General features: G+C 37.2%; 2 protein-coding genes, 2 long non-coding RNA genes and 1 pseudogene across 9 annotated transcripts; 2 read left to right on the forward strand and 3 right to left on the reverse strand.

Annotated features, from left to right (window-relative positions):
* The first annotated feature begins 5,582 nt into the window (after positions 1–5,582).
* Positions 5,583–21,655, forward strand: Prph2 (peripherin 2). 2 transcript variants are annotated; one of them, XM_078020006.1, is made up of 4 exons: positions 5,583–6,431; positions 15,407–15,653; positions 18,062–18,195; positions 19,629–19,718. In XM_078020006.1, the coding sequence occupies exons 1-3, from the start codon at positions 5,851–5,853 to the stop codon at positions 18,152–18,154; spliced, it is 921 nt and encodes a 306-aa protein (XP_077876132.1). In that variant the 5' UTR covers positions 5,583–5,850; the 3' UTR covers positions 18,155–18,195; positions 19,629–19,718. The 2 variants fall into 2 exon arrangements, with proteins under 2 accessions (XP_077876132.1, XP_077876131.1); XM_078020005.1 differs by lacking the exon at positions 18,062–18,195 and having other exon boundaries at positions 5,585–6,431; positions 19,629–21,655.
* On the reverse strand, positions 7,878–16,191 carry LOC144366208 (uncharacterized). Its single transcript, XR_013425170.1, has 3 exons — positions 14,706–16,191; positions 13,988–14,074; positions 7,878–8,970 (listed from the first exon to the last, which is right to left on the reverse strand). It is a non-coding gene; the product is annotated as an uncharacterized LOC144366208 (long non-coding RNA).
* A 3,184-nt stretch (positions 21,656–24,839) lies between the features above and the next one.
* On the reverse strand, positions 24,840–166,560 carry Ubr2 (ubiquitin protein ligase E3 component n-recognin 2). 5 transcript variants are annotated; one of them, XM_040282678.2, is made up of 47 exons: positions 166,125–166,553; positions 157,258–157,517; positions 129,738–129,816; positions 127,226–127,339; positions 121,266–121,396; positions 119,203–119,341; positions 118,687–118,749; positions 114,188–114,308; positions 112,393–112,500; positions 111,872–111,960; positions 110,735–110,833; positions 97,538–97,701; positions 97,351–97,450; positions 96,439–96,567; positions 94,952–95,135; positions 92,400–92,461; positions 91,627–91,737; positions 90,892–90,957; positions 89,216–89,338; positions 89,020–89,083; positions 87,936–88,060; positions 85,791–85,843; positions 69,674–69,776; positions 68,420–68,468; positions 67,741–67,895; positions 65,898–66,000; positions 63,450–63,559; positions 63,258–63,338; positions 62,469–62,647; positions 58,115–58,314; positions 54,682–54,775; positions 53,698–53,859; positions 50,463–50,563; positions 49,525–49,603; positions 46,057–46,205; positions 45,607–45,662; positions 42,570–42,666; positions 42,265–42,332; positions 40,875–41,010; positions 40,071–40,161; positions 38,420–38,550; positions 36,979–37,087; positions 33,620–33,676; positions 32,052–32,129; positions 30,666–30,836; positions 28,433–28,534; positions 24,840–27,214 (listed from the first exon to the last, which is right to left on the reverse strand). In XM_040282678.2, the coding sequence occupies exons 1-47, from the start codon at positions 166,200–166,202 to the stop codon at positions 27,073–27,075; spliced, it is 5,265 nt and encodes a 1,754-aa protein (XP_040138612.1). In that variant the 5' UTR covers positions 166,203–166,553; the 3' UTR covers positions 24,840–27,072. The 5 variants fall into 5 exon arrangements, with proteins under 5 accessions (XP_040138612.1, XP_005318738.1, XP_005318739.1 ...); XM_005318681.5 differs by lacking the exon at positions 110,735–110,833 and adding an exon at positions 110,904–111,002 and having other exon boundaries at positions 50,463–50,566; XM_005318682.5 differs by having other exon boundaries at positions 50,463–50,566; positions 166,125–166,552.
* LOC101962156 (putative monooxygenase p33MONOX pseudogene) lies at positions 59,644–60,736 on the reverse strand (annotated as a pseudogene).
* A 14,451-nt stretch (positions 166,561–181,011) lies between the features above and the next one.
* LOC144365891 (uncharacterized) lies at positions 181,012–182,852 on the forward strand. Its single transcript, XR_013424621.1, has 2 exons — positions 181,012–181,310; positions 181,591–182,852. It is a non-coding gene; the product is annotated as an uncharacterized LOC144365891 (long non-coding RNA).
* The last annotated feature ends 86,220 nt before the right edge of the window (positions 182,853–269,072 follow it).

Genomic DNA, 269,072 nt, shown 5'->3' on the forward strand with positions numbered 1-269,072 from the left:
ACCCCACTCCCCCAAAAAAATATAGAAAAAGAAAAAAGAAAGAGTAAAATTTGGACAAAGAGAAAGCAAAAAATAAATTGGTAGACATAAATCCAAATATATCAGTAACCATATGAAATACAAATGGACTAAAATTTTCACTTAAGACATAGATTGGCAATCTGGATTGTTAAAATCAGCTATATGCTATTTAAAACATATGGGTGCAGAAATGTTGAAAGTAATAGGATTGAAATATCAGGGAAATACTTTAAAATAAAGCTAATACAGATCTATTAATATCAGACAAAATAGACTTTAAGGAAAACATTACTAGGGCTAAAAGGAATCACAAAAGTAAAAAAAAATGTGCTAAATTTACAGGAAAATATATTTGTTCTAAACTTGTATGCACCTAATAATAGAGCTTCAAAATATGTAAAGCTGGGCTGGGGATGTGGCTCAAGTGGTAGCGTGCTCGCCTGGCATGCATGCGGCCCGGGTTCAATCCTCAGCACCACATACAAAGATGTTGTGATCGCCGAAAACTAAAAAATAAATATTAAAAAAATATATGTAAAGCTAGTGGTAGAGTGCTTGTCTAGCATGTGTGAGGCCCTGGATTCAATTTTTAGGACTGCAATATAAAGCAAACAATCAAACAAACCCCCCCCAAAAAATATAATTTAGTAGAACAGTAAGGAAAAAATAAATTAATCACATATTAGATGGATTTTTTTTTCTTTCTGGCATTGGGGATTGAATCCAGGGGCACTTTACCACTGAGCTACATCCTCAATCCTTTTTATTATTTATTTTGAGACAGGGTCTCACTAAGTTCTTGATACTGGCCTTAAATTTGTGATCCTCCTGCCTCAGCCTCCTGAGTCGCTGGGATTACAAGTGTGTGTCTCCACACCAAGCTCCAAATGGTAAATTCTATCAAACACCTAAAGAAGAAATAATACCATCAAATTTTTACAAATTCCCCTCAGCAGTTCACCTCTTAAGGTAACAACCTCAAGAAACTTTTGTGCATTGGAAGACACACACACAAATGTTGAATGAGCTTTGCTCATAAAGCAAAACACTAGAAATCATCCAGCTACAAATGAAAGAATGTATCATATGTAGTATAAACTATGAGAATGAACTATAACTTTATGAAACAATATCTATGTTTCTTAAAACACATTGAGTGGAAAAAAGTAGATTCCTGAAGATTACACACAGTATCAAACAATTTATGTAAATCACAAAAACAAGTGAAAAATATGTATGTGGGGAAACACTAATGATTTTTATATGATAAAGCAAAAGCAAAGATATTTAGAATGGTTACCTTTTGAGTGAAATGTAAGCTATATTATCTCCCCAAGCAAACCCACTTTTCCATTCACCGAGGCCATTCTTATTCTGGCCACCAGGGGGCATCCACAGAGTTGATTATTTTTGCTTGGTGTTGTCCTTCATGGTTTAGGACTTCCAGATAAAAGAAGAGAGTTGCTTGATATATTGGGTAAACTTTCTAAAAAGCTATTTGATTTTTTTTGGTTGTTGTTTTGTTTCTGGTCTCTACATCAAATCTTTCTTCTTATCCTTCCCTCTGATTTTCTCTCGCCCACATGCATGCTCCTAAGAGTTTCTCTAAGCTTAGCAAAGCAGTCTTTCACACACTGTTTCTCTCAGGAAAACTGTCTTCAATTTTTTTTTTTTTTTGCATAGGAGCTAGGAGTTTACTCATGCCTCTTATTGTTTGAACATCCACCACTGGAAGAATCATGGCACAACACAGTGACTCCAGAAACCTCAGCTCACTCTTTTTAGTGAATTAATCAGATGGTCAAGAATTAAAATGGGAGGATCAAGTTCAAGTCTAGTCTCAGCAACTTAGTAAGGTCCTAAGTAACTTAGTAAGACTCTGTTTAAAAATTTAAAAAAAAAAAAAAAAAAAAAAAAAAAAAACGAAGAGTGGAACATAGTGGAGCACACCTGTAATTACAGTGACTCCCGGGGATTAAGGCAAGAGGATTGCCAAGTTCAAGTCCAGTCTCAGCAATTCAGCAAAGCCCTAAGTAACTTAGTGAGAGCCTGTCTCAAAATAAATAAAATAAAAAGGGCTGGGGGTGTAGCGCAGCCATCTTCAAGAGAAGCCATTTTTTTCTTGGAGTCAATCTATTGCTGTTCCTTTACTGTCAGTCAAAAGTCAAAAGATGACCCTGAGTGGGACCCTGGACACTTCCCAGGAACCCCCAATAGAATTGGAGGACAGGAGGGGTGTGCTATTTCTCTCTGAGAGGACCCTTGTCTCCCTTGAGAATGTCCCATTTTCTCCAAAGCTATTTATTAGAAACAAGGCTTGGCTGTTAGAAGAGCAATTACCCTGGAAATTTTTGTTGTTGTTGGTAGAGGGGTTTAATCTCAGGAGTGCTCTGCCACTGAGCCACATCCCTAGCCCTTTTTATTTTGAGGCAGAGTCTTTAAGTTGCTCAGGTTGTCCTCAAACTTATAATCTTCTTGCCTTAGCTTCCTGAGTTGCTAGGTGCAGGACTATGAGTTTTTGTTTATTTGTTTTTTGTTTTAGTTGTAGATGGACACAATAACTTTATTTATTTATTTATTTTTAATGTGGTGCTAAGGATCAAACCTCATACATGAAAGGCAAGCGCTCTACCTCTGAGCTACAACTCCATCCCAGGCCTGTGGGTTTTTGACCCACAATGTGTTGTGACAATAATATTACCATGCTGTTTTTTTCTATATGGCTCAGAACCAGGCTTTGAAGATGCCAACTGAAGTCCAAACTTGTGTTGAATGATGAAATAAGTGCTTTGTTTTCCTGGGGACTATGTTGGAGGGAAAAAACTTATGCCTCATTGCTTTGTTCTCACACCTCCTCTATCTGTGGAGAAATATACTATTGGTTTTACCTAGTGATTTGGAGGTCTGAAAGAGTGTGCAGGTGGGAATCTGTGGAGTCTCCCTCAGAAGGAAAGAAAGGAGACTTCGGATGGGAATTTGATCCACCCATTGCTTTGAACTCATGGGCCTCTTATTTTAATCATGAAGGCTTCTTTGGTTTTAAGTGGAAAGGAATTTGAGAACAAAATTTGTTTGTAGGGTTGAGGATATAACTCAGTGGAAGAGAGCTTGCCTAGTAGTCATAGGGCCCTGGGTTTTACTCCCAACACCACAATACACATTAATTGGTTTGTTCTTAAAATTCCTTGTGCTTATGCACAGGCTGTTCTGGGAAGTCAAATTAGATTGACCCAGCAGAGCTTTACCACTGAGTACATCCCTGGCCCGTTTTTTAAACTTTATTTTGAGCCTGATGCAGTGGTGCATGCCTATAATCCCAGTGGCTTGGGAGGCTGAGGCAGAAGGATCACAAGTTCAAGACCAGCCTCTGCAATTTAGCAAGGCTCTTAGCGATTTAGTGAGACCCTGTCTCAAAATAAAAAATAAACAGGGCTGGGGATGTGGCTCAGTGATTAAACAGCTCAGTGGTTAAGCACCCCTGGATTCAATCCCTGGTATCAAAAACAAACAAAACCTCTAAAAGCCTTTATGTTGAGACAGGGATTCACTGAATTGCCCAGGCTGGTCTTGAATTTGCAGTTAAACCTCCTGCCTCAGCCTCCTGAGTGACTAGGATTACAGGTGTGTGTCAGCATGCCTAATAAAGAAGAAAAAAAATAGCCAAAGAAGATAAACAGATGGCAAATAAGCATATACAAAAACACTCAATATAAAACATCATTAAGGAAATGCAAAATAGAATAGTGTTGAGATACCAGTATATACACTCATTACTATGGTTAAAATCCCAAAGATAGACAATACCAAATCCTGACAAGGATGTATAGCCACAGGAACTCTCATTCATTGCTGGTGGGAATACAAAATTGCACAGTCTCTCTAGTTTTTTCATAAAATTAAACAAAGTTTTACTATATGATTCAGTCATTACTCTCCTATTTACCTAAAAGAGTTGAGAACTTACATCTATACAAAAACCTTCATCAATGCTTATAAGCAGTTTTAGTTATAATTGCCCCAAATTGGAAGTGACCAAGGTAGTCTTTAATAGTTGAATGGATAAACAATGGTATACCCATATGAATGGAATGTATTCTATGCTAAATAGAAATAAACTACACTAAGCTAGAAAAACATACTGCTAGGGGAAAGAAGTCAATCTGAAAAGGCTACATACTATGGGATTCCAACTATATAACATTCTAGAAATGGCAACTCTAGAGACAATGGTTGCCTGAGGTTGGGAAGGGTTGGAGGGAAGAATGGATAGGTGAAGCATAGGAGATTATTAGAGCAGCAAGACAATTCTGTTTGATATGATAGTAGGGGATATGTGACATTATACATTTGGCAAAACCCATAAAACTGTAAACAAAAACCTCACAGCTGCTTATAGGGGCAACTGGTTGGGGGAGAATGAGTATATAGGAACCCTGTTATTTTAAGTTCATTTTTTTGTAAATCTAAAAATCACTCTAATAAATACTTTATTTATAATTAAAATAACAAAATTACAGAATCACTGGGTATATATTTCTATTTACTGGTTTTTGGGGGGTTTTTTTGGTACCAGGGATTGAACCCAGGGGCACTTAATCACTGAGCCTCATCCCTAGTCCCTATTTTGTATTTTATTTAGAGACAGAGTCTCAGTGAGTTTCTTAGCACCTCGCTGTTGCTGAGGCTGGCTTTGAACTTGCGATCCTCCTGCCTTAGCCTTCCTAGCCGCTGGGATTACAGGCGTGTGCCACCGTGCTTGGCTTCCCCAGCCCTTTTTATATTTTGTTTAGAGACAGGGTCTCACTGAATTGCTTAGAGCCTCGCTAAGTTGCTGAGGCTGACTTTGAATTTTCAATCCTCCTGCCTCAGCCTCCTGAGCTGCAAGGATTACAGGCATGATCCACAGCACCTGGCTACACTATCTTTGTTTATACTCCAGTAACAGAAGTTTAATCTGTTAGATCAAGTATGGTCTTTTGTTGTTGTTTTACTTTGCATTTCCTTGCATATTACTTAGGTTGAGGATCTTTTCCAGATTATTGGACTTTCCAAGTTTTCTGGTTATGATTTGGTCTGTCTGATCTGTTCTTGCCTATTTTCCCAGATGATTGATTTTTCCCCCCTGCATTGGGACCTCCTGCATGATGGAGAAGCACTATACCACTGAGCCACACCCTAGCCCTACTGTTCACCTTTTGATTGTGAATTTGTAGAATTTAAACAATTTTAGCATATTAATAACTCCATTTTGTATGTTACAAATGTTTTGTACAATCTGTCATCTCTGTCTGAACTTGTCTTTGTCTTGCCCCACAGGAAGTTTTAAGTTGGAAGGGGACTGCCTGAAAATTTATTTCTGGGGAGACATAATCTCAGCCCTCTAGGTACATCCCATTTTTCTGGCTGGCTTTAGCCTTTTTTGTTCCTGAGTCTCCACACTGAACCCAGAGCTCTCTGGTCCAGCATGTACACGAAGGCTTCTTTTGGTCATGTTCTGAGTCCGGCATGGTTTTATCTAATGGGATGAACCTGGTTAAAGAGATTAGCAAGATGTCTTGTGACTCCCACTTTTAATCTGCAGTGTTCAGGCTACTGTTTGGCTGGGAAGGGTGCTACAGAAACGACGCCCCAGACTTGCCCCCGCTACCGTTACTGAGTTAACGGGGGTCCCAGGATAGGGAGCCCAACATGGGCAACCCCCAGAACAGCTCCCTTCAGCCTGGGCAGTCTGCACCCTTCTCAAGGCCCTGAGTGGTCAGTCCCTGGGCTCACTCAGGTTAAGAGTGGGAGCTGTGTTGCAGGAGGCTATCTGGACAGCATTTGGCAAGGATGGCACTGCTGAAAGTCAAATTTGACCAGAAGAAGCGGGTCAAGTTGGCCCAAGGGCTCTGGCTCATGAACTGGCTCTCCGTGTTGGCTGGCATCATCGTCTTCAGCTTAGGGCTATTTCTGAAGATTGAACTCCGGAAGAGAAGTGATGTGATGGATAATTCAGAGAGCCATTTTGTGCCCAACTCCTTGATAGCGGTGGGGATGTTGTCCTGTGTCTTCAACTCTCTGGCTGGCAAGATCTGCTATGATGCTCTGGACCCTGCCAAGTATGCCAAGTGGAAGCCCTGGCTGAAGCCATACCTGGCTATCTGTGTCCTCTTCAACATTGCCCTCTTCCTTGTGGCTCTCTGCTGTTTTCTGTTGCGGGGCTCACTGGAGAGCACCCTGGACCAAGGGCTCAAGAATGGCATGAAGTACTATCGGGACACAGACACCCCTGGCAGGTGTTTCATGAAGAAGACCATGGACTTGCTGCAGATCGAGTTCAAATGTTGTGGCAACAGTGGCTTTCGGGACTGGTTTGAGATTCAGTGGATCAGCAACCGCTACCTGGACCTTTCCTCTAAAGAAGTCAAGGAGTGAGTAGTCTCTAGTCCTGGGGCCAGATCTATGTGGGGACACTGAGGCCCAGGCCTCTGACTCCCCACCCCATCCAGTCCCTTTTCCTCTACAGTGGGTATACGACTTATTAGTATGTTATAAAGGGGCATTAGGTTGGATCACATGAAATTGCCATTATCCTAGCCCTTTTGGTCTGTGAAAATGGCAACTCCATACAGTTCAACCTAATGTTTGGCTGAGGTGGAAGGAAGGTGTCAAGTTATATAAGCTGCTTGAATAAGAATCCTCAGGAGGGAGATATAGTCAGGTATGTGTGTACGCTTTCTACTGCAGGAATGGGGTCATTCATGGTTCACATACATTGAGACATTTGGTACTTGTTTCTTTAATCAAAGGAGGTGGATTCAGTCCCAGAAGTTTAAAATTTCTGATACATTCCCTAGCTTTCCAATTTTGAACCCTGAGCATCCACTCCCAAGGCATTGTTCTTAGACATGGTGGAATCTAATCAATACCATTTTCTTTATGGGTACAGAGCAGAGGATGGGAGCAGTCAGAGCTAGGCTGTAGTTCTGGCTTGAGGCCTTGGGCAAGTCACTTGCTTCTGTGAGTCCTTGATTGCTCATCTTTCAAATAAATGCAGGTGCTCTTGGAGCTCACCTCTCAGCTCTATGCAGAGCCTGGCATCCAGCAAATGCTCATGAAATGCCTGCTGGTGTTTACTTCTGAAATCATGATAGCACAATACACTCAAGTATTTCTAAGGTATTCTTGGCATATATAAAAAGGAAATCCTGCAGGGGCCGAGGGGAGGTGATGGTGAGAAAGAATCTCCGCATGTGTGTTCACAATGACAACCTGTGTACTGACTCCAGTGGATGGCTCTTCCCAGAAGACCCACTGTGGTGGGTCTGAAGTGACTGTCCAGGGAAGGCAGCCTGCCCTGAGCCCCTGGCTCCCCTTCATATCTTTTGTCCAACTCTCTATTATGCTGTTTATATAAATGGTTATACAAGTGATTTTCCATCTGAGTAACTCTGGCAAGTCCCTGGGGGACTTGAACATGAGGCCTGGGGCACACCAGCAGTGGGACATGACTGAAGTCCAAGTAACATGACTGGCTTCAGAGGGCTGAGTTAGCTCCCCACAGGTGGAAGGAAAGTCAGAGTGAAGGTCACTGCTTGGGATTTTGTTTTCTCTGTGGGTGGAGATTACTGCTACAAATCCCTAGAGGAGAGGATTGTAACCGGCTCTGTCCTTCCTAGATAACAGGTCCACAGGGACAGCATAAGGTGGCATGATTTGCATAAGTCACCTAGGAGGTTGTGAAGCCAGAGGGAGAAGCAGAATTCCTGGGGAGTGTGAGGCCAATGGCAGAACCAGCTTTTGTGAGCAGATATTTGTTTTTCGAATAGGGTCAGTCTCCTGAGACATATAAAAATGGCTCTGTAGCCCCAAGTCCCTTTTTGTTCAAGTGGAGAAGTCACCCAGGTTGCTCTCAGTGACCAATGGATCCGAAATTTCAGGCAAATATTTAGCTTACTCAAAACTACCTCAACGCCCTATACCAACTTGTTAGAGTGAAATTATCCTGACTCCATTGACTTGGACAAAAAAATCTCTCTATTACCCACACACAAAAATATGATGATGATAATATTGAGAGGAACAAAAACAGGAAAGGAAATTCAAACAAGATTCTCACCAGCAACTAATGAATGGCTTTAATTTTTTCACATTTCAGTCTAGTCTTGTTAGCAGTGACATAATAACATAGTGTAATCATAGTATAAATGCAATTGAGTATTCCATTCTGTTATCTGATTACATAACATTTGCATAATGTTTACAATGATCCTGTAACATACAGTTGCATACTGTTTCACTGCATGAATGTGCACACTTAGGCATTTAGATTATTCTTATTTGTGTCTATTTTAAGTATCTTTGAGTCCTGTGCTTCTGTCTCTGTTCTCTTATTTCCCTTTGGCTAAATTTCCAGGAAGGAAGTATACCTGTTGGCTTTCTCTTTCTACAAAGCTGGTCTTAAGATACAACTGTATAACTTAAATCTCTTTCTCCTTTATAAAATTTCCAATGATGTTACACTATAGAGGAGCTAATTGTGCTTCTAAGAGTATAGCCTGATACTCACTCCAGTGCACAGACTCTTAATGGCGTAGGCAGTGCCCAGGAGGGGAGTAAGGCTTAATGGAGTTGTAACTGCCTGGGGCCAGCATCCTGGATCTAGTACTGAGCACAGCTCTTACCTGTGGTGGGAAAAACTAGGGAAGGAAGGAATGAGAAAGCAGAATGACACTTACTTTCACTGCAAGTGATGCTAAAATTTTTTTACTTTCATATTTTGATGCCTTCATTTAGGAAGATTAATAAGTTTATGGAACAAAGCTGGCTCCCAAAAATACTCCCTAGAAAAATAAAAAGTCTATTTACCTTTTGACATCTCAACATTGAAAAGTCGTAAGCATTTATCTGTCGCTGGAATTTCTCAGTAGTATGCTCATCCTAGGATTCTGATGAAAAAGAGATGGGGCCCTGTGGGAGGCAGGGAGAGGAAGCAGTTATCATCCACTAAGATTTTTTTTAGGAGGATTTCTCCTTTTTCCTTTCCTCACCAAATCTGGACATGCCAGCAAAAAGGCTGGAGTGAGCCTCATGTCCCTGAGGACTTCAGGGACGTCCAGGAGCATTCTGACCAGGAGTGGCAGGCTGGTCAGAGGGCTGCTAGTCTGGATAATATGCACATGCAGCCTCGCAGGAGCTGGTGCTGCCTGTGGGCTGTGTGATTTCTGGTCATTTCAAGCTCTGTCACTGGAGCAGCTCTGTGCAAGGCGCACCTAGCCGGACCAGGATAGGGAAGGCTGAGTTGGGCACGTGCAAGCATTCCTGGTCCAGCTCCTGATAGGGAAGCTGGGTTCCTGTACCTGGGCTCTCCAGGAACCAAGGATGGAGCATGAGGCCTCAGAAAGCACAGAGAGGTGGGTAGTTTTTGAAGATTTTCCCAAGGGATTGGAGGATGAATGTTTGTTCACTGACTGGCAGAAACCTCAAATTATTCAAGCTGCTTTGGTGGGGGGTTTTCATCTTTCTCTCTTCTTCCTGATTTTCTTTTTTATTTTTTTTAAATATATATTTTTAGTTGTTTTTTTTTTTTTTTTAGATGGACACAATATCTTTATTTTACATTTATGTGGTGCTGAGGATCAAACCCAGTGCCTCGTGTATGCTACGTGAGTGCTCTACCACTGAGCCATAACCCCAACCCTTCTTCCTGATTTTCTATGGTTTGTTCTCTATTTCCTTCCCCAGAGAAACAGTGAGTGGGTGGGCAGAGAAAATACAGGATTAAAAAACATCTATGTGGCACACACCTGTAATTCCAGCAGCTCGGGAGGCTGAGGCAGGAGGATTGCGAGTTCAAAGCCTGCCTCAGCAACTTAGTGAGGCTCAGGAAGCTGAGACATCAAGAGGATTGTGAATTCAAAGCCAGCCTCAGCAAGGCACTAAGCAACTCACTGAGACCCTGTCTCTAAATAAAATACAAAAAAGGGCTGGGGATGTTGCTCAGTGATTAAGTGTCCCTATGTTCAATCCCTAGTACCAAACCAAACCCAACCAAACAAAAAATAAATAAATAAATAAAATTTAAAACAAATTTATGGATTCTGACTGGATTCTAGTGCTCTGTGCCAGGTCTCAGATAGTCACAAGGTGGTCTCATGGCTTCTGGGGAATGGCAAATGGGGTAGTCATCATGCTTTAACATTGTGTGTTTCCCTCCATCCCCAGGCTGGTGGGCCTGACTGGGCCAGGAAAAGGAGGCATTGTCTCAGATGTAATTGGTAGAGGCCCTCAGAGGAGTCCAGAGAAATGCCTCTGCTGGGGCCTGAGTTCTCAGAGCCAGACGGATCTGTAGTTCTCAAAATGTGGGGTTTTTTTTGTATCAGGGATGGAACCCAGGGGCACTCAACCCTGAGCCACATCCCTACTCATTTTCTGTATTTTATTTAGAGATGGGGTCTCACTAAGGCTTAGGGCCTTGCTGAGCTGCTGAAACTGGCTTTGAACTTGAGATCCTCCTGCCTCAGCCTCCCAAGCTCCTGGGATTATAGGCGTGCATCACCACACCTAGCTTCAACTTTCGGTTTTTTGTTTTTCCAGTACTTGGGATTACCCAGGCCTCACACATATTAGGTAAGCACTCTCCCACTGCTCTACACATCTAGCATTTTTTATTTTGAGACAGTCTTGCTAAGTGTCTGAGACTGGCCTTGAAGTTCTGATCCTCTTACTTCAGCCTCCAGAGTAGCTGGGATCGCAGGTGTGTGCCACACACCTGATTTCAATCAGTACTTCTTTCATTTTATGGCTGTGTCTTCTCCATCAGACTGGGACTCCTTCAGAGAGAAGCCCAGTTGAGCACAGGGAAGGTGGGCCAAACTTGATGGAGGTAGGTTTTCCCTGGGCCTCCAGCTGCTCACATCTCTGGAATACCCCCACTGCTCAGAAGCATTGCCTTGTTTATGCAGGGCCTGCCCTCCTTCCAACCACAGATTAAGGCCTGCCCTCCTTCCAACCACAGATTAAGACAAAGCCAGGCAGAGAAGAGCTACTTAGGTGATGAGCTGGCTATTTATAAACAGCAAGTATTTCCCAGGCTACATTTTTTTTCTCTGCTTGGGGGTCACCAGAGTTTATAGAGTCTTGACTAAGATAAGGCCTGTGTATTAGCTTACTCCCCACAGACAAGCCACAAAGAGCCTGGACAAATTATCACATCAGAGTTTTTTCCAGAGAAATAAACAATTTAGTAGATGCACCAACAAATCAATAAAGGAAGACATATGGAAATGAATGGGAAGGAAAGAAGTCATAGGAGTATAACTGACAGTGAGTCAACCCCAACCTAGGCTAGCTGAGGAACCTTGGCAACTTGCTTGACCTTTCTGAGCCTCTTGTGCCATCTGAGAACTGAGAATATAAGTGTGGGATGTGGTGCAGATATAGGTGTACACATGGAGCACTTGGAATACAGTAAGGTCTTAGCATTTCCTTTAAGATTGCTTTTTTGAGTAGTCACTAGACTTAAAGAATTGCAAGTATCAAGGGAAGACACAGGAGGAGGCGGCATAGCCTCATCTTCAGAGAACCCCAGTCAGAGGAGACACTGCCCTGCCCTGTTGAGACCAGCAGGGCGACCTGTCCACTGGGGTTAGGGAGGTAAGGTGGGAGACCAGGCTGTCCAGAAGGCCAATACGCAGACTAAAAGCAGCTAAGAGCCTCTGCTGGCCTCACCCCAGGTCTGCAGGCCTGGCCCTCATTTCACATACATGTGTAAAATGTGTGAAATGTATAAGGCAGGTGTGCAGGGTTTACCCCAGTTTAGAGACACCAGGAGGGCACATAAGTATCAAAATAAGGATAGATGATGGTGGTTAGGAAATGGTTGCCGGGACAGGGAGCAGGCAGAGGGAACTTGTGCTTTCCTAGGATTTTTTTTTTTTTTTTGGTTTGAACTCAGGGGCACTTGGCACTCAGCTACATCCCCAGACCTATTTTGTATTTTATTTAGAGTCAGGGTCTCACTGAGTTGCTCAATGCCTTGCTAAATTGCTGCTAAATTGTTGAGGCTGGCTTTGAACTCTTGATCCTCCTGCCTCAGCCTCCTGAGCTACTGTATTACAGGTGTGCACCACTGCACCTGGGGCTTTCCTAAGAATTTAACCAGAAAAGCCAATAGGGAGGAAGGCCCTGAGAGGCATGAAAACTGAGGCACTGTGGAAACCAGCGGCCACCTGCTGTTGGCTGGTCTCTAGATGGCTCTGGGGAAGGTTCTCCCCTTCTCTGAATCCCACTTCCTCCTTTGTAGAACAAGCTGTCCAGATGGTTCTAAGTGGAGAGAAGCCTGAACTTCCTGAGGGCCTAGGGAATGCCAAGCCTGGTCAAATGTGTTCCTTGCATCACTGAGAGGTGATGATCATCTGGCCTCACATGGTCCACAGAAGTCAAGCCCCACAGCTTAGCTTTGGGACTCAAAGGTCTGCTCTCTGGCACACCTATGCCTGTCTATGGAGACAACTGAGGATATCTACAGGGTTTTCTGTGCTAGGGAGAGGGCTCCAGGGACATGCAGGTCAGGAAGAGAGGTGAACAGATTGGTGTTGGAACCTCCCAGCCCTGAGGAAGGTAAGCTGGACTTTGGGGTGGGGTGGAGGGAGCATTTCAGATGTTCAGTGTTCCCAGAACTTCTGGCTCCTAAAGACATGGGTGGGAGCCCCAAGCTGAAGGCCTTGCCAACACCCTTCCAGTCACATTCTCAAAAGTACCCCCTGCCTGGGCCAGGTGCGTAGCTCTTGGACTCCTGTGGGAAGTGAAGCAAGTCCTGGTGTCTGCTCTCTCTACAAACATGGAGCTGTCAGGGAGATAGGCACAAGTGAGAACTTAAGCAGAGGGTGGCCTCCATCAGCCAGCAAGTATCTCACAGCACCTGCATCCTACTGGGCTGGAGCTCTGCACTAGGCCAACTTCAGTGAGAATCCCACACGGCAGCTGTCCTTAAAGACCAGAAACCACAGCTGTAGAACTTATGCCACCAGCTCATAAATGACTGCACCCCTGGGATATGTGGTCTGTTCTGATCACGCCTGATGCAAGCTGCCCAGGCACATGTGCTGCCTGGGATGGCTTCTGCTCTGCCACCACCCGTGGAGCCAGCCTTTGCAAACGAGCTCATGTTTATTGTGCACCTCCTCCACACCAGGCACCCTTGAAGCACTTCAAACAACCTTATATCAACTCCATTTTAGATTAAGAAACTGAGGCAGGGAGAGGTTAATGAACTTATTCAGAAGAATAAAGCTGGACTGAGAGCCAGATGCTCTTATCCCTGCTTACATCACCCTGCCACCTAGAACCACCCATTCTCCAGACAGAGGGTCTTGCCCACACATGAAGAAGAGGTCAGGGCTGCAGTCCATGTGGAAATATGATCACCTCGGCCCAGGCCACCATGCAGCCTTTCTAAAGTCTTAATTGTCATAGATGGAAGTCAAAGGCAGTTCACAGAAAAGGGACAACAAGTGGGTCATAAACATATGAAAATATGTTCAACTTCTCTCATAATGAGAAGGTAATATTTTTCTTCTATTAGGTTGGCAAAGTTCAAAAGCCAGTGTGGGTATAGCCATGGAAGGCCAACTCTCACAAGCAAGGTTGTTAGCCCCCTAAAGGAAGAAATATGGGAGGGAGCTGGCAGAATCACTCTTTGATGCAGAAATGTCTCATCTAGAAATTTACTGTTAGATATATTCACAACAAGTACTGTGACCCATGTCCGTGTTTGCATTAACAGGAGAATGGGAGAAACCCAAACTGCTGTCAGTAGGGAATTGAACAGAAACCCTGTGGGTCATTTTCAGGACAAAAATTCAGGACAATTTCCAATGGCAGGTGTAAAAAGACTTCTAAGAAACTACTAAGGGAAAAAGGAAATGTTCAAGGCATTATGTATATGATGTTACCGTTCAGGTTAACAAACAAACAGGAAAAATACCATTTGCAGAGTCTCTGCTTGGTTGTCCATGCGCCAAGCCTCTCTGGGTGGACAGGCAAAGCTGGCCACAGTGGTGGGACCTGGAGGCTGAGAGACAGGGAGGGAGAAGTGTTTTGTATTAAAGATATTTTATTTAGAAGCTAAACAATGGGGGCTGAGGTTGTGGCTCAGTGGTGGAGCGCTTGCCTAGCAAATGTGAGGCACTGGGTTCAATTCTCAGCACCACATATAAACAAATAAATAAATGGAGGTCCATCAATAACTAATAAAAATTTTAAAAAAGAAGCTAAACATGGATATCTTTTTGAAGAGTGCAACCATCATTTTCAATGAACATTGTTAAAAATAATGTCTGTTTTTTAAAAAAGCATGCTTTCTATTCTTGTGTTTCAAAAGTCTATTGCTATTAAGTAATGAATAGCTCACAGGCAGCTTTTTCACTTGAGACAAAATGTACACAGATGAGTGTGCAAGTATTGTACATAGCTGGATGAATTTTGCACATTCAGTTCGGGCAGAACAAACCCAGCCTGCTTGAGTGCAGGTGAGTGCTTTCACCATAAAGATTCCTTTTGAATTGGGAATCTGTGTGAATATGTGTTATGCTTTAAACAGCTGAACATAGAATAGAGAAATGTAAAAGTGTATGGAGCCCTGCCTGTTGGCCTGGAGAGCCAAGGTTGCAGCCACATCTTTCAGATGAATAAGGAGCCCTCACCTGGCTAGAGATGGAATTCACAGACAGCGAAGGGTGCCTGCCTCAGGTCTCAACTGCTTGCCTCTGCACAGGCCCAGAGCAGACCTTCTGGAACCTTCTCGTTGGAAGGGTCTTTGGTTAGGAGTGACCTGTCAGAGAAAGATAAAGTTGGTGAGAGATTTAGGGATTAAACTCTGATGGTTGCCAGCAAGAACCTTGTCCATGGTCACTACCTATCTTTTCTAGCAACCTGGCAGGGGTCCCAAGAATTATCACAGGTGGGGGCCTGACAGCAGAGTGAATAGGTGAATTTCTACATTTCCTCAACACTTATGTCTTGGTTTACTATCTATTTCCACCTTCTAGAGCATAAGCTCCAGGAAGGCATGGGCATGGGCTATGCGCTTACTGTTCTTTCTAAAGTGTCCAGGACTGCAGTCAATACATATCGGCTACAGAGCAAATATTTATCAGGTGAGCAAGGGAAGGAAGGAAGGAAGGAATGAAGGGAGGAAGGAAGGAAGGAAGGAAGGAAGGAAGGAAGGAAGGAAGGAAGAAAGGGAGGAAGGAAGGAAGGAAGAAAGGGAGGAAGGAAGGAAGGAAGAAAGGGAGGAAGGAAGGAAGGAAGGAAGGAGCCAGGTTTTTAGAGGCAGGGATGAGAGGAACTGACACCTGGTGAAAAGTCTGGGAAGCCTGAGTCAAGTTCTCTGTTTCTCCTCCAGTCGCATCAAGAGCAATGTGGATGGGCGGTACCTGGTGGATGGTGTCCCTTTCAGCTGCTGCAACCCCAACTCACCACGGCCCTGCATCCAGTACCAGATTACCAACAACTCAGCCCACTACAGCTATGATCACCAGACTGAGGAGCTCAACCTTTGGCTACATGGCTGCAGGGCTGCCCTGCTGAGCTACTATGACGGCCTCATGAATTCCATGGGTGCTGCCACACTCCTTGTCTGGTTCTTTGAGGTAGGCCTCAGGCTAGCTGTGGGCGAGAAGGAGCTTCCAGCCTCATTTGGGTTTAATGGGGGGTGGAGTTGGGCCTGGAGAGTGCATTTCCCTCCACAACACCAGCTTTGGACTGGCTGTGGGTCAGAGCACTGAGCTTGCATCCCATGTCTCTGCTTCATTTAATTTCTTTACCATCACTTTTTTTTTAATATTTATTTTTTAATTGTAATTAGGCACAATACCTTTATTTTATTTATTTATTTTTATGTAGTGCTGAGGATCAAACCCAGGGCCTCACACGTGCTAGGCGAGTGCTCTACCGCTGAGCCACAACCCCAGCCCATCCCATCACTTTTTGAAAACTTTAAAAAAAAAAAAAAATCTTTATTTTTATTTATTTATTTATTTATTTTTATGTGGTGCTGAGGATCGAACACAGTGCCTCACACGTGTGAGGCAAGTGCTCTACCACTGAGCCACAACCCCAGCCCTTTCCCAGCACTTTTTAAAAAAATATAGAGGTGATATTCACAGAACATAAAATTACATTTTAAAGTTTACATTTAATTGGCATTTAGTATATCACAATATACTACCATCTAGTTCCCAAACCTTTCTATCAACCCAAAGAAAACCTCATGTCCATTCAGCAGTCACTCTTTATTCTCCCCCATCTCCTGCCCCTGCTAACTATCAGTCTGTTCTGTGCCTGTGGATTTACCTGTTTTGGACATTTCACATAAACAGACCCATATAATATGTAAGCTTTTGTGTTTGGTTTCTTTTACTTAGCATGTTTTGGAAGTTAATATTGTCCTTTCACTTTTTGAGATCTTGGACTGCTGTTCAACCTCCCTCTGATATAGGGATACAACACCTAGCTTTGTAGACTGTTGGGAGGCAACATGTACAGCAGTATGTATGTTAGGGGTGTTTGGTAAATAGGAGCTGTTTGGGATTGTGTTTCTTCAGATTCTGATCACCATTCACATGTTAATATAGTTCTTAGATCTTAAAAAATATCAGCAAGCCCCCAGTTAATTCATTGAAGAGAATGCTCAGACAATAAATATGTTGGGCACTGTTCTAGGTGCTGACCAAGGGCATGACTGGGAGACAAGGTGGTGGCAGTGGGGGTACAGTAGGGACTCAGGATGCCTACTTTGAGTTTCTCTGATAGCAGAAAACCCAGACTCCAAAAATCCAAACATACAAAGCCAGAAACATTAGGTAGGAAAGCTTTTTACATCAGAATTTTTTGAAGGGTTCTTTTTAAGTCATTCTTCCAGTACTATGGAAATTATAGGGTATATCTACTTTGTCTGTGGCTGCTACACACCTTTTTTAATTCACTATATGAAACTAGAGGGTGACTATACTGCCCAGGAAGGCTTTATTAATTATTTTTGGCACTAGAGATTGAACACAGGGATGCTTTACTTATTTACTTAAAATATTTTTATTAGTTGTTCATAGATCTTTATTTTATTTATTTATTTATATGTGGTGCTGAGAATCGAACCCAATGCCTCGCACATGCTAGGCAAGCGCTCTTCTACTGAGCCACAACCCCAGCCCCACAGGGATGCTTTAGTACTGAGCTACACCCCTTTTTATTTTTATTATTTTTTTTGTTTTGAGAGGTAGAAATATTTATTTTTTAGTTTTTTTGGCGGATAAAGCATCTTTGTATGTGGTGCTGAGGTTAGAACTGGGGCTGCATGCATGCCAGGCGAGAGCGCAATACCACTTGAGCCACATCCCCAGCCCCACCCTCTTTTATTTTTAGTTTTGAGACAGGGTATCTCACTAAATTGCTTAGGGCTGTCCTCAATTGCTGGGTCTGGCCTTGAACTTTCGATCCTTCTGCCTGAGTCACTAGGACTAGAGGCATGTACCACCACTGTGCTCAGCAGCAAGGCTTCTTTGTGTTTTTTTTTTTTTTTTTTGGTGGGGTACTGGGGATCGAACTCAGGGGCACTCAACCACTGAGCCATATCCCCAGCCCTGCTTTCTATTTTTATTTAGAGACAAACTGGGTCTCACTGAGTTGCTTAGCATCTCATGTTTGTTGAGGCCAGCTTTGAACTCATGAACCTCCTGCTTCAGCCTCCCCAGCCTCTGGGATTACAGGCTTGCACCACCACATCCAGCTTTTTCTTTTCTTTTCTTTTTAAATATTTTTTTTAGTTGTAGATAGACACATATTTTCATTTATTTATTTCTATGTGGTGCAGAGGATCATAACCAGGGCTTCAAGCGTGTGAGGCAAGCACTCTACCACTGAGCTATAGCCCCAGCTCCACAGCAAGGCTTTTTTTTTTTTTTTTTTTTTAAAGAGAGAGTGAGAGAGGGGGATAGAGAGAGAGAGAGAGAGAGAGAGAGAGAGAGAGAGAGAATTTTAACATTTATTTATTTTTTCTTAGTTCTTGGCGGACACAACATCTTTGTTGGTATGTGGTGCTGCTGAGGATCGAACCCGGGCCGCATGCATGCTAGGCGAGCGCGCTACCGCTTGAGCCACATCCCCAGCCCCAGCAAGGCTTCTTTTGATATCAAGGTCAACAGCATATTCATGACCATTTAGCTTTGGGGCCTTTTTTGTTGGTCTTGCCTCCTAAGACAGTGTCTTGGGAACGAGTAGATAGACCGAGGAGAGTAGCTTATTGCTAGAAGTTTAGATGGTTAGGATCTCGCAGAGCTCATGAAAAGACTGAAAGGACAAAGCAGTCAGCTGGGAAGTGGAGTCCCACTAGCTGCCTCTCAGCTTACCTCCCTTGTAAGATCCTACTGACAAGATGAGGGCCAGCACATCGTATGCAGGGAGTAAATGGCCCCAATTTCCTCCAGGCCTTTTGTGATTAGAGATAGGATGAACACCAAGGTGGCAAAGATAATGACCAAGGGCAAAATTCATAATGCAGTGGGTGTTCTATAGGAAAGCAGGAAGGGATCAGTGTGGATGCACTCAGCATGAGGATTTCCTGGAGGAGGTGACTTTCCATTGTGAAAATATTCTATTAAACCTTTAATCGACAATAATAACAAAAGTTAAAACTCCATCACTTACTTACTAGTCATTATAAATTATCCCCAGAGCATTCATCAGTAGGTATTTACTGAGACCCCACCATTACCCAGGGTATTCTAGGAGCTGAGGCACTGGGTGAACAGAGCCATCAGGGCCAGCACTGCCCTCTAGGGGCAGCCTAGTCTTCTCACAGTGTGCCCTGACACACAGGAAGCAGAAGAGTACAAATCAGGCATTTGTGTAGAAATATGTGACCAATGGAATATGTCACTGGAAAAGCAAAAACAGTACTTACCAAGCTAATCACAGATGACACTCCTATTTGTCCTGCCATGGGCCAGCATTGTGCGCTATACAGATACCAAGGCACCACAGTATCCATGTAAGGCAGGTGCCATTGCATCTGGAAACCTGCAAACCAGAGGAATAAGTCCTGGTTTTCTAGTCACATGACTTGTGAAGTGCCACGGCTGGGGTTCTAACCCAGGCGTTTGGCACCAATGTCTGCCACATCCAAATGATCCGTTATTAGCATCCATTCATTGCCACTCTAATCAAAATAAAGTAATAAAGAGAAACCACACATCCTATTGTTTGCTGAAAAGGTGTCTTTTGACATTCAATGATTACCAAACACTCAATACATGCCAAGGAATGTGCTAGGAATGGGGTGGAGGGCATCATGGTAAAGTAGCCCAGGACTGAGAGAGTAGCAAGGGAACTCTCCAAGGGTTGAAGCTGAATTAATGGTAAGGTGAATGTTTTGGGAAGAGAACAATGAATGGTACAGACCCAGAGGGGAGAAAGGATTTGGTGTGGATTAGAGGCAGACACATTGAGCCAGGGTGCCCCCCTCAGTTTGAGCACTACTCCGGGAGGCACAGATTGGTGGAAAACCCATGGTTTCCTCCTAGCCCAACTCCTAGCTCCTGCCCCTCATTCCTGTCTTCTCTCTTCACCAGGTAACTGTCACAGTTGGGCTGCGCTATCTGCATACAGCACTGGAAGGTGTATCCAATCCTGAGGACCCTGAGTGTGAGAGTGAGGGCTGGCTGCTGGAGAAGAGCATACCTGAGACCTGGAAGGCCTTTCTGGAGAGCTTGAAAAAGCTGGGCAAGGGCAACCAGGTGGAAGCTGAGGGTGCAGATGCAGGCCAGGCCCCTGAGGCTGGCTGATGGCCCCTGCCCTGCCCCTCCTGAACACTGAGTAGTGGACTCCAGGAAATGCGGATTCCTCCCTTGTCCAACTGAAAGTCTGATCTCCCAAGAAGGCTGGCCACCTCTCAGAGACTCTTCTTGTCTTTGGGAGACAAGAAGTTTAGGGTCCCCAAAGTGTGTGGCAAACACTTTTTGAATGACTCCAAATGTGAATAAATGAGGCCCAGCAGGCTCCCTGCCCTGGGATGTGCCCTTATGATAGATTCACGGCCTCTCTGGTGATGACTAGCCAGGATTTATGCTTCTCCTAGCACATTAATCCAGTCTCATAAGTATTGACCACACCTGAGTGCTGCTCCTCCTTTAGTTTGGCTGTTATGAGCTCCAAGTTGCTTTATTTTAAATCCAAAGCATCACTTGATGCATACAGGAATCTGAAGAATATAATGGCCATTTTGTGGGGGGTGGTGGGGGTGTTGATAATGGGGATCGAACCCAGGGCACTTATCCACTGAGCCACATTCCTAGCCCTTTTTGTATTTTATTTATAGAAAGGGTCTCACTGAGTTGCTTAGGGCCTCATTAAATTTCTGAGGCTGGCTTTGAACTCAATCCTCCTGCCGAAGCCTCCTGAGCCGCTGGGATTACATTATGCCACTACGACCAGCTTTTTTTTTTTTTTTTTTTTTAATGCCAAGATTGACAGGTCATTTTGTTTGTTTAATGCCAGAAGGTGGGGGAGAGTTACCCTTTTCTAAGGGTATTGGACTCTTCAAAGCATTGATTCCCCTATACAGGAATTCAATCGTGGGGCAAAAGAATTTTGAGGTAGGGGCTTATTTCCCACCAAAAACACACTGAAAGGCCTGCTTTTCTGTTACATTCCCATGCTCTGTCACTTAGTCCAAGTAAATCATGGGCTGTCAGCATGTTCCAGCAATACCCTAAAGTGCTAAATGAACACCTGCAGCTCATCTCTAGGAAGTCCTGGATTAGGTTACTGCCCTGCTGTGAAAGAGGAGCAATTATCAGACAAGAATTCACCCCTTTGGAGGTCAGGTCTCATCTTCTGGTGGCCTGGGGACACCTGTACAGGCGGCTGTGACATCCCCCATGGACCAATATAGTGGAGGGCAAGGAGTCCTCTGGGAGTTTCTCCCCCAATATCTATCCTGCAAAGCAATATTTTGGAATGTTTCTGTATCAAAGATTCTTTGAGAAGCCAATGTTCCTGAGCTAGCACTTGCATAAAAAGGGTTCACTTGCTTTAGGAAACAGGAAAGCTTCAGGGAAAGGAGAGCACAATTTTACTGGCATTCCAGGCCCCTGGGGAACCTGATCACAGAAGGGCCCAGCATAATTCTGCTAGTTGGATAAACATTCAAGAGAGTTTATTCCTACCTGGCTAGAGATCAAAGCCAGGAGGTAGAAGACAGAAGGGGAACAGCCTTTAACTTACCTCTGCTCTGACCAAGAAATGGTGTTGGTAATAGGTTACTTTGGACCCAGTCGGGGTTTATTCTAGGAACTTTAGTATAGAGACTAAGATACTGGTGCTGTCTGAGCTATGTCTGGAATTCAATTCTCTCAGAAGATGTTTGGACACCCTGTCAAATTTTGGTTCCAGGCTTACATAGATATAAGTTTGAGACCAAGGAAGGATCCACTCTGAAAACACTGAGTCAGCCATCTCGGGTGAGGGCCCTTGAGCTCTGGAGCTCCCAGCTGTCTCTCAGGAGTGCCGAGAACCATCATGAAACTGCTGTTCTAGGCCCATATATGTATCTATGCTGTCAACAGCTGTGTAACATATTAAAAACTATGGTACAAAATTTGCTTTGTTAAACGACTATCTTAACTCATCAATAGCAGGTATGCCAGAATATCCAACACTAGTTAGCATTCATTAAAGAATACAAGAGATTATCAATCACTGTTACCAACATGTCTTATGTACCATTTTGACTTAGTGATTTAAGCAAAAGTCCTATTTTTTAAAAAAATTTTAATATATTTTTTTTTAATTTTCGGCAGACACAACATCTTTGTTTGTATGTGGTGCTGAGGATCGAACCTGGGCCTCATGCATGCCAGGCGAGCGTACTACTGCTTGAGCCACGTCCCCGGTGCAAGCAAAAGTTCTAAACCTTGTGCTAGGGTGTAGCTCAGTGATACAGTGCCATCCTAGCTTGTGGTGGGCCTGGGCTTGATCCTTAGTACAGTTTAAAAAAAATAAAATAAAATCCAAATCTTTTTTTTACCCCCATCTCTTTGCCTATAATATAGTTCCCCAAACAGGGAAATCTTAGCCTCCAGGGGGACAAGTAATGGGGAGGATGTGAGCAACCCAAGAATCTGAAACAGTGTTGGGAGCATCAAGGGTCATGACCCCTTGATAAATCTCAACAGTTGATTCAGAGCATATTTAAAAATTGAACAGGTTTCAATTAGTCAGGTATTTGCTAGAGAAACCTGGTCCATTCCTTTTGGTCACCTATCAGTGTCTAGTAAGACTCAGGTACCAGGTTTTTTTTTGGGGGTGGGTGGGTACCAGAGATTGAACTCATGGTCACTCTGCCACTGAGTGACATCCTCAGCTCTATTTTGTATTTTATTTAGAGACAGGGTCTCACTGAGTTGCTTAGTGCCTCAACACTGCAGAGGTTGGCTTTGAACTTGCAATCCTCCTGCCTCAGCCTCCCCAGCTACTGGAATTACAGGTGTGTGCCACTGTGCCCAGCCCAGGTTCTTTCTTGTGTATAACTTCAGTCTTTCCTAGGGCTAGTGTAAATTCACTTGTCCCAAAGGACTCAGCCAATTTTTAAAGTTGTCAGCCTGGCTCTGGGGTGGAGTTGGAGGTGAAGACAGGACTTTGGGATTTTTACTTTTTTTTTTTCTTTTGCAATACTGGGTATGGAATTCAGGGATTCATGCATGCAAGGCAAATGCTCTAACATTGATCTATTATCCCCAGCCCAGGATTTTTACTTTTTTTTTTTAATCTTGCCCTAAAGGCAATTATTTATTTATTTATTTTAAAATATTTATTGTTTAGTTTTTGGCAAACACAACATTTCTGTATGTGGTGCTGAGGATCGAACCCAGGCCGCACACATGCCAGGTGAGCGCACTACCGTTTGAGCCACATCCCCAGCCCCGGATTTTTACTTAAAAAAATTTGTTTTTAGTTGAAGATGGACACAATACCTTTATTTTATTTATTTATTTTTATGTGGTGCTGAGGGCCAAACCCAGTGCTTCATGTGTGCTAGGCAAGCGCTCTGCCACTGAGCCACAACTCCAGTCTAGACTTTTACTTTTAAGTCACTGTTTAGGGAATTAGTAGGCAATGGGTTCCAATACTGAATATTTAGGAAGCCAGGTATCCTAGAATTTGTAGCCCGAGTTCAAGAACCCATAGCTTCTGCCAACAATGCTTCAAGCCCAGGGATGAGCCGCCAGCAAATAAAACCCTGTGTAACCTCAATATAGTTAATAAGATTAGATTCTTGTTTGACACGCTCCCCTCCCCTCTTTATCTGGGTATCCATCAAGCTAGGCCAGCAGGTTTGCATCTTAGCTGAGGCAGTGAGGGGCCAAGACAACGAGGGTCCCTCACCCACTACTGGGTAGAAAATCAGCCCTGGAGGGCAACATGCCTCATTTGTGGAATACTGTCTTAGTCCAAGAAGACAGGGGATGCCCATCTTGGTTCTCAGTGAACAGAGTTTTGGCTAAAAGGGAGGAAACTTCAATCCTTAATTCTTGGTAGCATTTTATCCTGTCCTCCAAAACAGAGGATGAGGTATGGATGGCCAAGTTAAAGAGATCAGAGAATAGCACGCTCAAGGACACTGTCAAGTGTCCTTGATAGAAGGGACAACTCCTAGATATTTTCTCAAGGGGAATGAGAATTCAGTCAACACAAAACCCCACATATAAATGTAGTAGTAATTAGTGAATAATCACCAGAAGCACCAAATATTCACTACCTGGCAATGGTACAAACATTTGTACAACCAAATAGTACTCAGCAATAAAAGGAACATGGGTGACTCTTTGTGAGAAAAACAGACTCAACAAGCTACATACAATGATTCCATTTGTATCTCATCTGACAAAAGGCACAGAGGGACAAATTATTAGTGGGAGCCAGAATTGGAACATAAAGAAAAGCTGGCTACAAAAGGGCACCAGGGAATTTTTTTGGGTGATGGAGCAGTTCTATTTCTTAATTGTTTGTAAAATACCTTCAATAAGCTTTATTTGGAAAAACAAGAGTAGGGACAGAGCAAGATGTGTACCCGAGGGGGCTTGAAGAGTCCTGGAACTAAAAACTACACTGGGTAGGGAGTAGCTGGGGCAGCTTTACCAACCAGGAGGCAGGGAAGGTTTTAGTTTCACACTTTTCTGTTAAGAGAATTCTGAAAATCACAGCAGAACCCCTCATATCTAAGGGCTCTCCTATGATTAAAAAATATCACTTCCTGGGGCTGGGGTTGTGGCTCAGTGGTAGAGTGCTAGCCTAGCATGCGTGAAGCCCGGGGTTTGCTTCTCACCACTGCATAAAGTATTGTGTCCATCTACAGCTAAAAAATATTTAGAAAGACACTTCCTTTCTATATATGTCTCAGAAGCATAAAGTGTCTGGCAAGTGTGTAAGGATAAGAAGCTGGAGACCCACCAGATGTGGATGAGCAAGAGTTGAAACCTGGGACAGGTCTCAAAGTGCCTTGTTGTCCTAGTAATTTGAGGACTGAAATGGGTCCAGAAAAGTCACAAACTATCATTGACAATGAAAATAAAATTTAATTGGCTGAAATAATGACTTAAGCTTTCTCTGGGAAGGTCAGAATGACTTGGCTAGAAGCCATAGTTGACACTAATAATATAAGCCTCTTAAATTTCAAGCTAATACAGAAGTCCCACTTCCGCAGCAAGGTGATATAGGAAGCACTGCTGTGACATTTAAATGTGTAAAATAAAACCAAAAAGAAGATGTAGGTCAATCCAAAGTAACGTCAACACCTAAAGCATTTATTTGGTTATCTTTAAACTTTTTACATATGATACATCTCAAATTTTACAAGTTGTTCACAGATATTAAAGTTATACCCAATTTATTAAACAGATATGATTCCCTGATATGGAAAGCATGTTATATTAACATTTCTACAATAAACATAAAACATGCGAAACAAATCATAAAACTAAGTTGCTTTGTTAAGTAGGGAAGACAGGGAAGACAACTAACTTAACATCAGAAAATAAAAGGTTGTGCATGTTGCAAATTCATGTAAATTCATCTTCTTCCAGACTCTTTGATTTTCTCAGAGAATAGAATCCAGGGACACAAATTCTGCTAACTCCAGGCTTCTATGAAGTCAGGCCTGAAAAGCTGGAGCACTGTTATGATTTGGTGAAAATGTTTATAATCCACTTAAAGGGAGAAACCTGGTCTTATAATTTAAAGTCCAAGTATGGTAAACACATGGGGGAAAAAAAAAAGAAGCTAAACTTAAAAGCGAAAGAAACCATATGTGTCAAAGACCAAAAGAAACCTAAATTATGCCATTTACAGCCCAAACAATCAGATTGTATAAATCAGAGAAAGGCCAGGAAATGGAGGAGAGAAATGGATTCTAATTTGGATTTTCTTCCCGCTGAATCTTTGCTTACTGTGTGGGCCAACTGCAAGCAAAAGAATTTTAAGGCCAACCTTTCAAAAGGAAGTGGTTCCTTCACAAACAACTTTGGAGACAGATGTAGCTTCTGCATTTTCTCTTACTTTAGTCTCAGGTCTGGATTTCTGACCTTCCTCCCGGGAATTCTGTGGAGCGTGCACAGATGAGTGGAATGGAACTTGCTGATGCAACGCTGAGTAACAGGGTTACTTGCATTGGTTATAAAATTGAAGAGCCTCTTGTCATTCATTTGCTCCTTAGCCCCACCCTAGAGAGGCAAGATCTATTCCTCCACTAAATCCATGTCACTTTTAGTATGTATCCAAGCTCTCAGCACACTTGTATCAAATGTGAGTAACTGTGTGGTATGTAAGAGTTCTAGCTGGATGCAGTGTTGCCTGCCTGTAAACCAACAATTCAGGAGACTGAGGCAGCAGGATAACAAGTTTAAGACCAGCTTCAGCAATTGAGTGAGGCCCTAAGAAACTTAGCAAGACTCTGTCATAAAATAAAAAGGCTGGGGATGTGGCTCAGTGGTAAAGTACCTCTGGGCTCAATCCCCAGTACCCCCCCCCCAAAAAAAGAAAAGAGTTCTAAGCCATTTTACTGAGCAGCTGTCATTCTAGGAAGGCACCTCTTAGTAAGAATGATACTTAAAAGGAATAAAAAGCCTGGGTGCATCCCAGGAATGTACTAAGTAAGCCACTAGGTAAGCAGCAAATCAGCTATTCCAGAGAATGCTGGACAGGGTGGGGAATTCAAAACACCGAGTATTTTTTTTTTCTTTTTTTTTGCTAGTGTATGATTCTAGATGCATATATTCTCTCCATTTAGCCTTAAAAAGAATAGATAAAATTACTGTCTGACAAATTAGATTCTTTCAGTTTTCAAAAAGCCCTTTTAGTGAGTTTTACTCTCAAAGTTAAAAATAGGAAAAACGAACAAAACCCCTCAACCTCCGATATCCATGAAAAATCAGCCAGCATACTAGGAAACCACTCCTCTCTGTGTGCTCCTTCAGCATGCATGTTCCTCAACCTTCTCTCAGTCCACAGTGAGGAGGGAATCCTGCCTTTGAAATCAACTATGTTGCTCTTAGAGGTAGGGTCCAGTCAGCAGAGGGCAAGACCAACCCAGTCCCAGTCCCAAGTCACTTAGAGGAGCCAGGAAGTATGACCTGGATGGGCACCGACTGCCTCTGCTGAATAAGCACCAGCCCCAGAGTTCACCAGATTCCATATGCGAAATGGTTCAGGCCACTGGCAATAGCTGATGCGGTCAGACTCCCACAAAGGCTGAGCTCCAGTCCGGGAAGGGAAGCTCTTCATTGGCTGTTAAAACCCAAGGCAGGGCATTTGAGGGGCAGACACAGTGCAAGAAAATCTGCTGATGGAAGATGATTTTCATCAGTCCCTGGAGTTGGAAAACTACAAAGATAAAACTGGGCAGGAAGGCTTAAATAAAGAATTTATTTCAAAATTCAGCTGAACTTTTTTCCTATTCTCTTTCTTGAAAAGCCAAATGGGTTACAAAACTCCAAGTTCATGTTTTTGGCAATGAAGTGATTATAAATGTTGCCAGTCAATGCCAACAAGTGTCTGATTTGCTTCCTGTGCATGTCCGATCTCCTCTGTGATACTGTGTTGGTGCCAGAGCTTCTGAATCTTCTGAAATCGCTCTTTGCACAAATGTAAAGGATTTCCGCGTCTAGAAGGAAGACACGTGTCACTCAGGATGCATTCTGTTTATTCACCCAATACAACCTAATCCTTCCTGGTTTGGGAAAGGTACAAGTTATTGGTTTTCGATTCTTGGTCAAATTTCTGTCTGGAAGGTAACTTTAGCTGTTAACAAACACATTTACTCTGAAGGTTTGCTAATAGTAGCTGATGAGGGGTGAGGCTGGGACACAGGTCTGGGTTGAGAGACTAAAATACTCACTGTCCATTTTGTGGGTAACATGTAAAAAGGGAAATAGGGCAGAGGAGTGTGGGAAAGGAGAATTATAGTGGTAAAAATGTTCCCCAGAGTGCTCTCTTTCATTCACAATCTCATTATAGTAGCCAAATGTGAATACCTGCCAGGTCTAATTTAATGCCTGTCATTAAATTACAGGCTTTGGTGGCTTCAACCTTGGCCCAGGGCCTCAAGGCAGGTCCTAGGTGCCCATCCTCTTCAGAGAAGTGGGAGGAACTGTCATTAGTAGCATATAGTCAAACCCTGCACCAAGCACCTGGGCAAGCTCTTCTAATTACCTTGCCTGTGTTTCCAGGCCTTTAACTTTGGCTACTCAAGCCTGAATGGTAATACCTGGGCTAAAATTTTTACCTTCTTTGGTCCAAAAAGATAATCTAAAAGAAGTTCTTTAATAGTGTTTGGTGAACTGCTAGCGTTTTGCTAAAATGCTATATGATATACTAGAAGCCACCAGAATAGAGTGATAAGCCTAACATGATGTTATATCTTTTTCTGTATGTTCTAATATTTGTTCCTCAGATTCTTATGTAATAAGACAAGCACATGTCTTAGCAATTAAACTCTGTTCTTATATCACCCAGAGATCCCTTGGTCTCCCCTACACACAGCTCAACAAATCAGAATGGGCCATCCCTGTAGTGCTCTGCTGCTGTGGATGCTATGTGGTAATTCAAATGGTGCTTTGGAATGATAGATGGAATCCAGTTACACTATGTTTTCTTCTGTTCCTTTATCTATCCTGATGTTTCTCATGGCATTTTCAAGGCTGGAAGAACAATAAACCAGGCAGCCAGGATGCCCTCTCCTTAGAAAAGAGTTTACAGATGACATAGACATCTCTTCCAGAATCCAACCCTGGGGTCTGCAAGCTGACTTCATGGTGCTTGCCATGTACTGAAGGCCCTGAGGCCCAGAGTTACTACCCAGCCCCCCAGGACAGACCCTTACCTGAGTCCCTGGTCTGTCTCCCCATAGTCATCCAGGTAAGGAGGAGAATAAAAACAGCCTTTGGTTTTGCCAGCTAAAAATAGCACCTGACATTCCCGTACTCTGTAGAGAAATCATTCATATGTTACACATTTATGTTACTAGCCAAGTTTTGGATTCAGTTCCAAATAAAACGAGGTCTTTTAAAAAAATAAATAAATCCAGTTTTAGAAGAAATAGCATCTATAGCAAAGATATAATTAAAAATATCACCCCCACCTACCTGAGATTTTTTAAAAATTTTTTTATTTATTTTTCTTTTTAGATATATAATAGTAGAGTATATTCTGACATATTATACAACATGGAGTATAACGTTACAATTAGGATCTACAAAGAGTGTATTATAATCAACAATGATTATATTGCAAATCCACATAAAGACACTGAGGGATAGGAAACGAGGGATCAAATAACACAATTTTAAAAATTGTTAAATGTGAGAAGATAGTAAACTTTTAAACATAAAATGGATATTGTTTTTTTGGTACTGGGGATTGAACTCAGGGGCACTCAACCACTGAGCCACATCCTCAGATCACTCTATTTTGTATTTTATTTAGAGACAGGGTCTCAGTAAATTGCTTAGCGCCTTGCTGAGGCTGGCTTTGAACTCACGATCCTCTTGATGTCTCAGCCTCCTGAGAGGCTGGGATTAAAGGTGTGTGCTACTGCACCTGGCCTTTAACCATTATTATGAGGAAATTATTCATTTAAAGAACTGGGTGCAAACATTGATGCAAGGCAACACACTTTGTACTACTTTCACAAGGGAAAATATTACTTGCACATTTCTCCCACTGGCTATTTAAAAATTGGTCTCCTTATCCCTTGGAAAGATTTGTCTTAGGGCTTCTTTTGCTTTCTTTTTCTTTGTTGTTGTTAATAATTCAGCTCAATTCAACAAACATTTATTGAAATCTGCGGCGTATAAGAAATTGTGAGGGCCCTAAGAAGATACTAAGATGATTTAGATATGGATAAAACCTAATCCCCAGAGGAGCTAAGACTCACAACTCTTCTCTGCTTCAAACCACGCAATGGCTTCTATCTCTTTCAGAGACGTCACTAAGACATATCAAGCTGTGATTATATTCCTGTGCACAAATCTCCAGTAATACCAGTTTCCCTGTCTTGAACATGGCAGGAGTGTTCCCACTCAGCACTGTCGACTAGCTATTTCCTGACTAGGTATTCCTCCCTTTTATGTCTTTACTCAAAAGTCAGTCTTAGAGAGCTGTCCTTGTTCTAGTAGCTAAACTTCAACTTCCCAGCAGGCATTTCATATGCTCCTTTTTGTTATATTTTTTCTTCATAACATATCAACTATCTATAAATTCTTCTCTCATTAGAAAATGAAATCCATAAGGGAAAAAAAAATCTTTTTGGTGAAGTGCTGAGGGTTAAACCTAGGATCATGTGTATGCTAAGCACATGCTCTACCACTGAACTACACGCCTGGCCCCAGGGTAGATACATCTGTTTGCTTTGCTGACTGATACAATTTTTGTTTTTTAGTTATAGGTGGACACAATATATTTATTTTATTTTTACGTGGTATTGAGGATCAAACCCATTGCCTTACGCATGCTAGGCGAGTGCTCTACGTCTGAGCCACTGCTCTAACCCCTGACTGCTGTACTTTCCATGTCTACTATATAGTAGTTACTAAGTATTTGTTGTATGCTTTTGAGTGAACAGAACTACATATACCAGTTTATGATGCATGAGCAGAGGTAAAATCAAAAAGTTATGAGGACACAACAGAAGAAATAGTTCTGACTGGATTTGGGCAGAAAAACAGAAACAGTTGGAAGTTCCACATCATAGAGAAGCATGAAGAAGGTAGAACAAAACTGTTATCTGGAGTGAGGGTGGAAGAGGGGAATAGTAAGAGAAATACTAACAGAGTTGGCAGGAACTAAATATGAGACATGAGAAATCCTTATGTTCCCTCAAACAATAAGACAACAGTGGTCTTGAAATTCTCTGCAATGTTTTAATTTGTTTTTGTTTGTTTTGTTTTGTTTTAGTGCTGGGGAATGAACCCACGGCTTCACATATGATAGGTTATCAATTACTCTACCAGAAGGTCACATCCCCAGTCCTGCAATGTCGTAATTTCTTGTGCCAATACCTCAAAAAGCACATAAGAGGCAGACCCAAAGCTATAACGCCCCCTGCAGGTCCTTACCTCAGGAAGATGCCTGCACCAGAACCGCAGGAGTAGGTATGAGCTGTGCAGGCTCCTACATCCTCCCCTTCTAGCTCAGTCTGGCAGCAGTAGCTCTGGGAGCACAGCAGAGTTCCACATACAAGGCACAGAGTTGGGGCTCTGCTTTTATCACCACCTGATTTGGGGCACCTCCACAGGGGAAAAAAAAAAAAGTCATTGTTCTGAAAAAAAGTGATAAAAGAGTTGATAGTGAAAAAAACCACCCTGGAAAAATGTTTTATAATATCAAGTGGAGCACCAAAGATGCATCCTGTAATACAGGTCAAATTATCCCTAGACTAGGGAATGGGGACATCATATGTATATATACACAAAACTCATATATGAGAAACACTCAAGGAATCAAAAATCGGAGAAAGGATAAATAAAATCATCAACAGGAGAAAACTGTAAGTTAATTGTGCTATTGTCAAGTAATGAAATACTACAGAGAAAAGCAATGACTTTAAGTTCTATGCCACATGGATAAATCTTAGAAACAATGCCTAGTGATAAATTATGTGGAGTATGTACAGTACAACGCCATTTTTATTTTTTAAAGAGAGAGTGAGAGAATTTTAATATTTATTTTTTAGTTATCGGCGGACACAACATCTTTGTTTTGTATGTGGTGCTGAGGATCGAACCCGGGCCGCACGCATGCCAGGCGAGCGCGCTACCGCTTGAGCTACATCCCCAGCCCCATTTAAAATTTTTTTTTTTTAAATATTTTTTTAGTTGTAGTTGGACACTATACCTTTATTTTATTTTTATGTGGTGCTGAGGATCAAACCCAGTGCCCTGCACGTACAAGGAAAGCACTCTACTGCTGAGCCACAACCTCAGCCACTTTAAAGTTTAAAAAAAAAATTTTAAGTAGTTGTTGATGGTTATTTATTTATTTAGTCATTCATTTATTTATGGTGCTGAGATTTGAACCAAGTGCCTTATAAATGCTAGGCAAGCATTCTACCACTAAGCCACAATCCCAGCCCCAGTACAATGCCATTTTAATAAAGCTTGAAACATGTTTAATTTTTTTATATTATTGTATTCTTCAAGTTGCTTATATGTCCAATATTTCATAATATATTAAGAATTATGAGGGCTCTTATTACTTTAGAGTGCAATTATTTGATAATCTTTTGTGAATCAAACTTGCCCCCTACCACCCCATATCCTGTATCTTATTCTGAAATATGGTAGAGAATGGTGCTTTTATAAATTAGGTAATTTAAAGTATTTCTGATGTTATGATTTTCTTACCCAAACAAAACAAAGAACAACCAATCCCTCAAATTCTTTCTAGAAAGGTAAATTTTTCCAGTGATAGGGAATGCTTTATGTTCTAGTACCAAAACTTACGAGAAATTGGATGCTTGATTAATGAGGCTGCTGTAATCCTCTGGAAGGTCTATTAATTTGTTAGATTCTCTTGGATAGCTAAAGTAAACACACAAATTTTAAAAATCAATTAATATAAAAGGTCACATTATAATGACAATATAACTCTTAACTTATAGTGCTCAGAACAGCAACAATGGTACTTAGTATCTGTACCACTTAAGCAAAAAGGTAGCTGTAGAAAGGAGGATAGGGGCAGATGAAGATATTCATTCTCAGCTTCTACCTAAACAACACAGTAATGGACAGCCCAATCACCAAACTTAGGATACTGAATGCAGGAAGGTTATCCTTATTAATGGTGACGTTAAGCTGAAATGAGTGGAACACAGGAAGCAACAGAAGAGTAAACACGTTTTCTTTAGAGATACCAAGCTATGTTGATTCTGTGTTTCAAGTTTATTCTAAAAAAATTCAGATCCAAATTCAACCGGTATTTGAGGGTCCACTCCCAGTATGAGAAGCTTCCATGTGCACACATACATGTCCGCCCAGCATGGTGTAACTGTTCACTACTTTATCTACTGCAAAGACAAGGAGTGAACTTCAACTGAAGAGAAATTACTTTATAGACAGTAGTTCTTAATCAGACCAGAATCATCTGGTGGAGTTCTAGGGAAATAAATATGTTAGAGCTCCGATTTGAGAGAAATTAAATTTGATAGATAGTTATTTCAGTATTTTTTAAAAAGTTCCAAGGTTATTCTGATATCTATACCTCAAGTCTATATATTCAGAATTTCTTGACTATCAGTTTGAACCATAAGAAATTGATAATATTAAACCATTTCTGACTTATAAAATCTTGAATTTCATATGGCTTGACTAGAAATTTTCATATGGTATTATCATTTTTGGATGTGTAGAAACAAATGAATAGAAGTAATAATCTACTCCTCTCTTTATTTTTATGGATGATGTATTAAGCAGAACAAAGGAAATATTAACAGATGAAGCACAGCTGGCATAAGTGCAGAAGCAAACTTTACTACAAAATCAAACAGAATTAATGCAAAAAGGAATGAATTAAAGACAAAAATAAAAATGGCCATGGTTTGAGTTATTGAAGGTAGATGCCAAGCATGTGGATGGAGCCTTATTATACTATTCTTTTTATTTCCTTTTTCATTTGATAGTTAAATATTTATTTAAAGTTAAAATGTCCCAAATCTTTTTTCCCTCATTATACTATTCTTTATACTTTGAGATAGTTTAACATTTTCCACAATAAAAGATACACAAAAAAACAGCTAAAAGAACCTAAAAGAGGACCTACATTTTAAAGTGAATATTCCAAAATAATAATTCTGCTATCTTCTTTTTCATCTAGAATAATAAGTATATTTATGTTCTTATTTCTGCATTTAATAAACTCTCATCATTAGATTTAGAAGAAAGTATGAATGCAGGATACTCTACTTCTTAGAATCACTAAAGTTATGGGAAATCAGTTTTGAAAAAATATAATACACCCTGCATGTCTTCCCTACCATCCACCCCAGTCAAGTCTTTGGTCATCTTTAACTTACCTTATTGCATCTCTTTCACTTGCTAGATATCTTTTAACTTCACTGTTATGACACCAACTGTAATGTAAATAGGGAAAAACAAAACAAAACAAAACAATTTAAAGGGTTAGAACTAGAATTTTCCCTCTTTTATAGCCAATAAAAGGAAAATTATCTTTACATAATATATTTAGTTCATCAAAATAAGCCTAGAATAAGAAATATTCCATGCTTACATAATTATATTATAATAGATTCTACTGTCATGTATAATAAAAAGAATCAACAGAAAAACTGCAATAAGGACTGGGGTTGTAGCTCAGTGGTAGAATGCCTGCCTCACACACATGAGGCACTGGGTTCAATCCTTAGCACCACATAAAAATAAATATAAATAAAGATTGTATCCATCTACAACTTAAAAAATTAAAAAAAAAAAAGAAAAAGAAAAACTGCAATAAAAGAAAGAAGCCTAGAGAAATATCACATTTTGCCTCCAACTTTTTAAAATCAGAATATTTTTTAAAAGCAAGAATGGTTAATATATTGAAATTTGCACTATATACCTTTTTTGTTGTTGTATGTTTGGTGGTACTGGTGATCAAACCTAGGGCTTGCACATGCTAGGCAAGTGCTTTGCAACTGAGCTACATCTGCAGCCCTTTTAATTACCCTACTAATATGGACATTCTAGAAAAACCAATTTAAATAATGACAAAATAATATTATCTGAATCTACAAGACCTATATTAAACATTTTTTTACTGTAGTAAAACATACATAAGAGTATAAATAAGATTTACACACACACACACACACACACACACACACACACACACACACACACACAGATATATTTTTAAGTATTCTATCAGGAGTGCCCTGAACTACAACCCCAGTCTTTTTAAAAATTTTTTGATAGGATCTTGCTTAGTTGCCAAGGCTGCTTGAACCTGCAATAACTACTTTAAAATGTACCAGTTCTGTGGCATTAAGCATATTTATACCATTGTGCAACGACCAACATTTAATTTGGAAAGATTAAACTCTGCCCATTAAACATTTCCCTAACTCTTGGAAATTCCCATTTTGCTATCTCTGTATCCTCTAGGTTCAACCATAACATTCCTCTGTGTATGTGTGTCCATCATATTTTGTTTATCTATTCATCTGTTGATGAACATTGGGTTGTTTCTACTTTTTGGTGATGATAAATAATGCTGTTATGAACACGGATGTGAATGAAGGTACCTATTTGAGTGCCTGAGTTCAACTCTTCTTCAATAAACACCTTTGAGTGGAATTGCTGGACCATAGGCAATTCTGTTTTAACTTTCTAAGAAATTGCTATATTACTTTCCATAGTGGCCCTATCACTTTCTGTTCCTACCAGTAATGCACAAGGATCCCAATTTTTCCACATCCTTGCCAACACTTATTTTCTCTTCATAAAAAAGAACAAAAACACTATTCTAATGGACATAAAATGGCATCTTACTGTGCTCCTGATTTGTATTTCTACAATGACTAAGTGTATCTTTTCATATGCTTATTGGCCACTTGTGTATCTGATTTGGAAAAATACCTATGTAAGTGTTTTGCCCATTTAAAAAAATAAAATATTCTTTTTAAAATATTTTTTTTCAGTTGTAGTTGGACACAATACCTTTATTTAATTATTTAAAAAATGATCTTTCTCTTTTTTAATATTTTTAAAGTTGTCAATGGACCTTTATTTTATTTATTGATACACAGTGCTGAGAATCGAACCCAGTGCCTCACACATGCTAGGCAAGTGCTCTGCCACTGAGCCACAATCCCAGTTCATACCTTTATTTTAGTTATTTATTTTTATGTGGTACTGAGGATTGAACCCAGTGCCTTGCATATGCTAGGTAAGTGTTCTATGCTGAGCTATAACCCCAGCCCAAATTATTATTTTTAAATAATGTTCAATTGTAGGAGTTCTGGCTATTAATTCTTTTTTTCTTTTTTTTGGGGGGGAGGGGAGGGGCTGGTACTGGGGATTAAACTCAGGGATACTCAACCACTGAGCTATATCCCCAGCCCTATTTAGCATTTTATTAAAGACAGGGTCTTGCTGATTGCTTAGTGCCTTACTTATTTGCTGAGGCTGGCTTTGAACTTGCTATCCTCCTGACTCAGCCTACCAGAGCCAGGAGCATGTCTAAGGTGAGTTGGACTGGTCTCTGGGAGGCTGAGGAATCCAAAGGAAGGAGGAGGGCGGGCGGGCTGTGGATTGTCCCTCAGAGTGAGTGGAAATCCAGGCTAAAGGTAAGAGGCGCCAGCCACCCGCACAGCTGTTCCCTAGGCAGGGAGGAGAGAGGAAAGGGTTTGGGACAGTACAGCTATCTTCCTGCCTCATCCTATCAGGCCGTTGGGATTATAGGCATGTGCCACCACACCCAGCATGGCTATTCATTCTTATCAGATTTATGATTTACACATTTTGTGGGTAGAATAGCCATATATCTTAAGTCAGTCACTAACTTCACGGGATAGATAGGTCAATTCCTCTAGACTTCAATGTTTTCAAACACAAAGTGAGAATCCTGGACTAGAAGATAATCCTTAATGTTTCTTTTAGCTTTAAAAATCTATGGAACAGAGTCCTTAACAAATAAATTCACATATTGAAATAAGCGTTTCAAGCTGGGCCTAATGGTGCATGTTTGTGATCCTCGGAGGCTACAGCATGAGGATCACATTTTTTTTTAATATTTATTTTTTAGTTGTAGTTGGACACAATACCTTTATTTTATTTATTTATTTTTATGTGGTGCTACTGATCTAACCCAGGGCCTTGCATGTGCTAGGTGAGTACTCCACTGCTGAGCCACAATCCTATCCCTGGAGGATCACATTTTTAAGGGCAGACTCAGCAGCTCAATGAGACCCTGTCTCAAAATAAAAAAAGCATTCCTACCATGATTCCCTTTCCATGCAAATCTGTTTATGTTTATTCATTATCCTGGCAAAAACCTTATCCTTTTTAAAAGTCAAATACTTAGCTAAAATGTACTAATTGAACTCAGAGGCATTTAACCACTGAGCCACATCTCCAGCCCTTCTTTATATTTTATTTAGAGACACGCTCTCAATTGAGTTGCTTAGTGCCTTGCTTTTGCTGAGGCTGGCTTTGAACTTAATTATCCTCCCACTCATCCTCCTGAGCTGCTGGGATTACAGGTGTGCACCACCATGCCCAGCATAAAAAAGTACTAAATCTTATAGTACAAATTTTATGTGTTGAATTTTATTGGTTCATTATTTGAGAATTTTGCCATATATGTGAAAAATTAGTTTGTTTCATATAACTATTTAATATAATGAAGAAAAGCATTATGTATGATCATTACCTTTCAATCAGTGAATTCATTATCTCATTATTTTCTTGAAAAAGGCAAATGAGGTTGGTTGGTAGGGAAAGGTAGTTACATAAATGTTCAAAATGGCTTAGTCCAGAAACTGCAAATGTAGAAGAAAAGAATAATCATAAAACAACATTCTGCATGGGAATAAGCAACAGCAGAGCTTTAAATAAAAATTTAAAAAAGTAAAATCTGAGAGTTCATATTTGTTAGGTATAGAACTGGTAGGTTAACAGAATGGCACATGGAAGGGATTTATGGAAAATGATGCAATGAACAGTAGAATCAGGTGACTCCTACAAAGACTGGTCACAATTTCCTGGCATAGCAGCTATATAAAACATTTGGAAAACAGTGCACTCGCACAATCTACTTCAGAGGGTTATTGTAAACCTTAAATGACAAAAATAATGTATGGTGTTCTGGAAAAGTTTATAGTAGTACAGAAATATAAAGTGATTTTATTAGGCAGATGCTAACACACAATAAGGGCAGGGAAGAATAGAAGTTCACTGGATTAGACAAAGAGGAATGAAGGGAAGGGTGTGGAAATAGTATAAATGGGACATAACTTTCCCATGCCTATATATGAATGAACAACCAGTGTAACTCCACATCATGTTCAACCACAAAAATGGGATCCTAACTAGAATAAGTTATACTCCATGTATGTATCATATGTCAAAGCACATTCTCCTGCTGTATATCTAAATAGAATTAAAAAATTAGAAAAAAACTTAAAATTAAAGTGATTGCATCATGAGAGATGACCTTAAATACTAACTCTAATCATAAATAAATATTTTGGATTATTCTAAATGGTGCCTGGGCAACTGAAAGAATAGAGACGCCTGTCAAAAAAACCTTTAGACCGTTACATGCAGGCATCATATGACCAGGGCCAGGTACTATCAGAGCACAGTTACATGAACACTTATACTACTTTTATTAAATAAATTAAAAGAGAACATAGAAAACAACTGAAAGAGCAAATGAATTCTCACCTTAAAATCAAATTTATGTGCAGTTATGGTATTCTGAATTTTAATGCCATACATTTCAAATTAAAAACCACATAAAATTGTTTCACTTTTTAAAATCTGAGGAACACAGTTTTGAACCACACAATCAAACAATTTAATACCTGAAAGAAGAACTACAGTCTTTATGGGAGTGCTTGCAAATGCAAAAATATTTACACAGAAGTTTAAAAGTACATTTAATGAGATTCAAATAAAAAGTAGACAAGAACATAGATAGGGTCTCATTGAGTTGCTAAGCACCTCACCATTGCTAAGGCTGGTTTTGAATTTGCAATCCTCCTATCTCAGCCTCCCAAGCCGCTGGGATTACAGGCACGGTCAGCTTTATTCTAAACTTTAAAAAGAATACAAACATTTCCTACATTTGAAAAGAAATGAGACATTACCTTGAATGTCAGGTGGGGATGGAACTCCATTTAGGTAATGAAAAAACAACGCAGAGCACTTCAGAAAAGGCATGATCCCAGCTCTGATGCTCTTCCAAAGATGCCAGCCAGAAGGTATTTCTTTCAAGGCACTGCAACAGAAAATGATTATTAGGAAATCTAGTAAGAAAAGATCATTCTAGTTAAAGCACAGCGTGAAAACAGAACATATATGCTTAGGAGTGGCTTAATAGGCTAGTAGTAGTAACTTTGACTATGACAGGATGCCAACTAGTTATATAGCCTCCAATGCTGCTACGAAAATTTACAAAAGTAACATAGCCACATTAAAAAAGTCTGGAAATTGAAAAACCATCAACTATTCCAGCATCTTCTACCAGTAGGCATCATGCCAGCAAACTATTTTCATACGAATTTGTCTCATACAATTATAAATGTAACATATGAAATTTAAGATTAACATGCTTTCCAGAACACTACATTCCATAATTTTAATACATTGGCAATATTTTTTTTTACATTGGTAATATTTTGAAACGCATTAACCATAACCTACACCAAACTATTCCTCCATATGCAAACATTTAGATTATTTTCAATAGTATTAGAATATATGTCTTTATTTACTTATAGACTTTTCTATATGTTGGATTATTTTGTTAGTGTAGATACTCAGAAATAAGACACTGTAGTCAAAGAACAAACATTTTATAGATTCTCACTGTTTGTTTTTGTGGTGCTGGGGATTGAACCCAGGGCCTTGGGCAGGCTAGGCAAGCACTCTACCAACTGAGCTATATCCCGCCCTAGGTTCTTGACATACAGAGTTAAAAGCCAAGTGAAACTGTTGCACCAAATCACAGTAACTCCAACATCATGTGATGTTTTAATAATTTCACATTATTCCTGCTACTGCTGAATATTACCTTAAAAAATATACCAAGCTAGTTAAATATGCATTCAAATTCCCAATGTGGTCATGTGTGTTTTAGAAAAGTACCTCTCCAAAATACATCTATCCAGTACTCTGTGCGCAAGATCCTCTGGGAAAATGAAGGGCTCCACAGACAAATAAATGTGGGAAGCAGTATATACTATTACCCTTTTCTAAGATATTTCTAATTATACAAGTATACCCATAGTGCTAGAGATTGTACTCCTGTCTTTTTCTTTTTTCTTCTTCTTCTTCTTTTTTTCGGTGTGTGTGTGTATGTGTGTGTGTATGGTACTGGGGACCAAACCCAGGAGTGCTCTACCACTGAGCTATATACCCCCAGCCCTTTTTACGTGTGGAAAGGATCTCACTACACTGTGAGGCTGGCCTTGAATTTGTAGTCCTTTTGCCTCAATCTCCTGAGCCACTGGATTTGCAGGTGTATGCCACTGCAGTAGTCTCTATTCTCTTTTTTTTTTTAAAGAGAATTTTAATATTTATTTTTTAGTATTTGGCAGACATAACATCTGTATGTGGTGCTGAGGATCGAACCCGGGCAGCACGCATGCCAGGTGAGCGCGCTATTGCTTGAGCCACATCCCCAGCCCTCTATTCTCTTTTAAAACATGTTAATAGATGCAATTTCTCCTAATTAACAAATACATTCCTTTTTCATGTTGACCCCTACTAATATTTAGTCAATCATATAAATCTCACCTTCCTGTATACTGGTGAATGGTTTTATACAAATCAAGAACTGCTAATTCTTCTTCACCAGTGGGATTTTCTTGATCCATGCCATTCTCTTCTGAAAGATAAGGAAATACTAGCACTCTGTATTTTCCTACTGTGTTGTCAAATGGAGTGATGATCACATATGTTAAGCATTTAAATATATTTGTACACTCACAAATAACAAAGTATTCTCACAAACTATACAGAATTTTAATCCTTCAAAGTGTGAGCACTCTATTGATCTCCACTAGATCAGCAAGCCAGCTGACATACTATGGTTGAAATCAGCTAAAGTATCATCCTAAAGATATGAAAAACCAGGAAGTTTGAACATAATACATGACTTAACAGTGATTAACAAACATACAAGTGAAAAAAAAGGGGGAGCATTTTAAACATAAAATTCTAAGGGGCTCCACTGTTTTGGTACTCATATGTTGATGAACTTATGAAATAAAACAAAAGTACAAACATTTACATTGCTAGGGGATTTTAAAAGGAGAAAGAAATTTGTTTCAAAACTTCTACATGAGAATAAACAGAAAAAGCACAAAACCCAATTTTAATTTATATATTCCCACCCAAAATACTTTTTCCTCTAGTATTAATTTTTTTTAAAGTTACAGATGCACACAATATCTTTATTTTATTTATTTATTTTTATGTGGTGCTGAGGATCAAACCCAGTGTCTGACATGTGCTAGGTGAGCACTCTACCACTGAGCCAGCCCTCCTCTAACATTTTTTAAACTGAGAAAACTCAAGAAGACAAAAAGGAAGAGTTACCTGTACATGAGGTAAGTAAGATCTGTATGATGTGTGCCATAGTAACCAGATGAAAAATGTGGAGGTCTCCAGTGCTGAGGCTGACACCTGAAAAATCCTGACACTGCAAGGCAGGGAAAGCGAGTACCAAGCCCACCTAGACACCAATGCAGAACATCAGTCAGTGCCTTTCCTCACAGCTAAACACACTCCCATTTTCTTACCATAATCCCTTCTGAGTTTAGGCCCTTCAAGAAAGCTTTTTTGGGGGGATGAGGGTGGAGGCAGGGGAGGTTACTGGGAATTGAACCTAGAAGCACTTTACCACTGAGTTACAACCCAGCCCTTTTTAAAAAATTTTAAAACAAGGTATCACTAAATTGCTGAGGCTGGCTTTGAACTCACAATCCTCCTGCCTCAGCCTCCTGAGCCACTGGACTTACAGGCTTGTACTACTGCCCGACATAAAAAGCTTATTATTAATGGAAATAAAACACTTGAAATTTTTTAAGGGAGGAAACTGGAAAAAGTATGAGCTTTGGGACAACTTAACACCTCTGAGCATCAGTTTTTCTATTGGTAAACTTGAGATAAGAAATTTGGAATAAAGCAATAGTAGGGATTGAGGACAAATCTGAGTGTATGTGAAAGCAGGTAGGTACACAATAAATGCTAGTCCCCTGCTGCTGGTATGGTGCTGCCAACAATGGTGTTTGCAGTAGCAGTGGAAATAATAACAACAGCTGACATTTTAGGTTTATATTCCTTAAAATGTGTCTATAATCCTTAAAATATAATCTGTATATGGATTAACCCATGAAGTTCTGAAATATTGATGAATCTAGAGATTATGGGGACAACACTTGGGCTACACTATGTGACAGTGCACTCTGGAACCTGTGCAAGGCAACCCACCTGAAGTGGGGGCTGAAATCTGGCCACCTACTGCTTGGCCAGCTATGCATCCTGGTAACACACTGCACTTGCTCGGTAGCTGTCCCTCTCCCTGAATCATAAAGGAACTGTCTGTCATTAAGCAGTGAAACCATAGGATTGTATCTGACAGATTTGCTAAAATGCACAAAAAAACTCTATGAACCAGCAGTAGCCCTTAGGCTGCTGCTATTATTTTTACCTCTTTATTATATGTAAAAAGCACAGACAGGCTAAATTAATGACCTTAGCCTCAGAGTAAAATAAGAGAAGGAGGATGTCTAGATACCCAGATCAAGTCTGTCAACTAGATTCCCAAATATTTTCTTTCCAAGGCTCCTCATAAAAAAGTTTTATAGAGAAGTGTAAGAATAACAGCATATGATAGATAACACCTTCTCTATGCTTCCATACTACTCACCAAACCAAAGGTAAAGTTAACAATAAAGAGAACTTTAACAAACTGCAAAATACCCACCAATAAATGAAACATGTCGATATCTAATATGCATGGAAGGTCTTCATAGCTATCATTAGGCACCAATGCTACAGATTTAAAGAAAAATAATTCATTAGCACATTTCATATGCCAACGTATGTTAAAAGGCATAAAACATAGTTTTAATTTATCTTTTTGCAAGTTATATATGAATTAATGAGCCAGAGCTCACATTTAACAAAAACAGTACTACCAAATATTTCATTTCTGAGAAGTTATACAGCTGAAAACAAAATTTCAGATGAGACATTTCCATATCATATATTATAAACATTAATACTCACATGCAAAAAGTTTACAAAGATGCCCTTGTACCACTGAAAGTGATGCCACTGTCCAATGTGCGGCTGCAAATCTTGTTAGTGACCTGAGACAGTCATCCTGAAATAAAGAAATTGACACAATTATCAAAAGTCAACAAAAGATGTAGCCTTCTTCTTTCAGAAATGCTAATTCAAAGCCCACCTGTATATACAATGACAGCACTATAGATGGTAGGAAAATGAATCTATGACATCTTAATTTATTATTTTATTCTTTGTAGTACTGGGGATCGAACCCAGGGCCTCACCATGCTAAGCAATTGCTCTACCACTAAGTTACATCTGTAGCCCTTTTCTAAAAAAAATATGAGACAAGGTTTTTCTAAGTTGCTCAAGCTGGCTTCCAACTTATGATCCTCCTGCTTCAGCTTCCTGTAAAGCTGGGATTATAGGAAAGTGACACCCAGACCTTTCTATTTCATTTTGAGACAGGGTCTGGCTAAGTTGTTAAGGCTGGCCTCAAACTTTTGATCCTCTTGCCTCAGTCTCTAAGTAGGTGGGATTACAGGCATATATCACCACAAGTAGTTCATGACATGTCTTTAGCAGAATGAACAGTATGGAAAATATCTAATTATATCCTGAATGAACAAATGTCATCTCCTTGCTGGGTGTGGTGGTACACGTCTGTAATTCCAGCAGCTGGGGAAGTTGAGGCCCTAAGTAAACTTGGCGAGACCCTGTCTCAAAATAAAATGTACAAAAAGGGCTGAAGATGTTGCTCAGGGGTTAAGCAACCCAGGGTTTTAATCCATGGTATCAAAAAGAGTCATCTCCTCATTGGGGAAATAGCTCAGTTGGTGGAGTGCTTGCCTAGCATGCACAAAGCCCTGGGTTCAATCCCCAACACCACCACCTCCTCCACCCCCCCCCACCCCCAAAGAGTCATTTCCTTGCCATCATGTTGCCAGTTCTCTCTGGAAAAGAATACCAGTACATGTATCAACAGCTAGCCAGCAACAAACTCTCCCAAGAAGCTGATGCCGTATTTCCTCATATTTATTCTAAAAAGATACTCCAAAGTATAGGAAATACTTCAAATATTGGGGAAACTGTACAAGAAGATGTATACACAAACCAAGGTATAGGCCGACACACACACACACTCACACACAAAAAAACTGTTTTTAAGACTAAGTAGTGTGGAGAGGGACAGTCTCCGGAGCCTGGGAACACCTGGCTCTGGACCCTGGGTCCCCCGGCCTGGGCGAGCTGCTCAGTTTCTCCTGCCTCCCCACTGTAGTAGGCCTGGAGTTGTTGTTCAGTGGTAGAGCACTTGCCTTGCATGTGCGAGGCACTAAGTTCAATCCTCAGCACAACATAAAAATAAATAAAATGAAGGTATTATGTCCATGTTCAACTAAAAAAAAAAAGACTAAGTAGCAAGAATGAGAAAACTCTTAATTGAAAGTGAAAAATACAACCGGTACAAAACTACAGGAAAATAATAATCAAGTATAAATATGTTCATAAAAAAATGTGGACATTGGGCTGGGGATGTGGCTCAAGCGTTAGTGCGCTCGCCTGGCATGCATGTGGCCCAGGTTGATACTCAGCACCACATACATACAAAGATGTTGTGTCCGCCGAAAACCAAAATAAATAAATAAATATTAAAAATTCTCTCTCTCTCTCTCACTGTCACTTTCTCTTTAAAAAAAAAATGTGGACAGGGGTGAAGTTGATGCTCTTTTTCTTCCTGCTTACTCTCTATTTTTCAAATTTTCTGTATTGTTTGGCTCAATAAACACTGAAAAGAAAACTCACTCTCTTTCTGCTCACAAGAAGCTTAAAGCTTTGCAGGTGGGAAAAGGAAGAAGAGGAGGAAGGAGACAACTGAAGGTGGTAGTTGTCACTGAAAAGAGATACTTAATTTATAGCATATGGCTCTGAGAGGTATGCCAGGGAAGATAAAGCTTGAAGAGTATCTTAAAGAGTTCTCAGAAGGGGCTGGGGTTGTGGCTCAGCGGTAGAGCATTCGCCTAGCATGTGCAAGGCCCTGGATTTAATCATCGGCACGACATAAAAATTAATAAAATAAAGGTATCGTGTTCAACTTCAACTAAAAAATAAATATTAAAAAAAAGAGTTCTCAGAAGTCTGCTTAAGACACTCTACATATTATAATAAAACAATATGAACAGAATAAAACTGGACAAACTCTGTTCTATACATTTATGATTGCCTTTTTAATAGTCAACATATTTATCAATTCTTCTTTAATTTTTTAAATATTTATTTTTTAGTCATAGTTAGATACAATAGCTTTAATTAATTTATTTATTTTTAGCGGTGCTGAGGATTGAACCCAGGGCCTCACCCATGCTAAGTGAGCGCTCTATCGCTGAGCCACAACCCCAGCTCTATCAATTCTTATACTACAGTAAAAAATACCTTATAGTCAACAATGATCTGATAGTCATATCAATCATATCACATTAATAAAGACTTATGTGGGGCTGGGGGTGTAGCTCAGTGGTAGAGCACTTGTCTAGCATGTGTGAGGCATTGGGTTCGATCCTCAGCACTGCATAAAAATAAGTAAATCAAATAAAGGTACTGCATACATCTATACCTATTAAAAAAAAAACTGATATGAACTCCCCATTCTGCTGATTTACATAAAGATACAACTCAGACTCTACTCTAAAAGGGTTGGGGACATAGCTCAGTTGGTAGTTCACTTGCCCAGCACGCAGAAGGCCTGAGTTCAATCCCCAACACCACAAAAACAAAAATTCCTAAATATTCTAATTAATAAGTCTGAAGAGGGCTAGCTTTCTATATTTTTAAAAATTTGATCCCCAGCAACACACATACACACAAGTTAGTCACAAACATTACTTCTTTGATAGCTTTACCCAAAAAAAAAAAAAAAAGGATTTTACTCTGAAAGGTGTCAAGGCACGGTTAAAAACTTTCAGGTTTGTAACTTTAAAAGAAGTAGAACCACCTACTTTCCATTTCATCCTTTGAATTGAATAAACTCAGAACTTACCAGTCTGCATGGCAAAGGACCAAACAATGGTTTATCTTCATCACTCAGAATTCTTTCTGCAGATTAAAAATGATTAAGATGATAATTTTGCTATGCATACGTTTTGTTATGATCATTGAAAAAGTGCAAAACCAACCCTTTCTTTAGAAAGCATAATATTGTCAGGTTTTGAAATCTTTAAGACTTTCATAAGAATTTCATATGAAAAGTAAAAATAAAGCCATATTCCCTTAGTTTATAAGACACTGTAATATAACTGCCACCAAAACCAATTCTGTTGCTGTGGTTAATTTTTAAAGTGTCAAATCAGCATTGTGTCAGTATACTATACTTATTATTTCTCCATATTTTTGTCTACTCTTAACACCTCATTGAAAACCAGGACTCTACACAGAATTCCTATCAATGTATGCTTGTGACTTAAAAGAGAAATGACCATCAGTATCTTACCTATGCTCTGAATGGTGTATGCACAACTACCCCAACACATTATGGGCACCCGGGGATCTTCTTCATTGGGATGAACCTTTAGTCCCACCTTATAAGTAGCAGTTCCAAATGTTGTTAGCATTTCCTTTATGCTCTCAGAATAAGGATTCCTGAAATGGATATATACAGTAGTAGTTCAAAATAAGTTGTACACATCAATAAAAATGATTCAGTGTTTTCTCTCTCTTTTTTTGTGCCAAGGATTGAACTTAGAGGTGCTTTACCATTGAGCTACGTCCCATCTCTTTTTTTTTTTAAGAGAGAGAGAGAGAGAGAGAGAGAGAAAATTTTTTAATATTTATTTTTTTTTTTAGTTTTCGGTGGACACAACATCTTTATTTTATTTTTTTTATGTGGTGCTGAGGATCGAATCCAGCGCCCCGCACATGCCAGGTGAGCGCATTACCACTTGAGCCACATCCCCAGCCCCTGTCCCATCTCTTTTTAAAAAATTTTTTTGTTTTCAGACAGGGTTTTGTGAATTGCCCAGGCTGACCTTCAACTTATAATCCTCCTGCCTCAATCTCCCAAACTGCTGAGATGGCAGATGTGTGCCACTGTGCCCAGTGAAAGAGTTCAGTTTCTTTATTTTTTAAAAGTTTGTTCTTTTTAGTTATACATGAAAGTAGAATGTACTTTAACATATTACACATACATGGAATAAAACTTCCCATTCTTGTGGTTGTACATGATGTGGAGTTACACTAGTCATGTATTCATATATGAACATAGGAAAGTTGGGCTGGGGCTGGGGCTCAGTGGTAGAGCACTCGCCTAGCACATGAGAGGCCCTGAGTTTGATCCTCAGCATCACATAAAAATAAATAAATAAAATAAAGATATTGTGTACAACTACAACTAAAAAACAAATATATTAAAAAAAAAATAGGAAAGTTTTGTCTGATTCATTCCACTATCTTTCCCATTCCCATCCCCAACAGTTCAGTTTCTTAAATGCTCTTTCCCATATAGGAAATGAACCATTTAACATGTATTTAGAGATAATTATATGTAAAAGAATAATCAGGGACAGCAAACTGTCCCACTGTCCCTGCCTGAGAGGAGTTTTGCTCTTTGGGTCAGCAGCTGGGAGGAATAAAGTTGCAAACAAGGCAACAGACAAAAGTCTACGGAATGAACTATGGGGCCCTTAGCCCTCTTTCAGTGATGCATACCCACTGCCACTGCTTTTTCCAGTGAAGAATTCTAAGGAGCAAATTGTTCTACACAAGTGAGACTAGCGATGGCTTGATCACCTGGCTGTGAGGCTCACAAGTCAACAAGCTCTAACTTATCCATCAAGTATCCAATGACCTCCTTACTGCCAAAGATTAACTAACATTTAAAAACATCAAAGAGATAAATCAAAACAAGCAGGGGGGAAAAAAAGAAGAAGAAGAAGATATCAGGGAAAACAGAGATAAGTTAAAAGAAAATCAGCCAGGCAGCTGTAATCCCAGCAGCCTGAAAGCTGAGGCAAGACTTCAAGTTCAAAGCCAGCCTTAGCAACTTAGTCCTTAAGCAACTCTGCAACTTCCTGTCTCTAAATAAAATATAAGAAAGAGCTGGGGATGTAGCTTAGTGTTGAAGTGCCCCTAGGTTCAATTCCTGGTAATTAATTAATTAATTAATACGAAAAGAATTTAGAGGATCAATGTAAGAAGGATAATGGTGATCTGTTAGTAATACTACTCAAAGAACAGAAAATGAAAGGAGAAAATTATCTAAGAAAGTACAAACAATAATTAAAAAAACCTCTCAGAAAGAAAGACACCTATCTTTGGATTCTGAAAACAGCTAAATAAATGAAAAAAGATTCACATAACAAGAAATGTCAGAGAAATTTCAGAACACTGGGGATAGAAGGTCCCAACTGTTTCTAGAAGTAATAAAGTTGTGCAACAGAAGTCATAATGGCATTACCTTCTCAATGGATCCTAGAAGTTAGAAAAACAATGCCTTCAAAATCTAAATGAAATATTACTTCTAACCTAGATTTCCACACACAAATTATCAATCAAGCTTATGGATATAATAAACATTACTGGGGCTGGGATTGTGGCTGAGTGGTAGACTGCTTGCCTAGCACGGGTGGGACCCGGGTTCAATCCTCAGCACCACATAAAAATAAAGGCATTGTGTTGTGTCCATCTACACATAAAAAAATAAATATAATAATAATAATAATAATAAACATAAACATTACTTCAGACATGAAAATTTAACATCTAGGTATCCTTTCTTGGGACTCTGAAGAATCTATCAGTTCAGAGAGAGTAAGGAAAGATGAAGATATATGATCTAGAAAACAAGAGGAGCAGGAGCAGGGAAAAGCTCCAAGGAGAATGGTACAGGAGGATAGAGCTGTGAAGCTGTGTGGGGGAGGGCTCCAGGACAGAGTTTATGATAGGTCTGAGCAGTTATAAACTCAATTGCCAGGCTTCTGACAGACCAATTACACCATTCAGAAACAAAACAAAACAAAACAAAAACAGCTAGAAATATATACATATACATATATATATATATATATATAAAATCAAGTATAAGAAAAGGTAATTATTAACTATAGGAAAGACAAAAGGAAATACAATATGCAACTTATATCAGAAGAGACAGTTCTAAATACTGACAATTGATTTAACCAAAATATGATATAATTTACCAGTCAACAGAAAGATAATGTTGAATTAGAAATATGGAGGTAAATACTAGAAAAGACAAGTAAAATGACAGAATTGGGGGTGGAGAGAGGAGCATGGGAGATAGAGGACTGATGTTTGTTTCCTATTAAAGCCATCCAATTCTCTACTCATTGAATTACTTAGTAAACACCAGGGACAGATTCCAGGTGGTTATACATGCATGTCACCTTACCCTCATAATAACTATGAGTCATCCTTACTTTACAGATGAGGGAATTGGGGTTTAAAGAGGTTAAGCAATTTGCTTAAAGTTGCAGTTAACAAGCATTGGTGCTGGGAACTGAACCAAGTAGTCTAGTTAAAAATCTATACATTTTGTAATTAATTGGCTATGGGGTAAAAACAGGATTGAAAATACTGATTTTGATCCTGGGTTACTAAGAGTTTGTGGGTCCATAGTAGAAACATGGAAGTCAGAGTTTAGTGGGGAAACTGAGTAGTTTGTGGAGTTATATGTCCTGATGAGATATCAAGGATCCTTAGATGGAAACTGCAGGAAGTTGGCAATGCAAAATAGAAGAGGTTGATAAGAGTCAAACATGCCACATGGTTTAGATTTTTTTTTCCAATATACTGAAACAAATATCATCCTGGAATTCAAGATCAGTATTCAAGATCCGTATTCTGTGACATTTGCTTTCTAGCTTGCCAAATCATATTCCTTCTACCTGCTGACTTAATTTCAAATGGACTAAATATAAAAGAAATAAAATAATATACTCACTTAGGATGAAAATTAGGCCTGAACCCTTCAGGGAGCTGTAATTCACCCATATTCTCTGAATTCTTTGAAGAGGCAGTATCTATAGAAACAGGCATTTTATACCATTATTTAATAGATCGCAACACTTTTCTATGTTTCAGTCATGTAGGCAAAAAACAAAAACAAAAACCAGGAAAAAAATGTTCCATTAATAAACACTGGCATAATATCCATATAAAGCATGGAAAATACCATTGCTTTGGTTGAATGAGGTACTTTCTTCAATTACTTAGGCTTTTCCTCGTGATAGAGTCAAAAGAATATGCTATTTTGTTTTTGTGAAAACCAATGATATAAATTCTGCTCATATTGTTTCTCCAAAGTCAAAAGTGCAGTGCACCTTCTATGAAACTTGGGGAGTCTTTGATGCAGCTAATAAAGCCCACCAATGAACTACAGTTAACTTTTTAATAATCTCCTTCATCCCAGAAGATTATTGACAAAATGGATTAAGTGGGAAGTATTTTCCATAAATTCCCATGAGCTTGTATATATATATATATATATATATATATATATATATATATATATTTTTTTTTAAAGAGAGAGAGGGGGACAGAGAGAGAGAGAATTTTAATATTTATTTATTTTTTCTTAGTTCTCGGCAGACACAACATCTTTGTTTGTATGTGGTGCTGAGGATCGAACCTGGGCCGCATGCATGCCAGGCGAGTGCGCTACCTCTTGAGCCACATCCCCAGCCCAAGCTTGTATATTTTTAAGGTATGAAAAATAATGCAGTAAGATAAAATTCAGTTTATTAAGACAAAGAAAATTAAAATGAATCAAATTTTTAAATGGAATCTTTCTCTTTTAAATGATTTCTTCTGAAAATATATTTTCCAATCATTTCAGACTTCATAGGAAAAAAATAAAGAAAACGGGTTACCAGAACTTACTGTGAATGCTTTCTTCTTTCCTAAGAATCTGTAATGCTTTTATTTGCTGAGATATTGTTCTAATCCATTGACTCAGATTTGGTTGGTCTGAAAAATTTGACCTGCTAGAAAAGATTATAGAGAACATTTAGTACTTTATTTGTAGTTACTAAATATACAAAAGACTTCTTAAATCATCACAGGTAAGTACTTTTGACACATTTCAATTTTTTTCTTTTTAAAGGCAAGAGGAAATTTGCTACCTTAAAAAAACCTGAATAGGGCTGGGGCTATAGCTCAGTGGTACAGCGCCTGTCTCGCACATGTGAGGCCTGGGTTTGATCCTCAGCACCACATAGAAATAAATAAATAAAGATATTGTGTCCATATACAACTAAAAAAAAAAAAAAAAAAATCCCTGACTGGTCAATGGAAATAAAAACATTAAGGTCATTAGGTGGTAATAACATTGTTTAAAACTTTACTTTAAAGCCAGATGCAGCGGTGCATGCCTGTAATCCCAGCAATTTGAGAGGTTGAGATAAGAGGATCATGAGTTCAAAGGCAGCCTCAGCAACTTATCAAGACCTTGTCTCAAAATAAAATATAATAAGGGCTTAGGAATGTGGCTAAATGCCCCTGAGTTCAATCCCTGGTACCAACAAAACAAAACTTTATTTTTTTCAGTGCTGCAATTTGCTGGAATTTCTTAAATATCAAAATCAATACCACTAATATTTATTAAGTGCTCACTATGTGACAAGCTATTAGCAAAAGCACTTTACTGTAAGCATCTCACAGTATTAGATTTAATCCTCAAATATTCACATTTATATATTACTGTCTCTATTTTACTGATGAGGAAACTGAGGTTTAGAGCTATGTAACTTGAATAAGGCCACAAGACACAAGGTGGCATTCAAATTCAGTTCTGTTAGACTCCAAAGACTGTATTCTTTTTGTATTATTACTGTCTTCAATTATAACTAAAACATACTTGACTCTCATGGGATAAGAAAATCAAAAACGGAACCACCAAAGCTACAGGTGAAAGTCAACAAGTGTGATTTCTCCCTATATGCAATAAATCCAGGGCTTTGCACATGCTATATAAGTGCTCTACCACTAGAGCTATGTTCCTAGCTCAGTGATTAATTTCTTTATTTCCTCATTCTTTTATTGGTGCACTACAATTGTACTACCGATGGGTTTTGTTTTATATATTTGTATATGCATACAATATAACAATATAATTTGGCCAATATCACTCCCCAGCATTTTTTTAAAATAATTTTTTTTTAAGAGAGAGAGAGAGAGAGAGAGAGAGAGAGAGAGAGAGAGAGAGAGAGAATTTTAAATATTTATTGTTTTAGTTATTGGCGGACACAACATCTTTGTTTGTATGTGGTGCTGAGGATCAAACCCAGGCCGCACACATGCCAGGCGAGCGCGCTACCGCTTGAGCCACATCCCCAGCCCTCCCCAGCATTTTTAATGATTAATTTTTTATCAGTTCAAATGAAGGTGTCAATATGCACCACTACATTCCTTTAGATTAAAACATATCAGCTTACACTGAAACCTACTGTGGTAGCATAGATTAAAACGTCAAAGTGTGAACTCATAAAATTCAAAGAAAAACATGACTCTGCTTTGAATTGAATGAAAATAATTACACAGAAATAAATGATTTATATTCATAAAACTTAAATTAGTACAGGTTGAATATCACTTATCCAAAATGCTGTGACCAGAAAGAAGTATTTCAGATTTTAGATATTTTCTGATTTTGGAATATTTATGTGTAGCACCCCTAATCTGAAAATTCAAAATCTAAATCCTCCAAAACCTGAAATTTCTGAAGTGTCATGTAGGTCCATTTCAGATTAGATATTTACAACCTGTATTTGTGCATATAAAGCAGATAGGAGAATTCTAAATTGAGAAATGAAGTTCAGATTTCAAAAGTACACAGTATCAAATTAACGTGAAATGAGTATGTCCAGTACTGCTATTGAAGTACCCTAAAAGTGTCTAGTTAAGTTGCCTAGACTGGTTTTGAACTTGTGATCTTCCTGCAAGGAAGCACCCTTGGGTGGCTCAGGAACTTTCCATTTTAAACACCTTGTTAAGGCTGGGTGTGGTGGTGCACACCTGTAATTCCAGCAGTTCACGAGGCTGAGAAAGAAGGATTGCAAGTTCAAGGTCAGCCTCGGAAACTTAGTGTTATCCTGTCTCAAAATAAAAAATAAAAAGGGCTGGGGATGTAGTTCAGTGGTTAAGTGACCCTGGGTTTAATCCCCAGTACCCCTCAAAACAACAAAAACAAATAAAAACAAAACACATTGTTACAGTTTGAATATGCAGTGTCCTCCCAAATCTCCTGGGTTAATGTACCAATGTTGAGAGGTGAAATGACTAGATTATGAGAGCTGTAACCTATTCAGTCCTTCCCAGTTTGAACAGACAAACTGGGTGGTAACGATAGGCAGGTGAGCCATGGCTGGAGGAGGTGGGTTACTGGGGCCATGCCCATGAAAAGTTCACCTTCCCTGAGGCGCCCCTTCCTCTTTCAGCTTCCTGACCACTAGGAACAGAAATCTTTCCTCTAATTCATCCATAATCCATGATGCCCTACCTCACCTTGGGCCCAGAGAGACAGAACCTGCAGACCATGGACTGAATCTCTGAAGTCATGAGCCCAAATAAATGTTTCCTCCTCTAAGTTGTCTTGTTAGGTATTTTGGACACAGTGAGAAAAGCTGACATACACATCAACAGATTTTCATGTTACCAGTTTTACTGAGCATTTTTTATAACACGTGAGGGAGATATTTAAAGTAGAGTGCCTAGATTAAAAAAAAAAAAGTCTTATGGGCACTTTGCTTAGCATGTGTGAAGCACTGGATTCAATCCTTAGCACCATGTAAAAAATAAAGTAAAGGCATTCTGTCTATCTACAACTACAAAAAATAAAAATAAAAAAGACTTATTTTTCATGAATACACAGAGATTTTATATCTTCTATAGTATTTATGGGTGAATAAGAAACCTGAATTTTGGCCTGTTCCTCCCTGAAAACCAAAATCATAACCCACAGGTTGTTAAAAGTAATAACTAGATGAAGTTATTTTATTTCCCAGGAAAGTACCTGGAAAACATTATGCAATTACCTATGGAGAGTTTCTTATTATTATTTCATTATCTTCAAAACAAACTATTGTTTTATTCTAAGGCATCATGAGCCAAAACTTACCTGTTAAAAATATTTCTTGGAGGGAGCAACAGAGGAATAACAGTATTACTCAAGCATTCACAAAGCGGGCAAAGGAATTCTCCATTTTCTACATCATAACTTGTATGTAAGCGTAACCTCTGTTGCCTTCGCTGCTCTTTAGCTTGAACGGAATCAAAATACCTTCACAATTAGAGAACAGGAGGCATCAAAAATAATGGTAATTTATTTCAAAAAAAGTCATATGCATCAACATTTTAAGGATTTGTTTCTTCAAATCCTTAAAAAATAAACTGAATTATTTTAACAATGGTACTATAATTTTTAAGTTGTTTTAACAATCAAAATGGATTAACAGTTTTAAAACAGGAAGAAAAAAAATGATTTGCAAACAAGCACTTTAGAAGCAACAACAGAAACTTCTGATACAATGGCTGTCTGGTCACTTCCACAGGGCTGACTTGTTTGGGGCAGTTCATGATAACTCAGTAAGCACAGTGCTAGGATAATAATACTGACTTGTTGATTTTCAGAAGCATAGAAATTATAAAGGTAGAACAAATTTAGTGTTATCTCATCCTAACATAGGAGTCCTTACAGACCTTGGGGAGTAACAAAGTAAGGACTAACATCATTAGAATCAAGAGCTATTCACCTTGGATCTGAGGAAAGACAAAATTATTTTTCTAGAGCGTATCCCACTGTAAAAAGCCTTTTCTTCCCCCTCTAGTTTATTACCTAACACAGATCTACGCCCTTCTTTGGAGGGATAACAAAGAGACAGATATAAAACTACACCAAAAAATATATTTGACATACTTTGAAATTTCTAATAACTCCTTTATACCTATGACAAAACAAATCACTTTCATTATTAGGCAACAATACGGAGTTTTTCTTTCAACACCTTTAGTTCTTTTTCATTTTCATCTACAGTGGAATTTCCTTTATTTAAAAATTCAATTTTGCACCTTCAAATAAGCTAGTATTAAGAATATAAATTACCTTTGCCAACAATGGGCATGCATAATGTGCCCACAGCTACCCGTGTGTGTTCCGCAAGACAGATCAGGGTGCATGAATAATGGATCATATTTTTCTGCATTATAAAACAAACAAAAACAAAACAACAACAAAATCCAAACATTTAGTTTTCCTATAATAAATGTACAACTTCCTATAATAAATGTACAACTTTTTGTGAAATCCTTGATAAGGACTTATAAACTTGAAATGAAATGCTAATTTTTTCCTTTCATTTAGGCTATCAATAATTTTTCTTAGGGTAGCAATAATTTATTCAAGACCCTGGATTATTTGGGAAGCTGAACTATCTAATTTTCATCACTTTGAGAAAAATAATTAAACATTCCCATCTGCAAACTGAAATTGGAACTCTGTATTTAAGTAGTTAGTCCTCCACATTCTTGAGTTCCACATCCATAGATTCAATCAAAGGGAGAACAAAAATATTAGGGGAAATAAAATTGTACCTGTGTTGATAAACAGACTATTCCTTATCATTATTCCCTAAACTTACAGTGTAACAACTATTAACACAGCATTAACATTTGTATAAGGTAACTAAGTAATCTAGAGACGATTTAAAGTATACAGAAGGATATACACTGGTTACATGCAAATACTATGCCATTTTGTTTGTATAAGGGACCTGAGTGCGTGAAAATTTTGGTGTCCATTGGGGTTCCTGAAACCAATTCCCAAGACTACATGTTCAATCTTTGGGCATTCAGAGATTCTAATTCCCTTCATCATGTCGTCATGCCCTGAGCTCAAGGTAAAAATTTTAGTCTTCATGGGACTGTGTGTCACAATGAACTCTAATAAAAAAGATGTTCTGACAATAAAGGGTGCTCCCTAGAAGACTCTGCCTATAAAGATACTCATGCATATAATAATCACAGTCACTGTACTAGAGCCAAACTAATAAAAGAATTATCTAAGCTTATACTACATCAGATGAGAAGGAAAATTAATTCAGAATTTTTTGTTCTGGGTATTAATTTTTATATTCAAAAGGAGAAGACAAGATAAATATCTTCTTGAGTTTTTTGAGTTTTCTATATATATTAATATAACCCTAAAATTCCATAATACTCTAGAAAGAATTACTAGAGTTTCACTATGCTTTATATATCAGGACAATGAAAATATAAAAGCATAAAAGAAAATCTTTTATGATATAAACTGTGAAAATATTTGGAAAATCCACTTATAGCCAGTCTTTTCTTTTGCAATATGTTAAACAAAATTAGGAACTCTATCTTTGACTCAGAATAAATTTATAAAGAACACAGTTCAAAGAACCATTTTTTAAAGATGAAACTTTTTTTTTTTTTTTTTTAATAACTGGGATGCTTCAAAAGTCACATTATGAAGATTTTGCTTGTAGAGAGATTGCAACCCTACCAGTGGGCCCTTTAACCTTCTATTCTTCAATGTGAGCTCTTGAACCTTCTTTACTGTGAAAGTGTTTTGGAAATTCCTAATTTGGAAATTCCTGGTTAAAAAAATGCTTTGGCAGTCAGAGAAATGCAAATCAAAACCATCCTAAGATACCATCTCACTCCAGTAAGATTGGCAGCCATTATGAAGTCAAACAACAACAAGTGCTGGAGAGGATGTGGGGAAAAGGGTACTCTTGTACATTGCTGGTGGGACTGCAAACTGGTGCAGCCAATTTGGAAAGCAGTATGGAGATTCCTGGGAAAGCTGGGAATGGAACCACCATTTGACCCAGCTATTGCCCTTCTCGGACTATTCCCTGAAGTCCTTAAAAGAGCGTACTACAGGGATACTGCCACATGGATGTTCACAGCAGCACAATTCACAATAGCTAGACTGTGGAACCAACCCAGATGCCCTTCAATGGATGAATGGATTAAAAAAATGTGGCATTTATACACCATGGAGTATTATGCAGCACTAAAAAATGACAAAATCATGGAATTCGCAGGGAAATGGATGGCACTAGAACAGATTATGCTTAGTGAAGCTAGCCAATCCCTAAAAAACAAATACCAAATGTCTTCTTTGGTATAATGAGAGCAACTAAGAATAGAGCAGGGAGGAAGAGCAGGAAGAAAATATTAACATTAAACAGAGACACCAGGTGGGAGGGAAATGGAAAGAGACACTCATTGTTATAAAAAACTACATATAAGAGGTTGTGAGGGGAATTGGAAAAAAAAAACAAGGAGAGAAACGAATTACAGTAGATTAGATAGAAAGAGAAGATGGGGGGGAGGGGGGATAGTAGAGGATAGGAAAGATAGCAGAATACAACAGTTACTAGTATGGTATTATGTAAAAATGTGTATGTGTAACCGATGTGATTCTGCAACCTGTATTTGGGGTAAAAATGGGAGTTCATAACTCACTTGAAACTAATGTTTGAAATATGATATGTCAAGAGCTTTGTAATGTTTTGAACAACCAATAAAAAAAAATAAATAAAATGGTCTTCATACTAATATAATAAAAAAAATAAAATAAAGAAATGCTTTGGAAATTCCTAAGACAGTTTCTTACTCTCAAAGTTGATTGGTTATCACAGGTAGGAATATACACGTAGTAAACAAGCTAAAGATGACAAACATAAAGGTGTGCTTTCAGATCTCCCTGTGGGAATGAATGATACTCCCTCAAGTTTTGGAAGAATATTTATTATCCATCTTTGAGAGAAAACTGGCTGGGCCTCTTTTCATGGTGATTTGCAACCAGTCATTTATCAGATTTAGGGTAAAAGATACAGTTTTCTCACCCCAATTCAGGGTAATTCTGATAGGTTATCAGGCTCCAGAGCTCCCATTAGGCTGGCTGAGGCCCTTTGGGGACTACATTATAGCTCAATGTCTCACTTTGCTCAAATCTGCTTCTTTTCTTTCTAAAGATGTTGATCTCAAGGCTCTCCCTAATAAAAGTCCTGCACAGTAGTCTCTATTTCAAAATGCTCCTTTCTGGGGAACCTATCTGTGGTAGTTATCACTATTCTAAGTCCAAATCTGGCTCTAGGCTTGCTACTCTCATAGGTAACTCACAGCACTATTCTCAATAATCCACTCTGGCTCTATCTATGAGACAAAGTAATTACTATTATTTCAATGTATCAACAAAGTATGGACTTTACAAGTTTGCTGAATGACAGGAAAGACGATTAAATACCACAGTATGTTACTATCACATCACAAGAAAAGCTTTTATTTGAATTTCTCGTATTTATCAGTTGTGGCTTCTGGCTCTATATTTAACTGGTAGAGTGGTTCCACATCTATCTAAGTTAATTCCTGACAACTCACCTGCTAAAGATAGCACCATACCTCTAGAGTTAATGTTAGATCAATAAAATCTCTAAATACTAACAACCACATTAATTGGTAGTCATTATTAAGAGGATAAGGACTTGGCTATGACTTACCTGGATCCTGAATAAATTTTCTTCTGTTTTTTGACAATACAGTTGATCTTTGAACGAATGCTGCTAAGACCATTGCCCTACTTTCCACTTTAACTTCTTGTTCTTCTTGACACAATATACAGGTAACAAACTGTCTTTGTTCAGGGACCTGAGTTTGTGCTGGGCCCAGTGCTATAAGTTTCACATCTGAAACCACAGGGCTGTAACAAAAAGGTTATGAACATAATGAATTAGTGTAAGGGGTTTCTATAGAATCATAAAACAGTAGACTCCAGGTATGTACCTTTTTTTTTTTTTGAGAAAGTACTAAGAATTTTTATCGTGTAAATAAAAGATCATAATAGAAGATAAATAAATTAGTTGTTCTGACAATTTTGGACTTTAGTACTTCTCTATGAGAGGGTCAGTTCCTTATGTAAACAAAAATCAGTTGGGATTGTGGCTCAGCGGTAGAGCGCTCGCCTAGCGTGGGCGGGACCCGGTCTGATCCTCAGCATCACATAAAAATAAAGGCATTGTGTTGTGTCCATCTACACCTAAAAAAAAAAAATTAAAAATAAATAAAGACACGGTTTCTAAGATATGTGTTGCAAGAAGATATGAAGCTCATTTTGGTGAAAAATGTTTTTGTTATTTTGAATTTTTCCATCTCTTCTCCAAAAAAATTTTAAGCTCTGACCTGAACAAACAAAAAAAATTGAAATAACTGAAATAACTGACCTAATTTTACATGAACTCCCAAGGCAGCAAGTATAGTTCAATGGTAGAGTACTTGCCTGGCATGTGCAAGGCCCTGGGTTCAATCCCCAGGACCACAAAAAACAAACAAAATCTTAACCTCCATTTGTTAATATCAATCAATAGCCTTAATTTTCTCCCTTTAGGAAGTTTCCAACCAAATTGGAGTTAAACTAATCTCACTTTAAAGTGCAAGAAAGGATATGTAAAACTAGTGTTTGTTCTGTGACATGGAAAAGAGAAGCAGCCCTCCAATAGCAGTGGCATGAGGTACCAAGAAGCATGAAGAACTGGCTACAGGACAAAGTAATCCATTAGGGTGACCAAAGAGCAAGGAGAGTCCAGTTTTAGCTTAGAAAAGAGGGGCCCTTGCCAAGTCTGGCTGTTAATTGTACCTAAATCTTAAACAGATCTTAGGTCCCCCTAAGCTGGAGCACAGCATCAGCCACGTTGAGAAGGCCAAATTCACCCAAACTTGTCAGCAGATACCTCTACACCATGATTTGTCAATGCTCAATGTTGATGGTGGTAAAAAGAAGCCTAGGTTATGGAATAGCATAAACATTATTTATCTAGTAAGCAATAATCAAAGTTATGGTCTGGGGTACTGATACAAAAAAGTTCCCCAAATATCACTGCTGAGATTTTTAAAATCTGACTTTAAAACACTACAAAACGGTTTCTTCCACTCAAGGACAAGCTTTGCACTGATGTTTCTCAGAATTAATTTGTGTCTACTTTTAGCCTCAGTTTGAGAGTGTTTTTTTTTTTTTTTTTTTGCGGGGGGTGGGGGGTGGGGGGTGAGGATGGGTGGGTGGGGTGGGCGGGTAACCAGGGATTAAACTCAGGGGCACTCAACCACTGAGCCACATCCCAGCCTATTTTATTTGGAGACAAGGTCTCAGTGAGTTGCTCAGTGCCTTGCTGTTGCTGAGGCTGCTTTGAACTTGCAATCCTCCTGTCTCAAGCCTCTGGAGCCACTGGGATTCCAGGCATGTGCCACTGTGCCCAGCTTTTTTTTTTAAAATATACCATTCCTATGTTATAGCCAAGGCAAAAGGAGGATAAAGAACAAGAAACCCTCTATCCTGAGTTCCTGGGATAGAAAGTACTCTAAAATCCAATGGGTGTGAGCACATTCAAGTCATGCAGTTTGAGATTATGGGTCCATGGCAGTTGTTTCTTCCTTTCTATCACTGGGACATCCATCTTGGGTAGCTTGATGGTTGCTGGATCTTCAGCCATTCAGGTGACCTGTGCACAAATCAACTCCACGGGAGAGGGCTTTTGGGCTCCTTTTCAGGCATGGATGGCAAAACCTCCAGAATCAGACTTCTGAAGAGGTCATGGTCCAAAAAGTCAACATTTATCTGACGAGTTTCTGTTCTTTCCTGGATCTATGGTGCTAGGATTTGGACGAGGTAAGGATACAGAGGAACCAGAAGACCAGCCTCTGGGCCTCTGCTTACGGAAAGAGTGAGGGGTGTTGCTTGGAATGGATTAGGCTGATGCAGGCTGCTTTTGTTATTTTTCCACTCTTTAGCTTTAGTTTGTGAAATGCTTGCAATACTCAGAGGTACTTGGCCTCCTTGGTAGTAAGGCCCTTATGGGGTGTATAGCTAGCGTCTCTCAGTCCTGCCTGGGTCTGTTTTGTAATCAGAGAATTCATGATAACATGGGTAACTCTGGGACCTTGTCCATACTATCAGTGACTGTTGATGGGGTCATGGCAGGAAGGTTACACTGACCTCTCCTTCCTCCTCCTTGGCAACGTGCTGATACTTGTGCTCTGGAATCATCGACTTCTAGGAGATACTGCCTATGTCTGATGGAGGAAGAGTTATGGGTGCAGGGTCCTTAAGGGCATCATCATAGCTAAATGGGTAGGGTAATCTTGCCTAAAGGCCCAAGAACAGGTACTTCTGGTTGTCTTGAAGCTCTGAAAAAACTGGAATCCAGGTGTTTTTTCCATATAATTTTGGAGCTGAGTCCTTGCCACTACAGTGAAATAATGTCATGACTATGCTCACTGACAGGTGTTAATGAGGAACATTGTCCAGATGTTGCAAATTGGCAAAGCTTCCCAGGAAGACTCCATTCAGAGGTTCTGTTCTCCAGAAAACTCCAAGGTGCCTGTGGTCCAGTCTCTGGCACTAAAGTGGGTCCAAAAGAGGTTGTGGCACAGTCCATACCCAAGCAATTGTGAGAGTGGCAGCAATACCACAGACTAGAGAGCACAAGCTCTAGGAATACAGATATTTAATGACTTGAACAGTCAGGAATCTTTTATAAAATATACTAAAACCATCTCCTTAGAATAGAGGGCACAGAGACTAACCCACATAATTACAGTTATATTAGACAAAGGTGCCAAAAACATACATTGGAGAAAAGATAGCCTCTTCAACAAATAGTGCTGGGAGAACTGGAAATCCATATGCAATAAAATGAAAATTAAACCCCTCTCTCTCACCATGCACAAAACTCAATTTAAAGTGGATCAAAGGCCTAGGAATTAAACAAGAGACCCTGTGTCTAATAGAAGAAAAAGTAGGACCCAATCTCCATCATATTGGATTAGGTCTCTACTTCCTTAATAGGATTCCTATAGCATAAGAATTAAAATCAAGAATTAATAAATGGGATGAATTCAAACTAAAAAGCTTCTTCTCAGCAAAAGAAACAATAACTGAGGTAAATAGAGTGCCTAAAGCTTGGGAGCAAATTTTTTCCATTTGCACATCAGATAGAATGCTAATCTCTAGGGTATATAAAGAACTCAAAAAGCTATGCACCAAAAAACCAAATAACCCAATCAATAAATGGGCCAATGAACTGAACAGACACTTCTCAGAAGATGATATATAATCAACCAACAAATATATGAAGAAATAAGGGCACACTCTTACACTGCTGGTGGGACTACAAAATGGTGTAGCCAATATGGAAAGCAGTTTGGAGATTCCTTGGAAAACTTGGAATAAAACCACCATTTGACCCAGCTATCCCACTCCTTGGTCTATACACAAAGGACTTAAAAACAGCATACTACAGGGACACAGTCACATCAATGTTAATTGTAGCACAATTCACAATAGCTAAACTGTGGAACCAACCTAGATGCCTGTCAGTAGATGAATGAATAAAGAAAATGTGGTATTTATACACAATGGAATATACCTTCGCAATAAAAGAGAATAAAATCATGACATTTGCAAGTAAATGGATGAAGTTGGAGAATACAATGCTAAGTGAAGTTAGCCAATCACAAGACACCAAATGCCAAATGTTTTCTCTGATACAAGGAGGCTATTCATAGTGGGGTTGGGAGGGGAAGCATGGGAGGAAGAGATGAACTCTAGATAGGGCAGAGGGAAGGAGTAAGTGTATTCTTTCATGAATGTTGAGGGTCTCATGTGGAAAATACTTTAGGTGTCTATAGTCAAAGATTTCTAAGATTAATTTCTTTAGGTGGATGGCACAAAACTTAACTAACAATTCTACTAAATTACTTAGGACTAAAAATATACTCCTAAAGAAAAAAAAAGAAACACTTGACCCTAATTGAAAACTACTCTAGTCAAGACATTTAAGAAATTGTGATTACTTTCTTTACCTATTATCAAGAACAGCAGAGGTAGAGGAATCCAGTTCTAATGTCTGCTGAAAGAGCTCTTTGTTCTCATCAATAAAGTGTCGCTGCATCTCAGACATCTGGGCCATGATTTTTTCTCTACGCAGTCTGGCAATCTCAGCCTTTCTTTTCCTCTCAGCTTTGTCTTTGTCTCTTGAACTCTGAAATTATAATTCATTCAATTAGACCATCAGATGCAAAATGAACATTTTATTTCCCAAAGCAGAGATGTATATTTAGTATCAATATTCAAAACTATTCTACAATCTTGCTTAGCCCAAAGAAGAGATCTTCAAACAGCCTAATATTTAAAAAAAAACAAAAACAAAAACAAAATAACCACCCCTCCAAAAAAAATTGCCACACAAATAAATGTATTTGTGGAACATTTCTTGGAATTTAATGTTTGTGAATAATATCAACTAACTGCAGATGAATTTAATTTGCTCATACTAAACTTGCTACAATTTGTCTGTATTATCACACTTTACTTTTTCTTTTTGTAGTGCTGGAGACTGAACACAGGGACTCATGCAAGGCATTTACTTTTCTTTTTTGGGCAGAGGGGTTCTGGGGATCAAATCCAGGGGTACTCAGCCACGGAGCCACATCCCCAGCCATATTTTCTATTTTATTTAGAGATAGGGTCTCGCTGAGTTACTTGGCACATTGCTTTTGCTGGGGCTGGCTCTGAACTCATGATTCTCCTGCCTCAGCCTCCTGGGATTACAAGCGTGTACCACCATGCCTGCAGGCATGTACTTTTTTTACCTCTTCCATTATAGTTCCTTCTGTCTCTGCCACAGGACTGGTAGATGAACTCTCTCTTATCTTCTTAATAGCATTAAAAGTCTAAGACAAAAAAATAGTATCAGTTACCCTGAAATTATGAAATATTATCACAGTACACAAATAACAAATATTTAATGTTTCTCACAAACAGAGCAGTTTAAAAGATATTACCTTTAAAATCCACCTAATCATATCTTTGTGGACTTCCAGGTAGGGGGCATTTTGTAGTGTCTCCAGCATAGCTAAGATGCTTGGAGAATTGTTTGGTGCTTCACCAGGTTCTAAGACAGAAAAAATAAAAGGCAAAATAACACTAGCTGACAATTTACAGAGCTTAGTCCTGTCTACAAGAAGATGAATGTAGGTGCTTAACATTATCTGTTACTTATCATTTAATTACAGCCTTACTTAATAGATTATTAATACTTATAGAGATTATTAATACTTCTTGAGAATGTGACATATATGTCTAAGATTAGAGTTCATCAAGCAATCATAATTCACTTCTTACACAAAATTATTAACATAGCTTCTAGCAATTTTAAATGAAAATTCACCAAAAAAATCTGGTTTGAGATTTTATAAGTCTAAGAAAATGAATTAGGGTTATAGGGGTGCACATATGTATAAATATATCTATTTACTTGAACCTTTTCTTTAATAAAAGGTATATTCAAAATAAAATAAAATTTTTCCTTAAAAATTAATTGCTTCTGTATTTGAAGAAAATAAAAGTCAAGACCATATTCAAGAGTACCTTTAATCCAATATTAGCTAATTTAGTTTGTAGTCAGAAATGTCAAATTATTGATTTTCTTGATTTAAGTGCTGACATTCTGGCAAAACATTCTTCTTTCCTAAGAGGAGAAGGGATTGAACCATGTGATCTTGAATATTCTTCCAGATCTAAAATTCTGTGGTTGTGCTTTAGGAATCTGACTCTAGATGAGAGGATTCGTTGTTTTTTTAAAACAAATAAATATATATTGTGTGTCTTATTTAAAAGAAATATTTAAAAAGAATAAGAGAAAATGATGATTGTTTTAAAAAAGAAAGAAGGGGAAAGGGTGAACTTGATATTTAATGATGAGTAAATGAAATCAGGGAGCTGCCTTTGCGGTTATTCTAAAGTAAAAGCATTAGAGACAAAGAAAACAGGAGGTTCAACATTAATCCATGGGAAGAATATCAAGAGAAAAAAAGGAGTAGGGAAAGGCTGGCACCCACAAAGACAGTCTTCAGTGGCAACAGGCAGTTTCTCCTCTTGCTTTCATTTACTTGATGAAGGCAAGAAGGCAAACTAGAGATCTAGCAGTAAAGAGGACCACTTCCTCCTCTGTCCTCAGTAGTAGAGGATAGTATTCTCACAGTCCTTATCATTTAGGAAGAAATGGCACTGAATAAAGTTATAGAAACAATCCTTTTCAATTCAGGAATTCATAAATCCCATCACAAGACCATAAATTCATTTATAAACATTTAGCACATGGCTGATTGCGGGTCTGGGCAAGGCAAGCACAAGCTGAGCCTGTCAACTCTGGCACCAGAAAGCAGGGTGATGTAAAAACACTAACAGAGTAGGTGAAAGGGACACAGAAACTGTGTGAACTCCTATTGACCAAAAGTGGCATGATCTGAGTATCAAAAGGAACAATAATAATAACTGTAACACACTGAATAAATAAAAATGTACAAGTCATATTTTTTAAAAAACCCACACAAACTGTAAAGATTAAGTTGTCACCCGTAACAGGTAATTATTAGACCAAATGCTTATTCTAAAAATTAATAAAAGCTTATTTTTAAGAGGTTAAATATGATGTCTACAACAAATGGTTCAAAGGTACACAAAAATAAACATGAATATCCCTGAATATTAATAACTGAGTCTAGGTGGTAGGTATGTGGGTGTTTATTGTACAACTCTCTTTCAACTTGTCTCACATTTCCGAAAGTTTTAAAATAAAAATGAAAAATATTTTCCTGGCCTTCTTAGAAAAAAATAAAAAGAAACAATTACTTTGCATAAAATTACAATCCAATCCTCTACAGCTAATTTTATTTTCAACATTACACAATCTTATGTTTTTGTAAAATAACTAAAAAAATTTAAAATGAAATCCTGCAATTCCTTCTACTATGGAGGCTGAGGCAGGAGGATTTAAGTTTGAAGAGAGTCAGGGCAACTTACACCCAGTTTCAAAATAAAAAAGAAGAAGAATCAGGAGTATGGCTCAGTGGTAGAGCGCCTCTAGGGTTTTGTCCCCAGTACTGGAGGAAAAAAAAAGAAAAATTCAACCAACCCCCGCCCCCCACCACACACATCTATTTCCTAAAGATAAATGTATGTGCTATACCAGTTTCAACCTGAGAACTCCTGAATATTTTTTACTGTTTATTAATTAAAATTTATGCATCTCAAGTATGTGTAGGCCCCAAGTATTTTTATATTAAGATCTAATATGATACCTTTAACACAAAGATGAATATATGTGGCCTCAAATATTTGAATTCAGCATTACCTAAATAGAACTTACATAATCAAATAAAAGAAGTTATAAGTGATTATTTGAAATCACTTACATTTTGAGATAGTTCAGTTAAAAAGTGTATACATACTTGAAATCTTCTGAGTGAAGGTAAATGTTACTACATGCTCTTCCATGACATTCTCTAAATGTTGTTTTTCTTCTTGTAGTGCCATTCCAATTAAATGTAACACCTCAAATAAAATGTTTTGTTAACTTTTTAGTAAAATAATCAAGTATATATTCTTATTTTATATAACAAAAATAATTAACTCATGATTGAAAAGTTAAATCAAGTTATTAAAGATTAAATGCAATAAGAAACAATTCTAAATATTATTTTTTATTGAATTCAAAGACTGAGATTCATTTTATAATAAAAAAATTCTCAGTAAGGAAATGAAATTTTCTATTTTAGAGTTAAAATATTAGGGCAAGCTAAAATTACTATCAACTATGGCCAAGCAATTCAAGTAATACATAATGTTCAGTTTTGTTCCATACCTACACTTCAGTCTTAAAAAAAAAATATCTTGTGATAATCATTGGCCAAATAATTACAGAGCTGAAGGTGTCTATATTAATCATCAAAGAGTCATATTTTTATCTCTACTGTTACACAGTTTACTAAAATGTTTGTGGTTCTTGCATAATCTGACAAAGATTCCTTAAGAGACTTAAAGAAAACATATAAGTACATTGAACTTGTATATAATTTACTGCTCCTGTTCTGCTCACTAGTTTTTTTTAAAGGAGATATATGTGTGAGGTCCGTTTTTCTCTCCACAGAGTGTACTTGTTATGAGAGACTTGGAAGAACTAGATTAGCCTGAATGACATAAGTGCATATATGAAGTGAATACTGTTCATTGCTCTTCACTCCTTCATTTCCCACAATCTTTTGCTCACACAGTACTAATCTCTACTACAACACAGCTCCCAGCTTTTACTGTTTTAAATACATGTTTATAAATGGGATTGCTTAAGTATTCATACACTTTAGCCAATGAGATACTTAAGCCTGTTCAGACAATTAAAGGAATGGTAGTTAAATTCTTGGCTTTTCTGCTTTCAAGTCTTCTTCTCTCTCAAGGAGACCCTGAATGGTCTCATCATGTTTAACCTAGGAACAAACTGCTTCTTTAGAGGCCTGAGTATTATAAATTCTGTATGTAAAGTGCCTAGCATAGCACTTTATTTCTGTAAACTGAATAACTGTTTTGTTGTCATCACTAGATGAGTAGTGAGAAATTAAATGAACCTCACTGAAACTTGGCTTCCTTATCCATACAATGTAAAAAGCAGTACCTGTTAACAGGGTATTGTGTGAATTCTAGGAGATAATGTAAGAATGACTTACATTACCACTATAAAGTTAATTTAAACAAGGTTCAAGAAATCCCAGGTTTTAGTTATAGAAATAAAAGTCTCCAAATTTCAATTTCTTCGATTATAAAATATGAATACTGAGCTGGGTAATGGCTCAGCAGTAGAGCACTCGCTTGGCACATGTGAGGCCCTTGGTTCGACCCTCAGCACCACATAAAAATAAATAAATAAAGATATTATGTCCAACTACAACTAAAAAAAAATATAAAAAATATGGATACTGAGGAAATCAAGTTTTTTTTTAATATACATAAAACCTAACACGTTATACCAATATCAGAGACTGTGTATGCAGAGGCCAGGACCAATTATGGAGAGATATATTGACCAAATATATCTACCAGGCACAAATTTTCACAGCCATACACAAAAGGAATAATAATATGATATTAAGAATTAAGTTAATACAGTACATTTTGTCCTAATTTTTCTGTGTATAGATAATGACAAGAATACTTTGGTTTCTCACTACAAAACACTATATACGTGTGTTTGTATATATATATATATATACATTTATATATAAGAAATGTCTTCAAACATACCCTTTGTAGCATCGACTCTGACCAGGCATATCCATTATGCTCCACAGCCCACTGTAGTATTGTTCCCATGATGCACAACATGACATCTGACTGCAAAATGTTAACTAGACTTGCAAATAAAGGGCAGAATGGAGGCAAAACTGGAGGTGGAAGTGCTGAAAATAAAGTTATTATGGTTTCTTTTGTAGAACATGTTTTTAGAAACAGATATTTTTGATAATCTTCATTTGAAGAGTATTCATTAACACATCTCTCTTTAGAAAAAAATTTTTTTTCTGGTACTGGTGATGGAGCTCAGAGCCTTGTGCATGCTAGGCAAACACCTTACTACTGAGCCACATCCCCAGCACAACACACATCTTAAAACTATATTTCACCTTCTCAAAGTTAGTCCAATGTACAAAAAAGGTTGCATAGATAGCAGTACAAAGAAAAACAATTCTTTTCCCTAGAAATGCCTCAAAATTTGAGAAAAAACCATTAACCCCTAAGTGACTTAATACAGACTATCTTTATGTTAATATTTATTTATTATTCCTTTGATTAATTAAGAGGAAGTTCACTTGGAAAGCTTACATTTAAATCTTTCATGTCTGCCAAGGACAATCATCATAGTTAGAAAATAAACTTCAGCAAGCAGAAGAGATCAACATGAGATTTTTGGAAAGATTAAAAATACCTGTATCCTCTCTATTTTGTCTTTTCAATTTCCGCTGAGCTTCTTCTGCCTAGTAAAAATGAAAGTTATTTAGATGGCATTTATAATACAAAATAATTTAATACCCTAAACAGTAATGTAATTCAGTCTCTATTATCTTCTGGTTTAGAAGATTTTTTTTTTTTCTTTTGTGGTGCTGGGGATCGAACCCAGGGCCTTGTGCATGCAAGGCAATATCCTCAGTCCCTCAGAAGATTTTTTTTATCATTAGTGTTGCAGTTCCTCCCAAACTGATGTCAGAGTTAACTTTTTCCCCTCTAAAAGCTGCCCCAAATGACTTCTTTGTTGCATTAAAATGCAAGGGAAATATGTACAAACCAAACTCAAATTTAGGCTATATGATAATATTAAACACTAGGTTTTTGACGGGTGCAGTGGTTCACCCGTGTAACCCCAGCATTTTGAGAGGCTGAAGCATGAGGATCGTGAGTTCAAATACAGCCTCAGCAATTCAGCAAGACCCTGTCTCTAAATAAAATATAAAAAAGGGTAGGGGATGTGGCTCAGTTGTTAAGCGCTTCTGGGTTCAATCCCCAGTACCAAAATCAAAACCAAAACACTTGTTTTGTATAATGCCACTTATTATAAAAGGAAAAGTATAAGGAGACTACTAAAAGGCAAAATTTACTTAAAAGTGATTAGGAAAACTGTATAAATCTCCATGGAAAAGCATTTTTAGTAGAACCAATTCTGAAATGTGTGTAAAATGGGTTAAGTAATTATAATGCAGGTTGAAAATTTGTCTTCAAAATCCAATATGTATGGGCATATATAAGATTATATATACATATAGATCTTATAATCTATGCATAAAATCCCGAGGGCAGGGATATCCAAAATGTTAAGCAGTGATAGTCTATGCAATTTGTATTTTTTTTCTGTATTTATACCTTTTTCATATTTTCTAAATTTCTACAATAAAAATGAAGAAAATTATTTTTTCAATCTGTGAAAGCAGTAAAAGATTTTTAAAGGATAAAAATCCAAGCCCTTCTCATTATACTTTTATTTTATTTATTTTTGGGTACTGAGGATTGAACTTAGAGATGCTTTACCAATCAGCTACATCCCTACCTATTTTTATGTTGAGACAGGGTCTTGCTAAGTTGCCAAGGTTGGCCTTAAACTTTTGATCCTTTTGCCTCAGCCTCCTGAATAGCTAGGAACAAACACAATTGTGCCTGGACCCCGCATACTTTAAAATTTCCCAGTTACCTTGGACTGCTCTGCCCTTGAAAAGTGATAGAAATACAAGTTGAACTCTTTGGTGCATTCTGGTTTCAGTTCGTACATGCCTCGTCCTGTTAATCCAGGTTTTCTAGGGGAAAAAAAAAAAAAAACCCTTATAATATTTATATTGAAGTCATATGCCAATTCATGAGTCTCAGATGTTAGGATAAGAACCAAATCTCTGATATCCTTCTGATGGGTGTTAAGTTGAAACTTAAATTGGAATTCTCAATCCAAATTCTAATGTGCATCTATTTTATTTACTACCTCCACTTTGAATTCATCCTGAATAGACAAGTGGATGTGATGGATATGTAGCACCAACAATGGAAAAGCCTGACAACAGGGGACAGGTTACATAAATGACAACATTTCTAAACAACTGAACACCATTAAAAGTGATGTTAATTTCTGTTTTTTTTTTTTTTTTGAGAGAGAGAGAGAGAGAGAGAGAATTTTTTAATATTTATTTTTTAGTTCTTAGTGGATACAACATCTTTGTTTGTATGTGGTGCTGAGGATCAAACCCAGGCTGCATGTGTGCCAGGCAAGTGCGCTAGCGCTTGAGCCACATCCCCAGCCCCTCTGTATTCTGATATGTAAAGATATTTGTGATAAATTCTATTAAAATAAAAAAAAAAAAGCAGGCACAATACTGGAATTTAAAGAGCCTTCCTAAGCAGGATATAAAACCCAGAAGCTGAATAAGACAGAAAGATATTTAAAACACTTGTGAGAAACACCACCAAAGTTAAAAAAAATAAAAAATGAAGTGATAGGGACAAAGTACTTGCAATGTATTTAATAGAGTAAGAATCATATCTCTAATATATAAAAATAATTATGGAACAATAAGATGGGGATGAACTACTGCGAAGAAAAATGTACACAAGTATGACTAATTATAAATGGTCAATAAACACATGAAAAGATGTTTAGCCTTATTGGTAGAACAATGCTATTAAAGTAACACCGGGGATTCCAACATGGCAGCGGGCGCCGAGAGATCAAGTCTCTGACCTCTTCAGCTGTGCGGGCATAGGGAGTCGTAAACAATCTAAATTCTGTTTGCTCAGGATCACTAGGCAATGCTGAGCTGACGTAGATCTGGGGCGAACAGATTGGGCCTCTCAGAACACACACTGAGCCCGGATTGGCTGAATTCAAGCTCCCGTTCGCCTGCTTCCCGCAGACAAACAACTGTGACTCAGCACTAATCCATCCGGCTGAAACAACTGGTCAGCCCTTCGGATCCTACGGAGGTAAATGCCAACCCAGCCTTCATAGGTAGTGGCCACAGGTTTGAAACAGGGCTTGGGAGAGACAGTAAGGACCCACCCGTTGCATTGGTCACCCGGCAAAGGGAAACGAACTTTCGCCATTTGCAAGAGATACCACCATGGCAGAGAACTGACGTCACCAGACTACGGCGGAGGAGATAACTTCATTGAAACCTGCGGCCACAGGTGTGTAATTCCCTAGCCTTCCCTCTGCATACATCGGGGAAACCTTAAGGGCCCCTCCCAGCACTCCCGTGAGCGCGACAGCCAGACGGAGGGAATCAGACGGGGCGCGGACTGCGGTGCAGAACTCCTGGCTACCACTCCCACCAGTGCTGACAACTGAGGTCTCTTGCACCAGCTACCGGGGGCATGGCTACTGGAGGGCAAGTAAAATTGGCTGAGGATTCTCAGCCCCAAGCTCTACAAACTTAGGGACTTAGGGTCTGAGGGAATGGCAAACAGGGAGAGTGTGCCCAGTCGGTCATGAAAACAGGGCTCCCGGTAGCAGCAGACCTGGTGTGTAGCAAGAATTGTGGTGAGCGGCACCCATGAGAGGGGCCTGGCTAGAGGAAAAGTGGGGAAGTGACTAGACACAAGAGGACGCCCTAGGCACTCAGGATTGGAGACTGGCCCAGTCTGGGAGGAGGAGCTGCTGCACAGAGATTGGTTCCCGCGTATTGACAGCAGAAACTTGGCCTGGTGGGCACAGCGCCACCTACTGGAAGAGAAGTGATTCAAACTCTAAGACTGCATTTATTAGGTTTGGTTTTTTTTTCTCTTTTTTTGATTTGGGTTTTTCCTTTCATTTTTCTTTCTTGTTGTTTTTTAATTTTTTTTCAATTTTTTTCTTCTAATTTTAATTTTAATTTTTTTTATTATTTAAAAAAATTTTTTTTCTTTTTTATTTCCTATTTTTTTTCTTCTTTTGTCTTTTCAATTTTCTTATTCCCCCTTCCTTGAATTCTACCTGCTTACTCTCATTCTCTTTAGTGACTTCTTCCCTTCCCTTCTAATACCTTTCCTCCCAAGCATCAAATAAATTTATAGGAGTAAACAGTAACTCAGCAGTCAACAGAACAAGAAGTAACATGAGCAGCTTGAAAAAGCAAGGAAGAAAAGGAGTACAAACAATGCAGGACGCCTAAATATTCAGGAGGACCTAGAGTCATCAGAAAAATGGTCATATAAAGAACTCAAGGAACACCTTACACAGACGGAATGGAACCTTAAAGAGGATACGAGACAGCAAATTCAAGAAGTGAAAGAACACATTGAGAATGAATTACATAAACAGATAAAAGAAGGAGATAAGCATCTTTATCAAGAGGTAGAGATTATAAAAAATAATCAAACAATAATTCTAGAAATGAAGAAAACGATAAACCAAATTAAAAACTCAATTGAGAGTATCACTAACAGAGTGGAGCAAGTAGAAGCCAGAACGTCAGATAATGAAGACAAATTAAATCATCTTGAAAAGAGTCTAGCCAACTCAGAAAGGCTGGTAAAAAATCACGAGAAAAACATCCAAGAGTTATGGGATAACATAAAAAAACCAAACTTACGAGTCATCGGGATAGAATAAGGTACAGAGATTCAAACTAAGGGAATGAGTAACCTGCTGAATGAAATAATTACAGAAAACTTTCCAGAAATAAAAAAAGAAACAGATATACAAACTGAAGATGCATACAGGACACCGAGCACACAAAATCACAGTAGACGAACACCAAGACACATTGTTATGAAGATATCCAATATACAGAACAAAGAGAAAATATTAAAAGCTACAAGAGAAAGGAGGCAGATTACATTCAGGGGTAAACCAATAAGGTTAACAACGGATTTTTCATCACAGACGCTGAAAGCAAGAAGGTCATGGAACAATGTATTTCAAACACTGAAAGACAATGGATGCCAACCAAGAATTCTGTATCCAGCAAAATTAAGCTTCAGGTATGACAACGAAATAAAAATCTTTCATGATAAACAAAAGTTAAAAGAATTTGCAGCCAGAAAACTAGCATTGCAAAGCATTTTGAGCAAAATACTACACGAGGAAGAAATGAAAAACAATAACCAAAACCATCAGTGGGAAGTGCCTCGGTAAAGACAGAGGGCGAGGGGAAAGATAATCATGGAGAAACAAACTAAATTTTTTTTAAAAAGGATAAATAATCAAACATGGCTGGAAGTACAAACCATATATCAATAGTAACTCTAAATGTTAATGGTTTAAACTCTCCAGTAAAGCGACATAGGCTGGTATCATGGATTAAAAAAACAAATCCAACAATATGCTGCCTCCAGGAGACACATCTGATTGGAAAAGACATACACAGGCTGAAGGTGAAAGGATGGGAAAAAAATATACCACGCACACGGTCCTCATAAGCAAGCAGGGGTGGCCATCCTCATATCGAATAAAATCGACATCAAGACTAAGTTAATCAAAAGGGATAAGGAAGGACATTATATACTGTTAAAAGGAACCATTCACCAACAAGACATAACAATTATCAATATTTATGCACCAAATAATGGTGCTGCGACATTCATAAAACAAATTCTCCTCAAGTTCAAGAATCAAATAGACCACAACACAATAATTATGGGTGACTTCAACACACCTCTCTCACCATTGGACAGATCCTCCAAACAAAAGTTGAATAAAGAAACTATAGAACTCAATACCACAATCAATAACCTAGACTTAACTGACATATATAAAATATATCAACCATCATCAAATGGATATACTTTTTTCTCAGCAGCACATTGATCCTTCTCAAAAATAGACCATATATTATGCCATAGGGCAACCCTCAGTAAATATAAAGGGGTGGAGATAATACCATGCATTTTATCTGATCATAATGGAATGAAACTGGAAATCAATGATAAAAGAAGGAAGGAAAAATCCTACATCACATGGAAAATGAACAATATGTTACTGAATGATCAATGGGTTACAGAAGACATAAAGGAGGAAATAAAAAAATTCTTAGAGATAAATGAAAATGCAGACAAACATATCGGAATCTATGGGACACAATGAAAGCAGTTTTAAGAGGGAAATTCATCACCTGGAGGTCATTCCTCAAAAAAAGAAAAAAAACAACAAATAAATGAGCTCACACTTCATCTCAAAGCCCTAGAAAAGGAAGAGCAAAACAACAGCAAATGTAGCAGAAGGCAAGAAATAATTAAAATCAGAGCAGAAATCAATGAAATTGAAACAAAAAAAACTATTGAAAAAATTAACGAAACTAAAAGTTGGTTCTTCGAAAAAATAAATAAGATCGACAGACCTTTAGCCATGCTAACGAAGAGAAGAAGAGAGAGAACTCAAATTACTAACATACAGGATGAAAAAGGCAATATCACAACAGATGCTACAGAAATACAGAAGACAATTGGAAATTATTTTGAAAACCTATATTCCAATAAAATAGAAGATAGTGAAGACATCGATAAATTTCTTAAGTGAAATGATTTGCCCAGTCTGAGTCAGGAGGATACACACAATTTGAACAGACCAATATCAATGAATGAAATTAAAGAAGCAATCAAAAGACTACCAACCAAGAAAAGCCCAGGACTGGATGGGTATACAGCGGAGTTTTACAAAACCTTTAAAGAAGAATTAACACCAATACTTTTCAAGTTACTTCAGGAAATAGAAAAAGAGGGAGCTCTTCCAAATTCATTCTACGAGGCCAACATCAGCCTGATTCCGAAACTAGACAAAGACACCTCAAAGAAAGAAAACTACAGACCAATATCTCTAATGAACCTAGATGCAAAAATCCTCAATAAAATTCTGATGAATCAGATTCAAAAACACATCAAAAAAATTGTGCACCATGATCAAGTAGGATTCATCCCTGGGATCCAAGGATGGTTCAATATACGGAAATCAATAAATGTTATTCACCACATCAGTAGACTTAAAGAACCATATGATCATCTCGATAGACGCAGAGAAAGCATTCGACAAAGTACAGCATCCCTTTATGTTCAAAACATTAGAAAAACTTGGGATAACAGGAACTCACCTTGACATTGTAAAAGCTATCTATGCTAAGCCTCAGGCTAGCACCATTCTGAATGGAGAAAAGTTGAAGGCATTCCCTCTAAAATCTGGAACAAGACAGGGATGCCCTCTCTCACCACTTCTATTTAATTTAGTCCTTGAAATACTAGCCAGAGCAATTAGACAGACAAAAGAAATTAAAGGCATAAAAATAGGAAAAGAAGAACTTAAATTATCAGTATTTGCGAACGACATGATTCTATACCTAGAAGACCCAAAAGGATCTACAAAGAAACTACTAGAACTAATAAATGAATTCAGCAAAGTGGCAGGATATAAAATCAACACGCATAAATCAAAGGCATTTCTGTATATCAGCGACAAAACTTCTGAAATGGAAATGAGGAAAAACACTCCATTCACAATATCCTCAAAAAAAAAAAAAAATACTTGGGAATCAACCTAACAAAAGAGGTGAAAGATTTATACAATGAAAACTACAGAACCCTAAAGAGAGAAGTAGAAGATCTTAGAAGATGGAAAAATATACCCTGTTCATGGATAGGCAGAACTAACATTATCAAAATGGCGATATTGAGGATCCAACATGGCGGCCGGCGAGGAAGCAGCGATTCCAACGTCTCCACTTTAACGGGATAAGAAAGACCCATCAGAACAGCGGCAGCCTACCTACGGAGGAACTTCTAGCATAATTCCCTTAAGAAGAGAGCTGCCGTGAACTGGTAGGTTTATTGGAAGTGACAGTTTGCCCAGAGAAGTGGATCTTGGACGGCCACGCGGGCACAGAGGTCTAGTCCCGCAGCCATCAGCTGCTCCCGCAAGCGGCTCCCCCGGGAGGATTAGCTCTCGCTCTGGGAGGAGCCGCCTCACCCGCCCGGTTCCTAACCACGCGGCCACAGCTACCCGGCTCGGCTCTACAGGTAGCCCCGCGGCGGGTGCAGAAATCAACTCCTGCAACCAGCAACCGCTTTTGCAAGCGGGGGACACCCGGAGCGACTTAGCCAGCCCCGCCCGAACCGGAATTCGGCCTCCGCCATCCAGGCTCCCCTGGGAGGCCTAGTGCTCGCTCTGGGAGCAGCCGCCTCACCCACCCGGTCCCTAACCACGCGGCCACAGCTACCCGGCTAGACAGGTGGCCCCGTGGCCGGTGCAGAAATCAAGTTCTGCAACCAGCAGCCGCTTTTGCAAGCGGTGGACACCCGGAGCGACTTGGCCCGCCCTGCCCGAACTGGAATTCGGCCTCTGCCATCCGGGCTCCCCTGGGAGGCCTAGTGCTCGCTCTGGGAACAGCCGCCTCACCTGCCCGGTTCCTAACCACGCGGTCTCAGCTACCCGGCTCTACAGGTGGCCCCCCCGGCGGGCGAAGAGGTCCAATCCCGCAACCACCAGCAGCTTCTGAAAGTGGCGGCGGCCCGGAACGGAGTGGCAGCCCAAACCGGCAGACGCCTCCGCCATATCGGCTCTCCCGGGAGGCCCTGCTCTCGCTTGGCGAACAGCCAAACCACCCGCCCGGATCTTAACCACGCAGACACAGCTACCCCGCTCTTCACGTGGCTCCCGGTGGCCCGACTCAGCTAGAAGGGTCCCCGCATGGCCCAGCACATGGCCATGCCCTCCGGGCTCTGCTAATAGCCCCGCCCACCTGGCGAACAACCGGGAAACTTCAAAATCTGTCTGTGGGCGTGACCGCAAGGACCAAAGGACTCTCGACACCCAACTCCCCTTACTGCCAGAGTCAGGCAGACCTGAGACCCACCAACAGAACAGGCCTAGAGGCCTGCCAGCATGGTAGATACGCCACTCCAATTGGAGTAGGGGCAGAGCAGAGCAGCCGCCCGCATCCGGATCAGGCCCAATAACCCGAGGGGGTGACAGTCATATCGCCACAATTGGAGGGGGGGCAGAGCAGAGCCGCCACCCGCACCTGCAGGGTGGGCAGACCTGCGAACAACCGGCAGAGCAGGCCTAGCGGCCCGCCAACGCAGTATTGAGATCACCCCAACTAGAGAAGGAGCACAGCCACTACCCGCCCTGCAAGGGAGATTTTACAACTATACAAGAGCATATAAATAATTAGGGGGAAAACTCATAAACACAACAGTTTCACCAAGCAGAAAGAAACGTGAGCAGCATGAAAAGACAAGGAAAGAAAGGACCACAAGCAATGCAGGTCAACTCAACTTTAGAAGAGGTAATAGCTGCAACAGATGGAATGTCAGATAAAGAGTTCAGGATATATATGCTTCAGATGATCTGGAGTCTCAAGGAAGACATGAGACAGCAAAATCAGACAATGAAAGATCACATTGACAAACAAATCCAGGAAGTAAAAGCTCAATTTCACAGGGAGATAGAGGTAATAAAAAACAAACAAATAGAAATCCTAGAAATGCAGGAAACAATAAACCAACTTAAAAACTCAATTGAGAATACTACCAGCAGAGTAGATCACTTAAAAGAGAGAACATCAGACAATGAAGACAAAGTATTTCAACTGGAAAAGAACATAGACAGCTCAACAAGTCTGCTAAGAAACCATGAGCAGAACATCCAAGAATTATGGGACAATATCAAAAGACCAAATTTAAGAGTCATTGGGATACAGGAAGGCACAGAGCTCCATACCAAAGGAATAAACAGTCTATTCAGTGAAATAATACGAGAAAACTTCCCAGACTTGAAGAATGAGACAGAATCCCAAATCCTAGAAGCCTACAGGACGCCGAATGTGCAAAATCATAAGAGATCCACACCTAGACACATTATAATGAGGATGTCCAACATACAGAATAAGGAGAGAATTTTAAAAGCTGCAAGAGAAAGAAAGCAGATTACATTTAGGGGCAAACCAATCAGGATAACAGCTGATCTCTCAACACAGACTCTGAAAGCTAGAAGATCCTGGAATAACATATTTCAAACACTGAAAGAAAATGGGTTCCAACCAAGAATCGTGTATCCGGCGAAATTAAGCTTCAGGATAGAAGATGAAATTAAAACCTTCCACGATAAACAAAAGTTAAAAGAATTCGCAGCTAGAAAACCATCTCTTCAAAAAATCCTTTGCAAAACATTACAGGAAGAGGAAATGGACAATAACATTGAAAACCAACAATGGGAGGTAGGACAGTAAAGGGGGGAAAGTAGTCAAAGAGAATAACAAATCAGGTTTAGTAACATCAATAAACAAATATGGCTAGAAGAACAAACCATATCTCAATAATAACCCTAAATGTTAATGGCTTAAACTCACCAATTAAGAGACACAGGCTAGTAGAATGGATCACAAAACAAGACCCAACAATATGCTGCCTACAGGAGACGCATCTGATAGGAAAAGATATTCATAGACTGAAGGTGAAAGGTTGGGAAAAACATACCACTCATATGGACTGCGGAAACAAGCAGGAGTGTCCATACTCATATCTAATAAAATAGATTTCAAGCCAAAGTTAATCAAAAGGGATAAAGAAGGACACTTCATACTGCTCAAGGGAACCATACACCAACAAGACATAACAATCATAAATATATATGCCCCAAATAATGGTGCAGCTGTGTTCATCAAGCAAACTCTTCTCAAGTTCAAAAGTCTAATAGATCACCATACAATAATCATGGGAGACTTCAACACACCTCTCTCACCACTGGACAGATCTTCCAAACAAAAGTTAAATAAGGAAACTATAGAACTCAATAACACAATTAACAACCTAGGTTTAATTGACATATATAGACTATACCACCCAACATCAAGTAGTTACACCTTTTTCTCAGCAGCACATGGAACCTTCTCAAAAATAGACCATATATTATGTCACAGGGCAACTCTTAGACAATATAAAGGGGTAGAGATAATACCATGCATCTTATCTGGTCATAATGGAATAAAACTGAAAATCAATGATAAAAGAAGGAAGAAAAAAATCAAGCATCACTTGGAGAATGAACAATAGGATGCTGAATGATCAATGGGTTTTAGAAGACATCAAGGAGGAAATTAAAAACTTCCTAGAGTTAAATGAAAACACAGACACAACATATCGGAATCTATGGGACACATTGAAAGCAGTTCTAAGAGGAAAATTCATTGCTTGGAGTTCATTCCTCAAAAAAAGAAAAAACCAACAAATAAATGATCTCTTACTTCATCTCAAAATCCTAGAAAAAGAAGAGCAAAACAACAGCAAAAGAAGTAGAAGGCAAGAAATAATTAAAATCAGAGCTGAAATTAATGAAATTGAAACAAAAGAAACAATTGAAAAAATTGACAAAACTAAAAGTTGGTTCTTTGAAAAAATAAATAAAATCGACAGACCCTTAGCCATGCTAACGAAGAGAAGAAGAGAGAGAACTCAAATTACTAACATACGGAATGAAAAAGGCAATATCACAACAGACACTTCAGAAATACAGAAGATAATCAGAAATTATTTTGAATCCTTATACTCCAATAAAATAGAAGATAGTGAAGGCATAGATAAATTCCTTAAGTCTTATGATCTGCCCAGATTGAGTCAGGAGGATATAGACAACCTAAACAGACCAATAACAATAGAGGAAATAGAAGAAACCATCAAAAGATTATCAACTAAGAAAAGCCCAGGACCGGATGGGTATACAGCAGAGTTTTACAAAACCTTTAAAGAGGAACTAACACCAATACTTTTCAAGCTATTTCAGAAAATAGAAAAAGAGGGAGAACTTCCAAATTCATTCTACGAGGCCAACATCACCCTGATTCCGAAACCAGACAAAGACACTTCAAAGAAAGAAAACTACAGACAAATATCTCTAATGAACCTTGACACAAAAATCCTCAATAAAATTCTGGCGAATCGGATTCAAATACATATCAAAAAAATTATACACCATGATCAAGTAGGATTCATCCCTGGGATGCAAGGCTGGTTCAATATACGGAAATCAATAAATGTTATTCACCACATCAATAGACTTAAAAATAAGAACCATATGATCATCTCGATAGATGTAGAAAAAGCATTCGACAAAGTTCAGCATCCCTTTATGTTCAAAACTCTAGAAAAATTAGGGATAACCGGAACATACCTCAACATTGTAAAAGCAATCTATGATAAGCCACAGGCCAGCATCATTCTGAATGGAGAAAAATTGAAGGCATTCCCTCTAAGATCTGGTACAAGACAGGGATGCCCTCTCTCACCACTTCTGTTCAACATAGTCCTTGAAACACTGGCCAGAGCAATTAGACAGACGAAAGAAATTAAAGGCATAAAAATAGGAAAAGAAGAACTTAAATTATCACTATTTGCAGATGATATGATCCTATACCTAGCAGACCCAAAAGGGTCTACAAAGAAGCTATTAGAGCTAAAAAATGAATTCAGCAAAGTGGCAAGGTATAACATCAACACGCATAAATCAAAGGCATTCCTGTATATCAGCGACAAATCCTCTGAAACGGAAATGAGGACAACTACTCCATTCACAGTATCACCCCCCAAAAATAAAATACTTGGGAATCAACCTAAAAAAAGAGGTGAAAGATTTATATAATGAAAATTACAGAACCCTAAAGAAAGACATAGAAGAAGACCTTAGAAGATGGAGAAATATACCCCGCTCATGGATAGGCAGAGAACTAACATCATCAAAATGGCGATATTACCAAAAGTTCTCTATAAGTTCAATGCAATACCAATCAAAATCCCAACAGCATTTCTTGTAGAAATAGATAAAAGAATCATGAAATTCATATGGAATAATAAAAGACCCAGAATAGAAAAAACAATGCTAAGCAGGAAGTGTGAATCAGGCGGTATAGCGATACCAGACTTCAAACTATACTACAGAGCAATAGTAACAAAAACAGCATGGTACTGGTACCAAAACAGGCGGGTGGACCAATGGTACAGAATAGAGGACACAGTAACCAATCCACAAAACTACAACTACCTTATATTTGATAAAGGGGCTAAAAGCATGCAATGGGGGAAGGATAGCATCTTCAACAAATGGTGCTTGGAAAACTGGAAATCCATTTGCATCAAAATGAATCTGAATCCCTATCTCTTGCCATGCACAAAAGTTAACTCAAAATGGATCAAGGAGCTTGATATTAAATCAGAGACACGGCATCTGATAGAAGAAAAAGTTGGCTACGATCTACATACTGTGGGATCGGGCCCCAAATTCCTCAATAGGACGCTCATAGCGCAAGAGTTAACAACTAGAATCAACAAATGGGACTTACTCAAACTAAAAAGTTTTTTCTCAGCAAAAGAAACAATAAGAGAGATAAATAGGGAGCCTACATCCTGGGAACAAATCTTTAATCCACACACTTCAGATAGAGCCCTAATAACCAGAATATACAAAGAACTCAAAAAATTAGACAATAAGATAACAAATAACCCAATGAATAAATGGGCCAAGGACCTGAATAGACACTTCTCAGAGGAGGACATACAATCAATCAATAAGTACATGAAGAAATGCTCACCATCGCTAGCAGTCAGAGAAATGCAAATCAAAACTACCCTAAGATACCATCTCACTCCAGTAAGATTGGCAGCCATTAGGAAGTCAAACAACAATAAGTGCTGAAGAGGATGCGGGGAAAAGGGCACTCTTGTTCATTGCTGGTGGGACTGCAAATTGGTGCAGCCAATTTGGAAAGCAGTATGGAGATTTCTTGGAAAGCTGGGAATGGAACCACCATTTGATCCAGCTATTCCCCTTCTCGGTCTATTCTCTAAAGACTTAAAAAGAGCATGCTACAGGGACACTGCTGCATCGATGTTCATAGCAGCACAATTCACGATAGCAAGATTGTGGAACCAACCTAGATGCCCTTCAATAGATGAATGGATAAAAAAAATGTGGCATTTATACACAATGGAGTATTACTCTGCATTAAGAAACGACAAAATCATAGAATTTGGAGGGAAATGGATGGCATTAGAGCAGATTATGCTAAGTGAAGCTAGTCAATCGTTAAAAAACAAATACCAAATGACCCCTTTGATATAAGGGGAATAAACAAGGACAGGGTAGGGACGAAGAGCTTGAGAAGAAGATTTACATTAAACAGGGATGAGAGGTGGGAGGGAAAGGGAGTAAGAAGGGAAATCGCATGGAAATGGAAGGCGATCCCCAGGGTTATACAAAATGATATATAAGAGGAAAGGAGGGGTAAGACAAGATAATACAAATGGAAGAAATGATTTACAGTAGAAGGGGTAGAGAGAGAAAAGGGGAGGGGAGGGGAGGGGAGGGGGGATAGTAGAGAATAGGACTGACAGCAGAATACATCAGACACTAGAAAAGCAATATGTCAATCAATGGAAGGGTAACTGATGTGATACAGCAATCTGTATACGGGGTAAAGTTGGGAGTTCATAACCCGCTTGAATCAAACTGTGAAATATGATGTATTAAGAACTATGTAATGTTTTGAACGACCAACAATAAAAAAAATAAAAAATAATAAAAAATAAAAAAATAAAAAATCTGTACTACCTTTTAAAATGAAAAAAAAAAAAAAAAAGTTCACGGCCAAGTTAGCAAGACCCTGTCTCAAAATAAAATAAAAAGGGTTGGGGATAGAGGTAGAATGCTCCTGGGTTCAATCCCCAGTACAAAAAAAAAGGTGCTGGGCTGGAATTACAGCTCAGTAAAAAAAAAAAAAAAAAAAAAAAAAAAAAAAAAAAAAAAGGGGATATTACCAAAAGTTCTCTAAAGGTTTAATGCAATACCAATCAAAATCCCAACGGCATTTCTTGTAGAAATAGATAAAGCAATCATGAAATTCATATGGAAAAATAAAAGACCCAGAATAGCAAAAACAATTCTAAGCAGGAAGTGTGAATCAGGCAGTATAGCGATACCAGATTTCAAACTATATTACAGAGCAATAGTGACAAAACCAGCATGGTACTGGTACCAAAACAGGCAGGTGGACCAATGGTATAGAATAGAGGACACAGAGACTAATCCACAAAGTTACAACTATCTTATATTTGATAAAGGGGCTAAAAGCATGCAATGGAGGAAGGATAGCATCTTCAACAAATGGTGCTGGGAAACTAGAAATCCATATGCAACAAAATGAAACTGAATCCCTTTCTCTCACCATGTACAAAAGTTAACTCAAAATGGATCAAGGAGCTTGATATCAAATCAGAGACTCTGCGTCTGATAGAAGAAAAAGTTGGCTCCGATCTACATATTGTGGGGTCGGGCTCCAAATTCTTTAATAGGACACCCATAGCACAAGAGTTAATAACAAGAATAAACAAATGGGACTTACTTAAACTAAAAAGTTTTTTCTCAGCAAGAGAAACAATAAGAGAGATAAATAGGGAGCCTACATCCTGGGAACAAATTTTTACTCCTCACACTTCAGATAGAGCCCTAATATCCAGAGTATACAAAGAACTCAAAAAATTAGACAATAAGATAACAAATAACTCAATCAACAAATGGGCCAAGGACCTGAACAGACACTTCTCAGAGGAGGATATACAATCAATCAACAAGAACATGAAAAAATGCTCACCATCGCTAGCAGTCAGAGAAATGCAAATCAAAACCACCCTAAGATACCATCTCACTCCAGTAAGATTGGCAGCCACTATAAAGTCAAACAACAACAAGTGCTGGTGAGGATGTGCAGAAAAGGGTACACTTGTACATTGCTGGTGGGACTGCAAATTGGTGCAGCCAATTTGGAAAGCAGTATGGAGATTCCTGGGAAAGCTGGGAATGGAACCACCATTTGACCCTGCTATTGCCCTTCTTGGACTATTCCCTGAAGACCTTAAAAGAGCATGCTACAGGGATACTGCCACATCGATGTTCATAGCAGCACAATTCACAATAGCTAGATTGTGGAACCAACCCAGATGCCCTTCAATAGATGAATGGATAAAAAAAGAATGTGGCATTTATACACCATGGAATATTACGCAGCACTAAGAAATGACAAAATCATGGAATTTGCAGGGAAATGGATGGCACTAGAGCAGATTATGCTTAGTGAAGCTAGCCAATCCCTAAAAAACAAATACCAAATGTCTTCTTTGATATAATGAGAGCAACTATGAACAGAGCAGGGAGGAAGAGCAGGAAGGGAAGATTAACATTAAACAGAGACATGAGATGGGAGGGAAAGGGAGAGAAAAGGGAAATTGCATGGAAATGAAGGGAGACCCTCATTGCTATACAAAATTACATATAAGAGGTTGTGAGGGGAATGGGAAAATAAACAAGGAGAGAAATGAATTACAGTAGATGGGGTAGAGAGAGAAGATGTGAGGGAAGGGGAGGGGAGATAGTAGGGGATAGGAAAGGTAACAGAATACAACAATTACTAATAGGGCATTATGTAAAATTGTGGATGTGTAACCGATGTGATTCTGCAATCTGCATTTGGGGTAAAATTGGGAGTTCATAACCCACTTCAATCTAATGTATGAAATATGATATGTCAAGAGCTTTGTAATGTTGTGAACAACCAATAAAAAAAAATAAAGTAACACCTACCTAATGTGTATAAATTAAAGTGAACAAGGCTAGGGGTATAGGTCAATGGTAGAGAGCATATATTGAAGTCATAGTTTCAACCCCCAGAATCACTTTTAAAAAAAAGGTAAAAAAGAATACATATATTAAAATATTAAAACCTTGACAAAGTTCTAGGAAACTCTCTTCCACTGTTAGAACTGGGAGTAGAAATTGATAACATTTTGAGGAAGGCAATTTGGAGGTTATGTATTAAAATACATATGCTTTCTTTTGATTCTGCAGTTCCTCAAAGAAATACTTTTATACACCAATGACATGTACTACTGTTCAGTACTTTGTTCATAATAAAGAACATCAAATATCCATCAACAAGGGAGAGGTTAAATACATTATAGTACGTAACTATAAAGAAGTGAATCCATTTTTTTAAAGTATGTATATTCCTAGCCATTGACACATACATACAGATACAAATGTTATGAATATGGAGAAAAATTTAGAGGAATATATAATGTAGTAGAAATCACATAAGTGGTTGGATTATGGTGATACTTTTTTCTTCCTACCTTTACCTTTCTGTATTTCTCTAAAAGCATGTCTTGCCTTTATAATCAATAAAAATAAAGACACTGTAGGGGCTGAGGTTGTAGCTCAGCCATAAAGTGCTTGCCTAGTATGTGTGAGGCACTGGGTTCGATCCTCAATACACACAAAAATAAAAAAATAATAAAGGTATTGTATCCATCTACAATTAAAAATATTAAAAACAAACAAAGACACAGCAGTCGGAGTGGGAAGTAGAAAAAAAAAAGCAAGACTAAGAATCTGCCTCAGTAACTTCAAGAGGATAAACTAGTTTATTCAATGGGGTACATACTAGACAATGGAGAAGGAAGCACTCAGGACTATCTGATAACTTACCGGGCACATTTAAATGCAAAGAAAGAAAGCAATTTTAAGAAATTACAATGTATTTACTTTGATCACAAGTCAAGACCACTGGTTAGGTTAATTATTATTTGAAACTATTAGCTATGGTTCCTTCTGAATGCTATGAAAAATCCTCATGTTACTTTATATTGCTGAGTGCAGTGCTAGATCATAAAAGTGAGATGTTCAGCTCAGAAGTATAACATGAAAATGTCACTCTGAAAGCAACAAATTCATCCTCAGTTTCATCAAAGGAAACACTCTAAGAAAAATTACTATTAAAAAAAACCATAAAATGTGAAATAACAGGAAAGATACTCACTTGAAATGGGCAACTGCTTCAATTACACTCTCCATGCCAGTCTCCTTGTTTTCCTAAAGGTACAGAAACAAGTAAATGTGCTTAATGTTAATAACAACTGATATCAATTTGAGCATGATGCTTTATCTCTATAACCCTTATGGCAACCCTATCAATGGATATATTATTATTCCTATTTTTAAAGATGAAGATATATACATTCAGACTTTTTGCAAGCTGATGTTCCAAGTTATAAAAAATCACTACCATATGGGACAAAGGTAGTAGCTTTCAAAAGGAATTAAATAAAAATTCAAAATGTGTAAAACATTTAAAAAGAGTTTGGGTAGAGTATAATATTTTGTGAAATAGTTATATTAATTTCTTATCTATTTTCAGTGAAATAGCACTTCCACTTCAACAGAAATTCTGTAAGTAAGGAAATCTCTCGTCAAAATGTCTGAGAAATATAGTTGCTGTCACTTGAACAAAGAATTTGTATCACTCTAAAAATGTGGTTTTAGGGATGAGAATTATAGCTCAGTGGTAGAGAGCTTGCCTAGCATGTACAAGGCCCTGGGTTAGATCCCTAGCACTGCAAGAAAAAAAAAAAAAAGCCGCTTTAAATTTATTCTTCTTTAATGTGTAGATTAAATTATGTAACAACCCAAGATTGATTTTCTACATTAAAAAGTACAAATAATTTTTATCCTGACTAGATATCCAGTAATAAGAAATTACTAAGTACTGTTGGTTTCTAAAACGTGATGATGATATACATAAATTTTTTTAAAAGAGTTCTAAACTCTCTTAGATCAAAGCTTCTCAATCTTGGCACATTGACATTTAAAACAGATGATTCTTTTCTATAGTACTGTGCACTGTAGGATGTGTAGTGGCATCCCTGGCCTCTACCCATTATACACTAATAGCACCCTATAACCTGTACTGAGTGGAGACACTGCTAAATATCTCCTCCATAGGAGGCAAAAACTTCCCTGGTTGAGAATCACTGTGTTAGGTATATAAAGTCCTACTTACAGATGATGGTAAACTTAGCATTCTATACAAAATAATCCAATGGGGCAGAGGTTAATAATTGGGGTATAGATGACAGAAGATTGGCCAACTGTCAAAAGCCAATGATGGGTTTATTATGTTTTCTATTTCTGTACAAGTTTGAAATTTTTCATAGTAAAAAGTTTGAAAAAAGTATTATTATGTAACAAAGATTGAAAGCTCAGAAGAATAAATGTTAAGGTTGAAAGTTTTGATTAATTCCAAATTTGGGAAAATATCGTGAAAAACTTCAATGAAAATCAAGTTCCTTCCCAACTATTAGAGTTGAGTTTCTGAAAAGCTCTATGGCTGAAAAATAGGTAGCTGAGGAACTTATGGCCCTGGGAGGAAAACAATTCAACCTATAAATATTTTTGTGATTATTACTTTACTTTCACTAAAATGAAAAAAAAAAAAGGCTCTTTATTAAGAAAGAGAAGCCAAGTATGATGGCAGATGCCTGTAATCCTTACTGAGGAGGCTGAGGCAAGAGGATTGCAAGTTTGAAGTCAGTCTTGGGCAACTTAGCAAGACCCTGTCTCAAAATAAAATATAAAAAGGGTTGGCTAATATAGCTCAGTGGTAGAGCTATATTACCTTGCCTAGCATGTATGAGATCCTGAGTTCAATCCCAGCACTGATAGGGGAAAAAAAAAGAAAAAAAAAAAAGAGAATTTCTGGATGCCTGAGAAGGAAAATGCTCTGAAAATGTAGTCTATCAACACACGTGGGTAGGTATTTCTCATTCCCAACTTCAATGTACTACATTACAAAGTATTATTTATAGTCATGGCAATTCTGTATTAAAGATATAACCTCTCTCTAATGGATACTAAAATTCATTTCAGGACCAGCTTTTTTTCAGCATCCTTACATCTTTCAAAGTCTTATTGTAAAAGATTCGATTCTTGTTTGGCTTTCTACCACTAGTCCCTAGTACTCTTGTCTTCTAATTACTTATAGTTAGAGTAACTGGAACTACACATATCCTAGAAGTGTAGTTTTTACAAATATGGGAAAGGTATACAGGAGTAAATCTATACATAATAAAACTGTAAGGAAGGAAAAGCTTATTATATTTTCCTTTTTAAAAATATAGGTACTTACATCTTCAGGTAAAGATTTTACCAATTCACTATGAGCCATAGGTTTGATGCTCAACTGATGGATAATCTCCCGCTTAATTTCATCTGTAGTATTAACCTGTCCAACCCCAGGACTAAATCTTTCTCCTGTCAAAAAGGAAAAGGTATATATATATATATATATATATATATACACACACACACACACACACACACACACACACACACACACACTTAACAATAATTATGTGATATATATACTTCTAATTTATGTAACAAAACACATTGCATAGTGGGAAAGAAATGATTAGTCATGAACCAACTAGGGAAAGAGCAGCTCCTAACTGTACTTCTGAGTCTCAGACACAGCAAATGAATGCAGACTTCAGGCAGTAGAGAGAGCTCTGGTTGCTATTTTGAAGGAAGGATCAGAAAAAGGGTAGAAAGGGATACAATATAGTCAAGGGAACTGCTTTCACTGCATCCTCCTTGTGACAGTAAGGAGGGAGTCTTCTTTCTGTCTAGTAGCAAGTGAGATATCACCTTTTGAGACCTTCTTCATGCATCACCTCCCATCAATAATCTGGATTCTTTATGGACTATAAAGCATCTGGCTGAATAGCAGAAGTGACAGAAGGTTAAGGGACAAAAGAATCAGAAAGATAGGGGTGGCTGAGGACTGAAAAGACAGGTAATAAGACAACTGTATCTATAGGCCATAGGTCTCCATTCATTTGGAAATATATTTGGAGTCAAAACATATGTAGATATCACAAAACCAGGGAAATATCTAAGATATAAATTAGCAATAAATGGCTTCTAAATGTTCTATCCCTTTCTTGCTAAATTCTCCTGTTTCCCCAAACATACAGTCTTCCAGTTTATTCTACTTCTGAAATTGTCTTTTCTCCTCTTTCTAAAGCACCACAGAACCACTTCTCCCTATATTACAGTAATCAGAGGGGAGGGAGGAACAAAGGGATGTTCTAATTCCCTTCCCCTAAAACTGAGTACATATCTTCTCATAACAAAACACAGTTCAGAAATTCTGAGCTATTTTCTACCACAAAGTCCAACGTAATTTATAACAAACAATATAAACTTACCAACAAGCATTATAATGAGATACAGCATTTCTTCTATTAGAGTATTGTTCTGCTGAACAACATCCTACAAGCCAGGGGAAGATAACATTCAAAGATAAGAATATGCATACTGTATTCTCTCAGAGGACTAACATATCCATGAAGAATGAAAGATGCTTCTTTAGTGATGGTTGTATCTCTTAAAACATACCCTTACCTTATGAGTAATTTCAGAACTAAATCTTTTTCCATAGTCTGGTGTACTGAAAATCTGATAAAGTTCAAAGCGGCTGAGCATTATCATCAGGAAATGATTTGGATCCATCATGGAGACACCTGTCTTTTTTGTTTGTTTGTTTAAAATAAAGGAAAAGAGGAAGGTCAAAAGGGACACTAAACATTTAATGAAAGATATATAGGTGTGCACAAGAAAAAACAGCTTATTTGTTTACCAATTACAATAAAAGATAAAAACTCACTTATCCTAAACCCTACATGTGGTAGCTGACAAATGGGAACAGGAATCTAAATTGGTAAAGCAATACCCACAGAATAAAAACCCTCCAACACTCAAACCCACACATTTGACTTTTTCAAACTTTTTTTTCTTTTAATGCTTTGAAATCATTGTGTTCCTATGAATTTGATTCAAAGGTTTATTATCAGGGTTCACTATCTGGACTCTGAGTTAAATGCCAATTAAGTTCCTAGAATTTAAAAATAGGCATTATATTAAATTATTATCAAGATGCCTTAAATTTTTTTGGTGTGTGTGATAAGCATTATACTGGCTGAAGAGACAGCTTTTACATATTAGTTTCAATTCTCTTTTAATTTCATTTGTAAAAATTCTAAATCAACCTAAATTTTAATTTACCTGGAACCAATAATCTTTTCTATATTTTGATTTATCTTTTTTTTTTTTCATAATTACTATATTCATTTAGCAGTAACATGGAGCAACCACTGTGTGAACAAGCACTGTGCAAGGCAAAAGGGGCAAAAAAAAAAAAAAAAAAAAAAAAAAAAGAAAAAGAAAAGAAAAAAAATGAACACAGTTGCCACAGTTTAGGGAAGATGGTGGGGATAAGTATCATGCTATGGGTTCTCACAAAAGGGATAATTGGTCAAGTTCTAGAATGTCAGATAAGGACTCTTGAAGAAAGTAATAAACTAAACACTAAGACACAGTGGAAAATAACTAAGCTAGGTGAAGGGAAAAAAAGCAGGGAGAAATATAGGGATCAAAATATATAAATGTGCAAAGTTTTAAGACTTAAAGAGATAGCATGGCAAATTCAGGGATCTTCAAGGTAGTTAAGTATCTGAAGCCTTGAAAATTAAGGGGCTTAAAATTAGTTAAGTAACTAGTAAGAGGTGGTGGCACAGGAGGCTGAGGCAGGAGAGGCCTCACAAGTTTGAAGCCAGCCTCAGAACTATAGTGAGGTCCTAAGCAACTTAACGAAACCCTGTCTCAAAATTTAAAAAGAGCTGGGGATGTAGCTCAATGGTTAAGCACCCTTGAGTTAAACACCAGTAAACCACCCCTCAACCAAAAAATTAGTTAAAGACAATCAATAACCAAAGGATGGTTTTCAGTTTTCTGACTTCAGCAACTGTGTGATCTATGGAATAACTCAACAAGGTAGGGCATCTAAGACAGGAAGAAAGTAAGAAGGAAGTAAGAACAGTTATTTTGACTATGATGAACCAGAGATGTGCCCAGGAAACCTAGGTGGATATGTTCTACAGACTGGTAGTCTGAGTGTGGAGCTTTGCTGGATAGGGCTAGGCTAATTGTAGATTCAGGAGTGACTGATTACAAGTGACTGGATTCAGTGGAAAAACAAGTAGTAACCAAAACCTTTAGATTCAATACTTTTAATTCATTACCTGAAGCATCACTATATCCTTGTCAAACATCTCACGTCTGCATTTCACATTATGGTAGTAATAAATCTAAAAAAAAAAAAAAAATTCATTATATTGGGTAAATAGGCTTTTACTAGTACAACTATCTCCTTGTCCCTCACCCAATTATAAGCACATGGGTGTGTGTAAGTATAAGCACTGGTATGTATATGATGTGATTTCCTGAATGGTTAACATTATCTTAGTACAGATTAATTAATTAGAAATTTCCATGTGGTATCCATTCTGATTCTCATTTTGCAGTCAACTTGAGATTCCCAACAAAATATAAAAAGTTGTTACTTCATGAACGTTTAGAGCTTCCAAAAATATGAAAAAAAAAAATCCATACTAAGCCTTAGTAAAGTTTAAAAAGTGAAATTTCAACTTTAGATCTCTACTAAGAGACCTTTTATTTTTTAACCCAATTTAATATAAATAGATGAAATTTATAACTTTATTGTTTTTTACTATTCAACTGTTCTAAAAAATATTTCAAGAGAAAAATTTGTAATTTTGTTTACTGACAACCTATAAATAAATTTTCAAGAAATTGAAAACTGGTTTAACATTACGGTTATCTTTTAAAAAAAATTTCATATAGATTTAAACTTTCAATAACTAAATCCACTGAAAACTACAACCTTCATAGAGGCCAATGAATGGAATGAAAACTACACAGAATAAAAAAAGAAAGAAAGAAAAGAAAAAGCTTACCTGGTTTACTAGTGAGAACCCATTTCTTCTCCACATCCCAGCATGTACTTGGGCACATAAAACAAGACATCTAAGAGGGTGTTCAATCAACATTGGTGGGCTAAGTTCACTCTGCAGATTAAAAAAAAAAAAAAAAAAATTCATAGAACGTCAATTCCAAAAAGAAACTTGTTTGACAAGAATCAAAATTTTATAAAACACAGGTTAAAATTATTTTACAGAATGTTTGGGTGACAGTTGATTCTGTGTCAACTTAACTGGGGTCTGGTACCTAGTTTATGGTCAATAGTCTAGATGTTGTCAAAAGTTGTTTTTTATATATGAGTAACATTTCAGTAGACTTTGAGTAAAGTAAATTACCCTCCATAATGTTGGGTAGGCCTGATCAATTCAGCTGAAAGCCTTAAAAGACCTTTAAGGTTCCTGAGGAGAAGGAATTCTCTCTCCATGATTGTCTTTGTTCTTGAGACTGCAACATTAACTCTTCTCTGGGTCCCTCCAGTCTGTCAGGTGCCTGTAGACTAGATTTGCTGGCCCTATGATCGCATGAGGCAGTTTCTTAAAATAAATCTTTCCTTAAAACACACATGCATACATGCACGCACACATTTTATGGGTTTTGTTTCTCTGGAGAACCCAGAGTTGCTGGTATTACAGGTGTGTCCCACCATGCTTGGTGAGAACCAAGATTAATAAAAGTTTGTTTCAATTTGATTTCAAATACAAGGAACATAATAAACAGGTACTTTTGTTTAAATGCCAGAACCACTTACTAGAGGTAGGAGCTCTGGAAATTTATATGCCACTTCACTTTTGCTTAATAATACATGCAAACCTGCATGAAAAAACAAACAAAAGTATTTCTATTAAGTTAAAATAATTTAGGAAAAAACCCTAAATATTCACTCAACTTTATTATGTAAATTTTTTGTTTATTTAGGAACCTGGATTACAACTTAAGATATAAAACAAACTATATCCAGAAATGAAGCTTTTCAATGGTTATTCTAATGAATCTCTATATTAAAAGTAGAATTAGAAGTAGCCTTAATTATATATCCCAACATACTTTGATGACATTAGAAGTAAATGTTAGATGTACAAACACAGCAAAAGCAGCTATATAACCATCAAAACAATTTTTACACATGTTATGCCAACTTTAAAAGTCATATTTCACTGGGTCATAGAGTTTATTCCATTTAAAGGATGGGTGAAAGATCCTCTGGCAAATAAAGAGAAAATGGCCTGGATTCAAGGTTTGCACTGATTTGCACATCAGAATTAGGTTCTCCAGAACTTCTAGAATCAAAGCCTTTTTTAGTTCCTAATTTCAAGGGGCTCTTTTTGTGGCTTGACCTTAGTTAATTCTGATTATGTCCTGTTTCTGTCACTGCCTAAATAGAGAATGCTCTTTACAATCCTGTCAATGTACACTGGCCACCTTTCTCATCCAGGAAGACCTGCATTACTGACCCATTCTAATAACTTGTTCTCAACAGTTATTGCTCAAGTTCTGTTAGCACACTCTCCAGGTTATTAAGGACCAGTTTTATATGTTTCCTTAGCTCACCAATTATATTATAAGCATTCAGGACAGGGATCATCAAATACTGTGAGATGACTACTCCAAAATATTCACTGCACAAATTTCGGGAGGTAAAGACCTAGGCAGAGATTAGTACCTTTTTAGAATACTGACTTTCTTCACTCTGCAGATTCAAAACAAAACAAAAAAAAATCCATAGAAAGTCAATTGCAAAAAGAAACTTGTTTGACAAGAATCAAAATTTTATAAAATACAGGTTAAAATTAAAAGTTAAAAGTTACAGTTTCAGCTTGTAACACATACAGATTTTTAAAGGAAAAAGAGATCAGTGGATGAGTTGGACATGGGACTCACTTTCCTTTCTTTTAGTCCAGTCCTTCTCCAGAACATGCTATCAGTTGTCTATGTTGAGAACCAACAGTTTTTAGTTGCTCAATACACTTATAAAAACATAACTGGGCCCAAACAATAGGAGAAACTTTTTTGTATGATTACAAATTCACTCTAAGTAACTATCTAATGTACTATTTCAATATTCATATGTTTAAGAACAATTTCATAAGCCTCAGAGTGAGTAATCTCAACTTTCTACAATTTCAATAACACATCCCCAAAACGTCTGGCATACAAAGGTCTATCAGCAGGACAATGTGATAATACTTAGAATAATGAAAAAAATGTTTTCAAAATGAAAGAGGGATCACTACTACTGACCCCATTTCATTAAAAAGATAATGAAGAAAAACTATGAATAACTCTAGGCTCCTAAATTCCTTGAAACACACAAAGTACCAAAACTCACACGGATAAATAGATAATCTGAATAGGCCTATAACTATTAAAGAAATTGAATCAATAATAAATAATCCTGAAAGCATAATATAGTTACACTAGTAAACTCTACCAAACATATAAGGAAGAAATAATACGATTCTTCACAATCTCTTCTAGGAAAAACAAAGAGCAAAAAAAACCAAAAATTAAGTATGATCCTCTATATCACATTAAAAATTACCCACAAACATAGGGTAAATAATATATTCTGCAATGGGTAACAATATCTACTTTTCTGATAACTTCTATTTTCTGAGTTAAAATGGAACTCAAGGGAACAATGGTGTGTGAACAGGATAAGAATATCCAGAATCAAGAAATATGGAAGCTGTACTGAAATGAATTTGCAGAGATGAATAAGTGCATATTCAAAGTGTTTGGCTGCTGCAAGATGGCAGTTTCAGATATTTTAACAATTACAAATTACTTATAAATCAACTACCGAGTTTAAAAAATCTATCACCTCAATATGATACTCATTCAAAACAAAACTCATTCATAAACTTCTGTTTAAAAGGTTACCAACAATGTGTAAGAAACAGCTTAGAGGGAGAGAAAGCCTAGGGTGGCTTTGGTTTAATAGCAAATATGTAAGTGTGGATAAGTTTGATTTTTAAGAACACAAACTTTGAAGCTGGATTGAATAAACAATAAAACATGTAGTATCTGTAGTTAAGTCTATGGTACAATGGTTATAAACATGGCCTGTGATGCCAAACAGCTTCAAAATGCCAATTATGATTCTTCTTTGCCATGTGACACTAAGTACACTCTATGCCTCTGTCTTCCAACCTGTGAAGCAACTAATATTAATACCTACCTCATGTGATCATCAAATAAACACATAAAACTCTTAGAATAATAGATATAATAGTAGGTACTCAAAAATATTAACCACCACAGAAAATTTTTAGGGTTCTTTTTTTACGGGAAATGTTTTACCTGCAAGTAAGCGAGAAACTGGGAGGTGAATGCTAACTTTTTCTTGGGAAACACAGTATCTGATAGTTTCCACTGAATGTCCACAAATGCTTAGTGTGATTGGCTGTTCACCATCAGTAAAACCACCATGACACTGCATCAATACAGCAAGGCATTTCTTGTAAGCTTCAATTAACACTTTTTCCTAAAAAAAAGAGGGTTTTTCTGTAAGTTATTAAAAAGATTTGGTTTCTACAACATTGAATGAGCACCTCAAATTTGATGATGATTAAGTACCTCAAATAACAGTATGGACAAAACCAAACTCAATCCTCCCTCCCAAACTTGGTCTCTTCCAGTGGGCCCTGTCCCAGTGAATGATATCTCCTATCAAGGAAGCTGCTTGCAACCTAAAAGCTATTCTAATACTCCACTTTATCTCATTCCACATTTGTCTCATATATTACCAAGCCGGCAACTTCATCTAAATATTCCTCAAAACTAGCCAAAAATTTTCTATCTTCAGTAACTCCAAGGCACAACCAACCATCTTTCTGGTCCATGCTTCAACTCTTGCCCCATCCACCCATTCTCTATAGAGTAAATTTTGAAAAACATGTAAATTGGATCCTGTCACTTTTCTGCTTGAGGGTCTCCAATGGCTTCCCACTTCAATAAAAATGTAGTTCTGAACTTCCTTCCATGGCTTCCAAGTCCTGGAAAGTTAGATATTCCTGCCTGCCTCTCTGCCCTCAATCTCTCTGCTTTAATTACAGTGCTTTCTCATAGCTCCAGGAACAACCACAGTTCTCCTCGCCACAGAATATTATAAAAAAGAACAAAGAATATTCCTAATTCGGAGGAATATTCCTAACTCAGAGGAATATTCTTTATTCTTTTTAATATTTTTTAGCTGTGATTGGATACAATATCTTTATTTTATTTATTTATTTATTTTTATGTGGTGCTAAGAATCGAACCTAGTGCCCTGCACGTGCCAGGCGAGCCCTCTACGCTGAGGCACAATCCCAGCCCCTCTTTATTCTTTCTTCAGCAAAATTTACAAAGTTCAGATCTCCTTACATATATTCATATGCTCCTGATTCCCCAATTTATAAAAGTTCTTATTTGTACTTTATTGCCAAAGAAGGCTAAAGAATTTTAAAACAGGACAAATAAACCAACAGTAAAATTTTTATTTTTGGATAAATTTATAAATTACTATTTTATATGCTCAAAGTATAGAAAGGATTATGAAAAAAAGGAAGATATAGTTATATTAGGGAAAAGAGAGAGTAGATTATTTCCTTCTCTATTTACCAAGGTTTTTCTTAAGGCTTTAAAAGTTTAACATTCTTTATTGGATTTATAGGTAGAAAGGGAATGCATGCTGTTTTGAGCTAAGCTATAAAACTACTTTCTTCAAATCTCTTCAAATTTTACTTAGGATTCTGTCTATTTCCACTCTTTCATTTTGCTGTTATCTTTCACCCCTAGAAGAAACTCACATCTAAAGCACACCAGTCCTGCATCATTGAAATGACATGTGTTAGTTTCATTTGTAGTGTAAAGGCTGCTTCCCATTCTGGTTCCATTTCAATATGTTGTCCTACTTGACGGGTGATTGGATCCATTCCCTTAAAGAAAGTAAAAGAATTTTATATGAATAAAAACCATACCTTTTCTCTTATAAGAAAACCTAAGGAATAATGCAGAAGAAACATATTGATTATAAAATCATACAAAGTCAAAGTCTTAACAGGAAGCTTCCAGTAGTATGAGAAGTGATAGCTTTTTAAATTATAGATTTTATGTAACATTCTCTAAAATACAAGGAAAAAATTCTAGTAAAATATAGAATGAACCATTTTAGGGGTAATCTCTAAATCTGCTTCAGATAACAAAATACTTCATTACTTCACTGTAATAATCTTTCAAATTCCTTTTTAACTCTATCATTTATGTTTAAAAAAAAAAAAAAGCTTTTTTAAATTTTATATTTTTGGTGATGCCAGTCATAGAATCCAGGGCCTCAAACATGCTAATAATAATAAGCACATGTTCTACCACTGAGCTACATCTGTAGTTCCCTGTAGTTTAAATGTTACTGAACTGATAAATATATACTAATGGTAATCAAAAGAATACCAAATACAAAAAAAAGCACTAGATGCCAGAGCTTTTGCTGGACACTCTATACCTTTCTAAGAGTCTCCAATTAGAGAGGACTTTCTTGATCCAAATTGTAGCCATTCAAATTGATCTTTGGGAAATATGCTCAAAATGAAAACAACATTAAAAAGCCACAAATAAACGAACAAGCAAAAACCACAGAGAGAAAGGTTTTCAGTTCAATGAACAATAACAAAAACAAAAAAATTAAGATTAAAAATAGAAAAAAAGTGGCAATTTATACATACCTGCATGCATTTCAGTAATTCCAAAAAGGCATCAAACCCTTCTAGAAACTTCTGCCTCAGCTCATCTGACCATTCAGTTGGTTTGCTAATTAACACATACCTGAACAAGATAACAGTAGCATTGAACATATAAACATTAACATTTTACAAGTTGTTAACTGGTTTGACAATTAAAAAAAAAACTTACTTGAGATCTAAAATAAGGCTCTGAACTCTCCTAAATTTGAAGGCTTGTAAAGCAGTGTATCGTTCAAACTGAAATCTGCCCTGGGCATCTCGATGTCTCAAATGATCCATGAAAGTTTTAATAATTATGGTCATCAGATTTTCTTCTGTGATGAGCATTCGAGCCTAAAACAAAGTATATCAGAGTGCAGATAATCAAAAGCTATTTACTAGGAAGCTAAAAATGTCAGTGACATTGTGCAATTTAAACTTTTTTTCAACACAACTATAAAACATCATAAATGCATTACTGGATATTTCTAAATAACAATTACTTACTCCAATTGCCACGTGTATGGAGCAACAATTATATCAGATGCCAGAATGTTAGAAGACAGATCCAAGGCTCATTATTCAAAGATAATTCAGGGTGGGGGATCTGAACCAGGCTGCAAACTTTCCTTAACTGAGACATTTAGACACCTATAATGGTATGGTATAATTATTCTAGGATCCAGAGGTTTATGGCACAGATTTTTTAGAACTCAGTATGAAACTATATTGCCTCAATCTCCCTAGTTGAAATATATTTTTGTTTTCATTTCTCTATAAAAAATGTATATACAAATACATATATATACACACACTCACACATAACATACTTTTGAATAAGGGATTATGTGTAAATGACATCAAATATAACAGGTTAAAAAGTAATTTTCCTAGGTCCTGAGATCTCCCATCCAAATGCAGATACTATTAGCAGTTTCTTGAATTCTTCTAGAGATGGTATGTTTATATAGTGTTTATATATATATATATATAATTTATAACATAAAGTATACATTAGGCATATAAATATGGATGTCTAATTATCTCTCCCCATCCAAGAATAGCATATCATAAATACTATTCTATTATCTTCTATTCATCATATCTTAATTAATTAACTAATTAATTTTTATGGTGGTAGGGATTGAACCCAGGTCCTTGCACATGCTAAGGAAGTACTCTACCAACTGAGCTATATCCCCAGCCCTATATAATGTATTTTAGAGACTGTCCCATATCATTTCATATAAATTTCCCTCATTCTTATCTTTCTTTTTTTTTCCCTGGGGAACTATGGAATGAACCCAGGGATATTTTACCACTGAGAACATTTCTAGTCCTTTTTTATTTTAAGGCAGGGCATCCTTAAGTTGCCCAGCCTGAACTTGAACTTGCAATCTTCCTGCTTCAGTTTCCCAAGTTGCTGGGATCATAGGCATGTACCATTGTGCCTGGCTCCCTCATTCTTTTTAATTATCATCAGGTATGTTTTATATCGTATTTTATTTAGCCAGACTCTTACTGTTTCCAGATCTATGCTATTACAAAAGATGTTGCACTAAATATCCACTGTGTATAGTTAAAAGAATATGTATAGAATAATTTCCTAAAGTAGAATTACAAAATTAGTATACATTTTGACATTATTACCAAACTGTCTCCAGAAAGAGGCTTAATAATCTATAAGCCCAACCTAATATATTACCCTTACTTTAACTCAACGTAACTTAAACACTGATGTTTACCATTCTGATCATGATCTTTTTTATTACAGTAAAAATGGTAATATTCAAAGTAAAATTAGACAGACTTAACTAAGGAAAATTAAAATAATCAGAATAACAGAGTATTTTCCAGTGAAGAATAAAAGTCAAGTATGAAGGGCAAAGAGTGTTAATAGGTTAAACAAAAGGATTTTCCTTTTTATTTGTTGTTTTAATTGATTTTTGAGGAAGTTAAATAAGTGTGATTCAATTCCACTGAGTTATGGAAAAATTCTGTAGAACTATTTTAGAAGACTTAGAGCAGGTCATAAAACAAGTTTGATGAAGGGGCAACTCAACATTGTTAGAATCTAAATCTCACAATCAGGGTCCTTACTAGCATTTTTTATTTCAAACAAATGTTAAAAGAGATGGTTCAACTACTACATAGTTTTAGATTAGATTCTAATTGTCTTTACCAGGTGACAAATAAAAACATTAACAGGGTGGCCCATCAGTAATGTCCCATTAAAATGGGAGTTATCCTGGCATTTCTACTTCTAAAAAGATAACTAATGAAATATATCTTCCAAAGTTAAAAACAGAAGGATTAAAAAAAAAAAAAACAATCTTATGTATGTACATGGCTTCATCACTTTATGCCCAGATTGTTGCTAGCCTTTCAAGGTTTCAAGGTAATTTTTAGCACTAAATATCTAACATTAAGTCCTAGTACTTCTTATCACATATCGTTTAAAAAAAAATCACTAGTTTTGTTTTTTATTTGGGTACCGAGGATCGAATTCAGGGGCACTCAACTACTGAGCCTCATCAGCAGCCCAATTTTGTATTTTATTTAGAGACAGAGTCTCATTGAGTTGTTTAGTGCCTCAACCTTTTGCTGAGGCTGGCTTGGAACTCCTGATCCTGCTGTCTTAGTCTCTGGAGCCACTGGGATTACAGGCATGTGCCTGGCAAAAATCACTAGTTTTTATGCACAATCCACTTTGCTTTAAAAGGTATTAGCACTACTTACTTTACAGTTTTTCTTCTTCTTCTTCTTCTTTTTTTTTTTTGTAATTCATATACAATTTTACATTATAAGGCACATCACACATTTAACTGCATATTCAAAATGGGCCAAATTCTCCCTTAATACTGAAAAGCTTCACTGAACAATAACAATGACCTATGCACACACTTTGGCAAATTAAATGCTATAGAATGTTACAGGGATAATGCTGACTGGGGGCACATTTAAGAAAATAAACTGGAACAACCATGATACTAATCACTTGAATTATAATTGGTCAGGCTATTTAAAATTGAAGACTGGGTTAACTGTATGGTAATTCTGATTCAAAAGGTAACACTGCTTTAAAATATTTCACTATTATATAGGACAAGTTATTTTTAACAAGGGTTATATATATTAGAATTACTAATGGAGCTATTCCAGAAAAGCAATGCAAATACTTTCTGCTCTTAGTCAGGATGGAGTATCCTGAGGTTGACCAATAATTCTTCCAGGAATAGCGGAGGGAGGGAGGGAGGGAGGGAGGGAGGGAGGGAGGGAGGAAGGAAGGAAGGAAGAAAGATCTAGAGGAAGAGAGAGGGAGGGAAAGGAAAAGAAATCCTTAGAGAGCTGCTGAAACAAGGACTCCAGGGAATAGAATCATGGAGAAAGGAAAGTCCATAGGGAAGTCAGCCAACATTTTGCTGCAGCTTCTCTGTTGGCATTGAACTATTTTGGGAGGGATATGAGGGAATTAAAGATCCCAAATTAAAAATTAGAAGATTAAAGATCCCAATGAAGAATGTACACAGCTGCTATTATTACAGAGAACACCTGCTGAGATTTTAGCTATCTCAGAGGCCAGAGTTCTAGTAAGAACAGAAGTATGGAGAGCTGAGCCCAACATTTTTTCAGTTTCCCTCTCAAGTATCTGAAAAACTCTGAAACCCTGTGGGATAAAAATCTGAGAAGAGCAGAAAGCCTCCAAGAATAAAGTAGTGATGTGGCAGACTTAGCAAGATAAGGAATAAAATTAGATCTCACAATCCCATAGAGGGCAGGAATTTCAGGCTCTCAACTGGGAACCCTTAGACAGTTATATCTAAGGGTAAGGATAAACCAGAAGGGAAGACTGAGTTCTGCCAAAACAAACTAGAATCCTATCAATCGCTGATTGGTCTAAGGTGATCAGCCTAGTTCTATTTGCTGAAGGAGGCCACAATATGCCACCCCTAAATATGTCACTTAGACAAAAGGATCATTTTGAGCTGAATGCAATTAAGGAGACACTATAAAAGCACTAAAGACAGAGCACATATTTCTCTTTTGTAAATACCTTTTCCTTTACCAGGAAGGAAAAGGCAACTCTTATCATCTAAGTTGACTTGAAAAAAAAAACTCACTAAACAACCCTTATTTACCACATATTTCTTAAGTTACCTTTTCATAACCTGTTTTCCCCAATTACCCCCAAACCCTTCTTCCCACACTTTATCCCCTTTATTTATTATTTGTTTGTTTTTGTGGTGCTGGTGACTGAACCCAGGGCCTTATGCATGCAAGGGAAGCACTCTACCAACTGATCTATATCCCCAGCCCCCTTTATCCCCTTTATTAAGATGGTATGTAAAATGCAAATTCTAACCACCACCTTGAGTCACATTTCTTTCAGAATTTCCATGTGTATGCATGAAATTAAATTTGCTTTTTCTTTGTTGATATGTCTTCTGTCAGCAATGAGCAGCACCCTGAGTTGCTGAAACTGGGAGGGTAGAGGAAAAGTTTTCCCTCCCCTACACTGCCTAACAATGTTACATAGAATTCTCTTAGGAGAAAGATTTAATTTAATTTTTAAAATATTGTCCTACCCGTAAGGCGCAGACAGAGAGAAAGAATGGTATAGAAACCATATTTGAAAAATTATGGCTCCAAAATTTCCCAAACTGACGAAATACACCTGTCTAGAGATTTATTAATACTACCAAATTCCCAGGATAATAAAGACAGTCATACCTAGTCAATTCATAGTGAAAGTGTTGAAACCTAAGATAAATATTAGTAAAAAGTTGGTAAGCATTCCAACTTGTTAAAAGTCATGGGTGTGTGTGTTGTGGCTCAGTGGTAGAGGTTCAATCCCTGGCCCCACATAAAAATAAAAACAAAATAAAATAAAGGTATTGTATCTATCTACAACTAAAGAAAATTTTTTTTAAAAACTCATAAGAGGTAAGAAAGACAAAACACAACAAAAATGAATAAATTGAAACAAAACTACATGCAATCCAGATAATGGCATTATTAGACAATGACTTTAAAACATTCAATTTACATGTTCAGAAAAATGATGAGATGACAAATTTCAGTAGAAAACTGGAATCTAGAGCCAGGTTTGGTAGCGCACACCTATAATCCCATGGTTTAGGAGGCTGAGGTGGGAGGATTTTTTTGCTGAGGCTTGTGTATTTCAAATCCAGCCTCAGCAATTTAGTGAAGCCCTAAGCAACTCCGCAAGACCCTGTCTCTAAATAAAATGTATTCAAAAATAAAATAAAAAGGGCTGGTATGTGGCTCAGTGGTTGAGTGCCTCTGGGTTCAATCTCTGGTACAAAACAAAACAAAACAACAAGAATCTATAAAGAATGTTAGGAGTTCAGCAAAGATGGAGCAGATATACTTTTCTTTATTCTTCTTGTTAAGTATAACTGCAAACCCCAAACATCATATGCAAAAGAAATATAAGACTCATAAAAGGTGAAGAGAAGAAGACAAAATGGCTAGGATATCCAGGACCCAAGGAATGACATGGTGGTGGGTTCCCTGAGTTGTTTGTTTCCTCATACATATTTGAATTTGAACTGAAGAAGCTGGCAAACTGAAACACCAGTTGGGCCCAGAATTAACTAGCTAGTCAGCCAGCCAACATTTAAAAGGCCTGCTGTTTGTAAATATAGGAAAGGAGTAACAGCAAGACAGAAGAAAACTTTCAGACAATAACTCCTCTTTCCAGAAAAGCACACAGAAAAAAAAAATCTGTGACTCCACTTCCACTTTTTTTTTTTTTAGAGAGAGAATTTTTAATATTTATTTTTTAGTTCTCGGCGGACACAACATCTTTGTTGGTATGTGGTGCTGAGGATCGAACCCGGGCCGCACGCATGCCAGGCGAGCGCGCATCCCCAGCCCCTCCACCCTTACAAGGCAGTAATGTGGTGCCCAACTATAGTTAAGATGCATGCTGTGACCGCTAGGGCAGTGCTATCCAAAGTATGGTCCATGAGTTAGCAGTTTGCAAACTGTCGATTGTTGTGACAAGAAGTCTCCAAAAGAAGGTAAATCAACTATTTACAACAGTTTACTCAGGTGACATTTTTTCCACAGCAGTGGAAAATAAGCTAGTGAAAATAAGTTAGAAATCTCTAACAATTTTTGCCTAAAAGAAGCAGTATGTTGATTTGCATTCTGGTACAGTTATTTTATCGTGAACTAATACTCTGAGCAAAGTTGTTCTAGAGTAACCCTTAGGAGAATACTAAATAATGTACAAGTTAGTAAATAGGGATATAAAACAACTAATCAAAATATTATAGAGGAGATAAAAACAAAAATAGATGTGTCAAACAGAAAAAAATGTAACGTAGTAAACAGAAAGTCAAATGTATCAGGGCTGAGGTTGTGACTCAGTGGTAGAATGCTTGCCTCATAAGTATGAAGCATTGGGTTCTATTCCCAGCACCACATATAAATAAATGAATAAAATAAAGGTCCGTCAACAAAACCAAAAAATATTAAAAAAAAAGAAAGTCAAATGTAGCAGGGATTATAATAAAACAAATAATATAGTTAAATTATTAAGGAAGTGTCAGACTTGATAAATAATGCAACCCAAATATATGTTTTTAATAAGAGACACACCTTGAATGTAAGAATACAAAAAGGTTTTTAAAATATAATAATGGAAAAAGATACATTAGGCAAGCACTGGCCAAAAGTAGTTGTTATGATTATATATCAAGGTCAGAAGCACCATTTGAGGTAAAATGATAAAAGAATTAATATAGGAAATCCAGAAATTGTAATTTGTATGTACCCAATCACACAGCTTCAAGATATATAAAGCAAAACCAGATAATTAAAAGGAGAAAGAAACAGATTAATAAACATTGTGAGAGACTATAACACAGCTCCACACTGATAGGTAAAAAAATCAGTAAGGCCACAGAAGACCTGCACACTGAATAAACTTGATCAAACTGATATTAACACTGCACCTAATAATGATAGAGTGCACATTATTTCCAAGTGCACCCTAAACATTTATCAAAACTGAAAATAGGCCATAAGCAACCCAGGGAGACCCTCAAAATAAAATATAAAAAAGGGCTGGGATGTGGCTCAGTGGTTAAGTGCTCCTGGGTTCAATCTCCAGTACAAAAAGAAAAAAGGAAAACAAAACAAAACTGAAAATACTTTGAGCCATAAAACAAAGTTCAACAAATTTCAAAGGATTCACATCATATAGAATATGTTTTCTGACATCAGTGAAAATAAGCTAGAAATCTCCAACAAAATAATAACTAGAAAATACCCAAATATTTCAAAAACTGGCAACATACTTCTAAATAATATATGGTCAAATAAAATATCATAAAGGAACAGAGTTTTCTGAATTGATAATAATGATGTGGAAAAGTGTGGGATGCAGTTAAAATTATGCCCGATGGAAACTTAAATTTTAAATGCTATTATTAAGAAAGAAAGACTCTTGATTTTTTTTTTCTTTTTCCTTTTGGCACCATGAATTGAACCTAGGGCCTTGCACATGCTAGGCAAACACTCGACCAGTGAGCTGCATCCCAAATTGATTAAATTATGTTATGTGCATGTACAAATACATAACAATGAAACCCATAATTATAATATACCAACAAATAGATGAAAGTCAATGATCTCAATACCTATTGTGAGAAACTACAGAAAGAATGGCAAAGTAAATCTAAACAAACTTCAAAAAAGAAAATAATAAGAGTAGACAAAAGAAAAAAAACACAAGTAAAATATCAGCTCTTTGAAAAGAAAAATGGGAGAGATCTCTAGAAAGACTAATCCGAAAAACAGAAAAATTTAAATTTAAATAGGTCTACAAAAATTACAGATCTTAAAAATATTAAACAGAAAATAAAATAATATCAGGAGCAATTTAAATGAACATAACTGGAAATTTAGGTGAAATGAGCAAAGTTGGAAAAACACCATTGTTTTTATTAAAAGAATACAATGTTCAAATAGTTCTATACCTATTAAATTAAAATGGTATGAAAATGTTTTCACAAAGAAATTTCCAGGCCCAAATAGTACACCAGAGAATTCTTCTCTATAGTTAAAAACACAATAACTTATCTTACATAAATTTTTCCAAAAACTAAAATATATGTCAATTTAATGAATGAGTTATCCATATTCTTTTTGCCCCCACATTTTTTTATTGGTACATTATAGTTGTACATAATGATTGCATTTGTTGTTACATATTCATATATACACACAATATAACAATATAATTTGGCCAATGTCACTCCCCAGCACTTCTCAACTCCTCCATAATCCTAGTAACAAACCCCAAAAAGGTCATTACAAGAAAAGAAAATTTACATCTAATCTCTCTCACAGTAGCATTTAAAAAGAATCAAGCAATATAGAAAAAAGAATAAGAAATCACAATCACATTTGTCTTATTTCCTAGCAATAACAATAAGACATTTGAAAAAAATCAATTAACATAAAATCACCTTAAAAGACAAAAGGAGAAAAATAATTTACATGGTCACATCATCGAATCATTTTCCTGAATTCACAAAAATTATATATCTATTCACATTTGTGTATTTGTGTGTGTGAACAGTGTATGTTACTTAGGATTGAACCCAGAGCCTTGCGCATGGGAGGCAAGCACTTTACCAACTGAGCTACATCCCAAGTCCTCTATATACCATTTAAAAACAAACAAACAAAAATATCTCACAGGACAATGAATAAAAGGGAATTTCTTTAATTAAGAGTATCTATAAGCAATCAACCAAATAAAACCCCAAAGCATTATATCTTATGATGAAATATTAAAAGTATTTTCCCCTAAGATGAGAAATGAGATCAAGATTCCTGCTTTTTATCACCATTTGTACTCAATATTGTACTGGAGGCTCCAGTCAGTATAATAAAGAAAACAAAAATGATGTAAAGATTGGGAAATAAGAATTAAAACTGCCTCCTTCATAGCTGATAAGACTATGTACACAAAAAATCTAACTCTCGAATGCTGATAACATGGGTGGGTCCACTAAGTGAAAACTTATTGGGCTGTAGAGTTACCAAGGGTTTACTTTTCTGTATATACTCTATCTCAATTAAGTCAAAATCCCAAACCAAACAACTGCAAATGCCTAGGCCCCATCTCTATAGTCTATGATTCTGGGAAGAATGGGAAGAAAAAAGGCAACATAAAACTACTTTCAATAGTTCCAGAGTAATTTGGAAGCATGCCCACTGTCCTAGAGTAGAGAAGGATACTAAGTATGTACGTGACACTAAGTTAGGGGTAAAGGAGAGGATCTGTTACTAAAGAAGTATATAATTATGAAAATTGGCTTACAAATAAAATTTGAAGAATATTTCTAAGATTTAACCTCCCAAACATTCTAAGTTTAGATTAAATATTCAACAACAACCACAACCTAGGTAATTATGTTAATTTTTCCTGGAATATAAAGATAAGACATATATCCCATTTATTTTACAAGGCTAAAATCTAATTAAAACATACACACAGGAGGGAAACTGACCTACTTAACTTGTGAATATATATGCAAAAACTCTAAATAAAATACTTTCAAACTGGGCTTAGCAGTGTATTCAAAGAATGCACTGTGGCCATGTAACATTTGTAATACAGTATCAGCATGCTTCAAAAGAAGAAAAACCAACAAATATAATTAGCTATATTGATAGATCAATGATATAAATTTTTTCTTCTTCTTTTACCAATGAATGTATTTGTTGCATTAACCATACATGCACCTGTGTGGGTACACATACACAGAGACTATAGTAAGTTGCTTAGGCTGGCTCTAAATTTCCTATTCTCCTGTCTTAGCCTCCTGAGCTGCTGGGATTTATAGGCATGCACCACAATCCCCAGAAAAAATACCATTTATTCACTGAGCATCTTTTATGGTTGAGTCAAGAGCTGGAATCCCTGAGGGCCATAAAACAGAGCAAATCATAAGCCTTATCCTGCATTTAGAGAGGCAAAGCAAATGAACACTTAAAAGTTTGACAGTATAAGGTAGTAAATAAATGGGAAGTAGCAATTCTCTGGATTCATTTACTTTATATTTATTAGGTATCTTTAGTATTTATTTACTGGGTAAAATAATGGTTACTAAATATCTTTTAGCGATGTTAGGTAATCCCTCAGAGAAAACTGAAGACAGAACAAAACCAATTCTTGACACTGGAGCATTATAACATGTTTCCTGGTCTGTATTTTCACTTGTGTACATCTGTTCTCTCTTTTCACCCCTGCTAGTCTCATTAATTTTATTTATCTTGTGAACAACCAATAAAAAAATAAAAAATTAAAAAAAAAAGAAATTTGATGATGCATATGAAAATAAATGCAAGGATATCAAATCTAAAAAAAAAAAAATTTATTTATCTTGTCAAAGATATTAACACAGTAGTAGAATCGCCCAGGAGGCATTAAAGCAACACAGATAAGAACTTTAGTGGATACTCAGTCCACACTTCTACCTTGACTTCATACAGGATTATTTCCCTAACATCCCACATATGAGTGTTGAGCTCTGTTTGAATATTTCCACTGAGAGGATGTTACTTTCGCTAACATTTTTGTGTGTGTGTGTGTTTGGAATCATTACGTTTTTTGCCATTGGCTTTGAATTTTCTTTAATTTTTTATTTTATCCTGGGGCAGAAAATAGGTGAGTTCAAAAGTAAAATTATTTATCCAACTAAAACAATTTTAAAATAGGCTGGCTATTTATCCTGAACTACCTAACTCTAATTATTATTATTTTTTAGTTGTAGATGGACACAGTGTTTTTATTTTATTTATTTATTTTTTAATATGGTGCTGAGGATCAAATCCAGTGCCTTATATGTGCTAGACAAGTGTTCTACCACTGAGCTACAACCCCAGCCCTGGCTAATTCTACTTACTGAAGCATTTAAGTATCAGGATTCTAAACTTCGGAACCTGAATTATGGTAACCCTAGAATTTAGATGTGTCTGTCAAGCCAATGGAAGGGAGATTCCAGAAACAGATCTGAATCAGGGACATCAAGATGGTGTCAGAGGGTGAGGCCATTCTGAATATACTACTATTATCAGTCTCCCATACTTTCCACTAGCCCCAGGGTCTCGATACTAAGTCCTTTAAAGCAGTAAGTGTAGTGAGGAGAAAAATAAATCAAATTTTATTTTATTTTATTTTATTTTTTTTTTTAGAGAGTGAGAGAGAGAGGGGGACAGAGAGAGAGAGAGAGAATTTTAACATTTATTTATTTTTTTCTTAGTTCTCGGCGGACACAACATCTTTGTTGGTATGTGGTGCTGCTGAGGATCGAACCCGGGCCGCACGCATGCTAGGCGAGCGCGCTACCGCTTGAGCCACATCCCCAGCCCCCTAAATCAAATTTTATGTAATACCTTATGTCTAGAAATTCCACTCAGCTTTACATCAAAAACCTCTGAGTCATCCTTATATTTCTCCTTCAATCTCAATATCTGATCAGTCACCAAATCCAACATTCTTTAAACCCACTTGACTAGTTCTGCATATTTTACTACCTAAAAGTATCTTATATCCACTGTTAGCACCCTGGTTCCAGTTAACATAAATTCTTGTCTGGATCATTGCATTAGCTTCTAATTAGGTTCCCCACACTCACTTTTTAAAAAAATTTTTTAAAAATTAAAACAATTTTTTTAAGTTGTTGGTAGACCTTTACTTATTTTATGTGGTGCTGAGAATTAAACCCAGTGCCTCACACATGCCAGGCAAGTGCACTACTGCTGAGCCCTAACTCCAGCTCCACCACACTCACTTTTGATCTCTCAAATTTGATCCCTAAATTACAAACAGCATGATCTTTTAAAATCATTAATGTGATGATGTATCACTCAAAACTCTTCATTGGGACTGGAGATATAGCTCAGTTGTAGAGTGCATTCCTAACATGTGCCTGGCCCTGGGTTCGATCCCCAGCACCACAAACAAAAGAATCACAACAATTCTTCATGGCCCTCCTGTGATCTTAAGATAAAAATCAAATCTCTTAATTTAGCTTATAATAATAGCAACACTACAATATATTCTTTACTAGAACATATTCTTTAACAAAAAGCAATATGGGGCGGAAAAGTCATTTTTAAATCTGGAAAACAAGCCTTGTTAGTAAAGGAACTGTAAAACACTCTTAAACCTATATAATTTCACTCCATGTTCAAGAATCTTTAAGTGCAGTGGCTTTCCTGTTTCCTCTCCCTGTCTCAGGTTCTCAAGTGCTAGTACCTCCACATGAACCTTCCCTCAAGTCCCCACAGAGATCTTCCTCTCTGAGTTGTGGAAGAAGTTCAGATCTTGCTGGTTTTTTTTTTTTTTTCCCCTCCCAATGGTGGGGATGGAACCCAGGGCTTTGCACATGCTAAGTAAACACTCTACCAGTGAGCAACCCCACTCTCTCAAAGATACCAAATTCTTCAGAATTTTCATTAGAAAATAATTACCTACTTGGGTGACTCTTTCCCATTAAGTAGGGGCAAGAATCACGTCTGTCTTTGTTCACCATTGCATTTTTAGTTTTATGTGCCCAATAAATAATAGGTGCTCAACAAATTTATTGAATAAAAAACATAATTTTAAATTACTATGTGTATTAAAACATAATGATGGCTTTAGGAGCACATAGTGAAGCTTAATAAAAGACCATCCAATCATGATTCAATTGCTTTAGTCACCCCTTTCTTTTTATTTATTTATTTATTCTTTTTAGATATACATGACAATAGAGTATATTTTGATTAATTTTACATACATGGAGTATAACTTATTCTAATTAGGATACCATTCTTGTGATTGTACATTATGTGGAATCACACTGGTCCTGTATTCATATATGAGCATAGTGAAGTTATGTCTGGTTCATTCTACTGTCTTTCCTATTCCCGCACCCCTCCCTTCATTCCCCTTTGTCTAATCCAATGAACTTCTATTCTTCCCTTCCCTACCCTTTCTTTATGGGGAGGAATAGGTGAGTAGGAAAATTCTGCAAAATGAGATGGTACACAACATGCTCTCTGATTCTAATGTCAAGTATAAGTTTGATAAACCAATTAGCTTAATGTTAACTTTTAGTTCAATATCTCCAGAAAGTACTTTGAGAAAGTATGGATTGAGTTTCAGTGACTTTCCCCCAGAATTACTTAATATTCAAGGATATGTTCTAGTGTAGTTGAAGGTGTCTGGAGTCTGACTGCCTATTAGTAAAATATTACTCTATTCAGGAACACACAGATCTTAGTTTTCTATTATTTTAAAGCTTTATATCTGTTAGTTAAAACAAGAAAGTTCTTCTAGTCTTTCAGTACTTACAAGTGAAGGAACTGTGAATATCTGAACCGAGAGGTCTGCGATTGAAAACTCTCTGTCGTGGTCATCTGTCACATAATCACTCTGCAAACGCTCATAGTTCTATTAAGAAGGCAAAAAAAGGCAAGGAGTGCCAGCTATCAGTTACAAAGAAAAGGCAAGCACTACTCACCAGAGTAGGTGCAGTGAAGAACTGGACAGACAGAGCAGTCACCGACACTGCTCGCTCGTGATCATCCTCCATAAAATCTCTCTGCAACTGCTGGTAATTCTAAACAACAAGGGGGAGATTCACCTCTAATCCACATTGACCAAAGGGTTAAGGATTATAATGAAGTCAGTGCTGGATAACTCAATAGGATAACACTGCTATGAGAACAACAACTGGAATAATTTCTACCAATTAAATCCTGTATAAATATTGATTCACTAAAACCTGTGGAATCTTATATAAACAGTGATTTTTCTGGAGCCCAAAGTTGTGTATTCAAATCCTAGGATGATATTTTAACTGGTGGGGCCAAATACAGTAACATAACAATGTCTTTCATAAAAACAGATTTTCATTACTTCTGGATGTGTATTAGAATCATTTGATGACTCCTGCAAAGTACACATGCTTGGGCCCCATTCTTGGTGAAGTTGCTTCAATAGATTTGAGAATGGAACATAAACACATGTATTTTGAAAGAGCTCTCCAAATAATTCTTACATGCTCCCTTAATTAAGAACTCCTAATTCAGGGGAATAGAAAAATATGTGGTTAGTTTAATCAAATGTTGCTGAAAGGAAGAACTCAACCTTTATCAACCACGGAGTTCATAATTCCTAAATCTTATATGCATATTGTTTCAACCAAGATTATTGTTTCCTTAATAGGACCAATGCATAATTCACAATGGCACAGATTTAATTCTTCCTTTATCACTTTGTATTTAACAAATACTACATAGATGGATATTTATGTTATCAAGGGAGATGTTAAATGTTTTACTACTGTAACTTTATTTTATTGATAAAAGATAAATCAATGTTGATGTATTATTATGCGAATTTTTTTTAAGTTTTGAAAAAATTTTAGGTTATAGTATCCTTTATATAACCTATTTCATAAATCTTCAAAACTCAGAAAACACTTACTTTTGCAAATCGAATGGCAAATAGTTTCTTGTATTTCAAATCCATAAGTAGGCTGCTCATGAATAATTGATGATATACACTCCTAGCACCTTTAGAAAAAGAGTAGGTGTAAGATATTGCTATACTCAAGAAGCCAAAAATTACTTTAAAGTTTTTATGTGATTGTCTTCTAAAACTCCCAAGAACAAAAGTCTACATGTTTTTCTTAGTACAGATTTTGTGCTAAGAAAATTAGGTTTTCTAAATATAATTTTCTAACACAATATAAGGTTATTTAATTTGCATCATAGACCAAAAATGTTGCTGTTTTTCCCAAAGGTTAAGACTGTACTCCTGCCCCTACTTATTTTTAAATTATTTTTTTAGTATTGGGGAATGAACCCAGGGCCTCACACATGCTACATACATACTTATTCCACCACTAAACCATACTACACACAGGTCCTGCAATGCTAATTTGAAAATGAAAAGACCTTTAACATCCCAACCCTTTATACCTTAAAAGCAGTTAAGAGATTCACCTTTCCATAATTTGGAATCACTAAGCATCAGTCTATCCACCAGACAAGAGTTTTCACCATATGGTCCTTCCTGTAATCCAACTTGACATAAAATCCGGCGAAGGCCATCTTTAAATAGGAGGAACAGTAGACATGAGATGGCTACTTCAAATATTATAAAGTGACATTTTAGTACATGTTCAAATGGATATATATAGTTATGTATCTTATTAAAGGTCAAATTTACTTAGAAAAAGTGAACAATAACTATTGTTTTTACAAAAAGGAAAAAAAGTGAAATCTCACATTATATACAACTCTTTTAATGAATTAGAGAAAAACACCATAAAACAACTGATAGTGCACACTTATATTATTACATACATATAATACATACTTATATTAAATATTGTTTTTTAAGCACTTATGTTAATTAAAGTAGATGATAATTAAATGGTTATATACTCCAAAATAACTGAAGATAGGTATAATATAAAATTGCGCTAACATTTAAAAAGAAGGGATATGACTTCTGGACTATATATATTTCAGAGTTGCTACACAAAATGTTCTTCATTTGTTAAACAAAAATTCACTGTGGATCTGCCATAATGAAAGGCCCTAGATGACAAATTCCAATATCTTCTAAATGCTAAACTTTAGAAAAGTTCTTCAAATATGAATATAAGCCTTAAAATAACGAAAACTTATCATATTTTGTTCCATACTGTACAATTCAAATATCTACTTTTAGTCTTCAAGCATGCAAAATTTTTAAAAATGGAATTTTTATTATAAAAGCTGTCAGAAATCATTTAAAAGCCTAAAGACAAAAATCTCATATAAGTTTTAAATATTTAATCATTCAAGGTATTGATGATAAATGTCTCAAAGAAAAATTTCAGCACAAAATTACTTTCATGATATTATTCATTAATACCACAGCACAGTACTTGGCATATAGGTAACCAATAAAGAAAACCAAAACTAAAGAATATGGGGCCAAGAAAAATTTGGAAGACACTTTCTAGGCAAAGCAAGTAAAAATGTTCTCCTAAACTTCTGCACCTCCATATTTGCAACTGTCAGTTTGCAGTGTGGCAATGCTCTAAAAGCCTTTGGTATTAATATTTTAGTTATTTTCTCTATTGTAACACTGGGATGTCATTTATCAATAGCCTTGGCTAAATAGGAATATGACAGGTAACTTAGATCTATCCCTATTTACTCTTCAGTGTTATACACCAAACTTATTTTTGGCTTTGAACATGAGGGTTCATTATTGTTACCATTAAATTATCTAATTTGTGAACTGCAGAAAAGCAAACAAGACAAAGCAAAAATACAAATCAGTAACTCTCAATTTGCAAATTTTCAGAGTAGCAAATTATTGCTAACCAAAAATTGTTGGAGACAAAACAAAGATACTAATACTAGTGTTTTACCATTTAAACTGCCTATCATTGGGTTTTATTTACAGCAGCATCTTCCAGCTTACTAGCTTATGAAGAGTTCTACAGGATGCTCCATTTCTCAAAAGGTTCATATAGGAAGTTACTGAGATTTATATTGCATTAGCATCTTAAAATTGTTCATAATTGTTTAGCCCATTGTTCCCTGTATTATTTGAAGTGAAAAATCCCTTGTGGGACAAAATTAGGTAAACTCAGGTTTTCTGTGTAAAAAGATCCTAAAATGGTATTTTAAAATGTGAAATTAAAGCAATGATTCCACTTGATCTTTTTTCCAAAAAGTTTTGCAAGGACATATGAGTTCATTTTTTAATAATTAATTAGTGCAAGTTTTATGAACTTACCTGAATATCCAATAATACTTCCCAGCCAAGACAAAAGTTTCAAACCAAAATTCTGATGTGCAACAATAGATGAATGCATAACTTGAACTTTGAGTGGCTTTGTCTGTCTACTGGTATTTCTCTTAAAAAGAAATAGCAAGATGAAAAAACTAACTTAAAAAGTCTATTTTATCAGAAGAAAAAAGTTAACATTTCACTTAATATAACCAAACCATCATCATCATCAAAGGAGTTTTTCATGTAGAAAAGCACTGCTTTGATTGCTTTACTTCATTCAGATCCTAATTTTCTAGAAGGAATCCTAGGATTCACACAAAAAGGTAAGAAGACCCAGCCTGTGAGTAACCTGAATCTTTAGTAATAATATATCTTAAGATCTGTGGTACCAGTTATAAATTATTTAAATGCTTAAACTTGCTTTATGTCTCTAATTTCTTAATATAATTTACATTACTTAATTTAAATAATTTACTCCATTACATAGATGTGATTATGCTATTAATACTTTAAAATCATGGAAAAATACATATAACAAAATTTATCACAACTAATTTAAGTGTATAATTCAGTATTGTTCAGTATATAAAATAAATCTTCAGAACTCTTCATCTTGCAAAACTCAAACATTTTATCTATTAAACAAGTCCCAATGGTTCCCTTCTCTAGCAATTATCATTCTACTTTTCTGTCTCTATGAATCTGACTAACTAGGTACCTCATATAGGTAGAATCATACAGTATTTATCTGTTACTTATTTCACTTTGCCTAATGTCCCCAGGGGTTGCCCATGTTGTAGCATATTTCGAATTGCCTTCATTTTTAAGGCCAAACAATATTCTACTGTATGTTATGCTACATTTTGTTTCTTTATTCATCTGGTAACAGACACTCCGGCTGTACAAATTTCTGAGACCCTGCTTTCAATTCTTTTGTGTATATGCCCAGAAGCAAAACTGCCTAATCATGTGGTAATTCTATTTTTATCTTTGTAAAGACTTGCTACATTGTTTTCCATAGTGGCTACCACCATTTCACATTCCCATGAGCAATCCACAATGGTTTCAATTTTTCTATATCCTTGTCAATATTTTTCTTTCTGGAGAGAAGTCATCCTAACGGGCATAATGTGGCAACTCAGTATCTCACTGAGATTTTGATTTGCATTTCCCTAATGATTAGTGATGTTAAACATGTTTTCATGTGCTTATATTTTCTTGGTAGAAATGTTTATTCAAGTCTAACAAATATTTTTTTAAAAAACACCTTTTTACCCCTTTTCATTTTTTGAATCCTCATTTCAAATCCTGCTTCATCCTATCTTCATTAACTATATTAACATGATATGTCTTTGCATATTTTTTCCATGTACATATATTCTATATGTACACTATATTTATGAACATACTTACAGGTATGTATGTATAAGGGATAAATTCCTAGGAGAAGTAAAGCTTTAGTCAAAAGTTACTAGATTGTTTTTACATGTGTATTCCTATTCTCTGCAAAGATATTTTATTACTCTAATTTCATTTTGATGTGTATAAGTTCCTATTTTAGGGCTGGAGTTGTGACTCGGTGGTAGAGTACTCGCCTAGCACATGGGAGGCACTGGGTTAGATCCTCTGTACCACATCAAAATAAAGTGAAGGTATTGTGTCCACCTACAATTAAAAAAATATTTTTAAAAAGTTCCTATTTTATTGATTACTAATGAATTAAAGATTCTCTTCATGTATACTGGCTGCCTAGATTTTCTGTTGTGATCTGTTTTGTTATCTTTTGTCCATGTTTTTAATTCGATTATTCTGTACTTTCCTCAAATCTGCCATTTGTCTGTTGACTTTGTTTATGCAATATTTTGCCATGATTTTTTTTTTATGTAGCCCCAAACTGTGCAATTTCTTTTCTAATGCTGGGGTTCTAATTTTGGTTAAGAAGCACTCTCCCTTGTAGTTGTCTAGGTTTTCCTCAGATGAGTATCTATTTCTGGACTCTGTATTCTATATCACTAATGTATCTGTCTAATCCCATGCAAACACAACCAAGGATTACAAATACTGATTTTTTTAAAAAAGGAAAAATTAAAAAATATTATCGAATGTATAAGGAGGTATGAAGTGACAAATGTGAAAGAAAAAAATAACAAAATTAAGGAAAGAACTTTGTCTCTAAATCTTAACATTCTCATTCCTGAAAACAGTCCAAAATCATTACCAGTCCTTTTTAAGAGTATCTTTGAACATTAGAACTACAGTATTATAACATTCAATACAGCATGAACACTTTCTAAAATTCTTATTTGGTAATAATTTCAATTTACAATAAGAATAAAATGGCAAAGTACATCCATATAACCTTTTGTTTTCCAGATTCAATCTGCTGTAAATTTTTTTTTAAATATTTATTTTTTAGTTGTAGGTGGACACAATACCTTTATTTTATTTATTTATTTTTATGTGATGCTGAGGATCAAACCCAGGGCCTCACACGTGCTAGGCGAGTGCTCTACTGCTGAACCACAACCCCAGCCCTCATCTGCAATAAATTTTACCCCAACTGTTTTATCATTTGCACATATTTCTCTATGTACTTTTTTTTTAAAATCACTGAGGGTGTCATTCACAGAATGACCTTTTATCCATAAATACTTCAGTATGCATTTCCTGTGAAAGGGAATATTCTTCTAATGACCACAGGACAGTTTCCGATGCACTATTAAATTGATTATGTTTAGTAAGACACTTAGAAATTAAAGAAATGGGGCTGGGATTATGGCTCAGCGGTAGAAGGCTCGTCTAATACATGCAAGGCCCTGGGTTTGATCCTCAGCACCACATAAAAATAAATAAAATAAAGGTATTGTATTTAACTACTTCTAAAAAATAAATATAAAAAAGAAATTTAAATTTAATTCATGAGATACCATTTTATACACATCAGATTGGCAAAATCTTTAAAATCTGACAAAAGAATACTCCACAGCAGGAGTATTTGTCACAGCAAAACAAACCTGGAAACATCCTCATGGAAAATTGTGGTATAATCATCAGTGGAATACAAAGGTTAAAGAAAGAATGAATTAGAGTAATGTATCAGAACAGAAAAATCTAAAAATAACACTAATATGATAAGGCAAGTTGCAATAGAATATATTTAGCATGAATCTTGTAGGTATGTGCGTGCATGTAGGTATGTGGTATTGGGGATTGAACCCAGGGGCATTCTACCCTGATTCCTAGGCTGGCCTTGAATTTGTAATCTTCTTGCCTTGGACTCCTGAGCTGGGATTACAGGTATGAGCCACCATGCCCAGTTTCAGTATGAATCTTTTTAAATGACGTTTAAAGACCTCTACAACAATACACTTCATACTGACAGGAGTTTAATGTATGAAGCACAAGAAATGAGCAAAGTGAATTAATGCAAGTAGTTCTTTTTATGTAAAGAGGAAGGAAAATGGAATTAAGAAGAAATGATTTGGGAGCTTCTATACATTTTTATTTATTTCAAATAAGTAAGAAGAAAATAAGTTTCAATAAATACAGGTGTTCACTGTGTTATTTCTATTTTTCTATGTATTTAAAATACTTTATAATATCTAAAATTATTTTTTAAGTTGGGAGTGATGGTGCATGACTGTCATCCTACCTATTCAGGAGGCTAGGCAGGAGAACTGCATATCTGAGGCCAGCCTGGGCAATTTGATGAAAATCCGTCTCAGGGGCTCTTTAACACTGAGATGTAGCTTAGTGGTAAAGAGCCCCTGAGTTTAATTCCCAGTTCCACCAAATGAAACAAAATCAAACAAAAACAAAAAATCTATAGATGCAGTTACATGGAATAGTTAAGTAACAAACTTTAAAAAATAATACAGTAAAGACTATTAAGCTACTATCTTGCTATCATGTATCAAGAAGCACCATTCTCTGAATTCTAATTTTGGTGCTAAAGACCAATTTAATTAATAAAAGGGAATGTGAAATCCTATTACTTAAAAACAAAACAAAAAGCAAAAAAACTTCTAAAATTTCTTATCTATCTATTAATTCTCTATTATCAATCTTACATAGTTTTAAAAAGCTAGATAAAGCCAGGTGTGGTTGGTACACATCTGTAATCCCAGCATCCTGGGAGCCTGAGGCAGGAGGATCATAAGTTCAAGCCAGCCTCAGCAATTTAGCAAGGCCCTAGGTAACTTAATGAGACCCTGTCTCAAAATAAAAAAGAAAAAGTGCTGGGGATATGGTTAGTGGTTGAGTTGCCCCTGGGTTCAACTCCTGGTACCAAACAAAACAATATAAAACAAAACAAATAAACAAACTACATAAAATAATGTAATACTCAAAAGAAACATTACCTGTAAATATGATTTAGTTGACTTTGGCTTTACATTCATGAAAGAATAAATATTGCCTCTTTAATTTAGTGTTTATTCATAAACACTAAATTAAAGAGGCAATAAAAAATAATAGTACAGGCATGTTTTTAAGTTACTTACCACAATTACTGATTTTGCTTGCTCACAATACTGGAAGTCTCCATATCGAACAGACCTACGTCCCTATAAATAAAAATAAATTAATTTGTAAAAACATTCAATTCAATAGTAGTACCTTATAAACTGGTAAATAAACAAATGTACTTGAACAAATCACTAGTCAATTTTTAATATTTACAATATTCATTCTACTCATCAATGATAAGTAAATTCAAGTTTTCTTTCAAAAATATCCTTTTTCAAACCATTAGTGCATGTTTCTTTCAACAACACAACATTCATTCTACTAGGTTTTTATAATTTCCCTTTTCATAGATGAATATTTTAAATGACTAGGTAGAATGAAGATAACTATACATTTCCTTTTAAACTTTCTGACAACTGCTAACAGTTACACCAATATACATTTGGGCCAAAATTCAAATGAAATTTTTTAAATAGCCAATTTTCTGCAGTAAGTTATCTGTAGTAGCAGTTCAATTTATTATACGATGTCAATATGATGAAATCACTTACATCTCGATCCACTGTTGTTGCAAAACCAATGGCTTCTTTTTGAGTACAGTTAACAGCTTTCTGGAGAGTATAAATTACTTGTTCATAGGTGTGAACCTCATCATTAAACAACATACAATAGTAGGTGTCGCTCTTTTCTCTGTGGGATAAAACATTAATGATGGATTATCTATTTGAATATTATGTTGTTCCAGGCTGATTAATATTAATAGTATACTCTGCCTTATAGAATGTGAGAGGTACTGGGCATGTATCATTAAAGAAGTCGTCTTGTAGTCTCTGCTCTGTGTCATTACAGTTACACTTTGGTGGAGAAAATACTGAATGTATAACTGTATGTGACCTGAACAGAAGGATACTAGTGCAGGATATAATAGGTCTGGAAGTTCAGAGAAGAATTGCTAAAGAAGCAATCTAAAACCCAAAGTCAGACATGACTCCATCTCCAAATCTGCTGGCAATTCACTTTCTTTTTCCCAGGTTAATATCTCTACTGCATAATGAAACATAATAGCAAAAATGTTGTAAGTTCTTGCTATCAATTCCCCTCCACCTCCCATAGATTAACATTCAATAATGTTTGTGGACATTTTTGGTTGTCATGACTGGGCTTGGGGATGCTATAGACATTTATGGACAGATGGCAGAGATGCTGCTAAATATCCTACAATTTATCAGACAGTTCTCTTGACAAATAATTTATCTGGTTCCAAGTGCCAATAGTGTCAAAGTTGAGAAACCCTAGGCTACAGGAATGTTGAAAGCAAAGGAATAGAGTTGGCAAAGGTAAATTTGGGGAGCTGAGAACCAGAAAAAAGGAAGAGATCGATGTGAAATTAGTGTGGTCTGGAGAGAAGTAAAACCTTGAATAATGGATTTTTATTTTTGCCATCTTACGGACAATCAAAGACTTGTAACAGGAGATATACCTAAAGAGATATGGATGATTTAAGTTAATGGGTAGATAAAGAAAACTAAGAGGGAAAATATTACAAGAAAATCAAGTTGGGGGGTGCTGGGGTTGTGGCTCAGTAGTGGAGCGCTCGCCTGGCACATGCAGGGCCCTGGGTTCGATCCTTAGCACCATATATAAATAAATAATAAAGGTATTGTGTCCAACTACAGCTAAAAATTAAATATTTAAAAAAAAAAGAAAAGAAAATCAAGTCAGATATTCATTTCCCTTCTATGCTGATAGGTCTGAACAATAAAACAAAAACTATTCTATTCTCTAGGCTCTAAACTCAGATCATTTAATCCCAACCTGAATTTCATGAAGGTAACAGTTAAAAGGCACTAAGTAATTTTCAATATTTCAAAAAAACTTCACTATAGCAACAACTCATTTTGTTAAAAAACACTTTACCCACTAGCTCAATTCTCTGAAACTCACTAAGAAATCAAAAAAGAAATACTACCAATGTCCAGCTTGAATTCATCCTTTGCTACAGACACAATTCCAACAAGTTTGGTTTCACTTTTTAATTAAAGAGAAGGTTTAGGCAAACATATTAACAAGGAAAAGTAAGCCCTTCTCCTTAATACAGTGGTGGCTGAATCCAGCTCTCTGGTCACAAGTCCATTACCTCAATAATCTAAGTAAAAATGGTAGCTGCATGCTAAAAAGAAATCATTTTAAGTGTGGAATACATTTTATAATTAGAATCAAAATGATTAAAATTGAGCAAGTATTTATTCAAACCACTTACACTGAAAATCTCATTCCCTAAGATGTATGATACAGGAAATAAAAAGTAGCATTGTACAGTCCCTTATCAGTTTTACATATCATCAAAAAGAAAGAAAGAAAGAAAATTGCCATGTCTGAAACTAGTTAGTCTCAACATAGCTTTAAATGACTATAAACCAACTAACCAACCAGCCATCAACCAAGAGGAAAACTTCACCAATTAAATGAATTATACATATTTAAAAACTATGATATCAAAGCTCTTATTCTCTTAAAATTAAATCATTAAAAAAAATTATGTTCTATCCTACCTGTATAAAGTAAAAATTTAACAATTTTGATTACACACAAAGAATAAAGAGGCTATACTTACTCCATCTCCAAATCTGCTGGCAATTCACTTTCTTTTTCCCAGGTTAATATCTCTACTGCATAACGAAACATAATAGCAAAAATGTTGTAAGTTCTTGCTATCACATCTACTGATAAATGCACAAGAGGATCCTGGAAGAACAGAAAAAAAAAATAATGCAACCATGTTAAATGAACATTAATTTTCTTCTTTCCCATCTGCTTCTACCTCTCAAAAAATAGTATAGAGAAAGCCGAAAAGTATTCCAGCTTCAACTTCTCAATGAATTTAGTCCTACACATTACAACCCAATTCATCAAACTTCCTAAAATGTTTTTGATCAGAACAACCCCAATTTTGAACTAATTGAATCACCCAATGGCAACTCCAAAGAATTTTGGAATTTTGGATTGATATTTCAGGATCACTAAAATCTAACATTAAACCATCTAGCTTCATATCCCGATTATCTAATTTGCAGAAAAAAAAATCAAAGGAATATTTTGTATGGATTCGCAAGTAAGAATAGTTCTATAGGTCTAAAGGAGAGCTTGATTTTAATAATTTTAAAAGGGAGGACTCATCAAAGTCAGAAAACTGTTCCCTGAATATTAGGAACCACTCATTTGTCTCCTTTTCCCTCAGCAGCATGAGATATGTGTACATGCTATCAGAGAACTGTGCACAAGAGATTTAACAGTGGATAAGTCAATACATTTCTAGGTTAATGTAAAAAAAGTACTATTTTAAACATGCATAATGTTTAATTTCTTTTTCTTTCTTTCTTTTTTTTTTTTTAATGGTGCTGGGGATTGAACCAGGGCTTTGTGCATGCTAGGCAAGCACTCTACCAACTGAGCCAGGCCCATTAAACATGCATAATGTTTATCATGCTATCTTTCAGTCAAGGCTGGCAAAATGTTTTATGTAATCTTTAATCTTAATGCTTTATCTTAAATATAAACATTTTATTTAGATCACTGGCTAAACAACATTCTACTTATTTCTCAAATTAGAAAGTATCATGTTATAACATGTCATGTGATAACATGACAATAGTAATAAGCATATTCTTACGTATGAATGCGTGTACACACACACATCCACACAATTTTCACCTAGACAAACCAAATGGAACTGATAAACAAATAAAGACTGGGGAATAAAAAAAGGACAAAAATTTCTAAAGAAGATAGGTCTAAGGCTCAAAGGTCGATTTAACTTTCCTCAGTAAGAAACAGATTTTTCAATTTCTTACAGATTTTCAATTTCTTACAATACTTTTTATCCATAACTCTTCCCATGTAAGCTGTTACACATCCTATCAAGTTTTCTGTTGTCATAGTTTTGTTTATTCCTCTCTACTTAGCAAGGTTCATTATTATTTGTTACAGAGGCTTTAAAAGTCATTAACATGGTGAGACCTGTACACGGAGAGAAGCAGAAATGGTACCATCTGGCGACTTAAAAAAAGTACTAATAATATAATATGAACCCCACACTACACCAAAATAGAAAACAGAACCAAAACTCAGCTTTCTTAGTAATATCACCTCACCACACAGTCATTCCATTTCTTATGATTACTCCTAAAATGCAAAACAGTCAGGAACTGAAGAATTATAAAAAACAGTGTTTATAAAAATTCAATGATTCTGGATGCAAACAACCACCAATTCTTGAGAAATTAACTGTAAATTGTACTATCAATTACTACTATTGATTTTAGTTCTTGAATTACATTTATATTATAAGACAAAGTTGATAGTAAACTTTGACTTTTCTTTCAAGCTAGAGGAATGCAAGGTACACTACTATATACTCCTGTAATGCCTAAATTTTTAAAAATGTAAACCTGAATTACAATAAAGATTTTAATGGCTGTATCACACAAATAAGGTATAAATGAAGATTTTCTCAATACTGCCAACTGAAAATATAAACAAGAAGCTGAATTAATTCCTGGTACCAAAATAATCTTTGGTTTTTTTTTTTTTTTTTTGGTACCAGGAATTAAACCCAGGGGTGCTTAACCACTGAGCCACATCCCCAACCCTTTTTTTATCTTTTATTGGAGACAGGGTCTTGTTGAGTTGCTTAGGGCCTTGCTAAATTGCTGGGGCTTGCTTCAGATCCCCCAGCCTCAACCTCCTGAGTCACTGGGATTACAGGCATGTGCCACCACACCCAGCCCCAAATAATCTATCTTATCTCACAAACTGACTTTCTGATGAGTAAATAATATGTTTCTTCTTATTAAAAATATTCATGGGCTGAGGCTGTGGCTCAGCGGTAGCAAACTTGCCTGGAATGTATGAGGCACTGGGTTCAATCCTCAGCACCATATATAATTTTTTAAAACTTCATTAATACCACTTTAACTTGTTTATTACTAGGATTTTTATATTTGAATTTAATTTAAAAGTTTTCTGTTAAAATTTCTTTTACTACCATAATGGGACCTGGGACTGTAGTTCAGTGGTAAAGCACTTGTCCCACATGTGTGAGGCACTGGATTCAATCCTCAGCACCACATAAAAACAAATAAGGATACTGTGTGTTCATCTATAACTAAAAACATATTTAAAAAAAAAAACTAGCATAATGGACTGTTAGGAATTTCATTACTCAAGTTTATACTACCTAGGATTAAATCTAGCTCTAGCACTTACTATATGGAATACTTTGGGCAAGTTTCTTAATATAAAACTCAAGCTTCTGCATCTATAAAATATTAGCAAGAGCAGTATCTATCTTATGAGGCTTTTTTTCTTTTTTGTACTGGGGGTTGAAGCCAGGGGCTTTATCCTCAGCCCTTTTTTTTTTTTTTTAAAGAATTTTTAATATTTATTTTTTAGTTTTCGGCAGATACAACATCTTTGTTTGTATGTGGTGCTGAGGATCGAACCCGGGCCGCACGCATACCAGGCGAGCACGCTACCGCTTGAGCCACATCCCCAGCCCCCAGCCCTTTTTATTTTTGAGACAGAATCTTGATAAGTTGCTAGGGCTGGCTCCAACTTGTGATCCTCCTGCTCAGCCCCACATGTCATTGGGATTATGGGCAAGTGTCGCTGTATCTAATTTATGAGGCCATTTTAGACTTAAATGAGATAGATCAAGTAAAGTACTTAGTAAAGAATCTAGCTTTTAATAATCACTGATCTGTATTCAAATGAAATGGGAACAGTTGGCACTGGGCTATAGCTCAGTGGCAGGACGCTTGACTACCATGTGTGAGGCACTGGGTTTGATCCTCAGCACCACATAAAAATAAATTAAATAAAGGCATTCTGTCCATCTACAACTACAAAAAATAAAAATAAAAAAGAGAAATAAATGGAAACAGTATTTGCAATTAAAATTTTCAGATCACAGAATCTTCACTAAGGATGTTCATTCAGATAATATTCATTATTTAATTAAATTTTATTCCAAAAAGAATTTAAATAAACTGCAATCAAGATAACACTCATTTATAAAGGAAGATCATGTAAATTTCTGTATAGCTACTACAAGCTATTAGACAGGCTGTTTCCAAATAGATGGCCCTTTTTCCAGAAGCCTCAACCAAAGGAAATACTGTTATTAGATTTACATACAGAAAAAAAAATCTAAATGAATAAACCTAAAAGAAATTTCTTAAGGACTCCTATAAATATTAACAAAGGAGACACCCTACAATATGTGGTGGTTCTCAACTAAGAGAAGTACTACCCCACTACCCTCCCCATTAATCCCCTTGAACATAGGGCCATTTGTAAACCTGGTTGAGCTTTCCTTCATTATTACTAGGAAATATTACAGTCATTTGGTCATTTAGTTTAGGCATACTAAACAAAAGGGTTCCAACAACATACACTCCTGGTCAACAAATGTTTTCCATCAAAGAGTAAGATAGTATTTTGGGGGCTGGGGTTCGGGTTCAGTGGTAGAGTGCTTGCCTAGCACATGTGAGGCACTGGGTTCAATTCTCAGAACCACATAAAAAAATAAATAAAGCCATCTTGTCTACCTAAAACTAAAACTAAAAAATACATTTAAAAAATTTTTAGTCTTTGCAGGCTACAGGGGCTCTGCAGTAATAACTCAATTCTGCTGTTGTAATGGAAAAGCAGCTACAGACAGCACATTAAATCAAGCATACCAGTGTTCCTGTAAATATTTTATAGACACTGAAATCTGGATTTCTTATCATTTCATATATTGCAAAATATTATTTGATTTTTTTCCTTCCAACTATTTTAAAACAACAACAACAACAACCACTCAGCTTATGATAGTTCCAGGCAAAAAGAGGTTGCAGATAATATTGGATTTGTGGGGTCATAGTCTGCTGATCCTTAGCTTATACAATGAAGAAATATCCCACTCTAATGATAAGATCTGAGAAAACATGGGGCAACCCCTACACAGTCTTTCTAAAGAAGTATAACAAAAATTTCCCAGTTTTTTCTTAAGATGTAGATTGAATATATCAACAAAAATTCATGTTAATAAAAATTTTTTTGACAGACGAAACCACATTCTAACATTTATAGTTCTCTTCCTTTTCAAGCATGTAATGTGGAGAGCCAAGACACATGTATGAGTTTAGTTAGTAGGGACCAGGTATACCAAACACATTGCTGTCTTTTAATATCTTAGTCCATCTTAGTCGGAGATTTCATTTCCCTTAACTGAACTCTTAAACAGATATTAAATGGCAGAGTTTGGGAATTTTATAACCCATCAAGTACCTACAGTATATATTTTCTTAATGGCTGTGAAGTGGTGTCTCACTGTGGTTTCAATTTGCATTTTCCGGGAATAGGGATATAGCTCAGCTCACATGCACAAGGCCCTGGGTTCAATACCCAGCACTCCCCCCCACCCCCCCCCCCCCCCCCCCCGCCAAAAAAACACCCCGATTTGCATTTTGCTAATGACTAATGATGTTGATCATCTTTTCATGTGTTTACTGGTCATTTGTAGATTTCTTTTTTCGGAGCAATCTCTATTCAAGTCCTTTATCCATTTTTTAAATTGAGATTTTTTTTTTATTAATTGTAAGATACATCTTCTGGATACTAGATCCTTAACCAGATATACGATTTGCAAATATTTTTTCCAATAGTCCTAAAGTTTTGTAGTAGTGTTTGTTAATCTTTTTTCTAAAGTACAAAACTTTTCTTCCAAATATCTTAATTTGTCTTGTATGTTTATATTTACTTGCAGAACTTTGATCAAATATATTTTAAAATATGGAGCTGCAGCTGGGCATGGTGGCACATACCTGTAATTGCAGCAGCTCGGAAGGCTGAATCAGAAGGATCACAAGTTTGAGGCCAGTGTTGGAAACTTAGTGAGACTTTCTCAAAATGAAAAATAAAAAGGGCTAGGGATATAGCTCAGGGATAAAGCATTCCTGTGTTTAATACCTAGTAATACACACACACACACACAACCCTGACATCAAAAATCTTGATCATTCTGTTAAAATATTTGAGACCTGTGTGGTACATGCATCAGGAAGGACTTATTGTCCATTTATCCCAAACCTATATTGGACCTTATAAGTAGTTTGTACATACCTCTCTGACATTCAAAAATAATAAAATCTGAAATAAAGATCCTGAAATAAACATTAAATTGTCACAAAAAGCAGACATTCAAGCATTTATTTAACAAGAATCCACTTTATTACAAATATCATCTTAAAAAAAATAATTTTAAGAAACATATATGTACAGCTGGAGTTGGGATCATCTGTACCGAGCTGTTATTTCTACACCTGGTCCCATCACAAATCCAGTGATATGATTTACTGAGATGATGATTGGGGTTGGCTAACATGTATGGTAATAGAAAAGAAAGTTATATACAAAAACCAACCTAGTTAACTGGCCCACACATAACAGGAAAAATAATCCCTGTAATGATAAAAATTTTAAAACTCAAACAATTTTTCCTTAAAATAAACTTTGTGAAAATGTTTTTACCTCTTCTTCCTCGATTTCAGAGGTGTTAAGTTCATGTTTTTGACAGTAAGGACCCTCTTTCCAAGCTTCTGTATCACCACAGTCACAGAAACCTCCACCTCCTGATGTTGTCATCTTCAAAGAAAATTGTAAAATATCTTGTCAATAAGTATTTACTGAGGGCTATCAGATAATAAGTAAAAATATCAAGTGCTAAGAAAATAACACTGCTTATATGTTTAATTCTTTGGAGGAATAAAACTAAATAAAATGCCAAGCCTTCTGATATTTTATTTTAAATAAGTATGTAGGTTAATCTTTGGGATTTCAAAATAAAATAAAATACATTGTAGTGTTCAATAAACTACAAATATTTTAAAGAGGATATGTCTGCCTGCATAGCCTCCTTAATTAGGAAAATAATGAGGATTCATGAAGGTTTTCCTGTAGGATTTTGGTTAAATTAGTATAATGCTGAGATCTCTGCAATCAGGTTGTGATAACATAATATAACAGAATAATATGATATGTAATACACATTCAAGGGTTATAAAGATTTCTATAGCTAGCCAGGCATGGTAGTGCATGTCTATAATCCCAGTAGCCCAAGAGGCTAAGGCAAGAGAATCAAAAGTTTGAAGCCAGCTTCAACAACTTAGTGAGACCCTATCTAGAAATAAAAAAGGACTGGGTAAAATACCCAGGGGTTCAATCTCCAGTACAAAAAAAAAAATCTGTAGTTGCTGTCCCCCACAAGAGTTTTTCTTTGGGGGGGGGTAACCAAGGATTGAACTCAGGGGCACTCAACCACTGAGTCATACCCACAACCCTATTTTTGCTTAGCACCCTGCCGTTGTTAAAGCTGGCTTTGAATTTGCAATCCTCCTGCCTCAGCCTCCCAAGCCACTGGAATTATAGGTGTATGCCACTGTGCCTGGCCCCCACAAGAGTTTAATAATAGTGTAAAAAATGACCAACAAGGACTATAGAAATATTTTATTTTTCTTCTCTCACACTTCCTAAAAGCCACTTTTAGAAAGGACAGGTAATAAGAGCTCAGGAAATACAAAAGTGCTACATGATCATAAAAACTTTCACACTTGTGTGATTCAAGAATTATTCACGGGGCTGGGGATGTGGCTCAAGCGGTAGCGCGCTCGCCTAGCATGCGTGCGGCCCGGGTTCGATCCCCAGCAGCACCACATACCAACAATGATGTTGTGTCCGCCGAGAATTAAGAAAAAATAAATAAATGTTAAAATTTTCTCTCTCTCTCTCTCTGTGCCCCCCTCTCTCTCACTCTCTCTTTAAAAAAAAAAAAAAAAAAAAAGAATTATTCACAATTCCTTAAGTTAAGGCAATGATTCAAGAAATTTGGTGGGATAGAATATGCTAGTTAATAATCGGGACTAGAAGTTCTGCCTTTCTTGAAATACTTTAGGAAAGTTTAGGAACAGGTATTAGTTACAGCAAATTTTAGAATAAATCCTATTATATCTTGTCCATATATAAGTATTTATGTGTTATATATCACAATATAATTCATATAAACCAATTGTTTCAGCTATTCCAAGGGGACGCAAAGATGTGTGCCCAGAAACATGGATAGGCAGCCATTTGGAAAATGATAACTCTACCTTATGGCTTATGTGTGTGTTTTATTATCAAACCACAGATAGAAAGCCTTAAAAGAAACTAGGATTCTCTTAAAGGAAAGTGGGATCCTTTTATGGATTTATGAGAATAAAGAGAACATGTAAGAATGTAGGGAGCCCAATTTTGTAGCTGCTTTAATATATTATCAATACTTGGGTAAAGCAAATTAAAAACAGAAGAAAAAGTCCTGACCCATTAGAGCTTCTGGAATTAAGAACAAGATTGATATATTCCTTCTCTACCATTTTATTTTATGATCAGGGTAAAAGTTCCATCTACCATCTGGTTCCTAACCTTTGAATGTTCGTGGTCTATCTTCAATTTCCAACAGAGGAACCAGAACAGGCTTAGGAATAAACTGCCTAAAATAATAAAACTGGTGAGTCTTATTATGCACTGGAGTTGGGCCTTCTTCTATAGTGTAGTAAATGTCACTTTAATAAACTTTAAAAATAGCAAAACAAGCTGGGTGCAGTGAAGCATACCAGTAATCCCAGCAACTCAGAAGACTGAGGCAGAAGGATTAGAAATTTGAAACCAGCCTTAGCTACTTAGCAAGGCCCTATCTCAAAAAGAGCTAGGGATGTAATCATGATAAAGCATCCCTGAGTTCAATGCCCCATGCCAAAATAAATAAATTAATTAAATTTAATTAAAAATTTAAAAAATACTTTTTTTTTTGGTAGTGCTGGGGATGGAACCCAAGGACTTGTATATGCTAGGCAAACACTCTACCATTGAGCTACATCCCTAGCCCTAAAGAATACATTTTAAAACCACTTTCCCCATTTACATGTTAAATCTTTGGGCTTTAAAAAGAAAAATATTCAATATAAAATTCAATACTGTATATAATTATTATTTGGATATTACTAACCCTATATCGATGGTCTCTGTGAATACTTCCCAAAAAGCACTCCATGCATAAAACACAAGTTGGATCAACTGCACAGTCTCTGTAAAGTTAAAGAAAAAAAAAATCAGAGTGTCATAAAATAACTATGTTATTTCGCAACAGAATATTTCACATTAGGACCCATCTTAGAAAAGCCAGAAAAAAGGTATTATTAAGACAGGAAATATCATTCCCAAAGATCTGTCAGATCTTTGACAATGAAATCATTTTAAGGTAATGTTCATACTACTGAATGTGTACTAGAGAATCTTTCAAGGCATTTGTTACTAGAATGTTAAATTTCCCCCAAGATTTGGGAAAATCACAGTATATATTAAAAAATACAGATGTGTATGGAACACATTAAAAATGTGTATAAATTCTTAAGATTCATATCTTGGAATTAAAAATAACTTCCTCCAAACAGGTATTTGAGACCAAGGGTCTTCAAAGAGATATATATATGTATCTCAAAAAGGGGAGGTATCAACTGAAATGCAAGAAGACAATATTAGAACTTATATCTCTACTTAACTAAAAGGGGAAAATTAAACATTGTATATGCTCAGTATACAGACTGAAACGGGTCTCCTCACTTGGTCCATATGTCTGGTATTCATGTAACCATATGGTCCAAGACATATTAATGGGAGAGTAACAGTTCCATAGGGTGGATAAGTTGCTAGTTGTGCTCCAAGTTGTTTCATTTGCCTTAATCATACTGCCAATTATATAACATTTATGGATCACATCTTAAGAGAATCTCTAATTTCATGAAATGAGATGGAGTGTGTATAAAACAAGAAACAGTGGTTTCTTACATAGAGCTTTAAAATTCTTATAGACAGAGGTGCAAGGAGAATCCTTATGCTAATATTTGGTCTCAGACCCCAATTCCAGACACAGAGATCTAATCTCTTGGAATTTCCTGGGTGATTTTTTGTTGTAAAAGATGACAGTTGGCAGATGGCTGGGGGATCCTTTGACAGCCTTAGGATGGGGGTTGTTTGACAGGGGAACCAACTATGAGAATAAAGATTTAAACTTTCAGCCCCAATCTTCCACATCTAGGGAGGAGAGATGGGCTGAAGTTTGATTTATAGCAGTAGCCAAATGATATAATCAATCAGGAACCTCCTTAAAACTCCAAAAGGACTGGATTCAGAGAGATTCTAGATTGGTAAATACATAGAGGTCCCTGGTGGATTCTAGAGAAGGCAAGGAGGCTCTTTCTACCTGCCTTGTCCTGTGCATCTCTTCCATCTGGCTATTCATCTGTATCCTTTGAAACAGCTTTTACAATAAATGGGTAAACTTGAATAAAATGTTTTCCTAAGTTCTACGAGCTGCTCTAGTAAGTTGATCAAACTCAAGGAGGGGGTCATTGAAACCCCCAATTACATAGTAGGTTGGACTGAAGAGGGGGACCTTGCAATATGCATCTGAAGTGACTGGTAGGCTTGTGGAACTTGTGGTATATGATGTCAGAACTGAATCAAATTATAGGACACTCATTTGATGTCTGCTGGAGACCAACACATCTGGTGTCAGAATTGTTCTGTTGCTGAAAGTTGAAGCTGGAATAATTTACCCTCTACTATGCTAGTACTGAACATTTACATATCCACCAATGTCTTCTTACCACAAATAATGTTGCAATGAACATCCCTCATATGTTATTACCTGGATCCATTTGAGATGCCATTTGCATATAAAATCAAGAGTGGAACACTTGGGTCATATATATGCTATTGTTCAGAGAGGCTACATGACCATCGGCAATGTCTAGGGTCTTCATAGCTTTGCACCTTCAGCAACTCTTATTATTGCTCAATTTTTTAATGTGCACCAGCCTGATATATATGAAACGATATCTTATTGTTTTAATTTGCATTTTCTAATTGTTAATCATGTTGAAGAACTCTTCATATGCTTGCTGATTTGGGGGTTTCCTTTTCTATAAATTCCTTTTTATATCCTTTACAAATTTTCCTGCTGGGATTGCTATCATTTTCTTATTTGCAGGAATTCCTTGTTTACTCTGGAGGGTATTAATTGCTTGTTAATATTAAACATTGCCAATACTGTCTGCCATTTCCTACTTCTGTGTGTTAATTATGCTCTGATAATCAAAACTCCCCATTTGGTACAATTAAATTAATATATAGATCTAGTTTGTACTTTTGAGGTTTTAAGAGTACAAACTCACATCTCAAAAAATATTTTTCATTTCCTTTAACCTTTTTTTTTTCCAGATTTGGTATTTATTGGGAGTCTACTTTTGTATATGATGCAAAGGAGTCTTATTTTCCCATATATAACAAGCTACTTGCTTCCTCAACATTATTTGTGAAATAATTTAGTTTCTGTCTATTGATTGCACTGTTAACTTTATATCAAGTTCCCACACATCCATAGGTCTATGTCTAAACTCTCTAATATTCTGAGAGATCTACAGGTTCGTATACTAACCACATAGTTATTATGTCTTTGTAATATGTCTTAATATCATAAGTCCCCCTTTTTTCCTCCTTTTCTTAAGTCAACTAAGCTATTCACAACCTTAATTCTTTTTTTTTAATTGTTTTAGTTGTAGATGGACACAATACCTTTATTTATTTATTTATTGCTCTACCACTGAGCCACAGCCCCAGGCCACAACCTTAATTCTTCCACACACCATTTAGGATATTTACAGAGTTTTTCAAAAATATCCAACTAAAAACTTGACAGATTTATGATTTTTAACTGCTAGGTACTAAAGTCCACCGACTGATCAACCTTAAAATAAAAGCAGTCAAGCATTATGTCCCCTTTGATTTGAAGAGTTAAAAAGTTATTATGAAGTAATAATCCCCTCTCCCATACAAAAAAAAAAAAAAAACAAAACAGGACTCAATCCAAACTACTACAGGAATTTAAGAAGCCTGCTAAGCAACACTATGAGGACACAACCAGGCAAATTCATAACATGGAAAATTCCACAGAAAGAATGAACTTGTTTCTTAGTCACATAAATGGAAAAACGAAGAAGAATGGAGAGTAGAGGAAGGAGGGAGGAGCCGGCTACTCAGGAGGCTAAAGTAGGAAACAAATGAGGCCACCCTGGCAACTGAGTGAGACTGTTCTGAAAAAAATTAAAAACACCAAAAGGCACAGCAGTCAAAGACAACAATATGTGAAATTTGAAACCACACTTATGAATCAATCAGGACAATTTTAACCATGGCTAGATATTAGACAATCAGTGTTAATTTTTCAAGATGTTAATAGTTACAGAGAAAAAACTACATTCTGATCATCTACTAATAAGGCACATCTGGAATTAGCTTAATAATAAAGTGGTGGGGCAGAAAAAGCTGTGTGTGGATGAGGCATACATTAAACAGAGTTGACATTTTACAGCAAATTTTGAAGCTGAACAATGAGTAGACGTCAAGTCTCTTACATTCATAATAATTACATTTAAGTGTTCAAAATAAACGCTTTAAAAACCCAATAAAGTTCTTTTATTTATGTTGTTTGCTAAGATTTTCTACAATATACAATTATTGGAAGGTAGAAAATACTTTTCTGAATTAAACCAGAGAAACATTTTTCTTCTCTCAACTATTAAAGATGGTGAGTTGCATTAATAACCCTTATAGATGAACTACCTTTAACTCCTGAACTAAATAAACCCACCTGATTCTATGTATCATTCTCAATGTATTTTTGGATTGAAATAGTTAATATTTTACTTAGGATCCTTCCATATATATTAATGAAGGAAATGGTTCTATAACATATCCTTTTGTATTGTTTTTATCAGGGTTTAAGAATCAAAATTGTACTAGTTTATAAAGAATAAGGCAGCCTCTAACTGCTTTCCCAGTTTCTATAATTAAGGTACGTAAGAAAGAAATTGTTCCTTCAAAATTTGATGGAACTGGGGCTGGGGTTGTAGCTCACTCTATCATTTTAGTTCACTGGTACAGCACTTGCCTAGCACATTAGGCACTGGGTTTGATTCTCAGCAGCACATTTAAAAATTAATTAATTAATTAATTAATTAAAGGTACTGTGTCCATCTACAACTAAAAAAAAAATTAAAATAATTTGATGGAACTCATCTGTATAGTCATTTAAGTGAGGGATTTTGTGAGAGAAGATCTTTGATTATCGTTCTTATATTTTTATACTGTATTCAACTTATATTCATTTTTTCTAGGAATTTATGTTTCATCTGTTTATAAATTTAGCATTTAGTTGTTCATATCCTTATATTTCAGAGGTTCTCAAACTTTCAATGGCACACTAGACCAAAAGACATGCCAATTCTGTTCATCAAATCAGTTCACAACTCAGCACCTGGTAGGCACTGCTCAACTTCTTAACTTTAGAAAATACTGCCAACTTTATTTCCTATTCCATGTTAAGTTTTTACAATGTATTTGCTTTTCTGTCACAGCAACAAAAAAGCCCCAGCTTTGCAATATGACACACCATTAAAAGGAATGCAACAAGTTTATCAGTTTTCCATTTTGATATATGTGTATCTTCTCTTTTTCTTAAATCAGTTTTTTTTCCAGAAATTTAACATATTAATAATTCTAAAGAGTCAATGCCTCAACTTCTTGTGTTTCATTTTCTGACCTTATCTTAATTTCCTTTCTTATTTGAGTCTGCCCTATTCATTTCCCAACTTCCTAATGGAATGTTTACCTTATTTTTAATTTTGAAACTTAGAAAAGTTACAAAAAACAGTAGAGAGTTCCTTTATACTGTTACCCAGCTTCAGCTAATGTTAAGCTTAGTATTATCATCAAAACCAAGAAATGAACACTGGCACAATATTTTTTTTTAAATGTTTTACTGATTTTTTTTGAGAGAGAGAGAGAGAGAGAGAGAATTTCAACATTTATTTTTCATTTTTCCAGTGTACACAACACCTTTGTATGTGGTGCTGAGGATCGAACCCACACGCATGCCAGGTGAGTGTGCTACCGCTTGAGCCACATCCCCAGCCCCTGAAACAATATTAACTACAGACCTACACAAATTTCATCAGTTCTTCCACTGAGATCCGTTAACTGTCCAAGATCCAATACACAATCCCACATTGCATTAGTTGTCATAACTATAGTTGTCCTAACTACTTAGTATCTTCTAGTTTGTGACAGTTCTTCACTCTTCTCTCAACTTTCGTGACCATGACACTTTGAAAGAGTACTGGTCAATAATTCTGTCGATTTCCTACAATCTGGATTTGATGTTTTCATGCTTAAATTGAATTACACATTTTGGCAAGAATATCATAGAAATGATGCTGTATCTTTCTCAATGTGCCACAACAGGGAGCATAGGATGTTGACTTAATATTTCTTATTACTGGCTTTTTGTACCATCTAGTGAAGATGGTGCCCACCAAATTTCTTATCTTTAGTTATTGTTGTTCCTTTGATGCAAATGCATAAAGAAAAGTTTTTTTAAATTGAGCTTTTTAAAAAAAATTGATTTAATTTACATACTATAAAATTCACCCTTTTAAAGTGTGCAACTTGTTCTTAGAGAATACGCATAATGTTATAAAACGTTGTCATTAACTCCAGAACATTTTCTATCATCCCTAAAAGAAACCCTGTACTCATTATCAGTAAATCCCCTTTCTTCCCTCCCAAACTCCCCTTTTCCAACCCCGACAAACACTAATCTACTTTATAGATCCATGGATTTACTGAACATTTCATGTACATGAAATCAAACATAATATGATTTTGGTTTTCTAACTGGGTTCCTTCACTTAGCACAATTTTCTCAAGGTTCACCTATGTTTTATTAGAATTTAATTCCTTTTTATGGGTAATGTTTATTGATTCATCTGTTCCTGGACATCTTGGTTGTTTTTACATCTCCTGGCAACTGTGAATTGTGCCGCATATACACGCTTTTGTTTGAATGCCTGTTTTCAAATCTTCTGGGTATATACCTTGGAGTAGAATTCCCGGGACATAAGGTAATTCTATGGCTAACACTTTGAGGAACTGCCGGCTGTTTACCAAAGCAGCCGCACCATTTTTATATTCCCATTAACAATGTATGAAGGGTTACAATTTTTTGAAATCCTTGCCAATATTTATTATTGTCTTCATTTTAAAATTATAGTCATCGTAATTGGTGTGAAGTAGTAAGGTGGTTTTAACTTGCAATCCTAATTATTAATAATGTTTACTGGTCATTAGTAGAAATGACTATTCAAATCCTTGCCCATTTTTAAATTGGGTTGTCTTTTTGTTGTTTTAAGAATTCCTTACATATTTAGAATTCCAGTTCCTTATTAGATATGTTTTGCAAATATTTGTATTTGAGGGTTGTCTTTTTATTTAATTTAGTTACATGTGGTGCTGAGAATCAAACACAGTGCCTCATACTTGCTAGGCAAGTGCTCTACCACTGAGACACAACTCTAGCCCCTCTTTTTACTTCCTCTTAATATTTATTTTTTAGTTGTAGTTGGATATGACACTTTTATTTATTTATTTAAAATATTTTATTTTATTTAGTTGTAGCTGGACACAATACCTTTATTTTTATGTGGTGCTGAGGATCGAATCCAGGGCCTCACTCACACTAGGCAAGTGCTCTACCGCTGAACCACAACTCCAGCCCTCTTTTTACTTTCTTTTTTTTTTTTTTTTAAAGAGAGAGTGAGAGAGGAGGGGGAGAGAGAGAGAGAGAGAGAGAGAGAGAGAGAGAGAGAGAGAGAGAGAGAGAGAGAGAGAATTTTTAATATTTATTTTTTAGTTCTCGGCGGACACAACATCTTCGTTGGTATGTGGTGCTGAGGATCGAACCCGGGCCGCACGCATGCCAGGCGAGCGCGCTAACGCTTGAGCCACATCCCCAGCCCCTCTTTTTACTTTCTTAATAGTGTTATTTGATGCACAAAATTTAAGAAACCCAATTTATCTGTTTTTTTCCCCTTGTGACTGCTTGCAGTGTGTGTGAGAGTGTGTGTGTGTGTGTGTGTGTGTGTGTGTGTTGCAAGAGATCAAATACAGGGTCTCCCATATGATAGGCAGGAACTTTACTACTGAGCTCTAACTCTAGCCCTGCTTGTGCTTTTGATGTCAGATCTAAAAGGCCACTATTTAATCTAGGATCATAAAGTTTTACACTTGTTTTTTTTTCTACAAATATTAGTGTGGGAAGCCATTTCTGACACGTGACTGGGTGGCTCCCCTTAAGGGTCTGAGGCGCTTTGGCTGTGTCGAAGCTTTCCCGGCCCTTTCCTGATGAGAGAGCCCATCCGTGTGGGGGTGTGCCTGACCACTGACCCCAGGGGCCCAATCACTGACCCTGACCTTGGAGTGCAGCCCCCCCCCAACCTTCATTGGATGGAATTCTCCCCTGAATCTCTTGTTCCCCAATAAAAGGCTACTCCCAGGCGTGTTCAAACTCTCTCTCTCTCTCTCTCTCCTGCTACCCTGAGTAATCCTTGCTGCCCTGCTGGGCGGTTAGAGGTGGGAACCAGAGAGGTGAGCCGTCTGGGACCTAGCAATAGAAATAAGGTAACTGAGTCTGTGTGTTTTATTTCGATCTCTTCTAACTAACTTTATGCCTAGAACCTCATTAATGAAACCATTGCGCAGGCCACATGGTGGATATTAGCTCTTACATCCAAGCCTTTGATCCATTTGAGTTCATAAAGCATGGGTCCAACTTCCTTCTTTTCAGTTAGTATCCAGTCTTAGCACCATTTCTTGAAAAGACTACTCTTCCTGCTTCTGAACTGTTTTGGGATTCTTGTGAGAATTACTGGTTACAAATACAAATATTTAACTCTCTCAATTCTACTGTCTTTTCTTATACCAATACCATACAAATTGCTTTTGTAACTGTTCTGTGTATACTTGAAAGTATACACTGTGTTTGATTCTCAGCACCACATGTAACTAAATTATCTTGGAATAGTTCCATAGATTCTCTAATTGTTGATTTTTCTATTTCTCCTTGCAGTTTGGTTGATTATCACTTGATGTATACTGAGACTATTATTAAGTATAGAAATGTTCATTATGGCTGGGTGCAATGGCACATATTTGTAATCTCAGTGTGTCAGAAAGATGATGCAGGAGGATCACGAGTTCAAAGCCAGCCTTAGCAAAAGTAAGGCACTAAGCAACTCAGTGAGACCTTGTCTCTAAATAAGATTCAAAATAGGGCTGGGGATGTGGCTCAGTGGTCGAATTCAATCCCTGGTAATCCACCCCCTCAAAAAAAGAATATTCATTATGGATATTCATTATTTCTTCTTTACTTTTTGCTTCATTTACCAGTATAAAATTTCTTTCTATACTATTTTATGGACTATTTGCATTCCTTATACTTTCTACCCAAATTAGATGTTAGATACGAAAACTGGTATTCTAGCTTTCTTTTGTATCATATTACTTCCCTGGTATATTTTTATCCACTGCTTTTCCTCCTGCTTTCAATAGTTTCTGTTTCAGTTTGCCTTTTATATAAAACATTTGCAGATCTTTAAATATCAATCTGAAAGACATTTTCTATTTTCACATAATTATAAAGATGAGGAAAGCCAGAGAACCTTGCCCTCTAGAGGAGTCCATCATTTAACAAAAAAATATATATAAACAGTGATGACACCAGTTGTTAACTGCCATATTAAAGGTATAAATGGTGAAAGTCAGGGTCTCTAGAGCAGTCAAGGATCTCTGAAATGAGACCTTTGTATAAAACAGTCATCTTGGGGCTGGGGTTACAGTTCAGTGATAGAGCACTTGCCTAGTATATGTGAGGCAATAGGTTCTATTCCCAGCATCACATAAAAATAAATAAATAAAATAAAGGTATTGTGTCCGTTTACAAAAATTTTTTAAAAGTCATCTTCTTATTTTCTTTTGATCATATATTCCATTTATTAAAATGTTCTGAGCATGTACTAGACTTAAATATATTCATATTACACATGTATAATTTTAAAATGTAAGTTATATACATGTGATACTGTACCAATTAAAGTCTCAATTCTACTACTGTGTAACTGGAGTCCCAGGAATGAAAAAAAGGGAGGGGCCAGAAAAAGTATCTAAGAAATAATAACCTACACTTCCCACATGTAGTGAAAGGTATACACTTATAGATTCAAGAAGCTCACTAAATCCCAAGATGATAAATAAAAAACATATGTTTACGCATATAGAAATCAAATTGCTAATATCCAAAAATACATTCCATACAAGGAAACATAAATATGCTAATGACAGTTAACATTAACAAAAACAACAGAGATCAGAACACTAGAATCAAGATTTTTTAAATATTGACAGGGAAAACAAAAAAGCAACAAACTAATAACTGTCAATGGAGAATTCAATATTCAGGGAAAACATCCTTCAAAAAGAGTGCAAAAGACAATCTGAATAGGTTTATATCTATTAAAGAAGGAGTCAATAATTAAAAACATTCCAAAAGAGAAAGCATCAAACTTAAATGGGTTCACTGGTGAATTCCATCAAATGGTTAAGAAAGAAATTATACTGGATCTCCACAATCTCTTCCAGAACATAGAAGCAGAAGCACCACTTCCTAACTCATTCTATTTGGCTAGCATCATCCTAACGCCAACATCAGACAAAGACCTTACAAGAAAACTATTACAGATCAATTTCAATCATGAACATAACAAAATATTAAATCGAACCCAACAATGTTATAAAAATTATTACACACAATGACCAGGTAGGATTTATCCCAGCTATGCCAATCTGGTTCACATATTAAAATCATAGAATTCATCACATCAACAGGCTAAAGAAGAAAAATCACATGATCATATCAATAGATGCAGAAAAAGTATCTGATAAAAGCAGTGTTTACTCATGATAAAAACTCTCAACAAAAGAGGAATTTGGTGGATTTACTCAACTTGATAAAAATGTCTCCGAAAAACCTACAATTATCAGCATACTTAAGAGTAAGAAATGTGAATTTATGCTAATGAGGTTTCTGAGGATGGGGCCCCTAGATAGCCTCTGGATGAGACAGTTACAGAAAAACCAAGTGATTAGAGGGTTGGAAATTTTAGCCCCTTCCACTGAAATTTGAGAAGGGGGTAGGATTAAGAGATTAAGATCTATAAAAACTCTTGAACATAAAGACCTGATGAGTTTCTAGACTGCTGAATTACGTGGAAGTGCCAAGAGAGTAGCATGCAGATTCCATACCCCTTCTCCCATTTCTTGCCCTATATATCTTTTCTATGTGGCTGTTCTTTTTTTTTTTTTTTTTGGTACCAGGTATTGAACCCAAGAGCACTCCACCACTGAGTCCTATTTTGTAGTTTATTTAGAGACAGAGTTTCACTGGAATTGCTTAGCACCTCGCTTTTGCTGAGGCTGGCTTTGAACTTGTGATCCTCTTGTCTCAGCCTCCCAAGCCACTGGGATTACAGGCATGCTTCTATATCCTTTATAAACTGGTAAACATATTTCTTTTAGTATTGTAAACTATTCTTGCAAATTAATTGAACCCAAAGAGAGATTTGTGGGAACCCCAAAAGCACAGGTGACACTTTATTACTTTTGATTGATATATGCAGCAGAGGGTAGTCCTGTAGGGCTGAGCTCTTAGGTGGAATCTGACAATAACTCCAGGTACATAGAGTCAGAACTCAATTAAATTGTAGAATATGAAGCCACTGTTTGAGGAATTGGAGAATTAATTCCATACATCTAGTGACAGAAGCATTGTGTGAGAATGTATTATTCCCAGAAAATAGTTAAAAAAGAGAAAACAAAGTGTTAAAAAATTTTTTTCAGATAAATACAAATGGAGATAATTCATAACCAGATTGGAAGGAATTAGAACCAGATGGTCACTGGTATCTACAAAAGGATCTAGCCAATTCTGACCCACAGACTATCTTTCTACAACCTGCAAATTAAGAATAGTTTTTACATTTTTTAAAAGTGGTGGTGGGGGGAGAAGACATAAAGAAGGCACAACAAAGATTGTTTGGGGCCTGCACAGCCTAATATATTCAATTTCTTAGATCTTTACAGAAAAAAAATGTGCTAACCTTGGTCTACCAGAAGTAATGAAGATCATCAGGAGGGAGATATATGTGGTTTAATATCAAGGCAATATGGATTTTTTCTTCAATTTCTTTAAAAAACTCAGCTGTTAAAGCAAAAATTATGATAGTGTTTTGTAAAGTTTATCATGTTTTTTGATGCAGTACATATGACAAGAAAATACAAAGTTCTATATTTTTTTGATGACATAATAAAAAAATGGACCTTGGGGAGATAAAGATGCATATTGTAATTTCTAGAGTAAACACTAAAAGAAAAAAGAAAAAGCAAAGTGGAATTAATTCCAGTAACAAAAACATTTGAAATATCAATCAATGCAATACTATACTAATGGACATAAAAAAGAAAAACTATAATCATCTGAATAGATGCAATAAAAGCACTTGACAACATTTAATAATTATTTATATTTAAAAAGAAAACCTAGCAATCTAAGAATAGAAAGGAACTTCCTCACAGTGACATAAAGGGTATTTAAAAGAAAAGTACACCTAACATCATACTTAAAGGTGAGAGACTACATGCTTTTCCTCTAAGATTGAGAATAAGCTGAGGACATCCACTTTCACCAGAACAATAATGCACAAAACACTGTCTCCACTCAAGGAGGACATGATTGGTTATGAGAAAAATCTCATGGAACAAACAAGCAAAAAAAAAAACAACAACAAACTGACAGTTTTGTAATGCTGGTAGAAAATAAATGTAAAGTAAAATTTTAAGTAATCTCAATTTATAATAGTATCATAAAACAGGCATAAAATAACAAAAGATATGTACAATTTCTACACTACACAGTCCTGCAATCCTATGAGACATTACTATAAGATGACATTAATAAATGGAGACAAAAGATATTCAAGGACCAGAAAACTCAATTTGTTAAAATGTCAATTGTCTCCAAAATGATGTTCATATTAAATGCAATCCTAATCTTTTTTTTTAATATTTTTTAGTTGTAGTTGTCAACACCATTTATTTATTTATTTGTTTGTTTGTTTATTATTTATTTAATGTGTTGCTGAGGGTTGAATTGAGGGCCTCACATGCACTGAGTGAGCACTCTACCGCTGTCCTGCAGTTTACAACCCCAGTCGTGCAATCCTAATCTTAGCAGTCTTTCTTAAAAATAAAACTTGAGGGCTGGGGTTGTAGTTTGGTAGAGCATTTGCCTAGCATGTGTGAGGCACTGGGTTTGAGTCTCAGCACTACATATAAATAAATAAAATAAAGGTCCATTTACAACTAAAAACTATTTTTATTAAAAAATTGACAAACTGGCCGGGTGCAGTGGAGCACTTCTGTAATCCCCGCAGCTTGGGAGGCTGAGGCAGGAGGATATTGAGTTCAAAACCAGTCTCAGCAAAAGGGAGGCATTAAGCAACTCCGTGAGACCTTGTCTGTAAATAAAATACAAAATAGGGCTGGGGATGTGACTCAGTGGTCAGGTGCCCCCCAGTTCAATCCTCAGTACAAAAAAAAAAAAAAAAGAAATCTTGGGATTTTCTGCTGCCTTTTATTAACTATTAATTTCTAACAAAAACTAAAGTCTTTAAAAATTAAGGTTTACAGGGGGCTGGGGTTGTGGCTCAGTGGTAGAGCACTTGCCTCACATGTATGAAACACTGGGTTCAATCCTCAGCACCACATAAAAATAAATAAACAAAACAAAGTTAAAAATTTTTTTTTAAAAATTAGTTTTACAAAGACCTAATGTTCTCTCTGATATATGGATGCTAAAACACAATAAGAGGAGGAACAGAGAGAATACAGTCGAATGGGGAATGAAGGGGGTGGGAGGGTGGGAGAGTGGGGGGGGAGGAGTAGGAATAGGAAAGACAATAGAATGAATCGGACAGAACTTTCCCATGTTCATATGTGAATACACGACCAGTGTAACTCCACATCACGTACAACCACAAGAATGGGAAGTTATACTTCACATATGTATAAATTTCAAAATACATTCTACTATCATGTGTAACTAAAAAGAATTTTAAAATTCAAAAAAAATTAAATTTTTTAAAATATCTGTTTTGAAATCCTTTAAATTAAAACTTTATAATTCTAATAAAATCTGGTTTACAACTCTACTTACATGACTGCTATTTACAATAATAAATGTTATATTACTGACATAAATATTCTAGACTTTGTAAAATGATGGTTCTGGCACAATAACTGTCAGGTTTTCAGTTATGATTATTACCGATTGGGTTCACTGCATGGCTTTTGGCACTTTATAAAACTCAAAAAAGTCTGATAGTACTGGCATAATGATTGTCAGTTACGATTATTATCTTAAAATGCTGTATACAATAAAACTAAATTGTCTTATCAATTGCTAAACTCTCATCAAAATTCTAACCATACTGGGCTGGAGATGTGGCTCAAGCGGTAGCACGCTCGCCTGGCATGCGTGCTGCCCGGGTTCGATCCTCAGCACCACATACCAACAAAGATGTTGTGTCTGCAGAGAATTAAAAAATAAATATTAAAAAAAAAATTCTAACCATACAATGCACACCTGTAATCCAAGCAGCCTGGGAGGCTAAGGCAGGAGGATCAAAGCTAGCCTCAGCAAAAGTGAGGAACTAATAAGCAACTCAGTGAGACCCTGTCTCTAAATAAAATATAAAACAGAGGGCTGGGGATGTGGCTCAAGTGGTAGCGCACTCATCTGGCATGTGTGAGGTACTGGGTTCGATCCTCAGCACCACATAAAAATAAAGATATCGTGTCCACCTAAAGCTAAAAAATAAATATTAAAAAAAAAACAGGGCTGGGGATTACAGTTGTACATAATGGTGAGATTTGTTTACATATTTGTACATACACAAAATATAAAATATAATTTGGCCAGTATCATTTCCCAGCATTTCCTCTTTCCCTCCCCTCCCCATCCCTGATACCTTTCTGCCACTGATTTTCCTTTGATTTTCATGAGATTCCTGGCCCCGCCTTTTCTTTTCCTTTTGCCTCTCTAGCTTGCATATATGAGACATACTAATCCTGTCAAAAAAGTAGCGTGCAAAGATTTTTTTCCCCCAATTCTGTAAATTCTCTCTTCACATTCCTAATTGTTTCCTTTGCTGTGCAGAAGCTTTTTAAGTTGATATTATCCCATTTATTAACTCTTGGTATTGTTTCCTGAGCTTCAGGGGTCCTACTGAAAAAGTTGTCACCTCTGCCTATATGCTAAGTATTGACCCTGCATTTTCTTCTAGGAGATGGACAGTATTTGGTCTAATTCCTGGGTCTTTGATCCATTTTACATTGATTTTGTGCAGGGGTGAGAGATAAGGGTCTAGTTTCATGCTTCTACATATAAATAATCAGTTTTCCCAGCACTATTCGTTAAAAAGGGTGTCTTTTCTTCAATGTATGTTTTTGGCTTCTTTGTCAAGGATGATATGACTGTAAATGTGTGGGTTTGTCTCTATGTCTTCTATTCTGTACCACCTGTAAAGGTATGTGCCTCTACCAAGTTCTCTTTAAATACAGCTGCCTGATAAGGTCTAAGCTGGCAAGACTCAATTATCACTCAGAGATCAACCATTTGTCTACCACTCCTGACTTGCTGTGGACCTCTGGAACATCTATGTCCCACTGACAGACAGCAAGAATGTGGGGCTCCTGTTCCCTAGGCCCATGACCCTCACCAGCAGAAAGCAGCCAAAGATTTCAATGACATCTGCTTCCCTAAAACATTTCAGGGTCTCCAATTCTTGCGGGGGAAATGCTAGGCAGCAATTAGACATAAGCAGTGGGTCAAGAGCTTAAGAAAACAGGTCTGACAAGATATTTCAGGTCCCTTGCCTGATCTCAGCCCTGCAAACTATTCCTCTCACAACCAGAGAAAAACATAAGTTTGGGGAAGGACAAAAATGTTTTTCCTAAGAAGGGCCTAAATGCTAAGACATTAAGTAAGACACTACACAAATAACCCAGAGATTATCCATATGTAGGATAATCACTGAGAAAAGCATAATGATTAAGACTGGAGCCCACTGACCATAATGTCAGCCAGACCAAGAAGGCCAAGAGTTGCCTTTAAACTGTCAGCAGGCAATCCAGAGCCAAGAGGTAAAACTTGGATGAGACCTTCTAACAACTTCCGTACTGCCCCAATAAAAGCTGAGACACAAAGAAGTGAGTTGTCAGTGTCCTTTTGAGAGAACCCACACTCTTCCTTGAGTGTAGTTTGCCCACCCATTCTTTTCCTCCTAATAAACTCTGCTATAAAAAAAAAAAAAAAAAAACCAACTAAATTGAAAAGACTGACACAACGTTAGATATTGTGCATACAATACAACAGGAACTGTCTTACATTAGCCATAAGAACACAAACTCATTTTGGTGAAGAGTTGGCAGTTCATGAAGTTCAATATTTAACTGCCTTTGACCCAGAAATTCCACTCTTTAGGGATTTATCCAAGAGAAATTAAAGTAAACATACATAAAAAGATTGGTATAAAAATAGTAACAGCCTGCAATGAAATTGTCAACTGAAAATTTCACTCTATTAGATTAGTCTAAAGGGCCTATCTTATTATCATCTTAATATTCCTAAATAGTTAAGGTCAGAGTAATGTAGGCAATTGTAGCACATTTATTCAATGAAATACTACTCAGCAATAAAAATGGAGCCAACATCTAATAATTGCAACACATGGATAAATCTGATAGACATTATGCTGAGTAAAAGATGCCAATGATATATAATTTCATTTTTACAAAATTCCAGGATCAGCCAAAGTAACTAAAGGTTAAAATATCAAAACAGTGGTTTCCTAGAGGGCTAGAACTGATAAAAGGAAAATTTCTAGTCAAAAGAAAATGTTCTCTATTTTGACACTGTATGTTACATAAATAGCTATTATCAAAAATGTACAATTAAGATATGTGCTTTTGACATACGTAAATTTTCCCTTAAAAACAAAAAAGATGGGCATGGTAGTACATACCCATAATTCCAAATACTCAGGAGACTGAGGTAGAAGAATCTCAAATATGAGAACAGCTTGGGCAACTTAGGAAGACTTTAGTTCAAAAAAAAAAAAAAAAAACTAGTAAAATAAAAGGCCAGGCATGGTGGCACATGCCTATAACCCAGGAACTCAGGAGACTAAGACAGGAGGATTGCAAGTTTGAGGCCAGCCTGAGCAATTTAGCAAGATCCCGTCTCAAAAAGGGGAATGAGAGCAGTACTGGTGGTAGCTCAGTGGCAGAGTGCCCCTGGGTTCAATCTCCAGTACTACAGAAAAATAAATTAATACATAAATTAATTTTTAAAATGGGTTACCAAAAGTTTGGGTAATAAAAGTCTGAGTTTCCTTTCCTGAACTGATTACTCCAAAGCCTTTATGATTCTACTATTTTTTAAAAAATTTTTTGTAGTTGCAGATGGTCAGAAGGTCTTTTATTTCTTTTTAACACAATGCCTTTATTTTTTTTTTTTATGTGGTGCTGAGGATCGAACCCAGGTCCCACTCGCGCTAAGCAAGCACTCTGCCGCTGAGCCACAATCCCAGGTCTTTATTTTATTTGTTAATTTTTATGTGGTGCTAAGGATTAAACCCAGTGCCTCACACATGCTAAGCAAGTACTTTGCCACTGAGCTACAGCCCTAGCTCTCTACTATTTAACATCTAGAAAAAGACAGCTACATATAAAGTTGACATATTCGATGTACTCCTATGTTTAATATTTCACCACAGTGGTACAGAATAAAAATGACCACAAATCTCTAAATCAAGAACATTTTTCTTGATTTAGAGATTTGTGGTCATTTTAGAAATTACAGAAATTTAAACTCTCTAGGGTATCAACTCCCTACTCACTATCATTTTCCTAGATCAGAAAAAATACTGTAAATGAGGGAAATGTGATAATACACAGGACTGAATTCTATTTCTAAGTATTTACCTTGAAAAATAATGAAACATGTAAAGAAAGATGTATACAAATGTGCAGAGTGTTGTTTGTGGCATTATTTGCTATAGGAAAAAAAAACTAGAAATTCCCTCTAATTTCATTAATATGTCCATGGAAAAATTATGGCTTGTTCTTACAACAACAGTTGGGGCTGGGGTTGTGGCTCAAGTGGTAGCGTGCTCGCCTAGCATGTGTGAGGCACTGGGTTCGATTCTCAGCACCACATAAAAATAAAATAATCCACCTAAAACTAAAAAAATATATATAAAAAAAATAAAAGAAAAAGAAAAAACAACAGTTATAAAGAATGAGGCAGGAGGATCAAGTTCAAAGCCAGCCTCAGCAACAGCAAGATGCTAAACAATCAGGTGAGATTGTCTCTAAAATAATACAAAATACGGCCAGGGATGTGGCTCAGTGGTTGAATGCACAAGTTCAATCCCTGGTGTCAAAAAAAAAAAAAAAAAAAAAGAATGAGGCAGATTTATGTATACTTACAAGCAAAGATCTACAAGATAAACTGTAAAAAGTAAGCAACAATTATAATATATGCCGATAATTTCATTCATGTACCATGTCCAGAATTATAAATAACTGTAAAAATAATACAACTTTTAAAAAAATCCAAAATCTTACTTGTATGATATACTTTATAGTTGCTTTGTGTGTGTGTGTGTGTGTGTGTGTGTGTGTGTGTGTGTGTATATATATATATGGCTTGTTCTTGTGTGTGTATATATATATACACACATTTTTTTTCTGGTGAGTACTTTTGTTAATTTTATTTTGTACATAAATGGAGCACAACTTTTCATATCTCTGGTTGTACATGATATAGTCACACCATTCATGCAGTCATACCCATGCACAGGGGTAATAATGTCTATCTCATTCTATTATCTCCCCCCCCACTCCCTCTCCCATCCCCTCTCCTCCTCCTCCTTCCCTTCTGCTCCATCCAAAGTTCCTTCATTCCACGCCCCCCCCATTAAGGGTCAGCATCCACTTACAGAGAAAAAAATCTGACCTTTGATTTTTTTGGGATTGGCTTACATCGATTTGCATGATATTATCCAATTCAGTGCATTTACCTGTAAATGCCATAATTTCATTCTACTTTAATGCTGAGTAGTATTCCATTAAGTATACATACAGAATTTCTTTATCCATTTGTCTACTGAAGGGCATCTAGGCTGTTTCCACAGTTTAGCTATTGTGAACTGAGCTGCTATAAACACTGAAGTGGCTGCATTGCTGTAGTGTGCTGCTTTTAAGTCCTTTGGGTACAGACCTAGGAGTGGGATGGCTAGGTCAAATGGTGGTTCCATTCCAAGTTTTCTAAGGAATCTCCATACTGCTTTCTAAAGTGGTTGCACCATTTGCAATTCCACCAGCAATATATGAGTGTATCTTTTCCCCCACACACTTGCCAGCACTTATTGTTGTTGCTTGAATTCTTAACAATTGCCATTCTGACTGGAGATGAAATCTTAGAGTAGTTCTGATTTGCATTTCTCTAATTGCTAGAAATGTTGAACATTTTTTCATGTATTTGTTGACCGATTATATCTTCTTCTGTGAAGTGTCTGTTCATTTCCTTGGCCCATTTATTGATTTAATTATTTATTTTTTTGTTGTTGTATTTATTTTTTGTTCTTTAATATCCTGAAGATTAGTGCTCTATTTGATGTGTGTGTGGTAAAAATTTTCTCCCATTCCGTAGGCTCTCTCTTCACTTCATTAATTGTTTCTTTCGCTGAGAAGCTTTTTTGTTTGAATCTATCCCATTTATTGTTTCTTGATTTTACTTCTGGTGCTTTATGAGTCTTGTTAAGGAAGTCAGGTCCTAAGCTGACATGATGAAGATTTGGGCCTGCTTTTTTTTCTATGAGGTGCAGAGTCTCTGACCTAATTCCTATGTCCTTGATCCACTTTGAGTTTTGTGCAGGTGAGAGATAAAGGTTTAATTTCATTTTGGTGCAAATGGGTTTCCAGTTTTCCCATTTGTTGAAGAAGCTATCTTTTCTCCAATGAATGTTTTTAGCACCTTTGTCTAGTATAAGATAACTGTATTTATGTGAGATTGTCTCTGTGTTCTCTATTCTGTACCACTGGTCTACCCGTCTATTTTGGTGCCAATATCATGATGTTTTTGTTACTATAGCTCTGTAGTATAGTTTAAGGTCTGGTATTGTGATACCTCCTGCTTCACTTACTTTTGTAATATTTTAAAATATTTTTGTATTACCTCATCTTACTGACTCAGAGGAAAAATAACACTAAAAAATACAAAAAATCATTGCTAAAGACACTTCTAATGCTTATCCACATTTAGGTTTCTCTCTTTCAGACACATAAGAGAATTATACTTTCCCACCCTGTTTTAAAGCTGGACAGAGGCCTTATGACTAGTTTTGTCTAACAGGACGTGGGCAATTCATGATTTCTGACCCAAAGTATGTATAAACAGGGTAAGATCCTCTGGTTTTTTTCCTACCCTTGCTGTGGTGAGTCCTAAAAGTGTTGAAAAGCATTATGGGTTCATTTTGTAGAGCTAAAATTTTAAATAACTATCTAGAGCAGAACACTTCATTCATCATCTCACTGATCTGAAATGGTCACATACTATGAGTAATAAATATATTTGGGGTATTAATAGTCTCTAATATTATAGGGTTTTAGTATAACCTCATCTATAAAAACTATCAAAATTAGAATTAAAATTTTAAAAATTAAACCTAAGCAAAACTGTTTACTATTGATAAAGTATCATAAAGTATTATCTGAAATCAAAGGATAAAAATATTTCTAGCTAATAGCAGCATAAGTCTTCTCAACCCTACTTCTGGTTATTTACAACATTCATGTAATAAGTTTTCAAGTGTTAAAAAAGAATATTCTCAAGTTTACTATACAAGGCAAATAATGGAACTAAACTTCACTTGTCTGTATCTAACAGAAGTTTTAACATTCAAAATTTAAGACACACTCTAATTTCATATTCTGTTTTATTTTTCTTAATGATTACAAAATGCCAAAATACATAGTTGTGATCAAAATCAATTTTTGCACTGTAAAGTCATCTCTACTTAGTAATGAAGAACCATAGCTAAGTTTGAAGTACTCTTTCCCTAAAGGAAAATGAAGTATGAACAAATACCACACAAAGTAGCTAATTGCCAGCAAAAACACAAATAGCTTTTTCTGACATCAGAGTCTTCAGTAAAATTATTTGTTATCTACACAATATTAGGAGCTATGAACAAATAATTCTCTGCAGAAAAACTAACAATCTCTTCACAAATCCTTTTTATAAATACTATATAAAAAAAAGGTTTGTATCTTTTTTTTTTTTCTGAAGAAAATCTCCATACTATGGACATTGGTTATCCTTCGGGGTCTAGTTTAGAAACTTCCCCACAATTTCAGATACCTTATTTCATCTTTCTGAATGAAAGAGTCTATGTTCTTTTATCAGGGCACTAGGTTTCATGGGAATACCTACTTTTAATATATTAATTCCCACACCCAGCATGACCATCTGCTCTGAGTTTACTATATACCAAGTATTGTGTAGAGCCCTGCCAAAGGATCTCATTTACTTCTTAATAACTGTATAATAAAGAATTTGGCTACTCTTTGTATTTGGCTCCTGGAGGTAATCTCTATGTCCTTGGAAATTCCATGTAATAGGTCTGTGTTATTCATGGCAGGCTCCCATCCATACCCCCCAGACCTGACAGTTTATGTTAACCAGAGGACAGAGTAAAGTTGGACCAGCCATGTGATGAGAATCTCTGGGTTCAGGAAAGGGGAACAAGACAGAATCATTATGAGTAATAATTTCATCAATCATACCTAGGTAATTAAAATAGTAATAAAAATTCTGGACACCAAAGCTTAGGTGTGCTTCCCTGGTTGACAATATTTTGTGTACGCTGTCACACATCAGTGTGCCAGAATAAAGTGTCCCTGAGGGTAATGGAAACTTTCCATTTGGAACTCCTATCTTACATGTCTTTCCCTTTGGTTGGTTCTGATTGGTGTTCTTTTATAATAAAACTTTACTCATAAACAAAGCCCTTTCCTGAGTTCAGTGAGTAGTTCTAGTGATTACCCAAACTAATATAGTCTGTAGAGACACCTGAATTTGTAGCCAGGGGATCAGAAATAAGGGTGGCCCTGGAGATTACCAAACATGAAGCTGTATCTAAATAAAGAGAGGACTATCTTGTGTATGACTGTGCCTTTAAGCTCAAAATTGGTCAACTTTAAGTAACATTGACATTATCTCCCATTTATTGTTGAAGAAATAAAAGTTAAGAAATATCTTTTTTAAAAAGCATCTAATTCTAATCTAGGCCCTATGGGCACCTTATATATGAAATGTCTTCCCTCACCACTGCTTGTCTGTTCAAGTCCACATCATCAGACACTACTTCCTTCATAGTTCGGCAAGTTGTCTGATTGCCACAGCCTACCCTCTTCATGGTTTCTTCTCCCCTATGAGATTAGCAAAACAACAGGTTTTCCAATCTTTCCCCTCACACCCATAGAATTTTCCATTTTCCCACAACCATCACCACCCCTTCCTCAACTTGTACATGTCTTTTCCATTTTAAAAGAGTTTGGGATTTTAAAAAATTTTTCTTTCTTCTTCTTTTTTTTTTTTTTCTTTTGACTAAAAAGAAATAAATGCATGCATCCTTAAGCAAATAAATTACATTTCTAGGAACTTATTTGACAGATATACTTCTGTTTGTGTTTAAATACATACATACATATATATATTTAAAATATATATATATATATGAGATTTTTCTAGCCAGGTATGGGAGCACACACCTGTAACCCTAGCTGCTACTGAGACCAGAGCAGGAGGATCACAAGTTCAAGGCTGATCTGGGAAATTTAGCAAAACCCTCTTTTCAAGATAAGGGAACAGGGGCCAGGGTTGTGGCTCAGTGGTAAAGCAATTGCCTAGCAAGCACAAGGCACTGGGTTCAATCCCCAGCACCAATAAAAATAAACAAATAAAATAAAGGTATTATGTCCATCTACAACTAAAAAATAAAAATAAAAACAAAGATAAGGGAACAGGGAAATTAAGAAATGAGGAAGAGGACAATACTTCTCATGTTAAATACTTTTGTACCTTTTGACTTATAAACAATGCATTTTTGCCTAGTGGCTAAGGTTATTCTTTGCTTTCTCTATCCTTAGTAAAGTCTTGAATGTGAAAATTTTTTCTTCACTTCATGAGGCATTTTCCTGCCCTTAGTGCCTTCCTTTTCATTTTTATATATCATATGTAAATATAAATATACATGCGTGCGCGTATTTACACACACACACACACACACACACACACACATTATATGTTTACTCTAAATAGTCTAGCCAGGCAAGGTGGCACAGGCCTATAATCCCAGCAGCTCGTGAGGCTAAGGCAGGAGGATTCAGAGTTCAAAGCCAGCCTCACCAACTTAGTGAGGCCCTAAGCAATTCAGTGAACTCCTGTCTCAAAATAAAATACAAAAAAGGGCTGGGACTTTGGCTCAGTGGATAAGCACCCTGGCTTCAATTCCAGTACAAAAAAAAAAGACCTAGAATGGTATAGATTACCCAATTTCCAGATTCCAGTGAAATTAGTTTGGTGTATCTCAGAGAAACCCCAGAATGACATATCTAGGTTCAAATCCCCAAACATCTAATACAAGAAAAATCTATTGAGACCATCTCTGACTCAGTTTCACCCACCAATTCTTGAGGCACAGTTAAGCTTTAATTATAAGCAAAAAGTTCACTGTGATATATCCTTTTCACTGAGGGAATAAACATATTCCTCTTTCTGCCATTCACTCCCCTTCTCCAAACTCCCAAAAACCTATTTTGACTACTGCTGTTGAAAATGAGTTTCTTCTTACTTCTGGAAGATCCCAAGACTCGGCTAATTTAATCAAGGTTACTCTGTGAAGCAATCAAATACTAAGTTCTCCCTGCACCCAATCTCTTCTCTAGGATGAACCCACAGAAACATATGGGACTAGCAAAATTCCTGAATATTGAACCTAAGGTTAAGAAAGTCCCCCTCAAAAAAATGAAGTGACAATATGTTCCTAAGAGAGATTAATATTCTGATCACTATAGCAATAGCTGTCTTATTAACTGGCTGGGATCAAGAGCTAAAGTATTAAGTTGTAAAAGCCACAATAGTGAAGATTTCCCTGTATGTAATCATAAATAACAACCTAAAAAATAGCTGGTTTACATGTAAATATAACATTGCCACTGGACAAGCATGGAAATATACAACTAACAGAAATACTAAATCAATTTAAACTACGAACTGCAAAATAACATCTTTTAAAACTGTGCCCTGTATTTCTAATAACAAAACAGACATTGGTCAACAAATACTTGCTGAGTACCTAACATGTTTGAAGCACTTTACCTGTACTACACTTCTGCAACTGGGAAATAGCAGATTATAGACTAGTCTAATTGGGGATAATTTAAGAGAAGAATTCAGGCCAAGTCCATGATTATGAGTCACCAACATCTCTTTCTACAGCCCAAATATGATTTTTATTTAATATTCTTTGCATATACTTTTGGTACAGAAGTTAGTATTGCAATACAACTTGATTTTAAGAATCAGAATGGTACTATACAGCAGTGCCCAACCAATAGAAAAGTCAAAGAAAAGGCTAATTTTTTTTTCTAGTTGTCATCACATTTTTAACAGAGGACATTTCTAAAAATTAAGTTTAGTTGCAAGAAAAATTCAATCCATTCTTCTCATCTTACTGTGTATGAGTAAAAAATTCACAATGACCAATATCTGAGAATAAAAGAGGTAAAGTGAAAAGAACATGGATTTTAGAGTCAGAGAAGCCTGTTGTGATATTATGACATACAAGTTTTGGTTTTTATCCATGGTTCCTAGTTCATCACTACCACAGATCTTGTTATTTCCTGAGTGACTTAAATAATGTCAGGGTACTTAAGGTCTCCTGCCCTCCTTTCATCTGCTCTTTTTTTCTTCCCCAAACTGGGTCACAGAAACTAAAAATACACTCTAATCTTCTTCTGTCTTTCTGTCTTGGAGCTGGCTATAAAGAAATTCTCTGATAATAGATCCTAAGTCCCCCATTCCAGAGGTGTCCTGCCTTATATCTGGGAGGAAGGAATGCTACACAGGGGCCAAGAAGAATCTGAAGAGACAAGCTTTGCTGGTGCCGCCCCCCACCCCAGTCTATTATTAGCATTAAATAAAACCCCTTTTTTGTCCAATCACATTTCTGCAAGGTTGTCCAGCTTTAATCATGCTTATTCAATGAAATTTCTAAAAAACCCAAAAGGACAGTGTAGAGGCTTTCCAGATAGCTGAACACTTGGAAGTACATATCCACAGAGGACAGCTTCTGCACATCTTGCCCTAAACACCTCTTCATTTGTAACCTTTGTAATATCTTTTATAATAAATTAGTAAATGTGTTGGAGTTCTGTGAGATACTCTAGAAAATTTATTGAACCCAAGCAAAGAGTCATGTGAACACCCACTGGTAGCCAGTTGGTCAAAAGTTTTGGAGGATCCAAAATCATGCCTGGCATCTGAAATAGGGAGCAGTCTGGTAGGTCTCTCCTCAAGGGCAGACTCACCAACAGACATATATGGGATTCCTGGGACTAACAGAATTCCTGAATATTGAGCATAAAGTTAAAAGAATCCCAAGGAAAAACATGAAGTGGCAAGAGGTTCATAAGAGAGGATCTGACTTTATTTCTGGGAAGTGTCAGAAGTGAATTACATTAGAGGATGCATAGCTGGTGTTCACTGCTGCAGAAATTATAGCATGCCTGCTTGCTTGTGGGGAGAAATCTCCATATTTTGAGAGTATATACCAGCAGAAATAACAACTGAGTTTGAGTTCGCAATTTCCTTCATATCAAGAGACCTCGTTTCAGGTTTTATGACTACAGGTAAGTCACTTAACCACTCTGAGCCTCAGTTTCCTCAAAAACATTAATTATTATGGAGGCTATGGAAAGATTAAGCATGACTGCATACCAAATTATTAGTGTTAAATCTGATGTTTAGAAGATGCTCAGGAAGCATAAGCAATTTCCATTTGTTGAAATGAAGTCAGAACTTCCTCTTCTGGATATGACAGAACAATTGGTAATAAACTACTCCCCACGCCATCACCCACTACAAACAATCATAACACAAGACAAAATACATGAGGCAGCACAAGACTATAATAACTAAGAAGAGGGAAATTCATAAAGTGATACCCAGGATGGCCCTGACTTTTACTGAGAAGGTAATTTTCCACCTGTGCCTATGATATAGAGAGCTAATTAATGTCTGCACACAGCAAGAAGACCTCATGGGCTGAGACTAAATCAGACTTTGACACAGATAAAATAGCTCAACTCTGAGTCAGGGGACCAGAGAGGTGGAATGGGATCAGCATGGGGAAACGTAGGTAAGGACAGAAGTCTATGTGGAATCAATGGTAAGTAAGTATTTGGTTGAGGGTTGGGCTAAATGATTCAGGTTTCCCAGAGAATGGCTATTGTGGAATTGATAGTACCAAAAAGATACCTGAAGTCTAACAAGCAGGACTAGAGGGCTTTGGAGTTCTAGTCAAGAACATATCTAGCTAAGACAACAGAAAGGTCATGTCTTGGAGTAAGAACTATGCATACTGGAGCAAAGTCTTATTATGGATCTACCCTAATAAGAGGTAGGAGAAGTTACAAATATACAAGGGGAGAAAACATAGTATGAAGAATCTGCAATGTTGGATAAAAACTAAAGAGATCACTATAAATACATGGTTTTAAATATCTATTTTAATATGTATATATAGGTACATAAAAAATAAATGTAGGTCCATTGAGAAGGCCTATGAGTAGTGACATCCCCAAAGCAACAAGCACAACTATCATCTTACTTCTAAAAATCACTGTCCACTAAAAGGAACCAGGCTTTTTGCAAAATGGTTGATTTCAGGACTTGGATAGCAAAAAAATCCAAGATGTGTCTAGGCTGCGATATTGTGCCAGAAAGAAAGAAAAGCTCAAAGCATAATGGGGTTATGAAAAACAACAAAGACAGCATAAAAGGGCTCCTACTGGCCAAATCAAGGACAATTTAAGATTAAGAATAATGGGACTACATGAATAGATACTGATATAAATAAGTAAATTGCAGATTTGATCCCAAGCATTGCCAAAAAAAAAAAAAAAAAAACCTGAAAGTTTGGAATGGAAGAAGGTATTTACTAGTCACAAAGTACATTCCTGGGGCTGGGGGTCGGCAGTGGAGTGCTTGTCTGGCACATGTGAGGCATTGGTTTCGATCCTCAGCACCACATAAAAATAAATAAATAAAGGTGTTGTGTCCAACTACAATAAAAAGAAATATTAAAAAAAAGTCCATTTCCACAAAATACTTATTGATTACATAGGGAAAAATTAAATTTATAGTGAAGTCTTATAGACATCTCCTTAACCCAAGAATCAGCATCAGCCATCAAAGAACAAAATCACATGCCACATGATAGGGCTGAAACACATAATTTCTGTGGTCAATCATCCACATAATGGGATATTATCGAGCTGAATATTATAAGCCAAATGGAAAGATGTCAGGCTTTTGTCAAACAGAGAAAGAAAAATTTAGCCTAACACATGTATCACTCTCTTTTGTGTGTATGTGTTAAGATAGCCACGTACATGGGTTGATATGTACACAGAAAATTTCTAGGATACATAAGACAGTTAACAATGATTAGTTCTGGAAAACAGGAATAGATACTTAAAAAGGGGTCATGGCATTTTGATTTTTTCCTACCCTTGTATATTCAATTTTTAGCATTTTTTTTAAGTGAAGTCTTCTTTGTAGCAGTACGCACATATAACACCAAAGTCTTAGTTTATTCCAAACCAAAAGGAAATTCCTTGGAGAGATGATTGACATTACATATGGGTCAGAATTAAGTACAAAGTGAGCTATGAACATATTATTGTGCCAGAAAGGAAAAAAGCACACAAAAAATGAATGGAGACATGAAAAGGACAAAGAAGCGAGTACGGTGGGGCTCCCACTAGCCAAATTTAGAACAATTTGAACATAAAAAAGAAACCATTATAACTAAAAATATTAAGAAAATTAAGGAAGTAATTACTGCAAGAGTGAAGATAGCAGTTAATTCTGGAGGAGGAAGAAAGCACACAGTGGACTTTTGGAATGCTGGTTAACAATCTGGTTCTTGATCTGAAAAATAATTATGTGAATATTTTCTAATTATTTATTAAACAATAGGTACCCGGTATGGACTTGTAAATGTACATTTAAATTTTAAATTTTAAAATACAAATTTTAAGGTTTCAGGAAAAAAGAAGTAGCAAAGCAAAAACAAGTCTTCTGGGAGAAAATTATCATATTTTACCTGCAAGAGTACGTAGGCTCTCCTACTTTAAAAACTCGACCACAAAGATGAGAAGGTTTGTTTGCTTGTTCAAGTTTTGGAAATCCAAATGCAGGATCTTCACCACAGAGATACCATTCCATTGGTCCCAACAAAACATGCTGTGCCAGCATGTCTTCTTTCTGTGGAAAAGGGTTGGGTCCCCTGCAGTATATTTTGGGTACATAGTGGGCTAAATGCTGATATACTTCACTAGTGAGGTCAGTTGCTTGAAGCCATTTCTTTAAAAAAAGAGAACAAAATAAACAATGTCAATAAACTGCTAATTCGAACAATTACACCCAACCCTCTTTGGGGTACAAAAATAATACATCTTATTTATAACACTCATCAATGTATATTAGAAACAATCTATTAAAATGCCAAGTGTTTTCGAATTCTACTTCAAAGTCTAAGTAAAATTAAAATAAAGCAAACCCTTTGTTTAAAAATGACTTTTTAAATTCAATACCTTTTTTTTTTTTAGAGAGAGAGAATTTCAATATTTATTTTTCAGTTTTTGGCGGACACAACATCTTTGTTTGTATGTGGTGCTGAGGATAGAACCCGGGCCGCACGCATGCCAGGAGAGCGCGCTACGACTTGAGCCACATCCCCAGCCCCTTTAAATTCAATACCTTTATTTATTTATATGTGGTGCTGAGAATCAAACCTAGTGCCTCACATGTGCAAGGAAAGCACTCCACCACTGAGATGCAACCCCTGCCCTTAAAATGACTCTTGAAACAAAATTCTATAGGAAGAATACAAAAATAAACACAAGAAATTCTTACATGACACTAGTCATAAAGTATATCTGACTTCTTTTCTTCTCTAATACTTTGCTCAAATGTTATTCTGTGGTGTGGATTCTCATGTCAGTTTGCTTACAGGAAGAGCATGTAGTGAACATGAATAGCCAATACACAAGTTATATTTCTCACTGATTAATAAACAAGTTTATAAGCTGGGTGTGGCAGCACATGCCTGTAATTCCAATGACTCAGGAGGCTGAAGCAGGAGGATCTTACATTTGAGGCCAGCTCCAGCAACTTAGCAAGTACCTGTCTCAAAATTTTTTTAAAAAAGGGGGTGGGGGCTGAGGACATGGCTCAGTGGTTAAGGGCCCTTGGGTTCAATCCCCAGTACCAAAAAAATACAAAAAAAAAAAAAAAAAAAAAAAAAGTACATATAAAAATCTCTTATGAATGTCAGTCCACAAACGTCTTTGTTCTATCAATTATGCCTTCTTTTCCTTATCAACCTCTCTCTATAAAAACATGATCAACCTGCTCTCACTTCTAAAACCAAAAAAACAAACCCCCCCCACACACACACAAATCACCCTATTACAATTAAACTTAGATATTATACAGGCACCAACTCAATATATCCAAAATTATACTCATAATACCCCCTCCCTCACCAAAATCTGTTATTCTTCCCCATTTCCCTAATTTAGCATCTACCAAGATATCCCAACCAGAAAAACCTGAAAATCTTCGTAAATCCTCACCTCTATATCCAAACAATCATCCTGTCTTGTTAACTACTAGGCTTCCTAAATATCTCTTGATTCTGTTTCTTCACAGCTCCCACCTCTAGTCCAAACCCCTTGTCCTCAACAACAGGAATAGTACAACAATATCCCACTAGCCTTGTCCTCCCTGCAGTTAATTTTCTAACCTTACTACCACCGTAATTTTTCCAAAATACCAATTTCATTCTGTCATTCGGCTTCCCAGTTTCATTTAAGATTGAGTCAAAAATCCCGACATGCCTAACAAAGTCCTTTGTTTTCGCTCTATCTCAGTCTTCTCCTGCCCTGTCTTACTCCGCTCCCTCTCTGCTTTACAGAGCTATTTTCTACTCATTCTTCAGATCTCAATTTATTTCACCTCCTATAACTCATCTTCTCAGCCCATTTCCCATCCCTACCTCCTTTCCCCATGACCCCAGGTCTAAAATAGAGCCTGGCCTCCATGAGCATTTAGCAAAACTGTTAAGTGAATGACTGTAAATATGTTTATACAATTTATTGTCACATAACACTAACATTCCAGAAAGATGCTCCATGTGGCTTTAATATAAACAGAGAAAGTAAAAATCCATGCCTGCAGTATTGATCAGATATGTCTCTAAAAACTAAACCAAATAAGCCCTAGATAAGGCATCCTTCAAACCACTTCCTTTCCTTTCCCTTTATTCTGTCATTTATCCCCATCTCCTCTGCCAACTGTGTTGATACTTATTTGCTCTCCATTCTGCTTTGTGTAATTTATAAGTCATTTTGGCTCTAAGCCAAGTAAAAATTTTAAATCAGAAAACATGAAATAAAATTACTCACTTCTACTAAAATGTAGTTACCTGAACTGCTAACACAATTCATAGATCCAATGTTTGCCTATGGATTACCTAAATTCCAATTACATTTGGTTAAAAAAATTATGTACAAGTGATAACTAACACCAGATGAAATCAACATGACATTTTTGCTTTAACTATTATTTGCATTATCTTCAGCCTCCTTCCTTCTAAAAACATACAAAGAAAGATTCAAAATATTCATGAGGACTGGGATCTTATTAAAATAAGATATATTCCATGCTTGTATTAATATATCAAAATAGATTCTACTGTCATATATAACTAAAAAGAACAATTTTTTTTAAAAAAAGAAGTGATTCGGTGAAGAGGGCTCTGCACTCATAGATGGATTAATTTTGTCATCACAGTATGGGTTAGTTATCTTGAGTGGATTCCTGAAAAAAGAATGGAGTCTGGCCATGCACTAAGGCCTTGCCAGATATGGGCCTCTTTGTCTTAACACTTCCCAGTCTCCAGAAATGAAAGAAACACATCTCTGTTCTTCATAAATGATCCAGTTTCAGGTATTCTGTAGGCAGCACAAAAGGTCTAAGACAAAGTCCTACAGGACTAAGACAAGAACCTAGAAGTGGTGGCACTGTCATTTCAACTGCTAAATAATTTGCTAAGAAACTGTTTGTGTACTTGGAAGAGTGTGTGTGTTTTCACTATATTAAACTCATGTAGTTTGATGCTACATAAATAAAAAAATAAATAAAATATTCATGAGGTAATATATATTAATTTTCTAATTAAGTTCAGAGAACTTTTACTGAAAATTTTGTTCATTAAGGAACTGTATGGAAGCATTCATCTGAAAATAATTTTCACTCCTAAAGTGAAATTGTACTTTCCAAACACTGTCCCAAACTCTACTAGCTTTTGTGTTTACGCAAGTAGGAAAAGAAATTAAATCACTTTTAAAACAACAGCATTTCTTGGGAGATAGAATCCCAAAATTCTAAGGATCTGCTGCCTTTATAAAGTGGCTCCAAATCCATATTTCTCACTCTCTCTCCCACACGCAATCATATACATTTAAAACCCAAGAATTATTTTTAAAAAACAAGTTTTTTCTAAAAAAAGTATAAGGCAAAGAGTTATCAACAAGCAAACTTAGAATCTTACTGAGCTAAGAGATACTTCTGTTGGTCACATCCAAGAATAAACCCAATTTTACCCATTGTCACCAAACCAAAATATGAATAAAAGTGATCAAATTATCCTACACAATTTATTCTTTATGAATGAAATATTAAGCAATGTCTGAAAGAAGTCAATTTTTTTTTTTTTACTTTTATTTCACTTATTTATTTTTAGGTGCTGAGGATCGAACCCAGGGTCTCCCACGTGCAAGGTGAGTGCTCTACCGTGGAGCCACAACCCCAGTCCTGAAAGAATTCAATTTTGATTTATAATACAATGACAGGTTTTCTTAAAAATACAATTTTTATTTTCCTTATAATTTTATGTATCTATTTCCCCCAAAACGTCATAGAATTTTAGTCCAAGGAGATTAAAATGCTCCCAAAAGTAAATTATGGTATCTTGTGGCTATAAGAGCAGTCAAATTTGTTCAAAGATTTCTTCAATAAAAAATTTAGAAGCAAATATTAGCTCCTGGTTTAAAAAAAAAAAAAGAATAGCTACCTTAAAAATTCACTTTAAATATCATATTATATATATTATTTTTAATACCTTTATTTTATTTATTTTTTTTATATGGTTCTGAGGATTGAACCCAGAGCCTCGCATGTGCTAGGCATGCACTCTACCGCTGAGCCACAGTTCTATCCCTTATTATTATAAATTATTAAAAACCTGGCTCAAGAAACAAAGGCATATGCTCCCTGTCTTAGAAAGTTTACTACTATTATGTGAAAAATTAAAAAACATATAACATATCTGAGCCATATTACAAGCACCCTCACCTGATTAAACTTACATATTTCATATATAAGGAATAATTTACAACTGACTTTCAGAATAATGGCTCACACATTGCTCCAAAGAATAAAATCTATAGCTTTTCATATTAGTTCTCACTAACATACGCTAACTGTTTCTTTGGCAGGAAAAATTAAGATTTCTAATTTGGCTACATTTTAATTTGTCTTTCAGATAACCCACAGCTGTCACATCCAAGTGCACAAGACTAATAAACATTTGCTTTCTTCTAAATCCCCTATAGGGAAGTAAAGAAACTGTCAACTCATTCCATTAAAGTAAACATGTTATGACTGTTTCCAGAAGCCTTCCTTTTACTGAACGCTAAAGTTAAGCCTTAGAGAGAGCAAGTACAACAGACACAAAAATGAAAGAATCCCTAGGGGTTAGCCTTTTTATTATGGTATCTAATTATTATTCTATCATCTATTAAAATTGTATCCTTTAACCATATTTGATTTTGTTTTCAAACAAGGATAAGCAACATGGAAGTTAATGACAACAATCATAGTGCTCCTATAAAATTTGGGGGACAATATTAAGAAAAAATTTGAGGGCTGGGATTGTGGCTCAGCGGTACAGTGCTCGCCTAGCACAGGTGGGACTCAGCAGGACTCGGGTTCGATCCTCAGCACCACATAAAAATAAAGGCATTGTGCTTGTCCATTTACACCTAAAAAATAAATATCAAAAAAAGGAAAAATTTTGAATAAGTTATATTAAGAGATCTAAAAATGAAGAAGAGTATTTACAGCTAAAAATAATTAATATAGAAACTCAATAATGAAAGACAAAAAGCCTAACTTAAAAATGAGTAAAGAAAATCAGGAAAATGGCTAATAACCTCACAAAAATATGCTCAACATCATGAGTTTTGAGGAAAATGCACAACAAGAAAGCACTTCACATTCAATAGAATGGTTATAATAAAAAACAGACAAATGTTGGCAAGGATGTGGAGAAATTGGAACCTGCACACACTGCTGGTAGAAATGTAAATTGATGCAGCCACTTTGGAAAATAGTGGCAGTTCCTCAAAAGAGTAATTATCATATGACCCAGCAATTCCACTGGTAGGTATACAGCCAAAAGAAACTAAAATAATTACACAAAAAAAATTTTTAAATTTTAACATAAATTTTCATAACATCATGTTTCAAATATCACCAATGGAAATAACCCAAATATCTATAATTTAATGAATGGATAAATTTGGTACATTTCATAAAACAGAATATTATTTAGCAATATAAAGGAATGAAGTATTAACACATGCTACAACATGGACAGATTTAAAAACATTTTGCTAAAAGAAAAGTCAGCCACATAAAAATAAAGGTATTGTGTCCAACTACAACTAAAAAATAAATATTAAAGAGTGGTGGGGCACTGGGGTTGTGGCTCAGCAATAGAGCACTCGCCTACCATGTCGAAGGCCCTGGGTTCGATTCTCGACACCATATAAAAATAAATAAAGTAAAGGTATTGTGTCCAACTACAACTAAAAATTAAATATTTGAAAAAAAAAGAAAATCCACTCTCATGCTCTCACACCCACACTATACACACACACACATATATATATATATACACTGCATTATTTCATTATTATGAAATGTCAAGAATAGACAAATCTACTATAAATCTATTAGTAGTTGCTTAGAGTTTGGGAATGTAGAGTACATGATTTATTTTTTGGGGGGGGGGGGATGATAAAAATATTCTAAAGTTGATTGTGGTGATGGTTATACTACTCTATGAATACACTAAAAACCCCTGAATAGATTTGAACAGTATGTGAATTATACCATAAAACTGTTTAAATTTTTAAAGCCAAAAATAACTGATAGTTTTTTGTGGTGCAGGAGATTAAATGCAGGGGGTACTCTACCAGTGAGGTACATCTCCAGCCTTTTCTACTTTTTATTTTGAGACAGTCTCATTAAGTTGCCCAGGCTGGCCTCAAACTTGTGATCTTCCTGCCTCAATTTCCCAAGTCACTAGGATTAGTAGCATTTGCCACCCTGCCTGGCAAGACATAATAGTCTACATAAAACTTCTAAAATGAATTTGTATTTCTTTTTTTTAATATTTTTTCCTTAGTTGTAGATGGACACAATAGTTTTGTTTTACTTATTTATTTTTATGTTGTGCTGAGTATTGAACCCAGTGCCTCACATTTGCTAGGCAAGTGCTCTACCACTGTATTTCTTTTATACTTGGGGAGAAATAAAATGTGTACTTCTTAAATCATAATCATTCAATGAAATACACTACAATCAATATGTGGCATGAAATGTAGACAGAGTCAAGAAGTGCTGGGAAAGTCAGACTGGAATAGAATTCACCAAGAAAAAGAAACTAGGTCTCTTCTGAGGGCCACTGTAATTTTAGGATATTATTATTGTCCATCTGCACTTTGGTGTCCTCACCAATTCACTCAAAATAACTAGAGTAAATGCTTTTGTGAAGCACAATAGGTGGAATAGATGGGATCACAAAGTCTTTTTTCCTCTTAAGAGAAGAAAACAGTGATTACAACACTGTAGTAAAGATCAACAAGCACTAGGTAATTTTAAATGGAAGCGATCCTAATAAATTATCAATAATAGAGGTCGAAAGCCTATAGGAAGCACTTTCACTATTTTTTTTTATATTCTCTAAAATTTACTTTCAATAACAAAGAATGTTATCAGTATATTTCCACTTGTGACACAGGGCTGTGCTAGAACCTAAGCTAAAGAATGGCTTTAAGTATTGGGTGTTTTAACTAAATACAGACAGTAAGTCCTCACAGAATAATGCCAGGCTAAGGTTATATAGCTGGAGGAATATTATATCTTTAATATTTGTTTCCATCTTCTTTATTTAAAGGAATTTTGTTGGCCCTCAGACTACACTTTTTAAATAGGTAAAACCATTTTGAAAGTCACATGAGAGTAAAGAGAGTAAAAAGTAAAATATAGCTCATATTGTGATCTTCACAGACTCAAATTAAGTATAAATTAATGTTTTGTTGCATTTCCCTTAGTTTTCCCCACTATAACTGCTTGAGAATTTCACTGCATAAAAACTGAGAGCACTGGCTTCCAGTACTGGCTTTATAGCTGGCTCCCTAAACAATCTGGAGACCTCTAATCACCTGGTAGCCTACACTTTTAGAATAGGGATAATGGAAGATGCAGTCTGCACCAACAGACATAAAATTGGTGCTAGTGGAGGGGGAACAATATGAGAAAAAAAATAGATTTGATATTAATTAGAAGAGACATAGATAGTGAAGAGCTTTTTATTATTTTATTTTTATTATTTTCCTGCTTACTTTTAACACCACTTTCATTTTCTTTTTCAAATCTCTTTGATTAATGAAAGATAGATGGAGGCCGAAATTCCTTGAGTAAATGAGACTAAAAAGTTTAAAACATGCAGATTCATAATTCAACAAAGTATTTCTTTAAACTTTTTACCTCTACTCCTGTCATTTACTTCCACCTAGACTTTGGTGCTCTCACTAATTCATCAAAATAACTATTCACGGACCAAAGGACTCCACAGAGCACCCTCCCCACCAAATTTTGTTCCTAACATTCCTAACAGCTTTTTAAATTGGAGGCCTCAAAAGTGGAGCCCAAGTTGTTTTGGCCCATTTGATAATCACTGTGGAAAATCTGTTCTAACTGGGTGTTCCCTATCCTTATAGAGGAAGATGCCATTGAGTTTATTAATCATTTCACAACTCTGCTACCTATACTAGCATATTCATGTTACACTTCTCATACTGAGTTTAAATGGTTTAAGATTGGGGCCTAACTGCTCCAACTATAAGAACCAACACACTATTATCTTGTATTGGTTGGCCAAATCTGCTCTTTCAAAGTTATATAACGTTTGTTCTCCATCCTACTTTTCCCAACTCCTACTTGTTGGTTTTTTGTTTTTTTAATTCTCCCAGCCTCCACTACTACTTTCTCACGTTCAGTACATGGGTGGAGACAACACTTTCAACATGTGCACCAACGTTGCAATAACTGAATCCGTGCAAAAAAAAAAAAAAAAAAAAAAGCACTGAAGGGGGCAATGAGGAGCAGCATTTGCATCCTTGGTGCCTGGGGTTGTCATAAGAACAAAGTTGGGGCTTGGTTAGGGAAGCATGCGTCGGTGGAGGAGGTACTGCTCCCCTTATCCCAGGACCAGGAAATCAAGGCCACAAGATAGAGCGATTATACCCAGCACTAGGAAGAGCTAGTATAAAGGGCAAAGGCCCGTGCGTTGGAGACTTAATGGAGTGCGCGGGGAAGGAAGAATAATGGAAGCCCTGTGGGTTCGCAGGACAGAAGGGGAATGTAAAGATGGTTGGGGCACAGGAGAGCTCGGGGGACTGCCGAGGACAGAAGCAGGATTCGTAGCCTCTCTAGAACCAGGCCGCTGCTTATCCCAAGTCAGTGCCGAGCGGCCCCGGGACTTCTAGCAGTCGGTTCCTCCTCCCGGGCGCGGCCTGGGAGGGCAGAACGTACCCACCCGGCTCCAGCACTCACCCCCGCGGTTTCCTCAGCGGAACATTCCAGCAAACTGCGGTCGATGGCCTGCACCTCGGGCTCCAGCTCCGACGCCATCTTCTCTCCTCCTCCCTAGCACTACCGCCGCTACAGCCGTCCGAGGGCCGCAGCCTCGCCTTAGCCCCGGCAGCAGCGACAGTCACCCCTACTCCAGGCAGTCAGTCCCGGGCCGTCCAGGCAGCCACAGATGGAGCAGGACAAGGAGCAAAGGAGGACGCGAACCGACGGGACGGAAGGCGGTCGCCTGTGCTCGCTCTCGGGCTCAGCGCCCAGAAGTCAAGTCACTGCCTCGTCCGTGACCCGGGGAAGGACACAGGCAACCCCAGGCCTGGCACTGCCGCTAGCCACTACCGCGTCCCACACCAGGAAAGGGGCAAAAACACCCGGGAGGGGAAGCAAAGCATTCTGGGTACTGTAGTCGTCCCCGGCACGGGAGAGAGGTGGCGCCCTTATAAGAGTGCACCACGAGAGCATTATGGGAGCTGTAGTCCCAGGAGGACACGGGGGAAAGGGCGGGAAACGGGGTGGGGCTTTCCCGTTTAGCTAGAATCGTGACAAGACACGCGAAGAAAGTAGCGCCGTCCCACGGAAAGAGTCGGAAGAGCAAGATAATATGGGAACTGCACATTTATTCCTGCAATTCCATTTGTTTAGTTTTGAATCTCTAGCACCGAGAGCAATGCCTGGCAGTAGACACTTGTCAGAGTCTGGCATATGGCAGGCCCTCAATACTTGTCAAATTAATGAATGGGTTACGTTCTATTCCCATAGTTCTGCTGCCCAGTCATTCATCATACCCTCATCCCTTATACTAGTAGCCAAAGTGAGTATTTCCCGGGATTTTGGAAGTTTTAAGACAGGTTTTTAAAATTTGCGAGAAATTTAGTTACCAGTACTTATTAAGATTCATTACAAGGGGATCGGATTGTGGCTCAGTGGCAGAGTGCTTGCCTCGCATGTGTGAGGCACTGGGGTTTGATTCTTGGCACCGCATATAAATAAATAAAGGCCCATCAACAACTAAAAAAAAAATTCAAAAAAAAAAAAAGATTCATTACAAATACTCCTGCAAAGGAAAAACTCTATCCTGCTAATTTAAAGATTTGCTTTTGATAGGGACTTTCTCTAGAAATACAACCTCATTGTTAGACTAAACGCAAAAGGAAATTATGTTTGGTTAAAGGTAATGAGACTCTTGACTGACAATTAGGTGACTGAGTTTCATAGAACAAGGCTTTAATCTCTTTAGAGTTTTTCAGAAAATTGCTTGCATATTTTATCAGGTGTGCTTATTCCCAGAGGTTGTGAATTACATATTTAAAAAAAAAAAATCTGTCCTAGGTCGGGTTTGGGACATGTTCATGTTGTTGTATTTTACAAGTACTATAAAGAATACTACTCAAATTTCATATATGTATATAATGTACTTAGACCATATCAACCTTTCCTATGTCCTCTCTTGTCCTCACACCCCCCCTCCCCCTCCCCCTTAAGAGTCCACTTTCTATCTTATGTCACTTTTTTTCTAGATTTCACCAATAGAATAAAATACAATACTTGTCTTTTTGAGTCTCGCTTATTTTCCTCAACATCATAATCTCCAGTTCCATCCATTTTCCTGCAAATAACATGGTTTTGTTCCTATGGCTGAATAATACACCATGGTTATATATACCACATTTTCTTTATCCATTCATCCACTGATGGGCATGAATCTACTGATTTTTCTTTATCCATTCATCCACTGATTCCATGAATTGGTTATTGTAATAGTGCTGTGATAAACAGGTATACAGGTATCTCTGTAATATGCTGACTTTTTTTTTTTTATTATGCTGACTTTGATTCCTTTAGATGTATACCCAGGAGTATGGCTGAATTGTATAATAGTTCTATTTTTAGTTTTTTGAGGCAATTCAATATTGTTTTTCATATTGATTGTACTAATTGACATTCCCATCAACAGTATATAAGTTCTCCTTTTCCCTTGACTCTTTATTCCCTGACTGGTATGAGATGGAATCTCAATGTGCTTTTCTGTTTTTTAATTTAATTTGATTTATTTTGTTTTTGCAGTACCAGGAATTGAACACTCTATCTCTGAGCTATATCCCCAGCCCTTTTTATTTTTTATTTTGGGACAGGATCTCACTAAGTTTCAGAGGCTGACCTCCAACTTGTGATCCTCCTGCCTCCACCTCCAGAGTAGCTGAGATTACAGGTGTGCACCACCTGGCCTCATAATAGTTTTAATTTGCATTTCCCTGATAACCAAAGATGTTGATCATTTTCTTGTATATTTATTGGCCACTTCTCTTTGAAGAAGTATCTGTTCAGCTCACTTGTCCATTTATTGATTAGATTATTTGTTCTTTTGGTGTGGGATATTTTTAGTTCTTTATATATTCTGAATACTAACCCTGTGTCAGATGAATAGTTGATGAAGATTTTCTTCCATTCTATAGACTGTCTCTTCACTCTATTGTGCAGAAGCTTTTTCATTCGATGGAATTCCACTTGTTAATTCTTGCTATTATTTCCTGAGCAATTGGAATCCTATTCAGAAAATCATTGCCTGCATATCATGTCTTCTAGTGTTTCCCCTATATTTTTCTCTGATGTTTTAAAAGTTTCAGGTCTTACATTAAGGCCTTAAATCCATTTTGTGTTGATTTTTGGGGGAGAGTACACTGGGGATTGAACTCAGAGGCACTCAACCACTGAGCCACATTCTCAGCCCTTTTAAGTATTTTATTTAGAGACAAGGTCTCACTAAATTGCATAGCCCCTTGCTGTTGCTGAAGGCTGGCTTTGAACTAGTGATCCTCCTGCCCCAGCCTCCCAGCCTCTGGGATTACGGGGCATGCACCCAGCTTTGTGTTGATTTTTTGTACAGAGCCAGATAGAAATCTAGTTTCAATCTCCTACGGGTAGAAGTCCAATTTTCCCAGCGCTACTTGCTGAAGAGGATGTCTTTTCTCCAATGTGTGTTTTTGGCTCCTTTTTCCAGAATCAGATGGTCATAAATTTGTGGGTTTATTCCGATTACCCAAGTTAAAAAAAAAAAAAAAGAAAAAAGAAAAATGATTTCTAACCCCACAGTACAATTAAGTTAATTAGCACTTTTAAAAATCAAAGTAGGGGGCTGGGGATGTGGCTCAAGCGGTAGCGTGCTCACCTGGGATGTGTGCGGCCCAGGTTCGATCCTCAGCACCACATACCAACAAAGATGTGTCCGCCGAGAACTGAAAAATAAATATTAAAAAAAATAAAAATAAAAATAAAAATAAAAGTAGGGCTGGGGGGGAGGTGTGGCTCAGCGGTAGAGCGTTTGCCTAGCATGTGTGAGGCACTGAATTCAATTCTTAGCACCACATATAAATAAATAAATAAATGGTCCATCGACAACTAAAAATATTAAGAAAATTTTGAAACAAAAAGACTTGGGATATGGCTTAGTGGTAAAGCACCCCTGGGTTCAACCCCCCAGTACCAAAAAAAAAAAAAAAAAGAAAAGAAAAGAAAGAAAAAATATGATCAGCTGGGCATGGTGGTGCATGCCTGTAATTCCAGTGGCTCAGGAGGCCGAGGTAGGAGGATCATAAGTTCAAAGCCAGCCTCATCAATGGCAAGGCACTAAGCAACTTAGTAAGCAACTCAGTGAGACCCTGTCTCTAAATAAAACACAAAATAGGGCTGGGGATATGGTTCAGTGATCAGATGGCCCTGAGTTCAATCCCCAGTAGCCCTTCCCCCCAAAAATTAAAGTAATATGTGTTTAAAAGCAGAAATTCAAAGTCAATAAGAATTTTTTTTTAATATTTATTTTTTAGTTTTTGGCGGACACAACATCTTTGTTTGTATGTGGTGCTGAGGAACGAACCTGGGCCGCACACATGCCATGCAAGCACGATACCGCTTCAGCCACATCCCCAGCCCCAATAAGAATGTTTTTAAAACTGAAAATGTAATACATCTTATCCTCTTACCCTCAAGTACCTCTCTCCACTCCCAATCATTTAACACTTTCTATGATTCTGTCTAGAAAAATAATGTATATCCATATCTGTCCAGATATCTGTAATGAGACATCTTGAACATTTTTCTATGTATTAGTTTCTTTTTTCCCAACTTCTTTGTACTGATCCACTTACTGGTTAGTGTCAACCTGGAGGAAAACTGGGATTGTCAGAGTCTAGAAGCAAAGACAAGTGTCTCTTGAAGGTCCTAACATCAAATTTAAACCACTAAGAGTAGATTGTAAAGAAAACTTCTATAGTTAATATTATTTTTTTGTTCCATATTACTTTTAGATTGATTTTAATGTGTTCTTTTTAAAAATTCTTGAGTTGGATGTTTAAGTTATTAATCTTTCTCTTTTTTCAATGAGTGCATTTCAGGGAGTGTTTCCCAAACTTGAGTGTGTATCATATCTTGATAAAAATACAGATTTCTAAGGGCTGGGGTTGTGGCTCAGCAGTAGAGCACTCGCCTAGCACACGTGAGACCCTGGGTTCGATCCTTAGCACCGCATAAAAATAAATTAATTAATTAAAGTTATTGTATTCAACTACAACTAAAATATATATGTGTGTGAGTGTGTGTGTGTGTGTGTGTGTGTGTGTATATATATATATATATATATATATTTTTTTTTTTTTAATACAGATTTCTAGACCCTAGAAATCAGAAATTTCTGACTCAGTGAGTCTTGGATAGGGCCTGAAATTTACATTTCTCGTGAAGTTCCTGGTCATACTGCTGGTCTGAGAACCAACATTGAGATCCACAGATTTATTAAGATAACACATATCCCATCACATACTGTTTTAATAGCACTCACAAATTTTGGTGTAAGGTATTTCATTATCATTTATAAATATTTTCTAATTTTATTGTGATTTGTTCTTTGACATATGTAGTATGATTTTAGGTTTCCAAATTTATATACTTTATTGATATCTATATGATATAGATTCTTGAGTGTTTGATGACATTTGCTTTGTGGACTGGGACATACGGACAAGTAACTCTTCATATCATTATTTCATTCACTGAAGACTAAGCACTCTAAGAATATCAAATACCCAGGACTAATTTTTATGTTGGTTTCTTGACTTAGGAATTCCTTAATAGTATTTATTAAATTGTGTGGCGTCATCTCTCTCTATAAATTCTTAAGGGAATTCTTTGTTCCAACTCAGAAATCAAGGTAAAAGGTTTCCTGCTAATTTTCCTCTGCTAGTCAGTGGATTTTTTTCCCTTGCCCCCCCCCCTTTACTAGTGTTACATTCTTTCAAAAGCCCTGGCTTTATGTGGGAGATCTCAGTTTCAATTCCAATGTTTGCTTTGACCCAGGGTCTTGTCTTCTGTTCCAAGTGAACATTAAAGCCTAAGCCTCAACTTCTAATTAAACATTGTGGATTGTATACTCTCACCAACGACCCGCACAGACTGGATGAACTGGGTTTAAAAGAGCTGATTGCAACATTTTTTTTTTTTAAAGAGAGAGGTGAGAGAGAGAGAGAGAGAGAGAGAATTTTTTTAATAAAAACAACATCTTTGTCTGTATGTGGTGCTGAGCATCGAACCCTGGCCGCACACATGTCAGGCGAGCGCGCTACCGCTTGAGCCACATCCCCAGCCCTGATTGCAACATTAATCTAAGAAAGCAGCGCAGAAATCACACGACATAGACATTAAGTTTTTCAGATCGAGGGAGCCACGGCTGTACGAGCTCTGGAAAAGAGACCGTGAGCCCTCGGGTTCCTTTATTTTATAGCAGAGACATCAGAGGGGGAATAAGGTTTCAAGGGTGGAGCCTTGCTTCGTAATGTCTTGGAGTAGTCAACACATGGATTGGCATCTTGGCGAGTCACCCTTCTCAGGTGCTGTGAGGGATCCTAGGCAGAGCTAAAGGCGGAGTCGCACGTGCTTCATGCGTTCTGTCCCTGACAGGGAGTCTGTCCCCTCAAGAGGCTACTATGTGCAACACAATCCACACACATTCCACCGTGACAGTATACCTTCTGACAGTAAAAGGGAGTGCGGGGGAGAAAGATGAAAGGAAAGCGGGAGAGAAATGAGAACACTGAAATTTTGGAAGGTGGAACATGAATCGATGAGAAAATAACCCCAATTGCTACCCATTGAAGAATGCCAAAACCTAAGCAGAGAAACCCGAAGTCAAGCTACTTCATACATGGCATCCTGACAGATCTAGAAATTTGAGGCACCATGTAACTCTGAAAGAGGGTAAAGGTGAAGCTAAAAGCAAAAACTATTGTTTGAAAGTCTATATTGCAAGAAATAAGATCTCATTTCCAGCCTAGAAAATGGCAGGAGGTGTATCCTTTAGGGAGGCTGCACTTGGGGGGTCTTTTGACAGGAAAACACTAGGCAGCTAAGGACACACAAGGAAGCTGGTTCAAAGTCTATCTACTGAATAGAAATAGTCCTCCACTTTTCTCCTTACCTCCCAGGCAGAAGTTTGGGAAAGTCTTTTCTGGAGAGATTGATCACCCCAAAAGAATAAAAATATGCCAGAATGGTGAGACCTAAATAAAATGGAAGAGCCAGATGACCATGGATGGTCATCCCATCCATGCATAAAACTTCCAGTCATATTCCTAGAAACCCATTCTTTTTTTTTAATATTTATTTTTTAATGGTAGTTGAACACAATCTTTATTTTATTTATTTATTTATTTTTATGTGGTGCTGAGGATCTAAACCAGGGACTCACACATGCAAGGTGAGCGCTCTACCACTGGCTGAGCCACAACCCCAGCCCCTAGAGACCCATTCTTAGAGATGAATAGAGATATGTGAGCAAAGTCTATAAAAGAGAAACTAAAACAAATGAAAAAGGAAGGAACAGAAACAAGAAAAGTTGGCAAGAACTTTCTCTTTGAGGAGAATATTGAAGATCCATGAAAGAAGAAGAGGGGGACTAGGGAAGAAATATTTAAGAACAACAACAAAAAATACTTCTAGAAATTTATTTTTTTTTTAAAGAGAGAGTGAGAGAGGAGAGAGAGAGAGAGAATTTTTTAATATTTATTTTTTTTTTTTTTAGTTCTCGGCGGACACAATATCTTTGTTGGTATGTGGTGCTGAGGATCGAACCTGGGCCGCACGCATGCCAGGCGAGCGCGCTACCGCTTAAGCCACATTCCCAGCCCAACTTCTAGAAATTTAAACTATAAAAACTCCAAATAATAGGAGGCTCAGGAAGAGAAAACAAAATATGGGTAGAAATTACCAAGCAAAAATTTCAAGAAAGCTGAGTACAGGGGCTCACTACATAATCCCAGCAGTTTAGGAAGCAAAGCCAGAGGATCTCAAATTTGAGGCCATCCTCAGTGACTTAGTGAGACCCTCAACAACTTAGTGAGATCCTGTCTCATAGCTCTGTTGGTACAGTGCTTGCCTCGTGTGCACAAGGCCCTGGGTTCAATCCTCAGCACCACAAAACAATACAAAACCAAAACATAAAGAAGGAATGGGAATGTAGCTCAGTGGTGGAGTGGCCCTGTGTTCCATCCCCAGTACCAAAAGAAAAAAACAAATTTAAGAACTGAATGGGCTGGGGATGTGGCTCAAGCGGTAGCGCGCTCGCCTGGCATGCGTGCGGCCCGGGTTCAATCCTCAGCACCACATACCAACAAAGATGTTGTGTCCGTAAACTAAAAAAAAAATAAATATTAAAAATTCTAAAAAAAAAAAAGAACTGAAGGACATGAGTTTCTAGACTAAGAGAGCTCATCCATATTCAACACAATGGTTTTAAGTAGAACGACATCATGGCATGTCATATGGAAATTTTAGAACACCAGGAATAAGAAAAGAATCTTATACACTTCCAGAATGAGAACACACAATGACAGAATGGTACTGAAATCTTCAACCTTAAATATGCATTTAATATTATGTTTATTATATTTTCATTCAGCATATCTAGATGGTTGTGTTGCGAGTGGTGATGGTTCAGATAATAAAGTTTACCATATTTCATGAATAGTTAAGATGTGAGTTCTATGAAAGTAAGGACCCTGTTTTATACATGTATCCATGTTACTATGACAGTGTCCAGAACATATTAGTTGCTCAATAATATTTGTTAGATATATTGCCATGGTTTGAATGTGTCCCCAAACGTTTATGTGTTGGAAACTTAATTCCCAAATTCATATGCTAATGGTATTCAGAAGGGGGGCATTTGGGAGGTAATTAGGTTTAGAGGAGGTCATGTGAAAGGGTCTCCAGGATGGCATTAATGACTTTATGTCTCGGGCCATCCTTGGGCTGTGTGTGTGAGCTATGCATATTGGAGCTACATGAAGGGATGGGTCTGGCATTATGCTGATTGGGCTGTGCGATTTAAGTGCGCCTTTCCTCTCCCTTTGCCTGTGATCCCACACACCACCTGAGACAGGTGTGACTTGCCAAGATGTTAATGAATCTGCTGACCACAAGACATCACAAAGCAAGACTCCACTTTTGAAATCTTACCCCCTGCCTTATTTGGTGAAGAATATTACACCAAACCTCCTTTGTGGGTCCCCCCTATAAAAATAAAGAGATTCTGGGTGCACAGTCTCTTTCCCAACTGACCCTTAAGGTTGCAGAGCTGTCCTACCCTCCATCTGAGAAACTCATGTCCATGTGTTGCATGATTTCTTTGCTGTTTTCTTAGTTTAATGTTGCAGCCAGCTCTTTTGAACCCAGCTCATCTTGTCAGCAGGGGCAGCTGGTGAGAACTTTATAAGAAAAGGAAGAGCAGTCCAACTTAGCATTACTTGTTCTGTCCACATGTTCCTATCGCCATGTTATGATGTAGAAAGAAGACCCTTGCCAAATGCTGGCACCATCATCTTGTACTTCCCAGGTTCCAGAATTGTAAGAAATAATTTTTTTTATAAATTTCCTAATCTCAGGTATTATATAGCAACAGAGAACAAACGAAGATGTGAATGAATAAACCAGAAACTCATTGATTCCTGAACTCAATAATTCTTCACTGTTTTCATGACTGTCTTGTATTCTATAATATTAATGTATCATAATGTATTTAACCTTATTGTTGAATTTATTATTTCTTTCCGGTATTTTAGGTGATTAAAATACTATTGGATAAAATTCCTTACTCATACATATTGGCAAAATCATTTTATATATAGCCAAAGGAGAAATTAAATTTCTACAAGGGAGTTTGCTCCGCCAAAGGAATAATGTAAGTGGGGAAAGGGGGCAAAGAGAGGCTGAGAATGGACAGGACTTTGAAAAGGACATATTTGGGTACCACCTGACACTTCCAGACACCCAGGGCCTTCTCCCTGCTTAAGGTTCTCCACTATGGCCTCTCCCTGGACTTGGCATGACTCCACATCCAGCCTTTGCCCAATCTTCTATTTGTTCCCCTACAAAAGTAATTAATGTATATACTGCAGATGGAAAGATTTGTGATAAAATAAGTATAGCAAGATGTTAAGTATAGAACTCAGGTAATAGGTATATGGTATCCACTATAAAGTTCTTTAAGCTTTTCTATAGGTTTGAAATTTTTCATAATAAACTGTGGGGGGAAACATTTGCGTCTGAAAAATACAAAGGGGGAAAATGTGTTAATAGACATGAATCAAGCCATGAATTCATAAAAATATTCTACTTTTCTGGATTTTGTGATGTTCATAGTATCTGTCAGCTTTTATTTTTTTAAAATTTGTTTTGATTTCTTTTCTTATGCTTAAATAACATTGATTTTCATACCTAATTTGTATTTGTGATTTTTTAAAAAAAATTTTAAAGAGTGCCCCAAATTGTATAAGCTTCAGGCTCCACATAGTCTTGCCTGTTAACAGCTCACGTTCTAAATCCCTTTTCACTTTCATGTTAGAATCTCTTGCCTCCATATCCCATAGATTCTCTCCAAGCCCCTGAATTGTAGCTCATGGTTCCTGGATACCCTGTCTTCTTAACTTCTTCATTCTTGGATGCAATCTCATTTCGGTGGTGCATATATTCCAATAACTTCTCAGGGAAAGTTGCATGAGAAATGCATATTTGAGAACTTGCAATTATCAAGGAATAGACATCTTCATTCTACTCTCCCGTTTGTTTGATAATGTGTCTGTGTATAGAATTCTAGTTGGAAATAATTGTTCTCTAGAAATTTGAAGGCATTTCTCAACAGTGTTGTTCTAGCTCACAGTGTTTCTATTAAGAAATCTAAAGCCATTCTCTTTTCTGATTTTTTATTTATGACTTGTTTTTCTATCTCTGGAAACCTAAACAATCTTCTTTTTGTCTCTAAGATTCTGAAATTTCACAATGTTGTGATTTGATTTGAGTTAATTCCCACCCATTCGTGTTGGGTAATAAGAGGACTTTTTTTTTTTTTTAAAGAGAGAGAGAGAGAATTTTTTAATATATTTTTTTAGTTTTTCGGCGGACACAACATCTTTGTTGGTATGTGGTGCTGAGGATCAAACCCGGGTCGCACGCATGCCAGGCGAGCACGCTACCGCTTGAGCCACATCCCCAGCCCCAAGAGGACACTTTCAATCTGAAAACTTGTGTATATAAGGTTTGAAAAATTTTAAGGAATTCTTTTTAAAAAAATAATATTTTCCCCATATTTTTCTCTTTTCCCTCTTCCTGGAACACCTGGATTAGCTTTCTATATTTCTTACCTTGTTCCTCCTATTTCCATATGTTGGCCCCTTTTGTTCTATTTGGGAGATTTCCTGCTCTTTATCTTTAATCCTTTTTAAGAGCTTTTCATTTCTTCTTTTCATCTTTATTTCCAAGAGCTCAAGGTTTTCCCCATAATTATTATCTGTTAGCGAACATCTTGTTCTTATTTTATGGTTTCATTATGTTATATCTATGAGGATTTCAAACATAGGTGGAGTTTTGTTTTGCTATTGCTGAAGTTTTATTCCCTCCTGTATAGTTTCTGTTTTATCCTGTTTTTCCCTCCCTGTTGGTTTTTGTCTCTGCTTTTCACATCAGAGGCTATAATCTGTGATTGTTGGCTCATTTTTCAGGATGGAAGACTAAAAGCCTGATGAGATGCTCTGAAATCATGGGTAGGTCTTATCAATTGTGAAATCTGCTGTCTGATGCTTTGTCTGGCATGCTTCATTGGGAAAACTATGCTTTAGGTTTTCCCTCTTAGTCTAGTCGTCAGATTTCTCAGGGAAGATACTTAATTTTTTGCCTGGATAGTAGAATTGTGCAATCTTTCCTGATTGTCAAAGAAGTATTCCCATATGGCACCCATTGTCAGAACATGCAGGAACAGAATTCCCAGGCTCCCAAGCTGAGTCAGTTAAACAAACTTATTATAGACTAGATGTGATGGATGTTCTTCTTCCTTTTTTTTAACTGCTGAAAGACACTAGTGGATTTTTTTTTATCATGCCCAATTGTTTAGGGTCTTTACAATTATTATAAGTAATTATTTATAAATAATAATCAATTATTATTTGCATTTGTTTTAGCCCATTAATTACTTTTGCCAATAGCAAACTCAGTTGGACCCTTATAGAGTTGAGCTCATGACCATATGATCTGCAAATACTATATAATTGAGTGGTTTTAATTAGAATTAATTGCATGTGGCTCTTCTCCATATACAGTCCTCTCTAGTCCTTATGTGTTCAATGTGTCCACAGCTGATGCATGAGGTGCTATCTCCTGCTTGTACATTATGCTGCTTCCCATTGGAGGAAATGACAGCCCACTGTTGAAGGCTGGAATTTGACCACCAGCAGCTATCACACACACAAACAAAGAAAACAAGATCAGAGAAGCTAAACTGAAAAAATAAAATTCAACCAAAGACCTCTTTAAAAAAAAAAATTTAGTTGTAGATGGACGCAATGCCTTTATTTTATTCATTCATTTAAAAAAAATTTAGTTATAGATGGACACAATACCTTTATTATTTTTATGTGGTGCTGAGGATAGAACCCAGTGCTCACATGTGCTAGGCAAGCACTCTACCACTGAACTACAACCCCAGCCTCCAAAACTTCTTATTGATAGTTGGGGGTTTGATTTTATGTTTATAGTCATATTCAGCATTCTGTTGGCCTCCTTCATGATTTGACTCCTGGATATTAGCTCATTGTTTTTTTCCACTATTTTGTTAAAAGGAGATTTCATTTTTTTTAATATTTATTTTTTAGTTGGACACAATATCTTTATTTTTATGTAGTGCTGAGGATCAAACCCAGGGCCTTGCATGTGCTAGGCGAGCGCTCTACCACTGAGCCACAACCCCAGCTCTGAGATTTCATTTTTACTTTACTCTTTCTACTGAAGTATAAAATCATAAATTCCTGTTCTAGTTTACCCAGTGAGTTATCATCAGATTGGTCGCTAACATTGTACAAAACCCCAAATATACAGGAAAATTTCATATTAGATTTATATGTTCACTTGTTTTTACCAATTCAAAATTACTTTTCCATTCTTTGCCCCAATCCTTAACTTATGCTTTATCAAAGTAAAATTCAAATCCTTATTTGGATTCATTAGAACCCTTTGTAGGTAGTGTTAGGTGCAGGGCAGGCTGAACTAAGCTGTCTGCAGGGCAGGCTGAATGAATGTTAGCTGCAGGATGACCCACACACTCAAACCCCCCCTCTGTCTTGTCCTTTATCACCTGTTTGTGTCAAGTGTGAACACTCAGCTCCACTCAAGGCTGAGAACTCAACCCCTCACTCAAGGCTGAACACTTAACCCCCCTTGTGCCAACAAGGCAGCTTTCAGACCCAGAGACCCCATTAAATTTGGGCTAAAAAATTCCCTCAAAAAAAAAAAAATTCCCTCCTGTCGGGCCCTTCTCTCTTGCTCTTGCTCTCTATGTCTCCCTCTCTTGCTTTCGCTCTCCCTTGCGCTCTCTCTCTCTCTCTCTCTCTCTCTCTCTCTTTTGCACTGCTGCAAAAAAGATCTCTTGGTCACTCCCAGTGTTATGGTAACTTTCCTTTCAGATGGTATCACCAGATATATATGGGAGAATTGCCCATTTATTTGTGAGATTTTTACCTGTATCCTATTAGTTTTGCTTATCTTTTAGTCCTGCTACTATGGAGTTATGTGATGGGGAAAATTATCATAAGAGTAAAGGATCTGTGATAAAACTTTAGGTCTTCTTATTTCTGAGCTAGTGAAAAAATGAAGGGTCAGCTAAAAAATGAGGGGTCAGTTATTCCATCCTTTATTTGCTTCTTGGGAGAAAAGAACAAATTGGAAAGGCCATTTATATTTAGATGATAAACCCATTCTTTTTTTAATATTTATTTTTTAGGTGTAGTTGGACATAATGCCTTTATTTTATTTACTTACTTTTATGTGGTGCTGAGGATCGAACCCAGGACCTCGCACGTGCTAGGTGAGTGCTCTGCCATTGAGCCACAACCCCAGCCCCTATAAACCCATTCTTGAATCCACTAACTGTGAAGTTGTTTCCAAAGCAGATGCTAAGGAATCAAAAATACTGTATATTACACAATTTCCTAGGAATTGATTCCATAATGATTGTTTTTACCAAATTAAGCATTAATTGTTCTGAGAACATACTTTTGGCCCTGATAGGCTGGACAGCAGTGAAATATAATCTACCTCTCAGCAACAGACAGGGCCATTACTTCCAGGTATAGTAGAGGGTAGGCAAAGGCCAACCTCACAGGGCTGCTGCAGTAGCACAATGGCTGCTAACTAAATACCTTGGACCAAACCCCCAGCCAAGGCAGTGTCCTTTCCTCCATGATCATTCTGTTCATGTGCCTACTTGTCTGCCTCCCTTTGTCTTGAATGAACACCTACAGCTATATTTCATGGGATTGCTAACCAGGGACTTGATGCCATCCATATTGTCACCAGAGAAGAGATCACTGGAAGAGGGTCTTGAGGAATTCCTGGAGAAGGGGGGGAACTCAACTCGGGACAAGTCAGGGATCCTTGACATATTGACAAAAGAATTTCAGCACATGTCAGTAGAGGCAGAGATTTATTTAGGAAAGTAAGGAACACAAGAGAGAATGAGGGCCATTTCAACAGATATTCATTTTTCAAGGGTTCCTGGCTCTTCTTTTAAAGAAAACTTGGTGAATGGTGGGTTCAGGAAGGTATGCAAGAATGATGTTAGTTTTTGGTTATTCTCAACAATCCTTGAGTTGACATGGTCTCCATTATCTGAACAATCGATAGCACTGAAAAGTCCCCTAAATCATAGTTTTCTTAAAATACGTCTCTCTTTTCTCTATTCATTGCTAGGGTAATCACCAGTGCACAAGGCAAGGTTACTATCATAAGGGGTAAATTTGTGGTAACTTTACATTTATAGATTTTTCCAGAAATTTGAGAATGACAGGCCTGGTTCAAGGGGTGACCGTCATGGAAAAATACATGGTGCCTTGAATTAAAATTATATTTTCTTATCTTTCCTTTATGTTTACCTTTCCTTAAAAAAAAAAAAAAGGTTTCTATCCTGCCTCAATATGAAGCAGAAGTTTGATTCTGTCAGAACTGCTGGCAAATTTAATCTACAGCATTTTGTCCCATGCAGCAGCCTGAGCTAGTGGTGTCAACAGTAACCACAGCCCAGGACCTTAAGTACATGAGAGAATGTCCTGTTTTATTTCTAGAGCTCAGGTTCAAGTCTTGGGCACTGCCTTTCCTTCTGTTGGCTGGGATGAAGCCCCTCCTGCTGCTCTCCAAGTAGCCTTGCAGGCAGGGTGAAGGACAGTTTTAGACCCATGGGTGGTGGAGCCATCCACAAACCTGGCAGCGCCGGGCGTCTGCAGAGGGCGCGCTTGCTCAGCGCTGGCCTCCGCGGTGCCGGAAGGCCGACGACCTGCGCGGGGCTGGGCTTTCCCATCCCTGGAGCTCCTCTTCTTTAACAATGAACTTGCATTTGTTTAGCCGTGACCCCGTTGCACAGCTTGGGGCTCACACGTCCTGGATGTCCTATTTGTGGTTTTCGGTTCCATAAGCAACTGGAAACTGAAATGAAGCGGGAGCAGCCTCGGGACAAGAAAGCCAGATTCTGTACGGAATCGGAAAAAGGCTCGGGCCACCTCGGGTAAAGGAGTCACCCGCGGATTCTGATTGTAATGTGCACCCGGAGGAAGGGCGGCAGCTCAGCTGCTTGTAAGTCTTCCCAGGCAGTAGATGATTCAGACCCTACTCAAGTTCTGATGCACAAGTTCTAATAATCTAATACACAGATAGGGGCCCAACATACTAATTATTATCTATACCATTTTTTCCCCCCATCTTCTTCTTTTTTTCTTTTTTGTAGTAGGGGGCTTGAGGAACAAACGTGTCTAGTCCAGTCCAGGGTGAATTCCTCTATTCACCAGAGATAGAGCCAAACTTAGCTTGGAGTTCTCCTGAATTTTCTCCTAATTGATGGTTCTTTTCTTTTCAGTATAAAAGGGAAAAAAAATTAACGGAAGACAGAACTTCAGGCACAGTTGATTCTGAATTTATATGTCACCATTATATGGAGTAACTTCAATACGTGAATTTGACCACCTATGGAAATCCTTCTGTATCAGATTATGGCACATTCCTTGAGAATTGATACTTCACTGTGACAGAACCAAGAGAACTTCTGGCTTTGCCAAATGAAGATTCATTAATTAAAACTAGGATTGTCAGATTTAGCAAATATCAATGTGTGACACCTAGTTAGTTACATTTGAATTTTAGACATAACAAAAAAATTTTTTGTAAGTATGTATCAAATATTGCATGGGACATACTAAAAACTTATTTTATGCCTGAAATTCAAATTAAAGTGGATGTCCTGTATTTTATCTGACAACCCTAATGGTAAAAAGAAAACTCAAAACAATATGAAAGACTTGAGACTCTCACTACCATGGTACAGACATAAACACCATGATAATTTTGGGTATGTCTTTCGATAAACTATTTGTAAATATACACAAATATTTGTGTTTGTTTTCAAACTCTGGCTCCTACATTTGTTAGTTGGGTGACTTCGGAAGAGTTACCTCACTTCACTGGGTTTTGGTTTTCCTATCTGTAAAATGAGAATATAATGTTATCTGCTTCATAGAGTATTAATGGGGGTTAAGTGAGTCTGGCACAAAGAAAGCACTGATATCAACAAATTATTATCAATAATTATCTACTATAAATAAGAATAAGCAGGGTTTGGTGGTTCACGCCTATAATCCCAGCAAATCAGGAAGCTGAGGCAGGAGGATCAAAAGTTTGAGGCCAGGAGTGTAACTGTAGCTCAATGGCAGAGTGCTTTGCCTAGCGTGTGTGAGGCACTGGGTTCAATCCTTAGCACCACATTGTTGGGAGCCATTTATGGGCTGTGTGTGGGCCACAGCACATTGAGTCTAGTGGATAAGAACATCTGGTGTCTAGAAATGACCAGTGGACATTTCCTCTGGTTAACTGCCCTGACACATTGTGATTTCCTATCCTGCTCTGCCATGTCCCACACAGCACCTGAGAGGAGTGTAACCTGCCAAAATGCCAATCAACCTGCTGACTAGTCAGCAAGACATCACCAAGCAAGACTCTGCCCTTGAAACCTTATCCCTGCCTTTGATGTACCCCTTTAAATAAACCACTGGAGCCATCTTTCCTTCATCTAATTCCAGCTCTTGTGTGGACTGTATCTATCAGGGCTCCACTTTTACAAATACATTTCTGACTCATTGTATTTTGTTCTTCACTAATTATTTAAGTTCTCAGGTGGCTTACACCATCCTTGGCAGGAAGAAAAATCTCCTCAATGAGATAGTGGCTGTAGCTCCCTATACCACATTTAAAAGAAAAAAAGAAAGAAAGAAAGAAAGAAAAGAAAAGAAACAAATAAAATAAAGGCATGCTGTCTATAACTTAAAAAAAAATTTGAGGTCAGCCTCAGCAACTTAGTAAGACCTATCTCAAAATAAAAAATATAAAGGGCTGGGGCTATAGCTCAGTGGTAAAGTGCCTCTGGGTTCAATCCCCAGTAACCCCTCCACACACAGATAATTAATTATTGTTAATATTATCTAGCATGGTTAAAAGACTCAAAGGAAGACATCCCATATGAATTGTTGTATATCTTGCTGTTTTCACCTTTCATATCTTGTTTATTCACGGATGCATAGAATTCTTTTTAAAAAAGAATGTTGCCAACTTATGGCCACATAAGTTATTCTCAATATTTGTCTACATGAATACTACTTTAGTGAACATCTTTATGGTAACATGATTGTCTGAAAATGCTTCCTCTGGGAAACCTGGACAATGAGACAGCCAGGACTCATAGCTTGCCCCTCCCCTACTTGTTCCAGTGGGCAGGACCACAACTGAACTGACCAGCAGCACAACTAGTGGCTCCCTCAACTAGACACTGGCAGCTGGCATAGCAGACAACATGGTCACCAATGCAAAAGGCTGAGACTAGCATGGTTGGATGCAAAATTCAGAGTGCACCATATTCTCAGTAATAAAGTTAAATAGTATTTTATCTTAAGGCAGTATTTTAAAAATCAATATTAATGCAACATATCCATGTTGAACAGGCATCAAACTTTTGAATAATGGCAGGATTAGTAGCAGTGCTGTACAAGTGACATTGGGTCTTGTGTGAATTTTTATTTTAAACAATTCATTAAAATATTAGTTATCTTGATTACTGAGGTTTTTGGTAGCCACTTTCTAAATTTTGCTCCAGGTGGGAGGGCCTCATTTGTCTCACCGTAAGTCTAGGCTCTGGCTGGCACTGTATCCAGATAGCACAATATCCAAGCTCTAGCTTAATTGATAAAGCAGTTCTCATTCTTTCCCTAAGAGAAAGGAGCCCCTCAGGGGACAGGATCCCTCCGATGGAGCACAGAGTTATATTGCACATTTGTAAGTAATGTATGCAGTGTATACATTGCCCTGTCCCAGCATACCTGTCCTGGCCAATGGGGGTCGCAGGCCTTCTCCTGTTGACTCTAACATTTCTCCATTAAAGTCTGTTCTTTAATTCACACCTGTGCCTTGTGGAATTTATCCTGAATCTTGCTATACAACAGGGATCTTGAAGGAATCTAACACAGTGAATCGTGTATAAGAAGCATATTTATAGTACAAATTTCTAGAAGTGAAATTGCTGGTCCAAACGGTATGTGCACTATATGTCAATATCTTCTCCTAAGATAATATATCAATTTATATTCTCACTAAAAGTGTATGAGAATACCCAATTTCTTATATTCTTGACAGCATTGAAAATTATAATGTTTTTTAATTTTGCTAATCTTACAGGTGAAATAGTATTTCATTTTGTTTTAATTTATATTTCTTAATAATAAGCAAGGTTAAACAACTTTCATCATTCTATGTATTTATAAAGCATTAGCATTGTTTATTTTATATGCAAATTCCTTAGTCTTTTTTCTAAAGTAGATTGTTGCTCTTTTTCCTACTGGTTTGCTAATGCTCTTTCTATATTAAGGAAAAGAACGCCAGCTTTATTTGTGTTGTAAATATTATCCCTGGATTGTCTTTTGACCTTTTAACAAGTTTCCCCTAAAGAAATGCCTTACATTTTTTTTAAAAAAAAATTGTAGTTGCAGATGGATAGAATGCTTTTATTTTATTTGTTTATTTTTATGTGATGCTGAGGATCGAACCCAGTGCCTCATGCATGCTAGGCAAGAGCTCTGCCACTGAGTTATAGTTCCAGCCCAAAGCTTACATTTTTATGTAAAAGTCAAAGTTATCAGTGTTTTCCTTTATGATAGTGATGTTAGATTTTATATTGAAAGATCTTTTTCATATCAGTTCATATGCTATTTACCTATGTTTTATTTTAGTATCTTTATGGGTTTATTTATTTACTCTATTTAAATCCATCTAGGATTTATTTTGTTACTAGAAGTAAGGAAGACCTACTTAAATGACTAACCCCTGAAATGACTAACCAACATGATTATTGAAGGTCTACCTTTTCCCCAACTGGTTTGAATTGCCACCATAACACATTTTACTCTTACCTGTATATGGAACTTTTCTTAAATTATTATTTTTTTTTTGAGAATTTTTAATATTTATTTATTTTTTTAGTTCTCGGCGGACACAACATCTTTGTTGGTATGTGGTGCTGAGGATCGAACCCGGGCTGCATGCATGCCAGGCGAACGCGCTACCGCTTGAGCCACATCCCCAGCCCCCTAAATTATTTTATCTGTTAAAATTATCTGTATTTTCTTGAACCTACACCAAATTGTCTCAGATAAGGTAGATTTTTAATCCATTTGAGTGTTTATTATTTGTTTTTCCTGTATTTTCTCCATTTGCTTAGTTGTTTTTCTTAATGTAATTACTATTAATTTAGCCTCAAACTCTTCACTAGTTTACAAATATCTTCTCAAGACTTATTACTTTATTCATTTTGTCTTCTTTGAAAAAACAAAAAGTTGTATTTGTTGCTTTCCGTGACTGGGGCATGGATCTGGGATTTGATCTGGGATTCTCTTCACCCATCTCCTGTGATAAAGCTCCAGTTTCCTGAACATTATATCTTCCTTTTTATTTATTTATTTTTTTGTTTACTATTATGCTTTAGTAATACCTTTTAATAGTTTCATAAGGAAAGAGAGATGGGAAGAAAACTTTGTCACATTTAAAAATGTATTTATTTTACTATCATACTTAAAGAATGGTTGGAAGTTCTACTCTAGATAGAACTATTTTTACCACTATCACCCCCCATTTTTTTTTTTTTTTGTACCAGGGATTGAATCCAGAGGCACTTATCCACCGAGCCTCATCCCCAGCCCTTTTTGTTTTTTATTTTGAGATATGGTCTTGCTTAGTTGCTTAGGGCCTCACTAACTTGCTGAGGCTGGCCTTAAACTTGCCGATCCTTCTGCCTCCCCTTCCTGAGTGTTCCGGATGACAGGCACGTGCCCTTGCACCTACTCCAGAATTTTGACAGAGTGCTCTATGGCTTTCCAGTTTTCTGTTGAGAAGTCAAAAGCTGTTTTTGCTCAATCCCTGATCTTTTATATGGGTCTTTGTTTTGCTCCCTAGAAATTTGCAGGATTTTTTTCTTCATCCTCATTATTCTAAAATTTCATAGTGATATACCTTATACACATTTGTTTTAACTCTTCATGGTGGACCCCTGTTAAATTAATAAAAATTTAATTAATCATAATTTTATTTTTTTATTTAATATAAATTTAATGTTAAACTCATACTTTCCAGTTCTGGGCAATTTTCTTGAATTATTTCTTTAATGATTTCCTCATTTTATTGTTCACTGTTTATTCCTTCTAGAATTTCTGTCATTTGGAATTTGGACACCTTGGATGAGTCTTCTGATTATCTTTTTTCTTTTATTTTCTACCTCTGTCCTTGTGGGAGATTTCCTCAATTTCATCTTCTAATCCTGTAGGTTAAAAAAAAAAAATCTGCTATCTTGTCTCTACTTTCCAAGCACTTGATCTCATTTTTTTTGTGATATAATAGTGCTTGTGTTCAAGTAACTCTTATTTTACTTAATGACAGCCCCAAAGAGCAAGAGTAGTGATGCTAGTAATTCAGATACATCAAAAAGAAGCCTTAAAATGCTTCCTTTAAGTGAAAAGATCAAAGTACAATATTTTGAGGCAATCATATTCACATAAATTTTGTTATATTATTATAATTATAATATTTCATTAGAAGTTAATCTCTTACTGTGCTTAAATTATAAATTAAACTTTATCATGGATATGTAGGTATAGGAAAAAATAGTATATATATGAGGTCTGATACTATCTGGGATTTCAGGCATTCACTGCATGTCTTAAAATATATCCCCCACAGATAAGGGGGGACTAATAAAAAGCAAATTACTCTCACCAATGTGGTCCGGATTCATTCAATCCATTGAAGGCCTGAATGGAGCAAAAAAGCTGCTCAAGAGAAAATTTGCATCCTCCCCTTGATGGTCCTTAAGCAGGAACTTGAGTCTTCTCCTGCCTTTGAACTTGGACTGGAGTATGCACAACCAGTCCTGTTCTCAAGACTTCAGACCACAGATCTGGGGATTTCTTGGCTTCTGTAATAGCTTGGATCAATTCCTTGTAATAATCTCCCCCTCACTGGGTGTGGTGACACATGCTTCTAATCCCAGCTGCTCAGGAGGCTGAGGTGGGAGGATTTCCAGTTCAAAGCCAGCCTCAACAATTTAGCAAGGCCTTAAGCAATTTAGTGAGTCCCTGTCTATTTAAAAAAAAAAAAAAATCCCCTCTCTGTGTTACAGAGAGATCTTATTGGCAGTGTAGGGGAGGATTCACATGTCCTGGCTGGATTGTTTCATATGGGAACACTCAATGTCTATATCTTTATGTCTTTCCTTGTGAACTGTTCAGGTTCCCCAGTAAGTCTTTTCCAATCTCCTTCTGGAAGTGTGACAGCCAGGCCACTGTGGTGTTATAGAAGCACACTGAAAGAGGGCAAGAGTTTCAGTCCCTAGTATTTACACTTAATCTTGTTTTCCATCTAGCATCCCTGCCCTCCAGTGTGACCAGTGTCCCCCAGACTAGACAACATCCATCTCCCACCCCGACCCCTTTCTAGGAATAAACCTCCAGTGTTTTGCTGTGGTGAGGCCAAGGGGGAGATTGGGGGGTGGAATGGGAGGGCATCTAAGCTTCTAACAATTTCAACAACATCTTCTCCTCCTCCTCCTCTTCTCTCCTCTCCCCCACTCCTATTTATTTATATATTTAGGTGCTGGGGATGAAACTCAGGACTTTATGCTTGCTAGGCAAGTTTTCTTATCACTGAGCTACATCCCTAGCCCTCTAACTACTTCTGTGTCTTAGATAGTATTTCCATTAGTTCTTTTTATTTCACCCTCCTTCACATCCAAAGGTAAGTGGTTCTACCAATCTCTGGGCCTTTGGGGGATTCTGGGGTATAAATTGGCTTGATTCTTATCTTTCCCCGGTGCTACTTTGGGATTCTATTTTTTTTCAGGTCTGAGTCATCTACTTATAGGATATCTATTTATTTTATGTGTTTATTTTGTAATTGGACAATGGAGTGCATTTTTTTTACTCTTAATGTTTCCAAAGTACACAATCCTGACATTTACAAATATTGAAAATTTCCCTTCCAATTTTTATACTTCCTATTTCTTCTCCTTCTCTAACTGCACTGGCTTATACATTCAGTACAACATGAAATAGTAGTGGTGATGTGGGTATCTTTGTCCTTTCCCTGATTTCCTGAGTTTCTTGTAGCATTTCACTGTTAGACATGATGCTGGATTTGGTTTACATGCATACATTTATTATGTTAAGGAAATATCCCTCTCTTGTTTTAAGAGATTTGTGTCACAAATGAATGTAGAATTTTTTCCAAAAACCTTTTTGGTTCCCAGTGGGTTTTTTTTAAAATCTATATTTATGAGTGAAATTTGTAGTTTTTTTAAAATTTGTTTTAATTAGTTGTAGTTTTCTTTTTGATGTTGCATTTTCAGGTTTTGATATCATTTTGTAAAAAATAAAGCATCTGAGAGCTTGCTTTCTCTCTTATGCTTTTGAAAAGTTTAACGGTATTAGAGCTATCTGATAAGAAAATTTTAAAAGTATAGTGTTCCCTACTTGGACAGATTGGCTCTCCGCCCTTCTTCAAATCAAACCACAGTTTGTATGGTGATTGATGTCTACTTCTGAGCAAACCCATTTGTCACCCACTTTGTAAGCTGAAGTATCAGCAGGCACAGAAGTAATATTGAAATGGAAGATGTAAAATTTACTTTCTAGAAGCTTCAGTGAGCCGGAAAAGGAGGAGAAGGAAAAGGAAAAGGAGGAGGAGGAAGTTAATTGTGTTGTTTGGACAAGAATTTAGTTCAACAGACCATGTTTTTCCTCAGCCAACCACAAGACAAGCATGATAAAATAGGACAAAGTAAAAGGAATTTCTACTACTTCTTTCTCTGAAACCCTCAGACTTGGTTCCCCAGTTCTGTGGTCTCTCTGTAGCTTTGGTAGAAGCTTTCCCACAGGAACTGTGTGAGGCCCTCTGTGTACCACTGGAATAAGGTCTGGGGTTGCCATGTGCTGACAAACTGAGTTGGTTGCCTTTTACTATGATGAAGACGTATTTAATTTATTGGACTAGCTTGAATTGATTGTCTAATTCTGTTTATCTACTGACTATACTGAGGTAGAAGGTTCTAGAAAGAGTCAGTATATTATAAATGAGAAACTTCTGGTTACATCAGCACCAGAAATTGCTGCCTCCAGAAACTTAACTTCACCATCAGGCAGTGGCTGAGCTGGGTGGTTAGGTGACCCTTACAATGCTCCAAGTCCACAGCTTTATGAAATGGAAAGGTTTGGAAGATTTCTTTGTATTTTAAATGGGGCTTTGGACTTAGATCATCTCTTTTAACTATCCTAATTGATAAGAAAATCAGCAGAGCTCAAGGGATCAAGAACATGTAGCCTACCTTCAGGCAGATGTAATGTGAGTCCCATTTCGTAAGCTGTAAGCTTTGTCAAATTAACAAACTTCCCTGAGCCTCAGCTTCTCTGCAAAATGCAGTCAGTTGTGGCACCTACCTCACGATATTGGTGTCAAAATGAACTAATAGGATAGTGGGTAAGACTTTGGACAGAGGGTCTAGTCCCTACATGAGATTTATTGCTTATAAGCTATCATTATCATTATCATCATTCCATGAACATACTCAGATTGTTACTGATGCCACTAAATAGGAGCTTTTAGAGAGATGCTGGAAAAAGCCAGGCCTATCTGGGATAGTTAGAGGGCAGCTGGGGACTTGGATAAATTAATTCCCCCAAGGGCCCAAAGGGAGATGCTGACCCCTGACTCTCATGTTCTTGATTCCATATTCTTTTGTTTTAGGGAAAATGGTGGAAACTTTTTGAATGCTGATTAATGTGGACCAGGATTTTTATTATGGTTCCAAATGGAGAAACTAGATTCCAGGAAGGCAGATCTTGTTGCACTTCTGACTGGTTTTCAACAGAGCCAAGACTCTCTTGGGGGAATGACCTGCTTCCTGCACCATCGGAATCTTCTCTGGTCATCACACCACCCCCTTGGCTCTGTCTTCTGGCCCACACTGTAGAGCTCAGCTTCTCTGCCCTGTGATTCCAGGCACCTAGGTCTTCTTTCTGATTGGTCCATTCAGATTCCAAGGAATGTTCTGGTCTGGGTGCTGATGAAGAATTTGTTTCTTTCTCTGTCCCACCTCGGCCCTCTGCAATGTCATCCCCCCTCTATTACTTCCCCAGGATCCACAGTCTCCACTTCCTTCAGTTATCCTGTTTTCACACTCAGTTCCACTCTCCTTCTCATTGAAATCAAATTTCAAATCTTTCATTCATAAAATGTAATCAATGAGTCAAATTACTTAGTATGTTGGACTCTTTTGCTCATAATAAATAGCCTACCTCTGTTCATCTCAAAAAATTCCCTCTCCTGATGGGAGGGTGGGTCACACGATCCTTATGAAGAAACCACCTGGTAATTATGGGAATCAGGACGCTGCTGGCACCCAGAGGGCTTCCCAGCTGGAACAGAGCTCAGCAAAAAGAGGGGGTCTGGGCCCAGAGTTCCCTGGAGAGTTGGTTTGTCCCCCCATCAGAGTATTGTCCTATGCTCAGCAGACAGTCACACAGCCTCTTTCTGCCTTTGCTTCTCACACTTGTTGTTACCAACCCCGTCTAACTCCTCTCTGCCTCCTGATCTCTCTTCTACCCAAGCTTCTGCTCACCTAGAGCTTCGGGTCTCAAAAGCTTCTGCTGTCCTATGGCACCACCTCCTCTGGGCAGAGAAGTTTTTATAGCAAAGTCCTTCCCAGGTTGCCGACTGGGCCACTCCTGGGTGGACCTTGCATTGTTTTTTACCCCTTGATCCATATACCTGTGGCCATGGACAATGTGGCCATGTCCAGGGCTTTCCCCTCAGTAACCAGATATGTCAGGGGCTATGGGTGTGCCCAGCATTTTGAGCTTGGCTTTGTCTAAGAAATGTTGTATCCTTCCTGTAAGCATAAAAGGCTTAAATTGGAATTTCAGTGATTCCCAAATCAGGTGATTAGCAGATTCTCATGGGAAAATTTAAAAATACAGATTTATTGAAGCCAGTTTCTGTGAAATGGGAACAGAACAATATCTACCTCATGAGATTGGTATCATGAGGTAGATGGATTCTTTTTGATTTTTTTTCTTTTTGCTATGTTTGCAATGATAAACATTTGAAATTCTAAGGTCCCCTAGATGGGAACTTGTTAAACCAGTGGTTAGAGAAAGGAACTTCAGAATTCCTTGGAGAGCCCTTCCCCTAATCTAGGTGGGGCTTGAGCTTCCCAGACTATGTGATATTCCAGCAGCAACCCCATCTGCAAAATCACTGTGTGCTCCTAAGATGAAACCTCAATTAGCCAATCCAAATTGTTTTTCAGAGTGTATTTTTTAACATGCCAAAGAGGTCATGATGGATTGTTGAATTTTTAAAAAGCAGACTGTAAAACTCAGGACTATATTAGAATCTAATCTGTAGAGGAAAAAGTACATGTAGACATCTATTCATAGCTAAGTATCCTAAGTATGATTGGCAGACTTGCCACATTAGTGTCACTCCAGAGTTAGGGAGAAATGTAAAGTCTGAGACTCTACTGCAGATCCAGTGAATCAGAATCTGCACTGTGACAAGACTTCCACGTGATGGGGTGTGCACAGTAAAGTGTGAGACTCTGCTCTAGGACTGGGTCTTGTCTTGGATGCTTATTAGAATTTACCTGGGGAGCATTAAAAAACAAACAAAAAACCTAACCCAATGCCCAGGTAGCACACAGACCCACTAAACTTCCATCTCTAGAATAATGTATCTTAAAATTCCCAGGTAATCCTGAGTAGTGGCCAGGGTTGGAAACAACTTCTGTGAGAATACACCCCAGGATTTAGAGTGATTGCCCTGTGGATGGTGGGGATCTGGTGGTTCCTATGTTCTTTTTGTTTTACTATATTTTCTTTTCTTTTTTTTTAATATTTATTTCTTAGTTTTTGGTGGACACAACATCTTTGTTTGTATGTGGTGCTGAGGATTGAACCCGGGCCGCACACATGCCAGGCGAGCGCGCTACCGCTTGAGCCACATCCCCAGCCCATATATTTTCTGATTTCTGTTTAAGAATAATGTATAGTTTTGTAATAATAATTTAAAAGCTCTAAACTCATAATGGGGCTGTAGCTCAGTGGCAGAGCACTTGCCCTGCCAGTGTGAGGCACTGGGTTCAATTCTCAGCACCACATGAAAGAAAGAAAGAAAGAAAGAAAGAAAGGAAGGAAGGAAGGAAGGAAGGAAGGAAGGAAGGAAGGAAGGAAGGAAGGAAGGAAGGAAGGGAGGGAGAAAGGAAGGAAGGAAGGAAGGAAGGAAGGAAGGGAGAAAGAAAGAAAGAAATTGTGTCCATTTACAACTAAAAAAAATATTAAAAAAAAAAAAAGCTCTAAGCTCACTCCAGGCTCATCTGAATTTTGGACAACAGCCTTGAAATGTGAGAGATGTTTTTAAGCAGGCATCACGATAGAAAGGGAAAGGGACAGACTGTATGATATTCCAGCAGCAACTCACTTTGGAAGAGGGAGAGGGATGACAAAGCCATACTTTATGTTGTTTCTTTTTTTGTTTTGTTTTGTTTTGTTTTTTAGTCATTTGTTGTATTTTGAAATGTTAAATTCCACAGAAATACATCTTACAAAAGCAGCCTATGTCTGGCAAAACACAACATGGGTTAAAAGTTCTGAAAATATTGTTTTAGAGAAAAAAAAGAAGTCATTCCACCTGTCACTTGATTTAGTGCATCTCTTTCTCTCTCTCTCTCTCTCTCTCTCTCTCTCTCTCTCTTGTTGTAGATGGACACAACACCCATTTTATTTGTTTTCTACTTTTTATGTGGTGCTAGGGATCGAACCCAGTGCCTCACACATGCTAGGCAAGCGCTCTACCACTGAGCCACAATCCCTGCCCTTGGTGCATCTCTTAAGATAGAAGAAACTAAGCATCACTGAGCGTATACTGGACCCAGCATTGTGACGGCTTTATATATATAGTTGTAGATGGACACAATACTTTTACTTTATTTATTTGTTTTTATGTGGTGCTGAGGATTGAACCCAGCGTCTTGCACATGCTAGGCGAGCGCTCTGCCACTGAGCCACAACCCCAGCCCTGTGACTGCTGCTTCATATTTACTGTGAGTGTAAAATACACACCAGAGATCAAAGACTAAGTATGAAAAAATAAAATAAAATGGCTCATTGATGGAAAAGCAAGGAACGAGACAGGTAGACAAGAAATGAAAGACGGAGACCAGGTAGAGATTCACACGAGAGTTTATTTGTCAGAGTTGACAAATAAAGGCCATCTCTCTATAGGAGAGAGAGGCAAAACAGGCTTAAGTTCTGGGACTTTTATGGAGGAGACTCAGGAATCAGAGCTTAATGCTGCGGGTGGTTAAGGGTTGGGTTGGTATGAAGGAGTGGTGAGCTTTTCTCAGAAATGCCCTTGGGCAGTAAAGTGAAACTTTTTCCTTAAAATGGCAGCTGTCACTTAAGATGACTAGGGCTGGGGCTCAGCGGCAGAGCACTTGCCTGGCATGTGTGAGGCACTGAGTTCAATCCTCAGCACCGCATATAAATAAATAAATAAATATAAAGGTATATCAACAACTAAAAAATATTAAAAAAAAAAAAGATGGCCATCCAGATGCTAGGCAAGGACCTTATAACTCATAATGTTTACATTAATTACACATAAAAATGATAACTGCTTTATACACAGATAGGTAAATAAAGTATATTATTAATATTTATCTCACCTGTGTCCTTTTACCCTTTCTAAATGTGGCTAGTAGAAAATTTAAACTTACTTAGATGGCTCATATTTGTGGTTCTCACTTTATTTTTAGATGGTCGGAGGCAGAAGTTAGCAGACCAACGCAGATTATTCAGGTTGGTTGTTCAGTTTCTTTGGAAACTTCCTAAGGGCAAAGGAATAGGTGAGGAGGAAATTACTTTTCCTGAGCCTGTCTGATTGAGGATTAAATGAAAAAGAAGTTAAAATGAGTTGAGCTTTTAAAAATCCTGATGCTCAGCCACACTCATGCCCAATTAAATCAGGATCTCTGAAGCAGCTCTAGTTTTTAGGATACCAAACTTCAGCCAAGACTGAGGAGGAATGCTTTAGCCAGATTTGTAATTCTTTTTCCCTGGTAACAAACTAGCTATCTAGGAAAGTAAGTTAGCAACTTTTAGAAAGCAGAGACCTACCACGGTCTTGAGGGGTATTATTATTCAGGTCATTATAGATTTTCATTTAAAAGAAACTGAGGTCAATTATTTCCCTTTTGTGAATTAACCCCAAAGACAAGTTTAGTTCTCTAATAAGGTTAGAATTTTGCCAAGAGCGCAAAGCGATTAGGTCTCTAACAGTGTTAAAGGCTGCAAACTCAGCCTCTTGGCCACCAGGGGGACTGAATAAAATGCTTGCAGAAGAATAGGACAGAGTCCCCTGAGAAATCACTCACAGCAGAGGTAAGTTACTGCTGTCATCCTACTGTACGAAGGACCAGCAAGCATTGCTACTTTTTAACTTTTATGTAAGAGTTAAATCCTGTAAGCACTCCCCCAGAGACCTTGACTTGGCCCCCAGGAATGGAAATTGATACAATCTTTCTGGAGAATGCAAAGTAATTATAGAAAATATTTCCTGAGTGCTCAATGTATGTCAGAAGCTGTGCTAAGTGCTTCATGTAATGTATCTCATTTAAGTCCCCACAGCCACCCTATGTGGTGGATACAGTCATCATCCTCATTTTCAGATGAAAACCAAGGACTGAAGAGATTAAAGAAGACGGCCATAGTCAGAGGTAGCAAAGAAAGGATTTGAACTCAGGCAATGCCCCCAGGTCCTGCCTCTTCACTTCTAAATAGTATGACATAAAAATAGACTTTGACCCTGTGTGTTATGGGATTTTACTCAAGGAAATGATAAGAAATGCATAAATCAGAACAAAACTAGACCCAGAAAAAATCTTAGTGGCCCTATTCTGTTAGGAGACTGGCCAAATCAGTTATTATATAGATAGAAAATAAAATCATATGCAACAGTGAAGAGTACTGATGTGGAATTACTTGTTGACTTGGAAAAGTCTTCATCAAGTATTAAGTTTAAAAAGCAAGTTAAAAACACATCCAGTTCAATATCCAGGAAACACAAGTTAGCAGGTCTGTGTATATAGTAAGGAACACTGAACTATTAAGTTGGCTAAATTTGAGGGAACTTTCAGGAATATTAACATTTATCTTCATATTTTTTTTGTATTCTAACTTTTCCATAATGTGTGTTTGGGGTAGTATTTTTTTAAAGAGATGCAAACTAAGATATTTCAGGATATGAAAGAACAATGCCTGATTAAAGGAAGTGGAAGGAATAAATGGGAACTACTGGTTCTTGAGATTGTCCTGGGCACTAAATTTAGTTCTAAAACTCTGGCAGCCAAAGGAAAAAGAGAACCATGTTAGCTGTATAATTTTCACATTATTTCAGTTAGTGTTTTACTAGACAGCCTCTTATTAGGTGGGTTTCCCCATTCTTAATTGTTCAGTCTTGTGTCCTTTGGAGTGTGGGACCCTAAACACATATCCCACACGTCCCGATTCTGTGTCACCAAGCACATTTCACTGGATTGAACTTGTACTCATTGAATACCTCTGGAATGTGAGTCAAGTGCTAAACCAGATCTTCCTTGCAAAAGCACTCTGATTCCCACCTCTTGCTCATCCCCCATCTGGAATCCCATTCCATACAAACTCTCCCAGATCTTAAGTGTATTCAAGCACCTTTAGTAGGCTCCATTTCAGATCAACCCTGGACTTTCCCTTGTCACTTCATAAGTGCCCCCTGTGGTGGCTACAATATCATACTGGAAATGTTCTATAAACATGGACGTGTTCTCTCCTACATAGAACCCTGGAATTAGCATTTTAGAGTTTGAAGGGGGGCCTACAGCTATGATGACCAACATTATCATACTTTCCCTGGATTTTCTCAGTTTTAGCACTGAAGTTTCCACATCCAGAAAAACCACTGAGATCTGGCAAGAAAGTAGGGGCAGCAAGGTTCACCTGTAGTACCAGCTACTTGGGAGGCTGAGGCAGGAGGATCATTTGAGCCTGGGAGTCTGGGACCAGTCCAACACAGTGATACATGGTTTAAAAAAAAAAAAAAAAAAGATAGTGGAACTGTATTGAATTTTTCATTGCTTGATAAGAACAACTTAGATGAGTGATGTTTATTTTGACTCATGGTTTCAGAGGTTCTGTCCGAGGTTGGCCAAGTCCATTGCTGTGGATCCAAGGTGAGCGAGAAAATCATGGGGTAAGGGCATAGCAGAGAAGGGCTACTCTGCCCATGGTGGCCAGGAAGTAGGGGAGGATAGGGTCACAAAGAAAATGAACCATTCAGGGAACACCCCCAATTACCTACTTCCCCAGCCATGCTGCCATCAAACCAGGGTTACCACCCTCCACATTAATTCTTTCAATTTAGGGTGGGCTGATTAAGTTACAGCTCTCATAATACCATCATTTCACCTCTAAACATTCCTGTATTGACACAGGAATTTGGGGGGATATCTCATATCCAAATCATAACAGGTATACTTTATGGGTAATCACCAATTATTCCTGATTGGTTGGATTTTGTTGATTTGATTTTAAAATCCCTACTGGGCACATGTTTATTATTAGCCATACTATACAGACAAAATGATAACTTCTTGCATTAATGTGATTCTGTCTATTGTAGGACTTTTATGATCCTCAGACAAACTCTGAAATCAGGAAAAGGCAAGGAGAAGGTAACTGAGGCTGAGGAGTTTTGTAATTTTTTTCCAGGTATTAAGTGACTAGCCAAAACTATGAGCTAGGTCTTTTGACTTCTAACTGGAGCTTTCCCAAATTTGAAAATATCCATCATGGAGTTCCAACTCCACCTACCTTCCAACTCCACCTACCTTCCATCATTTCATATAATCATACAAGACTATGAGGAAAATCACAGATTATACTTTGAGATGCAAAAGACTTACATAAATTGAACCTAGAATGTCATTTTTCTTTTTTTAATTGATTTTATTATTATTTTTTAAAATACACAACAACAGTGGAATGCATTACAATTCTTATTACACATACAGAGCACAATTTTTCGTATCTCTGTATATAAAGTATGTTCATGCCAATTTATGCCTTTATACATATACTTTGCGTTTTTTTTGCATTATAATTCTTTTTTTTTTTTTTTTTTTTTTTTTTTTTTTTTTTTTTTTTTTAAAGAGAGAGTGAGAGAGGGGGACAGAGAGAGAGAGAGAGAATTTTAACATTTATTTATTTTTTTTTCTTAGTTCTTGGCGGACACAACATCTTTGTTGGTATGTGGTGCTGCTGAGGATCGAACCCGGGCCGCACGCATGCTAGGCGAGCGCGCTACCGCTTGAGCCACATCCCCAGCCCCCATTATAATTCTTAATACACATATATACCACAATTTTTCATATCTCTGTATATAAGGTATGTTGACACCCAATTTAAGTCTTCATACATGTACTTTGTATAATGATGTCCATCACATTCCACCATCCTTGCTAATAGCCTGCTAGAATGTCATTTTTCTAACTGGAAAAATCTAATATGTTAATGTCTCCAAAATTAGTTAATAAAATTGAATGCAATTTTAACCAAAATTCCAACAGGAGTTTTCTTGGAATGTGACAAAATGATCCTAAAGTTCATCTGCTAGACTATTCACTCAAGAAAATTTTGAAAGGGGAAGTTGAATTACTAGTTTTAAAAGTTATTAAACTCCGGGTACAGTGGATCACACCTGCAATCTCAGCGGCTTGGAAAACTAACGCAGGAGGATTGTGAGTTCAAAGCCAGCCTCAGCAAAAGTGAGGTGCTAAGGAACTCAGTGAGACCCTGTCTCTAAAACAAAATACAAAACAGGCCTAGGAATATGGCTCAGTGGTTGAGGTGCCCTGAGTTTAATCCCTGGTATCCCCCCCAAAAGTTATTAAACCATAGTTAGGAAACAGTAAGGTAACACAATTGATTGATTAATACATCAAAAACATTCAGAAAGAGAACCCAAAGTATTTAAGAAATTTGGTATATGATAAAAGTAGTTCAGGTTAATTATTGGAAATGATGGTTTATTCAGTAAATGATGCTGGGAAAATTAACAGATACAAGTAAAAATCAGGTCCCTACCTCTCTCAAAATACCAAAATAAATTTCATATAGCTTACATCTTTTAAAATTTTTTTTCATAGTTATAGGTGGACAGAGTGCCATTATTTTTATTTGTTTATTTGTATGTAGTGCTGAGGATCAAACCCTCAGCACCACATAACACTTACTAGGCCAGAGCTGGGCCACTGAGCTACAGCCCCAGCCCTCATCTTTTAATGTAAAAAATAAAGCGACAGAAGAACCAGTAAATATCTACCTAATCTTCCCATAAAGAAAACATTTCTAAATATAATACAAGAGGCAAACACCATAGAATAAAAACAGATTAAATTTGACTATGCAAAAAGTCCATTTGTAAGAAGTACAATAGAAATGACAATGTGGGAAAAACCTTTGCTGCCCATATGACAGACAATTTAAAAGACTTCTTGCAAATTATAAAGAAAAAGACATGCTAATAGAAAAACTACTTGAGGAAAGCACATAAACAATTTTCCACAGAAGAACAAATGACAGCAAAATCCGGCAAAGTTTCATCTCCTAAGTAAGTAAGTGAAAGTGAAAAAAAAAAAAAAAAAAAGGAAGCTGGGCGTAGTGACACACATCTATAATCCTGGCTCTTGGGGAGGCTGAGGAAGGAGGATTGAAAGTTTGAGGCCAGCCTGGGCAATTTAGGAAAAACCTGTGTTTTAAAGTCAAAACTAAAAAGGTCTGGAGTGTAGCTAAGTGGTAGAACACTGTCTGGCATGTGTGAGGCCCTGGGTTCAATTCCCAGAACTTAAAAAAAAAAAAAAAAAGATCTCCCTCCTCTTTCTCCCTCCCGCCTCCTTTCTTTTCTTTTAATCACATTAGCAAAAAAAAATGTAAGCAACAATATCCTTTGCTGGTGGAATATCAATGGCAACCTTCTGTATATTTTAGTCAGAATCAAAGGCCTTTTCAACATGCATAGTTTTTGATCTAGTAATTATATAGAAATATGTTTTAGGGAAATAATCAGAGATATGTGCAAATGTCTCTTAATAATTACATCCTGGGGAATATTATTTATTGTAGTTAAAAAGAAGAAATAATCCAAATGTGTAGTTCTAGGGAACTAGCTGAATAAACAATGGTTGTTGCTTCAATAGAATAGTAAGCAGTTATAGGAGATTATTATGCAGCTGATGTTATAGAAAATATTTAATGACATAAAAAATGTCCTGACAATTTATATTGCTAAGTGAAAAAGCATATTACTAAACTATATGCATGATGGGCCCCTATGTTTATTTGATGATTTACCCACACGCACACCCGGTATGAATTATACATTAAAAATGATTTTTCGGGGTTGGGGTTGTGGCTCAGTGGCAGAGGGCTTGCCTGGCATGTGTGAGGCACTGGATTCAACTCTTAGCACCACATATAAATAAATGAATAAAATAAAGGTCCTTCAACGTCTAAAAAAAATTTAAAAAATAAAGATTTTTTGAAAAACGATTTTTTCTTTTTACTATTATGCATTATTACTATGCACATTTATTGATTTTCTTTTTTTTCTTTTTTTTATTGTTGGTTGTTCAAAACATTACATAGTTCTTGATATCATATTTCACACTTCAAGTAGGTTATGAACTCTCATTTTTACCTCGTATACAGATTGCAGAATCACATCAGTTACACTTCCATAGATTTACATATTGCCATTGTCTGTTGTATTCTGCTGCCTTTCCTATCCTCTACTATCCTCCCCTCCCCTCCCCTCCCTACCCCCTCTACTGTAATTCATTTCTCCCCCTTGTATTATTTTTCCCTTTCCCCTCACTTCCTCTTGTATGTAATTTTGTATAACCATGAGGGTCTCCTTCCATTTCTTTCTTTTTTTTTTTAAAGAGAGAGAGAGAATTTTTTAATATTTATTTTTTAGTTTTCGGCAGATACAACATCTTTGTTTGTATGTGGTGCTGAGGATCGAACCCGGGCCGCACGCATGCCAGGCAAGAGCGCTACCGCTTGAGCCATATCCCCAGCCCGTCTCCTTCCATTTCCATGCAAGTTCCCTTCTCTCTCCCTTTATTTTTTCTAAAATTACTATAAATTATAATTAAAAAGAACTTTCCAGATACTGGCCTAGTAATTTGAGAGTGTGGAATTACAAGAATATTTATGTCTTTTTTTTTGAATATATATTTTTTAGTTGTAGATGGACACAATACCTTTATTTTATTTAGTTGGTTTTTTTAGATGGTGCCGAGGATGGAACCCAGTGTCTCACACATGCTAGGCAAGTGCTATACCACTGAACCATAACCCCAGCTCCAAATATTCATCGCTTAACATTTACTTCTGTAGTACATGGATTTTGTTTACTGAATCTCATCACTTTATCACTTTCATAGTCAAAAAGAAGCAATTTTAAAAAGATTGAGGAACAAAAAAGTTCAGACTCTTCCTTTTAAAAAAATTTTTTTAGTTGTAGATTGACACAATAACTTAATTTTACTTATTTATTATTATTTTTTTAATGTGATGCTGAGGATTGAACCCAGGGCTTTGTACATGCTGGGTAGGTGCTCTACTACTAATCTACACCCGCAGCCAAAGAAGGGCATTCCCTTACCACAACTATTTCATTTTTAGAAATTTTCCCTGAATATGAGCAAGTATTTATAGAAATTTCTCATGATAGCAGTATGTGTAATAGAAAAAAAAAAAAAAGGAAAAATGGGGCTGGGATTGTGGCTCAGCAGTAGAGCGCTCGCCTAACATGGGCGGGGCCCGGGATTTGATCCTCAGCACCACATAAAAATAAAGATATTTTGTTGTGTCCATCTACACCTAAAAAAAAAAAAAATTAAGAAAAGAAAAAAGAAAACAGAAAATGTGATAACAAATATGTAGACACCATCTAAATCTCTAACAATAAGGAGATGAGTAAATACATTGTGCCAGGCCCTGTGATGGCAGATAGACCTACAGTAGCATACTGATGAGCATCAATCTCCTCTGCCTTGGTCCACATCTCAGCTCTGCCATTTTCGAGCTGTGTGACATTATACAAGTTACTTACTTGTTCTGAATATCACTTTCCTCGTTGGTAAAAAAGTGCCTATCTTATGAGATGGTTATGAGGATTTTTATCACTTAACGTCCAGGCAGGAAACAGATGAGACACTCAAACCAGTACCTGAGGAGAGTTTACAAAAAGGCTTCTTTACAGGGGGGTGGGGGGGCATAGGGAAGTAACAAGCATGGTGCAGTAGTCTGAGCTGGTAACAGGAAGTCATAGGGAGCGATTGAGCAGTTAGTTTTTGGAGACTTGGAGAGAGAGGTGGGGGAGGTGTAGAAGAAAGGATACAACTGTCCAGCAACCCTTCATAGATACCTTGACCTCCAGTCTCCTGATGCATCTGTCTTTAAGACTGCTGTGGCTGCAAAACTGGTGCAGGCAAACAACCCTAAAATCTCAAAGGCTGCCAACTACAAACATTTGTTTTTCTCACTTTCAGATTGACTAGGGCAGCTTGGCTTCAGGCCTTAGGTTGGGTTTTAGTATGTTTCATAGGCCTCTCATTTGGGAATAGCGACCAAGAGGCCAAGTCAAACCAGCAAGTCCATTCCAGGCCTCTGCGCCTGTCAAGACTACAGACATTCCATTGGTCAAAGCACACCACATGACTGAGCTTTTATTTATTTATTTATTTTTTAAATAAAAGCTCTTTTATTTTTTAATTTTTTTTCTTCTTTTTGATATACATGACAGTAGAGTGTATTTTGACATAGTATACATACATGGACTATAACTTAATCTAATTAGGATCCTTTTCTTGTGATTCTTCTTCTCCTTCTCCTTCTTCTCCTTCTCCTCCTTCTTCCTCTTCTTCTTCTTCCTAATGCAGTGATGGAGATAAAACCCATGGCCTCATGCAGGCTAGGAAAGTGCTCTATCACTGGCCTACGCATATATGTATCTTTCTATTTATCTATCTATATAGCAAATCCTTACACAGGGATAGAGGGAGTCTAGTTGGGAATGACAACCCAATCCACACCTCTTCCCATTGGCAAACCCCAAGGATGTTAGAGGACACAGAAACTATTGATACAGTTTACAAAAGGTTGGCCTCCTGGATACATGGCAGGGCCACAGGGAGGGCATGGGGTCTTGAGGAACAAAGATAACTGTGCAACAACACTATGAGTTACTGTCCTTAATGATCATAAGACAGTGACGGATACATACAAAATGCCACGTTTGTTAAATAAAACAGTAAAATATGGTGCCACTGAGAATAATATTTAATTAATTAAATATTCTTAATGAATACTCATAATGAATTGTTAAGTGGTTACAAAGTAGGTATATGGGTATACATTATCAATTACCATTTAAAAATACAATGTAGCTGAGTGTGGTGGCTTACTCCTGTATTCACAGCAGCGGGGGAGGCAGAAGCAGGAGGATTGCAAGTCCAAAGCCAACCTTAGCAAAAGTGAGGCACTAAGTAACCCAGTGAGGCCCTGTCTCTAAATAAAATACAAAACAGGGCTAGGGATGTGGCTCAGTGGTTGAGTGCCCCTGAGTTCAATCCCTGGTACTCCCCCACCACCAAAAAGAAAGTACAATGTATCTAGAAGAAAGAATGAAAGGAAGTTAAGCAAAATGTTCATGTTGTTGCTGGGAGATAGCATCACTGTGAATTGTCCTATGTTTATCCCTGTGCTCTGTGTTCAGAATCACGTTGCCATACACTGTCTCACAGGTTGTGTGTTACACAACCCGGGGAGGCCCCATTTCTCTGTCTTTACACCTCCAAATTTGTACAACTTCCTCCATGGCCCACATTTTTTAAAACACGTGTGTTGCTTTTGTGCAAACAAATAAAAACAGTTTTAAAAAAACTGTAGCCTTGACTTATCTTCCTAAAACATTTCAAAGACAAATAAAGTTGACCTAGTTTGTCTTTTTTATCAGAGCAAGAAAGAAATGACCCCTGGGCTGGGGATGTGGCTCAAGTAGCCCGCTGGCCTAGCATACTAGAGGCACTGGGTTCGATTCTCAGAAACACATAGAAACAAAGTAAAGATCTTGTGTTCACCTAAAACTAAAATAAATAAATAAATAAATAAATAAATAAATAAATATTTTTTTAAAAAAGAAAAGAAACAGGACAAAGAAAGAAAGGAATGACCCCTGTACTCCAGAACAATTGTTATAAGGTATAGACAATCAGGGGTGTACAGACATGTCTGTGGAACTGAAAAGTATTGACTTAATGTGTGTCGCATAAGTAAAGAAAGCATATTTGGCCTGACTTATTAAATTTTTAAAAAACCCTGAAATATATTTTATCTACTGGAGAATTCCAGAACTGCTGGATCAGAAATGATGGATATAAGAATAAAATGCTCATATTAAATTCACAATGGAGAAGATTTAGAGTAAAATGATTTTAAAGTAAAATGGCTTCTTGTTCTATGCCCAGGACAAATGATCCTGGTTCTTTTTTCTGACTGTTTTTTGTTTGTTTGTTGTTTATGTGTGTGATGGGGAATGCACTGGGGATTGAACCCAGGGGTGCTTTATCACTGAGTTATACCCCAGACCTTTTTGTTTTTTCTTTTGAGATAGAGTCTTGCTAAATTGCCCCAGCTGACCTTGAACTTACAATCTTCCTGCTTTGGCCTCCCTAGTAACTAGGATCACAGGCATGTGCACTGTGCCCAACTAGGAAGCATGGTTCTTACTGTTATCCAACTTCTTGCCTTCATGCTTCTTATATATGAGATAATAAATATCATTACTAATTAAGCATCTGAACTTGGGTGTCCTATTTCTTGCAGCCAAAGCTCTTTGAGGCCTTTCCTTCCCTAGATAGTTAAAAACCCCTCCTCTATGAGCCCATAATCCATCATCTGTACTTCTATTCTAGAATTTAACATGCAGTGTAGCAGTCATCTACATGACTTGTTTGTGAGATCATCCAGAGAAGCCATGGGTTTTCTTTCTTTTTGAAACTACAGTGTCCTTCTTGATACCTGACACAGAAACACTGGTTCAGTTGCTGTCAGGAATGTATATGCTTACTGTTCTGGGAGTTACGGAGGGAGCTCCTCCTCAAGGTGGAGAAGTGGTGGCCCCGCCCCAGCCTGTGCACACACTCCTGGGAAGTCCTGGCGCTGTGGTCAAGACTGAGCAGGAATGCTCAAGGGAATGCAGCCCAACTCTGAGCCCCTGGCAGTGCACTCCTGAAATCCAGTCCACAGAACTGAAAATCACTCCAGATTGGGGGAGGGGGCAACCCATAAAAGTGCATCTCTTCCCCCCATTTAGGCATTAGGATTCTGTTTAGAAGATTTTATTTTCTTATTCTTTACGTTTTTGAAGATAAAATGTTGGCTGTGTCACAAAGCCAAACTGGAGGATGTGGGATGGTTGTGAAGTGGGCTTGGGAATACTTTCTTTCTTTTATTTGCCCTCCAAAATGCCACCCTCCACCCCCGCTGGGACAAAGCCTGTGCAGCTTAGTTTGATACATGACTAGGGGAACAGAGGTGCAGAAACATCTGCAGTCTGCCTATCAGGCTGTCAACTGCTGGCTGAAGTAGGAGTGGATTCAGAAAGCCAGTCCTGTTCGGAAGACAGGGTTTGGGGGTGGAAGGATGTAGAAGGCGGGTTGGAGTGGGGAGGTGAGTACACGAACAAAGACATGGACTTCTGCACCAGATGCTCTGATCCTCCGAACTCTTTAATATTCTTCTCATTTTCCTCTCTTGGTTTGGATCACGAAGGGGGTCACAATGTTTAAACAAGTCCTCCCCATCTCGATTTGGCTTTTGCTTTCAAATACTATGGAAAGAACGCAGCCTCTGAATAGTGGAGGAATGCGGCTGTAAAGCTTGAACTGGTTCATGTTTGATATCATTGTATTTTGATACTTTCAATGTGAAGTTCCAATATGATGGCTGGAGTTATCCATGGCAGAGAGGGGCAGGATTCTTGCTGGACTTGTTGGCACGTGCCTGAAATCCCAGCGACTTGAGAGGTAGGCAAAAGGATTACAGGTTCAAAGCCAGCCTCAGCAATTTAGTGAGACCCTCAGCAACTTAGTCTTAAAATTAAAAAAAAAAAAAAAGAAAAAAGGAGGACTGGGGGAACATAGCAGAGTGAGGATGAAGCTAGGTTCAACCCGCAGCGCATGCATTTGTGTGCGCACATGCGCATACACAAGGGGACACACACAATTCTGAGGTTGAAATTTGGAGCCTCATGTTGAAGGAACAGTAAGCAGGGGCACAGTGTTACTGTGTGTGTGTGTGTGTGTGTGTGTGTGTGTGTGTTCCAAATGTGCCACTGAATAAGTCTGATTAACTAATTTGATCAAATGTCAAAGGCTGGCAATATTGCAGATCACAGAGACCTCATTTGCTGCTTAGCAGCTACTTTCAGTGTCTTGCTCCAAAGGAGGGTGTCCTGTAGGGATGTTAAGCCATATGGCAGGTCTCCTCCAGCAGGGGGCTTTCTTCTGCGCCCCTCAATCATGACACCCAGGGAGCTCCTATTTTATTGTTCTGCACACAAGGCAGGATTGTTAGGAATGTGGTGAAAGAGTTTGGAGCTTTCTAGGTCTAATTTTAACTAAATCCAAGTGGCGCCATACCAAGGACCCTTCAAGTCCTACCCGGCTGCAAGACACACTTCTCTGCTCAGGCAGAAACAGGAAGTACGTGAGTGAGAACACAGACCTCGCCAAATGTGACCATGGCATCTTTTGGTGGTTTGGGCGATATAGAATAAGTTGAGCAAATCAGGCTCCATTCAACCAGTCTGAGGCAGCCTTTCCCTTCAGCCTCTTGAACCTGATGCTGCCCTGGCCCAAATCATACCCAGTGTACCTGCGCCAACCCCACTCCACAGCTACAGTCTCTGCATTGTTAATCCTGGCCAATCCTCAGGCAAATGAATCTCCTGGGTTCTCAGAGGACTGGGTGAGAGCCCAGATGACTCAGTGTGGCCTATCCCCACTATTAGCAAAACAGCTCAAAGAAATAGTCTATGACTGTGAGTTAGTAATGTCAGCCTCATGATTGAATACTTCACAGCCGGCACAGCAAGTGAATAGTACATGCAAACCTTTAAGACTAATATTTGTACCACGAAAGAAAGGGAAAGTTAGAGTAAGTACTTTGAGACTCCAGTTATTTCTGAGTTTGTGCTTCATTCATGCTTGCAACAATTCTTCTCATGCATCTGCCTTCAGGGATCTGCATTGAAAGAAGAGTGAATCATCATTTGGCTACATCTTCTCTTCAGCGTTCAATCCCTTAATGTAAAAGAGAATTAGGCAAGAGGATTAAGAGATCAAACAAGATTCATTACTGAATTATTAAAAATTAAGCTCTGGCTTAAAATAACCTAGAGGAAATGTGTATAACCATCCAAGAGACACAAAAACTCCTTATTCAGGCACAATAGATGTTATCCACTAGTTTCTTGATAAAATCAATAACCAACAACAATATGCTTAAAAGGTATCGTTAACATTTCTTTGTTCATGAAGACAGCGCACTGAACCACAGGAGAGTACAGATTTAGCAGAGTTACTCTAGTCCTGGGATGGGCTAGCCTGGTATTTCTCATCTGTAACAGGACCAGATCTTCCTTCCCAGTGGTGACTCAGTGTTTCCAGTCACTAACCATCAAACTCTTGCAGGGCTGGTAAGCCCCTGGGGTGTACTCTGGGGTGGGGCTTAAGTAAGATAATGAAAACTAGAAGTAAACTTTCTTTCTTCCTTTTTAATAACAGCCTTGGCCTCCAAGGTCACCTTCTCAATTTCTTCTTGCCCTCTAGTCTTTATGTTGGAGAACAGAAAGAAAAGATCCAGGGAAAATTCTGGAAAAAATAAAATTACATGTTTTGTTTCTTGAGTTTCTCAAAAAAAGTAAAAAAAAGCTGAAAAATCAGCTGGAGCCTTCTGGATTCAGTTGAAGAACATATATCTTAAATATAGGTAATACTATTATCCTCATCCGTAAGATGGGCATGGTTATGCACATTTATTTCCCACAGTTCTGAAGGCTGGATAGTATGAGACCAGGTGCGAGCAGGGTGGAGTTCTGGTGAGGTCCTCTTTCAGATTACAGACAGACTCCTGTCTTCTCATTATATCCTCACATGGCAGAAAGAAGACTTGTGAACTTTCTGAGGTCTCACATAAGGGCTTTAATCCCACTCAGGAGGACTCTACCCTAATGATTACATTACTTCCTAGAGCCACTTTCTCCTAATACTATCCACATTGGGGAGTTAAGATTTCAACATATAAATTTAGGGGGAACAAAATATTCAGCCACAATATTGGTGAAGCCAGGTTATAAACCCAGATCTGTCTGACTTTAGAACCTGAGCATCCAATTAGTAGGCTATGCTGTCTACATTGAGCAAGTTTTTAAAAACAAGACCTAGGATTTGTTAGGGCTTTCCCAACTTCTCCAAATCCAAAAGTAGCAGCCCTGACAGGTGACTCAGCTGTGTCTGAAGCCTCCAGGGTATGAAGCTTCCTACCTCACCAGGGGTCGTCTCTTTTGTTGGATTTAATAAGTGCTTTTTAAATGCTAAACTTCAATTTGCCTCAGGATTGGTTTACTGCAAGGTGCTTTCAAATGCTATAAAACGTAGAACATCTTCATGCATGCTCTCTTGGAATGGAGTCAGATTCTGCAGGGTAGATATCTCCGTTTCTCTCCCTTTCACTTACTTCTATTTTGGGTACACCTGGGGAAAACTGGCTTGTGTTGGAAAACACAAGCATGCACATCAACAAATAATCTAACACATAGAATGGTGGCTAAGACAATCTTCCAAAAGTATCAGAGGAACACACTGAAAATGGGAATGACTGATTATTTCCATGTATGGCAAAATTTCTATTAGTTGACACTTTCCCCCCTTAAGTCCTTTTGTAAGAAAGATCTTTTCTGTATTTCCTGATACCTTAGAGAACATGAAATCTGGAATATACTTAGAGTTTTGAGATTTAGGGCTTATGGGAGCAGGTTCTTTCCTGATTTTAAAAAAAATCCTCAATAATAGATGCCCTACAGAATTGACAACATTTCTTTTTATAATTTTTTTTTAATTTTTAAATTTTTATTGATTCTTTTTAGTTATACATGACAGCATAATTCATTCTGATATAATTATACAAGCATGAAATGTATCTTATTCTAATTAGGACTCCAGTTTTGTGGCTATACATGATGGTGAAATTCACTATGGTGTAGTCATAGATTGTATGTCTTTCTTTTTTCCTATCTCCCCTCTATCCCCTTTATTCCCCTTTGTCTAATCCACTGAACTTCTATTCTTCCCTGACCTCCCTTCCCTGATTTTTATTGTGTATTAGCATCCAGGTATCAGAGAGAACATTCACCCTTTGGTTTTTTGGGACTGGCTTATTTCGCTTAGCATGATAGTCTCCAGATCCATCCATTTACTGGCAAATGTCATAAAGTCATTCTCCTTTATGGCTGAGTAATACTCCATTATGTGTGTGTGTGTGTATCACAATTTCTTTTTTCTATTCATCTGTTGAAGGGCACCTAGGTTGGCTCCCTAGCTTAGCTCTTACGAATTGAGCTGCTATAGACATTGATATGGCTGCCAAGAATTGACATTGACAGCATTACTGGTAAGGATGTGGGAGAAAAGATACACTAATACACTGTTGGTAGGATTGCAAATTAGTACAACCACTCTTAAAAGCCTTACAGAGATTCCTCAAAAAACTATGAATGGAACCACACATGACCCAGCTATCCACTTCTTGGCATTTATCCAAAAGAACTAAAATCAGCACACTATAGTGATATAATTACATAAATGTTTTTAGCAGCACAACGCATAATAGCCAAATTATGGAACCAGCCCAGGTACAGGTCAGTAGATGAGTGGATTAAGAGAATGTGGTCTATACACATAATGGAGTTTTATTCAGTCACGAAGAAAAATGAAATCATGGCATTTGTCACTAATGGATGAAACTTGAGAACATCATGCAAAGTGAAATAAGCCAAATTCAGAAACTCAAGAGTCAAAAGTTTTTTTCTCATGTGTGGAAGCCAGAGTAAAGTAAGGGGGAGAAAAGAGGGCTAGGATCGGATAACATAAGGATAGAGAGAAGATTAGTGGTGTAGAAGAAGGAGACTGACAGGGAGGGAGTGGGATAAAAAAGGAGAGGAAATGCAGAATGAATTGGACAAATTTATGTTATGTGCATGTATGAATATACCACAGTGAATTTTACCATTATGTATATCTATAAAGCACCAATTAAAAATAACTAGATAAATAAATATAAGGAAGACCAGTAGAGTAAAGGAAGAGGGCGGGGAGAGGAACCGGAAGCACTGGAGACTGCAAGGGAGCAAATTAAATTCCATGCATGAATGATTATGTCAAAATGATTCTAATTATTATCTATAACTATAATGCACTAATAAAAGCATTAAAAAGTGAAAGAGTGAAAATATTTACCGTAACACTAGTAAACTACAGACTTTATTACTATTGGCTGAGTAAATTATTTTTTCTTTTTCTTTTTTTTTAAACTTAATTTTATAAAGTACATGTTATCAATATTTTCTTCTGTCAATTTTTTTTTAAAATATTTATTTTTTAGTTCTCGGCGGACACAACATCTTTGTTGGTATGTGGTGCTGAGGATCGAACCTGGGTCGCACGCATACCAGGCGAGCTTGCTACGCTTGAGCCATATCCCCAGCCCATAAATTATTTTTTCTGTGGTAATTCATCTCCAAAGAGGGCTGCAAGGAGCCATGCCTTCCAGGATTTTTATCCTTGTATACCCGCCTCCCACATGAACCTAGATTTCCTTTAACTGATTCAACATGGCAGAAGTGATGTGTAGGCCTTAGGAAGGCCTCAAAGCTTCCCCTTCTGCATTTAAAAAAATTTTTTTTCAGTTGTATACGGACACAATATCTTTATTTATTTGTTTGTTTATTTTTATGTGGTGTTGGGGATTGAACCCAGTGCCTCACGCATGCTAGGCAAGTGCTCTACCACTGAATCTCAACCCCAGCACTCCCTTCTGCATTTTTGAGAGCTCTGTGCTGCTGATATGAAGTCCAGCTATTCTGTTGGTAAGACTCTATGGGGAGAGAGAGTTCCTGAGACTGCAGGAAGAGTCCTGGCACCCCACGTGTCCCATCTGAGTCCAGGTTTCCAGACAAGTAGATGAATGGATTAAGAGAATGTGGTCTATATACATAATGGAGGTCTATATATATAATGGCTGTACATGATGGTGAGATTCACTATGGTATAGTCATAGGATTGTATGTCAGATTCATTTTTCTGTCTTTCTTTTTTCCTATCTCCCCTCTATCCCCTTTATAGTATTTAGAGAAGGTAGTATACAGATTCTGTTTGTATGAAATATTCCATACCTATCAAGGTATCAGTCAATAAAAGAGAGCTGTCTTGGATTTCTTGTGCAGTAGGACTCTCAGGTGCCTGCAGCTCTAGCCAACATCACAGAGAGCAAAAGGACCACCAAGCAGAGCCCAGTCAACCTATAGAATCATGGGAGATAGTAAAATGGTAATTGTTTTAAGCCCCTAAATTGTGGGGTGGTTGTTATATAGTAATAGTTAACCAAACACATTTCATATACCAACTTAATTATTTTATGGGTAAACAATTAATAAGATGCATATTATAGTAAAGTAATTAAAACATGCATTTATCTCACAGAACATCCAATCAGAAATAAGCCTTACTAAAGCAATATTCAGACCATAATAACATAGTAGTTTATAACAACTAGGAAAGCTATAACCAAAAAAACAGACAGTAACAAGTATAGACAAGGATGTGGAGAAATTAGAACACTCACATACTCCTAGCAGGAATGTGAAATGATGTATTTAGCTGCTTTGCAAAACAGTCTGGTAGTTCCTCTCAGTGTTAAACAGATTTCTCCTGTGACCCAGCAATTCCACTACTAAGTTTATATATCCAAGAGAAATGAAAACCTGTTTCCACAAAAACTTGTACAGGAATGTTCATAAGCAACATTATTAGTACTGACCACAAAGTAGAAATAGTTCAAATGGCCATCAACTGATGAATGGATAAATAATATGATATTATCTATACAAGGAAATATTGGTTGACAATAAAAAAGAAGTACTGATAACTTGTTACAATATTGATGAATCTTGAAATGTTAAGAGAAAGTAACCAGTTATAAAGACAAGGTAGTATATAGATTCTATTTATATGAAATATCTAGAACAGGCAAATCTGTTAGGACAGAAAGTAGATTGCCTAGGCTTGGAGCAATGAAAAGTGCTGGTTGTGGGCACAAAATTAATTTGGGGGTTAATGAAAATATTCTAAAATTTACTGCACTGATGATTTCAAACTGTGAATATACTAAAATCATGACTTGTACTTTTTAAATGGGTGAATTTTATGGTATTTAAATTATATCTCCATAAAACTGTTATTAAAAAAAAGAAGTAATAGTCTGACTAGTCTGAATTTTTATTGTCATTGATTGAAAGGTTTTGTTAAATCACTTCTTAGGGCCTGCTGTGTTGCATTTCTTCTTGATATTTTGTCACATCCTTTTATCAAGACTTTGCTCTATCCTCAACTGAAGAATGGAAAGAGGGAATTATTGCCCCCTCCTCAATTTCCCAGAAAAAAAATTATACTCACAAGAACCATCCAAAGAGGACTGGGGTTGTGGCTCAGTGGTAGAGAGCTTGCCTTGTACGTGTAAGGCACTGGGTTTGATCCTCAGCACCACATAAAAATAAATAAATAAAATAAAGGTATTGTGTCCATCTACAACTAAAAAAATATTTTTAAAAAAGAGAACCATCCAAAGTATCTGAATTCACTACTTATGTAGCAAGAAAACAATAAGTGATAGTTGGACCACCCTGCAACAGCATGATAGTAAATTTTGTTATTATCTAATAGTTATCATATGGTTGACTCATATATTTTTTTCTTTTTAGTGGTGCTGGGGATTGAACCCAGTGCCTTATACATGAGAGGCAAGCACTCTACCAACTGAGCTATATTCCCAGACCTTATATATTTTTGAAATAACTATGTTGGGTTCAATTCCCAGTACTGGGGGACTTTCATGTCAATGAAATAAATACTTATGCTTTATTTGCTGTTGAATACAGTTTTATACATATCCATTAATTCAAGCTCATTAATTGTGCATTTAAGTCTTCTATAAACTTACTAATTTTTTTAGCTACTTAACTTAGAATTAAAATATAAATACTCACTTATTGATAATGTGAAATGTGTCAGGCCACATGCTGAGGATTCAAGCTTGACTTAGTTCCTGCCCTCAATTAGCTCACAGTAGATGACAAATATCTCCCTACATGGGGCTATAAGAACTTTCATTATGTTTCCTGCTTACTTTGACTTTTTATTTTTTAAATATTTATTTTTTAGTTGTAGTTGGACACAATACCTTTATTTTATTTATTTTTATATGGTGCTGAGGATGGAACCCAGGGCCTCCCTTGCACGTGCTAGGCAAGTTCTCTACCACTGAGCCATAACCCCAGCCTTGACTTTTAATTTTTGATCGATTTAAAGCACTTGCCTAGCATGAGTGAGTACTTATGTTTGATCCCCAAGAATATAAAATTTTTAAAAAATAAAGCTTTGCTTTTTTTGGCTATCAAATTTTGATAAAGCAATGTTAAAATTTCCCACTTGGGTTGTAGAATAATCAAATTCTCCTGTAGAGCTGTCATTTCTACTTAATATTGGTTTAGAATTATTACAACTTTCTGATTTCTTTCATCTCCTACTATGTCTAATCAACTGGACGTATTATCCAGAGAAATTTTATCTCAGAAGTTATAGTTTCCATCTCTAAAGTACAATTTAGGTCTTTTAAAAAATGTTTTCCTTATATCTACTGAATATGTTTCATCTTTCCTCTACCTTCATGAACATATGGAATATAGTTACAACCTTTTAATGTTCTTATCTATTAATTGTATCATCTGTGCTGTTTCTGGATACGTTCTTAGTAGTTAATTTTTCTCCTTATTACGGATCATAATTTCCTGCTTCCTTTACATGCTTGGTAAGTTTTGATTGGATGCCAGACATTGTGTATTCTACCCTGTTAGATACTGCATGTTTTGTATTCTTATAAATATTCTTGAGCTTTGTTCTGGGACTCAGGTTACTTGGTAACAGTTTGATCCTTTAAAGCCTTTTTTATTTTTCAGCTTCTTGAGGTGGGACCTGAATAGGTTTTATTGTAGGACTGATTTTTTCCCTCTACTAGGGCAGTGCCCTTCTATTTTACCCAATGGCCTGTGAATCCCGAGGTTTCCACTACCAAATGGGAGCCCAACTACACTAGCCTTGCATCATCTCCAGGGATTGTTCCATTCTTTCCCTTACCTTGGGTACTTTCCTCGCACTCAGGTACTGACCAGTAGTATTCAGCTGAGGATTCAAGGGGAGTCCTCTGAAGATTGCTACCTTTCTCCATGTTCAACTCTCTCTTCTCTAATCTGTGGCTGCAAAATCTAAAAGCTTTGTCTTTCAGTGCCTGCCAAATCTGACTCTTCAACACAGGGAGACTAGGGACCTGCCTAACCCTGCCTAACCCTGTCCCACCCCTCTGCTACAGAGTGGAACAACTCTCCAGGCATTAAGCTGGAACAAATGCAGGGCTCACTCCTTTGTTTTTCTCTCTTAGAGATCACTGTCTTGTGCTACCTGATGTTCAAGGTGTGGAAAACCATTGTTTCAAATATTTTGTCCAGATTTTTAATTGTTTCAAATGAAGGGATTAAATTCACTCCCTGTTAATCCATCTTGGCTGGAAGCCTTAATATCTACTTTAGTCTGATATCTACTTTACCTGATATCTACTTTAGTCTGATATTAATATTATAATACTAATTTTCTTTGAATTAATTTTTGCCTGGTGTGTAGATTTCTATCCCTTTCCTTTGCTCCTTCCTGTCTCATAGTTTCAGGCTTGTCTCTTTAAGAAGAGCACAACAATTGGATTTTGTTTTATCTTTCAGCTGAAGAATCTTTGTCTATTATCAGGTGAGTTTAATATTTTTAATTGTGAGGATTAGTAATTAATTTGTATTGATTTCTGTTTGTGCTTTATCTTTACCATACTTTTTTTCTTTTATTGCTTTCTATTAATGAGGTTTTACTTATACTTCCCTTTTTATTTCTACTGGTTGTGTTTTAAATTTTGGGGGGGGGAGCTGGGGATGTGGCTCAAGCGGTAACTCGCTCGCCTGGCATGCGCGGGTCACTGGGTTCAATCCTCAGCACCACAAAAAAATAAAATAAAGATTTTGTGTCCACCGAAAACTAAAAAATAAATATTAAAAAAATTCTGTCTCTCTTTAAAAAAAAAAAAAGAAGTCTTTTTTTTTTTTTTTTTTTTTTGTCTCATGGTACTGAAGATTGAACCCAGGGCCTAACACATGTTAAGTAAGTGCTCTACCACTGAGCTATATCCCAGCCCTTTTTATTTTATTTTGAGACAGGGTCTCTCTAAGTTGCCCAGGCTGACCTTGAACTTGTGATCCTCTTGGCTCAACCTCCAGAGTGGCTGACATCACAGGCGTTCACCACCAACCTTGGCTTAATATGCATTGTTGACATAATAAAGTAGGAAATCATTTGGTATTACTGTCCCCAAAAAACTTTAAAAGGATTTAATTCCTTTCTCCCCTTTCCCACTCCTCTTTCCTAATATGTATTTATTCCCATCTTGTTTTTAGGCATTCCCATGTAGATTAGTAATTTTAATGATCAATATTTATTAGGATTTAGATTGCCAGACTCTTTTTTTTTTAAAGAGAGAGAGAGAATTTTTTTAATATTTATTTTTAGTTTTTTGGCGGACACAACATCTTTGTTGGTATGTGGTGCTGAGGATCGAACCCAGCCCGCACGATGCCAGGCGAGTGGGCTACTGCTTGAGCCACATCCCCAGCCCAATTACCAGACTCTTATTGCTCACCATTGATTGTTTTTAATTTTTAAATCTTATTGTTTTTTACTTTTTTAAAAGTTGTAAATGGATATAATACCTTTATTTTGTTTAATTATTTATTTTTTTAATGTGGTGCTGAGGATTGAACCCAGTGCCTCACACGTGGAAGGCAAGCCCTCTACCACTGAGCCACAACCCCAGACCCTCACCATTGCTTCTTGCATCCAACTCCTTCAACTGCTCTTACTGACAAATATCCTTAGTTCTTTCACTGATCATCATCAAGAGGGGCACTCTTCTGGTCTTTTTTCTGAAAATGTTTTTATTTTATTTTATGCTCAGTCCAGAAACATGATGTAGCTGAATATAGAATTCCAGGCTGACAATTACTCACCTCCCATACATTGAGGATATTGTTTTATATTTTTCTGGCATTTATTATGGTTGAAGAAAAGTCTGTCCTCTGTAATTATTGTTCTTTGGTAAACAATCTGTCTTTCCAATGTGGTTGGATTTATCTTTTGTTTGTATTATTCTACGAGTGTGATGACGTGTGTGGGTATGGATTTGTATTTATATATTCTCTTCATGACTTGATTTGCTACTTCAATTGAAAGAGTCATTAATGGTAGATGCTGTTCTGCTCTACTGAAGGACCTATTCCCCGGGTGCTGGGAACTGGAGCTGCTTGCAGGAGACAATGCTCAGATATAGCCCTTTCTAGGAGTTACCCTGAGCCAAACAATGCTGGTTGGTTCACAAGGTCACACTCCTTCCAGAGGACAGCCCGCATCCAGTGGTTGGTAGGTGCAGGGCTACCAGGTGAGTCCTCTAGTTCCATGTGGGACCATTCTAAAGTTCCATCTGAGCTTCCCTGGTAGGATGATCAACTCATCCTGTGTGCCAGGGACTATGCTGGGAAACTACTATGCAGGGAAAACTGCGATGATTGGCTATACTTCCTGTGAGATTGGCTGAAGCCTTTGTGGATGTGACATCATAACTACTTCCATCCCTTCTGCTGTGTGGATTCCAAGAGCACACCCTATTAAGCTCCCTGCTCTCTAAACTCTGCCTCATTCTCATTCCCAGGTAAACCTACCTGCAATCGTTCTAAATTTGAATACAGAAAATTCTCACATACTTTCTCTTAAATATTGTCTTAATCATTCTTTTTAAAATTTTCTTGGGGCTGGGGTTGTGGCCCAGTGGTAGAGTGCTTGCCTAGCACATGGGAGGCTCTGGGTTCGATCCTCAGCACTACATAAAATAAATAATAAAGATATCGTGTCCAATTAAAAAATAAATATTAAAAAAATTTCCATATCTTTATGCCTTTGAACTTGGTAAACTTGTCTTGATCTGGATCTAGTTTTATATTTAACCCATCTATAGATCTTTTTTATAAGACAAAAAACTTTTTTTCTTTTTTTTTTTGGTACTGGAGACTGAACTAGGGCCTTGCACATTGTAGGTAAGCACTTTACTACTGAGCTACATCCCCAGCCCCACCCCCCTTTTTATAGACACAAGACATTTTTTTTTTTTTTTGTTACTGGGAAATGAACTCAGGGGCACTCAGCCACTGAGCCACATCCCCAGACTTATTTTATATTTTATTTAGAGACAGGGTCTCACTGAGTTGCTTTGCACCTCACTTTTGCTGAGTCTGGTTTTGAACTTGTGATCCTCCTGCCTCAGCCTTGAGGCGCTGGGATTACAGGTGTGCACCACCATGCCCAGCCACAATACCTTTAAAAAAAAATTTTTTTTTTTTTAGTTGTAGATGGACACAATACATTTATTTGTTTGTTGATTTATTTATGTGGTGCTGAGGATTGAACCCAGTTCCTCACATGTTCTAGACAAGCGCTCTATCACTGAGTTACAACACACCCCCAGCCTTTTTTTAAAAAAAGTTTATTTTGAGCAGAGTCTTGCTGAGATGCTAAGGCTGGCCTCAAACCATGTAGGTGGGGTTACAGACATGCACCACCACTCCTGCCTCCCATCTATTGATATTAATAACTTCCTTCATTGGGCTTTGAAGACACCATTCCCATCTGGTTTTCTTCCTGTATTTCTGGCTGCTGTCTTTCAGTTTCATTCACTGGTTCCTCTTCATCCTTGCTTCTCAGTGGTGAAGTCCCCAGGGCTCAATCCTGTGACCTCTTCTCTTTTTCACAATTTAAATCACTCTCAAGATGAACTAATCAGTCTTGTGCATTCAGATGCCATGAATATGCAGATAACTTCCATATTTATGTCTCAATCCCAGACCTCTCTCCTAAACTCCTGACCCAGGTGGTCATGGACATCTCTACTCAGAAGTGTAAAAAGTAAGCTTCTGATCTTCATTTCCAAATGGTGCAGTTTATCCTAACTTATTTAATGGTAACTACCATTGTAGATGTTTAGTCTAAAAACCTTGGAGGTGCTGGGGATGGTGGTACACACTTGTAATCCAATTTGGGAGATGGAGGTGGGAGGATTGCAAGTTTGAGGCCAGCTTCATCAACTTAACAAGACTCTGTCTTAAAATAATAATAATAATAAGGACTGGGGATGTAGCTCAGTGTTAACATCCCCCTGGGTTTAATCCCCAGTACCAACCAACCAACCAACCAACCAGTAAAAACCCCCTTGAAGTCATCCTTAATTCCTCTTAGTCTCAGACTATAAATATTCAGACTATAAATATATAGGTTCTACCTAAAAATGGATCCAGAATTGGACTATTTCTTAAAATCCTTACTTCTGCTGTTCTGGTCCAGGTTACCACCATTTCTTGCCTGGATTACTGCAATGGTCTCCTGACTAGTCTGCTTTTATACTTTCTCAACAATAGCAGTCAGAGTGATTCTGTTAAAATTTTAGATCCTTATCTTCCTTTGGGCAGAACCCGCAGGTGGCTCCCTTGTCCCTTGAAGCAAAATCAAAGTCTTTACCACAATCTGCAAGCCTTCTATATGACCCAGTCCCCATCACCTCCTGGACTTACCTCTCACTTGTCTTTCTCCCTCTTTCTCTCTCCACTGCCATCTATATAGCAAGAAAGGATCCTTGTTAAAAGCACCAAGCATGTTTCCCTCTCAGGGCTTTGCTTTCCCCCAGAAAGTTTTTCCTATAAACCCGTATGGCTTACTCTCTCACTTCTTCAGGACTTGAATAAAATTCAGTTTCTCAGTGAGATTTTATCAGATACCCTAACTAAAATTTCAGGGCCTGGAATGTAGCTCAATGGTAGAGTGCATGCCTAGCATGCATAAGACCTTGGGTTTGATCCCTAGGCACTGCAAAAATAAAACAAAATGAAACAAAATGTAATGAAATAAAGCAAAAATAACTCAACTATTCTATCTTGTTGTTTTATAACCCCCTTCCATACTTTATTTTTTCCCCTTACCTCTTATCCCATCCTGATATGCTATGCATTTATTGTCTATCTTCATAAAAATGTGAATTCTACTAGGACAAGGATTTTTATCTAGTTTGTTCATGATGGGTTTCAGGCATATAAAATGGGTTCAATCAATATGTAATGAAAGAATGAAGAGTGATTATTTTTCATTTCTAGTAGTTTGATTTTGTTCTTTAAAATTTTTTTTTAGTTGTTGATGGACCTTTATTTTATTTATTTATATGCAGTGCTGAGAATTGAACCCAGTGTTCATACACATTAGGCAAGTGCTCTGCCACTGAGCCACAAACCCAGCCCCTTCTTGTTCTTATTTAATAGTGTCCTGCTGCTTTTAATTACTAGTGATTTGTAGCATGTGCTCTGGCACTAGACTACTTGGGTTCAAATCCCAGCTCTGCCGCTTTAATAGCTACATGACTATTGAACAAATTTCCTAATGCTCATCTTTAAAAGGAAGAAAGTAATAGGTCCTACTTCACAGGGATTTTGTGAAGATTAAGTTAATGTTTTGTGAAGTCTTTAGTACAGTGTCATGCGTTAGCTCTGTTTGTAATTATGAACATCATTTCTTTCTTCATTTAAAATCTAATTCTAATATTTTCCAGATTCTCTATTATTTTGACATCTGAGGAAGTGCCAGTTTTTCTGTCTCTTGCATATGATAACTGTCTAGTGAGAAAGCCTGATCAGCACAGAGCACTAGAAGCAAGTATCCAACCAAACCAGAGCCATCCACTCACTGCAGCAAAGGAGGGCTGCCAAAGCCAATGTCTCGGCTTGGCACCAGAATCACGAGGCACTCACAGCTTTGTAGGTTCAAACAGCAATTCTTTATTCCAGCTCTCACACCACCTCCACACAGGTCCAGGGGCAAACGCGTTCTTCTGTCTGCCTGCACAATTCACCTATTCCACGAGGCTCTCTCCAAATCCCATTTTAATCTCACGAGAACTCAACGGGAACAAGCAGCAGGAACACCCTAATCCCAGCAATAATCTTCAACTTCCAACTTCCCTAAAACCCATTATCTTAAACTGGCAACGCCTTAAACTCAAGGAGCCGGTTACTTCCTCAAACCTGATCAGCTCTAAACCTGGATCCGCCTTGGTCCTTGAGCAAGGTCACCTTATTAAAGCATGCATGCAATGTTCCATCAAATGTCCTCTAAGCAGCATGGGGTACGCTTGGCAAGGAAATTTCGATGCGTCATTCCTACTTGGTAATGGCCCTCAGCAGAGGGCACCCAGGGAAACTGGGTAATGTCACTCCAAAGAGGGAAGACAGGGTTCTCTTTTGTAAGATTCAGGTTCTGCTGAGAGTTTCTGAGGATAGTAAAGGGAAGTGGGCATCAATCCTTGCTGTTGCTGGGATAAGAGAATCATGGATTAACTAGGTACAGGAGCTGTCAAGAGGCAATGCTGACTGTCAGCAATCAGGTACTCCAGCAATAGATGGGAATGGCAATTTGGCTGGAGGGTTTGGTAGGAAAGAAGTAGCTCCTCAAATGTAGGGTGAGGGGTGTCTTTTATGCACCTTTTTAGGGGCTGTCTGGCTTTGAGAGAAGCAGCATTCCTGTGAACTTAGCAGCTGGCTTTATCAGTGTCTGCCCTTCTAGCTTGAGTCAACAGGGATGAACTTTATTGTTTATTTCATTTTGGGTTTCCCCCCTCAGTCCAAACTGATTTCCATACTTAAATCTCAGACAGGATTTGACTACTGTTGATATGGTAGGATATTGGTGATTTTGTTACTGTGACTCTGTTTTCAAGCAGGGGTTGTTTCTTCTGTGCTCAGGGTAGTACATTTTCTCCCTGGAGAATGCACAGATTTGCTCCTGACAGAATGCTGTGCCTCAGTGGCTTCCAGTCTGTGCACAGGGCACAGACACTGGGTTTAGATTTTTCGTGGGGAACATTTTTCCTTCAGGCAAATAGTGAGTTACTTGGCTAAGACCCAGGGTCTGTGTACAATTTTTCTGTCTCCATTAAAAGAGAAGAGTTCTCCAAGGCCTTGGATTTTATGTAGGATGTGCAATCATAGCTCACCCTCTTCCTTCTATTCCCTCATTAGCATTAGCCCCCAGCCCTACCGCCAGATCCAGATTCTTCTGGGCCACTATGACATCAGCTCAGCTCGCTGTTCTGCCTTTAACGGTTCTTTTCATTCCTAGGTGCTATGGTTTGGATATGTTTTGCATGTGTTCTCGTGCTGAAAGCTTGGTCCCCAGTATTGTGATGGAACCTTTAAGAGGTGGGGCTTACAGCATGGTAATTAGGTGGGGGGTGCATCTTTCTTGGAAGAGATTAATGTAGTTCTTTCAGGACTCTGATCAGTTATCTAAGAGCAAGGGGACTGGGGTTGTGGCTCAGCAGTAGAGCACTCGCCTAGCACATGTGAGGCCCTGGGTTCCATCCTCAGCACCGCATAAAAATAAATAAATAAATAAATAAAGAAAGAAAGAAAGAAAGAAAGAAAGAAAGAAAGAAAGAAAGTTATTGTGTACAACAACAAAAAATAGATAAATATTTAAGAGCAAGTTATTATAAACGAAGTGAACCTGGCTCCTGAAATTCTCTCGCTACATGTCCCAAGTGATCTTTCCTAAATGCATGTGTTTCTACCATGATGCCATCTGCCGTGTTGTGACACAACTAAGGGGGCTTTCACCAGAAGACAGATGGGGATACCCAACCTGGAACTTTCAGACTTCAAAATTGTGGGCTACATAAGCATCTTTTTAAAATACACTATCCAGGGGCCAGGGTCATAGCTCAGTGGTACAGCGCTTGCCTAGCACGTATGAAGCACTGGGTTCGATCCTCAGCACCACATAAAAGTAAATAAAATAAATAAAGTAAAAAAAGTATTGTACCCATCTAAAAACAGCAACAAAAAAATACACTATCCAGCAACAGAATATGGATTTATCTGAAATATATGGGCATATTTGATATATAATATATTTATATACACATGATGTATATTGTGTACATATTTATTTGTTATATTTGTACTGGGGATTGAACACAGAGGTGCTTTACCACTGATCTATATCCATGGTCCTTTTTATTTCATTTTTAATTTTTGAGACAGGGTCTTGCTAAATTGCTTAGGGCCTCCATAAGTTGCTGAGACTGGACTTTAACTTGTGATCCTTCTACCTAAGCCTCTTGAATTGCTGTGATTACAGGCCTGTGCCACTATGCCCGGCACTAGATTATATTTTATTTGGCACTTTTTCTATGTTTGTGATAGAACTGGGCCCCCCTTCACATTAGCTTGGTTCACCTAGTCCTGATACTAGCATGTCCACAGCGTTTGAGGCTCAAGCTCCTTTTGTATTTATTTTTAAATATTTATTTATTTATTTGGTACTGGGGATTGAACCCAGGAGTACTTAACCACAGAGCCACATCCTCAGCCCTTTTTATTTTTTATTTTGAGACAGGGTCTCACTAAGTTGCTTAGGGTCTTGCTAAGTTGCTGAGGCTGGCTTTGAACTTGCGATCTTCCTGCCTCAGCCTCCAAGTCACTGGGATTATAGGCATGTACTACCATGCCCAGCTCAAATTCTATGTTTTTTTTTTTTTTTTTTTTAAGAACACCAGCTGAATATTTCTTACTTCCTAAAAGAAGGACACTTTTTTTTTTAAGAGAGAGAGAGAGAGAGGAGAGAGAGAGAGAGAGAGAGAGAGAGAGAATTTTTAATGTTTTATTGTTTAGTTCTCGGCGGACACAACATCTTTGTTGGTATGTGGTGCTGAGGATCGAACCCGGGCCGCACGCATGTCAGGCGAGCGCGCTACCGCTTGAGCCACATCCCCAGCCCAAGAAGGGCACTTTTGTGTGTGTGTATGTGTGTGTGTTGTGTGTGTGTGGTCCTGGGTATTGAACCCAGGCCTTGTCCATGTGAGGGAAGCACTCTGCCAACTGAGCTATATCCCCAGCCCTCAAGTTCTATTTTTAAATCCTGGAGTCCATCTTTATTATTTCTATGACTTTGGTAAATGCTCTAAGCTTCCTTCTCCTACTTTAAAATGGAAATAATAGGACATAGGAATAATGATGATCTTACATAATATGCATGTATAAGAACTCAGTAGGTAACATTATTGCTACTATCAATATAGAATATAAAATAAATAAAAAAGAATAACAAAAAAATAATAAGTGCCATCTGGCAGTGAGACCTACCTCCTGAAACCAGGAATCTTTCCTCCATCTATCTTAGAAATATTCTGCTTATAAACACAGGATCCTCACCCATTTTACTGCCAGAAAGTCTTTGACTTCCTCAAAAGGGGTCTGAAAAATGCCTTCCTCTAATGACTGTACTCAGGATATGTCTTACATCTTTGATTTCTAGAGTGATCAGATCTGCCTTTTTTAAAAAAAAAATTTGTAGTTGTAGATGGACAGATGCCTTTATTTTATTTATTTTTATGTGGTGCTAAAGATTGAACCCAGTGCCTCACTCGTGCTAGGCAAGCACTTTACCACTGAGCTACAGCCCCAATCCCAGGTCTGTCTTTTAATATGAGTTTTGACTAGTTACTCTGTATTCTGTTTTATGACTTGTGCTCATGGGTTGGCACCTTTCTGCTCCCTCTTCAGTGGAAATAGAAATTTCTCTTTGTTGTCTTCTGAAGCAGAACCTCCCCTACCCCACCACACAAGGGCGCGCACACACACACACACACACACGCACACATACACACACACTCACATGTACAAATGTGCACACACACCAACTAGGTAGAAAGTCAAGGTCATATCCCTTCTTTGTGCAATACCATTATATTAAAGATTAATTATATCAGTCCAGTGTCATGTGGGCTAGACATATATTTAAATTTCCCCACATGTTTCTGATTTTGGAAATCTGACATCTTCCCTAAATAATTGCACCCTTCTTTCAACTCTTTTTTTCTGGTAAAGATAAATGAGTCTTCTCCACATATACTCAGTATCCACCTCCAAATCCCTACCCTCCAGAAGCCAAGTGACTGTTTTATATATCCTAAGATACCTATCTACATGTTTATCTATCGTCTATTATTGGAATTCTGAATTTATGTTATGAAGATTAAATGAGAAAGTATGTATGGAAATATTCCTTAGTACCATACACTTGGCACTCAGTCAGCCCTCCGTAAATGTTGTGAATTGAGCATATCATACCGATCTTGAGTTGCTCTACATACTGAGGCCATCTCAAGCAGTTTTTTTTTTTAAAAAAAAACGCAATTTATAATTATCCTTGATGCATTTGTTTTCAGAGGGTGTATGGTATAAATCTACAGCTATATTTATGCACACACAATATTGGCCTGCCAGTCTATGTTTCTATTTCTTAAATGAGACAGTGTGAGCTCTGTGAAGCCAAGAGTTATTTCTACTCTGTATTCTGAATCCTCCCTCCCACTCCAAGGGCCTTATGCTCTGCATTCTTTTTTTTTTTTTTTCTTTCCCAGTACGGAGGATTGAATCTGGGGCCTCCAGCATGCTAGGCAAGTGCTCTACCACTGAGCCCAAAACCCAGCCCTGATTTCTTCTGGTACATGTGATGATGGTCAAGGGTGGCCCTTGGTGTATGAGAGTGAACCTCCAAGACTCTTGAGGGAAATGAGGTTGTGTTCCCTCCCCTCCTGCTGTCAGATGTCACAACTGTTCTCACCCAGGTCCCTTGTGGTATCCCTTATTATTCACTTCAGATCAAAAGAGAGACTAAGGACTTCCCAGACTCCTTTAGAACTGGCATTCCAAGTCCCTTGGGGAAACACACTTGGGGATCTGGAAGGCAGGGGTAAGGTGGAGGCCTCCCTCTACTGTTTTCTGTCATTTCTGCTGGCGTACACTCATAAGGAGATGGGTTGAGCTCTTCTACAACAGCGGGAGCAAGAGCTGGGTTGTTTTTTTATTTTTAGCTTTGTGTGTCAGAAGCAAGGTGGTCCTAGAGCTTCCTAATTTCCCAACTTAATAGTGGTGACAAAGTAGCATTTCCCTTCATGGGCACTTCTGCCATCTTGTTCTGGGGAAACCATTCTTGAATGTTTATCACCAGGGCTCTTCCTACAGCCCTTCAAACAATTTCATAAACACTTATTTCCCTTATTAAGGGAACATGTGTTTAAAGTAGCCAAAGTGGTTTCTACTATCTGTAGCAGAACCCAACTGTAGACCCTGAACATCCCTTTCTCTCAAATCCCCATCCCCCTCAGCCAAGCCAGGAGACTATATTCTAGCTGGAAATTATACTCTGCTTGGTGAATCCTTTGAATCTTATAAAAGTTTCCTAGCTCTGGGAATATAGAACCTAGGGTTCGTAGGATATTCTCAGCCACTTCTAGGCCATGACAAAACATTTAGAAGATTTGTTATGGTGAAAGACTTTGTATAGAGAAGGGTAAGAACATTCTTAAGAGATGCTGGGGTAGAGTTACCACTGAGAGGGAAATCAGAGGTTGAACCAGAAGACAACTTTTGCTGTCCTTACCCTTTTACCCCCAGCATCTCCTGATGATGGGATATTTGCTTTCAGGGCAGAGTGTAGCCATGAAGAAAACCAAATAACTGGGAAAGTGACTGCAAAAGTCACCCATCTCAACCACCCTCCTTGCCTAGGTCTGCAGCCACAATGCACATTTTCTAATGTTCTATTTAGCAAATAAAGAGTTGGCTGTTGGATCTAAGGGGGAAAAAAAAACCCAACAGTATGTACTTTTTTAGGAGGAGAGTTTTTTTTTTTAATTTAAAAGTAAAATATAGTTATTTTTATTTAAGACAGTTCCCCATCTTGAACACATTTACATTTTTTTCTTCCCCCATTTAAAGCCTATTTCCTGAAAAATGTTCAGAAGATTTAAGTGTCAAATATTTTCCAAGGCCATGCCATGATTCATCAGTTTATTGTTTGTTAAAATATCAGCCTCAAGAAACTGGCTTCAGTGGGAATGTTCATCTGGATTTTATCTTTTGATTTACTTCATGGGTGACACAAGAATGAATTGAAAAATTAGAAAGTCAACATTTTGCTGAGTCCCATGAATAGCAAAGAGGTCCTATAAGAACAAAGTGAGGTTACATAGGCAACCCTCATCCTATGACACACCCCATATAGTGTCAGAATTTAGAACCAGAAAGAGCCTTAAAGCCATTATGTCATTTTACAGAGGAAGAGCCTGAGCCCCAGAGAGGGGAAGTGACTAACCCAGTATCACCAGCAGCCAGTGGCAGAACTTGGAAAAGGATTCGGGTCTCCTGAGGCTTACCCTCCACTGCTCTCTCTCCTGCCTTATTTTTGGGACATCTTCTTTGACTACATTTCCCTTTCCCACTTTCCAGCCTTTTCTGCTTTAGCAGGAACAGATACCTTTCCCAGTATCTCTACTAAAGAGAAATACAGAGGCCATTTAAGGAGCTGAGAATTTTCTTCTTATTCAGAGCTCCACAGAAGTTAGGACTCTCATCCCCATTGTGTGAATGAAGAAGGAAAAAAATTCAGAAAAGGAGTTTGACTTGCCCAAGCACAAGCAGTTAAGATTGGAACTTTGGCCTCCTAAACACCAGGCCGATGTCCTTTCCACCACATTACAATAGGTGACCTGGTACATTGCATAAATGCACTGTGCTTTTGGTTTATTTTTATATTTAGTTGTAGATTGGCACAATATCTTTATTTTTTATTTTTAGGTGGTGCTGGGGATAAAATCCAGTGTCTTGTGCATGCTAGGCAAGTGCTCTACCACTGAGTCACAACCCCAGCCCTGTGTTTTTGTTTTTAAGAAGCATATAGTAAGCAGAGTTTGGTCTAATTAAAGGCTATTTAGGGAGAATTAATGAAGTACACAAAGGACCTCATTAAAGAGAGCTGTCCTCTAAAAGCCAAGTCAATGACAGTTACCTTTCCAACGTGAACATTAGAAAGAAATTCCTGTGTAATTTTCCAATCATTTAACTTTAAGATTTCTATCTATAGCATATTCGTGGGACTGTGTGTCCTTTTATGATGGCCTGAATCAAGATTGACTTGAGGAGAAACCTGCTAAATGTCAGTGATCATTGTTTAAATTATTAAGGTAATATAAGCACATTGCAGATCTTTGGGAAGTTTAGAAAAGACAAAAAAAAAAAACACCATGGTTCTACCATCTAGAACATAATAATATATTATTATTATTTTACACATTCCATATCTGACTTTTGAAAAATATTTTATTAGTTTTTAGTTGTATTTGGACACAATACCTCTATTTTGTTTATTTATTCTTATGTGGTGCTGAGGATTGAACCCAGGGCCCCACAAATGCGAGGCGAGTGCTCTACCGCTGAGCCCCAGCCCCAGCCCCAATGACTCCTCCTGACTTTTTATTAGATGTGTTTTTACTTAGTTTTAAATGATCTTCCCCTAATTTCTGTAGCTTCCTTATGAGTTTGTATCCTGCTTTCCCTTGGGGTCTTAGATCCTAAGCCTTTTTCATGCAGGACCATGTCCTCATGAGCATCATACTTAATGGTCACGAATACTTCTACTTCCAAGGGCGTCCCATAGAGTGTCACAAGTAATTCTTTGGAGGAGCCACAAACATAATTCTAGAGGGATCACATTGTCAGACATTGCAATGACATTTGTTTTAATTTCAAAAAGTTAAAAAGTAAGCCGAATCTGGTGGCACATGTTTGTAATCCCAGCAGCTCCGGAGGATGGAGAGTCCAAAGCCAGCCTTGGCAATGGTGAGGCACTAAGCAACTCAGTGAGACTCTATCTCTAAGTAAAATATAAAATAGGACTGGGAATGTGGCTCAGTGGCCGAGTGCCCCTGAGTTCAATCCCTGGTACCCCCGACTCCCCCCTAAAAAAGTCAAAAGCAGCTCAATTATTTATTTAAAACATTTTCTCTTTACAGTCAAAGAGTGGGAGAACTCCTAAGTGTGTGTGAAGTGAGCACATGGGGTTAGTGGGGATGACGAGGCAGTCTGTCCGTCTATACCCACTCAACAAGACACCATGGGATCTAGCAGTTAAGCTATTGTATTGTTCAGCCTATTCTTATAATAAGTTACAGGCTAAAAACAGAAAGAATAAGCAATATCATTAGTAAAGTATATTAAACAAATAAAAACATTCAAATTATAATTCTGTACTGACACATTGTACAATGTGGATGATGCTGGAAAACATTACCCTAAGTGAAAGAAGTCAGATACAAGAAGACACATATTGTATTATGTCCCGTTATGTGAAATCTCCAGAATAGACAAATCCATAGAGACAGGAAGCAGATTAGTGGTTGCCAGGGACTGGGAGAAGGAATATGGGGAATGACTACTTAATGGGTTTGGGGGTTTCCTTTCAGGGTGATGAAAATGTTGAGAACAGTGATGGCTGTTCAACATTGTGAACGTACTGAATGTCACTAATGATAAATTTTATGTTATGTTTATTTTAAATAATAAAAATTTTAATTCTGAAAAACTTCCTTGAGATAGTTCTTTCCACATATGTAAGTTGTGTTTATTTTATGATTCTAATAGGGGATGTCAAAACATGTCTGGTACTTTCAAATCTGTCTTAAGAAGGAGGAGGAACAGTTCATTTACTGGGAATAATGATTATCCAAACCCAAAATCCAATTCTAAGTGGAATTTTTGGAGAAGCAAATGACAGCCTGAAATCACTCTCATCTTTTTGTGTTGAAACAAAATATGAAAATTATTACAATAAAATTCTTAATATTTTAAATTAAAACTGAGGAATTCTAAATATTAGGCTATGAAAACAAATTTTGTCCATTTTAATGCCATAGTATGTAGCGATTTTCAATCTGTTTTGAATATAGATTTGGCCCTGAGCTAAATACAATAAACCATTACATTTAAAAATGTATATCACAAGTTATATTTTTTACATGATTTAAAATATATGTCACATGTTAAACAGGAAGTTAAAATTTGTCTTAGGGGCTGGGGTTGTGGTTCAGCAGTACAGAGCTTACCTAGCACATGCAAGGCATGTTTGAGGTACTAGGTTCAAGCCTCAGCACCAAAATACAGGTATTGTGTCCAACTACAACTAAAAATAAATTTTTTTAAAAAAAAATTTGCTTTAGGGACTGGGGTTATAGCTCAGCAGTAGAGTGCTTGCCTCACACTTGTGAGGTTCTGGGTTTGATCCTCAGCACCACATAAAAAATAAAATAAATAAAATAAAGATATCATGTCCACCTCTAAAAAAAATCTTTAAAAAATTTGTCTTAATAATAGATATTACTGAAAATTGTATTAATATTTTTATGCAATTTAAATATTTTGTTAAAAGTAAAATGTCTTACAAAAATATTAAAACATGTATCAATGAACTAATATTTATAAAAGTAATAATTTTAGTATTTTTAAATGCTAGAACAATTTCTGGCACATAGTAAGCATGACATGTGTTTGTTTAACAAAAAGAACACACATTTACAAAACGATATTTTAAAACATTATCTGGAAACACAAATAGTAAAATTTATATATACATTGGGAAAGACATTTGCATAATCATTCCCCCATCATTGGCTATTGAGGTTATTTCCAGTGTCTTGATTTTATAAGGATTATTGTGATAAACAACAAACATAAACAAGTTTCTGTAGTTTGTAATGTTTTCTTGAGATTTAGTCAAAGAATTAAGGTTATTGGTCCAAAAGTTGGGAAGATGTATTACTTTGATATGTGTCATAGTTGGCTGATTTTATCTGTATGACACTTTGTGTAATGCCCCAAATCTGAGGCTACCGAGGCCTTAACACAATTATCTTTTATGATATTCATAATAATGTTGCAGGATAGGGAGCATGAGTGTCCCTGTTTTCTAGATGAGTAGACTGAGTCTTGAAGGGTTGTTTCATCAGGACTTGATATCTAGGAAGAAATATCAAGTTTCTACTGTAGGGCCACCGCACAGGAAAGATAGGCTTGTGGTAAATTTCTTTGTCTTGGCTGAAGGAGGAGAAAGAGAGAGACAACTTTTTGTTATCTACAAGGAGTTAAAGAGGGTTTACATATGGACCTGGCAATGTTATAGCTAAAGATTGGAAAGACAGAAAATGAGTTGAAGTGTAGATCAAGGGTGATTGCAGAGTTACTTGGTGTGTTCATTTCCTACAAATGCCATAACAAATTGCCATAAACTAGGTGGCTTAAACAACAGAAATTTACTGTCTAACAGTTTGGGACTTTCTAGAAGTCCAGAAAGAAGGCATGTCAGGACCACATTCTCTCTGAAGATTTTAAGGAAGTTATCTTTCTTGGCCTCTTCTAGTTTCTAGTAGTTACTGGTGATTTCTAACATTTTTTTGGCTTGTAGGCACATCACTCTAATCTCTGTTTATTCTCTTTCCATCTTCACATGGCCTTATTCTCCATAGGTTTGTGTTTGTCCAAATGTCTCTTTTCCCCTCTTCTTGTAAGGATATTACATCTTTGAGTTAGGGCCTATTCAAGTTCGGTATGAATCCATTATAATTGGAAGTAAAGACAATACTTCCAAACAAGGCTGTGATGAACATGAATTTTAGGGGGACACTATTCAACTCAGTACCCTTGGGTAGGGGAAGGCTGGTAGTTCTGCCCTCCTTGGTGCCATGTAGTGGTTAGCAGAAATAACTGCTCCCAGAGCGGAAGGAAGAAATCTTTGTGTCCAAAAGCCAAGGCAGCATCTTAGGAGGCTGCTGACACCTAAAAGGAGCAGAGAGCCCCTCACACACTCGGAGGGTCAGATACAACCCTATCCCCATCTTCTTCCCCCATAGTTGCTGGAAACAGATTACGATAAACAGCTCCCATACACAGGGTAATCAGAAACCTTGCAGGAAGAGGACGATCATGGAGGTAAGCACTACTAACACATCATAGAAGAGATGAGACACAAATGTCTAATACCTAAGAAACAGTCAGTAGAACTCATAGAAGGTGATTTTAAGGGAAGTGTAGTGAAAATTTCCACAGGGACAAGAGAGACAATTTGAATCCATAAGACAAGAAGAAAATTACAAAAAAGAAGCAAATAGGAGATCTTGGAAATGAAAAATGAGGGGGAATAGCACAATGAACAAAGACATCTTTTTTGGGGTGGAGTGGGGACTGAGCCACATCCCCAGCCCAATTTTGTATTTTATTTAGAGACAGGGTCTCACTGAGGTGCTTAGCGCCTCCTGGTTACTGAGGCTGGCTTTGAACTCGAGATACTCCTGTCTCAGCCTCCCTAGCTGCTGGGCTTATAGGCATGCACCACCTTGCATGGCTGAAGATATCTTTTTCTTTTTTTAATATTTTTTTTCAGTATTCCTATGCTCTATTTAATTATTTATTTATTTGTGGTGCTGGAGATTGAACCCTAGGCCTTGTGCATGTGAGGCAAGTTCTCTACCAACTGAGTTATATCACCAGCCCTGAAGACATTTTTAAAAAAATGCCTTTTATTTATTTATTTATTTTTATGTGGTGCTGAGGATCAAACCCAGCACCTCACACATGCTAGGTGAGCACTTTACTGCTGAGCCACAACCCCAGACCCTGAAGACATCTTTAATGAGCTGAAAATAATAGCTGAGAATTTCTCCCAAAACATAGTACAAGAAAACGGAGAGAAAATATGAAAGTAATGTTTAGAAACATGAAGAATAGAACAAGAAGCTCCCAAATCTATACAACCTCATCTAGAGCAAAATAAAAAACAAGATGAAAGATAAAAAATTCAAAATATAATAAATTTTTTTTCCAGAATTAAATAAGGACCCACAACTTCAAGCTGACAACTGAGTAGAATGAGTAAGAAATAAGTATACCTAGATACAGAGTGAAAATTTAAAGCAAGAAGAAATTTTTTTAATATTATTTTTTAGTTTTAGGTGGACACAATATCTTTATTTTACATTTATGTGGTGCTGAGAATTGAACCCAGTGCCTCACGCATGCTAGGCAAGCACTCTACCACTGAGTCACAACCCCAACCCTGCAAGGAGAAATTTTAAAGGATTCAAGGATTTTTTAAAAAATTCTACAATGGTCAACAAATATATGAAAATGTTTCACACCTCTAGCGATTAAAGAAATGCAAATTAAAACTACACTGAGGACTCCGTGGCAGAGCACTTGCCTAGCATGTGTGAGATACTGGGTTTGATCCTTAGCACCACATAAAAATAAACAAAATAAAGGCATATGTCTATGACTACAAATTTTTTAAAAAATATTTTTTAGTGGTTTTGGACACAATATCTTTATTTTTATAGGGTGCTGAGGATCGAACCCAGGGCCTCACACATACAAGACAAGCGCTCTATCACTGAGCCACAACCCCAGCCCCTCAAATTTTTTTATTTGTTCTAATTAGTTATACATGACAGCAGAATGTATTTCAATCATTGTACACTAATGGAGCACAACTTTTCATTTCTCTGGTTGTAGATGATGTAGAGTCTACCATATGTGCAGTCATACATGTACCTGGGGTAATGATGTGCGTCTCATTCCACCATCTTTCTTATCCACATGTCCCCACCCCTCTCCTTCCTCCCCTTTGCCTAATCAAAGTTCCTCCATTCTTCCCATGCCCCTACCCCTTATGAAAAGCATCCATTCATCAGGGAGAACATTTGGCCTTTAGTTTTTTTGGGATTGGCTTACTTCGCTTAGCATGATAATCTCTTATCTCCATCCATTTACCTGCAAATGCCATAATTCTATTCTCTTTTAATGCTGAGTAATATTTCATTGTGTATACATACCACATTTTCTTTATCCATTCATCTATTGAAGAGCATCTAGGTTGGCTCCACAGTTTAACTATTGTGAATTGAGCTGCTATGAACATTGATGTGGCTACATCATTATAGTATTCTGATTTTTAAGTCCTTTGGGTATAGACCAAGGAGTGGGATAGCTGGGTCAAATGGTGGTTCAATTTCAAGTTTTCTAAGGAATCTCCTTACTGCTTTCCATATTGGTTGGACCAATTTGCAGTACCATCAGCAATGTATGAGTGTGCTTTTTCCCCCACATCCACGCCAACACTCATTATTGTATTCTTGATAATTGCCATTCTAAAAATAAAGGCATGCTGTCCATCTATAACTACAATTTAAAAAAAAAAAAACAGACAAAGCAAAAAAAAAAAAACAATGAGATTTCATCTCACTCCAGTCAGAATGGCAATTATCAAGACTACAAGTATCATAAATATTGGTGATGATGTGGGGAAAAGTCACACTCATACATTGCTGATGGGACTGCAAATTGGTACAACCTCTATGGAAAGCAGTATGGAGATCCCTCAGAAAACATGGAACCACCATTTGACCCAATTACTTCCACTCTTTGGCATATACCCAAAGAACTTAAAATAGCATACTATAGCTATGTGGCCACATCAATGTTCATACTGTCCTTGTTACCCTTTACTGCTCATATTCTTTCCCTCCCAAGTGCGTATCACCACTCTCTCAAACCAACCCCATCTTTAATTGCCTGCATTAGGACCCACCCAGCTCTGCCCCATAAAACTTGGGAAACCCAAGCTTGTATTTCCTTTCTCCATCTATGGAGAGATGGCCTTTATTTGTCAGCTCAGACAAATAAACTCTTGTGTATGTCTCTGCCTGGTCTCTGTCTTTCATTTCTCACTTGCCTGTCTCCTGGTTCTTTGCTTTCCTTTCACATAGCAGCTCAATTCACAATAGCTGAGCTAAGGAACTAACCTAGGTGGCCTTCAGTAGATTAATGAATAAAGACAATGTGTTACATATACAAAATGGAATATTACTCAGCCATAAAGAAGAATTAAGGCCAAGTGTTCTCTCTGATATGCAGATGCTGACTCACAATGGTGGCGGGCAGTGGAGGTTCATGGGATTGTACAGAGGGGAATGGGGGGAAAGGAAAGGGAGGGGTGGGAATGGGAAAGACAGTAGAATGAGTCAGACATAACTTTCCTATGTTCATATATGAATGCATGACTGATGTTAACTCCACATCATGTACAACCACAAGAATGGCAAGTTATACTCTACGTATGTGTGTTTCAAAATACATTCTACTGTCATGTAGAAAGTAAAAAAGAACAAAATTTTAAAAAGAGATCATTAAAAAAGAATTAAAACACAGCAAAGTTTATTGATACCAGATTCTGTTAGAGAAGATAAAATCTGGTAGAGGAGCTTAATATAAATAAGAAATGTGGATTTCCCAAAAGAAACAGTTGGAAGTCTCTGAGACTGATAAATGTACTAAATTGATTCTACTTTAAAAAAATTCTACAAAGACCCATATCAGAATTCCCAATAAAACACATTGCTTGCAAGAAGACAATAGAAAAATATCTTCAATATTTTGAGGGAATATGGTTACAGATATAAATTCTAAATTCGGCTAAACTGTTATTCAAGAGTGAATGCAAAATAAATTACATTTGATCTTTGAACAATGTAGGGATCAGGGGTGCTGACCATCTACATAGTCAAAAATCCACATGTAATTTTTGACTCTCCCAAACTTTACTACTAATGGCCTGCTTATGCTCACAAGTCTGACCAATAGCATAAACAACCTATCAATACGTATTTTTTGAATGTATTATACCTGGTAAAAAATACACTGGAACCTCAAAAGATCACCTTTTCCTGCCATCCACAATTTATTGGCGAGATGAGCTGCTCACGGAGAGAAGATTAGTGGCACACAGTGCTTTACACCAATGCTTTCAACACCCGAGTGCATGGCAGAACCAACAGGAGGTACTCACGAGACTGTTGCAGTAGAACTCTATTGTGCTATTGGGAATCTTGTGGGTAATTCTGCATCTTTACATTGTTGACATTTCTTTTCTCTGTGAATGGTGCCATGGGATGTCTTTAAGTGTTTACATGCATGAGTCTTGATAAATTTTAGCTTTTTATAATAATCTTGTATTATAATATTTCATGTTACTAGTGATAACATAAACTATTACCTACATGTATCCTACATGTATTTTATCCATTCATGACAAACCTAACTTTTTCTCAATTTTTTCAGTAGTTCTAGATTCTGAGATTTGTCTGAGAGCTTTTCCAAATTTTCTGAAATCCCACCCCCAAAAAATTCCTGGTTATAAGTGGACCCCCACAGTTCAAATCCATGTTGTCAAAGTGTCAATTGTTCATTTGTAGATATTCAAGGACTCTGAAACTTTACCACCCGTCGAGAATTAATAGAGGATGTAGCTATTCAGAAACCTGAAAAAATATAACAGAGAAGTACATTAAGCAGTATCTACTTAAAGAAATCAGTAAATCTTATTGTAAAACCCATATAAGTTAGGATAACCACTGAAAGAAATAGCAAGCATAATTCCCAAATTTTTAAAAAAATGTTTAGTTATAGATGGACACAATACATCTATTTTATTTATTTTTATGTGGTGCTGAGGATCAAACTCCTACTGCCTCAGCCTCCCAGGTGGCTGGGATTATAGGTGTGCGTCACCATGCCCATCTTAATTGAATTTTGATACAAATTCACTGTTAAAAAATGTATGAAGACACGAATGGTGTGACTGTACTCTGTGTACAACCAGAGACATGAAAAATTGTGCTCTGTATGTGTACCATGAATTGAAATGCATTCTGCTGTCGTGTATAACAAATTAGAATAAATAAATAAATTTTTAAAAATGTATAGACATATAGGGAAATTTGAATGCTGACTTGATATTTAATAATATTGTTGTAGTAATACTTTTTAAAATATTTTATATTTTAGTGACATGCTGAAATATTTGCAGATGAAATAATGTGAGGCCAGGAATTCCCTTCAAAATTATTATGTAAGGGTGTAGATAAAATTATTATTATGGGCTGGGGCTGTAGCTCAGTGGCAGAGCGCTTGCCTAGCATTTGTGAGGCAGTGGGTTCGATCTTCAGCATTACACAAAATAAACAAATAAAATAAAGTCATTCTGCCCATCTACAACTACAAAAAAACTTTTAAAAAATTATTATTGCTATGAGTTGATCATTTTTGTCTACCAATTAGTAAAAGGGGTTTATCATGCTTTATTTTTGCATTTTTGTAATGTTTTAAAAGTTAAAAATTAAAAAAAGGATACCACACAGTTATGGTAATTTTATGGGAAAGTAGCACTAAACTTTCCCAAAAGAGATAATTTCTATGTCACATACATTATTCCAGAGTTGGAAAATTATCCAGCTCATTTTGTTAGACTAGCAAAATATTGGTGCCAAAATTGAATAAGATCTGCTTCCAACATAGATGCAAAAACACCATTTAAATATAAGCAAATAAGTACAACAGTATATCAAGATAGAATAAGTACACCATGAGTCAATTACCATGACAAGGAGAGTCTCATTATCAATTTATAATTTTAATTTTTTACAATTTCAATTTTAACTCAGAAAGTTTATTTAATTCACTACATGCACAGATTAAAGCATTTGATTATAACAACAAATGCTAAAGACATAATTGATAAAGTTAGCATTCATTAATGATTTAAAAAAGACTAAATAGCTTGCTATAGAAGGAACATTTTCCTCTTTTTTCCTTCCTTCTCTCCATCTCTCCATTCCTCCTTTCTCTCTCTCTTTCCTTCTTTCTTCCCCTTTTCCTCCCTTTCTTTCCTTCTCTCTCTTCTCCCTTCCTTTTTCTCTCCTTCCTTCCCTCTTTCTTTCTTTCTTCTCCAGTACTGGACTGGTGATCAAACCCAGGTCCTTATGTATGCTAGGCAAGTGCCCTGTCACTGAACTACATCCCCAGCCCTGAGGGGAAATTTCTTATCTTAATAAAGGAAACTACCAACACATATAGCTATCACAATATTTGGTGGTGAATTTAGACGTAGCCTTATTAAATCAAGAACAAGACAAGGATGTTTCCTTTCTTGCTACTATACACCATTGAATTTGAAGATATAGTCAATGCAAAAAACCCCAAAAGAATTAATTTAAAAAAAAATGAGTGTGGTTTCATCTAATAGTGAAAATCTAGTTTGAAATAGCTTATAAAATAAATAAATTTTACTATCTTGAATAATTAGAAATTCTGAGGTAAAAAGTCTCCAGAGTTGGTTAACTTAGTGGTTTACTGACCACATGAAGGATCCAGGTTTTTTTCTAAGTTTACTTCTATCCCTAATATGTCAGGTTTGCCAGTTCGCTCCTCCCAAGGAAACAAGATGGCTCCCCTAGTGTCAGTATATAGACATGTCAGGCAGAAGCATGTCACTTCCTGTGGATTGCTTTTCAAGAAGGAGGAGATGTTTCCCAGAGGCACATCAGTATGTTTCTTCTCATTTCATTGGTCAGAACTAGGTCTCCTACCCATCCCTGAATACTGACATAGAGTTTCCAGTCAGCTCATGATGGACATTTAGTGGAGGAAAGAAAAAATAATCCTCATGGTTAGACCACCTAGCTTTAGTGTGCTTGTTACTGTAACATAACCAGGACTATCCTGACTTAATTAACAAAATCCAACATTTATCAACATCTTTCTCCTTTCCCTGAACAATAAATCCAGTCATTACTCTTCTTATTTATGTGCTCTCTTCTTCCCTCTGTAAAGACTTTTATTAATTTCTTTTGAATACTTTCAGTATTTCCTTATGCAAATAAAAGCATATAAGAAGAGACACTATTTTACCTCATTGCTTACATAAATGGTAGAATATTATGTTACTATCCTACATCTTCCATCTGTTCCTTCAGAAAAACGTTGAAGATCTTTCCATATTAGTACACAAAAAAAAGCTTCCTGATTTTTTAGTTGTCAATGGACCTTTATTTGTTTGTATGTTATGCTGAGAATCGAACCCAGTACCTCACACATGCTAGGCAAGCCTTCTGCCACTGAGCCATAACACCTAATTTTTTTTTATTTGTAAATATAGCATAGTTTATTTAATCACTTCCTAATTGATGGGTGCTTTGGTTATTTTCAATCTTTTTCTACTGTAGTCAAAGATGCAATGATGAATTACCCTGTACATATGTCATTTTGCCAGTATACAGGGGAATATATAAAATCTCCAGGCATGGAAATGCCAGATCAAAAGGTAAATGCATAATAAATTTGGGAAATATTGCCAATTGCCTTCCATTATGATTGTATCACTTTTGCTTCCACTAGCTATATACTAGATATAACCCGATTCCCCAAAGCCTGGCTAACAGGGTATGCTGTTCAGTTCTTGGAATTTTCCTACTCTAATAAGCATCTCATTTTAGTTTCAAACTACAATTTCCTTACTATGTGTGAAGTTTACTTTCTTTTTACAGGCAAACAGGCCTTTTGTATAGCTTTTCCTGTAATCTTTCTGTTCATGTACTCTACTTATTTTTCTTAAGAATTATTACTCTTTATTGGTTTTTTCATATTCATTTTTCATAATTCTTTATACATTTGGATAATTTGCCCTTAGTCTATGATGTAAGTTGCAAATATATTTTCCTAGTTTGTCATTTGTCTTTCCACATTGCTGTGGCATATCTTTCCATGTGCTTAAAAAATTTTATGTAGTTAAAATTACTAATCATATTTTACAGACATCTTCTGTATTTTGAATCATAGTTAGCTCATAAAGAAATTCATTTATGGTAGTTTTATGATTTTTTAAATTATGTCAAAAATATATTTGCATTTATTTCTGTACATGATGAGAAGTATAATTTCAACTTTTGTTTCCCCAGGTGGCTATTCAGTATTCTCACATCATTTATTTAAACCCCATTCTTTCCATTGTGATTTCAATTGCTACTTTTTCATACCCTGAATTTCTGTATGTATTTGAATCTATGTTTGTACTTTATATCTTTCTCATTGAGCCTATCTAGTCATGCACTATTATACTGTTTTAATTGATGGAACTTCATGGAATATTTTAATATCTTATTGGGATAATTTATCACATTGTCCTTTACTTTTGTGGTTACTCTTGTTTATTTTTATATTTATTTTTGTATTGGGGATAGAACCCAGGGCCTCTTTACTACTGAGCCACACCCTCAGTCTTTTTTATGTTGAGATAGTGTTTTGTTAAGTTGTTGAGGGTTTTGCTAAATTGCTGACTCAGCCTTGAACTTTCAATCCTCCTGAGATTAGAGCACGTGCTACCACCCCCAGCTTTCTTACTTATTATTATTATTATTTAATGAATTTTGAAACAATTTATCTATTTTCAGGGGAGAAAAAACTGGTAACTTTATTAAGATGAGCTTAAATTTATAAATTGACTTAAAAGAGAACAGATTTTTGTGATGTTGATTTTTTAAAAAAATATTTGTAGTTGTAGATGGACAAAATACCTTTATTTATTTATTTATTTTTAGTGTGGCTTTGAGGCTCGATCCCAATGCCTCTCATGTGCCAGGCAAGCGCTCTACTGCTGAGCTACAGCCCCAGCCCTGATTTTTTTTTAAAACCAAAGAATAGGATCTATCTTTCAATTCTATTTCTTTCAAATAGGGTCTGTTTGTTCAGTTCCATAGCAGTGTTTTGAAATTTTCCATATAAAGATATTGTATATTTCTTGTTAAATTGATTCTGAAGTTCTCTCTTTGTAGTAGTTACTGTTGCAGATGTGGTTTTCTTTTCCATTTAATTGTTTTAGCTAGTGTTATTCACACTAGCTAAAACAAATAAGAAAGTTATTCACTGCCATATATTAATTTTATACTCTGGATTCTCTTATTATTTGTAGTAACTTTTCAGTTAATCCCATGAGACACAAAATATTATTATTTGAAAATAGTTATAGTTTTAAAACTTCCTTTACGATTCTCATACTTTCTCATCTAATTACATTTGCTGGTATCCTCAGGACAATGTTAAATATTGGTGGTGACGTAGGCTTGCTTCTGTCTTGCTTCTTTCTTTGGCATGAGTGCCTCTAGTGTTCTCCTGGAAGATGGACTTTTGGCCCAATAAATAGATATTAGGGAAGTTATCTATCATATTTTTAAAAAATATTTATATGTAGATGAACATACAATATCTTTATTTATTTTTATGTGGTGCTGAAGATCGAACCCAATGCTTCACACATGCTAGACAAACACTTTACCATTGAGCTACAGCCCCAGCCCCAATCTATCATATTTTTATGGCATGTTTTTAAAACAAGAGAGGGCTTTTGCTTTTTTCCAAATCATTATTAGTATCCAGTTGAGATCTTACCATTTTTGTCCCTCAGACAAATTAATACAGATAGATGTCTAATCTTGAACCATCTTTTCACCCATAGAACCATGGTTGTTATTTTAAATGTGACCTGTTGATTCTGCTTGTTAATATTTTATTTGATGTTTTTGCATTGATATTTACAAGTGGGTTTTCTTTCTTTACGCAATCTTTTCTGGGTTTGGGTATCAATGTTATATTCACACAGGAACCATTTAAAAATAAATTGTCAGATTGAGGTTTCTCAGAAACCTTAGCAGTGTGAATTAGGTCACACACCAGGGTGAAGGTCAGCTTGTGGTTCCATATTTCCAGGTGATATCTTTTTAAAAAAAATATTCATTTTTTAGTTGTATTTGGACACAATACCTTTATTTGTTGTTGTTGTTGTTGTTGTTGTTTTTAATGTGGTGCTGAGCACTGAACCCAGGGCCTCTTGCTTGCTAAGCGAGCGTACTACCACTGAGCCACAAAGTCACCCTCTAGGTAATATCTTTATTTTGCCTCCCAACCACCATCAAGAGTGAAGCAGCAAGTTTTCTTACTGTACTTTTTGAGGACTGAACTTTTGTGCTCATCATTTGGTGAGTTGGCCACGTGGGAATCTCCTACTCATCCCCCCACCTTGGGAGTTCTCTGCTCTAGACCTTGTAAGAGCGTGAAAATGGAAGCTTAGCCTCATGAAAGATGCCATTTCAATTGCCTTTCTCTTTCACTCATTTGCTTATGCAATGCTTTATGAATTTCTTGCCAACTCCTTTAAAAATTTTCATTTTCTTCAACGAAAGCAAATCTATTTTGTCTAGCATTTTTACTGGTTTAGCAGCAAGAAGGCCAGCAGAGTAACAGGTCTATTCTACTGCCAGAAACACATATTACAACTTGCCGAACCAAATATCCAAAATATTTATAATGCTAAAGCAATGAAAGCCACGGGTTTTGGCTGGGAGACAGATAATAGATGAATGGAGTAGAATAGAGACCATAGAAACATATATATGAGAATTAATATTAGCATGTAACACTGGCATACTCTCACATTTGTTGGTGTTGGAATAAATACTATTCATTAACATAGTTAGAATTAATGTTCTAAATATTTAATATTATAAATTTATTAGTCAGTACTATACTATTGGGGAAAATAAAGCTATATTTCTACTGTACACCATTCTCAGGACGAATTCAGATGGATTAAAAAGATTAAACTTTAAAAACTTGAAAGCTATAAAATTATTCAATGAAAATACAGATAAATATTTATAAGCACTGAGAAGGGCAGAGCTTCTAAAGCAATACACACACACACACACACACACACACACACACAATCATCCTGGAAAATACACGAAAATTTTATAACCCATGGACAAGGGAAGATTTTCTGAAGTAAAACAAGCTCACACATCGACATAAAAAATGTTTCACGGGAAAGATTGAAAAATTTGAACACGTAAAAATTAAAATCTTACTCTTGTAAAATACACTAAAACCAAAATGAAAGAAACCATAAGAGACTAGAGGAAAAGACTTGCTTCACATATATAGTAGCAAACAATTAATCTTATAAATATGTATGCTATGGTTTGGATGAGATGTGTCCCCCAAAGATCACATGTGAGACAATGCAAGAAGGTTTGGAGGAGAAATGACTGGGTTATAACCTTAACCCAATCAGTGAATTAATCCCTGATGGGATTAACTGAGTGGTGGCTGGAGGCAGGTGGGTGTGGCTGGAGGAAGTGGTTCACTGGGGGCGTGGCTATGTCATATATATTTTGTATCTGGCCCGTGGAGTCTTTCTCTGCTTCCTGATGATGTGACCTCCTTCCCTTTGCCACACTCTTCTGCCATGATGTTCTGCCTCACCTGGAGACCCAAGGAATAGAGCCTGTTGTCTGTAGATTGAGACTTCTGAAACTATGAGCCTTCAAATAAACTCATCCTCCTCTACAATTGTTCTGGTCAGGGCATTTAGTCAACCCCAGCTAAAAAGCTGACAAAAAGACAATCAATGAAAGAAAACAATTCAATAGAAAAACTGTTAAAGGCTACAGAGAGGTGAAACAAAAGGTCCATGAAGATATTAATCTTTTTTTTTAATATGCATATATTTAGTTGTCAATGGGCCTTTATTTTATTTATTTTATGTGGTGCTGAGAAGTGAACCCAGTGCCTCACCCATGTGAGGAAAGTGCTCTACCACTGAGCCACAGCCCCAGCCCCAGATAGTCATCTTTTACAGTTCATCAGAGACATGCAAATCTTAACCACAATTATATACTATCTCTCAACTATGGTATAGGCAAGAATTTCATATTGATTATATTGAGTACAGGCAAATATGGAAAAATTAATACCTATATTCAATTTTTGGGAAGTTAAATTGATATCTTTTTGGAAGATAATTGAATGTCATCAAAATCTTAAAAATGTTCAGCCTCTTGGGCTAGGGAAAAAAAAAGTTTCATAGGAAAGATTGAGAAATTTGACCACATGAAAATTAAAATCTTACTCTTGTAAAATACACCAAAACCACTCAGTGATAGAGTGCTTGCCTTGCACATGTGAGGCCCTGGGTTTCATCCTCAGCATCACATAAAAAAAATAAATTAATTAAAATAAAGATATTGTGTCCATCTACAACTAAAACAATTTTTTAAAAAATGCTTAGCCTTTTATGTAAGAATGCATTTACACAGCGTATACTAGATGAATATATATGCACATGTAATAGTAAAAATTTAAAAACAAACTTACTATTGTGGAACCAACTAGATGTCCTTTAGTAGATGAATGGATAAGGGAAATGTGGTATATATACACAATAAAATACTACTCAGCATTAAAAGAAAATAAAATCATGGCATTTGCAAGTTAATGGATGAAGTTGGAGAATATTATGATACGTGAAGTAAGCCAATCCCAAAAAAACAAATGCCAAGTGTTTTCTCTGATATGAGGATGCTGATCCATAATAAAGATGGGGGGAAGCATGGGAGAAAGGGAGGAACTTTAGACAGAGCAAAGGGGAGGGTGGGGAAGGGAGTGGGCATGGGGCTAAGAAAGACGGTGGAATGAGATGGACATCATTACCCTAAGTACATGTATGAAGACACGAATGGTGTGACTCTACTTTGTGTACAACCAGAGGTATGAAAAATTGTGTTCTATATGTACACTATGAATTGAAATGCATAACGATATAAACAATGTCATATATAACAAATTAGATTTTAAAAAAACCCTAACTGCCCATCAATGGTGAAGTGGTTAAATGGTCTAAGGGTTGTACAGGAACCCAAAGGAAACACTGCTTGTAATGGCAAATAATCAAAACAACTTAAATGACTACCATGGGGGAATAGATAGGTAAAAGATCTACTCACTTGATATTACTATTGGGCATCTTCATTAACATGAGTGGATCCTAAACAGTCTACATGACAAAATCAAGTAGCAGATACATGCATCATGACACCATTTTCTGCAAAAATTTTAAGCTCACAAAATAATGCTGTATGTTATGTAAGAAAAATACAGAGGACAAGTTGCAAAGGTACATATGAACCATGTGAGAGTAAATGCCTTTGGTAAAGGAAGAAGAGTAAGGGTAAAGAAATAAAAACCATCAGGAGTATTAATCCATGGGGTCTAACACAACTAGAAAAACAAAAAGCAAACAGGTGAACAAAACCATGAAACTGCATACCAATTACTTAGGTAAGCGTTAAAAGAAAATAATTAAGCTCAGCTACATTTTTTAAAAATATGGAAAGGTTTCCAAGATAAATTGTTATAGAGTGAAAAAAGCAAATGAAAAGGGCTGGGGTTGTGGTTCAGTGGTACAGCACTTGCCTCGCTTATGTAAGGTACTAGGTTTGATCCTTAGCACGACATTAAAAATAAATAAAGAGATTGTGTTCATCTACAACTAAAACAATTTTTTAATTAAAAAAAGTGAAAGAAAAGTATGTCCAACATTCTAACAAAACAGTAAAATAAAGCTCTGTCTATATAGACACATATATGCAAATGTATAGTTTTTTAAAAGATGACCTTGAAAAATATAAACAATGATATAGGAAAATTTCCTCTAAGTTTGTAAATAATACAGAATAAACATACAGGCAGATAGAAACTCCAGGAAAAACAAAAATAGCAAGAAAGGAACTGTAATCATAATCATCACTGCTTCTGTAATGGACAATATTTACATAGTGTTATGAACTAAATGTTTGTGTTTCTTTAAAATTTATATGTTGATATCCTAAGCCCCAGTGTGATGTTATTAGGGGTTAGATCCTGCAGAAGGTAACTCAGCTTTAGATGAGGTCATAAACACAGAGCCCCAGTGATGGAGTTAGTGTCTTTTAAGAACAGAAGGTGACACCAGAACTTTCTCCCTCCCTCTGCCATGTGAGTATACAGAAAGAAGGCAGCCTTCTACAATCCAGAAAGAGGGTCTCCACAGAGAACCAAATCTGCTGGCACCTTGATCTTGTATTTCTCAGCCTATGGAACTGTGAGAGAGAAAAAAAAATTCCTATTATGTAATCCAACCTGTTTATAATTTGTTAAAGAGCCTGATATGACTAAGACACATAGCCACAACAATATCTTTACATTGGGTTTAGCTGTTCATAACCAACCTATAGATAAAGTTTAGAAGACTTAGCTGCACTGTTATCAGCTTTGATAATGCAAAATCCAAGTGCAAATGACAGAAGGTACAAAATGAGGTGTAGAATAGCTGAGGGGACTGGTTGGGGAGCTAGTATCTTCATTTTACAAAAACCATCCAAGGCTAGTTGATACAATGAAAATAAAGGGGTAAGGATATTATTTAAAGTTCTAAAAGCAACCAATACAGAAAGTAAAAGAGGCAGTGGAGGAAGTGTTAAAAATGACCTAAATTTTCATTTATAATATAACAGATTAAGAAGATAATATCTAATACTGACATAGCAAGAAATGGTAGTAACAGTATATTTAGAAACATGGATATTTATTAGTTAGGATGCCTTTATCCCCCTAATAACCAAAATAAAATTAATTCCATTTGGATTGAATTATAAAGACATGTACTAGCTGTTATCATGAAATTTCCAAAATTAGGGCAGGTTCAAGACTGATCCAATCTGATGTTTCTGGCTCTTTTTCACTAAACGTCTCTTGGCCCTGAATGTATTTATGGGTTAACTTTAGTCTCAGGTTGACATCAAGATGCTAAAACCTAGTTTTTTTTCCACATTTCCGAATCCTGGGAAAACCTGGTCTCCTGTCCCATGACGGAAAATAAAATTTCTCCCTCCCTTTTTGCACTTAAAGAATCTTCTGGCAGGCTAGGGTTGTAGCTCAGAGAAAGAGTGCTTGCCTTGCATATGTGAGGCACTGGGTTTTATCCTCAGCACAACATAAAAATAAAATAAAGGTATTGTGTATATCTACAACTGAAAAAAAATTAAAAATAAAAATAAGAAGAATCTTCTTGCATTTTAGATCCTGACCAAAACTTAACCTATTTTCAGCTTCATTGATGGTGGGAACAACTATTCATTATAGAAATAAAAATTTGGACCATTTCTATCCTGTAGGGTGAGCTTCCTGGAGGCAGGTCAAGAAGGTGGATTCAGGAAACAGAACATGGAGATGATAAGTTGAGAGAAAAAATATAAACTTGAATTTAAACTTGTTTGCTTTAAAATGACAAAACTTATGATTTGCCATGCACTCTACACAATTCGGAAGAGAATTGTTTCTCTATTTAATCCTATAGAATTATTAATATCAGGAGAAACACAAGGAAAAAATATTTCTTTTTAAATCAAATTTTATATAAGGTAGCCATCCATATTCTAGGAAATAATAGTAGGAAAATACTCATTTATTCTGTTTGCAAAGTGCTTTTCCATGGAAGGATCTAGAAGAACATTTAGAAATGGTGACCTCATTAATCCCAGCCACATTTGTGATGGAGAGCTCGCACTTATGTGAGACGATGTTACAGATAGCCACAAGGCCAGGAAGGAAAATTAAAGTGATTGGCCAAAGATCAACTTACAGGTCTCTGGGAACAGTTTGATGAACATTTTCTTATAGGTTATTGATTTGTTTTTTTTAATTTTTTTTGTAGTTGTTGAGAGATTATTTATTCATATGCGATGCTGAGAATCGAACCCAGTGCCTCACACATGCCAGGCAAGTGAGCTACCACTGAGTCCCAGCCCCAGCCCTTCTTATAGGTCAATTATAGACAATGGCTTAATATGTTTTTCTTCCTGAAGAATGGGAACAATATCTTAAGTCACCAAAATAAACTTTTTCTTTAAAATACAACTTATTTATTTATTTATTTATTTTTAAAGAGAGAGAGAGAGAGAGAGAGAGAGAGAGAGAGAGAGAGAGAGAGAATTTTAATATTTATTTTTTACTTTTCGGTGGACACAAATCTTTGTTGGTATGTGGTGCTGAGGATCGAACCCGGGCCACATGCATGCCAGGCGAGCGCGCTACCGCTTGAGCCACATCCCCAGTCCCAACTTATTTATTTATATTATGTTCATTGTGGACATTTTGGAAACTATAAGACAGAAGGAAGAAGATAAAAAGTCTCTATAACTCCACATTCTCAAAAATATCAGTATAGGGTTTGTTTGTTTTTTTTTTTTTTTTTTTTTTAGGAACATAATAGTGTAAAGACTACCATCTTTATTTTGAAATCACCAACAACCTAGTGAAGAAGACAGACTAGATAGAGATTATTTCAATATGTGTTTAAGTGCTGTGAAAAGGAAAACAAATTTCATGAAGACCAACAAGAAAGTCAAGAGGTATTGAAGGAAACGCAACAGGAACACCCAAAGCCCCACTGTGGATAACTTAAGGACTGGGTGGTCAGAAATGGTCAGAAGATTGCCCCATGCAGCGGGGCAATCTGATTGAAAACTACAAAATGTGCCCCTGGATTTGACAGCCAACGTACTCTGTGGTTTGATTTCAATGGTGAGGTGGAGGGCGGATGCCAAATTGCAGAGACTAGGGGAGGCGATGGACAGGACATGCACACCTTTTCTAGGAGCCAACCAGACAGCTAGAGTGGGGATCGAGGTTTCCTACTGAGGTGCCTGCATGGTGGGGAGAGAGGCAGCAGGCAGAGCCAAGTTCAGCTTACATGACATCAGGCAAGTCCAAGGAATGGACCTCACCTGGGAGTGTCCACCATGCTTCATTCTGACTCCCTGTTAACTAATTCAGTTGCACGCACCACCCTGGGAGACCCATGTTTGCACATGTCTATCTGAAACTATTTTAAAAAATGGATTTTTTTTTTTAAGTTTTGACAGAGTCCACGGAATCTTGGAAATCTCTAATTCCAACTTTTCATTTTACCTATGTCAAAGCCCTGTTTCGAAGAAGTACGTAGTTTTGACCCAAGCTATGCGAACAGTGAATAGCAGGGATCTTGGATGTGGGCAGCTGGGGAGTGGAACATGTGACACAGCAAAGAGGACACGTGGAGAAACAGCACATTGAAGGGTGGTCCCGGGTAAGAGGACTTTATTCCAACAGCCCCCAGAAGAAGGGACCAGCATTCCAGCCACTTTGCTCTCAGTCATCTATGAAATCAACTCACGTCGTTGTTCTCCTTCCCGCGACTTAGGATAAGTAAAAAAGTAATGCGACCTGTTTTCCAGTGAGCTGTCACCAAGTATAGGGGTTTTTAATTTGAACTCCATGGTCTAACAGTAGCCAATTTATGAACTTCAAGAGGTGTCTAAACTCCTGAAAAACAGGGCAAATTTGTGTAGATGTATGGCTTTTTCTGAGGAAAGAATTTACAGCCATACCAATTAAGGCATTTGATTCTAAAATGGAGACCAAGGCTGTCTAACCTAGAAAAAAAATTGTCCTTTGAAAGCCATTGCAAGTAGCAGCAGGCTGGAAAACCAAGTTTTAAAAAGCAGCAGATGTTTGGAGGCCTGGCAGCTGCAGACCAAAGTAGAGCGAGGAACTCATGGTCAGGGCACTTCATCATAGCATGTGTTTACCTCATAGCATGCACTTACACAAACATGTGACACAGGAGGTTGCTGCTGGAGGACACAGGGTCCTATTTGACATCAAACTTTATTTTTAATATGTAGAAGGAACACATTCTAAAAAATAACAGAAAAAAGCATAATATTGTAAATACATAAACCATAACCACAGCAGTGTATTTTCAAGTATTAAGTACTGTATATAAATGTACTGCTAAGTTTGATATAGTTAACAGTGTATATTTTTGTTTACATCAGCATTACCATAACCTGTGATTTAAGCCTTGTACTAAGACACACAGTGACTCCAATGTGACTAGGTAATAGGAATTTGTCATCTCTATTAAAACCCTCTATTACATAATACCTTCTTTGGTAGGACTATATATCTTATAGCCAAACATGATTATTCTGTGGAGAAACATGCATGTATTCATCCTAAATGGAATAATGCTATAGTCTTACAGCAATCAGTGTGGGTCAGTATGTAATGCCAATTGTGTTTGTACCAAACTTAGGGGAAAAAAACTAAAGTTTCATAACTTTTTGGACTTTTGGACCTATGGATGAATGATTGTGGAGATGTAGTAGAATATTCCACTTGATAAGGGATAGTTAGAGATACAGATGTGCTATGTGGTAAGCAACCATCCTAGGACCTGGAAATCATCTTTCCCAGGAATTGAAAATGTGGAAAGACCTGAATGCTAACTATCTTGATGCCATCTAGGATGAAGCCAGCCCACAATTAAGTATAGAGCTAGAGACACTGGGTCGGTCAGTCTTAGACCAGCTCTGCCCCTGGAATTTTAGTGACGAGAGCCAACACACATTTCCTTATAATTTAAACAAAATTGAATCGGGGTTGTTTTGTTACTTGTCAAGAAAGCATCTACATTGATCTATTAGCTAGGAACTACATTCCTCCAAATTTCTTACCAGCCAAATCTTACCCAAGAAAGATTCTGCCAATGAAAGGCAAAAACAGAAGTTCTGGAAGGCAGAGGAGAGTCAGAAACCATCATCTTTTTCCTTGGGTAGTGGGGAGCAGATATATAGCATTTGGTAGCAGACAGATTTCCTCAGTGGTCTCTGAAAGTGATCCCCCTAGTTTTCCCTAGTTCCCAGTTTGAGCATCAGGGGAAACTTTGGAATTCTTTGACCATCAATAATGACAAAAGAGCTTGTGGCACTTTTTCTGGACTTCCAAAAGTTAAAATAACATCAACTTTTGAAATTGGAGTATAAGATCGATGGGCATGATTTTAAAGAGAACAATTCTATTATTAATCAAGATGAGAACTGCTTTGGGTCAGAAGGAAAATATTTCAAGCTTTAACAAATTAGCTGTTTAGAATTTATTATGTAGCGTGTCAGGCGCTGCTGGAAATACAATGATTAAAAAGCTGATCTGCCCTAAGAAGCTGGGCCAGAGAGAACAAGTGGATTCAACTGTAGGAAACAACAAGAACTTAAATATAAAATGTTTACTTTTTTTTTTTTAATAGGAGAGATGTCTAGAGGAGATAGTGCAGAGATGGACTCTACATGGTCATTGAATCCTGTCCTATTATCTTTCTACTCCATTATCCTTCATTGGTGGCTTCAGTCTTGAAGGTCAGCACATGGCTCAGGATGGCTTTCTGAGCTCCAGCCATCCCTTCTTCATCTCAGGAAGCCAGAAGATAGCAGGAGGAGAGGACAAAGGTCCAGATTTCCAGCTGAATCCGCTTCTCTTAAGCCATCTCCTAAGTTCCAGAGAACATTTGTCCTCATATCTCACTGATCAGAGTTTAGTCACATTGCCATATTCGGCAAGAGAGGCTGGAAAATATAATTTCTATGTGGCTGATTGCCACTCTGAATAACTTGGGCTCTGTTACTGCAGAGTAGGAAAAAATGCATTTGGGGAGGGCAACTACTAATATCTGCGTAGGAAGTTAGAATTTACCTGTGGAAATTACATTCTGTGGGCTTGAGAAGACAATGGTATTTTGGGAAACGTCAAGCAGGAGAGTTTGAAGGAGAAAGAGAAAGTGCCAGTCAAACCAGGATTTGAACTCCCTTTTGAGGATGACTAGAATTCATCAGCACAAGATACTGGGATGGACATCCCAACAAGAGGGATACACCTTGAGCGGAGTCCAGTAGCTGGATAATCTAGATCATCTGTGGGCAGGAGAACAACCAGGTGGACCAGACATTTGGGCCCAGATGTCTTAGGCTGGAGGAGAGGGAATATTGAATAATTTTTTAAAAAAGTCACCCCAAACAAAAGCTCCAAGATCTCTCTTCCAAGATGAAACAGGAGTACTAAATTGGCTTCCCTGTCACTAGAATTGACATATCTTTTCTCTATCCTATTCAGACCAGCAGAAATGATATCCATTCCAATGAGTTGTCTTAATTTCAGATTATCCAAAATAGCACAGAGAATGTAACCAGCAAATATATGACAACGGTAATAAAAATAAATGCATGTGAAGCCTAAGACCACAGTCCCAGGCTATTATTCATTAAAGGGTGTGTGTGGTGGGGGTTGGGGGGCTACAAATAGAGGGTTCTGGGTCCCTTTCCTAAATATTAATTGTTTATTTCATGTTTCTTCTCTGATCTAAACAGACCTTAAACTGCCCCTTCTTAATATGCTCCCATAAAGGATTATAAACCAGAAAGGAGGTTGGTTTAAACAAAGTAATCAGAAAGTAAGCAATCTTCTTCTCTTTCTCTCTGGCTCGCAGCTTGTTTTGTCTGTTAGGGAACTTTCCTCTTCAGTGCATAGACCTCAAGGTCAAATAGAGGTCACTCTGCTTTTTGAGGTATGGGTGCTTTCACATTATTTGCTCATTTTTATTGCTGAGAATAACCATCCATTTGTCCAAATAACTAGGACCTCCCCCCATCAAGACTGGAGGGTGGACACTGGGAGAGGGCTTAATCTCATTCAACACAAAGCAAACAAGTTCAAATCTCATTAAATGTCGGACAAACGCAGCAAGAATACAAACATTTCCAATTTAGAAAAGGAAGATGGAAATGTGACATAGAAGTATTCTAATCATTTAGTAGAATAAATCGTACCAACATGATACTAAAACTGTCAACTTGGTGGAAAAAAGGATAAAACTCCATTAATAATACAACAGCAATGCTTACTTTTTCACATGAGGAAAATTCCATTACAACAAACAGCCCAGGGCTTTCAAATTGCTTTTGTTCAAGATCAGTTATAAAGAATATATTGCTAGCAATGATATTTTGGATCCAAAGATGAAACCTAGCTGATTTTTTAGAGAGAACTAGCAGAGATGGGATAGTGGCCCACAGGGTGGGTGTGTGAATGACCTCTTTTATGTAAAATTTTAAAATGTAAACCTTTCGAGTGGGTGCACAGTTTGGTCAGCCAAAGACAGGCTGGAATTCAAACCTACTTTCCCCTCAGACCTGGCACAAATGACAACTTTTGTAGAGACCTCAGTTGCACAAAATTGTAAGGCTTATTTATGAATTGTTTCTCTGAAATATTTTTTTCTTGTGTCTCACCCTATGCAGACTTTTCAATTCAGATAGAATTTCCCATCTAAAAGTTTGTATTAATTCTTTCCTCTCCTGGTTTTCGAAGACCTTTAGACTCATCCTAGAAAGGTCTTATGATTCCCCAATCCACCACTGCTCTAGCTATGCCATGGTCACACTGCATCTAACAAGACAAGGCACAAGGTCTCCCAGAGGACTTTTCTTTACTCTCAGAATTCTCAGCTGGCACATGATCTCCTAGGGGATCTTAGCTTGGGTTCCCTTAGAAGTATATCTTCAAACAAGGATATGGATATAAATAGTTGATTTCAGAATTGACTGTAGGAAGTACAACACAGGATTTAGGAATTGAGGGGAGGAAGTTGGAAATGTGGATAAAGGGTGCGTTGCTGAGCAAGCTACTATTGTGGGCAACTGGAGCCCAGTCCCAGTATTCATTCACTAACTCCTGATCTTTTGATTGAGGATTGTTCCTGGGAGTGTGGAGTGACATGGTACCGAGCCAGAGCAGGCTCAAAGATAGAAGAAGCAATTGCTTGGGATATGAAGCTCCTGCGCACATAGAAACTTCCAGCAAAGTTGAAGGTAGAATCCCAAGTGGGCCTAGGGGCTAGGGATGGGATATCGAGGACATCTCCCTCAGAAGATAGAACCACACATTAGATTCTGATATGAGGCCAGGGGGACTGTTCCCTCCTTGCATCCTTAGATGTGTTAGGGCAGAGACAGATCAAGAACCATTTGGACAGGGCTGGGTTGCAACTCAGTGGTAGAGTGCTTGCCTAACACGTGCAAGTTTGATCCTCAGCACCACATACAAATAAACAAATAAAATAAAGGTATTGTGCCCAACTATAACTAAAAAAATATTTAAGGGCCAGGGTTGTGGCTCAGTGGCAGAGCGCTTGCCTAGCATGTATGAGGCACTGGGTTTGATCTCCAGCACCACATAAAAAAAATAAAATAAAATAAAGGTATTTAAAAAATTTTTTAAAAAAGAAACATTTGGGCACTGAGTGACCCTTCAGATCTCATTCCTGCTCTTAGAATTCCTTCTCCCCCTTTCCTCTCTATCTCAGTACCATCTAATCTTTTACATGTAACTGAATATGTAGAAAATGATTCTATTTCAGCATATTGATTTTCTCAGGGTTTGCTTTTTAGTGAACTGAAATGAAGAGACTGCTCTTAGATGGAGATGTCAGTAAGAGCTAAGAGGCTTTGACAAATTTGAGGGCAAAGAGAATTCCTATCTCAGCATGTGGCCAGTTCCTACTACCCCAGGGATGGGTGGAAGTTCTGTGCCTGGATTCTCCCAGTCACCAAGACCTGCTGATATCACTTCTAACTTTTCCATGGTTGGGGACCCTTTTGAGAATCAAAAAATAACTATGGACTTGATCCCTATAATAATGTGCAAATACACTTGCATAAATATGTGATTTATGTACATTTTCATTTTCAGGGAGTCTACAGAACCCCAGAAACTTATCTGAGGACATTTTTAGTTTTTAATTTTTTTTAGTTGTTATTTTATTTATTGGTATGCAATGCTGAAAATTGAACCCAGTGCCTCACACAGGCTAGGCAAGTGCTCTACCTTGAGCTTCAACCCCAGCTTATTATCTGGGGACATTTTAATTCTTTTTTATTAATTAAAAATTTTTAAGTTGTAGATGGACACAATACCTTTTATTTATTTATTTTTATATGGTGCTGAGGATCAAACCCAGTGCCTCACATATTCTGGGCAAGAGCTCTACCACTGAGCTCCAGCTGCAGCCCTGACATTTTTATTCTTGAACAATGGTATTGCCTGGGTGTGTCCTTTTCTACAGTCCAAATGTTTCAATTGAGCTTGCCCAGCTCCCTGACACAGTCTTTGACATGGTAGAATGATCTGATGAAGAGCCAGACAATCAGGTATTTTCCCAATTGTGCTACATGCTAGCTGTGTGCCTTTGTACAAGTCTTAATATTTTCTCTGTGCATTAGTTTTATCCTCTGTTCAGTGAGGGTAAAGATAGTACTTACCTTGTTATGAGGGTCAAAGAGTTAGTAAATGTAAAACATTTGAATGTCTTAGTATATTTTGTGCTGCTGTAACAAAATTGCTCAGACTGAGTAATTTCTAAAGAACAGAAATTAACTTTCTCACAGTTCTGGAAGCTGGGAAATCCATGCTCAAGATGCTCACAGATTCATGACCTGGTGAGGATCTACTCTGCTCCCATGATGGTGCTTTGGACACTGTGTCCAGTGGAGGGAAGAATACCATGTCATCACATGGTAGAAGGTGCAAAAAAAGTAGAACACTGGACAAAGCCTTTTAAAAAAGTTATTTAATCCTATTCACAAGGAAGAACCATCATGGCCTACTTAGCTCTTAAAGTCTCCACTTCCAATACTATTACACTGCAATGCTGGATCTTGGAGAGGATACATTCAAACCTTAGCAAATGCTGTGTGGCACATAGCAAGTTCCATGCATATATAAATTATCGCTGTTGTTACTCAGATGGAGGCCATTGCTTTGGAAAGTAGGGTGTCTCAATGGACAGTGTAGATTTGATGTCAGTCAGCAATGTGCACAAATCTTTCCTCTCTCAATCACCAGCTGTATGATCTTAAGAACACAGGTTTTCCCCTCACTTAGCTTGGTCTCAATTGCCTTTCAAGGTTACTGGCTCTCAATTCACATTTTTTGGGGGCAGGCATCAGGGATTGGATTTAGGAGCACTCAACCACGGAGCCACATCCCCAGCCTTATTTTGTATTTTATTTAGAGACAGGGTCTCACTGAGTTGCTTAGCATCTTGCTGTTGCTGAGGCTGGCTTTGAACTCATCATCCTCCTGCCTCAGCCTCCTGAGCTTCTGGGATTACAGGCATGTGCCACTGCATCTGAGTAACTTCAAATAGCACTTTTAATGTCTCCTTTTCTATGCCAAAATGAAATTTATAGGTAATATAATTGATCTACATACAAAATTTAGAAAGAATTACAAAGAAAAATAAAGGAGAGTGCTGGTTGCAGTGGCAGGTGAATGTAATCCCAGATACTAGATGGCTGAGGTGAAGGGATTGTTTGAATCCCGGAGTCTGAGACCAGCTTGGGCAACACAGAAAGAAAAAAGAAAGAAAGAAAGAGCCGGGCACCATGACGCTCACCTGTAATCCCAGTGGCTCAGGAGGCTGAGGCAGAAGGATCGCAAGTTCAAAGCCAGCTCAGCAATTTAGCAAGGCACTAAGCAACTCAGTGAGACCCTGTCTCTAAATAAAATACAAGATAGGGCTGGGGATGTGGCTCAGTGGTTAAGCACCTCTGGGTTCAATCCCCAGTACAAGAAAAGAAAAAAAAAAAGAAAGAAAGAAAGAAAAATGAAGGTAGTTCATCATTAAACTACAGTCATATCCCTTTATCTGCATTCTCCCTTCAGATGGAATCAGATACCTGTAGTCCAAGAATATTAAAAGGAAATTCCAGAAATATCCTATACCATTCCACCTGAGATATGGACCTCCCTTTGTCCAGTACATCCACGCTGTACACATTACCTGACCCATGGCAGTTAGAGAGACAAAGACCACATTCACATAATATTGGTTGCAATATATTTTTATAATTGTTCTATTTTATTATTAGCTATTGCTGCTAACCTCTTCCTGTGCCTAATTTGTAAATTAAATTTTATCATAGATATGCATACATAGGAAAAACCCATTGAATATATAGAATTCACTACTATCCATGGTTTCAGGCATCCACGGGTGTTCTTTGAACATATCCCTTACAGATAAGGGGAGACTACTGTATATAAAGTGCTCAAGCTTAACTATAATAGATATCCTAATGAACTCAGATGCTTGCTTGTATATATAGAATCATTATAAAAGATAACTTCAACTCTGTGACTTGTATTAGTGACATATTTTCAGGGGACAGATTTTTACAAAATTTGTCAGAACTGCTGGGCATGGTGGCACATTCCTATAATCCCAGCAACTCAGGAGGCAAGTTTAGGGCCAGTCTCAGCAACTTATCATGTCCCTTAGCAACTTAGCTGGACCTTATCTCAAAATTAAAAATTAAAAGGGTTACAGATATAGGTCAGTGATAAAGCACCCCTGGGCTCAATCCCCAGTGCCAAAAAATAGAAATAAAAAATAAAATTTGTGCTGGGTGTGGTGGAATATGCCTATCATCACAGTGACTAAGGCAGGAGGATGTCAAACTTGAGGCCATCCTCAGCTACTTAGAGAGGCCCTAAGCAACTTAGTAAGACCCTGCCTCAAAATAAAATATAAAAAAGCTCTGAGGAGGTAGTTCAATGATGAAGAGCCCCTGGGTTCAATCTCCAGTACCAAAAATAAAATTAAAAAATAAAGTTTGTCAGACAGTGAACCATTCTTGATAAAATTCTAAACAAAGCAAAGTTAGCAAAGCCCCTAGTTTAAGTAGTAGTTTATGTTCCCAGGGGAAGAAAAAAATTAGTGCAAACCCAGGACAAAACACTTCTGATTATACAGAGAACAGTTAGATGTTAGGCTCAATCCTTATAAATAGGCTTTTTATGCGTCTAAATGTGGAGCAGGACTTTGGGAAGAGGTATGGAGGTGGACAAGGAAAAGTCTTTGTTGAGTAGGACTGTTCCTACTTGTTGCAGGAAGGAGAGCAGCCCTGGTCTAGCCCATGATGCTGGGAATGCCAACCCCCACCACTGTGATCATCAAAAAGAGCCTCCCCCCCCCCCCCCCGCCGCCCCCGCCCCCTGCCAATTTCCTAAACATATCCTATTAGGGACACACATTTCTCATAAACAGCCACTGAGTGTACTAGCCTTGAATCAAAAAACCCCAAAATTCAGGAGCAGGAAAAGTCTTCGTCCGTCAAGATTTTACTGCAATCTGTCCCAGGGCCTGGGGTTTGAGCTATGGGAGAAGGAAACAGCTGATGGGATAAGTGGCAGAGCCAGTCCTGCAGAGGACAGTGAAGAAGGCAAATGGTACCCTTGTTTCCCCTCAAGCCATTTCTTCCTTTCTCTGAAGGACTTTTCCCACTTTCTCCTCCCTCTCAGGCTTTCTCACTACAAAACTTTTCTTTCAGAAATGGAAATATCAGGGATTGGTCTCTTGGGGCAAATACATGTTAATTTTATATCTCTCAAATCCAAATGGCTTATAAGAACATATAAAGATGAGCTAGGGATGTGGCTCAAGCCTGGCATGCACGGGGCGCTGGGTTCCATCCTCAGCACCACATAAAAATAAAATAAAGATGTTGTGTCCACCGAAAACTGAAAAATAAATATTAAAAAAAAGAATATATAAAGATGTTCAACCTTGGGCTGGGGTTATGTCTGGTAGAGTGCTTGCCTAGCATATGTGAGGCCCTAGGTTTGATCCTCAGCATCACATGAAAATAAATAAATAAAATAAAGGTATTGTGTCCAACTACAACTGAAAAATATATATATATTTTTTAAAAAAAGGATGCTCAACCTTACTAAAAATTAAAGGTAATGAAAATTTTATAACAACTTTGAGATGCCATTTCATATTCATCAAATTTGCAAACATTTAAAATCCAACAATACCAAACATTGCCAAAAAAAAAAAAAAGTAATAGTAAAGGGGCTGGGGATGTAGCTTACTCGGTAGAGTGCTTGCCTTGCATGCACAAGGTCCTTGATTTAATCCCCAGCACTGAAAAAAAAAAAAAAAGTGGAGAAATTGGTGCAACCATTTTGGGCATCAATTTGATTTTATTGATTAAGATTGAAAATGCTCAGAAATCTACTCCTTGGTATACACCTTACAGAAACACTATTTGGATTCATCCAAAGTTATGTATATTTGAGGCAGCATTGCTTATTGTGAACAACTAAATCAACTGGAAACACTTAAATGTCATTAGTAGAACAGATTCATATATCATCATATATTCATATGTGTGAATATTATATAGTAATTACAATGATGGATCACAGCTTGGTGTCTGCACAATGATAAATTTTAAAAACAATACAGAAAAACGAATTGCAGGGTCTATAGAGTGCGATACCATTTAAATAGTTTAAAAACCTGGAAAACAATAGCATATATTGTTTATACATACATGAATAGGAAGTAAAAGTCTAAAACATGTACAAGAATGATTAATATCAGCATCAAGGTCTTGGTTATTTCTGGAGTAGGACAAGGAAGAATGAGATTGAGAAGATTCACAAAAAGTCTGGTTGCCTCTGCAATGTTTTGTTATCTAAAAAAACGTCTGATAGCTGGGCACAGTGGCTCAAGCCTGTAATCTCAGGAGGCTGAGGCCAGAGTTCAAAGTTCAGAGTTCAGAGTTCAAAGCCAGTCTCAGCAACATGGCAAGGCCCTGAGCAACTCAGTGAGACCTTGTCTCTAAATAAAATATAAAAAAGGGCTGGGGATGTGGCTCAGTGGTTAAGCACCCTGAGTTCAATTCCCTGACACCAAAACAAAAACCAAAACCTAACAGAATTGTGGCAACATGCTCAGTTTTACTTTGCTATGGATAGTGCTGGTTATATTAGGTACTCATGATATCGTTTATGTGATTTTTTTTTAGAATTATTGAATAGTAAAACAACTTTTAAAATTGATGCAACTCTGTTTTTATTCTTCATTTAACAAATTTGTTTTGGCCTGTTCTGCAACAAGTATTGAGTCAGAGGACTCAAAAATGAATAGGACAGGGGCTGGGCTTGTGGCTCAGTGGTACAGCGCTCTCCTAGCATGCATGAGGCACTGGGTTTGATCCTCAGCACCACATAAAAACAAAATAAAGATATTGTGTCCACCCAAAACTAAAAACTAAATATTTTTTGAAAATGAACAGGACAGAATTGTGGCTTTTAGATGGTTTTTCTCACACTTCATGGCAAACATACAATTGTACAATCTGGTTTAAAACCAAATGCTGGGCCCACTCCCACAAGTTCTGATTTAGCAGCTCTAGGATGGGGTCTGAGAGTTTTCATTACTTTTCTTTTTTTTTTTTAATATTTGTTTATTTGTAGATGAACACAATATCTTTATTTTATTTATTTTTATGTGGTGCTGAGGATTGAACCCAGTGCCTCATACATGAGATGCAAACTCTCTACCACTGAGCTACAACCTCTGAGAGTTTGCATTTCTAACAAGATACTAGGTGATGTTGATGCTGATTGGGGGACCACACTTCTTTTTGTGTCTGTTAACAGTTGTTGAGAGCCACGCCCCCAGTCAGAATGATGCCTGGCATTTGCCAGAGGGAATGTTTGAAAGGTGACACCAGCGAACCATTGAGATGATGATTTGAGTTAAGCTATATATAATTGCTGTGATGTTTGATTGATTGTATTGTATATTTGACCTTTACTGTCCAGCAATGAGGCAGCTCTTGCTGCCTGACGTCCCCATACTTTGGAGTTGTCGAGCTACTTTGGAGTTCTTGCGGGGATTCCCGGAGAGTTCCCATTGGTTGGGGAAGTGCCGGAGGAGGGATTTCCGGTGTGTGGGGTTTCTGGAGGAGCCGCATGGGTGGCGTTAGAGAGAGAGGTTCCTGGGGAGCGTGTGTGGAGAGTGCTGGTGAGAGTTCGGGAATAAAGGTTGCTGTTTGAACCTACAAGGATGTGTGGCGGCTCGGTGATTTTGTGCCCAGCCGGACTGCGGCAAACAGTATTGAAGAAGGACAGCTTTAATTTGTGCTGCGAGAATTCTAGAACTGATGGAAGTATTTCCTGGCCGATGTGTCTGACCAAAGGCTTTAAAAGCACACTTAAACTGCCCACCCTGGGCCAAAAGAAACACGTCAAGAAATGCAACCCCTATCTCTTACTCCTTCTTGCTTGTGATGGTGTATATTTCAATTCATTCCATTAAACGTTTAGCTCCCTAGGGCAAATATGTTTGGTGCCTGCCATATTGAAAGTGTTAATAGTCATATTCTTTGGATGGTGGAATTATGAGTAATTAAAATTCTTCCTTTTGCTTGTCTGTACTAGGTCATATTTCCATAATAAACAAATGTTGGGGCTGGGGATGTGGCTCAAGCGGTAGCACGCTCGCCTGGCATGCGTGCGGCCCGGGTTCTGAGCTGATCCTCAGCACCACATACCAACAAAGATGTTGTGTCCGCCGAGAACTAAAAAAAATAAATATTAAAAATTCTCTCTTTATCTCTCTCTCTCCTCTCTCACTCTCTCTTTAAAAAAAAATGTTAATTAAGTAAGGATAAATTATACCTTAAAGCATATGTAGATATATATACATGTATACTTTATAAAAATGTATACTATATTATATATAATTTATGTGATATATGATATCTATCTATATGTGTGTATACATCAAGTTTTGCTGGGCTCTGTTTTGAGGAAGGAGATGCTAAGAATTAGGACACTAATACAAATGTTTTTGCCTTCAACAAGTTTACAATTTCATTCAGAAGAAAGAACAACCATTTGAGAAATATTCTATTGTAAAATAAGGTATTTTGGAAACAGTGTTCATTAAGGACAAAATGTATAGTTGGAAAGTACTTTGGGAGGAAAAATTGGTTGAGCTGAGTGGTCCTGGAAGAAACATGTGGGCCCAGCCTTGGACAATGAATCAGCTTAGCATCTTCCAGAGCCTAAGCAGAACAGGGAGAGGAAGCAAGGGCCTCTGTAAATCCCCAGAATGTACCCAGTACGCACAACAGGTGTTCAGTGAACTGTTGACTAAGTGCAGTGAAGAATTGAACAATAATTGTAATCATATAGAAACTGCCTGGGCACAAGCACACACTCAGCATAATAGCACCTCACACCTCTCTTAGTGGCCCCCAAACAAATAGAAACCAAAATTAATTTCACAATGGGCTTATAGCAAGTCAGGTATGGCAGGAAAAATCTATCATTCTTTGCTTTTACATGACTTCAGCATCGATGATGATCTCCAAAAGTGTGTCTGTGAGTTTGCAAAGAAATATCCCTCTGAACTGGACACACCTATTAGTTATGTTTTTTTGTTTTTTTTTTTTAAAGAAAGAGAGAGAGAGAGAGAGAGAGAGAGAGAGAATGAGATAATTTTTTAATATTTATTTTCTAGTTTTCAGCGGACACAACATCTTGTTTGCATGTGGTGCTGAGGATCGAACAGGGCCACACGCATGCCAGGCAAGCGCGCTACCACTTGAGCCACATCCCCAGCCCCTAGTTATGGTTTTAAATTTTGCCCTTAAGAAGAGGGAGTTCTCTGTGGACTATCAGTCTTCTGGGGTCTCTGTTCCAAGCATTCTTACCCTGAAGAGTAGCTATTCACTTCTGTTATATTTGGATTGTTAATATTTTTCTCTATGTTAAAGGGAAAAACAAGGAAACTTCTAATTCTGATCAAAATTACAGAGGGGCAGAAGGGAGATAAAGAAAACTTTTGGGGGACAGTGGTTAAGGCTCAGTGGTAGAGCGCTTGCCTAGCATGTGTAAGGCACTGGGTTGGATCCTCAATACCACATTAATATAAATAAATAAATAAAATAATAAAAAGGTATATAAAATACAACAACTATTAAAACAAGAAAGCTTGGGGTCATAGATATGTACATTATCTTGTGGTGACTCTCACAGGACTATACTTAATTCAAAACTCATCATATTACACACTGCATTGTATGCCGATTATAACCTAATAAAGCTGTTTAAAAAGTACTAGGAAAGAGCTGGAGTTGTAGCTCAGCGGTAGAGCGCTTGCTTAACATGTGTGAGGTACTCTGTTCAATTCATAGCACCGCATATAAATAAATAAATTAAATAAAGTCCATCATCAACTAAAAAGTATTTTTAAAAAAAAGTACTAGGAAAGGGGGGAAAAAGTCTGGAAGGTAAGGTAGCATTTAAAAGATACTCCCATGCTATTAGTTGGACAATTAATTTTTCTTTTACCAGATTTTTAAAAATTCCTCTTAATGGGGATGGAGGTGTAGCTCAGTGAGAGAGTGCTTGCCTCAATATGTAAGGCTCTGGGCTCTACCCCAGCACCATGACAAAAAAAGTGTGTGTATGTGTGTGTGTGTAAATTAGTATAAATATAAATATATAGATAAATATATGTAAATAAATGTATATAAATAAAATATACATATGTACTCTCTAGAGAATGGGTCTTGAAGTGATCATGAAATGGGATGATTTACAACATGGAGTAAATGTCCTTGTTCCTCTGTGCTTGCCCAGTTCTTCAATTGCCTTCTCAGATTTATCCAGCTCAGAGTGACATTTTTCTCCCCAAGACTCAGAGTACTTCAGGTAGGTGCCATATTTGGAGTTATTTGTTAAGAGGGTGGATTCCTAACCATGGTGCTGCCAGGGAGTGTCGCTGGCGGCTATCAGGAGTTTATAGACTCCAACGCCTATGACCATGTGACCTTGATAAGTGACAACCTCTCTAAGCCTAGAGTTCCCCAACAACAGTTAATTTTTCACACTAATTCCTGGGTTAATTTTATAAAGTGTTCCCTGATGGCAATGATCATCCTAATTGATGTCACGAGTTGGCATGAAGTTGAAATAAAACAATATAGGTAAACATCTTTTGTAAACTATAAAAGGCTGTACAAATACAAGGTAATGGCAGAGGTGATATTTCAAATATTTAATGACCGGTAGGCATTGGTCTTGACCAATCCCTACATAGGCTTCAACATGGCACTGGAGCAGGGCCCAGAAAAGTTTCCTGCTCAGCCAGGAATTAACTCTTAAGTTGCTGAAAGGAACTAAAGAAGAAAGGTTTGGGATTCCCTGAAAAAAAAGATGAGGTAATGGGGGCCTAGTTGAAAGAGAAGCTCAGGGGTCTAGAGCCACAACTATGAAAAAAAATGTTTTAATAACAAGTAGCGTAGCTCTAACTTGCATGCCAAGACAATATATTATTGCTTTAAAAAGTACAGAAAAGGGCTGGGGTTGTGCCTCAGCGGTAGAGTGCTTGCTTAGCACGTGAAAGGCCCTGGGTTCGATGCTCAGCACCACATAAAAATAAATAAATCAATAAAGTAAAGGTATTGTGCTCAACTACAACTAAAAAATAATTTTTTTTTTTTTTAAAAACTACAGAACAGGAGCTGGGGTTGTGTCTCAGTGGTAGTGTGCTTGCCTACTAAATGTGAAGCACTGGGTTCAATCCTCAGCACCACATAAAATAAATAAATCAAGGTATGGTGCTCATCTACAACTAAAAAAAATTTTAAAAATTAATAAAAATTAAAAAGGACAGAACACAACCTGACGTGGTGGCATATGCCTGTAACCCCAGCTACTCTGAATGCTGAGACAGAAGGATTACAAATTCAAGGCCAGCTTCAGCAACTTAGTGAGAATCTGTCTGAGAGAGACAGAGAGAGAAAGAGAGAGAGAGAGAGAGAGAGAGAGAGAGAGAGAGAGAGAGAGAGAGAGAGAGAGAAGGGTGCTTTGAGAGAGAGAGAGAGACCTAGGGATATAGCTGAGTGGTAAAATGACTCTGGATTCAATCCCCAGTACCAAAAAAGAAAGAAAGAAAAAAAAGACAATAATCCTTTATTCATTTTCTGTGAAGCAATAGAAGTTGATATAAGCCTTTACATATATATCAATCATAGACAAATCTTCTTTTACATTCCACTGGCTTGTAATGATATTGAACAATTCAGTGAAACCTGAAATATCTACTAAAAATTCTAATTTTTTTTTCTTTTGGTACTGGGAATTGAACCAAGGAATGCTTTACCACTAAGCTACATCCCAGTACTTTTTATTTTATGGATTTAAATGTTGAGAAAGAATTTTGCTAAATTGCTGAGGTGGTCTTGAATTTATAATCCTCCTTCCTTAACCTCCAGAATCACTGGGCTTACAACGTGCACCACAGTACCCAGCTATGAATCCTAATTTTTGAGGACTCCTATTTTTATTATTTGAAATGTTCAGAACACAACCCCAAATTATTCAACATACAAAAAACCCCAGGAAAACCTTGACTAATGAGTCAAAAGACAATCAATAGACACTAACTTCAGGAAAACATAGATATACAGATGAACACTTTTAAAACAAATGAAAAGATAGAAAGTCTCAGCAAATAAATAGGAAATATAAAGAAGAATTAAGTGGAAATTTTTAAAATGACAATGATATCAAACTAAAATAAGAAATTTACTGGTTAAGTTCAGAAGCAAAATGGAGATGATAGAAGGAAGAGTCTATGAACTTGAAGACAGATCAATAGAAATTATTCAATCTTGGCAGTAAATGGAAGAAGAGAAAAAATCAATAGTGCCTCAGGGACCCATGGGACCATATCTAAATGTCAACCATACATATCATCAGACATTCAAATAATTCAAAAGAAATCAGGAAAGGGTAAATGAAAAATAAAAATCAGAAAACCAATAGTAATTGATGTACATATGTATAAGTATGTTAAAGTTTACATTAAGTGCAAGTGATCTAAACAAACCAATTAAAAAACAGAAAGTGTCCATTTTTATTAATTAATTAATTTTAATTATATATATGACAGCAAAATGCATTTTGATTCATTGTTCACAATTGCAGCACAACTCTTCATTTCTCTGATCATACATAGGGTAATAATGTCCATCTCATTCCACCATCTTTCCTGCCCCCTTCCCCATTCTACCCCTCCCTCCCCTTGCCCCTTCAACCCCCACCCCCATTATGGATCAGCATCCACTTATTAGAGAGAACATTTGGCCTTTGTTTTGGGGGGATTGGCTTACTTCACTTAGCATGATATTCTGTAACTCCATCCATTTATCTGCAAATGCCATAATTTCATTCTCTTTTAATGCAGAGTAATATTTCATTATATATATCACAGTTTCTTTATCCATTCATTATTTAAGGGTATTTAAGTTGCTTCCACCGTTTAGCTATTGTGAATTGAGCTGCTATAAACATTGATATGGCTGTATCACTGTAGTATGCTAATTTTAAATCCTTTGGGTATTGATTAAGGAGTGGAATAGTTGGGTCAAATGGTGGTTCCATTCCAAGTTTTCTAAGGAATCTCCATACTGCTTCCCAGGTTGGTTGCAACAATTTTCTGTTCCACCAGCAATGTACAAGTGTGCCTTTCCCCCACATCGTCACCAACACTCATTGTTGTTTGTATTCTTGATAACTGCCATTCTGACTGGCATGAGATGAAATCTTAGAGCAGTTTTGATTTGCATTTCTCTAATTGCTAGAGATGTTGAACATTTTTTTTATATATTTGTTGATCAATTGTATCTTCTGAGAAGTGTCTGTTCAGTTCCTTAGCCATTTATTGATTGGATTTTTTTTCCAATATTAAGTTTTTTGTGTTCTTTATATGTCCTGGAGATTAGTTCTGTATCTGACATGCATGTGGCAAAAATTTGCTCCCCAAATATAGGCTCTCGTTCACCTCACTGATTATTTCTTTTGCTGAGAAGAAGCTTTTTAGTTTGAATCCATTTGTTTTATTAATTCTTGATTTTATTTCTTGCTCTTTAGGAGTCTTGTTAAGGAAATCAGGGCCTAATCCAATATGATGAAGATTTGGGCCTACTTTTTCTTCTGTTAGAAGCAGGGTCTCTGGTCTAATTCCTAGATCCTTGATCTACTTTGTGTTGAATTTTGTGCATGGTGAGAGATAGGGGTTTAGTTTCATTTTGCTGCATATGACTTTCCAGTTCTCCCAGCACCATTTGTTGAAGAGGCTGTCTTTTCTCCAATGTATGTTTTTGGCATCTTTGTCTAGTATGAGGTAACTGTATTTATGTGGTTTTGTCTTTGTGTCTTCTATTTTGTACCATTGGTCTACATGTCTATTTTGGTGCCTATACCATGCCATTTTTATTACTATAGTTTTGTACTATAGTTTAAGTTATTGTGATGCCTCCTGCTTCACTCTTCTTGCTAAGGATTGTTTTGGCTCTTCTGGGTCTCTTATTTTTCCAAATAAATTTCATGATTGCTTTTTCTATTTCTATAAGGAATGATGATGGGGTTTTGTTGGAATTGCACTGGATCTGTATAGTGTTTTGGATAGTAGGGTCATTTTAACAATATTAATTTTGCTTATCCAAGAGCATGGAAGATCTTTCCATCTTCTAAAGTCTTCTTCAATTTCTTTTTTTAGTGTTCTGTAGTTTTCATTGTAGAGATCTTTCACCTCTTCTGTTAGCTCAATCCAAAGTATTTTTATTTATTTATTTATTTGGCTATGTGAATTGGGTAGTTTTCCTAATTTCTCTTTGAGAGGATTCATCACTAATGTATAGAAATCATTTTATTTATATATTGATTTCATATCCTGCTACTTTGCTGAATTCATTTATTAATTCTAGAAGTTTTCTTGTGGATTTTTTTGGATCCTCTAAGTATAGAATCATGTTGTTAGCAAATAATGATAGTTTTGAGTTCTTTTCCTATCTATATCCCTTTAATTTCTTTCATCTTTCTAATTGCTCTGGCTAAAGTTTTAAGGACTATGTTGAATAGAAGTGGTGAAAGAGGGCATCCCTGTCTTGTTCCAGTTTTTAGAGGGAATGCTTTTAATTTTTCTCCATTTAGAATGATGTTGACCTTGGGTTTGGCATAGGTAGTTTTTACAATGTTGAGGTATGTTCCTACTCCCTAGTTTCTCTAGTGTTTTGAACATGAAAGGGTGCTGTATTTTGTCAAATGCTTTCTCTGCATCAATTGATATAATCATATGATTCTTATCTTTAAGTCTATTGATGTATTGAATTATATGTATTGATCTCCATATGTTGAACCAACCTTGCATCCTTGGAATTAACCCTACTTGATCATTGTGCACTATTTTTTAAATATGTTTTTATATGTGATTTTCCAGAATTTTATTGAAATTTTTTGCATCAATGTTCATCAGGGATATTGGTCTGAAGTTTTTTTCTTTGATGTGTCTCCATCTGGTTTTGGTATCAGGATGATACTAGCTTCATAGAATGAGTTTAGAAGGGTTTCTTCCTTTTCTATTTCATGGAATAATTTGAGGAGTATTGGTATTAGGAATTGTCTATTTTGTTTCATGGTTCTGGGGATTTTGTTTTAAATAAAAAACTCAAAAATACACCACCTACAAGAAACCAAGTTAAATATAATATAAATATAAATATAATATCACATTTAACTTAGAAGTAAAAGAATAAAAAAAGATAGCACATGAGAATACTAAGCAAAAGAAATCTAGAATGACTATTATTAATGTTAGACAAAATAAATTTTAAGACAAGAAAAATAATAGGAATAAAAAGGGGCATTGCATAATGAGAAATGGGTCAACTAATTAAGAAGATATAATAACTTTAAATATTTATGCAGCAAACAACTGAGTTTCAAGATATGTAAAGCCAAAGAACTGAAAGGAGAGAGAGAAATTTATTTCATAAATAAACTGATAAATAAGTAAACACATAAACTGATAAATCTGCAGTTACAGTTGGAGATTTCAATATTCCTCTCATTAATAATTAAAATGACTGGACAAAAATCAGCAAGTAAATAAGAAAGCTGAACAACATTATCAAATAACTAAATCTAATGGACATTTGTAAAATATTCCACCCACCAACAGCAGAAAATGCTTTCTTTACAGGGATCTTTACTAAGACAGACTATATCCTAGGTTATAAGATAAACCTCAACAAATTTAATAGAATTAGAACCATATAAAGTTTCTAACCATAAAGGAATTGAAACAGAAATCAGTAACAAAAAGATAACTGGTAAACTCCACACCCCTGGAAAGTAAACAACACATATGTAAATAACCTATGACTCAAGAGAAAGTCCCAAAAGATATTGGAAAATATTTTTGACTGAACGAATATGAAAACATATATAAAAATGTGTGGGAAGAGTTTAAGGCAATGCTGCTTTGGTTTGAATGTAAGGGTTCCTACAAATGTTGGGACTCACACCTGGAGATGACAGGGTTGAGAGATGAGCATTTGAAGGTGATTAAACCAAAGGACTCTGCCCTTGTAGATGGAATTTGTGACCTTATAACAGGGCTTGAAGAAGCCCCATTTCTGCACCTGCAGAGGCCCCCAAGAGCCAGTCCAAAACAATTTCAAAGGAGTTGACCAGGTCAACCTCAAGACCTTGGATGCTGCCCGGGGCCACCTCAAGTATTTAAGTATTCTGGTGCAACACCCGAAGCCACCCTAACTGTGGCTTCAGCAGGCCCAGGTGCTGCATGCACTGCCACTTGGGAAGGCATAGGCAATAAACTTTGGTAACTCCATAGGGCACAAACTCTGCAGGTGCAGAAATTACAAGAACTGTAGGGGCATCATGGCCTTTACCTGGATTCCAGAGGATGCCTTGAAGAGCCTTGGAAGAGAATAGTTGCAAGGCCAGGGCCACCAAAGGAAAACTCCACGAGGACAATGCCTAGTGGAGCCATGGAGTCAGGTCTGCCAGAGAGAGCCACCACCAGGGCAATGCCGGGTGGAGCTGTGGGAGCAAGGCTGCCCTTGACACCCAAGAGCTGTAGAGCCAGCAGTGTGCAACTTCATCCTGGGAGGGCTGTGGACAGGTGACTTCAGCCAGTGACAACTGCCAAGTGGGCTGAGTGTAGCAAAAAGGGGTGGGTTTGACTGGAGCCATGGGAGACCAGTTTCCACTCCAGTGTGTCGTGAAGTCAGAGAGTTACGTCAAAGCAAATTATTCTCAAATATCAAGATTTAACGGTGTTTGACTTTTGGGATTTGGCTTTACTTGGGACTTGTTTCTTCTTTCTTCTCTTCTGTTTTTCCCTTTTGGAATGGGATTGTTTGTCTTATGCCTGTCTCCCCAGAGAATTTTGGAAGCATTGATTTCACAGGTTCATGATGAGCATGGAAATTTGCCTCAGAATGAATTCTACCTTGAGTCTCACCCATATATAATTTAGATGAAATTTAAATATGGTTTTGGGACTAGAATGAAACTATCATATGACCCAGCTATATCACTCCTTGGTATTTATCCTAAAAAATTAAAGTTGGCATACTATAGCAATACAAGCGTATCCATGTTTATAGTAGCACAATGCACAATAGCCAAATTATGGAACCAGCCTAGGTGTCCATCAACAGATGAATGGATAAAGAAAATGTGATATAAATACATAGTGAAGTTTTATTCAGACACAATGAAGAATGAAATTATGTCATTTGCAGGAAAAGGGATGGAACTTGAGAGCATTATGTTAGCCAAACTCAGATAGTCAAAAGTCATGTTTTTTCCTATATATTGAAGCTAGGGAGAAAAAAGGAGTGGGGAAAGTATGTGTACGTGTGTGGCGGGAGAATCTCATGA

Source organism: Ictidomys tridecemlineatus, chromosome 8 (assembly GCF_052094955.1).
Source record: "Ictidomys tridecemlineatus isolate mIctTri1 chromosome 8, mIctTri1.hap1, whole genome shotgun sequence".
Lineage (NCBI taxonomy): Eukaryota > Metazoa > Chordata > Mammalia > Rodentia > Sciuridae > Ictidomys > Ictidomys tridecemlineatus.

Coding starts and splice junctions, on each gene's coding strand:
- Ubr2 (XM_005318681.5), bottom strand. CDS start 166,202: ATGGCGTCGGAGCTGGAGCCCGAGGTGCAGGCCATCGACCGCAGTTTG. Junction 114,309..118,686: donor AAGCAAAATCAGTAATTGTG/GTAAGTAACTTA, acceptor TTTCTTTTTAAG/AGAAATACCAGTAGACAGAC. Junction 69,777..85,790: donor GAAGCAGTTGCCCATTTCAA/GTGAGTATCTTT, acceptor TTTTTCCCCTAG/AAAACCTGGATTAACAGGAC.
- Prph2 (XM_078020005.1), top strand. CDS start 5,851: ATGGCACTGCTGAAAGTCAAATTTGACCAGAAGAAGCGGGTCAAGTTG. Junction 6,432..15,406: donor TCCTCTAAAGAAGTCAAGGA/GTGAGTAGTCTC, acceptor TTTCTCCTCCAG/TCGCATCAAGAGCAATGTGG. Junction 15,654..19,628: donor TCCTTGTCTGGTTCTTTGAG/GTAGGCCTCAGG, acceptor TCTCTTCACCAG/GTAACTGTCACAGTTGGGCT.